This window comes from Pelophylax lessonae (assembly GCF_965119305.1).
Source record: "Pelophylax lessonae genome assembly, chromosome: 2".
Taxonomy (NCBI): domain Eukaryota; kingdom Metazoa; phylum Chordata; class Amphibia; order Anura; family Ranidae; genus Pelophylax; species Pelophylax lessonae.
In genome coordinates this window covers 685,592,485-685,880,842 of record NC_138769.1, presented here as the reverse complement: position 1 = coordinate 685,880,842, position 288,358 = coordinate 685,592,485, and the positions used below count along the sequence as shown (strand labels likewise).

The following is a 288,358-nucleotide window of genomic DNA, read 5'->3' as shown; positions in this document are numbered from 1 at the left end:
TTGCTAATGCTGAAACTTGACCCTTGATGGTGCTCAAGGCTAGCTTCTGCTCAACCCCTTGTTGCAAAAAGGCCAATATTCGAGACACCGAATAGGTACGTGGAGGAAATCCTAAAGATTCGCACCACGCAATATAAGTCTTCCATGTGTGATAATAGACTTTGCTGGAAGTCGCTTTCCTTGCTTTAATAAGGGTAGGAATGACAGAAGTAGACAAACCTCTGTCCTTCAGTACTTGGGTCTCAATGGCCAGGCCATTAAAACCAGCGACTGTAAAGCACGAAGGTAAATAGGTCCTTGAAACTACAGACACTCCCTGAGACGAAGTTCCCACGGAACGTCTGCGACTAACCTGTCCAAGTCGGCCAGGCCGGCTTGAAGAGGCCAGCCTAGAATCTCTAGGACCACTGGCGCTGATTGGATCTGAACCAGGCGTCCCTAGAGGTATCTGGCCCCGACCATCCGAGAAAGTCTGGTCGTTTTCTGTTCCCACACATTTATCAGATACCTGATAGTTATCAGGCAAGGTGATCTTTTCTGGTTGAACCTCAGGGACCGAAGTCACCCGACTAGAGGCTACTTGGCCTATCTGGTCAATCAGATCCGATTCCTGTGAGGTATCGGGACTAATCTTAGGAAAAGGTAAAGGAAAAGATCTATACAGGGAACGGTAACTACCGCTTCCTGTGCTTAAATGTTGGAAGGGAAGAATCGCACCGGTAGTAGTGGTTGATGCTCGATCTAATGTCCTGAATACCGGTGAAAACGTCCCCCCACCCTGAAATTGGGTGGGGGCGCACCTTCAGGCTGTGTACTCCTTTGCTTCGGGTTTGGCTGGGTTGGTCCTCTGCTTGTCCGACCAGCCCTTCTTGAACCCTCCTGGAGGAGTCTTGCCTTTCCCGGAAGTACCAGCCGGGCGTCCTTTATGGGCGGTAAAGAAAGGTCCTCGCTTGTTGCGAGGTTCCTTAGCTTTTGCAGCCTGTGGCAAAAAAGTACTCTTGCCCCCGGTGGCATCCTTAATGATTTCATCTAGGTTGGCTCCAAATAGACGATTCCCCTGGAAAGGGAGATTGGTCAAAGTCTTTTTGGAACCTAGGTCAGCTGACCAGCATTTTAACCACAGCACACGTCTGAGGATCACTGCTAACTTAGATGCATGCCCTAATAGGGGAGTAGTGTCCAAGGCTGCGTCACAGATAAACCGTAGCCCTTGTATGATCTGTTCTATCAAATCAGATGTCTCCTGGGGAATATCTTTTCCCCTAAGATCTTGGCGTACCATCTTCGCCCATTCTGTAAGTGTCTGGGAAACTAGACCAATAACGATTATTGGTCTAAATGCTGACCCTATCAGAGAAAAGATAGTGCGGGACTCCGCTTCTATCTTTCGATCCACCGGATCCTTAAAGGACGAAGTGTCCTCCACTGGAATAACCGTGGCTTTGTTCAGCCTGGAAATAGGCGGATCCACGACTGGTGGTACCGTCCATTTCTTAATGATGGATTCCTCAAACGGATAGCGTCTAGCAATACGCTTGGAAATAGTAAAGGTACGTTTAGAATGTTCCCATTCTCCTTTAATCTGATTTCCAAAACATTTAGGTACAGGAAAAGCCTTCGCCGTCTTGATGGGCTTATTAGTCCCAAAAGGCCTCTCTGTTTCAGTTGCCTCTGCCGGTAAAGCCTCAAGTTTTAAGGTTTCTTGCACTGCCACAACTAGTGCGTCCACCAATGCTTCTTCCTGAATTATAGCAGGAGAAGAAGCGTCCTCCTCACTGTCTGAGGGGGCTTTACCTGGGATAGCAGCCCTTGCAGAGGAACCTGCAACTGCAGTGACCATCTCTGAATCAGAGTCAGAGGTGTCAGATGGTATAGGGGTAGGCGGGGGTCGCTTCCTTGACCCCCGTCCCTGACAGGCCGCCTCCACCCGAGCCACCATAGACTCCAAAATTGCTGTAAATGACTCTATACTCTGTACACCGCGGGTCCCGAGGCCCCCTCGAGGGAAACAGGTGGGGGAATCTGTGTGGCAGGGTCCATAATAACTCCAGTTACTTCTTGGATGATATAATTCAAAGTAAAGAAAAAACTTTTTTTTTTTTTTTTTGACCCTCAGCGCCACAAAAAACCCCTTAGTGTTACCTGCTAGGGATCCCTATCGATCGAGAGAGAGAGAGATAAACCCCCAGGCTCACCACTTGATGTTCAGAGTTGAACTGCAACAGCTTACAGCGCTGTCTTAGACAAACAGGAAGTCTTTTGGCTGGCTGCCCAGGAAGAAAGGAGGCGGCTCCGCCCCTCTGTACGCCTTCCGGCGCCTCCCCCAAGCTCCACGAGGTGTAGAATCACCAAAAACATGGCCGCCCCCATGCTGGAGACACGAGGCTACGCCAAAATGGCGGCTCGTGCGATCCAGCAAAAAAAATGGCGGCGGCCTGTGCTGACTAGCGGTGTGCTGCAGGCACACAACACTCTCTCTGCATGGGGATATGGCGTGTTTGGCGGTACCGGCCCTGGCGGACCGCATGGCCGTTCGGGAGGCCTGCTATTAGCTGGAGATCTGACTTGGAAGGCAGTCTACATGTCCGTGGCTTCTGACTGGTAGGTAGCTTATACTTAACCCATAAGATTCCCAGAATGCCACAGATTACATCTTTAAAACATGTATACAATAGATTGTTAGCTCCCAAACCAAGCCTCCTGGCTTTTGCACACATAAAATCACACTCAAAGTAGGAGGATTTGTGACATGTTATAGGATAGAAAGAAACTCTTTCTTACCATACAGAGAGGGGCCCGCGTTCACCACAAAACCCGTCAGGGAAAACAGGGGGAACATACTACTCACCATACCGGAACCAGGCGGGCACCAACTCCTGACAGTACCCCTCTCCACCGGGGCGGGAGGGCTGTCGACCGATACAGACGCCGTGACTCATGGTCTTTGGCGTTTCAGCGAGACGTTTAACTCGCGGGTTCAGTCCTTTAATGGGACTTTGTCGCGGCCGACTCAGCGCGGAGCTATGGCCTGCACGCGCTCGTAGGCTGAACTGGGGTGACCACCGGATCTCAACATCCAGCCCGTCGCCCAGTTCAGCTTTCTTGCTTGAAGATCTCACAGGAACACTGGAGAAAAAAAAGCTGTCCAAAAATCCTTTTAGAAAAAAATTTCTTGCCAGGACCTAAGATCCCAGCAAGGTATCTAGGTCCTTACTCCTAACTAGACAGAAAATAACTGATTTGCTGAGGCAGAGAGAGAGAGGATATACCCTCTGGGACTGCCCCTAGGGTGTGGCCAGAGCTTTTTAATTTCCTGTCTAGTCCTGCTCCTGCGGAGGTAACATAACCCGAAGGTGGTGTATCACCGAGGACTACGTCTGTCGATGAGCGCTAGAGAAATATTGTTTGTAAACCACTTTCCAATGATCACATGATTCAAAGATATACCCCCCCCCCCCCCTTTGCATTTCACTGTTGCTTGTCTGTGGAAAGGGTTTAGAGACTAGATGGAGCAGCCATCTCCTTCATACCGTTTATTAGATTGACTGCAGCAAGAAAGGAGTAAAGCAGGCCAGACCTTATAACTAGATTTAAAAGGATAACTCCACTTTCGTAGAGAAAAAAAAATAGCAAATAAAGAAAAATATAGTGTATACAATTGCGACAAGTCATATCGTAATTGAATGGTATTAAAAATTACCTTTTCTTTTTAATCTGCAGCCCCCCGGTATTTTATGAAAATGTAATGCAATATGGCTACTTGGAGGTGTTCTGTACACAGAATGTATACTGACCACACCCCAGAAACATCATTCCCTGCTTGTGTGATTGGCTCACTGATTTTCCCAGAAGTCTGCACTAAGATACAGGTCAAATTTCTGGCATCCCCTGCAACAAAAATGTTATTTTTGGGGAGATACTCCCAATAGGAACACGTCTAAAGGGATGCAGGCTCAGTTGATTTACTCAGTGCTCTGCAGATGCACAGCTGATTGATAATTCTAAAACCACTCTCATTAGACTTATTAAGCACAGAGGCACCGAGGAGCAAACAGGGATTTCTTCAGAATAACAATAAGTAGGAATCTGCAACAAAGGTTGGCATAATCCTTGTAATGTACATAGATCACCCAGAGGGGAATGTTTTTTTCTCAACAAAAGTGGTATTACGCTTTAAAGAGGGCGTAAACTCCCATCTCTGACTTTTACCTATAGGTAAGCCTAGAATCTAAATATCTCCTAAAATGTGCACCGTTTAGGAGACATTTACTGTACATGGAACTGGTGACATCACAGACGCATTCGCTCTGAAGAAACAGCCACCCGGGCCGTTCCTACAGAGTCCTGTGCCATAAGCAGCGGCTCTGGCGCGATGCATACTAGCACATTATGGCTGCAAAAAAAACAAACACTAACACAGACAGCGGTTTGCTACCACTTTAAGCTGGCCATAGATTGATCGAAAATTCGACCAGTTCAGCAGAGACTGGCTGAATTTCAATCCATGTGTGGCCGTCCGTGTTCATCTACAGGAATGCTGGAAGATGGGATCAGTCCACTGGCTGAATGAAAAATAAGGACCCATCTATGGGCAGCTTTAGAAAGCAATATGGGACAAAGTACTACATGTATCAGCATGCTACTTGCACTGCAATACAACTCATTGGCTCTTTGTCCTCTGAGCTCTGCTGTGCAGGGACTGCAAGACACTGATGCCAAACTAACATTCAGGTACTTTCGCTGCTAAAAAAAAACAAAAAAAAAAACCAAAAAAAAAAAAAATAATAATAATAATAATAATAATAATAATTCTTTACTACATGTGTAAAATCTTTTAAAAATTAGCATCTAAAGTGGAAGTAAACCCATTGATTCTACAGTTTCAAAAAACGTGGCAGGAATGCAGGCTTCGCATTGTGTTCTCAACCAAACTGTCAAACCATCCAATGGCTAGTGTCATAACTGATCACATGTGCAGCCTCATGGGAGTTAAAGATTAAACAGAGGCCAAGATGATAGGTTGAATTGGACTAATCACGCTCCCCTGATGTCCTGGTTAGGAGAATACCTGTGGTTTTTACCGAGCGAGGAACACAGAATCTTTTGTTCATGGGGAGCGAATGTTGACATGACATGGGAGAAACTGGCCCCTCAAGGAACATTGCTGCCCCTTCCAGCTCTGCAATCTTTCTATGGTACTTTTAATGTCTTGGAGGCATCCCCATCTAACTGATTTTATGTCCAAATTAGATTATAAACCGACCGTGTCCTGCGACGAGTCTTACACCATTTGAATCTCTGTGCAGACACCTGCCTGACTCCAGACGATGGTTCCTTACTCCCTTACTACGGAGAAGGAGCTTGGAATGGAACGTAATTTACCCCCACCCCGATTCAACGGATTATTAAATTGACTTCTACCTCATCTATTAGTCCCAGCACCCAAGAATACTACATTAAAATCCGCACCAGATGGTACAAGACCCCTTCCCGCTTGGCCCAGTTGTTTCCAACTGCTAGTGACCAATGTTGGAGGGGCTGTGACCAAAGAGGCACGCTTCTCCCCATTGGGTGGTCGTGCCCTAAGATTAGCATATTCTAGGAAGCTATTATCCTTTAGATACAAAAATTGTCCCTTAGACCAATCACAAACTCTCCATTTCATCTTTTCTTCCTCGAGGTTCTATTTTCCATGAAGGCTTTTAAAAAGAAGTATTAACCCTCATCTATTAAATGCTGCAAAGATTCTAATCCCCTGATTTTGGAAACAACCACATTGCTTTACACTATCTGTTTGGGAAAAGGAAGCTATATGTCAGGGATTCTCAAACTACGGCCCTCCAGCTGTTGCGGAACTACACATCCCATGAGGCATTGTAAAACTCTGACATACCCAGACATGACTAGGCATGATGTAAATTTTAGTTCCTGAACAACTGGAGGGCCATAGTTTGAAGACCCCTGATATATGTCATTATGGAGGCTGAACGCTGGATACACACTGTTAGAGACCAACAGGAAAAATTTAGAGATGTAGAGATGAGATGGGTATACTATTCGCAAGAGATACCAAATGACCGAATAAGACTAGCCCAACCCCCCACCAACCTGTTTTTTTTTTTAATTTTTGTCTTATGGTAACCAAGTTATATGTCACAATGTAGATCCTCATGCATTATCCCTTTAGGTTAGAATTTATTGTACACTGGTAACAGATAGGTACTCTCTTCTTACCCCCCCCCCTTTTCTATTTCTTCTCTTATTCTTCCCTTAATTTAGTTCTCTGCTTTCCTTCCATAAAGAGAGCTACCTTGACTGTAAATGAGGGGTTTTTACATGTTGTGTTGCTTTATTTTCATATGGGTTTCTGCATACTGCAGAAGAGAAACTCTTGGTTTATTAATATATTGATTAATATGTAGAGCCTATTTTGTACATTTCATGTATATTCTCAGAGAACACTTATACTTGCCTACTTATTTTGTTAAAATAAAACTTGATTATACAAAAACAAAAAAACAAACAAACCAAGGCCAAGTTAGCAGCTTCCTTGGCTGAAAACGATAGGAGGGTTTACTTTTACTTTAATACATAAAGGATTCCCAGAGCACCACGATTTAGCTAAAGAAACCGCACATCACAGCTCCCTTTGATTAAAGCCCAACACTGAGTCTTCCGCTAACATAAAGGTCACTGCGGTTTTGGTTTCATAAAGGTCACTGCGGTTTTGGTTTCATTGAGTTCAATCTATAGTCAACGAGATTTTCTCCTGCAAGGTTAGACAGTGCTAATTTTATAAGGGAGTCTAGGAGTTCTACCTTCTGGCTAAAAGTAGAACACAAAAAAAAAATTGTATTAGCTATAATAAAAGGAAGAATAAAAAAAAAAATTCACTATAACCGGCTTAAGTCCTTGAGTATGGAAGATGCGCCTCCCTTCTATTTCATAAAATGTGTGTCATCCAAGCACCTTGTGTGCCCTGTACTTCCTTGCCTGCTCAATAAGAGGAGGAATGAAGGCTGCATGCATAAATACTTTATAGACATGTTTATTCTTATTTTTCTTTCAAAGGAGTGTGTCATCTGATCTTACCACAGTTAAAGTCAGTTTACACAATCTCAAAAAAAAGATAAAAAAAAGAACGTTTTTTATATTAGAACTGTACCCATTTAACCCTTAGGCAACCTTACAACAGAACCGTATCTGTATGTGGACCCCTTATCTGTTGCCTTTTCCAGCGATTCGAGGTCTGCGCTTACTCAACACTACATTGTTGCCATGGCCATTTTCTTCTGGTGTTCTTCCAGGTCTGCAGTTTTCTGTATTCAGTCATTTGGCATCCAACAAACCTCTATGCCTGTGTACAGGTTACATTGCATTGGTACCTGTCAACTTACAGACTGTGCATTGCACTGAACATGCACAAAACAGACATACAGGGGGTTGATTTACTAAAACTAGATTGTACAGAATCTGGTGCAGCTGTGCATAGTAACCAATCAGATTCTGACTTCAGAACTTTAGCTTGTTCAATAAGGCCCCTTTCACACAGGCGGACCGTTCAGATCCGCCTGTGCATTTTTTTTGGCGGATCTGAACGGTCCCCCCATGCATCTCCATGGGGGATCGGATGTCAGCGGAGACATGTCCACTGACATCCAATCCGATCCGTCAAATCTGGACGGATGGAAACCCTATTTTCCATCCGTCCAGCGGATTGGATGAGAACGGACCGACGGTCCGTTCCCTTCCGATTTCCCCCATAGAGATGCATGGGGACCTGACAGTTGTGTCTCCGCACACAGAGCGGAGACACAGCTGTCATCCTCCTGCTCAGCGGGGGATCGGCGGCTCGATCCCCCGCTGAGAAAAACGTAATCCGTCCAACGGACGGATAGTGTGAAAGGAGCCTTAAGCTTTGACTAAAAAACCTGGAAGCCGATTGGTTTCTATGCAGAGTTGCACCAGATTTTGCACTCTCCAGTTTTAGTAAATCAACCCCACAGAGTCTCTTCTGCTATAAAATTTGACTGATCAATTTTTTTTTATTGTTCTGCTCCACTGTGTTTCTTCATGGAGAGCATTTCTGGCCGGCAGTATACAATGATTCCTGTTAGCAGATCGAACATTGCTATTAGAGTTTTGAGATACTAGACCAGTCATGGATGGGGGTGGGTTGGGGGGAGGTTTGGGCTGCTCCCTCCCACCTGCCTCCTATCCATCCATTAGCAGCCATGTGCTCCCAGTGTGGAGACACTCAAATTAAAAGTGTTAGGACTGCAGGTAAAACAGGGTGCAGTGTAGTGGCCCTGCAGCTTACACATGCGTTTGCAAATGTGTGTCAACTAAACCCCTGATCTTTATTTATATCATTAGACAGGTCTACTTTGTTGGTGGCAGACTGGAGGGTGGGTACATCAGACTGGGGGCTAGCTGGCTTCCATGCACCTCTCTTAATCCTTTTCAATTAGTTTTTTCCGATACAGGGATGGAGACGCTGGGCATACCTGCTGGTGTCTCACCTAAAGTCCCACATAGCCCACATTGTTTAAGTAGTGAGTTTACAGCTTGTAAAACGGTGTAAATTTGCTGTCCCCTCGAAATAACACACAGCCATTAATGTCTAAACCACTGGCAACAAAAGTGAGTACACCCCCTAAGTGAAAATATCCAAATTGGACACAATTAGCCATTTTCCCTTCCCAGTGTCATGTGACTCCTTAGTGTTACAAGGTTTCAGGTGTGAATGGGGAACAGGTGTGTTTTGGCATTATTACTCTCGCTCTCTCATACTGGTCACTGGAAGTTAACATGGCACCTCATGGCAAAGAACTCTCTGAGGATCTGAAAAAAAAAAAAGAATTGTTGCTCTACATAAAGATAGCCTAGGGCAGTGATGGCGAACCTTGGCACTCCAGATGTTTTGGAACTTCATTTCCCATGATGCTCATGCACTCTGCAGTGTATTGGAGCATCATGGAAGATGTAGTTCCAAAACATCTGGGGTGCCAAGGTTCGCCATCACTGGCCTAGGCTATAAGAAGATTGCCAAGGCACTGAAACTGAGCTGCAGCACGGTGGCCAAGACCATACAAGCTGTACACTCACTACTTTACATTGTAGCAAAGTGCCATTTCTTCAGTTTTGTCACATGAAAAGATAGAATAAAAATATTTACAAAAATGTGAGGGGTGTACCTTTGTGAGATACTGTATATGGTTAGGGAGCAAAATCTCGAATCCACTCTGGAGAGTAACAGACAGAAGAGATATACTTTATATACTATTAGAGGTTCAATCTGATCAATATCATCAGGACTCCGAGATCAAATCTAAAAAGCAAAAATAAAAAAAAAAATTAAACACTGTTTTGCCAATTTTCTGACAGAACTGTAATTTATTTTGTATGAGAGACTCCCTTGTCATAGGCTGGTGGCTTGATAAAAGTTACCTGCGCCTGCTGTCACTTATGCTGGCCATACAAAAACAATGTCTTCCTTCAAAAAACATGTTAATTTAAAGAACATTCGTTTGATTTTCTAATCGTTAGTTGGGGTCAAATCAACATTCGTTTTTGACCACAGTGATGGGAAAATTCAAAGGAGCAGAATAGAAAAATAAAAAATTACTATCAATTTAAAACAATGTTAAAAGCAAGTGACATTTTCAAACAACATGCTTTCATTCAGCGAATGTACAAAGATTTTTCATATGAATATTCCCGTCCAAAAATCGATAAGTGTATGGCCAGCATAAGACTCAGTTCACATCTATGCAGTGCTTTTTTTCTGTGCATTTTTGCACATGCGATTTTGCTGCAATTGGCGTTTCGCATTTGTTCTGCTGGTGTTGGTCCAAAGTCAGCGCAGCCCTCTGCCCTGAAATTCTAGAGCACTTCACGTTTCCCTCTGCTGTCCAGCTTTTTGGAGATGCTGATTTCATTTTCCAGCAGGACTTGGCACCTGTCCACACTGCCAAAACTACCAATACCTGGTTTATTGATCATGGTATCACTGTGCTTGATTGGCCAACAAACTCAACCTGACCTAAACCCCATAGAGAATCTGTGGGGTATTGTCAAGAGGAAGATGAGAGACACCAGACCCAAGAATGCAGACAAGCTGATGGCCACTATCAAACTTCCATAACACCTCAACAGTGCCACAGGCTGATCGCCTCCATGCCACGCCGCATTAATGCAGAAATTCACGCAAAAGGAGCCCCAACCAAGTATTGAGTCCACTGTACGTGGACAAACTTTTCAGTAAACCATCCTTTTTTTTTAAATACAGAAAGGATTAATTGGTCTTATGGAATATTCTAATTTTCTGAGATACTGAATTTTGGGTTCACTAGCTGTAAGCCATAATCATCAAAATTAAAAGAAAGAAAATGCTTGAAATATATCACTCTGTGTGTAACACGTCTATATAAAATATATGGGTTTCACCTTTTGAATTGAATTACTGAAATAAATTAACTTTTTGATGATATTCTAAGTTTTTCAGATGCACCTGTAAATATTTTTTTTTTTTTAAATAGTCAATTTCAATTTCCGACAAGTGCTTCCTAAATTTTTGGTTTTGGCACTGTAATTTTTATTTCGGTGCACCATTAACAGTCTGTGTTCTGGACATTGGTCTCTGGGCATATTTGCCCTAAACGTTACCACACAATGCACTTGTCCAGCCACAGCAGCTTTCAGCCTCTCACAGCTTTATAGGCTGCTGGCGGTGAGGCTGGACGACAAGCCGGTGCCTTCTGCTCATACCCAAACTCCGGGACCTCATGCACCGGGCTAAACCCCCAGTGTGCATGGGGTCTAAGGCAAAACTACTAAAAACTTAGATCCCTGCTAATTTTTATTAGGTACAACATAAATGCCATACATCAAATTCCATCAAGCCTGACATTTATTCAATACCAAACACTCCCTAACCCATAAATGTTTTCAGTTGTTTTACAGACTTGGTGGCTCATTTGTACCATGAATTGTCTAGTAACGCACTGGGTATCTGTGCTGGGTTGCAATTTATTGATTGTACTGCATGCACATACAGTATACAGTGTGCCATAGTGCACATGTGCAACTGCTATGTGCCTTGTGGTGCAAAGTTGTTAACAAAAAAAAAAAAGGGGGGGGGGTGCAGGGCCTATTTTTTTCAGGATACCTCATTGAAAATGAACAGGCTACTTGACATCATGTGCCTCATTATTGCACAAAAAAAAGCATGTGTGAATGAGCCCTCATGGCCACTTTATATCAATAATAAGCTCTGTAATTCTTATTCAGGGGAGAGTGTACATAGTGGCTTCAAAGGAGCCATCAGGAAACTAGGCCTTAATCCGCCTTTAAACCCAAATGGAAAGATAACTACACAGTGATATTAAATATTCATCGCTCTAATCCTAGGAAACAAATGTCTACATAATGTACCCGTGTTGTACCTCAGACTGGATTCAGAGCTAGATCCTGTCTAATGAGCAAACAGATCAGAGAAAATTGCACAGAAAGGATATTATGCTTCAGCAATGCATTAAGAAAAAAAAAAATAGTGTAAAGAAGGAAAAAAAATAACAAGTTAAAAAAAAACACACTGCCTGCCGCTACATTTCTCCTCTTTCCATATGTAGACCAACTTAAATTTTGCCATGGTCTTCCCCCCCCATACAAAAAAAAAAAAAAATCTGCTGAACCCTTAAGGGCTGGTTCAGTCCAGGATCACAAAAAATATAATCCGCGTTTGTGTGATTTCTGCATGTTCCCCTGCAGTGAGTTATGCACCCATTTATCGCATCGCATAAAAAAGCACAAAATGTAGCGCATGGACTACCTCTGAAAAAACGCGCAGCACCGGAAAGCATGGTGCTGCAGTACCGTGCGATCTGGTGCCATCAAATGCATTGCATTTTCAATTTGAGAAAAGAGTGTTTGTGATCCCTGCGCTGTCTGAGGTGATTAGAGACTCCCTGCTGCAGCTCCACTGGTACTGATACTGAACAGTTTAAATGTATTAATATGGGGGTAGTGGTGCGCTTCAGGGGTTAGTTCTTATTAAATCTCTAATAAAGTGAATATTGTGCAAAATACTCGACAAAGTGCTTAATGTGATCCGTGTGTGCATGAATATATGTAAAAGAATATATATATATATATATATATATATATATATATATATATATATATATATAATCAAAGTGCTGGTGCGTGGCGTTGATCTTAAAACAACATAAAAGTGAATACCGAATATCTTCCAAATAAACTATATCAATAGGTCATGTAAAACTTGAACCTAGTAATAATTAAATACACAAATAAATAGTATAAGTACTCAAATAAAGTGCTGTATGCTTCTTTCAATCCACAGAATGTTCAAAAAATATTTCTAATAAATGTGACAATAGGTGAACGTCTCTGTTGCAATATATAAAATATACAATATCTGTTGTGAAAGTCCAAAAAAAAAATAAATAAAATTTAAAGTGAAAATAAATCTTGTGTATATTTTCTCCTTTGTGACCGTGCTCCAGTAAAATAAAGTGACATATTCTCCTCCACCTGGTGTGTCACCTCTATGTGCGCTAAACTCTCACCTTAAAGGCAAGATAATAATGCCTCTGGTATATATTCAGACTTTTGAATGGATCCTTTTCCTTTTAGGATACTGAAGAAAAGAAAGACACTGCTCCAGGTGTATATTGTGTGGTGATTGCCAGGAGATAGGATATCCAATAGAGTGCTGGCCCCGGCCCGCCTCCGTGGGAACACTTGTAGGAAAAGAATTAGCCGCACATCCAGGGATTCCAATAGGTTTCAAATACCTTTATTTCCAAAAAGTTGCAAGTGATGACACCAAAGACACCAGCATAAAGTCTCGTAGATGCGTTTCACACATACATCTTGTGCTTAATCTTTTCCTTTTAGGGCTTTGTATACTTCAATCCGGATCCTAGATCCCTTTTTTCTGAGAGAGGTTTCCTGGATTCCTATAGGTGTCTGCTCGGTCCGCTGTCCTTATCCTATCCTCCTTATTGAGCCTTATAGTGCCTCAGAAACAAAGAGCTTTTCATGGTGCAGTATATAATGCCATTTATTTTTACCTCTATAAAGTTGCACTTACAGTGTAGCGAAGATAAACAGACGAAAATCAAAACAACCGCCGCTGTGGAGATCGGGCTCCGTCGTAACGTCACTTCCGGGTATAGAGCTCCTCCTACGCGTTACGTCACGAGGTCACGTGACTTCCTCAGGGAGTGGCTATAGCTGGAGTGACCTGCATTATATAGCGGGGAAACCGGATGTTTACCAGCCGCCATTTTTATGAAGTATTCATTCGTTACTTGCTGGCGGAAGTTCTCCTTCGGCCATTTTGGTTTCTCTGCCCGCCCGCTTGTTAAGCCAATGGGATAAGTTAAATATGGGCCCTCTCCTTTGATCGGGATAGTATGTACCGACCCGGAAGTAGGTTAAAACTTCGCTCAATTCCGTCAGTACATCAAATACATAAATACAATCCTACTTCCGGGTCGGTACATACTATCCCGATCCTAGTAACGAATGAATACTTCATAAAAATGGCGGCTGGTAAACATCCGGTTTCCCCGCTATATAATGCACGTCACTCCAGCTATAGCCACTCCCTGAGGAAGTCACGTGACCTCGTGACGTAACGCGTAGGAGGAGCTCTATACCCGGAAGTGACGTTACGACGGAGCCCGATCTCCACAGCGGCGGTTGTTTTGATTTTCGTCTGTTTATCTTCGCTACACTGTAAGTGCAACTTTATAGAGATAAAAATAAATGGCATTATATACTGCACCATGAAAAGCTCTTTGTTTCTGAGGCACTATAAGGCTCAATAAGGAGGATAGGATAAGGACAGCGGACCGAGCAGACACCTATAGGAATCCAGGAAACCTCTCTCAGAAAAAAGGGATCTAGGATCCGGATTGAAGTATACAAAGCCCTAAAAGGAAAAGGATCCATTCAAAAGTCTGAATATATACCAGTAACCAGAGGCATTATTATCTTGCCTTTAAGGTGAGAGTTTAGCGCACATAGAGGTGACACACCAGGTGGAGGAGAATATGTCACTTTATTTTACTGGAGCACAGTCACAAAGGAGAAAATATACACAAGATTTATTTTCACTTTAAATTTTATTTATTTATTTTTTTTGGATTTTCACAACAGATATTGTATATTTTATATATTGCAACAGAGACGTTCACCTATTGTCACATTTATTAGAAATATTTTTTGAACATTCTGTGGATTGAAAGAAGCATACAGCACTTTATTTGAGCACCTATACTATTTATTTGTGTATTTAATTATTACTAGGTTCAAGTTTTACATGTCATATTGATATAGTTTATTTGGAAGATATTTGGTATTCACTTTTATATGTTGTTTTAAGATCAACGCCACGCACCAGCACTTTGATTATAAATATATATTCTTTTACATATATTCATGCACACACGGATCACATTAAGCACTTTGTCGAGTATTTTGCACAATATTCACTTTATTAGAGATTTAATAAGAACTAACCCCTGAAGCGCACCACTACCCCCATATTAATACATTTTCAATTTGAGTTTGGGGCATTGACATTAAGGTATTGTACTCTCAGCAGATCTAAAAAGGCACTGTGTTTTGAACACATTGCTGGAAACGCACATGGAATGCACCTTTCCTGGTGTGAAGTGACCCAGAAGTCCAATATTGGTCAGTTCACACCAGAAGAGTCCCTCTGCCCAATATTGGGTAACAAGCATGTTGAGTGAAGCAGACCACCCTCCCCCCGCAACCCAAACATCACAAAAAAAATAAATAAAATAAAAAAAAAAGGTAAGGATGCTTTTGATTTCAGCAAAAATTACATTTTTTTGCAGGGGATGCCATAAATCTGACTTGCATCTTAATGTAGACTTCTGGGAAAATCAGTGAGCCAATCAGACAAGCAGGAAATTATGTTTTTGGGGGCTTTCTATACACATTCTGTACAGAACACCTCCAGGTAGCCATATTGCATTTTTGGAAAATTACAGCGGCTGCAGATTGAAAAAGGAAAGGTAATTTTTAACATCATTCAAATACAATATTACTTGTTTCACAATTGTATATGCTAGATTATTCATTTGCTATTTTTTTTATCCCAAGAAAACGGAGATACCCTTCAAAAAGTGCTGCAAATTGCACCGGACAGCACAAAAAGTAGTGCATGCGCTACTTTTGTAAAATGCACCGCACTGTGTTTTCAATCTGCATTTGGGGTGCTGTTAATATATTGGCACCTGCAGCAGATCGCAAAGACAGGGCGTTTTTTCCCCACACCGTGTTCTGGTGGGAATCATTCCTAAAAGGCTATAGTATCATTTGGCACACCATTCACCCACTTGTAGCCACAGCAGCTTTCAGCCTCCCACAGTTTTACAGGCTTTTGGGCGGTGGGGCTGGACGGTGTCCCTGTACCTTCTGCCCACAAGCAAAGTCGGGATCTCATGCACTGGGACTAAACTCCCAGTGTGCATGGGGCCTAAAGAAAAACTAACAAATTTAGATCCCTGTTAAATTTTATTAGATACAACATAATCAAAATACCATATGTATCAAACCTGACCAAATATGTATTTATTCAAATACCAATTACTCAACCCATAAAACTATTTAAAACCCAAAATGTTATAAGTTTTTAGCGCTTTTCACAGTCTCTGGGGCTCATTCACACCATGGACTATCCAGTAATGCACTGCATTATCTGTGATGGGTTGCAAATGCAACCACTCTATGCCTTATGATGCAGTTAAAATCGTGTATCCTTCCTTGAATCTTTTTTTTTTTTTATAATTTTTTATTGAGTTTTGACAAAGTACATAGAAAACAAGACCGTAAAGTAAAAAACAGGCAATAAAAGAAAAAAACATTTCCTCCCCCATTCCCCAGGACACCCAGTCTGCCCACCACAAACAAGCAGCCTCAGCATCAGGAATACACAGAATGTATGGAGCCCCCAACAACTCCAAATCTGCAGTGATTAATGTAACTAGTTACTGATCAAACACTATCGGCTATCTGGACAATTGGAACATATTGAATCAATGGCCAAGAAGGGATTCACCTATTAGGACTCAGTCAATCAATCTGAAGCAGTGTGCAGAGATTCGACCCATCCACCCCATACCTTATCAAATTTCATGGGCACTCCTCTGTTCAAGTAGGTTGCTTTATACAACGGAAGAACCCCGTCACCCAGCGCCTTCCACAAATCTACATTGGGTGCAGCGGTTTTTTTCCAAGACAGTATTATTAACTTTCTGGCATAGAATAACAGGAGGGTCAGGAGTGTAGGTATCGCCTTAGTGGGAGCTACCCCGTCAACCAAGCTCAACAGACAAACCCTTATGGATGGTCTAAGTTCAATGCTTGTGACCGACTGTATGCAATCCATGACCCGTCCCCAATAAATTCGGATGGCGGAACACTCCCAAAAAATGTGTATGAAGTTCGCCCCGGTGGCAGAGCAGCGCCAACATGAGGTTGAGACTGTTCTAAAAATTTTCTCCCAACTTACCAGGAGTCAAATATATGCGATGCAAAAATGTATAGTGAATCAAGTGATCTCTTGCTGATACGAGTCTGAGAAAAGGAGCCTCCCACACATCCTCGTCTGAATCTGGGACTTCAACCAGCCATTTGGTTCTACATAATTCAACAATTTAGATGTCTCCGGGAATAAGAATTTGTATACAACTGATAATGGATTAATCAGATCCTCGTCTCTCAGCAGCTTTTCCAATCCCGAGGGTGCTATTTCAATAGGGGACTCACCAAACTGCTCCCAATAAGCGTGTCTCAGTTAAAAAAATAAAAATAAAATGAAAGAACTGACTATTTGGAAGATGAAAAAGTGACTTCAGATCATCAAAAGCTTTAAGTTCCCCGTGATTGGTAATATCGGCTAAGATTTTAATTCCATATCTCGTCCAAACCACTGGGTTAGGGCAAGAATAGAAATCGGGAGAGATGGGTTCTTCCATAAGGGGGTGCATGGGGAGATAGGAAATGGCCCACCAAAGGAAGCACTATGGGATATTTGCCAGGCACATAGCACCGACCTCATAGATACTGTCTGGGTATGGGGAGATCTGCTCCCCCTATGTACCATATTCACCAAAGCCTTGTAGGAGCCAACCACAGCAGCTCCCAGCGCAATAGCCGCTTCATCTAGAGCACCCGTTAGCCGTGTGTGCAAAGACTAACTGCCCTGCCAAGAAGTATTTATAGAATTCAGGGACTGCTAGACCCCCCCCCTCCTTCCATGGCTGTTGTATCTGCAATTTAAGCCTAGGAGTACCCCCCTTGCATAAGAAGTCTGAGATTGCACTATGAAGGGAGTGAAAAACAGCCTTGAGTATCCTTCCTTGAATCTTGGTGCGCTTTGTGCATTTCTTCCAGATCTGTGTAATAATCCAGTGTGAAAATCTGCCTTTGTGCAGGAGTTTTCTGTAATAGGGACCAATCACTGTTGCTCCCTCTCCTGATTCAGGGTGACCGATTTGGCTCCCTCCTGTAGTTTTGTGCAGACAGCCTCTAATGGGTGGAGCCTAATAGTTCCCTCTCACACCTCTAATGTCTGCGCAGGCTGACACCTCTTGGGCCTCTGCTTATAAAAATTTATAATGTTTGAGGGCTCTTTAAAAATCTGCTTTTTTTTAATGGGAGAGAATTTTTATAATTGGCCTGGGGGTCAAGTGGTTAAATGGATGTCAGTCTGGAGTCCAGCTTTAAATGAAGAAAAAAAAAAAAAAAAGGCACAAAAATAAAAAAATAAAAAGAGAAGTGCACATTATATGTGCATGGGACCAATTAGATGAAAAAAAAAAAAAAGTTTTAAAACCCTCCATATACACATGTCGTCCAGGGACAAAGCCATTTTTGTTATGGAATAGATACTAGTGATTTTGTGCTACTGTCAGAACCTCCAATTTGCCCTATCCAGAGCCCATCCAAAAGATCCCAGTTTGAGATTACACTCTATAATTTTCTCTTTCACGGATGTGCTCTCTACAAATACATTAACCTTTTCCTGGAGGAACTCTACGGATAAAGTACAGAATGATGCCTGACAAATGAACACGGACAGGCCGACACTCTGACCAATAGGAAGTGGCAGCAGAGAAGACAATTAAATATACTGGACATGTTCTTTTTCAGAATGTACTGATGTGTTTATATACATGAAGCAGTTTGCTCAGATCCACTAATCCAACCTGTCCAGAAAACTTTGTTAAATTTCTCTTTCCTCCATTCATAGTAACAGTATTCTGACTTTGTATGGGATTACCTAGATAGCCTTCCCACCTGATCATGTGGTCGGCTTGCTGCTGTTCTTTGAGATCCACACAGACCTTGCAGTCAAATTACAGACATTCCCTACAAAAAGAATTGGCGTCTTTGGAAAAGGGATGCTGGGGGTCCAGCCCTTTCTCATTACAACACTGACTGTGACCTAAAGCGGAAATAAACCCATCAATTTAACATTTTCCCAAAACCAATAAACCCAAGGCTTGCCTTGAATGATCTCCAGAAAATGCCCCTTTTTTAACCAATGACACCACCAAGATTCTAACTTACTTCCTGGTCATCTCTCGCCTTGACTACTGCAATTCCCTCCTCATTGGAATACTTTTACATTGGCTATCCCCCTTCAGTCTATCATGAATACTGCTGCAAGATGCATTCACCTTACCAACCGTTCAGTGTCCTCCACCCCTCTCTGCCAATCCCTCCACAGGCTTCGGCTCACCCAACAAATAAAATTCAATATTCTAACAATACCTTACAAAGCCATCCACAACTCTGCACCCAGCTACATCAACAGCCTGGTCTCAAAATCTCAATCTAACCGCTCTCTTCGGCCCTCCCAAGACCTCCTGCTCTCGAGCTTCCTTGTCACCTCCTCCCATGCTCACCTCCAGGATTTCTCTGGAGCTTCTTTCATCCTTTGGAACACCCAACCCCAATCTGTCCAACTATCTCCTAATCTATCCATCTTTAGACGATCCCTGAAAGCCCTTCTCTTTAAAGAATCCTATCCTGCTCCTCACTAATACACTGTTTTTTACTTTCTCCATCAGCTCATCCCCCCACTGTTATTACATTTTGTATTAATTGAACCTCCCTCTTAGATTGTAAGCTCTAATGAGCAGGGCCGTCTGATTCCTCTTGGGCCAAATTGTGTTGTCATGTCTGCCTTTTTTTTGTAACGCACTGCACAAACTGCTGGCGCTATATAAATCTTGTATATTAATAATAATATTAATAACCAGCAGAGTCACCAGGGTGCTTATGTCAGCTTTTAAAAGGGTTAGTTCCCCTTCAACAAAAAACTGCCAATGCAGACCAGGGGTGTCCGTAGATGAAAACAAACTGTACAGCTCTGACTAAAGTTGAATAATCCCCTTGCTATAAGTGTAGGCCATTTACGTCATTCATGAAGCCTGACTGGAAAACTCCCAGGAAGTTGCCAAGAGGCCCAACGCTTACTCCACAATCACAGACGTGAGCTCTCAAACGCTGAGCTCACAGCTACTGCATCAGGGGAGAGAAAAAAGCATGCGAGGAGGTTTGAATCAGAGAAAGCGCTCACTCCTGTGATGGAGGAGGTGAGTAGAAATCGCTGGGCCGCTCTTCGCAACCACCTGGGAGAATTCCAGCCAGCCTTCAGGTACATAAATAGCCCACACTTATAGCAAGGGTGGTATTTAAATTTAAAGTTAAAGCTGCAGATTTTGATTTTCTTACAGACACCACTTACCTGCATAGACAAGTTTTCTTTTTTTTTGTAAAGGTGAACTAACCCAATAACTGAAGTGTCAAGTCATCAAATGCCTGGCGTCATTGCTGGTCCCATGTGCAGCACCACGACAACTGCAGTCCAAACAGAGGCTTAGATGGAAGGTTCCTTGGCTGTAAAGGATAGGAGGGTTTAGTTTTGCTTTAAAGAGTATCTAAATCCAAAGGAATAACATGTCAAACAATTTGGACACAGTTTACTATGTTTCCGTTATGAATATTGTAGTGAGTAAGGAAATGAAGGAGCCGGAAAAGGAGAAGCCGGCAGTGCTGTTGGGGGGTGAGGGGTAACACTCACTTGGAGCTGCTGCCATTGATAGAATGCTTTGTATTTTTTCAATGAATACAAACTGTTCTCTGATTGGAGGAGATGGAAAGGAGGGGATTTGACATCACACTCTTCATAGTTACATAGTTAGTCTGGTTGAAAAAAGACACACGTCCATCTAGTTCAACCAATAAAAAAGGGGAAAAAAAAATATAAATAAAATAATAAATTATACAATTTTATATACACAATCCTATACCCACAGTTGCCTTCCAGAGGAAGGCAAAAAACCCCAGCAAAGCATGATCCAATTTGCTCCAGCAGGGGGAAAATGTTCCTTCCTGATCCTCTTGAGAGGCTATCGGTTATTACCTATATCAACTTTACTTATAAATGTTTAGTATCTAGTTCTATGCTGTACATTTAGGAAAGAATCCGGGCCTTTTTAAAATAATCTACGGAGCTGGGTAGAACCAGCTCCTGAGGGGGTCTAATCCACATTTTTACAGGTCCTTCTGTGAAGAAACCTCTCTCTATTTGGAGATGAAATCGGTTTTCCTCTAGATATAAAGAATGCCCCCTTGTCCTCTGATGACCTTAAAGTGAATAACTCAACACCAAGTTCACTATCCCTTAATCTCAAGAGAATAAATCAAGTTCCTCTAATCTTTCCTTATAGCTGAGCTCCTCCATGCCTCATCAGTTTGGTTGCCCTTCTATGCACCTTTTTCCAGTTCCCCAATATACTTTTTGTGAACTGGTGCAACTGCATTATTCTAGATGAGGTCTTACTAACCATTTGTATACGGGCAAAATGATGTCTCTCTCTGGAGTCCATGCTTCTGTTAATACAAGAAAGAACTTTGTTTGCTTTGTAAACTGCAGCTTGGCATTGCATGCGATTAAGCTTATTATCAAAACCCCTAGATCCTTCACCATTGATTCCCACAGTTGTACGTTGTACTTCCCTAGTATGTATGATGCATGCATATTCTTAGCCCCTTAGTGTATAAATTTACATTTTGCAACATTAGACCTCATCCGCCACATAGTTACCCAATTAAACAGTGCATTGAGGTTGGCTTGTAAATCGGAGACATCCTGTAAGGGCGTTATTCCACTGCATAGCTTGGTGTCATCTGCAAAGACTGAAATGGTACTTTTAATCCCAGACCCTATATCATTTATAAATATATTAAAAAGTATGGGTCCCCAACAGTGAACCTTCGGGTAGACCACTAATAACCTTAGATTGGGGGCCAGGAACCTGTACATTGCGATCTACCAGTAGATCACAGAATAACAGTAGATCAGGACAAGGGACTGGTAGATCGGGGTCTGAGCTTGCTGACCCACCATTCCAGACCATCAAACAGAGTGCAATGCAGAGGGACTACTTGTAAAGTTGGTGCTGTAGTAGGGAGCAAGAGCCGATGCCTCCTATGTAGTCCTGGCTTCTGTCCCATGCAGAGTAATACCAACTGCACTCTACCTCTTATCCCAGCTAGCAGTCTCCAGAGTAGTGACAGCAGCAGGAAAGAGGAGATCTTCAGGTCATTGTGACATAATACACTGGGCATAATAGTATAGGGCTGCTTTCAGACAGATGCGCTGCAGTCTTCTGCAGGTTGTTCTCCCCCTAGCATATATGATGCACGGATACTCTTAACGTGCCGCCCCCCCCCCCCCCCCCCCAAGTGCATAACTTTAAATTGATCAACATTAAACCTCATCTGCCAGAGTTGCCAGAGTTGCCCAATTAAAGAGTCCAACAAAGTCGGGGTGTAAGTTGGAGACATCCTGTAAGGAAGTTATTCCACTGCATAGCTTGGTGTCATCTGCAAAGACTGAAATGGCACCTTTAATCCCAGATCTTATATCATTTATTAATGAAAAAAGTAAAAGGGTCCCAACACTGAATCTTGGAAAACACCATTCAGAGTAAGAATCCTTAACGACGACTCTACTCTAAATTGTCTTTTAGCCATTTTTCTATCCATTTACAAACTAATTTTTCTAGGCCAGTAGACTTTACCTTACAAGTTAGCTGTGTGTGAGGAACTGTGTCAAACGCTTTTGTAAAATCTAAGTATACTACGTCCACAGCCACCCCTGTGTCCAAGGTTTTACTTACATCTTCATAAAAAGAAATCCGATTTGTTTGCAAACTTCTGTCTTCCATGAATCTATGCTGTCTGTTACATAAAATATTATTTTCCAGCAAGAACTAATCTATGTGGTCTTTTATTAAACTCTCCAATAGGTTCCCTACTAAGGAAGTTAAACTAACAGGTCTATAGTTACTTGGTAAAGACTTTGATCCCTACGCCAACCCATTGGTACTATTCCAGTAATTAAAATGAGTCCCTAAAAATAAGAAAAATGGCTTCGAAATGAAAGAGCTCAATTCTTTTAGCATCTGTGGGTGTATAGCATCTGGTCCAGGTGCTTTAGCCACCTTTATTCTGTCTAAAGTTTTCTGGCCCATATTAATTTTGAGCCATAGTGGTTCATTTGGGTCAGTGTCAATATCATCCCCATTATGGACATGAGCTCCCCATCCACATTTGTATACACAGAGCTGAAGAAAGGATGGAATAAAAATTTGCCTTCCTTTTGCATCCAGTCACCCACTCTAGATTATTTTTTAAAGGGTCTACATGCTCAGACCTGACCTTTTTACTATTCATATATTTGAAGAAATTTTTGGGGTTTGTCCCATCTTTACAATCGGACGTTCATTTTAAATTTTTACCTTAAATTTAAATTTTACATATAAGGTTATATTCTTTGTATCATTTAAATGATGATAGTGTTCCTTTTTTATCTTTTTCTAAAAGGTATTGCTATTTAGAACTTTAACTTTGGCGATGAGCCACATAGGTTTTATTTTTAGCCTTTTAAAACGTATTGCCCATGGGAATATATTTTGCAGTTCACATACAGTCTTTTTTGAAGAATTACCATTTCTGTTCTATGTTCAAATGTTCATCTATGCCAATATTCCCTCCCAGTCTAAGTCTTGGAGAGCAGCCCTCATACCTGGAAAATTTGTACTCCTAAAGTGTTTTTATATTTCCAGTATGTGTTTGTTGCTTACAGCCAACATTAAATGAAATCAGGTTATTGTCATTGCTATCCAGATATTCTTTTATATGAACATTAGAAATAAGCTCTGCATGGTTTGAGATTACCAGATCCAGCAGAACATCATTCCTAGTTGGGGCCTCTATGAACTGCACCATAAAATGGTCTTGTAATAGGTTTATAAACCACACTGTTTATATCGAAGAAGGCCTTGTATTCAATTTACTAAACAATTTATTTCCACTAGAGATAGCATTTTTCCCCCTTTAATCCTCTAGTAAACACCGCTGCAGGTATAATTATACAGCCATTTATCATGGTCAAATCTAAACTGAGAACCTGTAATTGCTGCGGGCAGTTTTGGGTGCTGTACTTCATGGGCATGTGCATTTCAAAAGTCTGGCAACCTTTAATAGGATATATTCTTTTCCCCTTTTATTGGGTGAACTAGATAGACTTGTGTCTTTTTTTCCAACCAGACTAACTATGTAACCTTATCTTTTATATTTTACCACAAAATGGGATATTGTGTATACTAAATATATCATTTGAATTTACTATTTTTACTGAAAATATAGGTTTAAAAAAGCAGTGGCTCTTACACTGTGCAACATAAATACACATTGTGCTGAAATTGTAATTTTGGCAAAAGCAAGGAAGGGTTATAATCCCTGCAATTTTTTATTATTTTTTTTTAACCACCCATGCACAAAGAAAGGGATGTATTGCAGAGATAAGACTATAATCCTTCCACTTTATAAAACTCTGGTCCGACCACATCTGGAGTATTCTGTCCAGTTCTGGTCACCAGTCCTCAGGAGGGATGTGTTGGAGCTGGAGAGAGTCCAGAGAAGGGCATATAACGGAATTTTTGTAAAATCTTACCTGTAAAATTCCTTTCTCTGAGTCCTCCGACAGTCGCCGCCTCTTCATATTCGTCACTATGGGGTTATTGACCTTTGCTCCGTAGGAGTGCTAGGCAACAGAATATATTAATATCAAAGCTTTTAGCATATCCCACCCCCAGGGGGTGGTCCCCTCAGTCAATACCTCCTCACTTCCTGCATACCAACTCAGTTTCAGTAGAATAGCAGTAGAGTATACAAATAAACCCCAAAAGAGGGGCGGGGGCGGCGACTGTCGGAGGACTCAGAGAAAGGAATTTTACAGGTAAGATTTTACAAAAATTCAGTTTTCTCTTACGTCCTCCGACAGTCGCCGCCTCTTCATATTCGTCACTATGGGGACGTCCCAAAGCAGTGTAGACATGAGGGGTGGGAAACGCAGCCGCGCCTAAGGCAACGCAGTACCCACAGCAGGAAAAAAAGGAACCTTACCAAAGGAAGGAAACCAGCTGGGCAACATGAAAAACTTGCTCAACCAGAGCAACAACCCAGGAAAAAGCAAATAACCTAGGGATAAAAAACATCCCAAACAGCCAAGGGCCCAAAACAAGGGACCCTAAGGCACTGCTGCACTAAGAACCTTGCGGCCAAAGGAAGCATCTGCCGATGCCTGAACATCCACTTCGCAGAATTTTAAGAAGGTGTGAACGGACGACCAAGTCGCCGCCTTACACACCTGGGCCACAGAAGCCCGATGATGACAGGCCCAAGACGTACACAGAGATCTGGTAGAGTGCGCCTTCACAGGCATGGGGGGGAACTTCCCCCTCCAAAGCATATGCCTGTTCAATGGCCTGTCTGATCCATATGGCGATGGTAGAAGCAGACGCCGCCATGCCCTTCCGAGGTCCCTCAGGAAGGACAAATAGAGAATCCGTCTTGCGAAAGGATTTAGTCGATGATAGACAAACCCTGACCGCCCGAACAACATCCAAGGTGTGCAAAGCCACCTCCTTTGGATGTTCAGGCTTCGCGCAAAGCGAAGGCAAGATAATGTCCTCATCAAGGTGAAACACCGAAATCCTTTAAGGAAGAAAAGACGGGTTAGGTCGCAAGACCACCCTATCCAAGTGGATCACCAAATACGGAGATGTGCAGGTTAAAGCTGCCAGCTCCGACACTCTGCGAGTCGAAGTGATCGCCACCAAAAAGGTGAACTTCTTGGACAACAGAGACAACGAGATCTCCCTGATCTTTTCAAAAGGAGCATGTCGCAACACGGACAGAACAAGGTTCAAGTCCCATGAAGGCAAAGGCTCCCCCCTCGGAGGGACCAGGTGTCGCACTCCTTGAACAAAAGGTGCTAACCAAGGAATTAGACGCCACAGGGCGTCGAAAAAGAACGGCCAGTGCAGAAATCTGACCCATAATCGTGGCCAACGCCAAGCGCTGGTCCATGCCCGTTTGAAGGAAAGCCAACACTCTAGACACCGGGTATGAGCGAGGGGAATACCCCCTGGACTCACACCAGGCAAAATAGGCCTTCCAAGTACGGTAGTAAACCTACCCCGAAGAGGACTTACTAGCCTTGATCAAAGTGTGAATGACCTCAGGGGAGAGACCCCTATCCTTCAGGATCTGGGTTTCAACAGCCAGGCCGTCAAAGCCAGTGACTGTAAAGCAGGTTGTAATATCGGTCCATGAGACAGAAGATCTACTCGAAAAGGCAGACGCCACGGAGCGTCGACCGCCAGATTCACGAGATCTGCGTACCAAGACCGGCGAGGCCAGTCCGGCGCCACCAGAATCACCGTGGGCGGTTCCGAGACCAACCTGCGAAGGAACCTGGACAGGAGCTGAATCGGTGGAAATGCATACATCAGTCGATACTGATGCCACGGAGCCACTAACGCGTCTGACGCGTCTGCCCGAGAATCGCGCGTCTTTGCCACGAACCTTTCCACCTAGTTGTACAGACGAGACGCGAACAGGTCCACATCCGGTGAACCCCACTGCGCGCACAACATCTGCGAGACATCCGGGTGGAGGGACCATTCCCCCTGGTCCAGGGTCTGGCGACTCAGATAATCCGCCTGCCAGTTCTCCACCCCCGGAATGTGAACCGCCGTTATCGCCGGGACGTGCATCTCGGCCCAAGACAGAATGTCGGCCACCTCCCGAGCCGCTCGGGCACTCCTGGTGCCCCCTCGGTGGTTGATGTAGGCCACCGCTGTGGCATTGTCCGTCTGCCCACGAACCGGACGGCCCTGCAGCCTGTCCGTCCAACGTCTAAGGCAGAGATTTATCGCTCGCAATTCCAGAATGTTGAACGGAAGAGAGGATTACCCCTCCGACCAAGTACCCTGGGCGGACAGAAAGCCCAGAACACCACCCCAGCCCGACAGGCTGGCATCCGTGGTGATCACCAACCACGATAATGGGCGAAAGGACTTGCCCCCCGACACCGCCGGGGACTGTAGCCACCACAGAAGATCCCTTCTGGCGCGATGGCTCAATGAATTCTGGAGATCCAGAGATTGCGGTCGCCCGTCCCACCTGGTCAGAATCTCCGCTTGGAGACTCCGCGTGTGAAACTGGGCGAAGGGAATCGCCCCGAAAGCCGAGACCATCAATCCCAGACACCTCATGCACGTCCGGAGGGACGAGCACTGAACGTCCCTGAGGGACCTGACTTCTTCCTGAAGTGTCCTGAGCTTGTCGTCCGGCAGGAAGACCCTCGCCTGAACAGAGTCCAGGATCATTCCCAGGTAGGGAAGACGAACCGACGGGCACAGCGTCGATTTTGGAAAGTTTATCGTCCAACCAAACTCCAGTAGAGTCTGCATCGCGACGGACAGGTCGGTCACCAGACCCTGACTGGTCGCAGACCGAACCAGAATATCGTCCAGATACCCCAGGCCCGAGATGCCCTGGGCTCTCAACAAAGCCAGAACCGGCGCAAACACCTCGGTGAACACCCGCGGAGCCGAAGCGAGACCAAAGGGTAACGACACAAATTGGTAATGATCCTCCGCAATGGCGAATCGAAGGTACCTCTGGTGACCCCCGAAAACGGGGACGTGAAGGTACGCTCCTTTCTGGGCACAGCGAACAGATTGGAATAGAAACCCCGAAATCTGTCCCGATGAGGCACCGGGACCACCACTCCCTGGGCCCGCAAGTCCCGCACCGCCAGGTGCAGATCCTGCAAGCGCTCCGTAGATAGCTGAAGATTTGAGGGAAAAAATCTGCTCGCTGGCCGAGAGAGAAACTCGATCTTGTATCCTAATCGAACGATTTCCTGAACCCACCAGTCCCGAACGCGGGCCAGCCAGGGTTGAAGAAAACCGAGCAAACGTCCCCCCACCCCAGAACTGGGTGAGGGCGCCCCTTCAGGCCGCAATGTTATGGGCAGCGGACCCGGACTGGCCGGACATCTGCTTAACCGTCCACGGCTTCTTCTGGGAGCCTTGGCCTTTGAAGGGCTTGCCCTCATAGTATGACCAAAAGGCACGAAAAGACCCCTGAGAGGGTCGAAATGAGGTAAGTTTCCTACCACAAACAACCTTAGACTTGTGAGTCTGGGGCAAGAGCGTGCTCTCACCCCCGGTAATACCCTTTGTATCCAAGGAGTCGCCCAAAAAGGCGAGATCCCGCATAGGGTAAATTAGCTAAAGTCTTGCGAGAAGCTCGGTCAACAGACCAACATTTAAGCCAAATCAGACGGCGTGTCAACACCGCCACGCTTTGGACCCGCGCAGCCAAAAGGACTAAATCTAAGTCCGCATCCCACAAATACATGACACCCTGATGAATTCGATCCACCATAGCCAATGTTGTCGGCGGGGCAGAGTCAGCCACCAGGATGCGCCTGAGCACCTGCGCCCAATCCGCGACAGCACGGGCTGCCATAAGGGAAGCAAAAATAGGTTTCAGCATTGAACCAGTAACCGCATAAGTATGGCGGCAAGAGACTCTAATCTCCTGTCCGTGGGGCCCCGGAACACCGGGGTATACTCCGCCGGAATCGCAGTGGACTTATTGAAAAACTGCCACCGCATGATCCACCGGAGGTGGTACACACCAAAGCTCATCCATAGCGGACGTAAAGGGATAACGCAGCTTGAACCTACTCGGCACAGCAAAAGGCTTCTTTAAATTGCGCCATTGTTCATCAACAGCGCGCTGAAATTCCGCAGAGCAAGGAAAAACCTGCGATGTCTTGCGTTTTCCCTGCGACCCATAAGAGGACAGCAAGGCAGGAGGACATGGTTCATCCTGCAAATGTAATGCTTGTTTGATAGAAGCAACCAACTCATCCATGAGTGCAAGCTCTTCAGATGAGCCAGGTGGGGAATTATCAACCACCTCTACCTCAGCCTCCCCCTCAGACCCCACAAGGTCAAGAGAGGAACGGGACCCTGAGAAGGGCACTCCAGCCATAGCAGCCCCATCGCCCTCTGATCAGAGGAAATTGATACTCCGGACCTTTTAGTGGAACGATCAGCCACCAGCATCTGCATAGCTAGGTTTGCCACAACAGTAGCCAAATCAGCCCCCCGCGGGGGAAGCAGCAGCCCCCAGGCCCCCCACTAAAGTGAGAGGAAACTTGCTTTCCTGAGAATCCATGCCCCAGTGAGTCTTTAGAAAAAAAGGGGTTAATGTCCCTTTAAGACCGCGGCGAAGCGTCTCCCACCGCACACAAACACATACACTGACCCCCACAGGGACAATGAAAAGACACTGGGTAAGGAATACAGAACAAAGGAGAGGCAAAAACCTGGAGATCACACAGGCTGCTGCTGCTACCGATCGCGGTCCCCGGGCAAAGGAAGTGATGCAATAACTGCCCGCCCCACAAGCCTCATGCAAGGCTACACAAAAATGGCCGCTGAGGAATCCTCATGTAAATGGGGAGTGAGACTGACATGCGGCCGATCGATCGCCGCCAAAATGGCGGCGCTTGGCGCCAAAACTCCGCGCCTTGCTGCACAGGATCGTTACCAACATGTTGTGAAAAAATGGCGGACCGCCGCAGCGGTCGCCGCACGGTATGGCACACACAAGCACCGCATGTCTCACACAGCCTGTCACACAGAACAGAGCAGGAGAGCCCCCCCCCCTGCACAGCCCACAGAAAGGCAGCAGTTCCCACAGGAATCTGACAGGGAGCCCAAAAGTGTTCACACACAAACCACAGCATGTCTCACACAGCCTGTCACACAGAGCAGAGCAGGAGAGCCCCCCCCTCACAGCCCACAGAAAGGCAGCAGTTCCTACAGGAATCTGACAGGGAGCTCAAAAGCCTTCACAGACATGCAGGGTCACACAGTCCCAGACTGACACCCAATACAGACAGGTCCCCACATAGAAATTTACTCACCATCCGGATGACGTGGGGAGCCTTCCTTAGCGATCAAACCGCTGTACTGAGGACAGGGAGAGTCGCAGCCAGGACGCAGTGAAACCACGGTGCGAAACCGCAAATGGCGTCCGGTGAGGTAGCCACCTCACCGCAGCATCCCTGCAGCGAACAGGGATGGGTCGTTCAATGTGCCAGGAAAACCTGAGCTGAACGCTCGATGGCAGGCTGGGAAGCCACTGGCCCACAACCTGCGACCCAGGGGGGCCAGCCCGAGACCCACCCCCCACGATCATCTTCATCAGAAGAACAAACTAAAGCTGGAAATAAACAACTAAGTAAAAGAAAGAGAAAAAACTTCAAATAAAATCAAAAAAGAGAAAAGTGGCTGAGACTAAGAGCCCCAGCACAAGGACAGCCTGCACTCCTGAGCTAGGCATATGAAACTGAGTTGGTATGCAGGAAGTGAGGAGGTATTGACTGAGGGGACCACCCCCTGGGGGTGGGATATGCTAAAAGCTTTGATATTAATATATTCTGTTGCCTAGCACCCCTACGGAGCAAAGGTCAATAACCCCATAGTGACGAATATGAAGAGGCGGCGACTGTCGGAGGACGTAAGAGAAAAACTAATTAGGGGATTGGAGGACCTTAATTATGAAGAGCGTCTGCAATCACTTGATTTATTCTCCCTGGAGAAGAGACGCCTGAGAGGGGACATGATAGCAATTTATAAATATCTCAATGGTGATCTCAGCATAGAAAAACAGCTATTCAGTCAAAGGGATTGCATGAGGACTCGAGGGCATACAATGTGATTAGAGGAGAAGCATTTAAACCTCAGGCAACGTGGGGGGTTCTTTACTGTTGGGGCAACAAGATTCTCTACCACAAGAGGTGGTTTCTGCGGGAAGTATGGTGCTTTCAAAAGACTCTTAGATGTACATCTCAAGGATCAGAACATTCAGGGGTATGCGAGATGATTACAGCCACACACAGCTACACAGGTTGAACTGGATGGACTATTGTCTTTATTCAACCTCACCGACTATGTAACTATGTCCCATTAGCAGGATTCCCCTTCACTTCCTGTTCAAAAACAACAGAAAGGGGGAGATAATCTTTCTAAGAGAGGGATTTCCCACACTTCACACAGGAACTAGTGTCCTAATTGAAGATTTCCCCTCTATTCTTTTTTGGTGAACTTAAAACACCATCTGTCTAAATATAACAACACTCTCTCACCCTACTGTATCAGGACAACAGACACAAGCTAGGACTATGGAACCCTGTCCCGATGGTTATCCATAACATTTATTTTGGGGATTTATGCAGCACTCTTACATACTGTACATTCACATCAATCAGTGCTTGCCCCCTAGTGGATTGCAGTCTAAGGTCCCTACCTGACAGGCATACATACAGGCACACACATACTGGGTCCAATTTGGACAGAAGCCAATTAATGCACCAGCACAAGGAAATCCATGCAAGTACAAGGAGAACATGCAAACTTCATGTAGACAGTGTCCTGACCAAGATGCAAACCAGGGACCCCAGTGCTGCAATTCATAAGTGCTAACCACTAAGTCTCTGAGCTGGCCAAAACAGAGGGGTGTGGTTCTGTAGTCTTCAAAGACAGCCAAGAACAACGTGTTTGATAACTTGCTGTGCTCTCTGCTATCATCTTACGAGATCTCTGCCAGGATTAGCAAGTCTTTTTTTTTTTTTTTTTTTAATTTGACAGGTATAACACTTTTAGTATATTTACTAAAATTTATAAAAACAGAAATTAAATTTTTCCACCTCCTCATTCCGCTACCACTTTTGGCAACTTTTTTTTTCCTGGAAGCGGGTACCTAGTTTTGACTGTTCCTGCTTCCACTTTTACTTGAATCGCGTAGGCGATTTGAGCAGAAATTAGCCCCCGCCCTCCCCCACAAGCTCCTGGGACGAGGCTGTGTGTGGCTGTCGGCTCGCACAAGCACATGGAAAGCCAGTGGCGCTGGAGATCCGAAGACCACCGGCCTGGATGAAGACAGTGTTGGATCCCTGGGCTGGTAAGTGCGTGTATATTAAAAGTCAGCAGCTACAGTATTTGTAGTTGCCAACTTATTTTTTTCTTCAAAATGACTGGAGCTACTCTTTAACACACCAAAAAAGGTAGAAAATAAGAAGTTCATTGTTAGGGTTAACATACATTGAAATGTAACATTTCTATGCATGAGGAAGTCTATCCTTGTATAACACATACCTCAGATAGTTTGGGTGTCAGCTGTCCTTAAAGTTTCCCCAACTTCTATTCTTGTTGCCTATAATGAAGAGAAAAAAAAAAAAAAAAGGAATTACTCAGACAGCCCCTTGCATGTTAACAAAGTTCACTTTTAAAGAAAGAATAGTTCCAGCTACTCCAGTGATCTCCGCTAGCTTCTGGGTCCTGTGCCGAATGGCCAGCCAGATGCATTGTTAACACGGAAGGTCAGCCACTCAGCATGGGCACCAGTCAGAGAGAAGTTGCATTTTGGGCCAATTCACACCAGTATGTTGATCTGCATTTTAGCGCAGCTGTAAAACGCAGATCAACAGAAGGATATCTGAAAAAACAATTTCCAATGTGTCCTCTTCACACCAGAATGCTGTGCATGCATGTCAACTGACGCCAGCACACGTTAAAATGCATGGAAATGTACATACATTTCCCCAACATTTTAGCGCAAGTAAGTGTATATTGACCATTTCTTAATGAATGCAAAGCGTTCTGATTGAACGAGGTGGAGAGACAGGGTGGCAAAAATCACATTCTCTACCATGTCTATTTAGTGAACATTTTGTATTTCTTTAGACAATGCAAAATATTCTCTGAATGGTGCAGAGTGGCCTACCTCCGATGTTCAGAATGCAGGAGAGCGCCGCTCAGTGCAGGACCTGGAAACAAGTGGAGATCACTGGAGTAGCAACGTCTACGTCAGCTATTTTTAGGTTTCCAGGGACAGTATATACAGTGCTCAGCATAAAGGAGTACATCCCTTTTGAAAAGTAAGATTGTAATCAATATCTCAAAACACAAGAACAATTTCCAAAATTGACAAAATGAGTTTTACAGAACATTTGTTTAGCTCATTACATGAAATTACTTGATGCAAAAAATGAATACACCCACAACAAAAAACTACTACATCCAGTATTTATGACCTCCATGATTTGTAAGGACAGCACAAAGTCTTCTAGGCATGGAATGAAACAAGTTGGCGACATATTGCCACATGTATCTTTTTCCATCTTCAAGAACGACCTCTTTTAGCCTCGGTTCACACTAGGGCGACCTGTGAGGCGACCTGGTCGCCTCACAGGTCGCCTCCCATAGGGAAGCTGTGGACCCGTTCTAATAGGAGCGACACAAGTCGCTCCGACCTAGAAAAAGGGTCCGGAGCTTCTTTGGGGCGACCGGGAGGCGACCGCCATAGACTTCAATGTTATGAAGTCCGTGGCGGCCGCTCCGAGGTCGCGGCGCGCTGCTCGCACCGCGATCTCGGAGGTCGCCCCGGGAAGTAGCGTCGCGGTAGTGTGAACCGGCGCTTAGAGCCTGGATGCTGGATGGAGAGTGATGCTCAACTTCAGAATTCCCTGTAGGCGTTTCCCCGATTGGGTTCACATCAGGAGAAATACTTGGCCGCTGAATTGCTTTCACCCTAGTTTTCTTCAGAAATGCAACAGTGGCCTTAGATGTGTGTTTTGGATCATTGCCATGTAGGAAAAGTGCACCACGACCAAGGGCACGGAGTGATGGGAGCATCTTCTGTTACAACACAGAACAGTACGTCTGCGTCTAAATTCATGATACCATCAATGAAATGCAGCTACCCGACACCAGCAACACTCATGCAGCCACACAGAAGGACACTGCTACCACCATGTTTCACAGTATGCACCATGCATTTGTCTTTGTACTCCTCACCTTTGCAATTCCATACAGTTTTGAAGCCATCAGTTCCAAAACAATGTATCTTCATCTCATCATATCAGTGTACAGAGTCCCAGTAGTATTTTTCAGCATGGGCCCTGGCAAATTATTGGTGGGCTTTTTTGTGCATGGGCTTTAGGAGAGGCTTCCTTCGTGAACGACAACCATACATGTCATTCCTCTGCAGTGGACACCGTATTGTGTCATGGGAAACAAATCACCCCAGTTTGGCTTTCTACTTCTCTAGCTAACTGCAGTGAACTTGCATGGATATTTTCTTCAACCCTTCTCATCAGAAGACGCTCCTGTCGAAGTGTTAACTTCCCTGGATAGCCCGGATGTCTCTGTGAGAGGACTGCAGTTCCATCTTTGGTAAATTTTTGTATCACTTTTTCTGACTGTATTCTGACTGATAAGTAAAGCTTTGCTGATCTTCTTGTAGCGTTCACCTTTCTTGTGTAAAGAAATTATTTTCTTTCCCAGGCCTTGTAACATTTCTCTTCCATTTGATGCCATTGTTGACAGCAAAAAATGGGAAGGTTTTTTTTCTGTTAAGTAACGCCCTTTTATAATTACCTGTTTGCTGGACACCTGTTTAATGAATAATTAGACTCACCTGTAGTTGAATTCTTGTTAATTAGGATTTTGTCTAAAATGTACTTTACTCCTAAGAATTTCATTGGGGTGTATTCATTTTTTCAACATGGTCTTGAATGAATTTGTTAGGAAAAGGACTGCGTGTGTGCAAATTAACAAATCTTGGTTGCAATCAATGGCTTGCATTTGTGGGAGTATTTTGTAGTATGGTGTCCTACAGAAAAATGTTGCATCTGAAAGTAAAAGTAAAGGTTTTCTGACAAATCTGTTGGGGTGTACTCATTTATGCTGAGCACTGTACATAGTTACATTGGTCCCAGCTGGATCAATGTAACTTTATAGAAAATCCCAAAGCCTGGAATTATTCTTTAACAAGGATTTTTAAGCTTCCGATTCAAAGCCTGATTCACAGCAATGGCTCTCTCCCTAAATACACTGGAGGAGTGAGCGTAGCTACCCAAGGACAAGTGCATTAATGGTAGGAATACATTATTTAGGTTTGGATGCACTTTATTAAAATATAGTTTTAGAGAGGCAGTGTTTACTTTGTTTAGTCAAGTACTCCTATCAAAACCTATTGTCTCAGTGGCACCACCTGTCCCAATCCTCCCTAGAACCCATACAATCCTTGTCACTAGGATGCCAGCACTGGTGACCGACACAAGATTTAGCCCTCTGCAGGGATTGAACCCCATGAATGGATGATGCCGCTGTGTGGAAGAAGTCACGTACAGCCACAATGAATATAAGTACTACCACATAGGGAAGGAAGCACTATGCTATTCAGGTTAGTAGGAGGGCAGATTGGGTTAAGGGGATGATGTATGTGACCACGTTTCACCTTACACCCTAACATGAGTGCACCATGAAACCAGGTCCAAAGCATGGATCATCGCTAGGTTTGCATCTGTGCATTGTGGGAACGCGTGCGTGCAAAATCGCATGTGTTCCCACAGTGCGTAAAATCACACATCCCATTTGCAGGTGTGCAGCAGTGCCATTAATAGTGATTAACGCCAACCGGGGTTTCCAAACTCCATAGCACGTGCCGGCGGCCTACATATCACGACCACACGGCATCCTGGATGCGCAGCTGCCTGATTTGACACATGCGCAACAAGGAAGTGCCGCTTTATAAGGCCGGGGAACACACCCAGGGAATCACTTCTTTCCAGCTGATGGAGAGACCACACCCCGGGAGATGCTGCACCTTGAACCGTTTTTTTTTCTGCTATACCTGACAAAAAGTAAGTGTTACTATTCCAAATAGAACCATAGAAGGCTGCTCTCAGGTTTGCTTTTTTGCCACAAATAGCATGCTTTTCACCCTTGCTCAAAGATACAATACCCACCATGAAATTATGGTCTTCATTTCTACTTTATTTTTAATTATTTTTTCTTTGTTCATCTCATCTTTTTCAATCATTCATATTTAAAATCCTTACATACTTTATAGCTACAAACTTTCTCATCTTGAGGAACTCTTTTTTGGATTCTACCAGTACAGCTAATCTATATGATTTAGCCTGTAAGTAAACATAATTTTTATCTACAATTATTTCCTTTTCCTAAAAAATAGCATTTTTCAAGTAATTTATCTCAATTACACGTCATTTATAGAAGCAGCCTTAGTTCCGGATGCGACTTAGAAACCTGGGGAAAACCCTTCACACATGGACCAGACAAGAAAGATGTATGCAACATAAAGCACATTGCATAGTTCCACTTTAAATTCTGCATATGTGCAAAAAACTTACAATCCATTGTTGTTTCTAGACATGGTGACTTATCCTTGAAAAAGGCTAATACTTATACAGCCGAAACGCGTAGGATAATCTCCTGGATATTTTCCTCGGAACAAAGTTCCAAGCCTGAAATACATGCATGGAACAGAGACAATGTTCCTCAAAAGTCACCATTTTTCACCTTGTCACCTACCTTTCTAACTTCTTCACTTCTCTCACCTTAAACCCATCAACGACAAACTTGTCTTATAACCTTGTAAAACTTTTTTGAAAAATAAACTGTTCAATTTTTATTCTATGATACTTTACTTTGTTTACTCTTGCCCTAAGCCCCCGTTCACATTAGGTCGCTCAGACTTCGGGGGGCGACCTGTGAAGTTGCGTGCACCGCGACTTCGGCGCGACTTGCACGGACTTCATATAATGAATGTCTATGCAAGTCGCCTCCAGGTCGCCCCGAAGTAGTACAGGACCCTTTTTCTAATTCGGAGTGACTTGTGTCGCTCCTATTAGAACCGGTCCTGTACTACTCAATGGACCCGACGGTGCGTGACTTGCCAGGCTGACCAAGTCGCCTGGCAAGTCGTAATAGTGTGAACCAGCATTTAAAGTCCCAACAACCTTGGGTGAGGCACCAAGCCCAAAACACAACGATTTCATAGGGACGGTGGCAAAACCTTACTATAGGGCATCATAGAGCTCAAAACCCCTTTTCCAAGCTGGATCAATGTAACTTTATAGAAAATCCCAAAGCCTGGAATTACTCTTTAACAAAGCTTTTTAAGCTTCTGATTCTAAGCCTGATTCCCAGCAATGGCTCTCTCCCTAAATACACTGGAGGAGTGAGCGTAGCTACCCAAGGACAAGTGCATTAATGGCAGGAATACATTATTAAGGTTTGGATGCACTTTATTAAAATATAGTTTTAAAGAGGCAGTGTCTACTTTGTTTAGTCAAGTACTCCTATCAAAACCTATTGTTTCAGTGGCACCACCTGTCCCAATCCTCCCTAGAACCCATACAATCCTTGTCACTAGGATACCAGCACTGGTGACCGACACCAGATTTAGCCCTCTGCAGGGAATGAACCCCATGAATGGATGATGCCACTGTGTGGACGAAGTCACGTAAAGCCACAATGAATAGAACCACCACCACATAGGGAAGGAAGCGCCATGTGATTCAGGTTAGTAGGGGGACAGATTGGGTAAAGGGGATGACGTATGTGACCATACTTTATGTTACCCCTTAAAATGAGTGCACCATGAAACCAGGTCCAAAGCATGGATTATCGCTAGGTTTGCATCTGTGCATTGTGGGAACGCGTGCAAAATCAGATTTGTTCCCGCAGTGCGTAAAATCACACATCCCCTTTGCAGGTGTGCAGCAGGGCCATTAATAGTGATTAATTCTTGCAAAAACTGCACATCAAAATGCATGGTACCAATGTACTATACGTTTAAAAAAAATATGCATTTCTTGTGATTTTCACGCATAGGGCTGTCCACTGAAAGGAAAGACACGTGCACACTATCGCACCTGCAAAAAAGGTGTGAACAGAGCCTATACATTTTTAAAAAAAGCTACGAATACAAAAATCGCAGATGTATTATGCATTCTTCTATCTCATTTTCAAAATAATTTTCCCAACCAAGCACACAAATAATTTTCTAAACAAGACCTGTGTGATCCTCATTATTACAGATTTATTCAAATCATCCGAAGACACTGCGCAAAGCACATTTTTCTAAGATTGGCAATTATTTTCCTCATTAAATCCTTGTCTAAAGCTGTAGTAAAAAAACAAAAAAAACAAAAAAACAAAAACCACATCACCACAATAATGATAATGATGAAAGAAAAAAAAAAAAAAAAAAAGAAAAAACTAAATAGAACTGAAAAAGGTAACATAACCAAAACTTTCTCTGAATGGGAAGTGATGTAAAAGCATAGCAAGCCTTTGTTTTATACATGCGAGGACCAGGGGATAAACCAAACAAAGCAAAAATCTGATTGGCTGAGCAGCGATGACGCAAAGACATGGCATGCATTTGCTTTATACATGACAATGCCAGAGGATAAAGCAAGCAACCAATGGGGCAACTAGAACCATAGCTGCCCGCATGGCTGCTACGGGCCCTGAGGCTGGGAAGGGGACCCCCCAAAGAGGTTGTCTGATATGTAATCCATTAAAAAAAAAATATATATACTTTAGTCTAGGTTCACACAATGAATTACCAATGAGTTAAGCAGGAATGCACAGCGAACTCCTGTGCAACTCACATGCTATTCAGTGCTTTGCAATTTCAGCACATTCATTTGAATAGACTGAAATCACTCTGCATCCCACCAAAAGTAGCGCACTACAACCAGATTGCATGGTAGTTTTGTACCATGTGATCCAGTGCAGGCAAATGCACTGAGTTTGTGACCTGCATTTGGGATGGCGTTAACATTGCACTGACAATCGCTGCAAGGACAGTGCCGTTTGAATGCACTTTGGGAAATGCTCACAGATTGCGGATTTCCCGCACCATGTTCTAGGGTGAACCGGGGCTTAGATCATGATGTTGCAAGTCACAGATCTCCTTTGCATCCCCCTCCCCCCCTATATGTAGATTTATTGCCTTTACAATTTCTGGTCATCTTGTCATCACCAAGCACACAGTATTCTTGAGGCTGAAAAAATATGAAAGTCTTCCCAACTAAAAACTAAAAAGTAAGACAAGTGAGGTTTTTAATGGTTAAAAAATGTAAAGACGCTTGTATTAAGTTTCTAGACTAATTGTGGAGTGGACAATGAACCATTTAAAATCGGATTTTTTTTTTGCAGACTACTAACCCACAATGTTTAGCATTTGCTGGCTTAGGTTGTAAAAGTGGTGGTAACAGTGGCATCGCTACAGGGGGGCAATTACCCCTCCTAGGTTATTTCTTGCCCCCCCCCCCCGTGTGCCCCTCCCGCCAGGCCCGCCAATAGGGGGGTAGCACCGATCCTCATGTAGGGGGCACAGGCACACAGGGTGGACCAAACAGCAGGGGAAAGACTGAGCAAGACGGGGGGAAATCTGTGCGGGAGGACAATCACAGCAATGATGCCCTATGTCTAAGTCTTTCCCTGCAGCAGCTGAAAGCCAGTTTCTCCACCTCCTGCCAGCTTTCAGCTGCCACAGGGAGAGACAGCCACAGGGCATCGTTCCCGTGATTGTTCCCCCTGCCATACCTAGGGATGCCACATTCAGACTGGACTGAGTTGCAAGCCACTCTGATGGAGGACACCCTGTGTCCATGCTGGTCTGCTCAGGACTAGGACACAGGATCGAAGACCATTCCCCTGCCTCCACTTGACAGAACTTGGGTCTGGCTTTGGAAATCTAGTACTAAATCATGATTTGCATGCCTCTGCAACTGCCATAGCAACTGGCCTTTAACCTTCACCATTTACTGGTCATTACCAAGCATTGCAGCTTAGATCTCTACAGTGCACACCAGCCCCAATTAGGAATGCTTAAGCAGACTGCTGGACCTTCAGGCTGTGATTGATAAAGCTTAGTTTGGTTATGCCCTGGGTTACTCTAGATATTGTATGGAGAGAGAGTGTCTGCTCTTTTTTGTGGTTATCCTTACAAACAGTCTCAGCGACTTATAATGTGGGCCCTGTCTACTTGTCTGGAAACTGGACTTAGGATCTATTTGTCTATGCCTCAACTGACCATCAGCCCATCACTGAATCTGCCCCTTTCTGCTTTTTGTCAACTGTCTGACCATGTAAACACTTCAGCATCTGTTATACCTGTTAGTTTGCCATCTCTCCTGGTGACTTAGTGGATTCACTGAACTCTCACACTCTCCATACCCAGGCCAGAAGTACTTGGGATTTCATTTTGCTTTCATGGGTGAGCAAGTATCCACAGAAGAGACTGCATGCTATTATAAGAGGCTGTTGTTTTGCCCCAAAATGGGTATATTCAAGTTTTCTTTATATGGTGAGGTGACCTGGCAAACTTCAACATGCTTGGGGTAAGGGGGGGTTAGAGAGTGTTCCCTGAATGCATTTTCAAAGCAATTCACAGCAATGCAACATATTTGCTTGAAAAAGTGAAACTTTAACTCAATATTAGTCCACCTCTCCCTCTCTTTAGATTGTAAGCTCAAGGAGCAGGGCCTGTCCCTTCTGTATTGAACTGTATTGTAAATGTACGGTCCCCCTCTGCACAAACTGTTGGCACTATATAAATCCTGTATAATAATAATAAATTATTATTATTATTTGTGACAGTATTCAATGTCACTGGAATTTAAAGACAGATAAGTAATGGTTTGGATTGCTTCATATTTGCCAGCAATATCTCCATATAGAAATATTAAGATTTATTCCCATTTGCCATGAAATCTGTAATTCCTAAATGCTGTGTATATTATATATCTTTCAATGTCAGCAAGGTTTTCTTTTTGTTTGTGTATTGGGAGGGAATGTGGATTGCCCTGTCTCATTGTTAAGTGCTAATGACCTCCCATTGTTCTGTGTCTGGCTCCCATTGTTCCGTGTCTGGCTATTGTGTACATTGATTGCTCCCTGGGGGCTTCTGTCTCATTGCACATGGCAGTCCTTCTGGTCAAGCTATCAGACCAATCCCTGCTGACTCATTTTCAAGTCCTCATTTGCATGGCTAAGGAGAACCTGGAGGAGAATGGCATGTACTTTGCAATTGACCAATGGGAAAGCGGTTGTTGGGGGCAGGATGTTCCAAATTCTGTATATAAGTGTGTTGTGTACTTCCAATAAATCGTCTTCCTTACTGTTTGAACTTACATACAGCCTGCCTGGTGTTTGTTCTAATGGATTCCAAACGGCACATAGCTGTAGTTCGGATCTCAGAGCCTTGGTTGACCGAACCATCAGACGTTGCGATCTGCAAGCTGACTCACTAGAAACAGAGGAGTGTTGGGAGAGCGGAAGCGAGCGAGCAAGGGTCTCGTCACATTATTATTATTATTATTATTATTAAAAAAGTGAGCAGGAAGGCTTTTTTTTTTTTTTTAATTGCAGAATAGACATACTACGTTTTTTTTTTTTTTTGCTATAAAACTAACTAACTGCTCACTGCAGTACACTGTATGCACAGCTTAGCGTACTCAACATGCCTCAGGGCCAGGATGAATTACCTTCCATGCATGTGAGATGTAAAACTCAGAATAAGAGATCAGTGTTGGCAGATAGCAGATCACTGGAAGAAATGGAAATAAAAACACTACTTACAGGTATGGAGTGTGAATAGCCTAGGTGACAGCACTGGGCCAAGCACCACTGTCAAAAGAGGGAGCAAAAAGTTAGGGTATCTCCATTTCAAGCTGCATATACCCTTAAATACCTTCAAATGTGTGTGCTATTATGGCTTGGAGTATGTACATGAAATAACAGGTTGATGCACCAGGACTCTAATCATTGCTCCATGCTCACTCTGGATTCCAACCAATAATGGCACTATTTATTGGCATTTGTATTTATTGGAGCTTGGCAGAGATACTACACAGATGCAGCTTGAATCCTATTTACGCTTTGTAAATTGATTTTAAATTTCTCATAAGTGGCTATCTATTAAATGGCTATAAAGCTCTGGATAATAGCATTGCCGCCTGTGCTTACCATTGAGGATGTCTTGTGGTTGTTAAGTATAGAAAAAGCTCTTTACGCGACAGCTTGATAGAGATGTGATTTCTAGAGGTTATTCACTCCGGTTATAAACAAGGTGACATTACAGATAATATATATGAGCAATCTCAATTTACCAAGCTGAGCTTTAAAGGGGACATTTCACTTCCTTCTAACGTAAAGTGGTTGCAAAGCCACTTCCTCGTGAGCACACATTCCCCTCTCTTCGATAACGATATCTTCCCCACTGTATGTGCTGTATAAATAATATGCCGGTTTTTACCTTATTTCAGAGCACCTCCTGGCGCTCACGTGACTGCTTGCCACTCCAGGTTGACAGCTACAGCCGGAGGAGCCGGGAACTCCCACTGATGTCAGCCAGGAGGAGAGAGGCGGGTGGGAACGTGAGCGCTGAACGGCACTCGGAAATAAGGTAGAAATCTGCATATTTTTTATACAGCACATATCGTTATCTAACAGAGGGGAATGTATAAATATTATCATCAGGAAGGGAGGGTGGTAGCAGAGCAGCACTGTCACTAGCTGATGACAGGCGGGGGGGGGGGGGTTTGGAGGAGGAAAGAGGAAAGTTGCGGATGACAGAGGCATGTAAACGGACCACCGTGTCAGGGCTTGGCAGCCATGATAAGCCTCTCTACTCTCTCCTCCACCAACTCCACCCTCTAGCTCGCTCACTGCCCAGGAGATCACCAATCACTTCAAAAATAAGATCGATACAATTCGCAAGGAGATCTCCAATGTGCAGAAACCTCCCCCACTTAACAACCCATATCCACAGGTACAATCATTACTTCTCTTGTTCCACCCTGCTAGTATTAACAAGGTTGCTGTACCCATCTAACTACCTGCCCCCTGGATCCTGCTCTCTTGCACATGCTACACTCACCCTCGGACTCTATTCTACGCTCTCTAACTCACATCTTCAACCTCTCCCTCTCTTCTGGCATTTTCCAGAATTCTCTAAAACACGCGCTAGTCACTCCCATCCTTAAAAAGCCCTCACTGGACCCCACCAACCTTCACAATCTACGCCCCATCTCCTTACTCCCCTTCTCCTCCAAACTCCTTGAATGATTGGTCTACAACCAAGCGACCATCTGACTAAGAACAATCTTCTTGAACCCCTTCAGTCCAGATTTCGCCCTCAACATTCCACTGAAACTGCTCTCCTTAAACTCACAAACGACCTACTAACAGCAAACACCAATGACACCATTCTGTACTACTCCTCCTGGACCTCTCAGCTGCCTTTAATACAGTAGACCACCCCCTCCTCCTCAAAAAACTCCACTACCTTTGGCCTCCGTGACTGTACTCTTCACTGGTTCTCATCACACCTATCCCAACGCACCTTCAGTGCTACTTACAACTCTACTACCTCATCTCCTTTTCCTTTCCATGTCGGGGTCCCCAAAGGTTCTGTCCTTGGACCACTCCTTTTCTCAATCTACACCTCCTCCCTGGGTTAGCTGATTGCCTCACATGGCTTTCAATATCATCTCTACGCTGATGACACCCAAATCTATCTCTCTACCCCTCCGCTCATTCCATCAGTCTCCTCACGCATCACCAGCTTACTGACAGACATATCAGCCTGGATGTCACATCACTTCCTCAAACTCAACCCATCCAAAACCGAGCTCATGATATTTTCTCCCCAACGTTCCTCTTCCCCTGATTTCTCTGTCAACATAACGGCACAACTATCAACCCGTCCCCCCATATCAAGGTCCTAGGTATAATCCTGGACTCTGAACTACCTTTTTGGCCACACATTCAGTCACTGTCCAAAGCTTGCCGCCTCAACCTCTGCAACATTTCCAAGATACGTCCCTTCCTAACCAATGATACCACAAAGCTTCTAATCCACTCCCTGGTCATCTCTTATCTCAATTACTGCAACTCCCTTCTCATTGGCTTACCTTTAAAAAAGACTATCCCCCCCTTCAGTCCATCATGAACGCTGCTGCCAGGCTCATCCACCTTGCAAACCGCTCTGTGTCTGCTACTCCTCTTTGCCAATCCCTCCATTGGCTGCCACTCAACCAACAAATTAAATTCGAGTTACTAACCAAAACTTACAAAGCCATTCATAACTTGGCGCCCAGCTACATCACTAACCTGTTCTCAAAATACCAACCAACTCGTTCTCTTTATTCCTCCCAGGACCTCCTGCTCTCTAGCTCCCTTGTAACCACTTCCCATGCTCGCCTCCAGGACTTATCCTGAGCTTCTCCCATCCTCTCGAATGCTCTACCCCCCATCTGTCCGACTATCCCCTACTTTGTCTACTTTCAGACGATCCCTGAAAACACATCTCTTCCGAGAAACCTATCTGGCATCCACCTAACAACTGTACTTTCATTTTCTCCATCAGCCCATCCCCCACAGTTATTACCTCTTGTATCTCTTGACCCTCCCTCTTAGATTGTAAGCTCTAACAAGCAGGGCCCTCTGATTCCTACTGTATTAAAATGTATTGTATTTGTACTGTCTACCCTCAAGTTGTAAAGCGCTGCGTAAACTATCAGGGCTAAATAAATCCTATATAATAATAATAATAAATAATAATGGTCAGTTTACAGGAGGGAGGGCAGAACCAGGCAGGATCAGCCAGGAGTTTTAGCTGATACAGGGGACCAAATGACAGCACAAGCACTGTGCGGTACAACATGCTTTAAGGGAAAAGGATCAATTTTTTTTTTTTTAGGGTTACAAAACACTTTAAAGCGTTTGTTACCCCAACACTTCATATTCCTGATTCTCCTAGCTTTTATGCAGCTGAGAACAGAGGGAATGTGATCACGTCACATTATAAAATACTTTTTTTTTTACATCTACACAAAAATGTTTTGCCTTTCATTTCTCTTTTAACCACTTGCCTACCGCTCACACTGAGCTGGTACTGCGGCAATGTGGCTCGATATCGTCCAGCGACGTAGACCTACGTCGCTGGACTCCTCCCCTTGTGGGCGGTGCGCGCAGCCGGAGGCTCGCTCCCGCTGTATTCAGTCACAGCGGGAGTCGGGCCAGGGGAGGAGCGGCGGTGATTACCGCCGCTCTTCCCCGATCGTCGGGGATCGAGTGTGGAGATCCGTCCGCTTGTGTAAACAAAGCGGGCAGATCTCCTAAGTGACAAACAGTGACAGATTGCAGGATTCAGCATAGCTGAACCTGCGATCTGTGCCTGTGTCACACAGTCCCCTCCCCCCACACACGTTAGTATGCACCAGGCATACATTAACCCCTTGATCACCAATAAAAGTTAACCCCTTCCCTGCCAGTGTCAATTTTACACTAACAGTGCATATTTATAGCACTGATTACTGTAGTAATGTCACTGGTACCCCCAAAAGTGTCAAAAATGTCAGTCAAGGGTCCGATCTGTCCGCTGCAATGTCGCAGTCCCGCAAAAAAAAAAAAATGACATAAATTTCCCGTAGTTAGTAGCTGCGATAACTTTTGCCAATCAAAATACGCTTATTGCAATTTTTTTACCAAAAATATGTAGCAGAAAACAAATTGCCCTAAAATGGTAAACAATTTTGATTTTTACATTTTTTTGGGGGAATTTCATATAAAAAAAAAAAAGTGAAAAATATTGTTATTTTTTCAAAATTGACGCTCTTTTTTTGTATATAGCGCAAAAAGTAAATCACACAGGTGATCAAATACCACCAAAAAAAGCTCTATTTGTGGGGGGAAAAAAGGACAAATTTAATTTTGGTACAGCATCACACGACCGCGCAATTGTCTGTTAAAATAACGCAGTGCCGAATCGCAAAATATAGCCTGGTCAGGAATGGGGTAAAATCTTTCGGTCCTAAAGCGGTTAAAAATACGCTCATTGAGAATTTTTTTGTCAAAGACATGTAGCTAAATGCATTTTGACCTAAATATATGACAAAAATTGAATATATTGGATATTTTTTAACTGTCAAAAGTAGAAAAATAGTTATTTTTTCAAAATTGTCGCATTTTTTTATTAATAATCGCAAAAAATGAAAGCGCAGAGGTGATCAAATACCACCAAAAGAAAGCTCTGTTTGTGGGAAAAAAAGGACATAAATTTCGTTTGGGTACGGCGTTGCATGACCGCGCAATTGTCAGTTAAAGTCGCCCAGTGCCGAATCGCAAAAAGTGGCCTGGACGTAAGACAGCAAAATCCTCCGGTGGTAAAGTGGTTAAACTGAATGGGTTGTTTTACAAGGTGAAGGTTTACAATCACTTTTATAGAGGGAAAAAAAAAAAAAGGAGGATAAAATGAAATCAATTTTTGCACCAAAAAGCCCAGTCGTTGACCAAAAATGGTGCTTTCGTTGGACTTGTGTTGTCAGAGGCGAGGCACAGTGTAGAGTAGGAATGGACATCAAGGCCTCAGTTGCAGAATACATCTGGTATAGGGGAAGGGAGCTGGGGGAACAAAGGAGGCACTGACAAATAAAAGTAGTCCGCATTTTGATTTTTTTCTTTTAACAGAGAAGCACCTACAGACATTTTGAATTGTCCATCCCATCCAGAATTTCAGCTTTACACCCACCCCATCATTGAGTAAATAAACATAAGAGGTGTCAAAATGCACACCTTACAGTGCATCCGGAAAGTACACAGCACTTCACTTTTTCCATATTTTGTTATCTTACAGCTTTATTCCAAAATGGATTAAATTCATTATTTTCCTCAAAATTCCACAAGCATTTCCCCATAATGACAATGTGAAAGGTGTTTGAAATCTTTGCAAATTTATTAAAGAAAAAAATAAAATAAAAAACAGCCTATTTTTGGAGAGTTTCTCCCATTCTTCTTTGCTGGACCTCTAAAGCTCCATCAGGTTGAATGGGGAACAGCCATTTTCAGATCTCTCCAGAGAGGTTCAAATCGGGTTCATGTTTGGGCTAGGATTTGGCCATTGGAGGACATTCACAGAGTTGTCCAATAGCCACTCCTTCGTTATCTTGGCTGTGTGCTTAGGGTTGTTGTCCTGTTGGAAGATAAACCTTTGCCCCAGTCTGAGGTCCAGAGCGCTCTGGAGAAGGTTTTCATCTAAAGCCCCGTACACACGTACCGAATGTCGGCCGAACGATCTTTTGTCTGGTGCTGTTTTGTAGGTTGAAAAGTGCTAAAGACTGCACATGAATTTTGTCGGCCAACAACAACCGACTGCAGAAGTGATGTCATGTGCTGGTTTACTTTCCGTGTGTTTTTTCTTCTCTGAGCATGCCCAGTCTTGCTCATCTGCTTTTTGTCGGCCGAAATCTGTACTGACTGACGAACAATCGGCCGTTCTTTGTTGGCCTACAAAAATTTTATAGCATGCACAACAGATTCTGTTCGGCCGAAAAGTCGCAGTCGGTTGTCGGAAGCATCATACTAACAAGCCGACAATCGGCCGATCGGACGTTGGACGAATATTTACGGCCGACAATCGGTACGTGTGTACGGGCCTAAAGATGTCTCTGTACATTTCAAGGTCTACCTTGCCTTCCTGTTGGCAGCAATCTTGGACATGTTCAGACTGCTGTCTCTTCTGATGATGTTGCACACCTGACTGTATATCACCTGATGGCTTTCAGACCTTGCCCTTTCGTTTGTGTTCCAAGGTGCATCACTGCTAGGCAGTCCTCTGGTTTCTCTGAATGACTTGGCCAACGACCTTCCTGGCTCTAGATTCCGCATCAGACGACGACCCGGCCTCGGTAGACTACCCGCTTCTGGGCCATCTTGGCTTGGATGACTACCTGTTCCTGGACTCGATCCCGGCTTGGATGACTACCCGCTTCCGAACTTGACCCCGGCTGTTCTTGATTTTGCTCCTCTCTCTCTTGCTGTGCGATTATTATAGCTGCATAAAAAAAAAAAACACTTTATTTTACTTGCATCTTCGTGTGGTCTGGTTTCCTTGCACCCTCACAGTACATTGCTGCACTCCTCTTTCCCTCAATCTTGATTAGCCTTCCAGCTCCTTCCACTAAAAAAAGAAAAAAAAATCTCCACAGCATGATGCTTTCACCACCATGCTTCACTGTAGGGATGGTATTGGGCAGGTGATGAGCGGTGCCTGGTTTCCTCCAGACATGATGCTTGCCATTCTGGCCAAAGAGTTCTTTGTTTCATCAGACCAGAGCATTTTGTTTCCCCATGGTCAGAGTCCTTCAGATGCCTTTTAGAAAGCTGCAGGGCTGTCATGTGCCTCATACTGGAAGAGTGGCTTCTATCTGGCCACTCTACCATACAAGCCTTATTGGTGCTGCAGAGATGGTTGTTTTTCTGGAAGGTTCTCCTCTCGCAACAGAGAAATGCTGGAGCTCTGTCAGAGTGACCATCGGGTTCTTGGTAACCTCATTAAGGCCCTTCTCTCCCGATCACTCGGTTTGGCCGGGCAGCTCTCTATAGGAAGAGCCCTGATGGTTCCAAACGTCTTCCATTTACGGATAATGGAGGCCACTGTGCTCATTGGGACCTTCAATGCTGAAGAAATGCTTCTGTACCCTTCCCCAGATCTGTACCTCAATACAATCCTTTCTCAGAGGTCTACAGACAATTCCTTGGACTTCCTGGCTTGGTTTGTGCTCTGACCTGCACTGTTAACTGTGGGACCTTATATAGACAGGTGTGGTCCTTTCCAAATCATGTCCAATCAACTGAATTGCAGTGGAAACAGAATGCACCTGAGCTCAATTTTAAGTGTCATGGCAAAAGCTGTAAATACTTATGTACATGGGATTTTTTTTTTTTTTTAAATAAGTTTGCAAAGATTTCAAACAAACTTCTTTCAGTTTGTCATTATGGGGGATTGTTTGTAGCATTTTGAGGAAAATAACGAATTTAACCCATTTTGGAATAAGGCTTTAACATTACATAATGTGGAAAAAGTGAAGCGCTGTGAAAATTTTCTGGATTTATTCCACCAATTGAGGCTTTAAGTGGCATGCATATGGCTCTGTTGTCTGTACCAAAGTTATAAGAATTCACTAGCACTGCAGAGGAATCTTCTGCCTCGTGTAAGCTCAAACACAGGCCGAGCTTACACAAGGCTCAGACCCACAGCTATACACAGGGAGGTTTGCGGTCACTTTTGGGGGAATACTTATTTTAGATATTCTGCGGCAGAGCAGCCCTCCCTGCGCAGGAACATTTACATGATCCCCTTCTTCTGGGTAGGGGGTGGGGAGACACGCCGCCACAACTGTGCTGCCATTTGCTGCAGCGCAAGGCGAACAGGGGGTCGCGGCCAATGATTTATGGCCGGCACCCGCTGATTGGCTGAGCAAATGATAGGAAAGTGCTCTGTGTAGGTAAACAACACAGCACTTCTGACAGCACGGATGTGCGTTTTTTTTCTCTCCAGCCAAAGGAGGGAGTAAATCCCGGTGTTCTAAAATTTCGTCGGACCCATGAAAATTCCGGACCCTCGTTACTTCCGGTGACGCTACGTCATAACCCAGCTGATGCGAGCCCAGGTGCGCATGCGCACAAGACATTTTCAAGGTCCAATAAAATTCTAAGACTTACGAACAGCTGACAGAGGAGGGGCTGAGGTGGGACGCACACACCGCCGCGTCATCGAGCAAGGAACATGTTGCAGAGTGGACTTAGAGGAGGCGGGAAGGAAGTGAATACTCATACTAAATAGTAATGATAAAAAAAAATAAATACAGTACTAAACATTTTTTATCATTACTATTTAGTATGAGTATTCACTTCCTTCCCGCCTCCTCTAAGTCCGCTCTGCAACATGTTCCTTGCTCGATGACGCGGCGGTGGTGTAACATTTTCCTGCGGCGGTGTGTGCGTCCCACCTCAGCCCCTCCTCCTCTCAGTCAGCTGTTCGTAAGTCTTAGAATTTCATCGGACGTTCAAAATGCCTTGTGCGCCTGTGCACCGGGGCTTGCAGCAGGGCTCGCAGCAGCTGGTGGTGACGGAGCGTCCCCGGAAGTGACGAGGGTCCGGAATTTTCACGGGTCCGACTAAATTTTAGAACACCGGCACATTGCTTAGTGAAAACACAGCACACACAGTAACATTGTTATTAGGCACACAGTTAACCCTAGGATTGCTCCTAAATGTTAACCCCTTTCCAGCCAGTGTCATTAGTGCAGTGACAGTGTATATTAGCAGCACTGATCACTATTAGGGTCACTGGTGATGTCAGTGGCAGTTAGTCAGTTGTGCACCCCCCCCCTCCCCCAGCATCAGTTAAGTGTCAGATTTTCCACCACACTATCAGTCCCACCATAAGCAGTAAAAAAAAATCCTATATACATACATATACACACACACACGTATGTATGTATGTATGTATGTATGTATGTATGTATGTATGTATGTATGTATGTATATATATATATATATATATATATATATATAAACATACACACTATAGTTTGTAGTTACTATACCTTTCACGCAAACCAATATACACTTATTGGGAATTTTTTTCCTAAAAAAATATGTGGCAGAATACCGTTTGGCCTAACTTATGAAGTTTGATTTTTCTTTTTTTTCTTAGTTGGATATGTAAAAGTAAAAAAAAAATTCCTAAATTTTCAGTCTGTTTTAATTTATAGCAGGGGGGGGGGGGATGCAGCCAAAAGAAAGCTCTATTTGTGTGGAAAAAATGATATCAATTTCATTTGGGTACAATGTTGTATGACCGCGGAATTACCAGTTAGTTACAGTAGCGCATTGCCACATATAGCAAAAAAATGGCCTGGTCATCATGAAGGGGGTAAAATCTTCCGGAGCTTAAGTGTTAACAACTTCCATACAGAGCAGTTAGACCCCCTTCCTGCCCAGACCAATTTTCAGTTTTCAGCACTCTCACACTTTGAATGACAATTGCTCAGTCATGCTACACTGTAACCAAACAAAATTTTTATCATTTTTTTCACACAAGAGAATTTCATTGGCTGTTTACCTTGATTGGGGTTGGGCTCAGTCCGAGGGACGAGCCTCACCCCCGATCGCCGCTCTGCGCGCCCCCGGGGGCGCGCAGTAGCGGCGAGACCGGGCGGACGTCATATGACGGCAAAGCCATCCTGCCGGCGTCATTTGTCTATACGCCGGTAGGGATGTGGTTAAATAAAGATTAAATAAAAAAAGAAAAAAATTATAAATAACTGCTACACATCTATATGCCATTTTAAGAATATAATTGACTGTTTTGATGGAATCTTTGTGAACTGACCCCACCCCATCCTGTCCATTAGCATTATCAAAGTTTGTGATTTAGATAAATTAACATTTTCCTTTTTTAGCCAATACAAGTTTTATGATGTTTCTTAAAAAAAAAAAAAAACGCAAGCATGCAGGATGAGTAGAGGACAGTGCGGTTAATTATGCCGTATGATTAAAACCTTAGCGCCTGGCTTGCGTCCAGACTTAACATATCAGAGCTTTTTTTGGACAGCAGCTGGGAGATTTAAATGCCTGATTTGGCAACGGTCTTCCCATTAACGTAAAAAAGCGTTAGAAAGGACATTTTTAGCATGTTTAGCCATTCACATGATCCACTACAGCATCCTAATTAAAGACATATATTTCTAATAAATGGCAGAAAAGAATCCCATTACGTTTACATTGCCAGAAGTGCAAAAATCAGCAAAGCTTAAAATAATTGGCTATAATTATGCTGCATTAGATATCCATGTAGGTGCCAAAAACCTAAAGGAACCCGACATTAAAGTAGAACTTCACACTCTTAATCCACATAGACTATTCGTAATGCTTATGCTGCAAGCATTAGTAAATAGATAGGAAAAGTACAGAATATATACGGGTTTTAAACTTTTTTCCCCTCAGGGAGTTACTCCCTGGTTTCCAGGCCTAGGCAAATGATGTCCTACATCGCAGGGGGGGGGGGGAGGAGGGGTTAAGGGCAGACGGATTCCAGGAAGTAAATGCTACATGAATCATCTGCCCCTACTCAAGACGGCCACAGCTAGAAATACTAGGGGGTGTTTTTCAAAGATATATCCCTGCAAAAGAAAGCACAGAGACATGGGGTGAATGGGGGAGTTTGCTTTGAATATTAAAAATGGGAATTAAGGTGGTTGCAAGGCCCCTTTCACACTTATGCGACACGATTTTACTGCGCGATTTTGAAAGCGATGGCTATGGCTTAAAACGCAATCAAATCGTGGCAAAGTAGTGCAGGAACTACTTTGAAGTCGGTGAAACTTCAAAATGCACTGATATGAATGGGGCTCATTGAAAATAATGGAAAACGACTTGTCATGCGATTTTGCGGTCCAAGATCGCGGGACAGGTCGCACTAGTGTGAAAGGGGCCTAAAGACACAAGGATTTTTACACTCAAGCATTCTATTGTATTATTATTTTTACACAAACAGAGCCCTCTTTTGGTGGTATTTCAGCACCACTGGGTTTACACACACACACACACACACACACACACACACACACACACACACACACACACACACACACACACACACCTTTTGCCACATTTCAGGCTTCAAACAAAGATATAAAACTGTAATTTTTGGTGAAGAATCAACAAGTGGGACACAATCATGAAGTGGAACGAAATTTATTGGATATTTCAAACTTTGTTAAATAAAAAAAAAAAAAAAAAATGAAAAATTGGGCGTGCAAAATTATTCAGCCCCTTTACTTTCAGTGCAGCAAACTCTCTCCAGAAGTTCAGCGAGGATCTCTGAATGATCCAATGTTGACCTAAATGACTAATGATGATAAATAGAATCCACCTGTGTGTAATCAAGTCTCCGTATAAATGCACCTGCACTGTGATAGTCTCAGAGGTCCATTTAAAGTACAGAGAGCATCATGAAGAACAAGGAACACACCAGGCAGGTCCGAGATACTGTTGTGGAGAAGTTTAAAGCTGGATTTGGATACAAAAAGATTTCCCAAGCTTTAAACATCCCAAGGAGCACTGTGCAAGCGATAATATTGAAATGGAAGGAGTATCAGACCTCTGCAAATCTACGAAGACCTGGCCGTCCCTCTAAACTTTCAGCTCATACAAGGAGAAGACTGATCAGAGATGCAGCCAAGAGGCCCATGATCACTCTGGATGAACTGCAGAGATCTACAGCTGAGGTGGGAGACTCTGTCCATAGGACAACAATCAGTCGTATACTGCACAAATCTGGCCTTTATGGAAGAGTGGCAAGAAGAAATCCATTTCTTAAAGATATCCATAAAAAGTGTCATTTAAAGTTTGCCACAAGCCACCTGGGAGACACACCAAACACGTGGAAGAAGGTGCTCTGGTCAGATGAAACCAAAATCGAACTTTTTGGCAACAATGCAAAACGTTATGTTTGGCGTAAAAGCAACACAGCTCATCACCCTGAACACACCATCCCCACTGTCAAACATGGTGGTGGCAGCATCATGGTTTGGGCCTGCTTTTTTTCAGCAGGGACAGGGAAGATGGTTAAAATTGATGGGAAAATGGAGCCAAATACAGGACCATTCTGGAAGAAAACCCGATGGAGTCTGCAAAAGACCTGAGACTGGGACGGAGATTTGTCTTCCAACAAGACAATGGTCCAAAACATAAAGCAAAATCTACAATGGAATGGTTCACAAATAAACATATCCAGGTGTTAGAATGGCCAAGTCAAAGTCCAGACCTGAATCCAATCGAGAATCTGTGGAAAGAACTGAAAACTGCTGTTCACAAACGCTCTCCATCCAACCTCACTGAGCTCGAGCTGTTTTGCAAGGAGGAATGGGCAAAAATTTCAGTCTCTCGATGTGCAAAACTGATAGAGACATACCCCAAGCGACTTACAGCTGTAATCACAGCAAAAGGTGGCGCTACAAAGTATTAACTTTAGTAATAAATAATAAATTTAGTTCCACTTCATGATTGTGTCCCACTTGTTGATTCTTCACAAAAAAATACAGTTTTAGATCTTTATGTTTGAAGCTTGAAATGTGGCAAAAGGTCGCAAAGTTCAAGGGGGCCGAATACTTTCACAAGGCACTGTATATACATATACACACACACACACACACACACTATACATACACATCTCAAAAAATTGAAAGGAACACTTTTTAATCAGAGCATAGAATCAAGTCAAAAAAACTCCTGGGATATTGATCTGGTCAGTAAAGTAGCAGAGGGGGTTATTAATCAGTTTAAGCTGCTTTGGTGTTAATTAAATAAGTGCACTAGATGGGCAACAATAAGACAACCTCCAAAATAAGAACGGTTTTAGAGGTGGAGGCCACTGAATTTCTTTTCCCTACTCATCTTTTCTGACTGTTTTTCACTAGTTTTGCATTTGGCTAGGGTCAGTGTCACTACTGGTAGCATGAGGCGATACCTGGATCCTATAGAGGTTGCACAGGCAGTGCAACGGCATACGTGCCATTGCCAGTAGGTTTGCTGTGTCTCCCAGCACAGTCTCAAGAGCATGAAGGAGATTCCAGGAGACAAGCAGTTACTCTAGGAGAGCTGGACAGGGCCGTAGAAGGTCCTTAACCCATTAGCGGGACAGGTATCTGCTTCTTTGTGCAAGGAGGAATAGGATGCCAGAGACCTACATAATGACCTCCAGGAGGCCACTGGTATTAAGGTCTCTGACCAATCAGAAAAAGACTTCATGAGGGTGGCCTGAGGGCCCTGTGCTCACTGCCCGGCACTGTGGAGCTGGATTGGTATTTGCCATTGAACATCAGAATTGGCAGGTCTGCCACTGGCGCACTGCTTTTCACAGATGAGAGCAGGTTAACCATGAGCACGTGACAGGCGTTAAAGGCTCTGGAGAAGCCGTGGAGAACGCTATGCTGCCTGTAACATCGTTCAGCATGACCGGTTTGGTGGTGGGTCAGCGATGGTCTGGGGAGGCATATCCATGGAGGGACGCACAGACTTGTATAGGTTAGACAAGAGCACCCTGACTGCCATTAGGTATCGGGATGAAATCCTTGGACCCATTGCCAGACCCTATGCTGGTGCAGTGAGTCCTAGGATCCTCCTGGTGCACGACAATGCCCAGCATCATGTGGCGAGAGTATGCAGCCAGTTATTGGAGGATGAAGGAATGGATACCATTTAATAGCCCCCACGCTTGCCTGACCTAAATCCAATAGAATACCTCTAGGACATTAGGTTTTGGTCTATCCGACATTGCCAGGTTTGCTCCTCAGTCTGTTCAGGAGCTCAGTGATGCCCTGGTCCACATCTGTGAGAAAATACCCCAGGACAACATCTGTCGTCTTATTAGGAGCATGCCCCAATGTTGTCAGGCATGCATACAAGCATGTGGGGCCATACAAAACTACCATTTTGCATTACCGCAATTAAATTTCAGCAAAAACGCCTGCTGCATCATTTTTTCACTTTGATTTTAGGGGTGTCTTTGAATTCAGCCCTCTGTAGGTTGACAATTTTCATTTTCATCAATTGATGTGGCATCTTTTTGTTGCTAACACATTACCCAGTCCATATCAGTATAGCTATCCAGCATGATCAGGTTGTTGATTGTGGCCTGTGGAATGTTGGTCCACTCCTCTTCAATGGCTGTGCGAAGTTGCTGGACATTGGCAGGACCTGGAACACGCTGTCGTATACCCCGATCTAGAGCATCCCAAACATGCTCAATGGGTGACATGTCCGGTGAGTATGCTGGCCATGTAAGAACTGGGATGTTTTCAGCTTCCAGGAATTGTGTACAGATCCTTGCAACATGGGATTGTGCATTCACATGGTGCAACATGAGGTGATGGTCGTGGATGAATGGCACAACAATGGGCCTCAGAATCTCGTCACGGTATCTCTGTGCACTCAAAATGCCATCAATAAAATGCACCAGTGTTCATTGTCCAACATACGTCTGCCCATACCATAACCCCACCGCCACCATGGGCCACTCAATCGACAACGTTGACATCAGCAAACCGCTCACCCACATGACGCCATACATGCTGTCTGCCATCTGCCCTGTACAGTGACAACTGGGATTCATCCATAAAGGGAACACCTCTCCAAAGTGCCAGACACCATTGAATGTGACCATTTGCCCACTCAAATCTGTTACGACGACGACCTGCAGTCAGGTCGAGACCCCGATGAGGACGACGAGCATGCAGATGAGCTTCCCCGAGACAGTTTCTGACAGTTTGTGCAGAAATTCTTTGGTTATGCAAACCGATTGTTGCAGCAGCTGTCCGGGTGGCTGGTCTCAGACGATCTTGGAGGTGAAGATGCTGGATGTGGAGGTCCTGGGCTGGTGTGGTTACACGTGGTCTGCCATTGTGAGGCGGGTTGGATGTACTGCCAAATTCTCCGAAACTCCTTTGGAGACAGCTTATGGTAGAGAAATGAACATTCAATTCAGGGGCAACAGCTCTGGTGGACATTCCTGCAGTCAGCATGCCAATTGCACGCTCCCTCAAAACTTGTGACATCTGTGGCATTTTGCTGTGTGATAAAACCTTTTATTGTGGCCAGCCTAAGGCACACCTGTGCGATAATCATGCTGTCTAATCAGCATCTTAATATGCCACACCTGTGAGGTGGATGGATTAGCTTGGCAAAGGAGAAGTGCTCACTAACACAGATTTATGAATAAAATTTGAGAGAAATAGGCTTTTTGTGTACATAGAAAAAAAGTGTTAAATCTTTGAGTTCAGCTCATGAAAAATGGGGGCAAAAACAAAAGTGTTGCGTTTATTATATACATATATATATATTTTTTTATTATTATTGATTTATTTCTTCTTCACACATTTATTTTTTTTACTTTCTGCTACAAAACATATTTAGTCATTACATGATGACACTATTGTTATCTCTCATGACCGAGTGCATTCGGAAATAATTTACCGCGCTTCTTTTTTTCCCACATTTTGTTCTGTTGCAGCCTTATTACAAAACAGATTTAATTCATTATTTTCCTCAAAATGTTACAATCGATACCCCATAAGGACAACGTGAAAAAAAGTTTATTTGAAATCTTCGTTAAATGCATTAGAAATAAAAAGCAGAAAAAAAAATCCTATGTACATTAGTATTCACAGCCTTTGCACTCAAAATTGAGCATAGGTGCATCCTGTTTCCATTGATCATCCTTGAAAGGTTTCTACAACTGGATTGGAGTCCACCTATAGTAAACTCAGTTGACTGGATAAGATTTGGAAAGGCACCTGTCTATATAAAAGGTCCCACAGTTAACAGTGCATGTCAGAGCACAAACCAACCCATGAAGTCCAAGGAAATTGTCTGTAGACCTCCGAGACAGGCTTGTATCAAGGCACAGATCTGGGGAAGGGTACAGAACCATTTCTGCAGCATTGAAGGCCCCAACGAGCGCAGTGGCCTTCATCATCTATAAATGAAAGGAGTTTAGAACCACCAGGACTCTTCCTAGAGCGTGCTACGTGGCCAAACTGAGCGATAGGGGGAGAAGGCCCTAGTGAGGTGACCAAGAACCCAAATGTCACTCTGACAGTGCTCCAGCGTTTCTCTGGAGGAGAACCTTCCAGAAGAACCACCATCTCTGCAGCACTCCACCAATCAGGCCTGTATGTTAGATTTGCCAGACAGGAGCCACTCAGTAAAAAAAAGGCACAAGATAGCCCATCAGGAGTTTGCCAAAAGGCACCTAAAGGACTCAGACCATGAGAAACAAAATTCTCTAATCTGATGAAACAAAGATTGAACTCTTTGGCCTGAATGGCAAGCGTCATGTCTGGTGGAAACCAGTCACCGCTCATCACCTGGCCAATAGATCCCTACAGTGAAGCATGGTGGTGGAACTGGGAGACTACTTAGGATTGAGGGAAAGATGAATGCAGCAATGTACAGAGACATCCTTGATGAAAACCTGCTCCAGAGTGCTCTGGACCTCAGACTGGGGCAAAGGCTCATCTTCAAACAGGACAACGATCCCAAGCACACAGCCAAGATAAAAACGTGGATACCTACGGGACAACTTTGAATGTCCTTCAGTGGCCCAGCCAGAACCCAGACTTGAACCCGATTTAAAATCTCTGGAGAGATCTGAAAACGGCTGTGCACTGACGCGCCCCATCCAACCTGATGAAGCTTGAGAGGTCCTCAATGGGAGAATGGGAGAAACTGCCAAAAAATAAGTGTGCCAAGCTTGTAGCATCATACTCAAAAAAGACTTGAGGCTGTAATTGGTGCCAAAGGTGCTTCAACAAAGTATTGAGCAAAGGCTGTGAATACTTATGTACATGGAATTTCATTTATTTGTAATAAATGTTTTAAGATTTCAAACAAACTTCTTTCACGCTGTCATCATGGGGTATTGTTTTTAGAATTTTGAAGAAAATAAGTTATTAAATACATTTTGGAATAAGGCTGTAACATAACAAAATGTAGAAAAAGTGAAGAGCTGTGAATACCACAACACAATCTTCTTATAGCTTAGGCCCTCTTTATGTAGAGCAACAATTATTTTTTCAGATCCTCAGAGAGCTCTTTGCCATGAGGTGCCATGTTGAACTTCCAGTGACCAGTATGAGAGAATGAGAGCGATGACACCAAATTTCACACACCTGCACCCCATTCACACCTGAGACCTTGTAATACTAATGAGTCACATTGACTCGGGGGAGGAAAAATGGCTAATTGGTCACAATTTGTACATTTTCACCTAGGGGTATACTCACTTTTATTGCCAGTGGTTTAGACATTAATGGCTGTGTGTTGAGTTATTTTGAGGGGACAGCAAATTTACACTGTTAGGGTCCTTTCACACGGGGCGGACCTTTTTTTGATCCACTCCGGCACTTTTTTTCTTTTTTACGGACACGGGTGACACTTGTGTCATCCGGTCCGTATGTCCGTTTATCATCCCATCCGTTTGCGGATGATAAACGGAGATAATGTATGTCAATGGGATTGCGGATGTCAGCGGATGACACCACTGACATCCGTTTTTGCGTCCGTTCCGTTTTTTTTTTTTAAAACTGAAGAAAAATAGGGTTCTCTTCCATTCTAAAAAACGGAACGGATAGGAAAGGACGCAAATCAGATGTCAGCGGATTGTCATCCGCTGACATCCGCAATCCCATTGACATGCATTAAGTCAGTTTTTCATCCGCAAAAAAAATGGGATGAAAAACGGTCATACGGACCCGCCCATGTGAACGGACCCTTAACCACATCCCGCCGCCCTATAGCAAAAGGACGGCGGGATTGTGGTTGTATTATCCTGACCGGACGTCATATGACGGCGGCAGGATAATACAGCTCTGCGCGCCCCCCGGGCGTGACACCCTGCATCTCCGATCTCGGTAAAGAGCCTACTGACGTAGGCTCTTTGCCATGTGACCAGCCGTGTCTAATCACAGCTGGTCACATAGTAAACAGGAAGAGCCGTTGATCGGCTTTCCTTAGTTCGTGCCTGACAGGCATGAGTAAAGGAGCGCCGATCGCCGGCTCCCCTTACGGGGGGGGGGGGGGGGGGTCGGCACTGGTAATCAGATCATTGATTAGCAGTGCAGACCCTCGGGGGGGGGGGGAGGGGGGGTGCCACTAGAACCACCAGGGATGACCACCATGACCCCAGGGATGCCCACTATGGCCACCAGGGATGGCAATCAGGGCTCAGGGAGCCCCCCATTGCCCTTCCCATCAGTGCTGCCCGCCAGTACCCATCATTGCCATCAGTGTCGCCCACCAGTACCCATCATTGCCATCAGTGTCGCCCACCAGTGCCCATTATTGCCCACCAGTGCCGCCTATCAGTTCCCATTAGTGCCCATCAGTGCCGATAAGTGCCACCTATCAGTGCCCATCAGTGCCGCCTATCAGTGCCCACCAATGCTACCTATCAGTGCCACCCCATCAGTGCAGGAAAAAACTTATTTACAAAATTGTATAACAAACAAAAAAAAAATTTTTTTTTTTTTTTTAAAACTTTTCGGTCTTTTTTTATTGGTTTAGCAAAAAGGAAAAAACCCAGAGGTGATCAAATACCACCAAAAGAAAGCTCTATTTGTGGGGGGAAAATGACATAAATTTGGTGTAGGTACAGTGTTGCATGACCGCGCAATTGTCATTCAAAATGCAACAGCGCTAAAAGGGGAAAATTGGGCTGGGCAGGAAGGGGGTGAAAGTGCCCGGTATTGAAGTGGTTAAACAAGCTGTAAACTCACTACTTTACATTGTAGCAAAGTGCAATTTCTTCAGTGTTGTCACATGAAAAGATATAATAAAATATATACAAAAATGTGAGGGGTGTACTCAATTTTGTGAGATACTGTAGATAAGACACCCCCTGAAAATAAGCCCTAGTGTAATTTTTGTAGCCAAAATGGATATAAGGCCCGGACTCTTTTCTGGGAAACGGTATCAGGGAGAGTGTCCTCTGCGTTACAAAAGCAGAAGATCAAATTAAGAGATTTTAATTACAATTTAGCTATAACCTATCTGTCCTATTTGCTGTCCTTTTGCTTTGCACCTCACATCTGTGTGCCAAAATCAATTCTGCTTTTAAGAAAAAAGCCTGTAGCAAAAAGGAGGTAGTTAAAAAAAAAATAAAATAATAATAAAAAAAACCTGCAAGCGATTTTTCAAGTTCGATAAAAATAAAAACAAACAGTATTTATATTTGGTGAAAGGCTTCAGAAAATGACGCACACCACGCCTGCACAGGATGCGCACAATCAAAGCAATGATTCACAGAATGCCTTAAAATTACAAATATTAATCATCCTGTCTCTTTGCAGGCATCACACTGCCGATTCCAAAATACAAAGCCGCACTCGTCTAAATTACTGCCAGCAGACCTTAAGTACCATGCTCAGGCCTCTTATTTGACATAAATGGAAGGTTTCAAGTTGAGGTTACGTAACTATAATGGTTTTCCTTATGTCAAGCAAATCATGGAAAGGGACAGAGGGGAAAGTTAGTAATCAGTAGTATCAGAAAACATCGACTGTTGCATTCAAGCAGTTTTAAAAACAAGCAGAAAAAGAGAACCATAAAAGATGGCCAGAAGCATTAAAGGGGGTCTATTTATGAATAAGTCGATGACCAAATTCCCCAACATGTCTCCAAATGTCTTCCACTTTAACAGCCTGGGACACCAGACATGTCAGCAGATACCCTAATGGCAAGGGAGCAGCAAGTGTGCGTACCACCCTGCTATGCTGATATCAGGTTATAGGTCCTTCATAAGAGATGGGTACTCCCAAAGCACCAATGCTGCAAGGTGTCAGAAGGACCAAGACCTTTGGACCCTCAAACTCCTAGTTTAGTGGTCTCCAAACTGCAGCCCGTTTCTTGCCTTTATTCGGCCCTTGGGACACTACTTCATGGCAATGACAACAACAGTGAGGAACTATTCCTCCCGCTGACACCAACGATCGGAAAATATTCCTCCCACTGACATAAAACGATGGGACAATATTCCTACTGCCACCAATAACAGGGTGCTATTCTTCTCATGGACACCAATGAAGAGGCATCGTTATCAACGTCAGGATGTTTTCTACTCCGCTGGCCACAGTGCAGCATTGTTAGATCCTAATAGTGGCACGATATATTCTGCAGGAAACTCGGTGAAGGCATCTACTAGAATTTCTTATGACATCACTGGCCATATTTGGGTACAGTCCAAATATAGGCAAACACATAAGCATAAATGGCCAAGTGATGTCACAAGAGGCACACCACAGAATGCTTGAGGAGCACTGGAACATGGTAATTATTAATGAAAGAGGAGCTCTGCGGTTCTTCCCGCCATACCCAATTTTTACAAGAGGAGATCCACAATTGGACACTTTTAAAAAAGCACTGGAACATGGAAGGTAAAAAACAGAAGAACAAAAGCGATACGATTCTTCCACCTAGACCGGAGGTCATAAGATTGGACACACATAGGGTCACTTTTGGGAAGCACTGAAAGTTAAACCCTTTACGGCCACCCAACACATGTGCCATGGCAAAATGGTGGGCATTATGCTGCACTTGGCGGACGATGTTTATGTGCTGAGAGCTTGTTTACTGAGCACACACTCTCAGCACAAAGACCAAGCTGTCAAAAGACAGCTCTTGGTATGGAATAAAAATAAAGTAGCGAGTACAAGTACTCACATGATCACCAATCCATCCCGCCCCTGGCCGTTCTGTACAGTTTAAAGAGACACCGGGACAGGCAGGGTTAATAGTAGAAGAGGACCTCTGTATTTCTTCTCATTGGACCGGATATCACAAGAGGAGACCCACTAGGGTACACCTGTACTGGAACCTGGAAGGCGATTATTAGTAAAAACAGGAGATCTGGGGTTCTTTCTACCGAACACAATGTCACAGTAGAAGACCCACCAATGGACATGTTTGGAGAGCACTGGAACATGGAGGGTGATTATTAGTAACACAGGAGATCGTGGGTTCTTCCTACCAGGCACAATGTCACATTAGAAGACCAACCAGTGGACACTTTTGGAGAGTACTGGAACCTGGAGGGTGATTATTAGTAACACAGGAGATCGTGGGTTCTTCGTACCAGACACAATGTCACAGTAGAAGACCAACTGGTGGACACTTTTGGAGAGCACTGGAACCTGAACAGGTTAAAATATCAGCAGAGTTCTGTGGTTCTTCCAACAGTATTGTATATGATGTCACAATAGGAGACCCACCATGGGAAACTTTGGCAGAACAGTCAAATCAGGGAAGTAAAATATATGCAAGAAGTGGAGTTCTGTAGTTATTCCCACCAGACCCTGTGCCACTACTGTGTCTTGTAATGACAAAACATATTCCCTGCCCACACCATACTAAAACCAACCATACTTAGAGGGTGTTGCGATAACTCCACACTATTCAGGGTGTAGAACATTGATAAGATAGGTTTTCAACAGACCAAGAAGCTTGTTCCAAGTGCAAAGCTCTTCTTTTTTGCATGATGACATAGGACAGTGGTATCCAAACTTTTTTCAAAGAGGGCCAGATTTGATGAAGTGAACATGCGTGAGGGCCGACCATTTTGCCTGTCATTTGAACCATTAAAATACACACACACACACACACACACACACACACACACACACACACACATATATATATATATATAATAATAAGCATCAGTGCTTTATGAATAAAATCACACTTGCAGAAACAGGCAGTAGGATTGTAGAAGTGACACCTCCTCGGTCAGCTCCACAAGATCCTCGGTCGGCTCCTACAGGTGGCCGTGTGCTGTGAAGGAGAGAAGGCAAGAAGGCATGCAATTTTCAAATTCATTCCGCACTCCCGCGCAGTCGTGGGCGGCGCCGGGCAGATATAGCTGAGCGAGGGGCGGAGCAGGACTCGGGAGCAGCCGAGGGAGGCCAGAGGCCCCGCCCCCGAGCCATCACATCGGGGCGGAGATGTGAGGAGTCTCAGAGAGCAAGGCATTGACAATAGTCAGCTGTGTCTCAGGGGGCCATATAAAACTAAAGGAGGGGCCGCAACTGGCCCGCGGGCCGGACTTTGGACATGACTGACATAGGAGGTTTTGAAACCCTGCATGAACCCTTCATCAAGCATGTGATTAGGGTCCAGCAGGACAAAGCCACGAAGCAGGACACAGGCTTCCAACATAGAGAGAACTAAGCAAAGGGTAACTTTTCTAATGAGGCATCTGGACAGGTTAAATTTAAAAAGGGATTTTCTATAACAAGTGCTCTCGTTTTTATTTCAACAAGTTGGTTTAGGAGAAATACACATCCACCAAATAAACTTCTGTTAACCACTTTACCACCAGAGGATTTTGCTGTCTTCCGTCAAGGCCACTTTTTGCGATTCTGCGCTGTGCGACTTCAACTGACAATTGCGCGGTCGTGCGACGCTGTACCCAAACGAAATTTACGTCCTTTTTTTCCCACAAACAGAGCTTTCTTTTGGTGGTATTTGATCACCTGTGCGATTTTTACTTTTTGCGCTATAAACAAAAAAAGAGCGTTAATTTTGAAAAAATAACAATATTTTTAACATTTTTTTATATGAAATTCCCCCCAAAAAAGATGTAAAAACCAATTTTTTTAAAAATTTTTGGCCAATTTGTTTTCTGCTACCTATGTTTGGTAAAAAAAAAAAAAAAAAAAAAAAAAAAAAAATCGCAATAAGCGTATTTTGATTGGTTTGCGCAAAAGTTATTGCGTTTACTAACAAAGGGAAAGATGTCTGTCATTTTTGGTGTTTTTTTTTTAACGCGTAATGGCGGCGATCTGCGATTTTTTTTGCGGGACTGCGACATTGCGGCGGACAGATCGGACCCTTGACTGACATTTTTGACACTTTTGGGGGTACCAGTGACATTACTGCAGTAATCAGTGCTATATATATGCACTGTTACTGTAAAAATGACACTGGCAGGGAAGGGGTTAATTTTATTGGAGAGGGAGGGGTTAATGTATGCCTGGTGCTTACTGACGTGTAGGGGGGGAGGTGACTGAGTGAGTCATGGACAGATCGGATGTCCAGCTATGCTGAACAGTCCGATCTGTCACTCCCTGTCACTATGGAGAGCCGCCCGCTTGTGTTTACACACAGCGGGCGGATCTCCAGACTCGATCCCCGACGATCGGGTAAGAGCAGCGGCGATCGCCGCTGCTCCTCCTCTGGCCCGACTCCCGCTGTGAATGAAAACAGCGGGAGCGAGCCTCCGGCGGCGCGCAAGCGCCGCCCAGAAGGGGGAGTGTCTGACCACTGAGTACTACGTCGTCAGACGATAACGAGCCACTCTGCCGCAGTAATATTACTGTGAGCAGTGGTAAAGTGGTTAAACTGTAAGTATCCTGAAGCTGTGAAATTTTAGGAAAAAATAAAATAAAAAATGTATGTTCTTTCGTCAGGCCCTGTGGCAACATGTTGTAGGTTCATTAAGTGAACATTGCAGATGGACATGCTAACAAACATCAACCCGTCTGCACAAGCTGTTTTTCTCTGTGGGGCTACAAAACCACATGCCGGCATGCTCTCTTGGAATTCATCAGCCTGTTCGTTCAGTATGGCAACACAGAGGATAAAGTGAAGTCTGTAGCAACCATTCATTCCTGAATATCACTGCTCTTTGAACTGCTTTGATGTGTAAATCTGTAAGTGTTCAGACATCTAAAAGGGCAACCACGTGCTGAATCATAGATGTGGCCACACGTGCTTATAACGGAATGGCACAAACTAAAGTTGGACTCCAGGCAAACAGATATATACAAATAACTCTCTACCACAAGAGGTGGTTTCTGCAGGAGGTATGGTGGCTTTCAAAAGACTCTTAAGCCTCGTACACACGCAACAAATTTCCGCCAACCGGTCGTCCGTCTTTTGTCCAGAGTAGACATATGCCGGTTTTCGGTAATTCGATATATCGCGGTATTGCATAGCCACGGTATTGTTATTGTGGCATTTTTAAAATACCGAGTTTCTCTGTCAAGTCTGCCTGACTTGTGAATTGATACATTTCAGTGAGCTGGATGACTCATTCACTCACACAGCTAACACCTATCAGCATTAAGTCTCCTAACTATAAACAAAAATGATTACATTTGTATCTTTTCCTTCCCTCTGCCAGGGAGAAAGGAAGTTTAACCTCTTAAAGACTGGATCTTTTTCTGACACTTGCTTGCAAGTTAAAATCAGTTTTTTTTTTTTTGCTAGAAAAGTACTTAGAACCCCCAAACATTTTATATATTTTTTTAGCAGAGACCCTACAGAATAAAATGGCGATTGTTGTAATATTTGATGTCACACTGTATTTGCGCAGCAGTCTTTCAAACGCAATGATTAGACTTTAATGAATAAAAAAAAAAAAAAAACGTAACAGTAAAGTTATCCCAATTTTTTTTTTTTTGTTACACAGAGAATCGTGAGAGAATCGTGATCTTTATTCCAAGCTAAAAAAATCGTGATTCTCATTTTGGCCAGAATCGTGCAGGTCTAATATACACACACACACACGCATAGCAGCCCACATTACATTATTATATAGCCATCAAGCAGTGTCTGGCCTACCTGGTGATGACTGACTGGTCCTGGCGCTCTGATCCGATTAAGGCCGTTCTCTGCCCTGCCTCCGCCCCCTCTCATTGAGTTGTATTGTATGAATGTATTAAGGCCGTTCTCTGCCCCGCCTCCGCCCCGCCTCGAGGGAGGCGGGGCGGAGGAGGCCTTAATACATTGCATACAATACAACTCAATGAGAGGAGGCGGGGCGGAGGCAGGGCAGAGAACGGCCTTAATACAATCATACAATACAACTCAATGAGAGGGGGCGGGGCGGAGGCGGGGCAGGCACGACTCACTACAGCTCAGCTACTGCGAGATTTCTGGAATAGAATACATCCCAGCAGACACTGGTCATCGCCGATCGGACTCGGAAGTGAGGAGAGGAGGAATAAAGCAGAAATTAAGGTATTTACTAGCAAAAAAAAAAAAAAAGTTTCCATTGGTAAAAGCCATTTTAAAGGGGATTACATAGATCTAAAGTTCCAAATATGGGTGGAACTCCACTTTAAAAATGGCGCCGCTTGGCGCCGACGTGTCACTGCGCATGTGCTGCATGCTCGGGAATAGCCGAACGTGTTCGGGCTTTCCCGAGCATCGGCGGCGCATTTGTGATGACGTATCGGCGCAATTTTTAAATCTAAATCGCCTCACCGACAGATAAGTGAGACTCCTTCGCAGCCCCTGCATTTCCTCATGCAGTGGTGCGGGCATGGTACAGGACATTCTCCTGTACCATGCCCACAGCACTGCATCTCCTGTGCCATGCCTGTACATACTGTGCCATGCCTATACCATCACCTGTGCCATGCCTATACCATCACCTGTGCCATGCCTATACCATCACCTGTGCCATGCCTATACCATCACCTGTGCCATGCCTATACCATCACCTGTGCCCTGACCTGTGCCATGCCCTTACCATGACCTGCGCCATCTCCTGTACCATGCCCGCAGCCCCCGTTTTGTGTCTCGTGGTGGTCCAGTTGGGTCCAGTAGCTGCTGCATTTCCCACCCTAGGCTTATACTCGAGTCAATACGTTTTCCCACTTTTTTGTGGTAAAATTAGGGGTCTCGGCTTATATTCGGGTCGACTTATACTCGAGTATAAATGGTATATAAAATATAAAAGAGTTTCACTTTTTGAATTGAATTACTGAAATAAATCCACTTTTTGATGTTATGAGATGCACATGTATATACATACACAGTGTGTATATACACACACAGGTCCATAATATAGATTATATACAGTATCTCACAAAAGTGAGTACACCCCTCAAATTTTTGTAAATCTTTTATTATATCTTTTCATGTGACAACACTGAAGAAATTACACTTTGCTACAATGTAAAGTAGTGAGTGTACAGCTTGTAGAACAGTGTACATTTGCTGTCCCCTCAAAATAACTAACTCACACATAGCCATTAATGTCTAAACAGCTTGCAACAAAAGTGAGTACACCCCTAAGTGACAATGTCCAAATTAGACCAAATTAGTTATTTCCTTCCCCGATGTCATGTGATTTGTTAGTGTTACAAGGTCTCAGGTGTAAATGGGGAGCAGGTGTGTTTAATATTATTGTTATCGCTCTCACTTTCTCATACTGGTCACTGGAAGTTCAACATGGCACCTCATGGCAAAGAACTCTTGAGGATCTGAAAAAAAAAAAAGAATTGTTGCTCTACATAAAGATGGCCTAGGCTATAAGAAGATTGCCAAGACCCTGAATCTGAGCTCAATCACAGTACCCAAGACCATACAGCGGTTTAACAGGACAGATTCCACTAAGAACAGGCCTCACCATGGTCGACCAAAGGAGTTGAGTGTACATGCTCAGCGTCATGTACAGAGGTTGTCTTTGGGAAACAGACGTACGAGTGCTGTCAGCATTGCTGCAGAAGTTGAAGGGGTGGGGGGGTCATCCTGTCAGTGCTGAGACCATACGCTGCACACTGCATCAAATTGGTCTGCATGGCTGTCACCCCAGAAGGAAATCTCTTCTAAAGATGATGCACAAGAAAGTTCATAAACAGTTTGCTGAAGACAAGCAGACTAAGGACATGGACTACTGAAACCAGGTCCTGTGGTCTGATTAGACCAAGATAAACGTATTTGGTTCAGATGGTATCAAGCGTGTGTGGCGGCAACCAGGTGAGGAGTACAAACACAAGTGTGTCTTGCCTACAGTCAAGCATGGTGGTGGGAGTGTCATGGTCTGGGGCTGCATGAGTGCTGCTGTCACTGGGGAGCTACAGTTCATTGAGGGAACCATGAATGTCAACATGTACTGTGACATACTGAAGCAGAGCAGGATTCCCTCCCTTCAGAGACTGGGCTGCAGGGCAGTATTCCAACACGATAATAACCCCAAAACACACCTCCAAGACTGCCTTGCTAAAGAAGCTGAGGGTAAAGGTGATGGACTGGCCAATCATGTCTCCAGACCTAAACCCTATTGAGCATCTGTGGGGCATCCTCAAATGGAAGGTGGAGGAGCGCAAGGTCTCCAACATCCACCAGTGATGTCGTCATGGAGGAGTGGAAGAGGACTCCAGTGGCAACCTGTGAAGCTCTGGTGAACTCCTTGGCCAAAAGGGTTAAGGCAGTGCTGGAAAATAATGGTGGCCACACAATATATATTGACACTTTGGGCCCAATTTGGACATATTTACTTAGGGGTGTACTCACTTTTGTTGCCAGCGGTTTATACATTATTGGCTTTGTGTTGAGTTATTTTGGGGGGGGACAGCTAATTTACACTGTTATACAAGCTGTACACTCACTACTTTAAATTGTAGTAAAGTGTCATGACGTATTGGTGGCGCGATTTTTAAATCGTAGACGCCTCACCGACAGGTAATTGAGACTCCTCCGCAGCCCCTGCATTTCCTCATGCAGTGCTGCGGGCATGGTACAGGACATTCTCCTGTACCATGCCCGCAGCACTGCATCTCCTGTGCCATGCCTGTACATACTGTGCCATGCCTATACCTACTGTGCCATGCCTATACCATCTACTGAGCTATGCCTATACCATCACCTGTGCCATGCCTATACCATGACCTGTACCATGCCCGCAGCCCCTGTTTTGAGTCTCGTGGTGGTCCAGTTGGGTCCAGTAGCTGCTGCATTTCCCACCCTAGGCTTATACTCGAGTCAATAAGTTTTCCCACTTTTTTGTGGTAAAATTAGGGGTCTCGGCTTATATTCGGGTCGGCTTATACTCGAGTATATACGGTATTCCAGAGATAAAACTATAATCCTACCACTTTATAAAACTCTGGTCCGACCGCATCTGGAGTATTCTGTTCAGTTCTGGTCGCCAGTCCTCAGGAGGGATGTGTTGGAGCAGGAGAGAGTCCAGAGAAGGGCAACTAAACTAATTAGGGGATTGGAGGACCTTAAATTATGAAGAGCGTCTACAATCGCTTAATTTATTCTCCCTGGAGAAGAGACGCCTGAGAGGGGACATGATAGCAATTTATAAAATACCTAAATAGTGATCTCAGCATAGAAAAAAAGCTATTCAGTCACAAGGATTGCATGAGGACTCAAGGACATACAATGCGATTAGAGGAGAAGCGTTTTAACCACAGGCAACGCAGGGGATTCTTTACTGTTAGGGCTTTTAGATTGTAAGCTCTAACGAGCAGGGCCCTCTGATTCCTTTTGTTCCAAATTGTATTGTAACTGTAATGTCTGCCTTCATTTTGTTAAGCGCTGCGCAAACTGTTGCGCTATATAAATCCTGTATAATAATAATAATAATAATAATAATAATAATAATGCTACAAGATTGTGGAATTCTCTACCACAAGAGGTAGTTTCTGCGGGTAGTATGGTGGCTTTCAAAAGACTCTTGGACGTACATCTCAAGGATCAGAACATTAAGGGGTATGAGAGATGATACCACCATACACACCTACACAGGTTGAACTGGATGGACGATTGTCTTTATTCAACCTCAACTATGTAAATAAAATATTTACAAAAATGTGAGGAGTGTACTCCCTTTTTTGGGATACTGTACATACAAATACTCTAGATTACCATAAGTATTGGGATGCCTGCCTTTAGTTTGTAGGGATCGCCCCTTCCTGTTCCAACATGACTGCAAGTACGAATAGAAGTCAGTACACACCTGCCATCATTTAAAGTGCTTCTGATTAACCCCAAATAAAAAGTTCAGCTGTTCTAGTAGGTCTTTCCTGACATTTTCTCAGTCGCTTACTACAGCAAAAGCCATGATCCGCAGAGAGCTTTCAAAGCATCAAAGGGATCTCATTTTTAAAAATCAGGAGAAGTGTACAAAAGAATTTCCAAGGCATTAGATATACCATGGAACACAGTGAAGACGGCCATTTTCAAGTAGAGAAAATATAGCACAACAGTGACATTACCAAGAACTGGACTTCCCTCCAAAATCGATGAAAAGACGAGAAGAAAACTGATCAGGGAGGCTGCCAAGAGGCCTACAGCAACATTAAAGGAGCTGTAGGAATATCTGGCAAGTACTGGCTATGTGGTACATATGACAATCTACTGTATTCTTCATAGGTCTGGGCTATGGGGTAGAGTGGCAAGACAGAAGCCTTTTCTTATAAAGAAAAACATCCAAGCCCAGCTAAATTTTGCAAAAAAACACATCTGATGTCTCCCAAAAGCATGTGGGAAAACGGGTCATTGTCTGATGAAACCAAGGTTGAACTTTTTGGCCATAATTCCAAAAGATATGTTTGGCGCAAAAACAACACTGCACATCACCAAAAGAACACCATACCCACAGTGAAGCATGGTGGTGGCAGCATCATGCTATGGGGGCCATTTTTCTGCAGCTGGAACAGGGGCCTTAGTCAAGGTAGAGGTCACGATTGCAGACTGATGGCAGTGAGGAGGACAGTCTATGTGGACAGGCTTACCCCAGATGCCTCCATACTTAGATGTGCCTCTTTTAATCATCAACCATGCTAGTTGTTAAATGCTGAACCTTCATTAAATGTAACCATATTGCTACACTTGGAGGCGCCTCTCTTCTCTTAGGCCCTGTTCACACCTGAGTTTTTCAGCTCGTAAAACACTCGTCTCTGAAGTTCCAAAACGCCCAACAAGCAAAATCCTATTCTTTATAATGGCCCCTGTTCACAGCGAGCATTTTGTCGCCTGAAGCTCAAAAAAAGTACTTGAGCTTCTCTTTTGGCAGATTACAAGCATTTTTGGTTTTCAATGCCTGCCTCCAAACACCTGCTAAAAACGCCTGAAAACAATACGCTCAGGTGTGAATGGAGCCTTATACTCTGTAGCTCCTGCTGAATTTTGCTTCTAATCCCTTTGTGGAGGCGCCATTTGTGGATGGACATTTTATGGTATGGTTACACAACCTCACATTGCTATAATCTTTTTACATGGACTATAAACTAAACTGAAGGACTTATGAATAAATGGTTGTGGAATGAATCATCTGAATTTCCATGGGTAAATTTGTTGCTTTGGATTACAAGCGTGTTTCCGGATCTAATTATGCTCTCAATTAATAATAAATATGTAATACACGCACACACACTATATATATATATATATATATATATATATATATATATATATATATATATATATATATATATATATATATATATATATATATATATATATATATATATATATATATATATACACACACATATACACACACATATACACACACATATATATATATATATATATATATATATATATATATATATATATATATATATATATATATATATATATATATATATATATATATATATATATATACACACACACACATATATATTTATATATATATATATATATATATATATATATATATATATATATATATATATATATATATACATACACATACATATACACATACATACACACACACACACACATACATACATACATACCAGGCACCAAGTCGTCAGCAGCAGATCCTTTAAAAAGGAGTTCCACCCATTTTAGTGACTTTAGATGTATGTAATCCCCTTTAAAACGACTTTTACCAATGGAATTTTTTTTTTTTTGCTAGTAAATACCTTATTTTTTGCTTTATTTATGGGTGGAACTCAAACACTTTAAGTTCTGTAAGTTGTAAGGCAGGGCCTCTATTGAGCAGCACATCCCACAGATGCTCATTTGGATTGAGATCTGGAGAATTTGGAGGCAAAGTCAACACCTCAAACTCATTGTGTTTCTCAAACTATTGTTGGACCATTTTTTGAAATGTTGCCGGGGGCATTACCCTGCTGAGAGAGGCCACTGTCATCAGGAAATACCATTTCCATGAAGGGGTGTACTTGATCAGCAACAATGTTTGGGTGGTGGTATGTGTCAAAATAACATTCATTTGAATGGCCAAGGTTTCCCAACAGAACATTGCCTAAAGCATCAACCTGCCTCCACCGGATTGCCTTCTAACCATAGTGCATCCTGGTGCCATCTCTTCCAAATGTAAGCGATGCACACACACCCGGCCATCCACATGATGTAAGGGAAAACGTAATTCATGAGACCAGGCCACCGCCTTCCATTGCTTTGGGGTCCAGTTCCGATGCTCACGTGCCCACTGTAGGCACTTTTTGCTGTGGACACGGGTCAGCATGGACACCCTGATGGGTCTATGGCAAGACAGCCCCATACACAACAAACTGCGATGTCCATTTTTTTCTGCCTTCAACACATCAACTTCACACACGTCTACTTGCTGCCTGATATATCCCACTCCCTTCCAGACTGCATTGTAACAAAATAATCAATGCTATTCACTTAACCGGTCAGTGGTCATAAAGGTAAGGCTGATCAGTATATAAAAGCTCTTTACCCTGCCAAAGATGTGTATTTTATTTAACCAGTCATTTCATTACACAGCATTACCAAGCAGATCCAGTTTAAAAACTGCAACACAACCAGCTCACCTCCCGGTCCTGTAAACCTGACTGGCTCCTAGTTTAAGTTCTGCTGTACAGACATTACAGTAGGCCAAATTTAGGTAGTTGCATTTAGGAATACTTTTAACTTTTTTTTTTTTTTTTTTATGAACACAAATTTGCATTGGTTGGTGCTTTATTATACATGCCTGGAATTCAGATTTAAAGCTCAGAGTTACGTTTTTAAGACAAACTACACCTTACCCCTGCGTGGGTGCTTTTTGGTGACCTTTAACTAAAGGAAACGTATAATGAATTTTACCATTTTTGTTGATTTATCCAGTCAGCTGATGGAGCCATTTCCTCCTTTTCACAGGTTTACATTTATAATTTTTTTTTTCTGCTGGAGTGCTGTATACGGATCTCAAAAGCTCAAGCTGAAAATTATAGCAGAGGCTCCATCATCATATGCCCCTTCAATCAGTGTGTGTAAATAACTTTCGCTGTGCTCTCTATAATATATATTGTGAGGGGACTAGCTCGGTGGCGGGTGTGGATGATCCCTTGGGGGGGTTAGTTACACAGGGAGATAGCCGAGAAGTGGTTGCAAAACAACAGTTTGGTTTATTCATGCAATTTTCTTCACCAGACTGCAAGCGTCAAAAACATCCAAAATAAAATAAAACACAAAATAAATCCTTGCCACTGTGGGCGGCTACCTTCTCACATACAGGAATCTACCTACGGAAGTCTGTCTCCAACCTACTGTTGGGCAGACTTTGCTGATCCTACAGCAGACACTCAATAGTCCATTTATTTTCTCTTCACATAACAAATGTCCATTAAACATGTCCCTTTTCCTCTTCACATTGAACATGTCCCTTTGCTTGTCTCTTCACATAGCAAACAGTTCATTTATTTCTTCCACCAACAATCCCAGACCTCACCTTGAGTAGTCTTCACACTTTTTACCCTCCTCAGCGCACATCGCTCCAGGAGGTGTTCTCCCATGCTCACACAGCGTCGGGAGGCACACATCTGAATGTCCTCCTCTCCCCAGCTTCACACAGCGTCAGGAGGCAGCAATCCTTCTCCCAGGCTTCACACAGCGTCGGGAGGCACACATCTGACTGTCCTCCTCTCCCCAGCTCACACAGCGTCAGGAGGCAGCAATCAATAGACTTCCTTTGGACAAATTATAGAGGCCTTAACTTCCTCATTCCGATCAGCTGAAGGCCTTTCAACTTCCTTAAGCCAGTTCTGGCTACCTTTGCAGCCGACACCCTATAGTAATTGGTGAATTTTCTAAACCAGGTGGAAATGTATCTCCTGTCTGTGACTACATCCACAGATTTACCTGACTTCCTGTATGTATATATATATATATATATATATATATATATATATATATATATATATATATATATATACACACATATATACATACATACATACACACACACATATACACATATATATATATATATATACATATACACACACACACACACATATATATATTTACATACTTATTGGCAGGGACTCACTCAGGTGTAGCGCCTTTCACGAACGTCGGTTCAGCCAGTGATGTAGGTTTCACTCTCCCAGTGTCTGTTCACACACTGCGTGTGCAGCAGTTTGTCTCCAGAGATGGGGCCCTGAACCATAAGTTAGCTCCTATACTAAAAAGGTCTGTGCACACCTACACAATCAGGATGCTGGTTTCCAGTACAAGTTGGCCCCAGGGTTACAGGCTTCATCTTTCCCAAGTCTCTACAACGTCTCTGGGCTCCAGAACCAAATCCTGGAGATACAGATCCTGGAAAAAAAAAACTGCAAAATCCACTCAGAACAGACATCCCGAAGCCCCACAACCTGGAACTCTGGGTGACATCTTAACCCTTCTGGCACAACCACAATATATTTGTGGAAATTAGTAGAGACACTCATGGGTCTTGAGCAGAAGTATCTGTCCAAACAAAAATAATTTATTCTGTCCAACGTTTCAAAGGCCTTAAAGACTGCGATCCATCGAAATGTTGGATAAAATCAACTCCTCTTACTTGGACCACACTCCTTCACAAGACCAAGAGTGCCTCTAGTGCTTTCTATTTATCGATTGTTACTTTGTGCATTAGGCAGATACCAAGGGTGATGCTGTCCAGAGAGTAAGGAAGAACATCTCACCTTCTCCATAATATGGATGGGGGTGCTTTGTAGCCTACAAAAGTGAACTGGGCAGGGTTATAAAGTCTTCTTGGGATTAGATTGCAGAGCACTGGATTTCTGGTGGGATTACCAAGTAAGCTTTGCAATTATCAAACAGATACAACATTATATCTTCAATAGTAACATTGACCGAGGAAATAGGAGCAAATCAGAGAAGTTTGTTGGTAGCGATACGTACACTTTAAGCTTATAAAAGACTTGACTTTTGAGTACGTGATGTCAATTGATCGAAACGGAATGTTCAAGCAGCTTGGCGTGGATTTGCATCAATTAATGTTTACTCAATGAGCAACCTGCAGTCCTCTTAACAGTCAAGTGGGTTTGTAGGGCACTTTGGGATTTTTGGATCTGTAACAACTGCAGGATAGCACAGTAATGACAATTATTAATGCAGACATATCAAAGACTAAAATAAAGGTTCCATACACACATAATGATATCTTACATAATGAAAGTTCAATTTAACATCTATCTATCTATACACACACACACACACACACACACAGCGCTTTGCAAATACATTATACATTCACATCAGTCCATGCCCTCCAGGAGCTTACAATCTAATGGCACTTTTCCACTGCAAGTACCGGCTCGGCTCTACTCGGCCCTGCTTGGCCCGGTTTGCTTTTCCACTGCTGGTACCGCATGGTACGGTGTTGGAACGGTTCGGTACGGTATGGTTTGCTTTTCCACAAAAGTAGTACTAAAGTTAAGTGGGTGGGATAACAACGGGGTGGGTGGGATTCTCTGACCAATCAGTGGCTAGTAGTGACTGCATGCAAAGGATTGTGGGATATGGTACCGGGTATGGTACCTCTTGGAACAACAAACGAGGTGGTACTGTTTTTGAGAGCCGTACCGTTCGGTTCCATGCAGTGGAAAAGCACCGCCGTACCGCACCTACACCATACCATGCGGTACCAGCAGTGGAAAAGCACAAAAGCGAGCCGAACCGTTCGGTTCCATGCAGTGGAAAAGCACCATAAGGTCCCCAACTCACATTCATACATACAAATACCAGAACCAATTTAGACCGGAGCTAATTAACCTACCAGCATGTCTCTGGAATTAGGAAGAAACCAGAGTAACCGGAGGAACACAGGCAGACACAGGGAGAACATGCAAACTCCTGGCAGGTAGTGTCATGGTTGGGAATCTAACCAACAACCCTAGTGCTGCTAGCCACTGTGAATCTATTCATATAAGAGATTCTCCAGTGAACCTGAACAAAAAAGTTAAAAAAATTGTCAATTTGTAGGGAGCTTTTAGAAATGGATTATTGCTCCCTCATATGCCAAAAGATTTACTGGTTCTCTGGATTTGCTCCTGAAAAAAAATTGTGCATTACTTGGTAAGGGAGTATGTCCAGTCACTTCTTTGTCTTCAGACTCATAATTGTATATCTGCGGTGTGAGATCTAAGGCACTGCTGCCCCTGACTGTTAGTCTCAGGATATTTGGAGTGAGATTTTGTGATGTAAACTACTGTGCTGCTTACTGTTCATCTTTCTAGAATCAAAGCTCCCGTGTATGGATCTCCCCACTTCCACTTCATTCATTCTGTAGATGCCCTTTCCTGCTGATTAATTAGTCCACCACTAGTCAGATCACCAGTCAGGCAACTCCGACATTGGGAAGGAATGTCCTGCCTCTACCATGATGGCCAACACCACCACATTGACACTATACCATGAAAAAGATCATATGCAGAGACCATAGGCAATACGGCTGACTAACCCTATTGGCTTGGTTTCCATCTACCATAACGTTTAAAGTTGTCTTGTTCACTTTGGATCAACATCGCCTCTCTAATTGCCCTTAAAGCAGAGTTATACCCTGTGACAGAACCGACCCACAGTGTGATTCTGTCAGTATACCACTTCCTCCAGTCTTAAACATAGATATCAAATATGATCACCACCCTACATACACGACTAGCCGACAAAAGCTTATATAAGATGTGGGACTTTTTATTGAACAAACTTACACAGAATATATACCACACAGGACATTCCCCCTCCTGATCAGATTACCATAACAATACAAACTGTAACCAGAAACATAATTAACCTGAGCTAATTAACTAGCCATCTGGGCAGAAACAATAGGTGAATGGGAATCCACACCTAGACAACATTTTTAACATGCTAATTAACTCCGCACTTAAACCAGCCTGGCTGACCAGACTGGCCAGCAACAAGGCTAAAACAAAGTATTATCATTATCCTAAGTATAAACACAGAACACTTATTAAACAGACAATATCAGCAGACCCCAGTAGCAGACTGTCAGGCTCTGGCCTACAATAGTCTATGGGGCAAAGCTCATACAATGTTCCATCATTCTGATACAGTGGAAATAATGTATCAGATTTCTTGAGGGATATTATGGATAAATATTATTGTCACATTTCAAGTAATCCAAACCACATTCTCAGTGTCCTTTAAATAGTGGTCCATCATTTTCTCGGTCACCCTGTGCTTCTAATAGACACAGGGTGACTTACACATAAGAGGGCCCTGGGGAGCTGAGACAGGGGTTTCCCAACTTCTCCAAGGTAAGCTGGGTTTCATGGGACCCCCACCCAAAGGGACTCCCGTCACACACCCAAAAGTGGAAGATCCGCTTTAAGGCCTCTTGACCCCCTGATATGCCACATATGCCTTTTCAGCGTGTTACGATCTGGTCACAGGATTGGCTCCCAGTGGCGGCTTCAGGGGGGGGGGGGCAGCCACAAATGGATGCCCCATAGTAAAACAAAGTATCATCACAGCCCAGGCATTTCATCCGTTGTTGGCTATAGCAAGCTGCTGGGGAGATCACGTGATCGAACCAAGGCACCCTGAGAATAGGCCAGTATGATAATCTTCCTTTTACAGGGTAATTAATTATGACTTAGAATGGGGTGGGAGAGGTTCTAGGCTTAGAGCCTGGAATTCCACCTAATAGTCTGGAGTGCCCAGTACTTTTTTCCCCTGGGGGGGGGTGTGAGATTTACTGGGTTTCTCCCCTTCAGTGGTGCAATTTTACAATCCAGGATGACCGTTTCTGTGCGTATGCCCTCTACAGTGATTTCCATCTGCAATGGGGATCCCATATGCATGGCTTATACATACTTACACTAGTCCAAGCTGGGCCAATGGAACTATGTAAAAAATTACCATACCTTAACTTCAGCTTTAATCACTTGCCGACGAGTCTAACTATAAATATATGCTACTTTAAAGTTCAATACTGGGGTTATAACAGCACCTAGCTGCCATGACCCCAGTATCTTTATTTACAGCTTTTCATTAAAAAAAAAAAAAAAAAAATGGTCCCAGTGGCAAATTTGCAGCGAGATCACTTTTATAGGCGGCAGGAGAAGGGCCTACCGCCCCCCCTCTCCCGCTGCTTCCCGAGCTGTCGGTAACCCGGGAACTGATCCAGTGCGGCCAATGGCTAGACAGGAAGCTGAGTGAGGGCAAGATAGCCCCCCCTCAGCGCTATGTCCCTTGGAGGACCAGAGCGAAGTCTGACATCACTTCCACCTCTCGGGCTTAAAGGGACGATGTCTTTTAAAAAAAGTAAAATGAGAGATTTGGGGTCTTTTTGACCCCAAATCTCTCTCTCTCAAAAGAAAAAAAAAAAAAAAAAAAAAAGACCTGTCATGCTTTTTTCTTTTACAAGGCATGTTTACATTCCAAGTGTAAAAAAAAAAAAATTAAAGTGTCCCCCATCCCTCCGAGCTTGCACACAGAAGTGAAAGCATACGCGAGTTGCGCCCGCATTTGTAAACGGTGTTTAAACCATACGCGGGGTATCCCTGCAATCATTAGGGTAAGGGCAATAATTCTAGCACTTGATCCCCTGTGTACCTCTAAACAGACAACCTGCTAAAATTTTGAAAGTGTCACCTATACAGATTTTTAATTACTGTAGTTTGTCACCATTCCACGAGCGTGCGCAATTTTAAAGCGTGACATGTTAGACATCTATTTACTTGGCGTAACCTCATCTTCTCATTATACAAAAAAAAAAAAAAAAAAAAAAAAAGCCCAACTTTAAAGCGGAGTTCCGGCCTCAAATACAGTTTTTAACTAAAAATCCCTCTATGATACTAATCCATCGCTCTTTACAGAACCGCTATTCTCATACTTACAAGATGTACGGTATTGGATTTTAGTCACAATCTTACTTTTAAAAACGCTGTCTGGGCGCAGCCATCTTGGATGTGGGCATCTGAAGCCGCAGTGTAATCTGCTGTGTCCTTCTTCCTGATTCCAGGGAGTGTTCTGGGAGTTCTTCCTGATTCCAGCCTCCTGGGAGTGATGACAAACAGCTCCCAGGATGCAATGCAAAGGCAGAAGTGATGTCGGTGGCCGTGGCCGCAGAGGGGGGAGAAGGAGGAAGTACAAAAAAAATGCCCTGAAAATAAGGTAAGGGACCCCCGAAAAAAATTGAAAATGCCCAATTGTTGATCAGCATAGCGAGCATTCCAGTATTCACTAAAGTTGCAAAATAGACCGGAACTCCACTTTAAGGTTTTGTCTTTTAATTTAATAAAGTTTTTTTCCAAAACAAATTGCGTTTGGAAGACTGCTGCACAAATACAGTGTGCGATGCCTGCCATTTTATTCTCTAGGGTCTCTGCTATATAAAGTTTGAGGGTTCGAAGTGATTTTCTAGCAAATACCGACTTTTACTTGTAAACAACAAATGTTAGAAAAAGCCAGGGTCAGCAAGTGGTTTTAAAATGATCCTTTTTCCCTGTTTAAAAACTACATTTGGACCAAAGCTTTCCCTTAAATCCTCCAGGTAAGACGACCGAGTGTTAAATCAATTTGCCAGTGCCGTGCTATTCACCAAATGAGTGCACATAAAGGAGATGCGTGTTCTCTTTAGATTCCTGTGCCATCTGACACAGATTTCTGTAATCCCTGGTTTAACACTCAGTAAATTAATCCCAACAGACACATGAATAAAATTGTTAATGGCTTCAGGGAGCAAGGACATTTATACAAGCTGCATTTACAATGTCACCCGAGCATTCAAATCCCAGCAACAATGTACTGATGAGAGAAGATCAATGTACACATTATCACGTAGAGGCTTGGATGTGCAGGCATGATTTAAAAAGCGTGCTTAACACTATGAACTGCAATAATAGGAACCCAACAGTAAAGTGGTTGTAAGGCTGAAGGTTTTTTGTTTTACTAAAATAAAAAAATAAAAAAGTAGAACTATGTGAAGGCGCCAAATCCCAACTCAATACAATTGCAAATATAAACTGCTGCCCCTTTAAATGTAAATAAACATGAATAGGTAAAAGAATATAGTAAAGGAGGCGATGTTTAAAAAACGCTAAATGCGTGCTATATACTGTGCCACCAACAACCTAAAATCATACAGATAAGTGCATACTCGAGGAAAACTTTTCTACAGGTGGCAACCAATAAAGTCCATTCAACTTTTTTCATTTGTTCCGTATAGAACATTGCTGGGTGTCAGATTCCATAAGAAAACAGGGTGCGATTGTGGACCTAGCCCCTATCCATTTCCAAAGCGATATAGGTCCTTGAGACCTAAAGCCTTCTGGTAATGCATGGGCAACACACAAAATAAGCATATTAATACTTTTAATACTCAGGCTCCTTTCACACCTGGCCATTTGAGCGTTTTTCAGCTCCAAAAACGCTCAAAAAAAAACTTTCCAAAACGCCCAACAAGTAAAACCCCATTCATTTAAATGGCCCCTGTTCACATCTGAGCGTTTTGCAAAACGCCTGTAGCTGAAAAAAGTACATGAGCTTCTTTTTGGGCTGATTACCAGGGTTTTTGATAGATGTCAATGCCTGCCTCCAAAAAACGCCTGAAAATCGCGGTAAAAATCGCGGTAAAACGTTACGCGCAAGTGTGAATGCAGCCTCAGGGTTACTCCGCCACAGTCCCCGGGATAGGCGTTTCTCCTTGATCCACTGCTCCATGGCTGCTGATTTTATTATTTTTATTTTTTCCTTCCAATATTTTTTTTTTCTCCTTTTTTGAGTTGATTTATATAATTTCTTGCATCAACTCCTGATGAGTGGACCAGCTCCACGAAACGCGTAGAGGATGACAAGCGATTACTTTATTATGCGACAATATTTATGCTGTGATGAATATGAAATTATATTTTTATACCCATTTATTGATTGTGGATTAGCTCAGTATATATAACAATTTTGAGTGTTAGGATGACAAGCGATTATTTTATTATCCGATAATGTTTATGCCTATGCTGCACTTATCTAATTATATTTTCATACCTATTTATGGATTGTGGATTAGTTCATTATATATATATATATATATATATATATATATATATATTTGAGGTCTGTCATTTGATTGTACCATTATATCTATTTTTTCTACCATGTAATAAAAGTATTAGGGCCCTTTCACACGGGCGCTCCGTATGTCCCCAAATCATCCTATTTTTTTGCGGACATAATGTAAGTCTATGGCATTGCGGATGTCAGTGGAATACCAATCCGCTGACATACGATTTTCTTCCTGTCAGTTCTGTTCCATTTTTTGGAACTGAACAAAACCCTATTTTTGTTCCGTTCAAAAAACGGAAAGGAAGGAAAATTGGATGTCAGCTGTGTCCTCCGCTGACATCTGCAAACCCCCATAGACATACATTATGTCCGCATATCATCCGCAAACGGATGGGATGATATGCGGGCATACGGAGCGGATGACAGAAATGTCATCCGCTCCATGGAAAAAAAAAAAAAAGGACCGCAGCGGAGCTTTCACACGGAGCGGCCGTGTGAAAGAGTCCTTATTATGCTCATTTTGTGTGTTGCCTCATCTAACCCATATATTTTCCATTGTATTGTATTTAGGGATGGAAGCATCTCGCTTCGGATGCATCGGATCATTTTCTCTTTTTTGTCCATTTATTGTTTAACTCTACCCACAGGGTGAAAAGGGTTCCAAAAAAACTTCTCTACACAGTGTGTGGATGTTTTTGCAGTTATCCATTCTCATCTTGTGGCCATTGGACTATATGCACCATAATTTGCATGTTCTTTCAGTTGGACTGTTTTTACTCACCAAGCATGCACGAAGCACTTTATTATTTTTATCAAATTTGGGAACAATCGGTATGGCTGAATTCGCATCGCACAGACATGTCATCACTATAGTGTGAACCAGGACTAAAGGCTGGGTTTACTGACGCGATGCAAGAACCACAGGTTTCCGCACTGCATCAGATTTGCAGGCAGTTCACACTGCGCTCAGCAAACCACATCGGGTGCCAATATAAGGTTAAGGATACCCCCCAATTCGGAATGCAGTGTGAACAATGGAAATCTGATGGATTTGGATCTAATGGGTCTGAACACTCATACGTTTTTTTTTTTTTTTCCCGCACTACAATCAAATCGCATGAGTGTTAGACCCATTCAATCCAAATCCCTCAGATTTACATTGTTCGCACTGCATTCCGAATTGGGGGGGGTATCATTAACTTTATATTAGCACCCGATGTGATTTGCTGAGCGCAGCCTGCAAATCTGATGCAGTGCGGGAACCTGTGGTTCTTGCATCGCATCAGTAAACCCAGCCTTTAGTCCTGGTTCACACTATAGTGATGACAGACATCGCATGTTATATGATTCGGAGCGCACTGCTCTGAAAATCGCATGCGATGTCTGTGCGGTGCAAATTCAGCCAAACAGATTGTATGTCTGAATTCGCATTTGCACCCAAATGGTGCAGGACCCCTTTTTTTTCCCCTGCACTGGAATCAAGAGGGGTCCTGCACCATTTGGGTGCGAATGCGATGCAATTTCAGCCATACAAACTTTATGGCTGAATTTGCACCGCACAGACCTTGCATGTGATGTGCACAGGAATGCAGTGCGAATCACATGTGATGTCTGCAATTGCATCAGTGTGAACCCAGCCTTAGGGCTCATTCACAACAGCCCTGATGGGCAGCACTGCCCGATGCAGCCTAACACATACAAGGCAAAATGTCTTCCAGTGCACAGCAATGAACTGCTTTGTGTATTTGCTAAAAGCAAAAAGCGCATTTCAACAGGCTGGAATGCATAACGTGCTGCCATGCAAAAAATTTAATAGAAGGCTAAAAAAAAAAAAAACACAAGAATGCAATTAACCACTTGCCGACCAGTCACATTGTACTGCGGCAAAGTGGTTCGTTATCGTCCAGCGACATAGACCTACGTCGCCGGACTCCTCCCCCTGTAGGCGGCGCCCGCGCCCCACCGGAGGCGCGCTCCCGCTGTTTTCAGTCACAGCGGGAGTCGGGCCAGGGGAGGAGCGGCGGCAATGGCCGCTGCTCTTCCCCGATCGTCTGGGAATCTAGTTTGGAGATCCGCCCGCCTGTGTAAACAAAGTGGGCGGATCTCCTAAGTGACAGGCAGGGTCAGATTGCAGGGTTCAGCATAGCTGAACCTGAGATCTGTCCCCGTGTCACTCAGTCACCTCCCCCCACACACGTTAGTAAGCACCAGGCATACATTAACCCCTCCCGCTCCAATAAAATTAACCCCTTCCCTGCCAGTGTCATTTTTACAGTAACAGTGCATATGTATAGCACTGATTACTGTAGTAATGTCACTGGTACCCCCAAAAGTGTCAAAAATGTCAGTCAAGGGTCTGATCTGTCCGCCGCAATGTCGCAGTCACGAAAAAAAAAAAAAAACCACGCAGATCGCCGCCATTACGCATAAAAAAAAAAAAAAAAAAAAAAAAAACACACCAAAAATGACAGAAATCTTTCCCTTAGTTAGTAAACGCAATAACTTTTGCGCAAACCAATCAAAATACGCTTATTGTGATTTTTTTTTACCAAACATAGGTAGCAGAAAACAAATTGGCAAAAAATTTAAAAAACATTTGATTTTTACATTTTTTGGGGGGAATTTCATATAAAAAAAAAAATGTTAAAAATAGTTATTTTTTCTAAATAAATGCTCTTTTTTTGTTTATCGCACAAATAGTAAAAATCGCACAGTTGATCAAATACCACCAAAAGAAAGCTCTGTTTGTGGGAAAAAAAGGACATAAATTTTGTTTGAATACGGCGTTGCACGACCGCGCAATTGTCAGTTAAAGTCGCACAGCGCCGAATCACAAAAAGTGGCCTGGACGTAAGACAGCAAAATCCTCCGGTGGTAAAGTGGTTAATCACTGTGCGTGTGCCCGCTGGTGTGAATGAGCACTTCATTCTTACAATATTTCAACCAATATTGAGTGGCTGATAAGGGAGCGAAAACTTTGTAGCTATCAGAGGCAGAGATCATTTTATAAGCCCAGGGACAGAAGCCCAGAGACAATAAACAAAAGGGGAAAAGAGAAAATCAAGGTTAAATTGAAACAGAGTTCAAAAGTAATTTACTGCTTCAGCAAGCCACAGACAGCTGTTCGAGGCAGATACTGCAGATTTCAAGCAAAATACAAATTCTATTTAGCTGTAAGTGCTGAAGGGACCAGCAAAGCCAGCGCTTGCACAGGAGTTTATTAAGGAGGTTAAACTCCATTAAAACAGAGAATGCAAAAATAATTTAGCTGTTCCGCTGTTCCTGGCTTCTGACTGCGCACAATAAAATGCTTATGTCTGAGTAAATGACATTATTACACGTCACTTCTTGCCGTAGCCAGAAAGCATGCACAACACGATTATGGGACACTAATCTGGCTTTGCTTGAAGGATAAGTCTACCTTTGTGCGTTATCCTTTATAGAAGAAATCCAAAATCAGCAAAGGCTCTTATTTATCCGAGTCATGGCATACCGGATAGTGGTCAGTCACATCGAGTTCAGGCTCTTGGCGAGTCGCTGAGAGCCTGAGCTGGCCACTCCTGCCCCCTCCATAGCCCTACGTTCTAGTGAGTGGGGGATGAAGGCACGGAGCAGATAGACAGCTCTCTGCTCAGGGAGCTCTGAGAATCGATAAATCACCGGTGTTTGATCGCTCAGTTCACATTCTTGGAGACAGTGGGGAACATACTTCCCATACGTCTCTTTTTAGATCACGAATTTAAAAGGAATATGAATTTTCAGCCATTATCGGCACCTTTTCGACTGATAGGTTGTTTTCACACTGAGCAGTTTTTGAAACACTTTTGCAAGAAAAAAGCATCCCTTTAAATTCTATCCATGTCTTCACACACGTACGTTGGGCTTCTGTTAAAATGGTGTTAAAAATCTGGCTTGCTGGATTTTTGGTGCATATTTGGTCAGTTAGTAAAAGCACCAAAAACACACCTCCCCATTGAAATGCAATGAAAATGCTTTAAAAACGCACCCGTGTTACACTCTTGATCACATGATCTATGAAAAACACACCATAAGCTCAGTAAAATCACGGCAAATTCATTACTCTGAACCTTTTTAGCTATCGGCAAAACGCTGCACTGGCCCCGCACTAGCCCTGCTTGTCACTTCCGGGGCAGGCGCGTCATCCCTGCACAGCTTCTGGGCATGCCCAGAAGCCGTTTAGCAGGGAATGATGCGCCTGCACCAGAACTGGTGAGCGGGGCTGGTGCATTGACTCCTGGGAGCGATGACGTTCAGCTCCCAGGAGTCAACGCAAGCAGGAAGTGACGGCTCGGGCCGCGGCCACAGAGGGAGGAAGTAGAAGGAAGGCAAGTATACTTTCTTCAAAAACAAGGTAAGAAAAAAAAATAAATAAAATCAGGAGTATCCCTTGATAGTAGTCAAGGCCAGTTTCTGCTCAACCCCCCCCCCCCCCCTTGAAGGAAGGTCAAGATCCGAGCCACCGAGAAAGAGCGAGGATGAGCCCCAAGAGACTCACACCACGCAATGTATGACTTCCACGTATGAAGATCTTCCTAGAAGTAGATTTTCTAGCTTTTAACAGCGTTGGAATCACAGACGTAGACATACCTCTATCCATCAGCACCTGGCATTCAGCAGCCAAGCCGTCAAAGCCAGCAACGGTAAAGCAGGATGGAAGATTCATCAGTGAGACAGCAGATCCTCCCCGAGAGGAAGTCCCCAAGGAGCATCAGCAACCAGCAAGGCCAGTCTAGAGTCACTAAGGTGACCAGAATCTTTTCTGCCTCGATCCTTCATAGCAATCTTGGAAAAACTTGAGATGAGGGAAGGCGTAAATCAGATGATACTGACCCCACAGGGCCACAAGCGCATCTGTGGCATCCGCCAGAGGATCCTGTGACCAAGCCCCAAACCTCAGCACCTTTCCGTGGGGCCGAGACGCTAAAAGATCCACCTCGGGGATGCCTCACCTGAGACAATTGATGAAACCCCTTTCAGATGAAGGGACCACTCCCCTTGGTCCCAACGCTAGCCTTGAGGTCTAGGATTGGTCGCACCTTTTCTTCTTGGGAACTGTAAACAGGTTAGAGTAAAAACCCTGAAAACATTCTGAATTTGGAAACCGGGACAATCACCCCTTGAACAGATTCTGTACTGCCCCAAATAGACCCTTATAAGCGGTCCGGGGACAGGCACAAGTTGGAAGGAAAAAACCTTGCCGGGGGACAAGAGCGAAACTCGATTTTGTAGCTGGACCGAATTACTTTGTGGACCCACTTGGTCGTTTACCAGGGAAGTCCACGGGTCCGGAAACCAGTGAAGACGTCTCCCCACCCCCGATATGGGTGAGGGAGCACCCTCATGCTGAAGGGGCCTTGTCCGTGGGTCTGGAGAAGCCCGTTCTCAGCTTGCCAGACCAGGTTCATTTGGATCCTCCAGAGAATAACCTGAAAGGTTTCGAGCCCTTGTCAGTCGACCCTGAGGGACGAAAAAAAAACACACAAGGCGAGAAGAAGGGCCCACGTCCCCCAAAACCGAGGGGGGACAATGAACAGACGCAAAAATCTGCCATTTGAGTGGGAGGCGGGGGTGGGTAACTGAGGCAGATGTGGAAGAGCCAAACAGTCTTTCCTCCATAGTGCAATGAGATCTGTGCGTAATTGAGCCATCGTTGGAGGGGAGATGTCCATCCAGTGCCTAAGAATGGTCCTACGTACCAGCATGTAGCAAATGGAAAGCCAGCCCTGCTTTAATGTATTTCTTTGGTTCCATGTAGTGGTGGGCGTTTCACCAGACCACAGAGATAACAACCGCTACCAGCTGCCCTAAGCCGATAGACGAATGTCGGTATCACTTAAGTGCTTCCAACAGGCAAGTATAACATGTTTGTTATTTGAAAATATATAATTGGACTTTAGTATCACTTTAAGATGGTAAAAAGAGGGTCAATCATCTATTTGTACCTCCCCCTGGCCGCACGTCTCAACGACCCCTGAAGAAATAGAAATACTACATGTTTTGAGACTGAACCTAAAGAAGTTACATACATCAAAAGCAAGCTTTAAAAAAGGACAGCTATACCCTATTTGTACCTTTAATGCAGGGCTAGACAAACCCCAGGCGCCAGGTCGCATTTGCGACTAGAATTAGCGACCTGGCGCCTAGGGTGCCCTGCAAGAGGTGTGCTGTCCCTTTTGCGCCCCCACCTCCTCCCCGAGTGCACGGACTTCCGCGCCATCCAAAAATTGAGGCCCTGGCTTTTCGGCCTTCTTCTGTGAGATGAGAGGCTAGGGGAACTGGCACCCTCTTGTGGTGGCCGGGAGTAATGCCTGCTCTCAATGCCTTCCCATCTCCTTCCAAAGAGGAGAGGAGAGGGAAGTTTTTGCAGGCTTCATCTCGCTGTCCAGTTACCTTTGCTTAAAAAGGTAAGTGGACAGGGAGTGTGGTGTTATTATTATTAATTTATTTTTTAAATAAAATTAAAAAATAATAATAATAATAATAATAATAATAATAATAATAAATAATTTTTTATTTAATTATTAAAAAAAAAAAAATTTTTTTTATTATATATATATATATATATATATTATAATCTTTTTTTTTTCCCCTCATCGCCGTGCCACAGCCGAAAGCCCCTTTCACACGGGCTGTCTGATCAGGTCCGCCTGTCAGTTTTTCAGGCAGACCTGATCGGACCCTTCAGTCTCCTCTATGGAGCAGTAATCTGCCGCCATCTGATCATGTCCGCCAAAAGCAGACGGATGGTGGTTCTATTTTCTATCCATCCCGTTGATTGGATCAGATGGCATCGGATGGAAAGAGACAGACAGTCTGTTTCCATCCAATTGCGCTATAAAGGAGAGTGGGGTTCTAGTCGTATTTATCTGTTTTATTAAATAAAGTTTGGTTGTTAGTTTAAAAAAAAAAAAAAAACTGGCTCCTAACTTTTAGCTGGCTCCTAGATTTCAGGCACATTTGTCAAGCCCTGCTTTTTTTTGTTTTCTTTTTAGCAGTACTTTTATTGAATCTTGTCATAAAATACAATTGACAGTGCAAGAAAACCAAAACACTTGAAAAGAACACCAGAGCTATAAAGCACTTGAATCATGACATCAGCGTAGTAACAAGTTTCAAAAAATTGTATTTCTTTCACCCTGAGATATTACTTAGTGCAGAAAACTTGTCCCACAGGGGGACATTCGTAGAGAGGACAGGTGAGGGGTAGGTGAGAGTAGGGGATGGAGGAAGGGGTGGTACAAGCTTAACATACTGAGGTATACTGCAATGAGTACTGGTAAGGCAGCGGGAGTCAATGTAACAGAGATACAGATTTCAAAAACAAAGTAGGTACAGCTATCCAGCCATGTGTCCTAAAACCAGGAATGAAACGCCAAGGGGCTAAGCATTAACAGAAGTAGGGCATGGTGCCAGACTGAGGTCCCCCAAAACCGAGGGGGGGACAATGAACAGACGCAAAAATCTGCCATTTTGAGTGGGAGGTGGGGGTGGGTAACTGAGGCAGATGTGGAAGAGCCAAACAGTCTTTCCTCCATAGTGCAATGAGATCTGTGCGTAATTCAGCCATCGTTGGAGGGGAGATGTCCATCCAGTGCCTAAGAATAGTCCTACGTGCCAGCATGTAGCAAATGGAAAGCCAGCCCTGCTTTAATGTATTTCTTTGGTTCCATGTAGTGGTGGGCGTTTCACCAGACCACAGAGATAACAACCGCTACCAGCTGCCCTAAGCCGATAGACGAATGTCGGTATCGCTTAAGTGTTACACCACATCCTGAGCCGACCATAGTGATGGTGTACACTGAACGGGTGATCAGACCACAAAAAAGGGGGGGGGGGGTTTGTAATAAAGGTTTGTGCGATGAAAAGTAGAATATAGAAGTATGAAGGTTACAGAAGTCAAATTCAACTGACTTCAAAGAGAGAGACCAATGCAACTGCCATCATTTCTGACCCTGACATGACCAATTTTCATTCTGCTCACCATTATGAGGAAAGACATATAGGTGAGAAAAAGGCTTGATTTAAAACAATTCGATTTCAATCAAAATTTTTAAAAGAGCAACTGTTACCTCTGTACCGCTGCTGCTCCTCCTCTGACCCGCTGTTGACTCACCGACAGTCCCATTCACTTTAATTGGACAGCTAGTGATGCGGCAGTGACACAACAAGGTGAGGGACGTGGTGGCAGCAGGTGAGTGGATGCCCGCTAACAGGCGCTGCCTTAAAAACGTAAGGACTTATTCTTGCTGGTTAGAATATTTAATATTTGCAAACAAAATGAAGGCTTCCCAATTAGGCTCCGTTGACATTAGGTTGCTCCGACTTCGGGGGCGACCAGTGAAGTTGCGTGCAGCACGACTTCGGCGCGACTTGCACGGACTTCACATAATAGAAGTCAATGCAAGTCACCTCCTGGTCGCCCCGAAGTAGTACAGGACCCGTTTTCTAAGTCGGAGTGACTTGTGTCGCTCCTATTAGAACCGGTCCTGTACTACACTATGGGAGCGACGGTGCACGACTTGTCAGGCTGACCAAGTCGCCTGACAAGTCGTACCAGTGTGAATGGACACTTAGAATAATAAACTGTCAGGTTAGCAAAACAATGATATCAGAACCGACTCATACAGTTTGTAGTGTACAAGGATTTGAAAAACAATGGCATAAAGTAATATTCCTGAACTCATTATTCCCCCCCCCCCCCAAAAAAAAAAAAAAAATTTGAGGCCCACCCCCACCTATATGAACCTACAAACCTAAAACACGCACATGGTGGGTCATCTACGCCTGAAACTTGATTGCGATACACATTACATACCGCCACGCAGGCCGGAATGAGAGCAGTAATTCTAGTACCAGACCTCTTCCTCAAACTTTTCTCCAGCCCATGAAAAACCAACGGACAGTGACGAGTATGGCAGCCCAATAGTACGTTCGAAAATTGGGAAGAGCCAAACCACCGCAACTATCCGGGAGTTGAAGGGTAGACCTCGCCAAACGCGGAGCAGCACCGGCCCACAAAAAGGAGCCAATACAGGCTCTCCACCTCTCTAAAGGAGGATTTGACCTAAATAGGACAGTTGCGGAATACCTGGAGAAATTTGGGGAGGAATATCATCTTGATCATGTTAATGCGACCAAGGAGGTTTAGGGGAGGGTTAGCCCAAGAAGTGCATGTCTCCCACAGCTGTAGCAACACAGGGTGAATGTTCATATCATAAAATGCAGCCAGAACCCTGGACACCCGAATGGCAAGATATTTAAAGTCCTCAACCCAATTTGGGGGGAGTAAAGGCTGCCAAAGTCTTTGAATCTGGGTCCAGTGGGAAAAGCACTGATTTTCCCCAATTTATCCAAATGCCAGAAAAATGGCCAAATTCATCAAAGATTGCCAGAGCGGCCCGCAAGGAGGAGTTTGCATCAGCTAGATATAGCAGGGCATCGTCTGCATAGAGCGAAATCTTTTCCTCCAAGGGGGCGATCCGCAAACCCTCAACCAGCCGTGAGTCCCGGACCAATATGGCAAACGGTTTTAGTTCCAAGGCAAACAAGCTCAGCGAGAGGAGACACCCTTGTTGGGGTGCCTCTGGCCAAGGGGAATAGTGTTGAAGATATCGTTGGTGCGAACTCGAGCCTTAGGGTTTTTGTAGAGCATTCCCAACCATCTGAGAAATCTGGGGCCAAACCTACGTAGAACACTCCATAGAAAAGGCCACTCGTCAGAGTCGAAGGCCTTCTCTGCGTCCAGCGAGACCACCACCCTAGTACCAGTATTGTGATGGGCAGCTGGCAATTTGAGAAAGACACGACAAATATTAAGGTCGTGCCCTTCCCCCGGCATAAAGCCAGTTTGGGCACACGTGTATAAGGTCCTCTATAAAACTGTCGAAAGGTAGAGTGCCAATATTTTTGCGAGCAGTTTGGCATCTGCATTGATCGAGGAGATCGGCCTGTATGAGGAGCAATCCTCTGGATCCTTACTCCACTTTCGTTGAGAAAAAAAAAAAACCTCTAGGTCAGTGGTGTCAAACTCAATTTCATTGTGGGCCGCATCAGCATTATCGTTGCCCTCAAAGAGACGGTTATATCTATAAGATTAGATGTCCAGAGAAACCCACGCACCCTTACATGAGAAGTCAAGAGCCCCCCCCCCCCAACATCAGAAGTCAAGAAGTCACCCACACTTCCTTACATCACAATGCACCTCCTTACCTTGTGCAGCTGCCAGGAAGAAGATGCAGGTAGATTTGGGAACAAGTGCAGGGTCTGGAGGAGAACCAGAGGAAGGCTGGAGTCAGCTTCCAGAATCTGCTGAATGCGGAGACCAGGGGAGGCAGAGACAAGGTGATGTTGCAGTTGCATAGAGAGGTGCAGGATCTGTTCAAGGGGTTCTGCCCTCTTCTCTGCGCGGGCTGTTGAGAGGGGAAGGGGGGGTGGTCAGACGAGCCTTTCTGCAGCTGCACAGAGGAGTGCAGGATCTGGCAAAGGAGTTCTGTCCTCCCTGCTGCCAGCTACAGAGACAAGGCGGGGTGCCACAGCTGCAGAAGAGGTGCGAGAGCCACATAAAATGACCTGGGGAGCCGCATTCGGCCCACAGGCCTTGTGTTTGACACCTGTGCTCAAGGTGATCTCTGTACGTTACAAGGATAACAACCATTGTTGCAGATTCCTACCTTTTTTTATTCTGAAGAAATCATTGTTTGCTCCCCTGTGCTGAGTGTGTCTAATGGGAGTGGTTTCATAATTATCAATCAGCTGCAGCACCTGCAGAACACTAATGAGGAAATCTGCTGGGCCTGCATCCCTTTAGACGTGTTCCTATTGGGAATATCTCACCAAAAATTGCATTTTTGTTGCAGGGGATGCCAGAAATCTGACTTCTATCTTAGTTTGGACTTCTGGGAAAATCAGTGAGCCAATCACACAAGCAGGAAATTATGTTTCTGGGGTGTGGTCAGTATACATTCTGTGTACAGAACAGCTCCAGGTAGCCATATTGCATTGTACAAAAAATTACAGCAGCTTCAGATTGAAACGGTAGGGTCATTTTTAATATAATTAAATTTAAAAATATGACTTGTGTCCCAATTGTATATGCTATAATATTTTTTCTAGATTTTTTTTTCCCCCACACAGAAGTAGGAGTAAACTTTTTGAGTTTGACATGATGGGTATCTATTTACTCAGTGCAACCTTGGCTTTTATATTTTACCAAAAATTTGGTCATTTATTGAGTTTTTGTACCCCTAAAATTTATGGTGTTATTTTTGCTTTGCGGTAATATATGTGACATAAATAATTGAAACTACCACTATTTTATTCTCTAGGGCAGTGTTGGCGAACCTTGGCACCTCAGATGTATGGGAACTACATTTCCCATGATGCTCATGCACTCTGCAGTGTAGTTGAGCTTCATGGGAAATGTAGTGCCAAAACATCTGGGGTGCCAAGGTTTGCCCCTAGTGCTCTAGGGTGTCTGCTTTTGGAAAATATTTAATGTTTGGGGGGTTTGTGTAATCTTCAGGCCTAAAATGTTTTTAAAATGTTTTTTAAAACACAAAAACTGCTCTAGCTGTGAAAGTGGTCAAAAAAAAAAAAAAAAAAAAAAAAAAAAAAAACTTTTTTTGGCTGGCTCATAGATTTAAAGCAAATTTGTCACACCCTACACCACATAGTTGATGGTACATCTGAAGGCGATTGTTTAGTGTGTGGCCAGCCTTAGGATTTGCTCAGCCAAATCTGCCCATACACTGTATTGTGGCCGGTTTTTGAGAATTTCACGCAGTGGGTGGTCCTGCAAGCCCCCCCACTCCTGTCCGATTGGATACAAATAGTATTGATTAGGTGTGCCCTCCCTATTACAAAGTTTTGGTAAAGCCGTTCGACTGAATTTTATCAAAAGGAGGCTACTGGAAAAAATTGTTGGCCAATCAGTTGCACCCTTGGTTCGAGTATCTTGCAGGGTGATCTGCAGTAGGAGATTTGTTCATCTGTATGTGGATGGAGGAATTGATTTGTCTTTTTCTATTCGGTGCATAGACTGAATAGGATTTAAAAACAGTGATCAGTGTGCAGCCAAATTCTCCTACCACCATTGCCGGATCAGAGGCAATTATCGAAACCACAAATCAGAAAAGCTGCGACCAGGCTTCGCTCACGCCACCCCGTACAGAAGACACATGAGCGCCATCATGTGGCGCATTAAGGGCCCATTCACACTGAGTTGCGCTAGAACACAGCTGCTGGTGTGCTGCAGGATGACAGCGATGCTGAAGCGCTAATTGAGACGCACTGCATGGTTAATTTATTTTAATAAACTTGAAATTTCACAAATTGACGTGTTAGTTCATCTTCAGGGCCAGTTCACACCACATGCAGTCCAATGCGTTTTTCCTACGGCATGAAAAATAAAACGGATAGTAGATTATATGGTTTTCAGTTGCATAGTTCACACCAGTGCGGTCAGTTCCAGAAAAAAAAAAGTAGAACATGCTTCATTTTTTTCTGCACTAAACTGTACTGAAACGTGGCAAAACACACTAAAAACGCACTGAAACACGCATGTCCTTATTTAGGGCCAGTTAACACCACAGAAATGCAGTCAGACTGCGTTCCGGATGCTTTTCTAAATGCATGTTTTTGATGCATTTTTTCTCACCCCAAAAAAAAAAAAAGCACATGAATGGTCGTGCCTTTTTTGATGCAGTTAGGTGCGTCCTGGTGTGTTTTTGATGCAGTTTACAGCATTCTAGTATAGTCCAGAGCAGACAAATGCAGTATGTTCTACTTTTTTTTCCAGGAACAGACCGCACTGATGTGAACTATGCCATTGAAAACCGTATAACCTACTCTTCATTGCTTTTGATGCATAAAAAAACAAACAAACAAACACACTGAACTGCACATGGTATGGAAGAAAGAAAGAGGAGAAGAAAGAGGAGAAGAAAGAAAGAAAGAGGAGAAGAAAGAGGAGAAGAAAGAAAGAAAGAAAGAAAGAGGAGAAGAAAGAAAGAAAGAGGAGAAGAAAGAAAGAAAGAAAGAAAAAGAGGAGAAGAAAGAAAGAAAGAAAGAAAGAGGAGAAGAAAGAAAGAAAGAGGAGAAGAAAGAAAGAAAGAGGAGAAGAAAGAAAGAAAGAGGAGAAGAAAGAAAGAAAGAGGAGAAGAAAGAAAGAAAGAGGAGAAGAAAGAAAGAAAGAGGAGAAGAAAGAAAGAAAGAGGAGAAGAAAGAAAGAAAGAGGAGAAGAAAGAAAGAAAGAGGAGAAGAAAGAAAGAAAGAGGAGAAGAAAGAAAGAAAGAGGAGAAGAAAGAAAGAAAGAGGAGAAGAAAGAAAGAAAGAGGAGAAGAAAGAAAGAAAGAGGAGAAGAAAGAAAGAAAGAGGAGAAGAAAGAAAGAAAGAGGAGAAGAAAGAAAGAAAGAGGAGAAGAAAGAAAGAAAGAGGAGAAGAAAGAAAGAAAGAGGAGAAGAAAGAAAGAAAGAGGAGAAGAAAGAAAGAAAGAGGAGAAGAAAGAAAGAAAGAGGAGAAGAAAGAAAGAAAGAGGAGAAGAAAGAAAGAAAGAGGAGAAGAAAGAAAGAAAGAGGAGAAGAAAGAAAGAAAGAGGAGAAGAAAGAAAGAAAGAGGAGAAGAAAGAAAGAAAGAGGAGAAGAAAGAAAGAAAGAGGAGAAGAAAGAAAGAAAGAGGAGAAGAAAGAAAGAAAGAGGAGAAGAAAGAAAGAAAGAGGAGAAGAAAGAAAGAAAGAGGAGAAGAAAGAAAGAAAGAGGAGAAGAAAGAAAGAAAGAGGAGAAGAAAGAAAGAAAGAGGAGAAGAAAGAAAGAAAGAGGAGAAGAAAGAAAGAAAGAGGAGAAGAAAGAAAGAAAGAGGAGAAGAAAGAAAGAAAGAGGAGAAGAAAGAAAGAAAGAGGAGAAGAAAGAAAGAAAGAGGAGAAGAAAGAAAGAAAGAAAGAAAGAAAGAAAGAGGAGAAGAAAGAAAGAAAGAAAGAAAGAAAGAAAGAAAGAAAGAAAGAAAGAAAGAAAGAAGGAGAAAGAAGGAGAAGTAGAAAGAATAAGAAAGAAGGAGAAGTAGAAAGAATAAGAAAGAAGGAGAAAGAAGGAGAAGTAGAATAAGAAAGAATGAGAAGGAGAAGAATAAGAAAGAAGGAGAAGAAAGAAGGAGAAGGAGAAGGAGAAAGAAGGAGAAGGAGAAGAAGAAAGAAGGAGAAGGAGAAGAAGAAAGAAGGAGAAGGAGAAGAAGAAAGAAGGAGAAGGAGAAGAAGAAAGAAGGAGAAGGAGAAGAAGAAAGAAGGAGAAGAAGGAGAAGAAGAAAGAAGGAGAAGGAGAAGAAGAAAGAAGGTACTGGATCGCATCAAAAAAACACGCATGCAGAAAAGCATCCAGATTGCATTTCTATGGTGTGAACTGACCCTCACTGAAAAGAAAATGAAAAGGTGAACTACCACCAGGCACCCTCCCCACACCCCGTCCCTGTTATACTTCCCTCCAGGATTGCTGAGCGGTCAGCGCTCCTGGCAGTGGTCCAGCAATTTGAAATCCCTGCTCCTCTCCCTCTTCTCCTTCAGCACTTCTGAGATGTAGAAGATAGATTCTGATTGGCCAGCAGCCATTAGAGTGAAAAAGCGATGTACAGAGAGAGATGAGAACTCAGCAACCCCGGAGGTAAGTACAGCAGGGACTGAGGGGCTAGGGAAGGCGTCCGGTGTAAGTTCATCTTTTCAATGTTTCTGTAAAGGTGAACTAACCCTTTAAATGAAGCATCACAATCACAAGTGTCACACACGGTTGGGGGGCACCCCCATAGGCTTGCACCAGTCACATTCAGTAGTGGTAAACGCCCACTGAATGCAAAATACTTGTCAACTGACAATAGGCTGGGCGGGACATATGACGCCCTCTCAAAATGGACAATACTGCGGCACAGTCACTGGCTGATGAATGATCAGTGTACAGGCTCGCGGCCGGTACCACGCGATTGCTGTGACCAATCACAGCAGATCATGACAACTGTAAACAATGGATGGCTTCTTTTCATGCCATTCATTGTGTACAATTGTGTTGCTACCAGTGATTTGCCACAGAGATCAAATGGTACAGACAGGGTCAATCACAGACCATCAGTGCCATGTGATTAGCAGTGACCAATACCACCATCAGTGCCATGTGATTAGCAGTGACCAATACCACCATCAGTGCCATGTGATTAGCAGTGACCAATCACAGCTAACTACAACAACACACAGTGGATAAAGCAGTTTCATTTAGTAAAAATGTTTGCTTATATCAATGAAGTTGTTCTCTGGTATAAGCAATCAATATTGTGTAAAAAAAAAAAAAAAAAATCCTGATCACTTTTCTAGAGTAGTACAGTGTTAAAATGGTAACATTATATTGCTCTGGTCAGTGTTAAAAAAACAAAAAAAAAAAAAAAGGAAAATTTTTTTTTTTTTTCCTTTTTCACATGTGGTCACCAGTCAGTGTCTCTAATCACCGCCACACCAGTTATAGGTTAACACTGTACTGCACTGGTGACAGTATTTAAAAAAATAAAATTGTGATTTTTTTTTTTATTATTATTTATTTAATTTTTTTTTTTTATTTATTATTTTCCCAAAAATTGTGACAAAAAAATTACAACTAAAAAAAAAAAAAACTTGCTATGCCTCTTACTAAATCCTTTGGACTGTCTTATTTCCTACAAAATAAATAATATACACTGATTTGGGTTATTTTCACCAAAGAAACGTAGCAGAATACATTTTCACCTACATTTATGAAGAAAGATTATTTTAGTTGCAAAATGTTAGAACAGAAACAAGGAAAACTGCATTTTATTTTTCTTCAACATTTTCGGTCTTTTTTTTTTTTTTTTTATTTAGCAAAAAATAAAATCCCTGGTGCCGATTAAATACCACCAAAAGAAAGCTCTATTTGTGTGAACAAAATGGGTACAGTGTTGCATGATCGCACATTTGTCATTCAACAGCGCTGAAAGATGAAAATTGTCCTGGGCAGGAAGGGGATAAGAGTGCCTGGGATTGAAGTGGCCAATTTAAATCAGCATGGACGTGAGCGGTAAAAATGGCAGCTCAACCCCCTGGTTTTACCACCCTCCTGGCTGATCATGTGAATGAGCCCTAACAGCATGGGCTTCTACTACCACTGTTTGATCCCAGGCAATTGGTTAAACCAAAAAATCAGCGTGCAGCAAACCAGACAACTTGTAATCAGGGCTCACTTACACCATGCTGCATGGAAGACGCATGAGCACTGACATAGTCGTCCTCGTCCTCCCCCCCCCCCTTTTTAAACCTGTCTCCTCCCCTTCTTCCACTGTCCCCAATCCATCTCCTGATAGAACAGAGCCTTAGTGGCACTCTGCACATGCTCAGTTTGGTGTATAAAGCTAGAGTTTCTTTTTTCTTGGGAGAGTGCATGTGATCAGCACAGGGCCAATCAGCACTGTCCAGACAGAGGGCCAGGGGTCCTGCAGCTCCTCCCTCCCTCTTAGATAGTAAGCTCTTTTCAATCTTATTTTATTTAAGGAAATACAAGAATACAAAAGGAAAAAGAAGGTCAAGGACTCCCTCGAAAAGTCTTACTTAACCACTTGCCGACCGCCGCAAGTACATATACTGCGGCGGTCAGCCCCTCACAGGCAAAGTGATGTATGGGTACGTCACTAGCCTGTGAGGCTCTGGGGAGCGGGCGCGCTCCGACGCGGTCACGGACCCCCCCGCGCATGTGACCGCCGGACCCGATGTCCGCCGCTCACTCGGTGATCGTCGGGGGAGAGGGAGAAAGGTAGGCGGCTGATGTAAACAAGCCACCTGTCATTCTCCCCTGTGTAGGAACAGTGATCATACGGTTCTACTATGTAGGACCATTGATCAGTGTTCCTACAGCTCAAGCCACAGCCAATCACAGTTAGAAACACGCCCCTAGGGACACTCACAGCCCCTCCCTCTCAAATAAAGTTAACCCCTTCACTACCAGCGTAATTTTACAGTAACAGTGCATATTTATAGCACTGATTACTGTCACTGGTAACCCCAAAAATGTCAAAAATGTCAGTCAAGGGTCCGATCTGTCCACTGCAATGTCGCAGTCTCGCGTTAAAAAAAAGAAAAAAAAAAAAACATCTTTCCCTTTGTTAGTAAACGCGATAACTTTTGCGCAAACCAATCAAAATACGCTTTTTGCGATTTTTTTTTTTTACCAAACATATGTAGCATAAAACAAATTGGCCGAAAATGTTAAAAAATTTTGATTTTTACATTTTTTTGGGGGGGAATTTCATATAAAAAAATGTGAAAAATATTGTTATTTTTGCAAAATTGTCGCTGTTTTTTTGTTTATAGCGCATGATCCAAAAATCGCACAGGTGATCAAATACCACCAAAAGAAAGCTCTGTTTGTGGGGAAAAAAAAAAGGACGTCAAATTTGTTTGGGATACGGCGTCGCACGACTGCGCAATTGTCTGTTAAAGTCACACAGTGCCGAATCGCAAAAAAAACCCTGGTCGGAATGGGGGTAAAATCTTCCGGGGCTTAAAGAGGTTGTAAACCAAAACAAAATTTTTTTTTTTTTCTTTCCATCCTGAAAGAGAAAGTCATAATGAGCTAGTATGCATCGCATACTAGCTCATTATGAAATACTTACCTTAGAACGAGCCACCGCCGTGCCGCTCGCTTACCTCTATGACGGGCGACATGTCCAGTCGCCCGTCTTCCGGGATCGCGGCATCCGGCCATCTGATTGTCCGGAGCCGCGGTGATGTCACTCCCGCGCGGGAGCCGACGGTCACGGCACGGGGCTCTGGAAGAACGGCACGAGCGGCCGTTCCTTCAGAGCGCATGCGCCAGTGATGTCACTGGCTGCATGTAAGGTAAATATCTCCTAAACGGTACATGTTTAGGAGATATTTACAGTACCTATAGGTAAAAGTGTCAGAGGAGGGTTTACTTCCTCTTTAAGTGGTAAATACCGATTAACTTGATACAGAACATTTTATGGTAGGAGTATAAATACCAAACGTTCAATATCAGACAAGAACTTAACTGCGTAGAAGAATTCAGCTTACATAGCCTTAATATATGGTTAGTAAGGCCAACTCATATCATGCATATGATACAGGAACTCTGAATATATTGCTGAAACCATTATTCAATCTAGTTTTAGATTGTAAGCTCTAATGACCAGGCCCCTCTGATTCCTCCTATATTAAGGTGTATTGTATTTGTACTGTCTACCCTCAAGTTGTAAAGCGCTGCGTAAACTGTCAGCGCTATATAAATCCTAAATAATAATAATAGGACAGTCAGAGGAAAATTAAAACTCCGCCTACAAGCTTTAACCAGACACTGATAGAAGTCACAAGACTGCTATATACTGCTGATGAGAAAAGGTATTTAGCAGTTTTTATTTACTAAAATAATTGCATTTCCATGTCCTGTGTACTGTGGGAGACCAGATATAGTGAATGCAGGATCTGGGTTGAGTAACACTTTAATGTCAGTGGGCTGCCCTATGCGTAACAAATGTGCAAAAAAAAAAAAAAACATTTGTTAGATATACAGGGGTGAAATTAGTAGCGCCTGCATTGACGCACACCAAAGACTTTACCCCCCCCCCAAGCGTCTATAAGATGAGCGCATTTTTTTTGCGCACTATTTTGCGTGCATTCCTCCAAAACAGCCAGAAGCGTGCCACTATGATGCACACCAACGCTATTCCTGAATTCACACCAAAGCACTGAGATTTTATTCCCCACCCCCCCCCCATGCGTCTATATCATTGACGCACACCAAAGACTTTACCCCCCCCCCCCAAGCACCATGCGTCTGTAAGATGAGCGCTTTTTTTTGCGCATAATTTTGCGTGCATTCCTCCAAAACAGTGCGCCGCAATGACGCACACCAACGCTATTCCTGAACGCACACCAAAGCACAGAGATATTATTCCCCCCCATGCATCTGTAAGATGCACATTTTTTTTGCACATTATTTTGCGTGCATTCCTCCAAAACAGCCGGAAGCGTGCCACAATGACGCACACCTACGCTATTCCTGAACGCACAGGCAATGACGCACACCAAAGCGCAGAGATTTTATTCCCCCCCCCCCCATCCGTCTAAGATAAGCATATTCTTTTGCGCATGATTTTGCGTGCATTCCTCCAAAAGAGCTGAAGTGTGCCACAATGACGCACACCAACGCTATTCCCGAACGTACACCAAAGCACAGACATTTTATTCCCCCACAGCACCATGTGTCTGTAAGATGAGTGTATTGTTTTGCGCATGATTTTGCGTGCATTCCTCTAAAACAGCCAGAAGCGTGCCGCTATGACGCACACCAACGCTATTCCTGAACGCACACCAAAGCACAGAGATTTTATCCCCCCCCCCCCCATGCGTCTGTAAGATGAGCATATTCTTTTGCGCATGATTTTGCGTGCATTCCTCCAAAAATGCCAGAAGTGTGCCGCTATGACGCACACCAACGCTATTCCTGGACGCACACCAAAGCACAGAGATTTAATCTCTCCCCCCCCCATGCGCCTAGAAGATGAGCTCATTTTTTTTGCGCATGATTTTGCGTGCATTCCTCCAAAACAGCTGAAGTGTGCCACAATGACGCACACCAACGCTATTCCCGAACGTACCCCAAAGCACAGACATTTTATTCCTCCCCAGCACCATGAGTCTGTAAGATGAGCATATTCTTTTGCGCAGGATTTTGCGTGCATTCCTCCAAAACAGCCAGAAGTGTGCCGCTATGACGCACACCAACGCTATTCCTGGACGCACAGCAAAGCACAGAGATTTAATCTCTCCCCCTCCCATGCGTCTGTAAGATGAGCATATTCTTTTGCGCAGGATTTTGCGTGCATTCCTCCAAAACAGCCAGAAGCGTGCCGCTATGACGCACACCAACGCTATTCCTGGACGCACAGCAAAGCACAGAGATTTAATCTCTCCCCCTCCCATGCACTTAGAAGATGTGTTCATTTTTTTTGCGCATGATTTTGCGTGCATTCCTCCAAAACAGCCGGAAGCGTGCCGCAATGACGCACACCAACGCTATTCCAATGCGCAAGGTTCTGTTATTTTTTGCGCCCGTGTGTCAAACTTGTGCCAATCAATGCAAATGCGCAAGCGCGCCCTTTCTATGGGACACATACAAAGGATGGGATAGGAAGATTCTACATTATAATGAAGAATAAAAAACAAAAAGTTAAGGAAGAGCCCTGCAGGCTACCAAATCCTATCAACCAATCAGAGCCCAGCAAAGTTCTCCCTAAACTTCTCCTATATAGGATATGGCGAGGGGGAGGGGAGTGGGGTGCTGGGTGTCACTCCGAATAACTTTCCCCGAACTACACCGGACCCCCAACACATCGTTCCTGTCCGATCCCTTCCCGACCCAACACCGACCACATCACCCGATCCCCGCCCGCCGTCTGTGTGCACAGCACGTTCCTATGTACCGGGCATTACCTCCCACAGCTCCGTCCGTCCCCGGCTGGATGGCTCCCCTCCTCCTCCTCCTGAGCTCAGCTCGGTGCCAGCCTGCAGCCCGTCAGCGGATCCGCCGCAGACTACAACTCCCAGCAGGCGCAGCGCCCCGTTCAAAGTGTTTAAACTTTATTCCTGTCACAACAAGCCAAGGCTGACGTGGCTGCGTTAGGGGAGGCCCCGCCCACTTCTACTCATTCCTGCAGGTTAACCTGTTGTGTGCTCATTGGACAGGCAAGCACGGAGCTTTGTACAGCAATGGACACCAGTCACCACTATGACTGATACACAATGCCTCTCCTCACATAGGAAAACATCACATTATTAATCAGCAGCTGCTTTATTCACTGAGGCCCCATTCACATAGCACTGAGCGCTCCTCGTACGCGGGGTTCAAAGCGCAATTCTACGCGTCACATATAACGTAACTCCCAACTGTCCCTCATTTCCAGGGACTGTCCCTAGATTGGAGCAAAGTCCTTCTGTCCCTCATTCCTCATCATTTGTCCCTCATTTTGGTCTGATCTATATATTTGTATATAAAATGCATTATTTATCTTTCAAAAAGTGTTTCCCAGTGCTAAACCTTTCATCCAATTTCTAGATTGCTGCTTTTGTAAATTTTAAAAGCCAACATAAAGGAATAATAGTGGTAAAAAAAAAAGCATTTGTGGGTTTAACAAATCATTTTTTATGTATAATTCTCCTTTAAGGGGGCGTGGCAGTGGGTGTGTCCTATGCCTACATACTTTTGCAAATAGGTGTCCCTCATTCCCATCTCAAAAAGTTTGGAGGTTTGCATATGGGGGGGGGAGGGGGAATTACCACCACACCAGGACACACATGACTTACACAGCTTCTGTGGCTGATTAACCACTTCTGGACCGCAGAAGATTTTCCCCCCTTAACCGGTTCAGGACTGGAAGATTTTCCCCCCTTAACCACTTGCCGACCGCCGCAAGTAGATATAAACTAGATTCCCCAACGATCGGGGAAGAGCAGCGGCGATCGCCGCCCCTCCTCCCCTGGCCCGACTCCCGCTGTGACTGAAAACAGCGGGAGCGAGCCTCCGGCGGTGCGCGAGCCCCGCATACAGGGGGAGGAGTCTAGCGACGTAGGTCTACGTCGCTAGACGATAACAAGCCATATTGCTGCAGTAGCAGCAACGTGAGCAGACGTTATGTGGTTAAAGTCACGTAGTGCCGAATCGCAAAATACCCCCTGGTCAGGAAGGGGGTAAAATCTTCCGGGGCTTAAGTGGTTAACCAGTGCTGAACTGGAAGATTTTCCCCCTTAACCAGTGCTGGACTGGAAGATTCTCCCCCTTAACCAATTATGGACCGGAAGATTTTCCCCCTTAACCACTTCTGGACCGGAAGATTTTCCCCCTTAACCAATTCTGGACCGGAAGATTTTCCCCCTTAACCAGTTCTGGACTGGAACATTTTCTCCCTTAACCAGTTCTGGACAGGAAGATTTTCCCCCTTAACCAGTTCTGGACCGGAAGATTTTCCCCCTTAACCAGTTTTGGACAGGAAGATTTTCCCCCTTAACCAGTTCTGGACTGGAAGATTTCCCCCCTTAACAAGTTTTGGACTGGAAGATATTCCCCCTTAACCAATTCTGGACTGGAAGATTTTCCCCCTTAACCATTTCTGGACTGGAAGATATTCCCCCTTAACCGGTTCTGGACAGGAAGATTTTCCCCCTTAACCAGTTCTGGACTGGAAGATTTTCCCCCTTAACCAGTTCTGGACTGGAAGATTTCCCCCCTTAACAAGTTTTGGACTGGAAGATATTCCCCCTTAACCAATTCTGGACTGGAAGATATTCCCCCTTAACCAGTTCTGGACTGGAAGATTTTCCCCCTTAACCGGTTCTGGACCGAAAGATTTTCCCCCTTAACCAGTCCTGAACTGGAAGATTTTCCCCCTTAACCAGTTCTGGACCGGAAGATTTTCCCCCTTAACCAGTCCTGAACTGGAAGATTTTCCCCCTTAACCACTTCTGGACTGGAAGATTTTCCCCCTTAACCAATTATGGACCGGAAGATTTTCCCCCTTAACCAGTTCAGGACTGGAAGATTTTCCCCCTTAACCGCTTCTGGACTGGAAGATTTTCCCCCTTAACCAATTATGGACCGGAAGATTTTCCCCCTTAACCACTTCTAGACCGGAAGATTTTCCCCCTTAACCAGTTCTGGACCGGAAGATTTTTCCCCTTAACCAGTTTTGAACTGGAAGATTTTCCCCCTTAACCAGTTCTGAACTGGAAGATTTTCCCCCTTAACCAATTATGGACCGGAGGATTTTCCCCCTTAACCACTTCTGAACTGGAAGATTTTCCCCCTTAACCACTTCTGGACTGGAAGATTTTCCCCCTTAACCACTTCTGGACCGGAAAGGATTTTCCCCCTTAACCACTTCTGGACTGGAAGGATTTTCCCCCTTAATGACCAGGCCATTTGCGATTCGGCGCTGCGTTACTTTAACTGACAATAGCGTGGTCATGCGACGCTGTACCCAAATAAAATTGATTTCCTTTTTTTCTCACAAACAGAGCTTTCTTTTGGTGCGATTTTTATTTTTTTTGCGCTATAAACAAAAAAATAGTGACAATTCTGAAGAAAAAAACAATATTTTTCACATTCTGCTATATAACATTCCCAATTAAAAAAAATTTTCAACATTTTAGACCAATTTGTATTCTGCTACATATTTAAAAAAAAAAATCTCAATAAGCGTATTTTTATTGGTTATCGCGTCTACAAGCTAGAGGAAAGATTTACGTCATGTCACTGGTCCCCCCCAAAAGTGTCAAAAATGTCAGTTAGGGGTCCGGGCTGTCCGCCGCAATGTCGCAGTCCCACTAAAAATTCGCAGATCTCCGCCATTACTGGTAAAAAAAAAAACAATAAAAATGACATAAATCTTTCCCCTAGTCTGTAAATGCGACAACTTTTGCACAAACCAATCAAAATACGCTTTTTGCGATTTTTGTTTACCAAAAATATGTAGCAGAAAACAAATTGGCCTAAAATGTTCAAAAAATTTGATTTTTACATTTTTTGTGGGGGAATTTTATGTTTAAGCAGAAAATTAAAAATGTAGTTTTTTTTTGTCGCTCTTTTTTTGTTTATAGCGCAAAAAATAAAAATCGCACAGGTGATCAAATACCACCAAAAGAAAGCTCTGTTTGTAGGGGAAAAAAAGACATCAATTGTATTTGGGTACAGCATCGCACGACTGCGCAATTGGCCCTTACAATAACGCAGTCCCGAATCGCAAAATTTGGCGATTACATTGGAGGCTTTACACGTGGGGGTTACATTGGACGGATTACATGTGGGGATTACATTGGACGGATTACATGGGGGGATTGCATTGGACGGATTACATGGGGGGATTACATTGGAGGCTTTACACGTGGGGATTACATTGGACGGATTACATGGGGGGATTACATTGGACGGATTACACGTGGGGGTTACATTGGGAGGATTACATGGGGGGATTACATTGGACGGATTACATGTGGGGGTTACATTGGACGGATTACATGGGGGGATTACATTGGACGGATTACATGTGGGGGTTACATTGGGAGGATTACATGGGGGGATTACATTGGACGGATTACATGTGGGGGTTACATTGGACGGATTACATGTGGGGGTTACATTGGACGGATTACATGGGGGGATTACATTGGACGGATTACACGTGGGGGTTACATTGGGAGGATTACATGGGGGGGTTACATTGGGAGGATTACATGGGGGATTACATTGGACGGATTACATGTGGGGATTACATTGGGAGGATTACATGGGGGGATTACATTGGACGGATTACATGTGGGGGTTACATTGGACAGATTACATGTGGGGGTTACATTGGGAGGATTACATGGGGGGATTACATTGGACGGATTACATGTGGGGGTTACATTGGGAGGATTACATGGGGGGATTACATTGGACGGATTACATGGGGGGATTACATTGGACGGATTACATGTGGGGGTTACATTGGGAGGATTACATGGGGGGGTTACATTGGACGGATTACATGGGGGGATTACAATGGGAGGATTACATGGGGGGATTACATTGGGAGGATTACATGGGGGGATTACATTGGACGGATTACATGTGGGGGTTACATTGGGAGGATTACATGGGGGGATTACATTGGACGGATTACATGTGGGGGTTACATTGGGAGGATTACATGTGGGGGTTACATTGGACGGATTACATGGGGGGGATTACATTGGACGGATTACATGTGGGGATTACATTGGACGGATTACATGTGGCGGTTACATTGGGAGGATTACATGGGGGGATTACATTGGACGGATTACATGGGGGGATTACATTGGACGGATTACATGTGGGGGTTACATTGGGAGGATTACATGTGGGGGTTACATTGGACGGATTACATGGGGGGATTACATTGGACGGATTACATGTGGGGGTTACATTGGGAGGATTACATGGGGGGATTACATTGGACGGATTACATGTGGGGGTTACATTGGGAGGATTACATGGGGGGATTACATTGGACGGATTACATGGGGGGATTACATTGGACGGATTACATGTGGGGGTTACATTGGACGGATTACATGTGGGGGTTACATTGGGAGGATTACATGGGGGGATTACATTGGACGGATTACATGGGGGGATTACATTGGACGGATTACATGTGGGGGTTACATTGGGAGGATTACATGGGGGGATTACATTGGACGGATTACATGGGGGGATTACATTGGACGGATTACATGTGGGGGTTACATTGGGAGGATTACATGGGGGGATTACATTGGACGGATTACATGGGGGGATTACATTGGGAGGATTACATGGGGGGATTACATTGGGAGGATTACATGTGGGGGTTACATTGGACGGATTACATGTGGGGGTTACATTGGACGGATTACATGGGGGGATTACATTGGACGGATTACATGTGGGGGTTACATTGGGAGGATTACATGGGGGGATTACATTGGACGGATTACATGGGGGGATTACATTGGACGGATTACATGTGGGGGTTACATTGGGAGGATTACATGGGGGGATTACATTGGACGGATTACATGTGGGGGTTACATTGGACGGATTACATGGGGGGGTTACATTGGGAGGATTACATGGGGGGATTACATTGGACGGATTACATGGGGGGATTACATTGGACGGATTACATGTGGGGGTTACATTGGGGGATTGCATTGTAAGGATTACACTGGGGGATTACATGAGGGAGTTGGAATTTACACTGGAGGGATTACACTGTGTGGATTACACTGCGGAGATTCACACGGGGGGGGGGGGGTTGGGGTGACACTAGGGGGATTACATGATTGGGGGAATTTATACAGGGGAGTTCAATTGGGATATTGTGCTGGGGGAGTTTACACTGGAGGGGGAATACACTGGGGGGGTTTTACACTGGGGGACTACACTTTTACACCGGGGGAATTTACACTGGGGGCATTACACTTGAGGGTATTTACACTGGGGGGGGAACACACTGCAGGGGGTTTGCACTGGGGTGATTTACACAGGGAGTACAATAGTGGGATCACGCTGGGGAGATTAAAATACAGGGGTACGGCCAATGCCCTGGGGGGGGGGGGAATTATGCTAGGAGGGGGGATTTGGGGGATAGGATTTATGCTAGGAGGGGGAATTCGGCAGAGAGAATTTGGCAGTGCAAGAATGGGAGGACCTCTATGAACGCCCTCCTGGCATTTTAAGCCCGGTGCAAAGTGGTTACATTGTCAGAGCTGCCATAATTTGAATGCGAATTACTCATGCAACATTGTAGCCAAATTAAATTTTAAGCGTTTTTTTTTTTTTTTTTTTTGAGACAGATAGAGCTTTCTTTTGGCGCTAATTATTCACCACTGGGGTTTTTTTTTTTTTTTTTTTATAAGTAAATGAAAAAATACAAACATTTTTGAAAAACAAACACATTTTTTTTTTCATTCCTGTTAAATTATTTATTTTCTTAATTTTATTTCTTCATAAATTTAGGTCAACATGTATTCTGCTTCATTTCTTTGGTAAGGCCCCATGCACATCTGGGCGTCACATTTTTTGAGTGCTTTTTTTAGAGGCACCATTCATTTGAATAGGCCACCCTCAGCTTCAAAAACGTGCTAAAGAAGCTCATGTAGCGGATTGCGGACCCCAAGCTGAGCGCGTTTTGTCTCGCTGAAAACTTGCAGCTACAGCTACTTGCATTTGGGGGCACTGCAAGTGCTGCGTGCACTTTAGCACATTTTTGGCACATTTGCAATGGTGGGATCACGCTGGGGGATTACACTACGCTGTACGGCCAATGCGCCAGCCACTTAGTGCCCCGGATTGTTCAGTGACTCGGGGGGGGGGGGGGGCAGGGTGGTGACACCATGTTTTAGCTCACCAGGTGACACCAGCCATAGTGACGCCACTGCTAGCAGGGTGGATTTGGGGGAATCATGCTAGGAGGGGGGATCTGGGGGACAGCATTTATGCTAGGAGGGGGAATTTGGCAGAGAGGATTTGTGCTAGGATGGGGAATTTTTTTATCGTCACCATTCATTTTAATTGGCTGCCCTCAGCTTGTGAACTGTGATAAAGAAGCTCATGTAGCTGATTTTAGACCCCGAGCTGAGCGCATTTTGTGACGTGCATTTTTCGCACAATTTTGTCTCACTGAAAATGCAAAAATGCAACGAAAATTATTAAGAAATAATTGCACCGCAAGTGCGGCGTCTGTTTTAGCACATTTTTCACGCAGTTGCAGGAACACAAACAGAAACTATGCCCAGATAGGGAACAGGATCCAAAATCCCCAAATCAGTGAATATTATATATACTGATCCCTGGAGTCATTTCTTGAGGCCGGGTTCACATATGTGCAGCCGCAGGTCACCGCATGCGTTTCTGTTCCCGGTTTGGGTGTGATTCAGGTCCTAATTTTTGCCTAAATTCGCACCTGAACCGGACCCAAAGACCCACAGGATATTTTTGAAATCCAGACCGCGGCCGCCCCGGACATGTGTGAACCGTCTCTATTGGATGCAGTAAAACCTGCATTCAATTCTCATATATGTGAACCCAGCCGGAGGCCATAAAATGTTAGAGTGGTACAAACACCCCAAATATGAAACCCATTATAGAAAGCAGATACCCCAAGGTATTTGGTAGAAGGTATGGAGAGACTTTTGGAGAATTCTTTTCTGCCACGTTTATTTTCGAAAATGAAGAAAGTAAATAAAAAATTTGATACATACTGCAGCGGTCAGCCCCGGCCAGGCAAAGTGACGTTTTTATACGTCACTAGCCTGTCACCGGCTTGTGAGCCAATAGCGGGCGAGCGCGCGCCCGCTGAGGCGGGCGAGCGCGCGCCCGCTGAGGTGCGCGCCCGCCCTGGCTCGTTCCCTAAGAAGTCAGTGCATGTGACCAGCGGATGTCCACCGGGCACTCGCGATGGTTCGCCGGGAAGGGAGAAAGGCAGACGGCTAATGTAAACAAAGCCGCCTGTCATTCTCCCCTGTGTAAAAATGGAGATCAGACGGTTCTACTATGTAGGACCGTTGATCTCTGTTCTTACACCAGTAGCCATGTCCCATCACAGTTAGAATCACGCCCCTAGGACACACTTAACCCCTCCCTCTCCAATACAGTTAACCCCTTCCCTGCCAGTGTCATTTTCACAGTAACAGTGCATATGTATAGCACTGATTACTGTAGTAATGTCACTGGTAACCTCAAAAGTGTAAAAAATGTCAGTCAAGGGTCCGATCTGTCCGCCGCAATGTCGCAGTACCGCAAAAAAAATCGCAGATCGCCGCCATTACTCGTTAAAAAAAAAACACCAAAAATGACAAAAATCTTTCCCTTTGTTAGTAAACGCGATAACTTTTGCGCAAACCAATCAAAATACGCTTTTTGTGATTTTTTATACCAAACATATGTAGCATAAAACAAATTGGCCGAAAATGTTAAAAAAATTTAATTTTTACATTTTTTTGGGGGGGAATTTCATATAAAAAAATGTGAAAAATATTGTTATTTTTGCAAGATTGTCGCTATTTTTTTGTTTATAGCGCATGATCAAAAAATCGCACAGGTGATCAAATACCACCAAAAGAAAGCTCTGTTTGTGGGAAAAAAAGGACGTAAAATTTGTTTAGGTACAGCGTCGCACGACGGCACAATTGTCCGTTAAATTCACGCAGTAAAAAATCGCAAAAAAAACCCTGGTCAGGAAGGAGGTAAAATCTTCCGGAGCTTAAGTGGTTAATAAGATTTGTCTCATGCATGGCTTAGAATTACACTCTAAAACACATTTTCCTTCTCCTCCTAAATATGGGGTTACCAACAATATGAACACAACAAGACTTCACAAAGGGCCACGCCCGAAACGCGTCGTCAGGACAACAGCATCTATCTCTCTATACCAGTGGTTCTCAACTCCTGTCCTCAGGACCCACTAACAGGCCAGATTATAGGTATTACCTTGGTGAGATGCAGATTAGAATACTGCAATCACTGAGCAGCAAATTATATCACCTGTGATGTTTTTCAGATATCTGGCAAACCTGGCCTGTTAGTGGGTCCTGAGGACCGGAGTTGAGAACCACTGCTCTATACTCTCCTCTGAGTTTGCGTTCCACCTGTGTCCCCCGTGCACCAGACCTCGTTCCGGACCAGTGATCTCCCGAGTGGATGACGTCACGCTCGGGTGACCTTTCCGCTGTTTACGGATCTGCTGGTTGGCTCCATCATCTTCTGCAGCGTGGCTGCCGTTTATACCCTGTATCCTCCAGCCTTCCTTCCGGCTCTCTTCTACTTGACATGGGGGACTCCTTGCCTTATACACATCCGTCTCTATCGGGCCACTGCTACTTGAAGACGAGCAGCACAGTTATAACCACCGCAGCACCATCCAGCATGGCTAAGCCATGGCCAACAGCATGCAAGAGGTATTTTACACAGTGATGTCTTACACTGACCTCACTTTCTACCTGTCTGAGGAGAACCCTGTTAGTAATGACTAAGAGCCCATTCACACTAGCACGACTTGTGAGGCGACTTGTGTAGCCCCAGGTCGCTTGACATAACAAAAGCAATGTTAATCAATCAGTGCCGTCTTAATTGGCACTACTGAAGTCGCTCGGACTTCAGAAAAGGGTCCTGTACTACTTTGAGGCGACCTGTGATCGACTGTCCCATATACTTCAATGGGAGTCGCTTCCTTATCTTAATTGACACGACTTGTTATCAGACTTTCCAGGAAGGAGAAAGAGATTAGCCAGGCATTCCCCACAGACAAAGTCGCCTGTCTCTTCCAAGTAGTGCACAAGTATCTTCTAAGTCTCTTCCAAGTCTCTTCCAAGTCTCTTCCAAGTCTCTTCAAGTCACTGGGCGACTTTCTGGTCGTGGTAGTGTGAACCGGCTCTTATTGTTCTTATATTTTGTTATTAAATAAACTTATTCTTGTTTTTTAATATCCTTGGCCCTATCAGAACTGCTTTCCGTGTTTATAGCGGTTACCCACATTTGCTACAAGAGATTCCATTTAGTGCTATTTTGTGGGTTTTTTTTGGTGTTTGTGCTTTGCAGCTAGACCCGCCTCCCTGTGTCCGCCCCTTTTGCCATTATCACGGCCAAACTGCCTTCTTCCCATTCAGCTTGGTAGTCAGAGCATCGCCCTGTCCCAGCCCACCTTCACCACAAATCCACCCCCCTTTCCACTTCCACCCATATTACAGCCTGCTGTGCAGCCAAACATCACTGAACCCTCAGCACAGCCTATTGTACGTTCAAATCCCTTTCCTGGATCCGCCCACCTTCATCACAGCCTATTGTACAACCAAATGACCTCCCTGTCCCTGCCCTCCTCTCATCACAGCCTATTGTACGTTCAAATCCCTTTCCTGGATCCGCCCACCTTCATCACAGCCTATTGTACAACCAAATGACCTCCCTGTCCCTGCCCTCCTCTCATCACAGCCTATTTTACATCCAAATGACCTCCCTGTCCCCGCCCTCTCTCATCACAGCCTATTGTACATCCAAGTCACCTCCCTGTGCCCGCCCTCCCTCATCACAGCCTATTGTACAATCCAAGTCACCTCCCTGTCCCTGCCCTCTCTCATCACAGCCTATTGTACATCCAAGTCACCTCCCTGTCCCCGCCCTCTCTCATCACAGCCTATTAAACATCCAAGTCACCTCCCTGTCCCTGCCCTCTCTCATCACAGCCTATTAAACATCCAAGTCCCCTCCCTGTCCCCGCCCTCTCTCATCACAGCCTATTAAACATCCAAGTCCCCTCCCTGTCCCCGCCCTCTCTCATCACAGCCTATTAAACATCCAAGTCCCCTCCCTGTCCCAGCCCTCCCTCATCACAGCCTATTGTACAATCCAAGTCACCTCCCTGTCACTGCCCACCCTCATCACAGCCTACTGTAGATCCAAATGACCTTCCTGCCCCCGCCCTCCCTCATCACAGCCTATTGTACATCCAAGTCACCTCCCTGTCCCCGCCCTCCCTCATCACAGCCTATTGTACATCCAAGTCACCTCCCTGTCCCCACCCTCCCTCATCGCAGCCTATTGTATATCCAAGTGTAAGGTTCTGGCACTCTCAGTGCCTCCTATCACATTATTTCCGGGTGCTTTCCATCTACCTAGATAGATGAAGCACATATAGGTGTGTTTCCCTTTAAGACTGATGCTGTCATCACTGAGCGCCGGACTGGATGGCTATTTAGATCGCCGGCTCTCACTCACATGTGTTCGTTCAAACACCTTTGCACCTTGATGCTAACTTGGCTTGAAGCTCTCATGCTTGCAAGCATACCTCGCTGACGGAACCACGCTGCGCTGATCCCTGTATCCCGCTACTGGATCATCCGCTCTTCCTGAACCTCCCCTCGGCTACATTGCTATTAGTGATAAGTACCCCATAGGGGAGACCTCTATAAACTTTATACTAAAGCTTACACTATCTAGCTCTGCATAGTAAGGACTGTTACCACATCTGCATATCTAGATTGCTAGCTCTTGAGCCTACTGCCACCTATTCCTGCACTGGGTTGATCTCTCTTGTATGTCCACCTGCTACTCTGTCATCTGCTACCATACATGATTGCTAAACCTATCTGCATCCATCTGCTACTATCTTACCTTCAAGTGTCTGTCATCTACCATCTCCACCCAACCTGTCTCTTCAGTCTATCATCACTGTGTTACTATATACATAAGTCACTCTAGGAAACATCTTATTGAGTGTGTGTATTTATTTGCTGAATTGAGACCTTCCACACATGATGAGTCATTGAGGGTTGGGAATGGTATCTCAGCGTTTCTCTTACATGACTACTGAAGTGGAATATTTCTGCAGCTGAAAATCCACACCATACATAAAACGCAGGAGCGTTACACCAAGTCACCTCACTGTCCCCGCTCTCCCTCATCACAGCCTATTGTACATCCAAGTCACCTCCCTGTCCCCGCCCTCCCTCATCACAGCCTATTGTACATCCAAGTCACCTCCCTGTCCCCGCCCTCCCTCATCACAGCCTATTGTACATCCAAGTCACCTCCCTGTCCCCGCCCTCCCTCATCACAGCCTATTGTATATCCAAGTCACCTCCCTGTCCCCACCCTCCCTCATCACAGCCTATTGTACATCCAAGTCACCTCCCTGTCCCCGCCCTCCCTCATCACAGCCTATTGTACATCCAAGTCACCTCCCTGTCCCCGCCCTCCCTCATCACAGCCTATTGTACATCCAAGTCACCTCCCTGTCCCCGCCCTCCCTCATCACAGCCTATTGTACATCCAAGTCACCTCCTTGTCCCCGCCCTCCCTCATCCCAGGTTATTAGACAACTGAATTGCTTCTCAGTCCTAGTCACTGACCCCTCCCAATCACAGCCACATCATTGGCCCGGGGCATGCTGGGACTCATATGTATGATACAGTATCTCACAAAAGTGAGTACACCCACATATTTTATTATATCTTTTCATGTGACAACACTGAAGAAATTACACTTTGCTACAATGTAAAGTAGTGAGTGTATAGCTTGTATAACAGTGTAAATTTTCTGTCCCCTCAAAATAACTCAACACACAGCCATTAATGTCTAAACCACTGGCAACAAAAGTGAGTACACCCCTAAGTGAAAATGTTTAAATTGGGCCCAAAGTGTCAATATTTTGTGTGGCCACCATTATTTTCCAGCACTGCCTTAACCCTCTTGGGCAAGGAGTTCACCAGAACTCACTACTTTACATTGTAACAAAGTGTAATTTCTTCAGTGTTGTCACATGAAAAGATATAATAAAATATTTACAAAAATGTGAGGGGCGTACTTACTTTTGTGAGATACAGTATGTCATCCATGATATTATTTTATTCTTATTTGTTTTTAAGATTAAGTGTTATAATAAAACTCTTGTGACTTTAATACAGAATCTTTTGAGACAGATCAAGAAAAATAAAAACATACTGAAAGTGAAACACGTTTCCTTAGCCTTTTTATTTTTTGCAGTACACCCATACATTATATGCAGTAGTTTTGGTACCACATATGCACAGGAAGTGAAAAAAGTCACATATTTTCAGAAAGCCCTAAAATGTGAAAAATGTTTATGCTAAAAATCAGGGTCCCTGTTAGCACTTTCCTGCCCGGCAGAATGCCAGCCTGTGGGGGTTCCAGTATTCTGGATGAAGTAACGTGGTGGATCTGGTGCTGGACCTTAGAGTGGATCCTATCCTGGTGGTCATCTCCATGTTCTATGCTTGGTTGACCTTCCGTAACAGGGGGTCCAAAGTTCCGGTAAGGGAATCACCTTATACAGAGATGTATAGTAACTAAGGCAGGCCATAGACGATTCGAATTTCGTTCGAAAATCGTAAATGGCAGTGTTATCGAACGATTTTCGTATCGTTAGTGTGGTATGTAAAACGTTCGATTTTCGTACGACAGCAAAAATTCACATATCCAACATGTTGGGTTTTTTTGCGAAAATCGGCCGAATTTCGTATCATTAGTGTATTAGTTGTATGATTTCGCCTAACAAAACACAGAACAGTAGGGAGTGTGTCCGGTAGAGATGTGGTTAAAAGGCGCAAAAAATAGTGTTTTGTCGTACGATTTTTGGCTCACATTGATGTTACACTCGATGATGTGCACGAGTGCCGCTTTCGTTTATCGAACGATAAATCGTACGTAATTCGAATCGTCTATGGCCTGCCTAAGTAGAACTACTTCACTACTGTACTTAAGTACCGAAAGGCGATATCTGTACTTTCCTAGAGTAGAATTTTTTTCTCCTACTTCCACTTTTACTTCACTACATTTTTTCAATGATTTCAATACTTCTACTCCGATATTTTTGTTTTGTGCTGCATAGTTACTCGTTACAATTATAAAAATTACCACTGCCAGAACAGTAGATGGCAGGTTTCATGAAGCTCAAAACATGTGTATTATCAGCGCATACGAAAATAAAAGCTACTGTATGTATAAATAAAAGCTGCATTTGAAATAATAAAAAACAATATGATGTTCAACTTTTGACTTCTTTCTTTAATAACTACATAATACAGTACTTGTACTTTTACTTTCAGTACTTGAGTAGCAATTTTTTTTCAAAACTACTGGTACTTTTACTTTCAGTACTTGAGTAGCAAAATTAAAAAAAAAACTACTTGCAAAACTTAAGTACAAAAAATGTTGAATACTTTAGTACTTCTACTCAAGTCACTTTTTGATCGAGCACTTCCACTTCTACTCAAGTCACTTTTTGATCGAGCACTTGTACTTTTACTCAAGTATGGGTTTCGAGTACTTTATACAACTCTGACCTTATATGAGCATGTGGTGATCGTCAGGATTGTGTTCTTACCTATGGTGTTGGAATCTTCTTGCATTCATCTCTGCACTTCAGCATCTGGTCTCACGGACTTTATGGACTTTGCTTAGTCTGTTTTTTTCTCCCATACATTCATTTGATTGGAATTTTGGCGCTGTACTCTATTTTATAATGGAAGAAAAATAAAAACACCTGTAATCTGCCCAAAAAAAAATCTCATGTACTTTTTTGAGCATTAGGCATTTTGCCTAAAATGTCAAAACGCTCAGATGTGAACAGGGGCCATTGAAACGAATAGGATTTGACTTGTTGGGCGTTTTTTGAGCTGATCCTAGAGCAGAAAAACTCCCCAAAAACGCCTGTATGTGAACTTAGCCTAAGGGGGTAAAACCTCCAGAGCTGAAGTGGTTAAAAGTCAGCAGCTACAGTATTTTTAGCAGCTGACTTTTAATTTTTTATTTTTTTTCTCCAGGCGGAACTCCTCTTTTATTGGCCCTAGTAGAATATTCTGCTGGATGCACCCAAGATGTTTGCCCCAACAGCAGATACTTTGTACTTTGAGTCCTGATCTGTCGGCACAGCTGAATAATTGTATACTTTCTGGACTGCCAGGTTGGGAAATCTACTTTTGAATGACATTCGCTGAGACTATGAAACTGGAAGCATTCAGGCCTGACAAGTATTGATTAACAGCTAACACCTGCTTTCTTATGCTCTGCAACTAAGGATCTTCATCTGATAGTTCTCCTGATGGCCTACTTTATCTGTAGTTCCATTAAATCAGCAGCAAATGTGATCAATGCAATAATGCCAAGCAAATTGGAGGCGTTCCACCCAGACAGACGGCATCGTCCAACTATTTATAACGCTATAACTCCAGGAATCTTAAAGAGTAACTAGTAACTGATAACGCTACTGCGTCCTTTCACACACTGACTGCGAAGTGGGAGGATCTGTCCTTATTATAACCCCCTTAGTAATCTTAGAGGTGTAATGAGAAAAGTTGCAGTGGTCTGGATAAGCCTTAAGAGCGGAGTTCCACCTAAAAGTGGAACTTCCACTTATATGCCTCCTCCCCCCCTCTGGTGCCACATTTGGATACCTCCCAACTTTTTGGGATGGGAATGAGGGACACCTATTAGCAAAAGGGTGTAGGTATAGGGGACGTCCCTGCTACGCCCCCTTAACCGGTTGTCGACCGCTTACCGCATATTTACTGCGGCAGTGTGGCTCTCCAAGGCAAACTGATGTAGAGCTATGTCGGTCGCTTGGCGGTAACTAGGGGGCGCGCTCCCGCCCCCGCTCATCAGTGGAGAAGCCGATGCAGCGGCTGATTGCTGCCTTACACCCGCGATCGTTCCCCGCTGAGAGAGAAGAACAGTCAACAGTTGTAAACACAGCCGACCGTTCTTCTCCCTGGAATGATCATAGAGTCCCTGTGATCCTTCTATATAGGATGACATGTCTCTATGGTCATTTCACAAGCCACGCCCCCCACACAGTTGGAAACACGCCCCATTTCACCCCTTGATCACCTATACTGTTAACCCCTTCCCTGCCAGTGTAATTATTACAGTAACAGGGCATATTTTGAGCACTGATTACTGTAGTAATGCCACTGGTACCCCCCCATGAGTGTCAAAGATGTCAGTTAGAGGTCCGATCTGCCCGCCCCAATGTCGCAGTCCCGCAAAAAAAAAAAAAATCGCTGATCGCCGCCATTACTAGTATAAAAAATAAAAAAAAATAAAAATGACAAATCTTTCCCGTAGTTAGTAGACGCAAAAACTTTTGCGCAAACCAATCAAAATATTGAGATTTTTTTTTTTACCAAAAATATGTAGCAGAAAACAAATTGGCCTAAGGCTTCTTTCACACGGAGCGGACCGTATTGCGATCCGCTGCAGCACTTTTTTTTTTTTTTACGGACACGAATGACACTTGTGTCATCCGCTCCATATGTCTGCATATCATCCCATCCGTTTGCGGATGATATACGGACATAATGTATGTCTATGGGATTGCGGATGTCAGCGGATGACACCGCTGACATCCAATTTTGCGTGCTTTCCGTTTTTTAAACGGAAGAAAAATAGGGTTCTTTTCCATTCCAAAAAACGGAACAGAACTAAAAGGACGCAAATCGGATGTCAGCAGATGGTCATCCGCTGACATCCGCAATCCCATTGACATGCATTATGTCCGTATATCACCCGCAAACGGATGGGGTGATATACGGACATACGGAGCGCCCGTGTGAAAGGGGCTTAAAATGTTAAAAAATGTTGATTTTTTAATTTTTTTTTTTGGGAATGTTATATAGCAGAATTTGAAAAAAAAATTTTTTCAGAATTATTGCTCTTTTTTTGTGTATAGCACAAAAAATAAAAATCGCACAGGTGATCAAATACCACCAAAAGAAAGCTCTATTTGTGGGAAAAAAAAGGTTGTAAATTTTGTTTGGGTATAGTGTCGCACGGCCGTGCAATTGTCAGTTAAATTTACGCAGTGCTAAGTTGAGAAAAGTGGCCTGGTCATTAAGGGGGAAAAATCCTTCCGGTCTTAAAGTGGTTAAAGGAGAATTAACCAAAAAAAAAAGTTTAGTTAAACCCACAAGGGCTTTTTTTTTACCACTGCTACTTCTTTAGGGCTCTTTCACACGGAGCGGACCGCATTGCGATACGCTCCGGCACTTTTTTTTTTTTTTTTCACGGAGCGGATGACACTTGTGTCATCCGCTCCGTATGTCCGCATATCATCCCATCCGTTTGCGGATGATATACGGACATAATGTAATTATATGGGCATTTCGGATGTCAGCGGATGACACCGCTGACATCCGATTTTGCTTCCTTTCCGTTTTTTGAACGGAGGAAAAATAGGGTTCTGTTCCGTTCCAAAAAACGGAAAAGAACTGAAAGGAAGAAAATCGGATGTCAGGGGATGGTCATTCGCTGACATCCGCAATGCCATAGACTTACATTATGTCCGTAAATCATCCGCAAAAAAAATAGGATGATTTGGGGACATACGGAGCGCCCGTGTGAAAGAGCCATTATATTGGCTTTTGACATTTACAAATGCAGCAATTTCGAAATTGGATGAAAGGTTTAGCACTGGGAAACACTTCTTAACGTTAAATAGTGAATTTTATATACAACTATATAGATCAGACCGAAAAAAGCGACAAATGAGGAGGAAAGAGGGACAGAGGGACATTGCTCCAAATCAGGGACAGTCTCCCGAAATCAGGGACAGTTGGTAGCTATGACATTTGGCACCTTTCAGGGGGGAGGGGGGAAGGGGTACCGGATTTTGACAGGCGCTGTCCCTTGGAAGTTCAACCCCCTTCCTTCTTCCTCCACCACCAAGCCAATTAGAAAGGCTTCACTGCCGGGTTCTCTCACCCTGAATGGCGGCGGCAGCACCCGAGAGGCGGCAGCACTTACCTGGACAGGTAAGTTCTAATATTTAAAAGTCAGCAGCTACAGTATTTGTATCTGCTAACTTTAATTTTTTTTCCTGGGGGGGCGGAACTCCTCTTTAGAACCAACAATAAAACTCCTGTTGTAGAAGATGCCTTAAATGTGAATTGTATCTGAGTGAAAGCCAGCCAAGTACACAAGCAGAAAATTGGATTTCTGTGGACATTCTGTATGCTATCAGTCCACAGAACACCTCCAGGCTGTTACATTAAAAGAAAGTGATAATTGCAGCATCTGTAAATTGAAATAGAAAGGTCATTTTTAATAACAGTAAATTACAAAATGGCCTGTGGGACTGCCAGCAATCTTCCTATTAGGATTGGTCTGGAGTCTGTACCTGCAAACATATTGGTCTAATGCATTCTGGTTCCAAGCAACACTTTCTGTGATTCACAAAGAGAAGGTTGCATAATACCAAATCCTTTACCAAGAGCCTGCAAAACAATCCATAGGCACTGTGAACAGCCTTTGTGAACAGAATTTATGTATAATGGAATATATAAAATTCAGATAAAAGTTTACAAAGTACACTATTGCCTCGTTTCCACTGAGCGGGTCGGTTCGGTATGGTACGCTAATTTGAGTGTTTCCATTATGAAAGTGGCCCATACAACCGAACCAAACCGCACCATTCCTGGTCCTGCTTCAGATGTAGGGCCATAGGAAATGGTACAGTACGGTTAGGGCGGAGGCACGGACATCCGCAGGTAGGGGCAAGGGGGGGGGGGCAAATGCCCCCCCTTGGAATCTCAACTTCCCCTTTTAAGTGATTGTTAAGCCACTTTATACCATCCCGTCTGTTCTGTTTAATAATCATGTGTGCCTGTGTGTCTGTGTTTTTAAAAAAATAAGCTGTTCTTTACCAGTATTCAGAGGGCCGAACGCCGCTCACGTGACCCGTCGGCTCTCTCCTCTCTCCGGCTGACAGCTGCCTGCAGCGGGCGGGGCCAAGGATTCCTCACTGATGTCAGTTGGGAGGGGAGGAGGAGGGGAAGAGGAGAGGAGGAGAGAGGTGGTGGGTCACGTGAGCGGCGAGTGACACTCTATACTTGTAAAGAACGGCTTATTTTTATAAAAAAACAGACAAAGGGGCACACAGGATTATTAAACAGACTGTAGACAGGACATGAAACTTTAAATGAAACTACAGCGGCAGGAGAGGAGGGGAGGTGGGCACTGACACAGGAGCAGACAGGCAGGGAGGGGGGGGGGGACAGAGGACAGAGGAGGACAGGAGGGCTGCGGATGATGAAGGCATGTAAACTGATCACGGTGTCAGGGCTGAGCAGCCATAGTATACCGTGGTCAGTTTACAGAGGGGAGGACATAGCCAGGCAGGATCAGCCAGGTATTTTAGGTGATAGAAGGGGCCAAATTACACAGCAAAGCACTGTGCTGTATAACATGCTTTAAGGGAATATACTCAAAATAAGTATAATGACTAAGCCCCTCCCCTTCATTACATTGTTGAAAAGGGGTGGAGCATGGGTGACCTTAAAATTATGCCCCCCCCTGAAAAAAGTTCTGCGGATGCCCATGGGCGGAGCTACTGGCGTCACACGATAGATTCCACTGATTGGCGGACAGGAAAACTTCAATGCTCACGTCAAATGAAAGAGCAAAACAAACGCCTCATTTGGTGTAAACCCCGCATGGTCCCTGGTGGCCCGACTTGCAGTGGAAATGCTCACCTGAATAGACCGGACCATTCTAACCCTTCCAAACTGTACCGACCCAAACCGTTCCGCTCAGTGGAAGCGAGGCATTACCTACCCTGCTTAGGCCTCCTCAAATAAACTACCCCCTTCTCCAGCTGCACACCTACCTGAATAGGGCAGCCATGGACTGTGGCAGAAATCTTGTCCACTGCTGGCCCAACCAGTTCAGTAAGTACCTATAGACTAGAATGAGGTCCATACCCAAGTAACAGGAGATGGTCCTATAGCTGGCCATAAATGGAGTGACTTGCTTTTAAACATTAAAATAAAACTTTCTACACTATAAAGTCCTTCTCTGTGTCTCTGGTGGAGTATATCCCTACATCCCGGTTATATCCTGAGGGATCATTGGAGTGGAATGGTGTGAGTTTAGAAACCAATTTGGTTTTCCAAAAGTGCATTTTGTCCTTCAGTAAAAAGGGATCAAACACCTCTGGTGAGTTGCCATCTACCCTTTGAGTACGTGATTTTGTGCACGCGATTGCGATGTGTTTAGACACAGCGGGAGGAGAGGCAGTAAAAGTGATGGACTGGCCAAGCATGTCTCCAGACCTAAACCCTATTAAGCTTCTGTGGGGCATCGTCAAATGGAAGGTGGAGGAGCGCAAGGTCTCTAACATTCACCAGCTCCGTGATGTCACCATGGAGGAGTGGAAGAGAACCCCAGTGGCAACCTGTGAAGCTCTGGTGAACTCCATGCCCAAGAGGGTTAAGACAGTGCTGGAAAATAATGGTGGCCACACAAAATATTGACACTTTGGCCCAATTTGGACATTGTCACGTAGGGGTGTACTCACTTTTTGTTGCCAGCGGTTTAGACATTAATGGCTGTATGTTGAGTTATTTTGAGGGAACAGCAAATTAACACTGTAAGGCTTCATTCACATGTCAGCGTATCGATCGCGGGCAGAATCACAGCGATTCTGCCCGCGATCCGGAAATCATTGCAAATCGCAGGACGCCTGTGCGTTGCCCGTGATTTGCAATAGCACCCCAAATACTGTGCGATGTTGCGCCTGCCGAATCGCGGTAACATCGCGCAAAAAAAAATCGCGGGGCGCATGACGCCCAAAAAAGGTACAAGAGCAACGCACAGGTGTCCCGCGATTTGCAATGATTTCCGGATCGCGGGCAGAATCGCGGTGATTCCGCCCTCGATCGATACGCTGACATGTGAATGAAGCCTTATACAAGCTGTACACTCACTACTTTACATTTTAGCAAAGTGTCATTTCTTCAGTGTTGTCACATGAAAAGATATAATAAAATATTTACAAAATGTGAGGGGTGTACTCACTTTTGTGAGATACTGTATACTGCAGCATACACAAAATACACTATATTACCAAAAGTATTGGGACGCCTGCCTTTACGTAAACTTTAATGGTATCCCAGTCTTAGTCTGTAGGGTTTAATATTGAGTTGGCCCACCCTTTACAGCTATAACAGCTTCAACTCTTCTGGGAAGGCTGTCCACAAGATTTAGGAGTGTGTCTATGGGAATGTTGGACCATTCTTCCAGAAGCGCATTTGTGAAGTCAGGGACTGGTGTTGAAGAGAAGACCTGGATCACAGTCTCTGCTCTAATTCATCTTAAACGTGTTCTATCGGGTTGAGGTCAGGACTCTGTGCAGGCCAGTCAAGTTCCTCCACCCCAAACTCACTCATCCATGTCTTTATGGACCTTGCTTTGTGCACTAGTGAGAAGTCATGTTGGAAAAGGAAGGGGCCATCCCCACACTGTTCCTACAAAGTTGGGAGCACGAAATTGTCCAAAATGCATACCTGCCAACTGTCCCATTTTTCCTGGGACAATCCCGGCAAATAGGAGCAAACAGGAGCCTGTCCCGGGTAATTTACACTGTCCCTGTTAATCAGGGACAATGTAAATCATTAAAAATTTTTTTTTTTTTTTAATTTTGTTTCACACAGTGTCACTCTCACCCCAGCTAGGTGTTGTAGTTCTGGCAGCAGGTTGTCTCTCTCTGGGTGCCTGCTCACTCTTCCCGCCTGTCGCAAATTTAACGTGTCACTGGAGGCAGGGTGTCAGCATGGTGCACTTTCCGAAATCCGCCAGCAGGGGGAGGCAGAGCACCTTCCGACAAGCTGACACTTTAGAATTGCAGGAAATTGTGATGAGAATTTTAAACTTTAGGCAGAAGTAGTGCATCTGAATGGGAGAATTATTCCAACTCTGCTACTTTGGCCTCAAGTTTTCAATTCCCTTTTCAAATTCCTGTAATTCTCTCTTTATGAAGTAGACCCTATAATCTGATAAGTAGGTGGAGATTAATTATGCGGAATGGGCGGATTTTCAGGGAAGTGGGTGTGGTAAGTAATTGATAGCTGTGCTGCAAAGTGTCCCTGGAAATTTTTTTCAAATGTTGGCAACTATGCAAAATGTCTTTGTATGCTAATGCCTTTCGGAGTTCCCTTCACTGGAACTAAGGGGCCAAGCTCAACCTCTGAAAAACACCCCCACATCATAATCCCCCCTCCACCAAATACACTTGGCACAATGCAGTCAGGCAAGTAACGTTCTCCTAGAAACCGCCAAATCCATGTCCATCGGATTTCCAGACGGAGAATGTAGCACAGTAAAATCTACTTAAAACAGAAAGTATTCACAAGTCTCATTCCATCACATATCCCAGAAAAATAAGGGCAATATTCCTCTTTTTAGGACAATGAAAAGCATAGCCTACTCATTAGAAGCCATGGATTCCATATACTGCGCTTATGATGACCAAAAAGCATGAAACAGCTGCTTGCACTTTGGAATAAATGGCTCTATAATATTAGGATATATCTGCACTAAGCACCAGCAGTTCTGGATGAGCCATCGGGGTGTAAAGGAATGAAATAAGGAATACTCCTCTGATTTTGGAGATATTCAATGGAACGAGCCATTTAAATATTTTTGATCTGATCTACGCCTTTCTCCAGAGAAGGCTCTCTGTTGCCCTCTGCTGCCGTAAAGTGTTTCAGTTTTGTGTACCCTTGTAATATTTTCCTTTAAAAGATCTTCTTATTATATAAAAAGAATCCGTAAACAATTTAAATGCTAACACATTAGTTATTTATTACAGCCCTCACTGCGCAAATGATGGTGGCTACTAATTTATTATTTTGCAGTTTGTTGCCACTATCCACTGAATGGCGTTCTGTGATTGGACAAGGGGATATTATGATGTTCAGTGAGGGTCCTTTTACACAGGCAGCTTGCTCGGCGGACTCCGCTTTGCTCAGCGGGGGGATCGATCCGCTGATCCCCGCTGAGCAGGCGGATGACAGGTCCGTCTCTGATCTCTGTGCAGAGCAGAGCAGAGATGAACAGAGTCCTGCTCTCCCTATGGGGAAATTGGGTGTCCGTTTTCACCCGATCTTATCCAATCTGATCCTCCGGACGGATGGAAAATAGGGTAACCATCTGTCTGGATTTGGCAGATATGTCACCGCTGACATCCGCCGCTCCATAGTGGTGAATGGAAGGTCCGATCAGGTCCCCCTGAAAAACTGACAGGCGGACCTGATTGGACCGCCCGTGTTAAAGAACCCTTTTAGTGCACCTTCTATACTTTGAAAAGAATAGAAAACATTTTTTAACCACTTTAGGACTGGAGGATTTTCCTGCTTGACGTCCAGGCCACTTTTTGCGATTCGGCACTGTGTGACTTTAACTGACAATTGTGCGGTCATGCAACGCCGTACCCAAACAAAATTTACGTCCTTTTTTTCCTACAAACAGAGCTTTCTTTTGGTGGTATTTGATCACCTGTGCGATTTTCATTTTTTGCGATATTAATAAAAAAAGCGACAATTTTGAAAAAATAACAATATTTTTCTACTTTGACAGTTAAAAAATATCCAATATATTCAATTTTTGTCATATATTTAGGCCAAAATGTATTTAGCTACATGTCGTTGACAAAAAAATTCTCAATGAGCGTATTTTTAACCGCTTTAAGACCGGAAGATTTTACCCCATTCCTGACCAGGCCATATTTTGCGATTCGGCACTGCGTTATTTTAACGGACAATTGCGCGGCCGTGCAACACTGTACCTAAATTATATTGATGTCCTTTTTTTCCCCCACAAATAGAGCTTTCTTTTGGTGGTATTTTATCACCTGTGCGATTTTTACTTTTTGCGCTATAAAAAAAAGTAGCGACAATTTTGAAAAAAGAACAATATTTTTCACATTTTTTTTATATGAAATTCCCCCAAAAAAATGTAAAAATCGAAATTTTTTAACATTTTAGGCCAATTTGTTTTCTGCTACATATTTTTGGTAAAAAAAAATCGCAATAAGCGTATTTTGATTGGTTTGCGCAAAAGTTATCGCAGCTACTAACTACGGGAAATTTATGTTATTTTTATTGTTTTTTTTTTAACTAGTAATGGCGGCGATCTGCGATTTTTTTTTGCAGGACTGCGACATTGCGGCGGACAGATCGGACCCCTGACTAACAATTTTGACACTTTTGGGGGGACCAGTGACATTACTGCAGTAATCAGTGCTATAAATATGCACTGTTACTGTAAAAATGACACTGGTAGGGAAGGGGTTAACTTTTATTGGAGAGGGAGGGGTTAATGTATGCCTGGTGCTTACTGACGTGTGTGGGGGGAGGTGACTGAGTGACACAGGGACAGATCGCAGGTTCAGCTATGCTGAATCCTGTAATCTGTCACTGCCTGTCACTTAGGCGATCCGCCCGCTCTGTTTACACAAGCGGGCGGATCTCCACACTCGATTCCCGACGATCGGGGAAGAGCGGCGGTGATCACCCCCTGGCCCGACTCCCGCTGTGACTGAATACAGCGAGCCTCCGGCGGCGCCCACAAGGGGAGGAGTCCAGTGACGTAGGTCTATGTCACTGGACGATAACGAACCACTTTGCCGCAGTACCTGCTCAGTGAGCGGTCGGTAAGTGGATACATATTGGCCTAAATTGATTTTGAAATTTGTTTTACCTTTTTTTAATTAGATATGTTCCATAGCAGAAAATAAAAAATATTGTGTTTTTTTTTTTTTTTTTTCAAAATCGTCATTCTTTTTTTGTTTATAGCGCAAAAAAAAAAAAAAAACACACAGGTGATCAAATACCACTAAAAGAAAGCTCTATTTGTGGTAAAAAAAGGACATAAATTTTATTTGGGTCGCACCGCCACACAATTGTCAGTTAACCACTTGCCGACTGCCTAACGCCGATCTACGTCGGCAGTCAGCCCCTCACAGGCAAAGTGACGTAGGGCTACGTCACTAGCTTGTGAGGGTCTAGGGAGCGAGCGCCCGCCCCCGGAGGCGCGCTCCCGCTCCCGCGTGGTCACGGACCCCCCCGCGCGTGTGACCAGCGGACCCGATGTCCGCCGGTCACTCGGCGATCGGCGGGGGAGAGGGAGAATGTCAGGCAGCTTGTGTAAACAAGCTGCCTGTCATTCTCCTCGCTGTAAAGACACTGATCACATGGATCTACTATGTAGATCAGTTGATCAGTGTCCTTACAGCTCAAGCCACAGCCAATCACAGTAGAAAGCACGCCCCTAGGGATACACACAGCCCCTCCCTCCCAAATAAAGTTAACCCCTTCACAACCAGTGTATTTTTACAGTAACAGTGCATATGTATAGCACTGATTACTGTAGAAATGTCACTGGTAACCCCAAAAGTGTCACAAATGTCAGTCAAGGGTCCGATCTGTCCGCCCCAATGTCGCAGTACCGCAAAAAAAATCGCAGATCGCCGCCATTACGCGTTAAAAAAAAACAACAAAATTGACAAAAATCTTTCCCTTTGTTAGTAAACGCGATAACTTTTGCGCAAACCAATCAAAATACGCTTTTTGTGATTTTTTTTACCAAACATAGGTAGCATAAAACAAATTGGCCGAAAATTTTAAAAAATTTTGATTTTTACTTTTTTTTTGGGGGGAATTTCATATAAAAAAATGTGAAAAATATTGTTATTTTTGCAAAATTGACGCTCTTTTTTTGTTTATAGCGCGTGATCAAAAAATCGCACAGGTGATCAAATACCACCAAAAGAAAGCTCTGTTTGTGGGAAAAAAAGGACGTCAAATTCGTTTGGGTACAGCGTCGCACGACCGCGCAATTGTCCGTTAAAGTCACGCAGTGCCGAATCGCAAAATACCCCCTGGTCAGGAAGGTGGTAAAATCTTCCGGGGCTTAAGTGGTTAAAGCAATGCAGTGCCGTAAGGGCCAGAAAGGGGGGTAAAACCTTCCTGGGGCTGAATGGGTTAAACTTGTAAACAAAAAGGGCCAGAAAAGGTGAAGTGGTTAAGGGGGGCGTGGCAAGGGGTGTCACCTATGCCTTACATACGTTTGCTAATGTTCCCCAAACAACATTTCTTCTCTAGTAACTGCAAGCAAAGCATATGCAAAGTTTGCAATGCGCAACCGCAGGCTAAAGTCTACTGCGCATGCGCCATCCACATAGCGCAGCATGGAGCACTGCGGACTCCCTGGAGATAGAAAGGGGCGGGGCTTACTGTTTATGCGGCTTCGCCTTGTAGGCCAGCCCCTCCTAGTTCCTCCTTCAGATCATGTGACGAAGCCCCATGCTTCCCGCTGCTTGGCTTGCCCCTGGCGGGGTGTTTGAAGGCCGGAAGTGACGCCATGTGTGTTTAGGAAGACGGACGGTGTAGTGGCTGCGGAGGAGAGCTGGCTGCAGGTATTGTATGCTTCATTCATGTCTTATAAATCACAGCTTCTCTGTGAGCTGCGGAACCACAAGTCCCAGCATGCTTGTTATAACATGCAGGAGGTCTGTTGTGGTGTAGGTAGGGAATGAGCGAGGCAGTGAGGGGACAGCTCTGCCTGCTATGGCGGTGATCGGCATTTATTGTCAACGATGAGGTTGGTTGATGTCTGCAGAAGTGAGAAATGTTTCCAAGAGATTTCCCCTCACTTCCTGTCCCCCCCCATAGTGCTTCACCAGACAGGAAGTGAGGAGGAATCTCCAGCAGGGGACACAGAAATAAAAACCAACCAGGGGTCCCAGCCTTCCCCTAATCTACTAAAGACTAATGTTCCTGATTTCTCTGTCCCCTGTAGGAGATTTCCCCTCACTTCCTGTCCTCCCACTGACAGTGCTTCACCAGACAGGAAGTGAGGGGAAATCTCCAGCAGGGGACACAGAAATAAAAACCAACCAGGGGTCCCAGCCCTCCCCTTATCTACTAAAGACTAATGTTCCTGATTTCTCTGTCCCCTTCAGGAGATTTCCCCTCACTTCCTGTCCTCCCCCTGACAGGCAAGCTTTTATTTCTGTGTCCCTTGTAGGAGATTTCCCCTCACTTCATGTTTGGTGAAGCACTATAGGGGGGGGGGGCAGGAAGTGAGGGGAAATCTCCAACAGACAGAAATCAGAACACTTGTCTTTAGTAAAGTAGGGGAAAGCTGGGACCCCCTGGCAGGTTTTTATTTCTTTGCCCCCTGTAGGAGATTTCCCCTCACTTCCTATCTGGTGAAGCACTGTCACTGTGAGGACAGGAAGTGAGGGGAAATCTCCTACACAGATATAAAAGCCTGCTAGGGGGTCCCAGCTTTCCCCTACTTTACAATTGACAAGTGTTCTGATTTCTGTCTGTTGGAGATTTCCTCTCACTTCCAGTCCTCCCCCCCCCCCCCCCCCATAGTGCTTCACCAGACTGGCAGTGAAATCTCCTATGGGGGGGGGGGGCACAGAAATAAAAATCTGCCAGGGGTTCCAGCCTTCCCCTAATCTACTAAAGACAAATGTTCCCGATTTCTGTGTCCCCTGTAGGAGATTTCCCCTCATTTCTTGTCTGGTGAAATTGTCACCGGGACAGGAAGTGAGGGGAAATCTCTCTAAAGCTATGCTTATACATTTACCCGTCACTGCTGCGCCTCTAACAAGAACTCAGCTTTTCAGAGGTGTTTGGCAGTCAATGAGGTGACGATACCCTATAGATGCTGCACCACCATGTACATCGTGCCATTATGCTGCGGTCCCATTTGCTTGAAGGGAGAACCTTTGGTGGCATTACTGCTCCCCAAATAAGGGGGGGGGGGGGGGCGGAATAATCTTTACCGCCATGTTTTGCTTTGCTGCATTCACCCTCTTCTGCTGTCTTTGCAGTGTAAAATGTAATTAACTGCTTGCCTACCGGGCACTTTCACCCCCTTCCTGCCCAGGCCAGCTTTTAGGTCTGTTGCACTTTGAATGACAATTGCGCCGTCATAGAACGCTGTGCCCAAACTAAATTTGTATCATTTTTTTTCACACAAACAGAGCTTTCATTTGCTGGTATTTAACCACTTGCCGACCGGTCACATTGACTGTACTGCGGCAAAGTGGCTCGATACCGCCCAGCGACGTAGACCTACGTCACTGGACTCCTCCCCCTGTAGGCGGCGCTTGTGGGAGGGCCGTAGTTTGAGGATCCCTGCTCTAAGCACTTACACACAATAGACACATCCTGTGACTGGCAGAATCCGCTCACACCATGCTATTGCCACAAATAATAAAGATTTGCTTTCAAATACATATCTGACAGTTTATTGATAATATTTATGTTTTGGTGCCGGTTCACATTTCTGCGATGAGGGAACGCTGTGAATATACAGCGTGTTCCCGCGTCGCATCCGCACCCCTGGCAGGTCACACTGCCATATGCGATACACTGGGGGGGGGGGTGTCAATTAAAGGTTAACGACACCCCCAGATCAGATCGCATATCGCAGTGCGATCTGAAAGTTCGCACAGAATCGGATCGCATTAGTGTGAACCACCATGCGATCCGATTCTGCAGCGGACCAAAAAAAGGGTCCTGTGCGAGTTGGGTGCGATTGCGGTGCGAATTCAGCCATGCAAACTGTATGGCTGAATTTGCACCGCACAGAGATCGCATGTAATTTTAGGAGCATGTAATTCGGAACGCACTGCTATCTCTGTGATCGCACTAATGTGAACCGGCACTCTCTGTATTCCAAATGCTGTTTTTTTTTTTTTTTTGAACATGTGACCAGCAGCCGAGGACTAAAAGCTCCTCCTGCCTAATTTTTCCCTGCAGACAGAAAAGGTTGTGACAGCTAGGGCTGGGCGATATGGCTGAAAACTGTATCACGATATCAGTGTTTCATATCGGTCGATATCGATAATTATTGATATTTTTTATTACCCATTTAAAATAAGGACCCTAGGGTGAGAATGCAGGGCGGCGGGCATGTTACAGGAGAATGCAGGGTACTGGCATGGTGCAGGAGATTGCAGGGTACTGGCATGGTGCAGGAGAATGCAGGGCACTAGCATGGTGCAGGAGAATGTAGGGCACTGGCATGGTGCAGGAGAATGCAGGGCACTGGCATGGTGCAGGAGAATGCAGGGCACTGACATGGTGCAGGAGAATGCAGGGCACTGGCATGGTGCAGGAGAATGCAGGGCACTGGCATGGTGCAGGAGAATGCAGGGCACTGGCAGGGTGCAGGAGAATGCAGGGTGCCACCGCTCGAGTAATTTCGGCTATTACCGGCCTCTCCCGAGTGGCGGCGGCGCGTGCGCGGTGACATGTATGCGACGGGCGGTGCCATTTTTAAAGCTTAAACCCGTCGAAGCGGACTTTTCGTTTTATCGTTCGAAGCCTTTTATTGCCCTAGTGACAGCTGTATATTGCTTAAAGCAAGCAGACCATCAGATCCGCCTGTCCATTTTTCAGGCAGATCTGAACAGATGCCCCATGCATCTCTACATCTCCACTGAAATCCTATCCGTCAAATCTGGATGGATGGATTGGATGGGATCGGATGACAATGGACAGACGGTCTGTTCCCATCCGATTCCTCCTTAGAGAAGAATGGGGACCTGACAGCTCTGTCTCCGCACACAGGGCAGAGACAGAGCTGCCATCCGTCTGCTCAGCGGGGGATCGGCAGATCGATCCCCCGCTGAGAAAACCAGAGTCTGCCGATGGACTCCCCTGTGTGAAAGGGGCCGAACTCTTAAATAAAAAAAAAAAAAAAAAAATTTTCTTTAGCAAGGAGCATACCCCACATTAATAATTATGCGACAAAAATTAGTGTGCATTTCTTCCAGCATTGTTCCTGTTTCTTCTTAGTGTAAGCTGCCATTTTGCTGAAACCCAGAGCCCCTGAGCAGCAGTAAATCATAAAGCAGAACCAAACCCATCGATTTAACGATTTCAAATAACAGTTACATTCCTGGAATGCCGGGATTGCTAACTGTCACATTTGCTTGTGTCCTCTACCAAGCTGTCAAACTATCAAATGGCTGGTATCATAACTGATTACATGTGCAGATCAAACAGAAGCAGCTTCCTTGGTTTTAAAGGATAGAAGGGTTTAATTCCGCTGTAAGTAGATTGGCCTCTACAAATTCTGCAGTGCCTGAAAATAAAGAGCAACTGAACCTGTGCAGAGCAGGGAGAGACAATATATTACTGGATTTTAAACAGTATGGGGCCGGCACTTATTCTGAATGTTTTACATTTTTATACCTACAGAAGGGGCCAGCCTGAAGTCATCCAGTAGGACTTCACTCTTTGACCAAAGTTCCACTTCCATTGGCTGTGTTCTCCGCATCCACCTTAACAGGAAAGCCACCGATGACGGCTCAGTGTGGGACCGGACTGGCTTCAAAATAGGTATGTATAGCATACTAGCTCATTATGTGTTTCTTTCAGGGTGAAAAAGAAAAAAAAAAAAAAGGGTTTACAACCTCTTTAACTTCAGTACAACCAACCTGCCCATAGATGGATCGAATCTTGCCTGCTGAACCGGCTGAGATTTGATCCATCTATGGCTGGCTTTAGCAAAAGAGGTACAATAAATACAGTGCAATCATCCATATACAGAAGAGAATTTATCACCTTAAGGCCTCTTGCACATTAGGTGTAAAAAAAACAAAAAAAAAAAAAAAAACCTTTTTTTTTCTAACCACTTTAAGACTGGGCCTATTTTTGACACTTGGTGTTTACAAGCTAAAATCATTTTTTTTTTTTGCTAGAAAACTACTTAGAACCCCCAAACATTATATGTATTTTTTTTTTAGCAGAGACCCATGAGATTAAAATGGAGATCGTTGCAATATTTCTTATCACACCGTATTTGCGCAGCGGTCTTCCAAACGCATTTTTTTTTTTTGGGAAAAAAAAAAAAAGAAACTTTTAAGTTAGTCCAATTTTTTTCTATAATGTGAAAGATAATGTTACACTGAGTAAATAGATACCAAACATGTCATGCTTCAAAATTGCCCACGCTCGCGAAATGGCGACAAACTTTGGTACTTAAAAATCCCCATAGGCGACTAATAATTTCTGCAGGTTACTAGCTTAGAGTTACAGAGGAGGTCTAGAGCTCAAATTATTTCTCTCACTCTAACGATCACGGTGATACCTCACATGTGTGGTTTGAACACCGTTTATATATGTGGGCGGGGCCATCTTGCCCTCACTCGACTTCCTGTTTGGGGATCCTGGACCTGGCCGGCGGGTCCACTAAGAGGGGAAAATGGGCGGGATGCGGCGGGGGGGGGGGGGGAGGGAAGCACCTCTTCCGCCTCACCGTGAGGGTGATCCACTCTTATCTGAAAGCTGATTGCCTGCCATTTTCAAAAATACCTGGGTTATGGCAGCTATCTGCTGCCATAACCCCGGCATTTAGCGTCAAAGGACCGACGTAAAACTGTGGCGGGCGGTCGGTAAGTGGTTAAGGGCATTTTTCCCTTTTTTTTTTTTTTTTTTTTTTTCTTCCCAGTCTATAAAAGCTACTATTTACCCTAGGACCTAGGTGGTCATAAATACATAGACACTTACAGGAGTAGGTATTTAAAGAGGGGTGTTTAGAGGCTGAAAGAAACATCACTTGTGTTTTCAGGGGAGAAATGTTTGAGCAGAAAAAATGCTCGGCGTGGCTCAACACCTATACACACGTCCAAATGCTCCTAAACACTAGGGGAGGTTAGCGCTTGAGCATTCATTCCAGTTGCCTAAATAATTTAATATTCTGGCCAATGGAATGAATGAATGCCAGAAGGCGTGAGGTGCCTACATTTTTTATTTTTTTTTGTAAAGATGCTTTTCTCCTGCCAGGAGTAAGGCTACATTCACACCTGAGCGTAGCGTTTTTCGCGCGTTTTTTACCGCGATTTTACCGCGATTTTTGCGGCGTTTTTTACCGCGATTTTACCACGATTTTTACCGCGATTTTTGTGCAGGCGTTTTTAGATTGAATAGAGATCAATGGAAAACGCCTGTAATCTGCCCAAAAAGAAGCTCATGTACTTTTTTGAGCGTTGGGCGTTTTGTAAACAGCGTCAAAACGCTCAGATGTGAACAGGGGCCATTGAAATGAATAGGATTTGTCTTTTTGGGCGTTTTGAGAGCTGATCCTAGAGCAGAAAAACTCCCCAAAAACGCCCCAAAACGCCTAGATGTGAACGGAGCCTTAAAGCGTTCAAGAGCTGGACAAGTTCTTGGTGTGCATGAGGCCTATGCATGGGGAATATTCTGGATATAGAAGGTAAATATTGTGACATTTAGGGGCCGGTTCACACCATGTGCAGTCTAGTGCATTTTTAATCGACATCAAAAATGAATGGGGTTACATGGATTCTGAAGGCCCTAGTTCAATCCAGTGCAATCAACAAAAGTAGAACATGCTTCATTTTTCTGCATTGAATGCAGCAAAATGCATCATTAACACACGTCCCTAATTAATTAAAGCGGAGTTCCACCCAAAAGTGGAACTTCCGCTTTAGGGAGTCCTGACCCCCCGACATGCCACATTTGGCATGTCATTTTTTGGGGGGGGGAGCGGGTACCTAGTTTTGACAGGTACCCGCTCCCACTTCCGCTCGGAGCGCCGCGGCGCCCTGAGCGGAAGTTCTCCTCTCCCCCTCCCTCCCTGCAATCTTCTGGGACACGTCAGAGGTCCCAGAAGATTGCCGGCCAATCACGGCGCGCAGCGCGACTCACGCATGCGCAGTGGGTACCCGGCTGTGAAGCCGCAAACTGTAACAGCCGGGTGCCCACAGCAGTGATGCCGGCGCCGAGGGAGAGGATCGAGGCTTCCGGCGGCCGCATCGCTGGACCGTTGGACAGGTGAGTAAATGGCTGGAACTCCGCTTTAAGACGAGGAAAGAAACGCAACCGGAATGCAGAAAATGTGGTGTGAACCGTCACTTGCTGATTAAAAGTATGTATTTCTAAACGATAAGGGTTGTGCCGATACAATTACCGCTATCGGTGCAGATACTAAGCATTTTCACGGGTATTGTTACTTGTGCAAATGCACCGATACCCGCAACTAATACCTTCTGGCTCGGTTCTTTCAGCTGTCAGTGGGATTTTCCCGCTAACAGCAATGTGAAGAAAGGAATAATGGGAAATTATTGGTTAAGGAACGGGGCCATACCATTTTTAACCAATGACATTTCAGCTGTCTGGGGGTTCCCCTCCCCGCTGCCTCCTCCCATCCAGCCAGCTGTCACTAAGTCCGGACTGGCCCTGTTGGGCCACATGTACTAATAAAAGCCATTGTTTAACCACTTAAAGCCTTTTTCTGACACTTGTTTTGTTCCAAGATAAAATCAATATTTTTTTCCTATAAGTTTACTTAGAACCCCCAAACATATATATATATATATATATATATATATATATATATATATATATATATATATATATATATAATATAATATAATCTGCTATGATCTAATTAAATCAGTGGGTTTTAGAGACCCTAGAGAATAAAATGGCGGTTGTTGTAATATTTTATGTCGCACTGTATTTGTGCAACAGTCTTTCAAATGCAATGTTTTGGGGAAAAATACACTTCAATGAATAAAAAAAAAAAAACGTAAAGTTAGCCAATATTTTTGTATAGTTTGAAACTTGTTAAGCCGAGAATCGTGATCTTTATTTGAAAAAAAAACGTGATTCTCATTTTATCCAGAATCGTGCAGCTCTAGTTAGTAGAAATCTTTAATGTTATAAAACGCTGTATATAATTTTCAATTTCTTCATAATGTTCCCTCTGTGTTTCCTGCACACAGGATTTATGACTAATGTATACAGAAAATATGAAAAGAAAAGTAGCCAAAGTCGCCCCACTGCGGCTCAGTCCAAATGAAGAAGCTTTAATACTGAAGCAGGAACGAGAGCGGAGGAGGAAACTACGACTGCAACAGGTTATGTAACACTTTACATTAGAAGTCCAAACCAATGATATTAAAGTGGAACTAGACTATCTGAGCACCACAAACTGAAAATGCTATTTAACTCCTTTTTAATGTTAGAGGAAAACTCTCCCATCCATCCATGTCTCCAGGATTTGTTTTATTGAGAAATCACTTTGACAAAAACCCCCCCTAGCATTTCTAGCCGTGGCCATCTTGAGTAAGGGCAGATGATTCATGTAGCATTTACTTCCTGGAATCCTTCTTTCTTTTTTCGTAAGGGAAACTCTTCCATTTTTCTTCTGTGTGTGTTACCTGTTATCCCCACCTTGTTTACTCTCTCTGAGGTCGTTTTTAGCTCTTTATAAGTGAAAACGATCAGTGATGAAAAATAGCCAAATCTGATTACCAGCTGAGCTGGTATATGATTTATCTACCTGAAAAACCTAAGTGTGTGTGTTTGTGTATATGTGTATTTTTCTGTATGTGGAGCCTGTAGTCTACGAGTGTTGTGGGTGTAGTTATTATTCTGTATGTTTGAGTGAGTGTGTGGCCTGAGTGCTGTGATTCCTTTTTGGTTTTACATCTGAGCGATGATGACATCTACACTCTCCAGAAATAACTCCGTGGTGGTTTCTACACTTGATCTGAGCTCAGATTTGTTTTCCTTTTGCTTGTTCTCCAGTATTACTGAGGTTGGATATGTGAGTGGAAATCCTGAGTGGCTTAAAGAGGAACCAAACAATATCTGAGCACCACAAACTGAAAACATAATTTCACCACTTGCCATCCATAGGACGTATCCTTACGTCCCTGGATGGTAAGGGTGATACCTTGGTTATGCCTGCAGCTGCAGCCTTGATCGAGATTTTTATTTTTTTTTCTGCTGGCGATTCTGCACAAAATAAAAGTAATCCACAATAGTGATGGAGCCACTGGATTGTTTTTACAGGCAGTGGAAGGGGTGGTGTTAATCCTTTGTGATAACAATAAAGTTGATCAAAAAATATGAAAGCCCCCCAACTCCGTCCAATTATTATTATTTTTTTTTATTTTCAGCATGCAGTGGGTGGGTGTGCTCCCTTTTTTTTTTTTTTTTTTTTACATTACATGCAGTTAGTGACATCACTAGTGCATGCGCTCTGATTGAACGGCTACCTGTGGCGTTCCTTCTGAGCCCTGTGCTGTGAACGGCAGCTCCCGCATGCTCCCATACTAGCACATTATGACTTTACCTTTCAGGGGAAAAAAAATTCCTGCTGTATACAACCGCTTTAAAAATGTAAAACCCGTTTAGAGTTACAGATGAGGTCTAGCTCTAGAATTTATCATCTTTTTAGCAGAGACCCTAGAGAAAAAAATGGCGATTGTTTCAATGTTTTATGTCACACTGTATGTGTGCGCAGAAGTCTTTCAAATGCAGTTTTTTGGGGAAAAATACACTTAAATTAATTAAAAAAAAACTTAAAGAGGAAGTAAACTCATTAATTTAACAGTTTAATAAAACAGTTACATTTACGGCACATGCCGGAAATGTAACACTCCCATTGGTTGTGCTCTCAACCAAACTGTCAAACCATCCAATGGCTGGTATAATAACTGATCACATTTGCAGCATCATGGCAGTTGAAGATCAAACAAAGGCCAAGATGGCAGCTTCCTTGCTTGAAAACGATAAGAGGGTTTACTTACACTTTAACAGTAAAGTTAGCCCAATAGTGAGAGAATTGTGATCTTTATTCTAAGCAAAAAAAATCGTAATTCTCATTTTAGCCAGAATCGTGCAGCTCTATTCTCACTCGTAACTCCCATGTGTGGTACAAATACCGTTTTTATATATGGATGAACAACTTATGTATGCATTTGCTTCTGCGTGTAAGCATTGGGGGCGCTTACATTTTTTTTTTTTCCCTTATTTATTTTTACATTGTCCATTTTATTTTATTTTTTTATTTATAACTTTTTTTCCTATTACAAGGAATGTAAACATCCTTTTGTAATAGAAATTAGGATAACCGGTCCTCTTTATGGAGAGATCGGGGGTCAATTAAAAGCAAAAGATCTAAAACCATTGATCTTTTGCTTTTAGAAATAAAAAAAATATTTACTTCTGCCCTGGACCAGAAGTGATGTTGCTCTGGTACTCGAAGACCATAGAATCTATCTGGTCTCTGGGAACCTCTGACCAGCCATGCGACCTGTTGGGTTGTTTCTTGGGTGCGCCGGTCAAAACAGTTAGCCCAAGAAACACCGGCAGCGTCGCTCTGTCCCCTCCTGCTGCTTCTGAAAGCAATCCAGTGGCTAATTCGCCGCTTGGACTGCTTTCATGAGAGAGCCAATCACCGACTGAAAAAGAAAATACTGTGGTTATGGCTGATGGCTACAGCCATAACCCTGGTAAACCACTCGCAAAATGCTAATATATATATATATATATATATATATATATATATATAATGTGGGTGTATACTATAAGTGTTAGAGCATGTAGCCCCCACTATACCGACACACTAGCAGTGTGATAAATAAGTGCAGGAGAAACCAAAAATTCATGCATAAAGTCCCAGTGTTATCCAAAGGATGCGGGTCAGAAGACTGTGAATCCTCAAAAAACTCGTCACCAACCGAGTATACAGGAGACCTCCACCTCCCCACCGTGTGCACCCTTAAGATTGGGAACTCACCCGATACAAACTGTAAATGCGCCAAATCAAATGGTACATTGGACCTCCCGACCACCTCCAAAAGCAGGATAATTCACCAGGGTGAGGACAAGGTAGGTAACTGCCAACCGATGGTCTCCTCAGCATAGTATCCGTAATGCATGTAAAGTAATGAGGTCACATAGCGTAATCCTGCATATCTGACTTTATTTCCCCACACATGAAAATCCCTCACACATTGCACTTACAAAAGCATGTACATATCTGCGTAGAACAAAAGAAGGAAAGCCTGTGTCCTGCAGCCGTATCCCGTCGTGATGGCCCGCTGTTCGGCGCCCAGCCTCGAGCCTCCGGGTCTGGCGTCTGACGTCAGCTTCCTACGTGACCGCGTGACCACGCTCTGATGCGTTTCGTCAGCAAATGACTTCAACCGAGGGCCTAGTTTTGAATGCTATATATGAATTGGGGTCGGCAAATGGTTATATTTGGATGAACAGCCAATATTTATATATATATATATATATATATATATATATATATATATATATATATATATATATATATATATATATATATAAAAAATTTTTTTTTTTTTTTCAAACGGATATAATAAAACACTTTCAATGTTCTATTTAACAGACCAAAAAGAAACAAATTAGAGAAATGTATTGTTAGAGTTCACATACAATTACACGGGGGTTGTGTATGTGACTAAGTACAGGTATAACATGGACTTAGTATTTATAATTTATTTTGGTAAATGACATTTGGAGAACTAATACTTGAATTGGTTGCTGTGAGTTGCTTGAGACCGATCATCCCTCGTTTTTATTAAAAATGACAGGTTCAGTTTAATCCAATTACTGGATTGATGGTTTAAGTTGCCTAAGTATGCTAATTGGCTTCTGTCGTCTAGGTCAGGGAACAGGAGAAGTTTATCGCCCAGCAAATCCGCCAGGATGTCAAGGAGAGGAGAGATCAGCAGCTCCAGCAGTTGGCAGAGGAACTGAGAGCCAAATGGGAAGAAGCCCAGACTGAGAAGCTCCGAGCTCTGGAGGAGGTCTATCTGTCTGCACTGAATGCCATAGGAGAGGGACATCGGCAGGCCAAGGAAAATGTAAGGCTGCTCCCACTGTAGAAACAGTAACAAGACAGACTAAGGGGCATATTAGTAAAGCAGTGAATGTGACTTTCACCTAAGATTCACTCGTGGTGAATCGCTGTCCCCTAAAATACTTGCACAAGTCAGCTGGTGTGAATGTTTGCTAAATGTCAGATTTGTTCATTTACAAATATGCCTCTCAGTATGCTGGTATATTGATGTATTTGTGTGGACAGCCTTATGGGACAATCTGCGTTGCATTTGGCAGCCAGTTGAGGAAAGTAATGATTGAATTTAAAATACTGTGAGTAAACCTCTTTTTTTTTTTTTTTTTTTTTTTTTTTTTTTTTTATAGTTTTTAAATTGGTCTCATCCTACCCACACTTTTTACTTATTTGATATGAAAGTTGTGAGTTGCATTATCTGGATGCCTAATAACTGTTAGGATGAGAGAGATCAGTTGTACAAGTGTTTTTTGTATTTCTGTCTGTGTTCTCTGAATGCTTTGGAGTTTTAGCAGGGTCACCACATAGCTGAATCTGTATGGTAAAGTATGTGATAGCAGAATCTTCTAAAAGAAAACTCTACTTTTTGTCTTAAAGTGGTTCTAAAGGTATATTAGGAAATCCTGTAATCCACTCTGTTACAGTATTATATAATGAACAGTGTGTGTTTGTAAAATGTTTGTGCAAAATACCTTATTTACAGCGGTGGTAAATTGACCACGGTAATCATGGATCAGCAACCATGATTATCGTGGTCCGCACAGACACCCCTGTCTGTGCGGACCACGGTAATCATGGTTGTTGATCCATGATTACCGTGGTCAATTTACCACCGCTGTAAATAAGGTATTTTGCACAAACATTTTACAAACACACACTGTTCATTATATAATACTGTAACAGAGTGGATTACAGGATTTCTTAATATACCTTTAGAACCACCGGAACAGGCAGGATCAAACCAGATTTTTTTTTTTTTTTTAACGTAGAGAGGGTTAAATGACACAGCACTGTGCTGTGTATCACGCTTGGAAGGATCAGAATAATTTTTTTTTTAGGGTTACAACCACTTCAAAGGCTAAGTTTACCTTTTTATGAAAAATAAAAAAACGCACATCTTTTTTTGCAATTTAAAAAAAAGGGGAATTATTTTTTTTTTTTTTTACTTTGCAGCCTGTAAGGCATAGTACCTGTGATCAGCAGATCGTGGGTGCAATGTCAGGATCTTGAAGACTCCCAGTTGCTGAATGGCAGGAAGAATCAATGCTAGCCCTTTGTCAGTTCATTGAAAGCTTCAAGGTGTTGGCAGCAGACAGTACTGTACTTTTAATTCATTAGTTCAAATAATTCTGTGCTGTGCTGTTTTTAACCACTTCCCTCTCGCCCTATAGGCAATTGACGGCAGGAAGGTGGTTGCATTATCCTGACCAGACATCATATGACGGCGGCAGGATAATGCGCTCTGCGCGCTCCCTGGGGACGCGCAGAGCGGCGAACGGTGATGCGACGCATCTCCGATCTCGGTAAAGAGCCTACTGATGTAGGCTCTTTACCATGTGACGAGCCGTGTCCAATCACAGCTGGTCACATAGTAAATAGGAAGTGCCGTTGACCGGCTTTCCTTAGTTCGTGCCTGATAGGCACGAGTAGAGGACAGCCGATCTGCGGCTCTCCTGACGGGGGGGTCTGCACTGGTAATCAGAGCATTGATTACCAGTGCAGACCCTTGGTGGGGGGGGGTGCCACAAGAACCACCAGGGATGCCCACCTATGACCTCAGGGATGCCCACCAGGGATGGCAATCGGGGATCAGGGAGCCTGCCAGTGCCCTCCCCAACAGTGCTTCCCGCCAGTGCCCTCCCCATCAGTGCTGCCCACCAGTGCCCATCATTGCCATCTATCAGTGCCCACCAGTGCTGCCTATCAGTGCCGCATATTAGTGCCACTCCATCAGTGCCTGTCAGTGCGGCCTCATCAGTGCAGGAAAAAACATATCTATTTACAAAATTTTATAACCTAAACAAAATAAGGTTTTTTTTTTTTTCAAACTTCTCGGTCATTTTTTTATTTGTTAAGCAAAAAAGAAAAAACCTTGTGGTGATCAAATACCACCAAAAGAAAGCTCTATTTGTGGGAAAAAAATGACATAAATTTGGTTTAGGTACAGTGTTGCATGACCGGTCAATTGTCATTCAAAATGCAACAGTGCTAAAAGCTATAAATTGGCCTGGGCGGGAACGGGGGAAAAGTGCCCGGTATTGAAGTGGTTAAATTCTGACAACAGGTGGGGGGGAGAGAGAGGAGTGGAGTCAGGAGCTGGAACATGTAACACCCTAAATATGGGTGGAACATGTAACATTTTCCAAAGGTGACCTTATTCTTTAAGAAAAATGTCTGTTTTGTTTTAGTTTCTGACCTCTAAAGGCCTGCTCACAATGCCAGTACATTAAGATAAAGCAGTTTAGTGTGTGGGCAGATCTCCATTCAGCTGCAATTAGCCTGGCAGTAGGGGACAGGGCTTCATCACTTCACACAGTTACTTTTTTTTAAAATTCATATATTGGACCTGTTTAATCCACTTCCAGGGTTGTCCGCTTCCTCTGCGACCATTTCAAGATGGATCAGACAGGCGGTGATTCAGGCCTCTTCCTTTAGGGGTCAGGTTCCTCCTTTCCCTGTTAAGGCGCACTCCATTCGGGCGCTCAGTGCCTCCTGGGCCTTCCGTCATCAGGCCTCGGTGACACAGGTTTACAAGGTGGCCTCCTGGTCGTCGGTGCACACTTTTTTACAAAGTTCTATAAAGTCGATGTTTTGGCATCTGCGGATGCTTCTTTTGGCTGCAAGGTTTTGCAGGCTGCTTTTTAGAGGACCTGGTCTTCTTTGAGAGTGTATTGTTTTTTTTTCAGGTGGGCTCCAGTTGTTTTGGTTAAGCTCCTGTTGCCTGGTTGGCTACTGTTTAGCCTTGGGAATTTTTTTGCTGTTCCCACCTCTCATGTTTGACACTGCTTTGGGACTTCCCAATGGTTATTAAGATCAGGAGCTGTGTCCATCAAAGAACGAAAGAGAAAATTGGATTTCCCCAGTCGTCTTCCAGGACAGCCCTTGAGAGATGGAGCTCCTCCTACCAGACCGGAAACACATTGCCATCAGCTCTTAAAAGGCGGTCCCTCAGGCACCTGGTCAGTTTTTTGTGTTTCCTCACTCCGAGGAGACATGTTGCCAGGAGGAACCACCTTAGAGGGCTGGATGAGCTCCATTGCTCAGGACTGTCCGGGAAGACACCGCAGCAGCCTGGGACCCTCACCTTGTCAGCAGGAGCAGCCATGGCCTCGGGTTCCCTCCACAGACGATGGAGTTTCCCGCTCCCCACTCTCTCCAGGGCCCGGCGAGGGAGAGGGCAGTGATGACCGCACACCAAGCGGTATATGCGGCAGGGCCGCTCGGCGGCTTTGCTGGATGTACGGTGAACCGGAAGACGCGGTGCGTCACTTCCGGCGGCGTTGACGTCATCGCTGTGCGCCGGAGGTCACGGTTCCGGCCTCCAGGCGCAGAGAGGAAGGGGAGGGCCGGAGCCGGTGTTAAAGGAAGAGGAAGCCTGCTCAAGATGCCGAATGCAGTGCGGATCCCACGGACAAGGCAATGGAGGTTACACACACCGCAGGGGAGACGAACACCGGCTCAGCACAGGTAGGCTGGCACTTGCCAGTATCCTTCTCCTGTGAACAGTATGCAGCATAGTGGTGGATGTAAGGGGTGAAGCACTGAAGAGTCCATATAGGACTTTTCAGTGTAACAGGGAGGCACAGAGAGGGTTTTTGTTTTTTAAAAAAAAATTTTTTTTTTCTCTTTGTGTGGTCTTAATTAGTAAAAATTGTTTGCATATGTACCCCTTTCTTAGAAGGAACCCTCTAAAGGAACTTCTAAGACTGAAAAGAAAAAATGCCCCTCCTGTGCCACCAGGCTTTCCTCCAACTATTCAAAGACCCTATGCCCAGCATGCATCTCGGCCATATTGAAAGCCGAGGAGGATTCACCTTTCTCAAAATTTCTCTCCTCCTTTAAGGACGAGGTACATTCTACCTTTGCGTCCTTCAGGAAATTAATCGCAGAGGTGCAAGTACCCACCACTACTCCACCAGGCCCCTCCTCCCCGCTTACTCCCGTAGCCTCAGGTTCAGGGGAACCAGTGCTGAGCAGGGAAGACCCCTCTAGGGTCACGGACCCCGACTCCTCCCAGTCAGGTTCTGGACAGGAAGAGGGACAGGGAGAAGCCGTCAAACCCACTGGATACAAACTCTCCATAGAGGAGGTCCAGGACCTTCTGGGGGCCATTTATGAGACCCTGGAAATAAAGGAAGAGGAGGCCCCCTTATCTAGACACGATAAGATGTACCAAGCCCTGAACAAAAAGAAGGCTAGAGTATTCCCGGTACATAAACTTATGACGGATTTGGTACTCAAAGAGTGGTCAGAACCTGAAGAGACCATTCTTTTCAGGTTCCTTTAAAAAGAAGATTCCCTTTTGATGACAATGAGGAATCAGTGTGGAACCAGGCGCCAAAGTTAGACGCCCCCCTGGCTAAGGTGTCCAAACATTCGGACTTGGCCTTTGAAGACATGGGACACCTAGGGGACCCCATGGACAAACGGAACGATATCATCTTAAAACGTTCATGGGATACGGCTATGGCCAATTTAAGGCCAGCGTTGGCTACAACTTGTGTAGCAAGGAACTTTGAGTTCTGGCTTAAGCAACTACAGGAACACCTGACGGCAGGTACCCCAAGAGAAGAGGTGCTAAAGTCCTTCCCTATGCTCTTTAAGGCAGTAGGCTTTATTTCGGATGCCTCAACGGAAGCAGTAAAATTGTCAGCCAGATCAGCGGCGCTTTCCGTCTCAGCCAGAAGAGCATTATGGCTCAAAACCCGGTCCGGAGACACAGCATCAAAACTGCGATTATGCAGTGTCCCATTTTCGGGAAAATTCCTCTTTGGCACAAAATTGGATGAAGCCTTAGAACGGACGGCAGACAGAAAGAAAACCTTCCCGTTCAAAAAGAGGACCTTTCAAAGGAAGACTTTTCGTCCCTATAGGGGACAAGCCAGGGAAGATCGAGGTCAACCGGATACAGGAAGGCCGAAGAAGCACTGGACGGGCCAGAAAGGGAAACCAAGGGCAAATGTGCTCTTTAACCCTCCTGGCCAAAATCCCAAGACCCAGTGACGCTGGAGGCCAGGTGGGAGGAAGGTTGGAGAGCTTCCTCCCCCAATGGCAAAAACTAACCTCCAACAATTTTGTCAGGGGAGTCATCGAGAGGGGTTATGCTTTGGAATTCAGCAGAAAACCCCCCTCAAGATTGACAATTACCAATCTACCAAGGGACCCGGCAAAAGCAAAGGCTCTGCCACTGCTTATAGGCGAGATGGTGGATCAAAGGGTCCTAGTTCCTGTACCAAAACGAGAGGAAGGAAAGGGTTTCTATTCGCATGTGTTTCTAGTACAGAAACCCTCAGGAAAATTCCGATTGATAATGAATCTGAAACCTTTGAACACCGCCATAAGGTACAAAAAATTCCGCATGGAGTCAATTTACTCTGTAAGGAATTTGCTCCAAAAAGATTGTTTTATGGCAACTATGGACCTAAAAGATGCTTATCTCCACATCCCCATAAGGGAGGGATCCCAGAAACATCTGCGCATAGCAATAAAGATCGGGGAAAGGATCCATCATTTCCAGAGCAGAGCGCTTCCGTTCGGACTCTCGTCATCGCCGAGAATTTTCTCGAAGATCCTAGCAGAGGCTCTGGCTCCCCTGAGACTCAGAGCCATAAATATAATCCCGTATTTAGGCGATCTGCTATTCATGGCTCCCACCAAAGAAAAGTTGGTCGCGGATCTAATAGTGGCTCAGGAATGGCTTACCCGTCTAGGATGGATAATCAACACCCAAAAGTCAAACCTCATACCGTCACAGGAGATAGTGTTCCTAGGACAGGGCTTGACAAATTTGCCTGAAATCTAGGAGCCAGCTAAAAAAGTTAGGAGCCAGTTTTTTTTTTTTTAAACTAAGTGCCGGTTCACACTCATGCGGCTGCGGCGATCGCATGTAATATCGGAGCGCACTGCTCCTTCATTACATGCGATCGGCTGTGCGGTGCGAGTTTAGCCATACACTTTGTATGGCTAAATTCGCACCGCACCCGCAGCAAAGACGCTCAGGACCCTTTTTTGCAGCCGCATCAGGATCGGATTGCACAGCGGTTCACATTTGTGCGATCCGATCCTGTGCGAACTGCAAGATCGCACTGCGATATGCGATCAAACTGGGGGTGTCGTTAAGATTACATTGACACCCCCAGCGTATCGCATATGGCAGTGTGAACTGCCAGGGGCGCGCTTGCGATGCGGGAACATGCTGCGAATTCGCAGCCTTCCCGCATCGCATAAGTGTGAACCGGGGCTTACAACCAAGCTTTATTTAATAAAACGGATACTAAATTTACAAATAAATACGACTAGAACTCCACTCTCTTCTATAGCGCAATTGGATGGAAACAGACTGTCTGTCTCTTTCCATCCGATGCCATCTGATCCGATCAACGGGATGGATAGAAAATAGAAGCACCATTCGTCTGTTTTTGGCGGACAGGATCAGATGGCGGCAGATTACTGCTCCATAGAGGAGACTGAAGGGTCCGATCAGGTCTGCCTGAAAAACTGACAGGCGGACTTGATCAGACAGCCCGTGTGAAAGGGGCCTTCGGCTGTGGCACGGCGATGAGGAAAAAAAAAAAAGAATATATATATATATATATATATATATATATATATATATATATATATATATATATATATATATATATATATATATATATATACACATATAAAAATTTTAATAAGAATTGGAAAAAAAACTTTTTTTAATAATTAAAAAAAAAAGAAAAAATTATTAATAATTTTTTTTTACATTTAAAAAATAAATTAATAATGATAACCACACTCCCTGTCCACTTACCTTTAAGCAAAGGTAACTGGACAGAGAGATGAAGCCTTAAAAAACTTTCCTCATTTCCTCTTTGGAAGGAGATGGAAAGGCATTAAGAACATGCATTACTCCCGGCCACCACAAGAGGGCGCCAGTTCCCCTAGCCTCTCATCTCACAGAAGAAGGCCGAAAAGCCGGGGCCTCAAGTTTTGGACAGCGCGGAAGTCCGTGCACTCGAGGAGAAGGTGGGGGGCTCAAAAGGGACAGGACACCCCCTGCAGGGCACCCCAGGCGCCAGGTCGCTAATTCTAGTCGCAAATGCGACCTGGCGCCCGGGTTTGTCGAGCCCTGTCCTAGGATATATCATCCGCTCAAGAGAACAAGCGATGATACTTCCAGAGGAGAAAATAAGGCACATAGGTCAAAGAACAGCAGAACTACAGACCAACCTTCCAAAATCAGTAAGACAAATTATGTCGGTACTTGGGCTCATGACGTCTTCTATTCCAGCAGTCGGGTGGGCCAGATTCCATCAGAGACCACTACAAGCCTTTCTCCTACAGAACCTCGGGAACAGAGATCTAGAAGACGAGGTCCTTATCCCAGCAGGAGTAAAACAGGAACTATGGTGGTGGAGGAACCACAACAACCTACACAAGGGACTGCCATGGACAGTTCAGATTTCATGCATCCTAACAACAGATGCCAGCAGCTGGGGATGGGGAGCCCATCTAGGGAATCAATGGACACTGGGAGCCTGGTCCTTTTCAGAAGGACACAGTTCATCCAATTGCAGGGAACTGAAGGCCATAGAGAAGGGAATTACAGCCTTCCAGGAGCAACTCAGGGGCCAACACGTACAAGTGAGGTCAGACAACATAACTTCCGTGGCATACCTAAACAAGCAGGGAGGAACCAGAAGTCCCACCTTAATGAGGGTAGCACAGGGAATCCTTCGCTGGGCAGAGCAGAATTTGAAGTCCCTCTCAGCGGTGCACCTCAAGGGTACTCAGAACAACCTTGCAGACTTTCTGAGCAGACAACTGATCTCACAAGAGGAGTGGTCCTTAGACCCTGGAGTCTTCTCACAGATAACATCCAGATGGGGTTATCCAGAGATAGACTTATTCGCCAACAAAGCGAACACCAAACTGCCAGATTTTTGCTCGCTCAATCCTCGAGATCAGCCGATGGCAGTAGATGCGTTTCAGACCACATGGACTTTCAGACTATGCTATGCCTTCCCCCCTCTTTTTCTAATCCCAAGGGTCCTAGCAAAATTCAGGACAGAACACACTACGTTAATCCTGATTGCGCCATTCTGGCCGAAGAGGGCTTGGTTTTCACTGCTACTATCCCTGACGGATCAACAACCATGGATGTTACCCGTCAACCGGAACCTGCTGTTGCAGGGACCAGTACTTCATCCCAGGCCAGCCATGCTAAACTTGGCAGCCTGGTATCTGAATCGGACATCTTAAAATCAAAAGGGCTCTCGGACAAGGTGATCAAGACCTTGCTACAGAGCCGAAAGCCAGTCACAAGAGCTATTTACCAGAAGGTCTGGAAGAGGTTTAACTTGTGGCTGGCGCAATCCAAAAAAGGAGAGCCAGACTCGCCTACTATTCTAGAATTTCTACAGGAGGGTATCGACAAGGGCCTGTCCTTAAGCACTATTAAGGTACAGATTGCGGCCCTATCAGTTTATTTACAGTTTTCTTTACAACAGGATCCCCTCATTAACAGATTCTGCAAGGCAATCTCTAGACTTAGACCAGTACCTAGTCGTAAATTTCCGACTTGGGACTTATCTACCGTTTTAAGGGCGCTTATTAAGGAACCCTTTGAGCCATTATCAGAGGCTTCCTTAAGATCAATTACCCTAAAGACAGTTTTTCTTGTCGCCATAACCTCCGCTCGCAGAGTTAGCGAACTACAAGCTCTTTCCGTTAGAAAAAGAGCTACAAATTCTTGAGGACAGGGTTATTCTCAGGACCGACCAGACATTTATGCCCAAGGTCGCCTCTACCTTTCACAGAAGCCAGGACATAATACTACCCTCCTTCTGCAATAGGCCATCCAATGACAAGGAAGAACAACTACACCATTTGGATGTCAGAAGGTGCCTCATTACCTACCTAGAAGCGACAAAGGGCTTCAGAACATCGGAGTCCCTGTTTATCCTGTTCTCAGGAAAACGCAAGGGGAAGCAGGCCTCCAAAGGGACCATAGCCAGATGGATCAAGATGGCTATTTCAGAGGGATACAAAATCTTGCACCTAGACCCACCAGAGGGACTCAAGGCACACTCTACAAGGGCATTAGCCACATCTTAGGCAGAAAGAGCCGGTGCTACCCCTGAGCAGATTTGCAAGGCCGCAACGTGGTCAAGCATGTCAACATTCGTCCGACACTATCGTCTGGATGTTTTGGGTAGTCAGGATCAGGTGTTTGGAAGGAAAGTCCTCCAAGCAGTGGTCCCCCCCTAAAAAAGGAACTGGGTGAGTACTTGTTAATCCTCTCAAGGGCTGTCCTGGAAGACGACTGGGGAAAAACCAGAGTTAGAACTTACCGGTAACTCTGTTTCCAGGAGTCTTCCAGGACAGCAGGTTCCCACCCTCTCTTATACATTGATAAAAGGAATTAATGTACTGTTCCATATTATGTTTTAACTGTTTTTCAGCTCTGTCCTTCGGTTCTTGGATAAAACTGACCAGGTGCCTGAGGGACCGCCTTTTAAGAGCTGATGGCAATGTGTTTCCGGTCTGGTAGGAGGAGCTCCATCTCTCAAGGGCTGTCCTGGAAGACTCCTGGAAACAGAGTTACCGGTAAGTTCTAACTCTGTTTTTTTTGGCTTACTGTAAAATCCATTTCTCTGATGTTCATTGATGGACACAGCACCCACCCCTCTGTGGAGTTGTAATTCTTGTAACTAAACCTATAGCATAGAGAGGGAGTATACCCCCTGGGACTGCCCATAGACCTAGCCAGACTTTTTTTCTGCCTAGTGTCCTACTTCTGTAGGGGGCAGTATAACCCAATGGTTATGAAGATCAGGAGCTGTGTCCGTCAATAAACATCAGAGAAATGGACGGTGGGATGGGAGACCCGGGCGAGCCGCATCGGTTGTCATTACAAGACAGCCGACCGTTGGCTATGGACGCTGGTACCGGGGTGATGCCTCTAGCTGCAGGCATCAGTCCGGTACAAGCACTTTCCCGAAATATCGGCAATATCGGTAACCTCAGGGGCCGATTACGATATATCGGGGAAAGTGCAGATCAGCCCTCGATATATCGGCTTTGCCGATAATTGGTCGATCCTTATAGCGCAGTGGGAGAGATTCCTCCAACACTGAATGCTTTGATTCTTATTTCCTTCAACCTGTTGTTGAAGGAAAGAAAAATTGCTTAATGTGTGGCCTGCCTTAGAACTAGAGGAAAGAAAAGAGCACCAAAAATCCCCAACGGGGTTTACATGAGGCATACACCAAAGAGTAAGAGTAATTAGGATAGAAGGATAAAAACTGTAATAATTTTATTTAAAAAAAATAAAGGGAAGTGTCTAATACAAAATGCCTCCAATTATCATGGATAATAAACATAACATACAAAGAACTGCAGTGCTAGCAATGTATGACAAAGGGTATGCATTTCTCAAAAATAAGGCACCCTCCTGTTGTGGGTAGTTCCTTCTTCAGGGGTTATTTTTGCAGCACAGAGCGTTTTTGTTTCTAGAAGTACAGTATAATAACATCAGGGCTCAAAATTTCAAGTCATGAGCTACTAGCCAGGCCTTAAAGCGGTAGTATCCCGCTTTTTGACACTTTGACCTACAGGTAAGCCTATAATAAGGCTTACCTGTAGGTACAAATAATATCTCCTAAACCGGCATGGTTTAGGAGATATTTACAGTGCATGCAGCCGCTCGCGCGAGCGTCACATGCGCTCTGAAGGTCCGGGGGGGACCTTCAATTAGTTTGCCGGAAAAATCACTCCCGCGCGCATGCGCGGGAGTGACGTCATCGCGGCTCCGGCCAATCATCGCGCCGGAGCCGTCTCTTCCGGCCAATCAGCGCGCCGGAGCCGCCGAACCCGGAAGAGACGACGAGGGACCATGGCAGCGCCCGCAGCGATGTCCGGGGGTCCGTGTCGGGGCTTCGTTTTAAGGTAAGTTACACATAATGGGCTAGTATGCGATGCATACTAGCTCATTATGCCTTTGTCTTGCAGGTTTTTTTTTTTTAATTTTTTTTTAAATTGAGTTTACAACCGCTTTAAGAGTTACTTGCCACTTGTTTCCCCACCCAAACCCTACCCTGCTCCGCCCCTAAACACGCCCTCGTAAACTTTCTCATTAAAATTACACTGTTAAATGTTTTGTTCAGAATTAAGTTACAAAAAAATATTAACAGCAACTTTAGAGTGCCCACAGCGTGCCCCCTTTCAATGCAGAGTGCCCACAGCGTGCCCCCTTTCAATGCAGAGTGCCCACAGCGTGCCCCCTTTCAATGCAGAGTGCCCACAGCGTGCCCCCTTTCAATGCAGAGTGCCCACAGCGTGCCCCCTTTCAATGCAGAGTGCCCACAGCGTGCCCCCTTTCAATGCAGAGTGCAGTGGGGATTTTTCATGCTCTTTTCTTTCCTAATATTTGGTTGGGGGGATGGCGTAACACCTCAGCCCATCTATCCATCTATATAATCTTGATATAGCCTTCGAACTTGGGGTACAGTTTCAGGGGTACCCAGCTCCCACCTTTTTGGTTTACTGCTATGAAGCTTTCATCTTTTGTATTCATTTGGCTATTCACTGACAGTGATGTAGTGCTTCTTATATTACAGTAGTGGGGCTGTTGGTGGGCAGAACCTTCTTCTGGACAGGGCATCGGTGGAAAGTTGATTAAAATGTGTAGTGCGCTAATTCTGTGAAACTTATAAACATAAATATGTAAACAATAGTGACACCAATATCCTAAAAAAATAGGATGAGATCTAAAACATAAGTCCATAAAATTCATAAAAGGTCCATATATGCAACAGTTCACATAAGTCCTTGAATGAAGAGATCCCAATACCAAACAAGTGATTTCAATGAAAACAAATGAGGGAAAGGTGTTTCAAGGTGCTGGTTTAAAGTGCAGGTATTCCCCTTACCAGACGGGTGAAAAATAAGGTGCAATATATCTCCAAACGTAAAGATGCGTGCAGTGATATAGATAGCCCAGCTCTGCCCACCTCGTGGCCGGATTGAGAGTAGATAAGACTCTTACCAGATGACATAAAACTTAAGGTGTATGGGTAACTTCTGGGTATCTTTCAGCCCAATTGTAATGACCGTCCCCCAAGCTTGCGGCTCCCTGTTGTCCCTTGGAAGTGAAACTTCATCCAGGTGTTCGCAGGTGATTTCCCAAAAATAGACAAGGGGGGACTAATAGTGCATTATCCTTATAACTTTTATTGCTGATACTCAAAGATGCACTTACAGTTAAGACGATATAATAAGCTTGCTGGAACCCTGTAGATCCGTGGCCGCCTGCAGTGCGGACCGCGGATGTAGTTAGTGACGGCGCGTTTCCTCCGAGCAGACTTTTACTGAGACAGGAGGGATGTCTGCACCGTCATTTCCGCCTTTTAAATACACATCTATCCAACACAGTCCTTCCGGTGTCCGCAATGAAAAACCGGAAGTGGATTGTCTTTTGTGTAAATAGCTATAAGACCTTCTCTTATTACAAAAATGTATTACCATCTCCATTACGAACATAAAAATACTAAAATATCCGATGTTTATGCTGTTTTTTCACAAATGCAATGTTTGGGCACAAACAGGAAGTGATGTTAGTGCAAACCATGGTCACTTCCTGTTGACACCGGAAGGAATGTTTTTCTACTTCCTCTTCACCGTGTCACTCTGACAGGATGGTGAACATAGCTGCGAGTCTAAAATTCTCACATTTTGTATATATTAACTTAAAATTAAGATTAAAAACATATTAAACTTGGTGATGTTAAAATTACACATATAAATTAAAACAATATATGAAAATGACGCTAAAATCCCTTAAAACTTTTACCTAAACGGGTTATCAGAATTAGGTTACAATCACATTGTAGAAATTTAATTTGATAAAATTTGGTGAAATTTTATAAAATAAAATAAGAGTTGATCAACTATTGGTGGAAAGTTGTTGCAGTGGCCTTTTTCTGTATTTCCAGAACCCAAGAAGGCAAAATTCTACAAAGAGGTTTTCTGAAACCCCTGTAATGTATAGAAGTGGCCTGAAAGGAGCCTCTGAACATGAAATCTGTTGCACAGTTTCGGCTGGGAGACATTATTATGTCTACTGTTTTTAAATATTTTTCTTTTATTTCCCTCATTTTTTTTTTTTTTTTTTTTTTTTTTGGACAAAGCCACTGTAATTGCCTAAGAATCTTACACAGTAATCCGCTTGCCGTCCAGTTCCTGACAAATCCTCTTGGCAGACAAAGGATTTGTTACTCCTTGGTCTGCTCATAACAATGCATTGCTATTCAGTTTGAGGACTATGGCTGTTGACTTGGCATTTTGTTGCCAAATATATAGCCAATTTAAAACACGTTTGTAAGAGTGTGAACCTTGAGGTGAATCTAAATATAAGAACAAATCTGTAGTGTATTGCAGCTAACCAGTCCTTCGATGGGGTGATTACATTCGTGTTTTTTGCCTTGTTTTTTACCTGGTGATCCTGCCAGTAAGGCCTGGTCCACACCTATGCATTTTTTATTTTTTTGTGCTTTTTGCAGTAACGCACTACAGTCCATTTAATATGGTTTCCTATAGGACAAGTTCACATCTATGCTTTTTTCAGCCACTGTGTTTTTTGGAAAGGGTCAGGGACTTTTTTTAAATGCAAAACAGTGTGGTTTTGGTTCAATAGACTTCAATGGAGAAGCTGCAGAAAAGCATGTGGTGCGTTTTTTTTTTTCTTTCTGTGATTTGCACTTTTTAACCACTTAAGCCACGGCGGATTTGGCTGCTAAACGACCAGGGGGTATTTTGCGATTTGGCACTGCGTGACTTTAACGGACAATTGCGCGGTCGTGCGACGCTGTACCTAAACGTATTTGACGTCCTTTTTTTCCCACAAACAGAGCTTTCTTTTGGTGGTATTTGATCACCTGTGCGATTTTTTTTTTTTTTTTTTTTTTTGATCACGCGCTATAAACAAAAAAAGAGCGTCAATTTTGCAAAAATAACAATATTTTTTATATGAAATTCCCCCCAAAAAAATGTAAAAATCAAAATTTTTTAACATTTTCGGCCAATTTGTTTTATGCTACATATGTTTGGTAAAAAAAATAGCAAAAAGCGTATTTTTATTGGTTTGCGCAAAAGTTATCACGTTTACTAACAAAGGGAAAGATTTTTGTCTTTTTTTTTTTTTTTTTTTTAAACGCGTAATGGCGATCTGCGATTTTTTTTTTTTTTTTTTTTGCGGTACTGCGACATTGCGGTGGACAGATCAGACCCTTGACTGACATTTTTGACACTTTTGGGGTTACCAGTGACATTTCTACAGTAATCAGTGCTATACATATGCACTGTTACTGTAAAAATACACTGGCAGTGAAGGGGTTAACTTTATTTGAGAGGGAGGGGCTGTGTGTGTCCCTAGGGGCGTGATTCTAACTGTGATTGGCTGTGGCTTGAGCTGTAGGGACACTGATCAACGGTTCTACATTGTAGAACCGTGTGATCAGTGTTTTTACACCGAGGAGAATGACAGGCGGCTTGTTTACACAAGCTGCCTGACTTTCTCCCTCTCCCCCGCCGATCGCCGAGTCACACGCGCGGGGGTGTCCGTGACCGCGCCTCCGCGGGCGCGCGCTAGCTCCCCAGAGCCTCACAGGCTAGCGACGTAGACCTACGTCGCTCTGCCTGTGAGGGGCTGACTGCCGCAGTAAATATACTGTGAGCAGTCGGCAAGCGGTTAAGACCACCTGCCGAAGATGTACTGTGGCAGGCATCCGCTCCCAGGCGAATCGCGGGGAAGCCCATGCAGCGGGCAGGTGGCTCTGATTGCCATCTGACACCCACAATCGTTCCCCGCTGAGGGTCAGCTGTTGTAAACACAGTTGACCATTCTTCTCCCTGCAATGATCACAGCGCTAAGGATCACATGTCTCTATGGTAATTTCAGAAGCCACGCCCCCCCCAGTTAGAATCACTCCCCTAGGCTCACATTGACAGCCCATTCAGACTGGCGCGACACGACTTTGTGGGGCGACCTGTGAAGTCGCGGTGCACGGCGCGACTTGCACGGACTTCATATAATTGAAGTCAATGCAAGTCGCCTCCAGGTCGCCCCAAAGTAGTACAGGACCCTTTTTCTGAGTCGGAGCGACTTGTGTCGCTCCTATTAGAACCGGTCCTGTACTACTCAATGGCGAGCAACCGACTGCGACTTGTCAGGCGACCAAGTCAGGTCAGGTCGCCTGACAAGTCGCGCTAGTCTAAATGGACTCTGAACCCCTTGATCACCCATAATGTTAACCCCTTTCCTGCCAGTGTCATTATTGCAGTAGCATTGCATATTTTTAGCACTGATTACTGTAGTAATGTCACTGGTACCCCCAAAAGTGTCAGTCAGGTGTCCGATCTGTCCGCCGCAATGTCGCAGTCCTGCCAAAAATTGCAGATTGCTGCAATTACTAGTAAAAAAACAATAAAAATGCCAAATCTTTCCCGTAGTTAGTAGACGCAATAACTTTTGCGCAAACCAATCCAAACATGCTTATTGCGATATTTTTCGTTAAAAAAAAAAATGTAGCCGAAAACTAATTGGCCTAAAATGTTAAAAAAAATTAGATTTTTTTTTTTTTGAGAATGTCATATAGCAGAATGTGAGAAATATTATTATTATTTTCTTTTTTTTTCAAAATTGTCGCTCTTTTTTTTCTTTATAGCGTAAAAAATTTAAATCGCAGCGGTGATACAAATATCACCAAAAAGAGGTTTTTGTGGGGAAAAAAAGGACATCAATTTTATTTGGGTACAGTGTCGCACGACCGCGCAATTGTCAGTTAAAGTAACGCAGTGCCGAATTGCAAAATAAGGCCTGGTCAGGAAGGGGGCAAATCCTTCCGGTCTTAAAGTGGTTAATCTGCCTAACCACAAAATGGCTCCACCCCCCCCCCCCCCCCAATGCAAAACTCATAAAAAAAAAAGTCTGAAACGAGTCAAAAACACATGTGCAAATAGCACTGCAGAAATGGATCAACAGCAAACTGCATAGATTTGAACCAGGCCTAAGGCTGGCCATACACTATACAATTTTCTTATTCAATTTCCTTTAGATTTACCTTAAACTATGTAGTGCAAGGGCCTGCCTGACTGCATACAAATTGAAAGTGTTTAGGTTTGACCCTATATTACATGGTTTTGGTAAATCTAAAGGAAAGTTGAACAAGAAAATTGTATAGTGTATGGCCAGCCTAACACACAGGTCCTGGGTGACAACACTCACCCATCATACTATATCTACAGAGGAGCAGTGTTGTCACACGATGGGTGTTAGGACTACAGAACCTCTCCCTTTCCTCATCTCTATAACATGGGTAATGGGTGTTATGTAGTTGGCAGATATAGTCGGGAACTATGTTAATTATAAGGGATCAGTTGAGGCAATAAGCACAGAATTTCTGCCAGGATCAACAATTTAAAATTTTTTCTTTTTTTTTCTTGTATATACTAAAACTCTTTAACCTTTAACTTGCGGACCACCTACTGCACTTTTTCTGCGGCAGGTCAGCTCAGTTATGCAAAACTATGTCAGTTAGTTCAATAAACCCTAGGGGACATGCGCCACCGGAGGAGCGATCACACGCTGATTGGACACAGTATGCCAATCAGCGGGTTCGGTGGACCCGATGTCCGCTGGCCAACCGCGCTCATTCCCCAGAAAGGCAGATTGCCTATCTGCCTATGTAAACAAGGCAGATGGTCGTTCTGTCAGGGGAGAAGATAGAGATTGTGTTCCTGCTAAGCAGGGACACCGATCTGTCTTCAATCAGTCAGAGCAACATCCACGCACGGTTAACCCTTTGATCACCTCTGGTGTTAACCCCTTCCCTGCCAGTGTCCTTAGTACAGTAACAGTGGATATTTTTAGCACTGATCACTGCATTGGTGTCACTGGTCCCCAAAAGTGTCAGATGTCTGATTTTTCTGCCGCAATGTCGCAGTCCCACTAAAAATCACTGATCACCGCCATTACTAGTAAATTAAGAAAAATGCCATATAAATATTCCATAGTTTGTAGACGCGATAAATTTTGCACAAACCAATCAATATACGCTTATTGGGTTTTTTTTTTTTTTTTTTTTTACCAAAAATATGTAGCAGAATACATATTGGCCTAAATTTGAAGAAATTCGATTTTTTTGACAATTTTTTTTTTTTTTTTATTGGATACGTTTTTCTAGCAGAAAGTAAAAACAAATGTTTTTTTTTTTTTTTTTTCAAAATTGTCGCTTTTTGTTTAAAATAAATAAAAATAAATACCGCAGAGGTGATCGAAGACCATCAAAAGAAAGCTCTGTTTGTGGGACAAAAAGGACATCAATTTTATTTGGGTACAGCACTGCACGACCACGCAATTGTCAGTTAAAGTAACGCAGTGCCGAATTGCAAAATATAGCCTGGTCTATAAGGGGGTAAAACCTTTCGGGCTGAAGTGGGTAATAGTATTTTTTTAGGCTACGTTCACATCTTGGCGTTGCTATTTGTTATTTTGCTATGTTTTTAGGCGTTTTTTATGGGCGTTTTTTCAGGCGTTTTTGTGCAGGCGTTTTTAGGTTGACTAGGGACCAATGGAAAAACATAAAAACGCCTCTAATTTGCCTAAAAAGAAGCTCATGTACTTTTTTGAGCGTTGGGCGTTTTGCTTAAAACGTCAAAACACTCAGATGTGAACAGGGGCCATTGAAATGAATAGGATTTGTCTTGTTGGGCGTTTTTGAACTGATCCTAGAGCAGAAAACCACCCCAAAATGCCTACATGTGAACTTAGCCTAACAGAAGCTCACAGTGTGCAGTGAAAGCAATTTCAGTACAGAAGAGGAGCTTGTACAACTGTAAAACTGAAGGAAAGGCTGGAGTTTAGCTTTAAAGGCTAACTTCACCTGTAGGAACATGTATTTTGGGAGTAACCTGTTTCGAAGCACCCTTTTTCCTGTAATGGCATGCAGGTGTTTTTACCCCCACCCCCAGCAACCACTGTTGCATTTAAATTTGGCATGCTATGCATTCACAGAGATCTGTGAATGAATCTTCTACAAGTCCGGTGTGGCAGATAGACTTGTAATTTTCAGTGGACTATGAGTGCTGTAAAGCCCCGTACACACGCACAGATTGTTGGCCAACTGATCGGCCGTCTTTTGTCCAGTGTTGTTTGTTGGTTGAAATGTGCACTAGACTTGCACTGGACTTTTGTTGGCCAACAAAAACCAACTTCAGAAGTGATGTCATGTGATGGTTTACTTTCCGTGTGTTTTTTCTTCTCTGAGCATGCCCAGTCTTGCTCATCTGATTTTTGTCTGCCGAAATCTGTACTGACTGAGGAACAATCGGCCGTTCTTTGTTGGCCAACAAAAATTTTATAGCATGCACACCAGATTTTTTTCGGCCGAAAATTCGCAGTTGTTTGTCGGAAGTATCATACTAACAAGCCTACAATCGGCAGATTGGACGTTGGCCAACAATTTACGGCCAACAATCGGTGTGTGTGTATGGGGCTTTAGTCAGTACGCTCGTTGTCCACTGACCTTTCCTCCAACTTAATAACGCAAAGCCTGTACAGAGGTATAGTCAGAAAGCTAGAGGAAGTGTGTGCAGGAGGCTGACATTGCACCCATAGTTCACTGATTGTGGGTGCTATGCTTTGCAGGCTCCTGTGGAGCAAAAATAATGCACATCATTTTTTGCCTGCAACAATACATATGTGCATTAACTATTTTTCTCCAATCGTTTTTTAGGACAGCACCTGGAGAAAGCGTAGCTCCATTCACTTTCCCAAGATCTTAAAGCGATGGTGTCACCTCTGTTGGTGCTTCATCTTCACCCGGTCTTCCTTTCATGTTTGTGGGCTCTGGCCATTTGAATGGCTTGACTTCAATGACATCACTCCTGTGCATGCACAATGGGAGTGATGGCTGCGACACAGCACTCTGTATTGATGGTATACTCATTGTGCTGTAAATACATTGCGCATGCGCTGGTGATGTCACCGGTGGCTTCCAGTGTGAATATCTCAAACACTACAAGTTTAGGAGCTATTCATTGTACTCACAGGTAAGCCTTATTTTTAGGCCTACCTGTAGGTACACATTCAAAATCGGGGGTTTCTACCATTGTAAATGGTAGAATTCTTCCACCATGGCCTCAGTTACTGTCTTTCCTTCTCCTTGGGGAGAGAACTGTGTAGGAACTGTGGTGGTGCTGCGTTCTCCCTGGGTGTAGAGGGGTCTTGGTGTCTCTTTTTTTTTTTTTTTTCTTCTTAAAGGTAAGCTTAGCCTTTAAAGTTGAATACCAGGCAGATATAAAAGAGACAGTATTAATGCTGCTCTAATCATTTATACATTATTGGATTTCTCACAGATCAACAGATGTTTTTTCTGATCTTACAGAGTTCTAAAGAGACAAAACAGATTTGTGCATGTATTGCAGAGATTTACTGCCTACTGCATCTAAATCGCATCAAAGAAGTGCATAACTTGTATGGCTAGATGTGTTTCAATGCCATCAAAATGATTGCAAAGCCTAGTTTGTTTTTTTTTTTTTTAGATAGAATAAAGAAAGGGTATTCTTAGCTTCTCTGTGCATGAACATTGGTCCCTTATCTCTTTTTCCGGAGTCCCCACTGGCACTCTGCACTCCTCCTCTTCTGTGTGTGCCCCCATAGCTAGCCCCATGCTATGGGAACACACATGCAGGCGCAGTCCCGAGCAGGGCTGTATTCATCCATAGACATACAGCTTCACTCAGCCATGGCCACTACTCTCTCGTTATAGGATTTGACTGACATCAGCAGGTGCCAATAGCTCCTCCTGGTCTCAGTGTAGCCTGTGAGAATGGGAAGAGGTGAAGCTGGGCACAGTGCTGGATTGAGAGAGGACTAAATATTTTAGTTGGGGAAGGGACAATAAGTGGAAGGTTTTTCACATTAATGCAGGGAATTCATTAAGGTTTACAAAAAAAAAACCTTTTGACATTAGAACTACTGAAATAGCTTTTGGTTCTTTTGTGACACTGCAGTGAAAAAGTTCCTGACAAGGGCCTGCCTCCTCCTCCCTCCTCATCCATTTAAGAAACATTCTTTCTACAGATTTTAGCTGCTTGCACAATATGGGGCATTCTTCATTACAGGTACAGTAGGTGTTTTTTTTTTTTTTTTTTCTTAGGGTAAACTTCAGCTACAATTGCAACCCAGATCAGATCCTTGCTCAAAAGACTCGTGCCAGAAATTAATTTGTACTTCCTGTGTATTCCTTCCGATTCCAGCTGAGCTTTACCTGAGTTTCATGTAAAAGCCCTCACTCTTGGGAATGGGTCCATTAGCGATTTATGTGCAGGAAACCTAGCGGGGATTCCCTAGGATTAGCAGCTGGAAAGCAATGGGATGCTGACAATTCCCGCAGCTATTCGCAGCCGTTCATATGATTTTTCTTATTGAGCGACAATCTGCCAATGATCGTCCCTGGATGCAGACAGACTATGTCCAGGGCCATTCATCCACAAGCAATATCTCCATGAGCAATCCCATGCAAGCAGCCACAACTAGCTGTGGAAGCTGTCAGCCTCCTGTTGCTTTTAATGAGACTGCTGCCTGATTCTAATCGCTGGGAACCCCAGCTAGGTCTCCTGTTTGTTATCTCTAACCGTTCCATTCCCAAGTTTGACTGAGGCCAAAAAGTGGAATACAAAAACATTTTCATGGCATTATTTTCCTTTTATCTTCTTTTGCTTAAAAGCTTTCAGCATTCAATCTAGTTCTAGCGTTTTGGTAGCTTTTATAAAAGGATTTCCATGGACATTATTGTCCTGTGTTTTCCTCATCCCCAGCCTAAGAATTTACTAATGTTGACCACTAGAAAGCAGTTTTCTTTCCTGCTCACCATTGTTTTCTCCTATGGTGTGCAGCCTCTGTGTATGTGCCAGTGCTGTGCCGCTTTCTCACCAGCTTTTTCTTGGATAGCCTGAATGTCTGTACTACTTTTAAATGTTCAGATACAGTCTCCTGCACTTTAGTGCTGTGTTGAAAGGATGGCTGTTTTATTGGCTTCTAGGATCTTGCTGCCCTCTAAGGACGATGGGTATCCATACAGACTGCAAACATAGAAAACAAGAGAAGGGCGCACCAACCTAGCGCAATATCATAAGAGATTGAAAGATTAAAAGACATGCCATACATTATACTCACAAACATATGCTAAAGGTAAGCATGCGAAAGGTTTCTTTTTGAAATCTGGAGACCTCCAGAAAATAAGTGCTTTTCCGTAAAGTAGGAGGACTGGAAGGCGTCCGTGGTGATGGGGCTGACGCGTTTTAAGGGAGATCCCTCTTCATCAGAGCCCCCCGTTTCAAGGCAGAACCCTCTTCATCAGAGCTGAGGGGGCTCTGATGAAGAGGGTTCTCCCTTGAAATGCGTCAGCCCCATCACCACGGACGCCTTCCAGTCCTCCTGCTTTACCGAAAAGCACTTCTTTTCTGGAGGTCTCCGGATTGCAAAAAGAAACCTTTTAAATGCTTACCTTTAGCATATATGTTTGTGAGTATTATGTAAGGCATGTCTTTTTAATCTTTCAATGTCTTATGATATTGCACTAGGTCAGTGTGCCCTTCTCTTGTTTTGGATGTTTGCAGCTGAAGAGGCTCTGATGAAGAGGGTTCTCCCTTGAAACACGTCAGCCCCATCACCACGGACGTCTTCCAGTCATCCTGCTTTACCGAAAAGCACTTCTTTTCTGGAGGTCTCCGGATTGCAAAAAGAAACCTTTCGCATGCTTACCTTTTAGCATATGTTTGTGAGAATTGTGTATGGCATGTCTTTTAATTTCTCAATAAATGTCTTATGATATTGCGCTAGGTTTGTGCGCCCTTCTCTTGTTTTCTATGTTTACTTTTAATGTTGCGAGGAACTGCGTGGTAGAGACTTGTGTGTGCTTGAGTCCTGGGGGACAGGAGCCATGTGGCTTACATAGCTGTGACACTGTATTTGATAACTAGGATGACTGAGACTAAGACTAGTAAGTCATTCTATGCTATACTAGGTATATTGTGGTGATTATTATCGTTTTTTTATTTTACTCTAGGAGCCGGATTTGAAGGCAATTGAGCGGATTCAAGCATTAAACAAGGAGAAGGCTGAGAAGAGGCACAGAGAGGCCTTGCAGGAGCTAAAGCAACACAAACAGAAGCAACACACAGACCAAACCTGGTAAGCTGCGATAAGAGAACCTGTACTTTAAACTGAAGGCAATGCGTTTTGTTTAGCTACTATAATTAGTCTCTGAAGCAGTGTTTGCAATGTTGGTCGGTTCATCGTCTCGAGTCTTGAAGACTAAAATACAGAAGTCGCAGGCAGGAGATGACTTGAGAACATGTTTTGGATAGCATTTAGGTTCACATTTAAGCCTCGTACACACGCACCGATTGTTGGCCGTGATTTTTCGGCCAACGTCCGATCGGCCGATTGTCGGCTTGTTAGTATGATGCTTCTGACAACCGACTGCGACTTTTCGGCCGAACAAAATCTGGTGTGCATGCTATAAAATTTTTGTTGGCCGTCACCAGAACGGCCAATTGTTCTTCAGTCAGTACAGATTTCGACAGACAAAAATGTGATGAGCAAGACTGGGCATGCTCAGAGAAGAAAAAACACACGGAAAGTAAACCAGAACATGACATCACTTCTGAAGTTGGTTGTTGTTGGCCGACAAAATTTGTGTGCAGTCTAGAGCACATTTCAACCAACACAACAACACAGGACAAAAGACGGGCGATCGTTCGGCCAACAATCGGTGCGTGTGTATGAGGCTTTACTCTGCAGTACTGGGTGGAGGACATTGAATTGTCAGCCCAGCCTGGAACAGCCGCACTATAGCTAATTTTATCTATAAAAACAGCAAATATCAAACAACCTAGCTAAAACTTGTAAGTTGTTTGCTGCTGTTTTTTCTTTATTCTGACTATAGAATGACCCCATACACTAGATGAAAAAAGATCTGACATTTGGACAGTTTTTTTTTTCGTTCAGTTAATGGACACAATTAGAAAATTGGTCTTGACTTTTATGAGGGAAAAAATCGAAGAAAAAGGTACGATTATCCACCGAATAAACGATTAATTTGAAAAGTTAATGTGTTTCTCCTCCATTAAATATATTGAAAAATTGAAACCTGCGCCTTTATAGCAGCGAACTCTGAACACCTGGAATGCTGGAACAAATAATATAAAACAAGAGTCGCGCTAAATGTGCAGAACTGTGAACTCATATAGAGAACTAAAGTCCATAAACCATGCGTAACACCAAAGGCTAAGACAGAGGGATAAGACCATCAATACAGTTCCAAAGAGATAACAAGTAGATGAAATGAAGTTCATATGGTCGTCCACCCAGGTGTATGTATATAAACACAGACAATCAGTGAAACCTCCACCACATGAAGCCTCTTACCAGAGGAAGGAAGGGTTAAAGCAGTAAGTAGTTATGGGACTACTACCACCCATATCCTGCAAGGCAGCTCCTAGAAAGTCCACCCGAACTTGTTCAAAAGAAGCAAACCATCTGGGATGAATTCCAAATCCACTGGAATGGGCTGGATCCACTTTTAGCAAAGTATGCATATAATACAAAACGGAAACAAGCCCATAGCGTGATAACGTTTAAAACATTTAATGAAAGATAAGACATGCACTCACCCTGAGGTGAACGTAATACAGCAAAAGTGTAAATAGATGACACCAAGGCACAGGGCGGGCAACTCCGGTATTCGGGCGTGATAAGGAGTGTAGACTCAGCACCTCCCGAAGCTTTTCGTCCACCGACGTTGTCAAGGGGGTATGGAAAACACTCATGTGACGCTGACATCACTTCCTGCCGAGTGGTCACGACAGGAAGTACCAGCTGTTCCATATCATTTCCTCCTAGATTTACTTTATATTGATTGGCGTGATGAGTGTTTTCCATACCCCCTTGACAACGTCGGTGGACGAAAAGCTTCGGGAGGTGCTGAGTCTACACTCCTTATCACGCCCGAATACCGGAGTTGCCCGCCCTGTGCCTTGGTGTCATCTATTTACACTTTTGCTGTATTACGTTCACCTCAGGGTGAGTGCATGTCTTATCTTTCATTAAATGTTTTAAACGTTATCACGCTATGGGCTTGTTTTCGTTTTGTATTATATGCATACTTTGCTAAAAGTGGATCCAGCCCATTCCAGTGGATTTGGAATTCATCCCAGATGGTTCGCTTCTTTTGAACAAGTTCGGGTGGACTTTCTAGGAGCTGCCTTGCAGGATATGGGTGGTAGTAGTCCCATAACTACTTACTGCTTTAACCCTTCCTTCCTCTGGTAAGAGGCTTCATGTGGTGGAGGTTTCACTGATTGTCTGTGTTTATATACATACACCTGGGTGGACGACCATATGAACTTCATTTCATCTACTTGTTATCTCTTTGGAACTGTATTGATGGTCTTATTCCTCCATTAAAAACTGAACTGTTGTTGCTGCGCATATGTGACAAAAATTCAACCTGGAAGTTTAAAATTCCTGTGAACAATGATTACAAGAATGATCATTCAGGAAGGGAAAGAAAATAGTTAACAGCAATAGGACATAAAAGCGATATATGACCATCACAAGGTATTTTGTATTTAACCAATTTTTTTATTTCAATATTCCCTGAAAAAATAAGTGAAATTAAAAAGAATGAAGACCAAAGAATGCAATAATATAATCTTATTGCAAAATATATTTTTTGCCAGAAAAATAAACCTTATTACAAACTCTCATTTTTGGGCATAATTTCAAAACAATTTTGTTTAAATAGACAAAAATTTATATTCATCAATCATTGATTTATTTTTTTTTCCTCCCAATGGTTTTACAAACTGTGATAATTGTGTGGTGTGTTTTAGTTAACCACTTAAGCCCTGGAGGATTTGGCTGCTGAAAGACCAGGGGGTATTTTGCAATTCGGCACTGCGTGACTTTAACAGACAATTGCGCGGTCGTGCGACGCTGTACCTAAACGCATTTGACGTCCTTTTTTTCCCCACAAACAGAGCTTTCTTTTGGTGGTATTTGATTACCTGTGTGATTTTTTTTTTTTTTTTTTAATCATGCGCTATTAACAAAAAAGAGCATAAATTTTGCAAAAATAACAATATTTTTTATATATGAAATTCCCCCCCCCCCCCCAAAAAAAAATGTAAAAATCAAATTTTTTTTAACATTTTTGGCCAATTTGTTTTATGCTACATATGTTTGGTAAAAAAAAAATTGCAAAAAGCGTATTTTGATTGGTTTGCGCAAAAGTTATCGCGTTTACTAACAAAGGGAAAGATTTTTGTCATTTTTGTTGTTGTGTGTTTTTTTTTTTTTTTTTTTTTTTTTTTTGCGGTACTGCGACATTGCGGCGGACAGATTGGACCCTTGACTGACATTTTTGACACTTTTGGGGTTACCAGTGACATTACTACAGTAATCAGTGCTATACATATGCACTGTTGCTGTAAAATTACACTGGCAGTGAAGGGGTTAACTTTATTTGAGAGGGAGGAGCTGTGTGTCCCTAGGGGCGTGATTCTAACTATGATTGGCTGTGGCTTGAGCTGTAGGAACAATGATCAATGGTCCTACATAGCAGAACCGTATGATCATTGTTTCTACACAGGGGAGAATGACAGGCGGTTTGTTTACACTAGCCGCCTGCCTTTCTCCCTCTCCCCGACGATTGCTGATTTACGGCGCGCGCTCGCTCCCCAGAGCCTCACAGGCTAGTGACGTGTATATATACGTCACTCTGCCTGTGAGGGGCTGACCGCCGCAGTATATGTACTTGCAGCGGTCGGCAAGTGGTTAAAAAAAAAATATATATATTTTTATTAGTGGCCTCTAGATCTTGGCGTGCAGAATAAACTTTGTTTGAGAACAACATCTTTAATGTTTGTGAAGACATTCACCCCTGCTATAGTGCAAAAAGTGCATGTCCACATGTGGAAAAAAGGCTATTTAGGTTGGGGTGCAGGAAAAGGCTGTTACCATATTTATTCATGTATATGTGATTTATTGTTCGAAATTCAATTATACATGATGACATTATTCTTTGCTCCCACAGCCAAGTGTTCATTATTCAAAAATGCAGTAGAGCGTTTTTCTACTAATGTATGGTTGGCATTACTCAACGTCATCAGAGACATCAAGCCATTGTCTCCTTTTTTATTTCAGTTTTAACAGTTTAAAGAATCCCTTTTTAATTTTTTTTTTTTTTTAACTTATTCAGAGATCCTGTCCCATACCCGCATCATTTGGTTCCATATCTCCAAGGGTATATGTATATCCCAAGAACCTATGATTTGTAATTGATCTTTCTTTGACAACTGACATGTGTATGGAGCACGCACCACAGACTGTACATTTTACCAGAATTTTAGATGATAAAAACAAATGCGTTGGGCATTCAGAGTTTCTATTTTGAAGAGCTTTTTGCCATGTTGGAAAATCTCTCTGCTAGTTGGCTCCGTCTTTCTCCTTGATCTATTGAAGAGTAAAGGGCCCGTAGCATTGTGTGAGCATCACCGTTGGCATATAACTTTTGCCAGGTCTTTGTATGGTTTTATTGAGCACCAATGACCAATACATATCTCCAAAACCTTTGTTCTTAAATAGATAAATGCTTCAAAATAACCAGCTTTATCATCTGGTCTACTCTGTGTGATGTATGATTCTCTGGCCGATTCCCTTCAATCAACATTCTCAATATCATTGGCACTTGAGGCAGATTGACTTTAATTATAATAAGCTCCTCACTCATCATTTTATACGCTAACCTCTGCTTCACTAGTGTGAGGTTTCCAATAGAAAGTGCCTCTTCACTACATTTCATTTTCTCTCTCAAAACCCAGGCATATTAAAGCCCGTAGAAAAGCACTTGAAATTGAAAAGGAGCGTGCAGCAAAAGTCGCCAGTCTGCCTCCGCCACCGCCAGATCCACTCGAGGTAAATGCTTACCTGGGTTATATTGTTACTAAAAGCAATTACTTTTTATTGTTTGACAGAGCTATTGTATGACTAAACTCTGTAGCATTACCTCTGTTATGATTTCGATTTCCTGAACAGTCACCAAATAGCTCTTGACTGATTTTCTGTCACAACACTTTTGTTAGCTTGTTGGAAGCTGATTATTTTTTTTTTTTTTTCTTAAATTGAATAGGGGTTTTTTTTTTTGTTTTTTTTTGTGGCCAGATTTTACTTGGCTATATATATATATATATATATATATATATATATATATATATATATATATATATATATATATATATATATATATATATATATATATATAATTTTTTTATTTTTTATTTATAGGGTGACACACGGACAAATTGATGTACCTTTTTTTTTTTTTTTTTTTTTTTTGATCTCCTGCACCCTTATAAACTTGCCTGTGTAGAGCAGAAAATATTGATTCAACAAGCATGCATATAAACTTTTTGCAACATACAAGAAACTTTAGTGGTATCCAAAAAAATATATATATGTGTGTGTGTATGTATGTGTGTGTATGTATGTATGTATGTATGTGTGTGTGTGTGTGTGTATATATATATATATATGTATATATATGTATATGTGTGTGTGTATGTATTTTTTTTTTTATTTTTTTTATAATGGCAAGTTGATATAATTAGTAATCATTTAAAAATAAAATGGTTTCCCATAAAGTGCGTGGTTTGCTGACAAAATTAGGGAATTTTTTTTAAATAGTGCATTAGATTTAGGGAATGTTTTGGAATATTAGGTTTTTATTGTCGTCCAAGCTAAATGTAGTGTTTTTTTTTTTTTTTTTCTCTGTAAAATGCATTTGAATGCAAAAGACTGTGTTTAGCAGCAACTTCCATATATTCAAGCCCTGACTGGATGGCATTATTCTTCATTTACTTTGCACATACAATATTTGTGCCTTTTTATTGCGCTGTCATTCATAATTAGGAAGAGAATAATGACAAGGATATTCAGGCATGCCAGAGAGTGCGGATAGCTTACCACTTCTCTAATCTTTGTATTTTGATTGGCTAAATTGTAAATATTGAACAAAAAGCTGATTGTGAATCGGAAAACTTTAGGCATTTTAACTGATCTCTAAAATAAAATTGGCCTCCCCTTTTAAATATATTTCTACTTTGTTTGCTTTGGTCAGAAATACAAGATGATATTTTTGTATTTTAGACTATACTCGTAGTGTATCATCTGATGTTTTTGTAAGGCTCCATTTACATTTGTGCAATTTGTCATGCGACTTTGGACATCAAAGTTGCATGACAAATTACACACCTTACTTTTATTGGCACCCGTTCAAATCACTATGACTTAAAAAAGGTTCCTGCAGTACAGTACTTTGGTGCGACTTTGAACCATAGAATGTCACGTTAAATCAAAATTGCACCTAAAGTCCTACCAAAAGTGGAAATTGTGTGACTTTGGAGACACGCTAATGTGAAAGGAGCTTGATAGTAAATTAATGATTAGTCTGGAGATGATTGGTATAGCTGACTGGATGTTCTCTATGTAATAACAGAATCTTGAAGTCGTGAAAAGGCCGCCATTGGTAAAACTCTGCAATGTAGACAACTTCTCGATGTCTCACTACCACTTGCCTGAAGCCTACGTGGACCGAGAAATGGATACTGAGCAGGTATTATGAAATGCACGTTATGCCAGCTTGGTTTTTATCCCACACTTACACTGCTGGAAAATAAAGTGTAATCTGTAGGCAAAAAAAAAAAAAAGAATTCTGCAGACCATTCAGTGCAATACAGAAAGCATTGTGACTGTGCTGGTCAAAAATATCCATTAAAGTAGAGCTATAGGCAAAACATTTTTCTTCATTTTGAATGAAGAATAAACCGCTGTCAGTTTTTTTTTTTTCTCACCATCTGTGTCCCATTGCAGAGATTTCCCTTCACTTCCTGTCCCATAGCCAAACTGGTAGTGAGAGGAAATCCCTGAAAATTAAGTGAATTCCTTGGGGACCCCCCAGGTCACCAGAACTAGCGTCCCCATTGGATTAGTCCCTTCTATTACTTTTCTGGGGACATCCCAAAATTTGGGATTTTCTTTTAATGTCAATGATAATGGTAAACAGGACAAATAGAGAGGTTGAATCTCCTGAACGGATATAGGGCTGGTTGGGGGAATGGAGTTTAGTAGTGAGACCACATCCCGATTAATTGGAAAAGAACACCCCTCAGTGGGACTTTAAAGGTCTTCAAAGAGTAATACACTACTGTTAAGCAATGAAAAAAGTTTTTATGTAAAAAATATAATTTTATTTCAAAAAAAGTAAAAAAGAAGAAAACATAATAAACAATACATACATATAAACAGAATGGGTGGCTAGCCCTAAAATGACAACCTCATATGATAACCAGGTACAATGTAACGGTATAATAAGTACACAAAGTGGTTATTACATCCGACGCGTTTCTGGAAAATGATCCGTCTTCAGGGGTGTTGTACATATATTTGTGAAAAACAAAGTACCTCTAATGAAAACAAAGAGAGGCACAGTAAGCGCCCATTCACACTGGCGCGGCACGACTTGCACGGACTTCATATCATTGAAGTCAATGCAAGTCGCCTCCAGGTCGCCCCAAAGTAGTACAGGACCCTTTTTCTAAGTCGGAGCGACTTGTGTCGCTCCTATTAGAATGGGTCCTGTGCTAATCAATGGCAGGCGACCGACCAAGTCGCCTGACAAGTCGCGCCAGTGTGAATGGGGTCTAAGTGTCTTACACTCTCTCTCTTGTTTTTCATTAGAGGTACTTTGTTTTTCACAAATGTATGTACAACACCCCCGAAGACGGATAATTTTCCAGAAACGTGTCGAATGGAATAACCACTTCATGTACTTATACCGTTACATTGTACCTGGTTATCATATGATGTTGTCATTTTGGGGCTAGCCACCCATTCTGTTTATATGTATGTATTGTTTATTATGTTTGCTTCTTTTTTACTTTTTTTTTTTTTTTTTTAAATAAAATTATTTTTTTTACATAAAAACGTTTTTCATTGCTTAGCAGTGTATTACTCTTTTGAAGACCTTTTTAAAGTCCCACTGGGGGTGTTCTCTTTTTCCAATCTCCCGAACGGGGGCACAGGCAGCAATAAAAACTGACAGATGTTCTAATCCATCTCCCCTCTATCCTAAAAAAAAAAAAAAAAAAAAAAAAAAAAGTTTTGCCTTTAGCTATACTTTAAATTGACTTCTAGAAGAGCTGCAGATACAGACTAACAAGAAAAATATATTTGCAATACCATGTTGTAAATATGTGAATCTATATTGTATTGATCTGTTTTGTAGCATCTCTGGAAAGATGGAAAGAAATTAAAAGATAGGAGGATTGGCTTTTTTCCCCCATTTATACTTCCTAGGTGGATGAAGCATCGGTCCAATGCTGCATCTGTCCTCCGGCGCCCCTCTACACTGAGAACCGAGTGATGGAACACTGCCGATCGCTCATTTCTGACAGCTCCCCAAGCAGTGAGCTGCTCTCTGTCAGTCACCGCTCTCTGCTCTGCCCCCTCCTCGTTCATTGGAGCGCTGGGCTGTGGAGGGGCGGGGAGCGGCCGGCTCAGGCTCAGTGGCTCGCTGAGAGGCTGAGCCGTGTGTCGGTCCAGGCACCTGGTGGATTCCGACTCTGTGGCCGTGATGACGCGGTGCCTGGAGCGAAATCTGTGACGTCAGCAAAGAGCGGACTTCTGCCCGCTCTCTGCTGAAAATGGGTCGCAGGAGTGCAAAAGGAACTGTACTCCTGTGATCCGAAGATGTACAGCCAAACGAGCTTTGGCTGTACATCTCCTTTTTTTAAATAAAGTTTTGCCCTAGGCCTCATGCACACTGGAGGTTATCAAAACGCCAGTAGGAAGCTGTAGCTGTAGAGTGAGCATTTTTAGCTTTTATTCAGTAGCGTTTTTTTTGCTTTTGTTAGCAAAACTATACTCCCACAAAAGCTTATGGCTGAAAAAAAGCTTATAAATGCAGAATAGCTGCATTTTTCATAGTTTTTTGGTGTTTTGTAGCTTTTGTCAGAGTTGGAGTGTTTTTACAGCTGAAAAACTCCTCTAATAAACCACTAGTCCTGGGTTTTTTTTCCAGCCAGAAAACGCCCCTGCCAGAAACTGCTAACAGCCTATGTGTGCATGGACACATAGGATAACATGCTGGGGAGTTTACTGGCTGCAGAAGAAAACGTCTGACGCCAAAAACAGACGCTGTAAAAACGTTCAGTGTGCATGAGAACTTGCAATGAAGAAGTCATAAAAGACAAGATAAGACTCCTACAAATGCAAGACAAGTAGGTCAGTTGCATACACCAAGTGAACAAGTCTGTATTAAAGCTGAGTTCCACCCATATTTGCAAGATGCTTTTACTTACATGCCCATCTGCAGTGCAGCCCTAAACGGATATTCATTTTTTTTTTTTTTTTCAATTATGTCCAAATACCTTTTTTATTTTAAATGTTTCAGCGGCACTTCCTTTCCCAGCCCGCCTAGGCGTTGTCGTCAGGTGATTTCCTTGGACTCGTGGGATATCTGCGTCATCAATCCCAGAAGTCCAAAGGAATCGCCTGATTCTCTTTTGATTGGTTGCCATAACAATGGGGCGGTGACTTTAGCTGCCCCTGCCATCGCTATGTCAACCTGCAATCAGACACTGCGCAGGCGCAAGATCGGGAGGTGCATGCCGTTTAACCAGCTGCACCTAATCCAGGAAATAGACACGAGCAGGCTTCAGATGCCCAGAACTGCGATGGCCCCTGCCTGCTTCCGAGATCAGGTCATTTTGTACAGATTAAAAAAAAAACACACACAGTTACATTTGCTACAATATCCAGATAGCAATGTACAATCTGTGCCAATGATGGGGGTGCTTTTAGATAAAAACTGATTATGGTGACTGGAGCTCCGCTTTAAAAATATATATCAATCCTTATGTTAAAAACAAAAAACAAAAATACAATTAAAAAGGGAAAAAGAGGGAAACCATAAAATTGGAAAATAAACCTGTTGATATACACCAAGGGACAAAGTACATTAGAATGAGGATAGATAGGAGGGGGGTTGTCCCCAAGTAATGCAACCACATACTAAAGCCCAATTAAGACATGGGAGGGAATTTGCATTTCCATTTTACTGTGCTCCCATGTGAGCAGCTGGGACTTGTGATAATCTTGTGCCCTTTACCAGCCTGATGCCCGTACTGCCGCTGTTGAGGAAGCAAAGCGAATGGAAGCGCTTCAGAAAGAGGAGGAGCGTGAGAGGCGAGAACGGATGGAGAAGGCGACACTTCGTGGATCTTATGCTTTAAAGATGGTGCAGCTAACAGAGGTGAGTAATATGGTTATATTGTTTTTATTTACTCTGTATTACAGTGTGATAATCAGAATATTAGATTTGTCTTGTATGCAAAAGCCTTAATTATATATATTATGTATAATATAATATATAATTTTTTTTTTTTTTTGTTCCTCAGTCTCACTTTTTAGCTACGTTACCCCTGCTTAGCTATGCACAATTGTTTCTCTTACGTCCTCCGACAGTCGCCGCCACTTCATAATCTTCACTAATGGGGTAATTGACCTTTGCTCCGCAGGAGTAGCTAGGCAACAAGATTTGTTAATATCAAAGCTTTTAGCATATCACACCCCTAGGGGGTGGTCCCCTCAGTCAATACCTCCCTGCTTCCTGCATTCTCAACTCCGCTTTTAATGCCTAGCTTAGGAGTAGCTGGCTGATCCTGTGCTGGGGCTTTCAGTCTCAGCCTTCTATCCTCTTTTTGATTTTATTTGAAGTCATTTTCTCTTTCTTTTACTTAGCTGTTCTTTTTATCAGCATTAGTTTAGTTTCTTCGGATGAAGATGATCATGCGGAGCTGGGTCTCAGTCTGGCCACCCTGGATCCCAGGGTTCAGGGCCAGGGGCTTCCCAGCCTGCCATCGAGCGTTCAGCTCAGGATTCCCTGGCATATTGAACGACCCATCCCTGTTCGCTGCAGGGATGCTGTCTGTGAGGTGGCTACCTCACCGGACGCCATTTGCAGTTTCGCACCACAGTTCCACTGCGTCCTGACTGCAACACTCCCTGTCCTCAGTGCAGAGGTTTGGTCGCTGGAGAAGGCTCCCCACGCCATCCGGACTGGTAAGTACATTTCTATGTGGGGACCTGTCTGTTTTGGGTGTCAGTCTGTGACTGTGTGACCCTGCATGTCTGTGTGTCTGCTGAGCTCCCTGTCAGATTCCTGTGTGGAATATCTGCCTTTCTGTGGGCTGCGGGTGGGGGGCTCTCCCGCTCTGCTATGTGAGGGTATGGGGCAGACTAGGCTTGGACATGCTGTGCGGCGGCCGCTTCTGCGTCCCGCCATTTTTTGCGGCAAAAATTGTGGTGACCGGCCCTGTGTGGTACGGCGCAGTGTTTTGGCGCCAAACGCCGCCATTTTGACGGCGATCGATAGTACAGCCACATGTCGGCGCCATTTTCTCATTACCTAAAATGCCTCAGCCGAGCGGCCATGTTTGTGTAGCCTACATAGGCTTTATAGGGCGGTCAGTCATTGCATCACTTCCTTTTACTCTGGAACAGCGATCCGTGGCAGCAGCCTGTGTGGCCTCTCCAGGTTTTTACCTTTACTTTTTCCTGTGTTTCCTTGCTCAGTGTCCTTATCCCTGTGGGGGTCAGTACATACAGTAGTGTGCTCTGGGCTGCGCTCGCCGCGGTCTTAAAGGGGCAGTCCTCCTTTTTTCAATAATTGCTGGGGCATGGATTCTCAGGATTGCAAGTTTCCTCCCACCCTGGTGGGGGGCCAAGGGGCTGCTGCATCCCCTGAGGGGGCTGATCTGGCTGCTATTGTGGCGAACCTGGCTTCTCAGGTGCAGATGCTAATGGCTGATCGATCCGCAAAACGGCCCAGATTGTCTATTTCCTCTGATTCAGAGGGAGATGGGGCTGCTATGGCTGGAGTGCCCTTCTCAGGGTCTCGCTCATCTCTGGACCTTGGGGGGTCTGAGGGGGAGGCTGAGGTGGAAGGGGTTGATAATTCTCCCACTGGCTCGCCTGAAGAGCTTGCACTCATGGATGAGTTGGTTGCTTCTATCAAGGAAACACTGTGTTTGCAGGATGAACCATGTCCTCCTGCTTTGATGTCCTCTTATGGGACGCAAAGGAAACGCAAAACAGCGCAGGTTTTTCCCTGCCCTGCGGAATTTCAGCGCACTGTTGATGAGCAATGGCGCAATTTAAAGAAGCCATTTACTGTGACGAGTAAGTTCAAGCTGCGTTATCCCTTTACACCCACCACTGATGAGCGTTGGTGTGTGCCGCCTCAGGTGGATCACGCGGTGGCGGTTTTGAACAAATCCACTGCGATCCCTGCTGAGGATACCCCGGTGTTCCGGGACCCTACGGACAGGAGATTGGAGTCTCTTGCCCGTCATGCTTATACGGTTGCTGGTTCTATGCTGAAGCCTATTTTTGCTTCCATTTTGGCAGCCCAGGCTATTGCGGATTGGGCACAGGTGCTCAGGCGCACCCTGGTGACTGACTCTGCTCCACCGACAACATTGGCTATGGTGGATCAAATTCATCAGGGTGTCATGTATTTGTGCGATGCGGACTTGGATTTAGTCCCTTTTGGCTGCACGCCTCTCAAGTGTGGCGGTATTGAACCGTCGTCTGATATGGCTGAAATGTTGGTCGGTTGACCAATCATCTCGCAAGACTTTAGCTAATTTGCCCTACGCGGGATCTCGCCTTTTTGGCGAGTCTTTGGATACTCTGATAAAGGGAATTTCAGGGGGTAAGAGCACTCTCTTACCCCAAACTAACAAGAATAAGTTTGTTCGCGGTAAGAAGAATACCTCGTTTAGGCCCTCTCAGGGGTCCTTTCGTGCCTTTCGGTCGCAATATAAGGGCAAGCCCTTCAAGGGCCAAGGCTCCCAGAAAAAGCCGTGGGCGGGTAAGCAGAAGTCCGGCCAGTCCGGGTCCGCTGCCCATACCAATTCGGCCTGAAGGGGCGCCCTCACCCGGTTCTGGGGTGGGGGGACGTTTGCTTGGTTTTCTTCAACCCTGGCTGGCCCGCATTCGGGACAGGTGGGTTCAGGAAATCGTTCGATCTGGATACAAGTTCGAGTTTCTCTCTCGGCCGGTTAGCAGATTTTTTCCCTCAAATCTTCAGCTGTCTCCGGGGGGGTTGCAGGATCTGCACCTGGCGGTGCGGGACCTGCGGGCCCAGGGAGTAGTGATTCCGGTACCTCATCTGGACCTATTTCGGGGGTTCTATTCCAATCTGTTCACTGTGCCCAGAAAGGAGGGCAAGGCACGTCCAATTTTGGACTTAAAAGCTCTGAACCGCTTTGTGCGGGTTTGCAAGTTCCGCATGGAATCCCTGCGCTCGGTGGTGGCTGCCCTGGTTCCGGGGGAATTCATGGCCTCCATCGACTTGAAGGATGCGTACCTTCACATCCCCATTTTCGAGGGTCACCAGAGGTACCTTTTGATTCGCCATTGCGGAGGATCATTACCAATTCATGGCGTTACCCTTTGGTCTCTCTTCGGCTCCGCGGGTTTTCACCAAGGTGCTTTTGCCGGTCCTGGCTTTATTGAGAGCCCAGGGCATCTCTGTCCTGGGGTATCTGGACGATATCTTGATTCGGTCTGCGACCAGTCAGGGCCTGGTGAACGACCTGTCCACCACGATGCAGACTCTGCAGGAATTCGGTTGGACGATAAATTTTCCGACGTCAACGCTGTGTCCGTCGACTCGTCTCCCCTACCTGGGGATGATCCTGGACTCTGTTCAAGCGAAGGTCTTCCTGCCGGAAGACAAGCTTCGGATGCTTCGGAACGAAGTCAGGTCCCTCAGGGACAATCGGTGCTCGTCCCTCCGGACATGTATGAGGTGCCTGGGGTTGATGGTCTCGGCTTTCGAGACGATTCCCTTCGCCCAGTTTCACATGCGGGATCTTCAGGCGGAGATCTTGGCCAAGTGGGACGGGCGTCCGCAAACTCTGGATCGGCGGATCTCGTTGAGCCACCTCACCCGAAGGGGTCTTTTATGGTGGCTCCAGTCCCCGGCGGTGTCGGGGGGCAAGTCCTTTCGTCCCTTGTCGTGGACGGTAATCACCACGGATGCCAGCCTGTCGGGCTGGGGTGGTGTTCTGGGCGTTCTGTCCGCCCAGGGAACTTGGTCGGAGGAGGAATCCTCCCTTCTGATCAACATTCTGGAATTGCGAGCGATAATTCTCTGCCTTCTGCGTTGGACGGACAGGCTTCAGGGCCGTCCGGTTCGGGTGCAGACGGACAATGCCACAGCGGTGGCCTACATCAACCACCAAGGGGGCACCAGGAGTGCCCGAGCGGCTCGGGAAGTAGCCGACATTCTGTCTTGGGCCGAGATGCGCGTCCCGGCGATATCTGCAGTTCACATTCCGGGGGTGGAGAACTGGCAGGCGGATTATCTGAGTCGCCAGACCCTGGACCAGGGAGAATGGTCCCTTCACCCGGATGTCTTCCAGATGTTGTGCGCGAAGTGGAGTTCCCCAAATGTGGACCTGTTCGCGTCTCGTCTAAACAACAAGGTGGAAAGGTTCGTGGCAAGGACGCGCGATCCTCGGGCAGACACGTTAGTGGCGCCCTGGCATCAGTATCGTCTGATGTATGCCTTTCCACCGATTGAGCTGCTGTCCAGGCTCCTTCGCAGGTTGACCTCGGAACTGCACACGGTAATTCTGGTGGCGCCAGACTGGCCTCGCCGGTCGTGGTACACAGACCTCGTGAATCTGGCGGTCGACGCTCCGTGGCGTCTGCCTCTTCGAGAAGATCTCCTGTCTCAAGGACCGATATTCCATCCTGCTTTACAGTCGCTGGCTTTAACGGCCTGGCTGTTGAAAGCCAGGTCCTGAAGGATAGGGGTCTCTCCCCTGAGGTCATTCCCACTTTGATTAAGGCTAGAAAAGCCTCTTCGGGGAAGATTTACTACCGTACTTGGAAGGCGTATTTTGCCTGGTGTGAGTCCAGGGGGTATTCCCCTCGCTCGTACTCGGTATCGAGAGTGTTGGCTTTCCTTCAAACGGGCGTGGACCAGCGTTTGGCGTTGGCCATGATTAAGGGTCAGATTTCAGCGCTGGCCGTTCTCTTTCAATGCCCTGTGGCGTCTAATTCTTTGATTAGCACCTTTGTTCAAGGGGTGCGACACTTGGCCCCTCCTCGGAGGGACCCTTTGCCTCCATGGGACTTGAACCTTGTTCTGTCCGTGTTGCAGCATGCTCCCTTTTGAGAAGATCAGGGAGATCTCGTTGTCTGTTGTCCAAGAAGGTTTCCTTTTTGGTGGCGATCACTTCGGCTCGCAGGGTATCGGAGCTGGCGGCCTTGTCCTGCAGCTCTCCCTACTTGGTGATCCACTTGGATAAGGTGGTCTTACGACCTAACCCTTCTTTTCTTCCGAAGAGGATCTCGGAATTTCACCTCAATGAGGACATTGTCTTACCTTCGCTTTGCGCGAAGCCTAAGCATCCAAAGGAGGTGGCTTTGCATTCCTTGGATTTGGTTCGGGCGATCAGGGTTACCTGTCGTCGACTAAATCCTTTCGCAAGTCGGATTCTCTATTTGTCCTACCAGAGGGACCTCGGAAGGGCATGGCGGCGTCGGCTGCTACCATCGCCAAATGGATCAGACAGACCATTGTGCAAGCCTATGCTTTGAAGGGGAAGGTTCCTCCTTTCCCTGTGAAGGCGCACTCTACCAGGTCTCGGAGTACGTCTTGGGCCTATCGTCATCAGGCTTCTGTGGCCCAGGTGTGTAAGGCGGCGACTTGGTCGTCCGTTCACACCTTCTCAAAATTTTACAAGGTGGATGTTCAGGCATCGGCAGATGCTTCCTTTGGCCGTAAAGTTCTTAGTGCGGCAGTGCCTTAGGGTCCCTTGTTTGGGTCCTTGGCTGTTGGGGTGTTTTTACCCCTAGGTTACTTGTTCTCCTGGGTTGTTGCTCCTGTTGAGCACGCTTTTTCCTGTTGCCCAGTTGGTTCTCTTACTTTGGTAAGGTTCCTTTCTTTGATGTGGGTACTGCGTTGCTTTAGGCGCGGCTGCGTTTTTCCCACCCCTCATGTCTACACTGCTCTGGGACGACCCCATTAGTGAAGATTATGAAGTGGCGGCGACTGTCGGAGGACGTAAGAGAAAACTGAATTTTTGTAAAATCTTACCTGAAAAATTCCTTTCTCTGAGTCCTCCGACAGTCGCCGCCCCCGCCCCTCTTTTGGGGTTTGTTTATGTACTCTACTGCTATGCTACTGAAACGGAGTTGAGAATGCAGGAAGCAGGGAGGTATTGACTGAGGGGACCACCCCCTAGGGGTGTGATATGCTAAAAGCTTTGATATTAACAAATCTTGTTGCCTAGCTACTCCTGCGGAGCAAAGGTCAATTACCCCATTAGTGAAGATTATGAAGTGGCGGCGACTGTCGGACTCAGAGAAAGGAATTTTACGGTAAGATTTTACAAAATTCCGTTTTTTAGATTATGTAATTGTGCTCTGAGTGCGATTTATGTCTGAATGTTTGCTAGTTATCCAAGACATTTTATGTGGTTGCTTTTGAAGGAGTGTGCTGTGAGGATCTTTTCAGTATTGCTTAATGTGTTTTTTTCTTTTTTTTTTTTTTGTTCTTTTTCTTTCTTTATTTCTCTCTTCTAGGAAAAAGTTTAGTGGCTTTGTATGCATTTAATAAAATAATTAATTTTTTGGTTAAATTGGATAGAACTAAATAATGGAATAATGAAAACTTTGTATCTTTACCCATCAAGCAGGTAACATTCTAGGTTCAATTTTACAATTCCTTCCTTACCTCTGGGGATTACAAATAACCTGTACACAGAGATCAGTAGCTCAAACTAAAATATAGCAACAGAACGGATTGAGTCAGAGGGTTTACTCCTCCCTTATTAGATGGATCAGTTTGACATTTCAGTCAGTTGAAAGCAGCCTGAAAGGGAGCTGCTATTGCTGTGCTCTTTAGCTAACTTATAGTGCTCTGGGCAAAGTAGTAAATGCTTGTTTGTAAAACAAAGAATGTAGTGTATATTGTAATGATAGGGTTCTTTAACCCCTTCACGCTGATGTAGCGCATATATGCAGCCCCACTGGACTGGGCTTTTTTTCTATGGGGCCGCATGTGTATCTGTCGTTGTGCTGGGGGCATGCCGCACAGTGCTCTTACACCAGAGACCGGGGTCTCAGCGGGAGCTCCGGGACCTGTACTAACGATCGGGACCCAGACCTGTTTCCGGGTCACCTGATCGCTGTGATAGCTTTTGATTGGCTATCACAGTGATCAATCACTGTGAAGCTGGCCCCTGTGCTTCTCCCTCTGCGAATGGAGGAAAGAGATACATTGTATCTCTTTCCTTGCAGAGAGAAAAAAAATGATAAATGATAAAAAATATTTAGCTAGATCAAGGTTTGAACTAGGTCAGTGCCAGGATTAGTGTTTGGGTCAAGTAAGGGTTGAAAGGTCTGGGTCAATATATTTTAGGCAGGATTTTTTTTTTTTTTTTCATAAAGCATTTTTTTAATTTGTGTCTGGTAAGTTTTAGGTAGGATAAATAAAGCAAAGTGCACACTATTGTTTTTGGGCTGTACTACGGGTACATAAAACACCTAATATACACATTAGTGGTATTGCTTTCATCATCAGGAGCAGAAGAATTTATTTTGGGTTGTTCTTTGATGGTAGGTTATGATAGGAACAAGAAATCTACAGTTACATTTTTTTTAAATAATTTTTTTACCATTTTGGTCCAGTTTTCCTATGATAATAAAAAAACAGGAGATTTTCATTACCTTTTCCCGCAACTAAAAGCCCAAATTGTCCTAAAAAAAGGTATAATCCACTTGTGTGCACAAAGTAGTGGTGAAAATATGTATGGGTGTACGAACATGTCAAAATTGCAATATTGTACTTGGGCATTTAGATTTGTTTCCCCCCCCCCTAGGCTCTATTCACACCTAGGCAATTTGAATCGCGGGGCAGAATCACTGCGATTCTGCCTGCTATTCCAGAATCGATCAAAAACTTGGGGTATGTTTGTGATGCCTTTTCTTAAAGCAGAGTTCCAGTCATTTATTTGCTTGCTAAAATTCAGCAGCTACATAAAGTGTAGCTGACGATTTATTTTATTAAAGAGCTACTCACCTGTCCCACGATCAGCGGTTCACTCACCCCCGGTGTGTTTGCCCAGTGTCCGCCTTTTGCGGCGCCGGCATCTCTACTATGGGCGCTTAGCTGTGACAGCCTGCGGCTTCACAGCTATGTGCCCACTACGCATGCTGCGCTATGTGACTGGTTCCAAATTCTTCTAGGACCTTTAATATATATCCCAGAAGACTTTGGGATGGAGAACTTCCGCTTCCGCTCGCCAAAGGTGTGTGAGCAGGTACCTGTCAAAATCGGGTACCTGCTACCCCCCCCCCCCCCAAAAGTTCTCACAAACAGGAGCTAGGTAGGAGGCCTTAAAGCGAATGTTTCACTTTTGGGTGGACCCCTGCTTTAATGGCACCCCAATCGAGGTGAGATTTTGCCATGGGTGTCGCACAGTAAATCGCGTCAAACCACAGCACGCAACACTTTCACCCAAAAGAATCTCCTGCTCCTTTTTGAGTGACGAGCACCATGTGTTCCAATTTTCAGGGCGATTCTGCACGCAATTTAAATCGCCTAGGTGTGAATGGAGCCTTAGGCGTGAAGGGGTTAATTAGATGCTGCTTGGGTTTTAGAGCAGTGGAGGCACAATGAAGATGTTAGTAGCTCACTGGACTTTAGATGGGATCAACAGGTATTTTGTTTTATTTGCAGTGTCTTATTAATGACAAAACATTTGGATTTATTTAAATAAGATGTACTGATAATGATTACTGAATAGGATCGGGGCAGGCTGATGAAAGAGCTGGAGCAGATGCAGCAGGAAGATCTTGCCCGTAGAAGACAGATTGTTTCCCGGATGCCTCCACAATTGTTTGAGCCTGCCTACCGACGGGCAGAGATCAAGGAGGATTGGCAGAGGGAGCTGGAGTCTGCCTTTGAGGACATGTACACCAGAGGCAACAGTAAGACCAACTTCTCATCCTATAAACTAACGTAAACACTTTTATATAAGTGTATTTGGCAGATGTATACCAGATGAGTTGACAAAGACCCATATTCTTGTCCATTTTATTTAAGTGTTTCAGCATTAAATAAAAAAAGGTTTAGGAGTGAAATGAAAAATGCTGCTGAAACAAAATGAATATTCTATGGGTGACTTCCAGTCCAGAGTGGAGGTATGGGATGTGGATGTCCATGGAAGAAGGAAAAATGCTGTCACTTGCCATGTGTGTCACCCAAGGAAGACATCCAAAAGAGAGAGACCGCACTCAAAGATGTTAAATAAAAATCCTTAGGACTCCTTTATTCTCCATAAATCCAACAGACAGCAGACAGACAGTGCAATACACGGACAGACGTGTCGGGTTGACGCGTTTCACGATAAAAATCGCTTATTCATAACCACACACCTCAGGTGTGTGGTTATGAATAAGCGATTTTTATCGTGAAACGCGTCAACCCGACACGTCTGTCCGTGTATTGCACTGTCTGTCTGCTGTCTGTTGGATTTATGGAGAATAAAGGAGTCCTAAGGATTTTTATTTAACATCTTTGAGTGCGGTCTCTCTCTTTTGGATGTCTACATGCTTGGATGGCGGATCTGACCTGCACCGAGTGCTGAACTTGCACCTGAGCGGCTTTCTTCCTTGTTTTTGCTGTCACCCAAGGAACTTTGGTTGTGCAAAAAGAGTTGTGTGGACACTGAGGCCTGTGACTCATGAATGTGGCATGTGTTGATGCAGCTTGAGTTGACAGGTGCTGTGTGCAGGCAACCAATGTAAGTATATGAGGACACAGTGGCTGCTCAAACACAGCCACTCATCCTAATTTGACTTGCATGCAGGTGTGCGTGATTGTCAAATCAGAACGGTCAATGCAGCCACTTCATTCCCATACGCTCACATGGGCTGCCTGCGTGCAGCACTTGGCATCTCAAGCTGCATTAACAAACGCCCCATTAACAGTTTACAGGCCTCAGTGCATGTGTGAATAGGGCCTTGGTGAGACACATTGGGATTAGTTTTATAAACAAATTAATTATGATTGTGGAGCTTACTTGGACTTTCAATCTAGTATCAAGAATAAGACCAGTGATGCATGCTAGGTGTTAATCAGAGACACCGGTGGGGTATGCGAAGACTTGTAGCTTTGAAAAGAGAAGTGATGCCAATAGGGCTTGCTGTGGTTTTTAGTTGTACAGAGCCAAACATAAAGCCAGTTGGGGTATACTGATGCTGGTAGATTTACAGATCTTAAAGAGAAACCCATGTGGTGTGCCAGAACACACCATTCTATATGCCTCTATAGAATGGCATGTTCCAGCACACCCCATGGGTCTCCATGAGGCACCAATGAAGTGTGCTAGCAATAGAAGTATTGAGAAGGTTATTAAACCTCTACCCTGTTACGTGGGCATTGACAGGAAAAAACAAAAGACAGGGAATTCATTTAAAGCACAGACATGTTGCTCTGTATCCAAAATCTATATGAAGTGAGCACTAGAGATAAATATTGTGAGTAGCAGCTGGCACAAATTAAAGGGGGATTTACAACCTCCAGATAACAGTATATAATAAATATAAGTGCAGCGCTAATAATTATAACTGTGATTGGACATAATTCCAAATGCTAATAAAAAAAAATCTCATATAGTAATCAAAAGTGTATATAAAGTCCAAAAATAGAATCCAAAGGTGTATGTAGCAATCAGAAGTCAGTTGCCTGGCTCCTTATATTCAAGTGATTTCTCCAGGGATAGACACAATGCCAGAACACTCATCAGACAGAAGCCAAAAGACAGCCGTGAAATGTAAAAAGTGAAACGCCTCATGTGTTACCAAAGGTTACTTCACTGTGCTCTCCCTCCACCATTCAACGCACTCACCAGATGCTGGGATGAAACCAGCCCTGTAACTCTGTCAGACAGAATACTGGAAGCATGGCGTGCTATGATGGCCCCAGGGTCAGTTATCATACGAAATGTGCTGTATAAAAAAAAAAGCTCACCTCTCAGCCTCCTTCTTATCCTCCGCCATTTCTGGGAATGTTGGAATTTTATTTGTCTAATCACAGTTATAATTATTAGTGCTGCACTTATATTTATTATTTAATGTTGCTCTGTATAACTGTCCATATGATGTGAAATTATTATATCGGAGGTATGGTAAGGTACAGATCCTGCAACAGGTAGAATGGCCAGTACTGTAAGAGAAATGGGAGTTGCAGTTCTTGAACCCCCAAACATTAGGACTCAATGTGCTGTTACAGCTGAAGAGGTCTGTTCTTTAGGTTCTGTAATTATCTCTGCTTGAAGACGGTGGAGTTTCTCTCTCTGAAGCCTTTAGTACTGAGACTCCCATGTCCTATGTGCAGCTAGTGAGTTCTGGTCATTCTCATTTTGTGATCTGCTTATACCCCCAAAGTACCAAAGTAAAGCCTAGTGCACAATGGCTGAAGTCGACCGGCATCGGCCAGTTCAATAAAAACCGGCTGATATTTGGCCCGTGTTTATGGCAGCCGGTCTGATAGAAGCCGGACATGCATGCTGGAAAACCAACAGCTGACCGGCTCCCAATCAACCCTCTCAATGGCTGAGAGCACTGACCTGAGTTTTCCGGTGGGGGGTGCCATTCCCCCTGTCAGAACACAGTAGCTCAGCAGGGAGATCACTGTACTAACATTGGATTGTTAGTACAGCAGCTCCAATCTTGGCTTTTTCTTTTTCTTTTTTTCCAACTTGCCAGGTTGTACAAAAAAAAACTGATGGTGTGTACTAGGCTTAACCACTTAAGCCCCAGCCCTATTTCGGACACTTTTTGTTTACAAGTTTAAATCAGTATTTTTTCCTAGAAAACTACTTAGAACCCCCAAACATTATATATATTTTTTTAGCAAAGACTCTGGAGAATAAAATGTCGGTCATTGTAATATTTTTTTATCACGCGGTATTTGCGCAGCGGTCTTTAAAGCGCCATTTTTTTGGAAAATTTTTGAAAAATCACATTTCACTAATTTTAAAAAATACTAAACAGTAAAGTTAGCCCATTTTTTTTGTATATTGTGAAAGAACATGTCACGCCGAGTAAATAGATACCCAACATGTTACGGTTTAAAATTGCGCCCCCCCGTGGGATCGCGACAAACTACGGTCAATAGAGATCTCAATCTGCGACGCTTTAAATTTATTTAACGGTTACCAGTTTTGAGTTAGAGTGTAGCTCTTTTTTTTTAATTATTGCTCACGCTCTGGCGATCGCGGCGATACCTCACATGTGTGGTTTGAACAGCGATTTCATTTGCGGCTCGACTTCCGTATACGTTTTTTTTTGTGCGCGAGCTAACGGTGACGGGGGCGGCTACATTTTTTTTTTTTTTTTTTTTTCCCATTTATTTTATTTATTTTTTTAACTTTATTAAAGTTTTAAAAAAAAAAAAAAATCTGATCACTTTTATTGCTGTCACAAGCAATGTAAACATCCCTTGTGACACCAATATGTAGTGACAGGTACACTTTATGGAGGGATCGAGGGTCTAAAAGACCCTAGACCCCTCCACTACACTTCCCTGTATGCAAAACGCCGAAAACGGCATTTTTGCATACAGCCGTTTTTCAAATTTGCCGCCTTTTGCAGCACAGTAACCCGGAAGTGACGTCATGGACGCCGCCTCCGGGTTACGTCATCGGAGACCCGATCGATGCCGTTTCCGGCATTCATCGGGACTCCATCCAGCCGGCGGACGTGCCGGCTGGGTGCTCGGGGCTCCCGGTGGAACGGGAGCCCCGGGCAAAGCCACGGAAGGCGGCGGGAGGGGGGGGACGTCCCCTCCCGCCCCCCCGGGTACCGATCGAGCGGCTCCCGAGCCGCATCGGTCGGTACCGACGGAAAGCCAACCGTCGGCTCTAAACCACGGTACCGGGATGGTGCCTCTAGCTAGAGGCATCATCCCGGTACACTACCACAAAGTTTACCGACGTAGACCTACGTTAGTATGCGGTAAGTGGTTAAGCTTCTTAATTATAGGAAGTCAGCTGAATGTGATTATCTCCATGTTTTTTTTTTTTTTTTTTTTTTATATAAAGGATGAGTTCACCTTTTGCAAGTTAAAAAAAAAAAAAAAGTGCATTTATTCATTTTATGGAGCCCGCAGAGTTTTGCACCCGCCATCAGCAGATCGTGAGTGCCGTCTCTGGCTCCTGCAGACCCTCAGCATAGCTGTCTGCTTGGACCTCCTACAAAGAACAGGACGATCAATGTACTAAGAGTGATCACCAATGCCCTCACAGCTCATTGAGAAATACAAGCCATCAGCTGCAATGGATGATGGTACTTGTAGGCATTCGGAGCCCCACACAGTCATGCTGGTATGAAATCGTGACAGCAGGGGAATAATAGAAAGTCAGCATTTTTGTTTTTTTTTTAAGATGAGGGTAATTGGGGGTGTAGTAACACTGACCTGAGTGATTGCACACCACTAGAACTATAGACAGGCATCTACTTTTTTTTTTTTTTATGCCTTATGGTAGTATGGACTGTGGAGTTCATAGCCTCCCTGCCCCACCATTCCTCGTTCTGCAGCCCTCTCACAGATCTAATCGTGTGAATATTTTTTTGTCTGTTTTATGTTTTACTTCTGCCTGCAGTTCCATTTGTCCAGGGACCAGTTACTTTCCTTAACCACTTGCCTACAGTGCACTTTCACCCCCTTCCTGCCCAGACCGATTTTCAGCTTTCAGCGCTCTCACACTTTGACTGAGAATTACTCAGTCATGCAACACTGTACCCATACAAAAATTGTGCCCTTTTTTTCCACACAAATAGAGCTTTCTTTTGATGGTATTTGATCAATACTGGGTTTTTTATTTTTTGTGCTATAAATAAAAAAAGACTGAAAATATCGTGAAAAAACGCATTTTTCTTTGTTTCTGTCATAAAATTTTGCAAATTAGTAATTTTTCTTCACAAATTTTGGCCAAAATTTATACTGCTACTTATCTTTGGTAAAAATAACCCAAGTAAGTGTATATTATTTGTGAAAGTTATAGAGTCCACAAGCTATGGTGCGAATCATTGAAAATTGATCACACTTGATGTACACCTGAGGCCTATCATTTCTTGAGACACTAAAAAGTCAGGAAAGTACAAATACCCCCCAAATGACCCCTTTTTGGAAAGTAGACATTCCAATGTATTTAATAAGGGGCATGGTGAGTTTTTTGAAGTTGTAATTTTTTCCCACAATGCTTTGCAAAATGAAGATTTTTTTTTTTTTTTTTTTTTTTACAAATTGCCGTATTAACAGGTTATTTCTCTCACACATATATATACTTGTATACTTGCAACTACACCCCAAAACACATTCTACTACTCGTCCTGAGTATGGCGATACCACATGTGTGAGACTTTTTCACAGCCTGGCCACATACAGAGGCCTAACATCCAAGTAGCACCGTCCGGCATTCTAGGAGCATAAATTACACATATAATTTCCTGACAACCTATCGCACTTTTGAAGGCCCTGGAGCACCAGGACAATGGAAACCCCCACAAAATGACCCCATTTTGGAAAGCAAACAGTCCAACGTATAATTTTTGAGGCCTAATGAGTCTTTTGAATATGTCATTTTTTTCCACAAGTTTTTGGAAAATGTGGAAAGAAAATGAAAACACATTTTTTTTTTACACAAAGCTGTCCATTTATGCAATATTTCTAACACATAGCATGTACATAGCAAAAATTGCACCCCAAAATAAATTCTGCTATTCCTCCTGAGTATGGCGATACCACATGTGTAACACTTTTTCACAGCCTGGCCACATACATAGGCCTAAAATCCAAGTAGCACTTTACACAAAGTTGTCCATTTATCCACTTTAAGACTGGGCCTATTTTTGACACTTGGTGTTTACAAGCTAAAATCATTTTTTTTGCTAGAAAACTACTTGGAACCCCCAAACATATATTTTTTTTTTTAGCAGAGACCCTAGAGAATAAAATGGAGATCATTGCAATATTTTTTATCACACCATATTTGCGCAGCAGTCTTCCAAATGCGATTTTTTTTTTGAAAAAAAATTCACTTTTTTGAACTAAAAAATAAGAAAACAGTAAATTTAGCACAATTTTTTCCATAATGTGAAAGATAATGTTACACCGAGTAATTAGATACCCAACATGTCATGCTTCAAAATTGCGCATGCTCACAGAATGGCGCCAAACATTGGTACTTAAAAATCCCCATAGGAAACATTTTAAAAATTTCTGCAATTTACTAGCTTAGAGTTACAGAGGAGGTCTAGGGCTCAAATTATTGCTCTCGCTCCAGAGATCGCGGCGATACCTCACATGTATGGTTTGTACACCGTTTACATATGTGGGCGGGACTTGCGTATGCGTTTGCTTCTGCGCGCGAGCCAACGGGGACAGGGCGCTTTAATTTTTTTTTTTTTTTCCTATTTATTTTATTCATTATTTTTTTTATTTTTACACAGTTTAAAAAAATGTTTTGATCATTTTTATTCCTATTACAAGGAATGTAAACATCCCTTGTAATAGAAATAGGCATGACAGGTCCTCTTTATTGTGAGATCTGGGGTCAAAAAGACCTCATACCTCACAACTACACTAAAAAAGAAAAGAAAAAAAAAAATTGTTGAAAGAGGAAAAAAAAAAAAAGAAAAAAAAAAAAACGGCCCTTTAAACCGGTTGCTAGGCAACGTCTTTTGACGTAGCTCCGGTCCTCCAAGACCATAGAGTTGAGTGAGGGCCATCTTGCCCTCACTCGACTTCCTGTCTCTGAGGATCCGGGACCGGATAGTTTTCCCCGCTGCCGGTGGGTGCGGTAAGCTGGGAAAACGTCTGGGACGCGGCAGGAGGGGGGGGGGCACCTCTTCCCCTGCACCGTAAGGGTAATTCCGCGGCGAATCCGCCACTGGGACCACCCTTATCTGAAAGCCGACCGCTCGCCGTTTCAAAAAATACCAGGGTTATGGGGGCTATCTTCTGCCATAACCCCAGTATTTAGCTTTTAATGGCCGACGCATACAGTCGTTAGGCGGTCAGTAAGTGATTGCATGTATATGGCAAACAGGTGACGATGACTGATGGGGTGACAGGTGACGATGACTGATGGGGTGACAGGTGACGATGACTGATGGGGTGACAGGTGACGATGACTGATGGGGTGACAGGTGACGATGACTGATGGGGTGACAGGTGACGATGACTGATGGGGTGACAGGTGACGATGACTGATGGGGTGACAGGTGACGATGACTGATGGGGTGACAGGTGACGATGACTGATGAGGTGACAGGTGACGCTGATTGATGAGGTGACAGATGACAATCACTGACGGGGTGACAGGTGACGATGATTGATGGGGTGACAGGTGACGATGACTGATGGGGTGACAGGTGACGATGACTGATGGGGTGACAGGTGACGATGACTGATGGGGTGACAGATGACGGTGACTGATGGGGTGACAGGTGACGGTGATTGATGGGGTGACAGGTGACGGGCGATGGTCACTGATGGGTGACAGGTGACGGGCGATGGTGCATGGCGTTACTGATGGCAGTCTCTGGTGACCAGTGAACTTTAGGCTATGTTCACATGTGAGCGTAGCGATCATGGGCAGAATCATGAGGTAACATCACGCAAACAACGCATGACGCCCCAAAGAAACTCTTGTACCTTTTTTGGGCGTCATGCGATGTTTGCGCGATGTTACCGTGATTCGGCAGGCAGAAATGGCGGCAACATCGCACAGCGTTTGGGGTGCTATTGCAAAAAACGGGCAACGCACAGGCGTCCCGCAATTTGCAATGATTTCCGGATCGCGGGCAGAATCGCGGTGATTCTGCCCGCGATCGCTGCGCTCACATGTGAACGTTATGGGTGTCAATTTCTGGGCACTGATGAGGTGACTGTTGGGTGACAGGTGACATTGGGGGGGGGGGGGCTGAGGACTGTGTGGGGACATTTATTGGTGTGATTTTACTTTTTACATGTGTACAGAGCAGTAACTCACTATTTCTAGCTCTGCTCTCCTCATACTGGAAACTGTATGAGGAGAGAAGAGCTAGTAACAGTCAGTTACTGCTCTTTGTTTACAGTTTGTGATCGGCTGTGAATGGATTCACAGCCGATCACATAGTAAACAGTCACTGTCAGTGACTGTTTACTACTGCCGGTGACAGCTGTGTTCCTACGGAACACAGTGCCACCGACATGACCGCGCTGCGCGCTCCCGATCGCGCATGCGCGGTCATCTCCCGGGCGCCTCCATTGTGATCGGATGTGTCATTGGAACACAGCCGATCACGTGGGAAACAGCCATGCCTAATGGCTGTTCCCCCCCCTGCCGGTGACCGGCTGTGTCCCGGGGACACGCCGACACCGGCAGTGCACGGCGGCGCGCCTGCCCTGCATTTCCTGGGTCACGTCATATGACGTCCGCCCAGGATAATAGCCGCACCGTCCCGCCGTCATATGACGGCGGGCGGGCGGTAAGTGGTTAAACTAAAAGGCCCATAGCCATCAACTGTGCAGTAGTTACAGTACTGGTCTGTGCAGATTTCTCCCATGAGATCAGTAACTGGTTTTTAGGCACATCACTTTAAATGCATCAGGTAACAACAAATGTTGAGCTATCCATGTTCATAAATATTTTGTGTTCTCAAACTTTTTTTTTTTTTTTTTTTTTTTTTTTTATATTTTGTAAGAAATGAAGGGTGATATGGTCCTGCATCTCAAACCCCAACCTCTCCCAGACCCCACTGTTGCAAGCATTGATGAAGACCTTGATTTGTCCCTGGAGCCAGAAGCTACACCTGAAATGGAGCCTGTTTTAAGGGGAATGAGGCAGGTGCTGCCACCATCAGAGGAACACCAAGGTCTGTAAGACAAGTTTTCCAAAGCATTTTGTTAGTAGGGTTTATACATTCCATGTGGTCGCTTTAATTTCTTAAAGTAAACCTATTGCTGTTAAAGTTTAACCACTTGCATACAGTGCACTTTCACCCCCTTCCTGCCCAGGCCAGTTTTTAGCTTTCAGCGCTCTCTCACTTTCAATGACAAATGCGCGGTTATGCTACACTGTACCCATATGACATTTTTATAATTTTTTTTCACACAAAGCTTTCTTTTGGTGTTATTTAATCACCTCTGGGTTTTTTATTTCTTACAAAAAAAAGAAAAAATGTTTTTCTTTTCTGTGAGTAAATTTTGAAAATAAATACATTTTTCTCCTTCACTGTGCACTGATGGGCTGCACTGATGGGAAGGTACTAACATGCCGCACTGATGAGCACTGCTGGGGACAGAGAGGGGGCACTGCTGGGGACAGAGAGGGGGCACTGCTGGGGACAGATGGGGGGCACTGATGGGCGGCACTGCTGGGGGGCAGTTATGGCATTTTATTTCCCCCTTTTGTAATTGGGGCACTGGTCATCAGTGCCCTGATTACATTTCTGTGTCCCCTATGAGGAGGAGCCGCTGATCGGCTCTCCTCGCCTCACACACTGACCGTGTGAGCCGATGAGAGCCGAATAACGGCACTTCTTCATTTACATGTGACCGGCTGTGATTGGACACAGCCGATCACTTGGGTAAAGAGTCATGTCATTGACTTTTTACCGAGATCGGGATCGCGCCGTGTCCTAGCAACAAGGCGCAGTCATGATCGCCGCTCCGCTCACCCCCGGGAGCGCGCGAGAGAGGCTGTTCTGGTGCGCCGCCATATGATGGCGTCCCAGGATAATGGCTACACCGCTCCGCCGTCATTTGACGGTGAGCGGGTAGTAAGTGGTTAAGTTCACCTTTTCACCCTACACTCTCCTCACCACCACTGGTCCCTGCTGCACTTGCCTCTGTCGGTGATGAGCTGTCACTGCCCACGCAGCCAGTGTAGTGGTCTTGGGATTTGAAATCCCAGGTCTTCTTTCCTTAGGGCTTCTGGGATAGTTTAGAGCAATTCTGATTGATCAAAGCGGTCACATGCCAGAACCGCTCTGCTCTCACCTGTAAACCCTACAGAAAGAAGGGGAAGAAAAGCTTTTGGATTATATAGGGGGCAAGCTAGGTGAATGATGCCACCCCCCCCCCCCATGTCCATATATTTAATCAGCCATGACACTACAAACTGTAGCCACAACATGAGCCCTTCATTACCAGGTAAGGCAAGCAATTGACACAGGGAATATAACTACACAAATTCCTAGTTAAAACAACAAATCATTTAAAAGTGTTCAATGCCTTTTAAAAACCGCAGCAATCACTCCTGGTAAGGTCTGTATTTGGGGGTAATGGCTGTTGCAAAGGGCCACATTCACAATTCACAGAAGTGATATGGGAAGTAAAAACCATGTTTCTCTTACGTCCTCCGACAGTCGCCGCCTCTTCATATTCGTCACATATGGGTATTAGACTTTGCTCCGAAGGAGTAGCTAGGCAACAGAATATGTTAACAATAAAGCTTTTAACATATCCCACCCTCAAGGGGTGGTCCCCTCAGTCAATACCCTCCTACTTCCTGCAACCATATCTCAGTTTTAATGTCTAGCTTGTCAGGAGTGGCTGGCTCTCTCTGTGCTGGGACTTTCTGTCCCAGACTCTTTCTTCTTTTTAATATTTTGTTTGAGTTTTTCTCTCTACCTTTTATTTAGCTGTTATTTTGTCAGCGTTAGTTAGTTCTTCGGATGAAGAGGATCGTGCGGACTGGGTCTCGGGCTGATCCCCCTGGTCGCAGGTCGTGGGTCAGTGGCTTCCCAGTCTGCCATCGAGCGTTCAGCCAGGTAACGCTCCTGGCACAGTGAACGACCCATCCCTGTTCGGTGCAGGGATGATTGGTGAGGTGGCTACCTCACTGGACGCTGTGCGGTTTCTTAACCCCCATTTTGTGCGTCTTGAATTGCGACTCTCCCTGCCTCATGTGCAGCGGCTTGTTCGCCTGTGCGGGTCCCCCACGCCATGTGAGGTAAGTGTATTTATGTGGGGACCTGTCTGTCTGGGGGGGTGTCAGTCTGGGACTGTGTAACCTGCCTCTATTCACACTGCTTGTCTCCCTATCTCTCGGCTGCATGCTGTGGGCTGCAAGGGGGGGGGGGGGGAGCTGTATGACACTGTGTGTGTCAGACTGGTCAGTGTGAGAAGCTGTGTGCTGTGGGGCATGTTTTTTTGGCATGTTTGGGCATATACAGCGATCGCTGCGGCGATCTGACATGTATTCTGATATTGGAATGTAATGTGTGTTTTAATGCACTGTGGAGCGGCGGTTTCGGCGCCAAACGACGCCATTTTGCCTACACCCGCTCCGGCCGCATGTTTTACATGCATGGCGGCCATTTTCTTGTAGCCTCCATAGGCTTACATAGAGCGCCCTGGCAGCATCACTTCCTCTTTCCAGGAACACCGATCGAGGCAGCAACAGCGGCGAGGGTCTCCTCAGGTTTTATCCTTCTGTTCTTGCTATCCATTGCCTGTGTTCAGTTTGCATATTCCCTGTGGGGGTCTCATTGTGCTTGAGTGTGGTGCGGTGGGCTGCGCTTGCCGCGCTTGCTTAAAAGGGGCAGTTAACCCTTGGTTGTCTGGCATTACAGGGGCAATGGATTCTCAGGAGGGCAAATTTCCTACAGTATTGGTGGAAAGCCAGGGGACCGCAGTTTCCCCCCCAGGGGGGGATTTAGCCACTATTGTGGCTGGCCTTGCTGCTCAGGTGCAAATGCTGGTGGCTGCTCAATCTACTAAAAGGCCCAGAGTTGCTCTTTCCTCTGATTCTGAGGGTGAAGGTGATGGGGCTGTTATGGCAGGGGCCTCCTTATCGGGGTCCCGCTCCTCTCTTGATCTAGTGGGGTCTGAGGTGGAGGCTGAAGTTGAGGGGGTTGATAATTCTCCCCCTGGCTCGCCTGAAGAGCTTGCAATCATGGATGAGTTGATTGCTTCCATTAAGCAAACGCTGCGTTTGCAGGACGAAGTGTGTCCCCCCGCTGCCTTGGCGGCTTATGGGACGCAGAGGAAACGCAGGACGCCGCAGGTTTTTCCCTGCAATGATGATTTTCAGCGCGCTGTTAAGGATCAATGGCGCAATCTGCGCAAACCTTTTGCGGTACCAAGTAGATTCAAGCTGCGTTATCCTTTTTCGCCTTCCACTGATGAAAGGTGGTGTGTGCCTCCACCAGTGGATCATGCAATTGCGGTTTTGAACAAAGCCACTGCGATTCCTGCAGAGGATTCCCCTGTTTTCCGTGATGCCACGGATAGGAGACTGGAGTCTCTTGCCCGTCATACTTATTCTGTTACGGGTTCTATGCTTAAGGCTCTGTTTGCTTCTCTCATGGCGGCCCAGGCGATCGCAAGTTGGACGCAGATGCTTAGGCGCGTCCTAGTGGCAGACTCGGCCTCGCCGGCGACCCTGGATATGGTGGATCAAATCCACCAGGGTGTCATGTATCTGTGTGATGCGGACCTGGACCTGATTCCGTTGGCTGCACGTGTGCACAGCGTGGCGGTGTTGTCTCGCCGCCTGGTTTGGTTAAAATGTTGGTCGGTGGACCAATCTTCATGTAAGACCTTAGCCAATCTGCCTTATGATGGGTCTCGCCTTTTTGGGGAGTCCTTGGATGTGTTGATTAAGGGGATCACCGGGGGTAAGAGCACTCTCTTGCCCCATTTCCCCAAGGCTAAGGGGGCTTCGGGGAAGAAGCATGCTAATTTTCGGCCCCCTCAGGGGTCCTTTCGTGCCTTTCGGCCGCACTACAAGGGCAAACCGTTCAAAGGTCAAGGCTCTCAGAAGAAGCCCTGGTCTGGTAAACAGAAGTCCGGCCAATCCGGACCTGCAGCCCATAACAGTTCGGCCTGAAGGGGCGCCCTCACCCAGTTTTGGGGTGGGGGGACGCTTGCTCGGTTTTCTTCAGCCCTGGTTGGCCCGTGTGCGGGACCGATGGGTTCAGGAAATCGTTCGATCTGGTTACAAGATCGAGTTTCTCTCTCGGCCGGAGAGCAGATTTTTTCCCTCAAATCTTCAACTGTCTCCAGAGCGCTTGCGGGACCTGCACCTGGCGGTGCGGGACCTGAGGGCTCAGGGAGTGGTGGTTCCGGTGCCTCATCGGGACAGGTTTCGGGGGTTTTATTCCAATCTGTTCACCGTGCCCAGAAAGGAGGGCAAGGTTCGTCCGATTCTGGACTTGAAGGCTCTGAACCGCTCTGTGCGGGTTCGCAAGTTCCGCATGGAATCCCTGCGGTCGGTGGTGGCTGCCCTGGTTCCGGGGGAATTCATGGCCTCCATCGATTTGAAGGATGCGTACCTTCACATCCCCATATTCGAGGGTCATCAGAGGTACCTTCGATTTGCCATTGCGGAGGATCACTACCAGTTCGTGGCGTTGCCCTTTGGTCTCGCCTCGGCTCCGCGGGTCTTCACCAAGGTGCTTGCACCGGTTCTGGCATTATTGAGGGCCCAGGGCGTTTCTGTCCTGGGGTATCTGGACGACATTCTGGTTCGGTCTGCGACCAGCCAGGGTCTGGAGGAGGACCTGTCTGTCACGATGCAAACTCTGCAGGAGTTTGGTTGGACGATAAATTTTCCAAAGTCGACACTGAGTCCGTCGGTTCGTCTCCCCTATCTGGGAATGATACTGGACTCGGTGCAGGCGAAGGTCTTCCTGCCGGAAGACAAACTCAGGACTCTCCGGGAGGAAGTCAGGTCCCTCAGGGACGTTCCGAACTCGTCTCTGCGGACGTGTATGAGATGTCTGGGATTGATGGTCTCGGCCTTCGAGGCGATTCCTTTCGCCCAGTTTCACACGCGGGGTCTCCAAGCGGAGATCCTGTCCAGGTGGGACGGGCGACCTCAATCTCTGGATCTTCAAATCTCGTTGAGTCTTCGCACCAGGGAAAACCTTCAGTGGTGGCTCCAGTCCCCGTTGGTGTCCGGGGGCAAGTCGTTTCGTCCGATCTCGTGGACGGTAATCACCACGGATGCCAGCCTGTCGGGCTGGGGTGGAGTTCTGGGCGTTCTGTCCGCTCAGGGGACTTGGTCGGAGGGGGAGTCTTCCCTTCCGATCAACATTCTGGAATTGCGTGCGATAAGTCTCTGTCTTCATCGCTGGACGGACCGGCTGCAGGGTTGCCCGGTTCGGGTGCAGACGGACAATGCCACGGCGGTGGCCTACATCAACCACCAAGGGGGCACCAGGAGTGCCCGAGCGGCTCGAGAAGTGGCCGACATTCTGTCTTGGGCCGAGACTTATGTCCCGGCGATAACGGCGGTTCACATTCCGGGAGTGGAGAACTGGCAGGCGGACTATCTGAGTCGCCAAACCCTGGATCAGGGGGAATGGTCTCTCCACCCGGCTGTCTTCCAGATGTTGTGCGCGAAGTGGGGTCTTCCAGATGTGGACCTGTTCGCGTCTCGTCTCAACAACAAGGTGAAGAGGTTCGTGGCAAGGACGCGCGACCCTCGGGCAGACGCGTCGGACGCGTTAGTGGCCCCGTGGCATCAGTACAGGCTGATGTACGCGTTTCCACCGATTCAGTTGCTGTCCAGGTTCCTTCGCAGGTTACACTCGGAACGCAACACGGTGATTCTTGTGGCACCGGACTGGCCTCGCCGGTCCTGGTACGCAGACCTCGTGAATCTGGCAGTCGACGCCCCGTGGCGTCTGCCTCTTCGAGACGATCTACTGTCTCAAGGACCGATATACCATCCTGCTTTACAGTCGCTGGCTTTGACGGCCTGGCTGTTGAGACCGAGGTCCTGAAGGAGAGGGGTCTCTCGCCGGAGGTCGTTCATACTTTAATCAACGCGAGGAAGTCTTCCTCGGGGAAGGTTTATTACCGTACTAGGAAGGCCTATTTTGCCTGGTGTGAGTCCAGGGGGTTTTCACCCCGCACGTACTCGGTGTCCCGTGTGCTGTCTTTCCTTCAATCGGGTGTTGATCAGCGTTTGGCGCTGGCTACGATAAAGGGTCAGGTGTCTGCTCTGGCCGTTCTGTTTCAACGTCCCGTGGCTTCCAACCCATTGGTTGGCACCTTTGTTCAGGGTGTGCGGCATCTGGTTCCCCCGAGGCGGGATCCTCTGCCCCCTTGGGACTTGAATCTCGTTCTATCTGTGTTACAACGTGCTCCTTTTGAACAGATCAGGGAGATCTCGTTGTCTATGTTGTCCAAAAAGGTCGCCTTTTTGGTGGCGATCTCTTCGGCTCGCAGAGTGTCGGAGCTGGCGGCTTTGTCCTGCAAGTCTCCGTACCTGGTTATTCATTTGGATAAGGTGGTCTTGCGACCTAATCCTTCTTTTCTTCCGAAACGAGTTTCGGAATTCCATCTTAATGAGGATATTGTCTTGCCTTCGTTGTGCACGAAGCCTAAACATCCAAAGAAGGTGAGATTGCACTCTCTGGATGTTGTTCGGGCGATAAGGGTTTACCTTCAATCGACTGAGTCTTTTCGAAAGACGGACTCCTTGTTTGTTCTTCCAGAGGGTCCTCGGAAGGGCATGGCGGCTTCGGCCTCTACCATCGCCAAATGGATCAGGCAGACCATTGAACAGGCCTATGCTTTGCAGGGGAAGGTTCCCCCTGTGCCTGTGAAGGCGCACTCTACTAGATCTCTGAGTACGTCTTGGGCCTGTCGTCATGGGGCTTCTGTAGCCCAGGTGTGTAAGGCGGCGACTTGGTCGACCGTGCACACTTTCACAAAATTCTACAAAGTAGATGTTCAGGCATCGGCGGATGCTTCCTTTGGCCGCAAGGTTCTTAGTGCGGCTGTTCCCTAGGGTCCCTTGTTGGGGACTCCTGGCTGTTGGGATAAGTTTTGTATCCCCTGGTTTTTTGTCTTTTCCTGGGTTGTTGCTCCTGTTGAGCACTTGTTTTTTGCTGTTGCCCAGCTGGTTTCCTTCCTTTGGTAAGGTTCCTTCTTTGATGCGGAGACTGCGTTGCCTTTCGGCGCGGATGCGTTTCCCACCCCTCATGTTTGCACTGCTTTGGGACGTCCCCATATGTGACGAATATGAAGAGGCGGCGACTGTCGGAGGACGTAAGAGAAAACGGAATTTTTGTAAAATCTTACCTGTAAAATTCCTTTCTCTGAGTCCTCCGACAGTCGCCGCCCCCGCCCCTCTTTGGGGTTTGATTGTATACTCTACTGCTATTCCACAAAAACTGAGATATGGTTGCAGGAAGTAGGAGGGTATTGACTGAGGGGACCACCCCTTGAGGGTGGGATATGTTAAAAGCTTTATTGTTAACATATTCTGTTGCCTAGCTACTCCTTCGGAGCAAAGTCTAATACCCATATGTGACGAATATGAAGAGGCGGCGACTGTCGGAGGACTCAGAGAAAGGAATTTTACAGGTAAGATTTTACAAAAATTCCGTTTTATGCTTCCCAATACATTTTTTTCATTTTTTTTTTTTTTTTTTAATTTGAGATATTCCTGTTTTTCTAGCCAGATTAGTCTTGTTTACATGCAGTTAGTCATGTTTTAGCTATGTGTACAGTTTCTGATTGGATACTGCAGAGAATTCTGTTTTCTATATACACATGCTCCATTTTAATGGCACTATTGAAAAATCTTTGTTTTACCTGCAGTTACTGTATAGGCATTTAGAAATTTCCTCTAAATGCATCTAGACCCAGGTTTGACACTGCAAGTGTGACTGAGACCTAAGAGTACAGTAAAAACGAGTTCCAAGAGAATCATGTTCACTGCTATTGCAAACTTCACCTTAAAGCAAAACAACATAAAGCAACTAACGGCTTCAGACCTCTTTTTGACTTCTCTTAAAGCGGAGTTCCACCCTGGGAAAGCTTTTTTTAATAAAAATACCCCCGGGACAGTCGGGGCTAGTGCATTCCACAATGGCTAGCCTCTGATCTGTCCCGGGTTGCACTTACCTGCAAGACGAAATACCTTGAAAATGTATTCTCCAGCGCTGCCATCTCAGGTGTGGGCAGCTTGAAGCCAGCGCGATCCTCTTCTGTGTCCTCTTCCGTCTTCTTCGGTCCCACGATGCACTGCGCCGGCCCCGCCGTCACTTCCGGGGCTGCAGCGTCATCCCTGCACAGCTTCTGGGCATGCCCAGAAGCTGTTTAGCAAGGTATGACGGCGCCTGCACCGGAAATGACATCGGGGCCGGTGCAGGCGCATTGATTCCTGGGAGCGATGACGTTCAGCTCCCAGGAATCATTGCAAGCCAGGAAGTGACGAATCGCTGTGAGCGCCGAGGGGAGGAAGAGGAAGTAAGGTAAGTATATTTTCTTCTAAATATGGTAAGTAAAAAAAAAAATTGCGATTATCCATTTGTTTTTCAGGTGACCCGGAGCAAGAAGATGGAGGTAAGTATAATTTTAGGGTGGAACTCTGCTTTAACTGCATACTTGATCTGGGTGAGTGCGATTTGCATTGAAGCCAGTGGGTTAGTAGAACAGCCAGGCAAATGGCATTTTTTAGAAAGCGATCAGATTTAGCAGCCTCCTATTTCTTACTTGATTACTTTAAAGCAACCCCGTCACTGTGCTAAAGTTATCCAGGTAAGCTATACCTGCAAGAAACTGCTGGAAAACTGGAGGTTTAGCAATGTCGTTCTCCTGCTGACCTCATCGTCACTGCTGTGTCCTATAGGGGTCGTGGAGGTCAGCAGAAAGAATCAGCGAGAGCTGCTGGGTACTAAGGTTGATCCACTGTCCTGAAATTGTTACCAAAGGAGCAGTGTATATAACAGCGCTGGCATTCTTGTGCAACTAGGATATAGTGACACTGTTATAAAGCATAAAACACATTTTCTCTTTCGTTCATTGACACACAGCTCCTGATCTTCTTAACCATTGGGTTATACTGCCCCCTACAGATGTAGGACACTGCGTGATGGGCTGGATAATCTAGATCCAGTGGTCACCCCAGTCTGGCCAGCAAGCGCGCGCCAACCTCAGCTCTGCGCTAGGTCGCCCGTGACAGCCCCACCAGATGGGGGCTGGCCTGGGAGTTAAAAGCCTTGCGAGGTCACATGTGTCTCCCCTAGTTGCCATCTTGACCGATCTTTCTTTTCAAGGAGCTACCCTGGATGACATCAAGGGTCTCACGGGGGGAAGAGTACATTTCTTCCACAGGCTAGTAAGGCCAATGACCTTCTCCGTAGATGTGGGCCATCCTTCTTGGCTCATAAGTTTTTTCGTCCCTCAGTGGCGACTGGCAAGGGATCAAAGCCTTTCAGGGCCGCCTCTGGTGGATCCAAGCGAAGTTGGTCTGGCAAGTCGAGAGCGGGCTTCTCCAGACCCATGTACAAGGCTCCTTTGGCATGAAGGTGCGCCCTCACCCATATTTGGGGTGAGGGAATGTCTTTGCTGGTTTCCGGACCTGTGGACTTCCCTGGTACAAGACAAGTGGGTCCACAAAGTCATACGTTATGGCTACAAGATTGAGTTTTGTTCTTACCGTCTGGAAAGGTTCTTTCTTTCTAACTTATGCCTGTCCCCGGACTGCTTACAGGGTCTTTTTGGGGCAGTGCAGGACCTTTAAGGGGTGATTGTCCCAGTTCTGACATTGGAACGATTTCATGGGTTTTACTCAAACCTGTTTACAATTCCCAGGGAGGAAGGCAAGTTGTGTCCAATTCTGGACCTCCAGGCGCTGGACTGCTTTGTGCGGGTGCAGAAGTTCAGAATGGAGTCCATTTGCACGGTGGTGGCATCCCTGAATCAGGGGGATTTTCTTGACTCTATCGACATCAAGGATGCTTACCGGTCACCAGCGCTTCCTCTGCTTTGCCGTGGGAGAGGAGCATTGTCAGTTTATGGCGTTACCATTTTAGTCTCTCCTCTGCTCCTCGGGTCTTCACAAAAGTGTTGGCCCCGGTGCTAGCATTATGTCAGCGGGGGATTTGCAGTACTGGGCTACTAGTATGACTTCCTCGTGCGATCACAGTCCCCTACTGCTCTATACGAACTCTGAGGGAGTTCGGCTGGATTCTGAATTTTCAGAAGTCTGCTCTGGTTCTGCCCACAAAGCTGGACTATCTGGGTCCGACTCTGGACTCGGCCTTGGCCAGAGTGCTCCTTCCTCTGGACAAACTCTCGAAATTGCGGCTGCAATTCGTCTCCTACTTTCCAACAGATGGTCATCCCTCCGGACTTGCATGCGGGTGCTGGGCCTGATGGTGTCTACGTTCGAGGCAGTTCCGTTTGCACAGTTCCATATGAGGTCCCTGCAAAGGAAGATTCTGGCCAAATTGAACATGAATCCGCAGTCTGTGGACATTCAGATCCGGCTGAGCCGGGAAACGAAAGGGTCCATGATGTGGTGACTTTGTACGAATGCCAGCGGAGAGGTGTCCTCAAAAGAAATTCAGTTCAGGGGGGTCTGGAGAGTCCAGACTACTGATCAAAGTCCTGGAACTCTGAGCGATGATGACTGTGCCTGGAACATTGGACGGATCGTCTTCAAGGATGTCCAATTGGAGTGCATCCAATTGGACAATGCCACAGCCGTGGCTTATGTCGATCACCAGGGGGGCGCAAGAAGTGTCCTGACTCTGGAGGTAGCCAGCATTCTAAGGTGGGCAGAATGTTTTGTTCCAGTCCTCTCCGCCATGCCCTTTCCGGGGGTGGAACTCAAGCAGGCGGATTACCTCAGTCGGCAGGCGTGGACCAAGGGGAGTGGTCCCTTAATCCGGAGGCGTTTCATCAGTTGTGTCTCTGGTGGGGGCATCCCCAAGGTGGATCTGTTGGTGTCTTGTCTCAACAGAAAGGTGCAGAGGTTTGTGGCACAGTCGCAGGATCCTCTGGAGGACACCACATATGCGCTGGTGGCCCCGCGGGGTCGTCTGATTTACGCTTTCCCTCCTCTTAAGCTTCTGCAAAGACTTGTACACAGGATCGAAGCAGAAGGGACTCTGGTCATCTTAGTGGCCCCGGACAGGCTTCGCCGGGCTTGGTATATCAATCTGGTGTGGCTGGTCGCCGACGTTCCTTGAAGGCTTCCTCTCAGGAAGGATATTCTGTCCCAAGGGCCAGTCTTCCATCCTGCTTTACAGTCATTGGCTTTGACGGCTTGGCTGTTGAACACCAGGTGCTGAAGGATAGAGGTATATCCGAGTTGGTGATTCCAACGCTGTTAAAAGCTAGGAAATCTACTTCTAAGAAAATCTACCATCGTACGTGGAAGACGTACATCGCGTGGTGTGAGTCTCTTGGGGTTCATCCTCGCTCTTTTTCGGTGGCCCGGATCTTGACCTTCCTTCAATTGGGGGGGTTGAGCAGAAACTGGCCTTGAGTACTATCAAGGGCCAGGTGTCAGCCTTGGCGGTCTTCTTTCAACGGCCCTTAGCGCCACACTCCCTGGTGCGTACTTTTCTTCAGGGAGTTTGGCACTTGGCTCCTCCAGTGCGGTCACCGTTGCCGCCTTGGGACCTCAGTTTGGTGCTCTTAGGCCTCCAGAAGCCTTCTTTCTTAGTCTCTATTGGAGATTCCCCTGCTTTCGCTGTCTCAGTTGTTTTTTTTTGGTGGCTATCACTTCTACGCGCAGGGTTTTGGAATTGGCTGCGTTATCCTGTCATTCACCTTACTTGGTGGTTCACAAGATAACGTGGTTCTTCGCCCCTGTCCGTCGTTCCTACCAAAGGTTGTCTCTGATTTTTTATTTGAATGAAGACATTGTGTTTCCTTCCCTGTACCCCAGGCCAAAACATCTGAAGGAAATTGCTTACATGCCTTGGATGTGGAGTCTTTTAGGAAGTCAGACTCCCTATTTGTTCTCGCCGATGGGCCTCAGAAAGGGTTGTCTGCCTCCTCTGCGACCATCACAGCGTCTGGATATATTTTCCTCAACAATGTAGGAACCTTGTGCCAGTGAGTAAGGATCTCATATACCAACTCTTGAAACTTGCTCACTATAGACGAATAATGAGCAAAGTAGAGAACGTGTTTCTTCTTTTTGGAAGAGAGCGAGAGTCTCAAATCTCTCTGCAACTTCAATAAAAATGGAGGCACAAAACCCTCTGGCCAAAGGAATATCTGGTACGCTTCCAATATCCCATGAGAGGAGGGACCAGTTTTCAAACAAAGATATTCAAGGGGTGGCAGGGTGTGAAGAGATCCCGTCATGAGTCAAAGTAATAGGTAAATGTAGTAGTTGGTGCAGCGGCCAGGAATCCGTTGGCGGGTCAAACATCCTTTTTATGTCTGATGAGGACTTCAGTCCGGATCCAGATAGAAACTCTCTGAGGCGAAACTTGCCTACCTGAAGGAAGTTTCGAATCTATCTGTCCGTGAGGCCAAGCGGGAACGGCGGGTTACCAAAAGCTGGGAAACGCAGTATTTTTAAAGTGACAAAATATGGTAATGTGTATGTATTGGAGAGATGTATTTTTTTTTTTTTTTTTTTATCAGTATTTTGCCAGTCACAATACAGTACACTTTAAAGCAGCAGCTTGTAATTTGCTTGGTAAAAGCTTGTGATTTTTCATAGCTACACAAGATTTTATGCATTGAAAATGGAAGTGCTGTTTACTAGAGTAGCTGTTTATCCAATGTAGTTTTCAGCATTTGAAATATCTTGTAGAAGCCAGGGAACCTCAGTCTCGACTGGTGCTGAGGAGATTGTTGAACCAGATAAGGACACAGAAGGACCAGTGGAGTGCTAAGAGTGATGCAGAGACAGCAAGTGACACTCTGGAGTCTGGATCATTGCCAATGGAGAATGCAGCACACGAGGCCAGTGAACTGGAAGATGACAAGCCTGATGCTAAAGGTAATCTATACCTGTCCACATCATTGATCATCATTGGTTGTTCGACTGGTCCTCCAGCTTGGCAAAGCACTAAGCAATTACTGTTATGGCTCAGGCGAGAGAAACCTAGCGCCTATATCCCCACACACCCCCTGTGTGGTAATCAATTCTCCATGGTCCCTGAACAAAATGGGAGGTATTAACACAACTTTAGTATTTGGGTTTACATACACTTGAATCTCAGATAAGTTATTTTTCTCTATAGCCTCTTGGCCTCTGGAAGATTTACCCCCCTTCATGACCAGGCCATTTTTTGCTTTACCACACTATGGTACTTTAACTGAAAATTGCTTGGTTATGCAACGCTGTACATAAATTAACTTGATGTTATTTTGTTTCCCACAAATAGAGCTTTCTTTTAGTGGTATTTGATCACCGCTGCCTTTTTAAAAAAAAAAAAAAAAAAAAACATTTTATATAGGTGCACCGAATGGAAATTTTGGTGCCAAAACCGAAAATTCAGGATGCACTTAACCAAAAAATTAGTTTTTTTTTTAAAAAAGGATTTTGAGTCACATGATCTGTGAAAAACACACCATAAGCTCAGTAAAACTGCAGCAAATGCGCGTAAACCTTGCATGTGTTTTCGGCGCCATTATCTGCACCCTTTTCTCTATCCGCAAAATGCCGAAAACACTTGTTTTTTTTTTTTGCGATATTAACAAAAAAAAAAAAAACACAATGTAAAAGAAAATAAAAAAATAATATATAATTTTTTTTCTTCTTTCTGCTATAAAACATATCCAATAAAGAAAAAAAATAAAATTTCCTTGGAACTTTAGGCCAATATGTATTCTACATATTTTTGGTAAAAAAAAAATCCCAATAAGCATATATTGATTGTTTTTCACAAAGGTTACAGCATCTACAAACTGTGTATATGTATGTATGTGTTATATATATATATATATATATATATATATATATATATATATATATATATATATATGTATGTATATGTGTGTGTATATGTATATATATATTTATTAGAGCTGCACGCGATTCACTCCCCCTTGACGATCTTAACATGACACTTGCTCGATTCTTTACATTGCTGTGAGGGAGCAGCTGTCAAAAAAAAAAAAAAGCCTCCCGCAAAAGCCTATCAGTCTCCCACTGAACTGTAAACACAAATGATTACATTGTATCATTTCTTTCCCTCTGCCGGAGGAAGGAAGTTTAACGTCTTAAAGACTAAACCTTTTTCCTACACTTGTTGCTTGCAAGTTAAATCAGTTTATTTTTCCTAGAAAAGTAGTTAGAACCCCCAAACATTTATATATATATTTTTTTTTTAGCAGAGACCCTGCAGAATAAAATGGTGATTGTTGTAAATTTTTATGTCACACTGTATTTGCGCAGCAGTCTTTCAAACGCAATTAATACACTTTAATGAATAAAAAAAATAAAAAAAATAAAACCGTAAAGTTATCCCAATTTTTTTTATAATGTAAAAGATGTTACACAGAGAATCGTGATCTTTATTCCAAGCAAAAAAATTGTGATTCTCATTTTGGCCAGAATCGTGCAGCTCTAAATATATAATATATATATATATTGTGTGTGTATGTATGTTGAAAAAAAATAGGTGCGCTAAACAAGAGTGTTAGGATAAATTAACACATATAGTTCACAATTGAATAACCGTGATATCACATCTAGGTGCATATATTCAGTGAACCAAAAGTGAACGTGGTCCAGTACAAAAATTGAATAAAATCAAACAAGTGCAAAAGCCAATGATAGTCCACAAAGTCCAAATAATAAAGTCTTCACCATGCTGTGTAATATATAATAATGAGAAATCAACTTCCAGTGATGTATCGGTGATATGAATAGTGATTCCCACCACCGACAGGCTTTCCTCCTTACCAGAATTGATAAAGTAAGGTGCAGAATCAAATTCAATATGGCTCAATGGAGAGGAGGAAAACTTCCACTGCAGTGCCACCCTGTGAGATGACACAAATGTGCCTCTTACCAGATGGTATGTGTCCTAACACAGAACAAATCCTCCTGAATGAATGTCCCCTCTCCTGATCGGATATCTGTAGTCACCTCCGCAAAACCGCGTACTTCCGCTAGTCTGATGGTACTCAGATGATGTATGCGGAACAAAGAGCAAAAGCAGACGATAGTGTAATACCCCCGATAAAATTTATTGACAAAAGGTGATACACTTACATTCGGTATGCGGGGAAACGGCGAGAGTATCCAGTTTTGCGCCTATGCCCGGCTGCAGATCGGGCAATAGGTGACATATGTGGCGGCGCGACACGCCTCCTCCCTGACGCGTTTCCTCTGACAAGGCTTCTGCTGAGATGGGAGACCTATCTCAGCAGAAGCCTTGTCAGAGGAAACGCGTCAATTCTGCACAGAGCGGTGGTCCTGTAGCAGTAAAGCTACTAATAGGGCAGTTGGCAACTGGATAGTGATCAAATCTTTTTTTTTTTCCCCCCCAGAGGTGCAGCTATTTGAGTTGTCGCATATACAGATCAATTTTTTCTCTCCCATGTAGCATTGTCTCCAATACATAATCTCTGCTTGTCCTGAACCTCCTCTACTAAATGGTTACTGAGTCTTTCAAGTGTGAAATGGGAAAAACTTTACATAAACTGAATTTTTAAAGTAGAAGTTCAGGCAACATCGAACTAATTCTAAACGTACTGGCAGCCACATTCTAAATCTGATCTATCTAGCCCTGTAAAGCCAAAATCTCCTTACATACCTGTTTCCAGTGGTGGCTTCAGTGTGGGAGTGTGCAGGAGAGGCAGCCTGTAACAGAAGCCCCATAGTAACCCTGTGGGTGACCTCACTTCCCAGCCATTTCCCAGCCGTTGTTGGCTGTCTCCTGCACACAGCATCCGCCACTGGAGACCGGCTCGGATTGGCTGATTTTTTGCTTTACAGGGTTAGGGTCCTTTCACATGAACGATCAGATCTGCCTGTCAGTTTTTTAGGCGGACCTCATCGGATCCTCCATGCATCCCTATAGGGCAACGGATGTCAGCGGAGACACCCGCTGCTATCGGATCCGATCCTGTCCGTGAAATCCGGACAGATGGAAACCCTATTTTCCATCCGTCCAGCGGATCGGATGAGAACGGACAGGCGGTCCGTTTTCATCCGATTCCCCCATAGAGGACAGTGGGGATCTGACAGCTCCATCTCTGCACACAGAACGGAGATGGAGCTGCCATCCGCCTACTCAGCGGGGATCGGCGGATCGATCCCCGCTGAGCAGAACGGAGTCCGCTGGCAGATGTGGACAGTGCGAAAGGACCCTTAGAGTAAATTTACAATGTGGCTGAGTAGGTTTAGAGTTAGTTAGATTTTGGGTGAACTTCTACTTTAACAGTGACTCGGTTAGCTGTCTAGCTTGCTTAGATATACTCATACTTTTCTATCCTGTACTTTATTTCCCCAAGAACCGAGAGACCACGATTAACTTTCCTCTTCCCACGTTGGAAACTTCCTTTCGGTTTGATGTATTATTTCACAGGCAGGTAAAGCCATTCTTTGATCTCCTTTCCTTTTTAAAAGCTGAAGACGTGACGGATAACACGGTTCTGGCTGGAAATTCTATCCTTCTGCATCCTCAGGAGCAAGCGGCACGCATCAGAATGGAGACCGAGAGGAGGAAGGAGGTGAATATTTTTATTCTGTGCCTTTTTGTACTGCTCACAGCTGGACAGTTAGTGTGGATGAATAAAATGCAAAGCTCCTAGCCACCAGTTATGAGTGAATCCGTGTCATTTGTAACAAGTTGCTTGTTTCCTCATCTGTGAATGTGAGATGAGCACAAATGATATTTAACTTTGCTAAACTCTTAGGCTCGGTTTCCACTAGTGCGACTTGCGGTGCGACTTGACACATGTCAAGTCGCACAGCAAGTCAAAACCCATTGTTTTCAATGGGGCCCGTTTCCACTGCCGCGGCTTCAATTGCGGCGACTTCAAAAGTAGATTGTGCACTACTTTTGAGCCGTCTTCAGTGCGACTTCCCTCTATGAGGGACAAGTCTCACTGAAGCCGCAGTTTACTTTCGCTACGAAGTCGTGCTAGAAGTAGCACGACTTCGTAGCCGCACTAGTGGAAACCGAGCCTTATGCTTAAAGTGGAACTTTAGTTAGAAAATTAAAGTGTTCCTAAACCCAGGAGCCTGCATTCACTATATCTGGTCTCCCACAGTACACAACACATGGAAATGCAATTATTTTAGTAAATCTAAACTGCTAAATACCTTTTCTCATCAGCAGTATATAGCAGTCTCGTGACCTTCTTTTTTTTTTTTTTTTAGTTTCAGAATATTTATTTATTTCTTGCTGCACGACAAAAGAATGGATCATGTAGCAATAATCAATAAATAGAATCTCACATATTCACAGTACAGATACAGACAATCCAGGTATGGACATACAAGAGGTAGTAAAGGAAATGTCTTGCTAGGCATATACACATAACAAATAGATATATAATAGCAGATACAAATATCATACAAAGGCATATATATATATATCAAATACATAGCAAGAATACATCCAGTGGCTCATGGGGCTCTTTCATACATATTACGTAATCCATGTCCTGATAAATCTTCATATTTTATGGCTCTATGCGTTTAGTGGAGTTATCATCCACTCTTCAGGAGCATAGTACAAATTTTATATTAAAAACAACACAGAAAATCGCAGAGAAAAATTGCATAATCTCCCGTCGCTGAGTACACCGTGGATATACGCCTGATCTGGGGCTGAGGCGGGTAAACGCCACTTGGTCCAAAGAGTGGGGGGGGGGGAGAAAAAAATCCCACAGAAGGAATAGAAGAACCAGTGATTTCATCACATCAGTGACCAAGTTATCAATATCAAAGTAATTTGGGAGACAACCGTGCTGCAGGGGATGGTCCTAGTGCATTCAAACCATCAGTCTCGTGACTTCTATCAGTGTCTTGGTAAAGCTTGTAGGAGGAGTTTTCATACTGCACTGACTGACCTATCAGGATCCAGAACCCTGATCTTCTGACCAGGGGTGGCCAAACTATGGCCCTTCAGCTGTTCAGGAACTACAATTCCCATGAGGCATTGTAAATCTTTGACATTCAGAGACATATATTTTTTTTTTTAAATCCTGCCCATAATATACTAACCCTTGACCAAACACTAACCCTGCCGCTGACCTTAACCAAACACTAACCCTGCCGCTGACCTTGACCAAACACTAACCCTGCCGCTGACCTTGACCAAACACTAACCCTGCCGCTGACCTAGACCAAACACTAACCCTGCCGCTGACCTAGACCAAACACTAACCCTGCCGCTGACCTAGACCAAACACTAACCCTGCCGCTGACCTAGACCAAACACTAACCCTGCCGCTGACCTAGACCAAACCTTGATCTAGTGTTTTTTTTTTTTTTTTTTTTAATTTGTTCTACACTGTTGTCTGTTTATCTCTCTCTGCATTGAGATGCAGTGCATCTTTCCTCTCCATTCACACAGTGGCAGGCTTCACATTGACTGATCACTTTGATAGCCAAGCAGAGGCTATCACATCCATAAAGTGACCTGGAGGTTCTCGGTCCCTATCGTTAGTATGGGACCCGGGGCTCCCGCTGAGACCATGGTCTTTTTGCTGGGGACACACTGTGCAGCCATCTCCCAGCACAAAGACAGATACGCATATATGCAGCCCCATGGAAAAAAGCGCTTTCCAGTGAGGCCTCATATAATGTGTACTGTCGGTGTTACAGAAACTTCTTATTAATGCTTGTGGTTTATAAGTGAGATATTCAGTAAGCTCTCATGTCTGATGGTCAGGTATTCACAAACTTTTGGCCATATAGTGTATAACAAAATCCAGTGGTGGCACGTCACACCTCTGCTGGTTACATATGCAGGCTGCACGTCCTTCATAAAAGCACAGATAAACAGACTTATCCAGCAGTGTCACTAAGCAAAATCTTTTCTTTCAGCCCGACCCTGTCATTGACTTTATCATGGTATGGAGATAAAGGATATCAACTAAGTTTTCTGACATACTGGTGCAAGCATCTTGGATTGGTTACAGATCTATGTGTTGTGAAAAAAGTACTAAGCAAACATTTAAAAATATGAGAATCTTACTATATCTTGAGATCAGTGTACACATTGGATATGTAAAAATTTTTCAGTCACTTCCTTTGTAAGGGCTCGTTGACGTGCAGCATTGTTTACAGCCCCTCTGAAAAGCGATCCGAAGTGGATCACAAAAGCCATCTATTATTTTTTCAGATAGGCTGAACTCCTTTAATGTTTTTCCAGATGGAAGACCTGGAGCGACAAAAGCTGGAACAGCTGGAGTTAATGAGAAGACTGGAAGAGGAGAGACAAGCTCTAGAGGAAGAATACTGCAGGGTACAGCAACAAATGCAGATCAGCAGAAGAGAAGAGATAGAACAGGATGGCAGTGTGACTGCAGAGGAAGACGGGGCCAGGCCAACAGCACCTGAGACTGAGACTGCTGTAAGAACCTGTAATGATTTTTTTTGTCTTTGACATACAGTATATGGTCTTTAAGGGTTTGTGCATGTTGAGGTCAATAAAGCCTTGATTGGTGCAGTTCACACTAAGAGCATGTATTGATGCACTTGAATTCATGTCTGCTGCTTCTCTCCCCCCTGCTATTCAAGTCTATGGGAATGCAAAAGCAGGTCAGAAGGAGGTCAAATGCAACTTCAATTTTAAATTATCTCCTAAACATTTTGGTGTCCATGCATTTTGGGCTTAAAAAGCTGCTTCAACAGTAGTTCTGTGTTTTGCTCCTGTAGAAGGAGCTCATTATCATCTTATGTGTCTAAGCACATTGGGACGCTTAGAGGCATTTTTTAAGCTCCGCGCTTAAAAGGCAAAAAAAGAAAACCCTTGTGGTTTGCGTTTTTTGATAATTTTCTGGCAGAAAAATGCTAAACACTCCTAAACGTGCCTAAATATGCACAGAGATTTTCTATATGAGCGTTGTTTTTTTTTTTTTTTTCTGCCAAGGGAACCTTGGGGCATTTTTTTAAGCCCAGTGTGCATTGAGCATTAAACTCCTTTTAACAGCAAGCTTCATGTTGGCAAATGCCATAAATACAGCATACTTATTATACTCCATGGAAAATTTGCCTATAAGGTCCTATAATGACTAAACAATGCTATTTGCAGACCTGGGCCACATTTGGACTGCTTTTTTTTTTTTTTTTCAGTGCTTGAGTTTGAATATAGCCAGCAATGTTATCAGTTTCCCTGAAATATAAGATATAGGTATAGGGTGTATTGTTAATAGTGTTAATGTCCTCTTGTGTGTTACTTTAGGAGCCTTTTGTTTCGGAGACCCATGAGTCTGTTGAAAATCTGCATATTCAAATGATTCGAGAGTATCAGCAACGTCTTGTTGAACAAAACAGGTAATTTCTGTGTGTATGGAGATATATATGTATGTATGTGTGTGTGTGTGTGTGTGTTTGTGTATATATATATATATATATATATATATATATATATATATATATATATATATAATATGTATGTGTAAAAAAACAAAATCTGACATGGCTAAATAATCCTTGGCCTAGAAACTGTTGTCAGTTGAGGTCATGTTCTTCTAGCAATTATAGCCAAACGTTCTCCATCCTGACCCAGTGGCTGTGTACATTTTGGCAATCCTTTTGTGATGTCTTTAAGCACTTTTACTATTTCAGCTGATTGGTCACAGAAGCTGGCATTTTCACCTGCCTAGTGCTTTATCTATCAAGAACCTCAGCAGGTGGTGCACAACAGCAATTTTTCTCCAGATGTAATTAACTACACGTCCAAAAACCTGGATCCAAACTTCAACTACTGATCTTTAGGTTTTTTGGTATTTCAACAGTATTGGTGACTAGTAGTAATTGATTGCATACCTTAACAGCAGCACTGTGGGAGACTTTACAAGAGCTTTAAGGAACTGTCTAGATGCAGAAATGTATACATTAAGGTGATAGTAAAAATTCTGATTATTTTTTTTTTAATAGCAAACATGTAAGGCCCCTTTACACTGAGCGGCCTATGTAATGTGTATCTGCCTGCTCAGCAGGGGAGCTCTCAGCTGAGCAGGCGGGTGTCAAGTCCATGTCCGCGCCGCTATGTAGTTCTCTAAAGTTTTTTTATTTTTATTTTTTTAACCTTAACCACTTGCCTACTGGGCACTTAAACCCCCCTCCTGCCCAGGCCAATTTTCAGCTTTCAGCGCTGTCGCACTTTGAATGACAATTGCACGGTCATACAAAACTGTACCCAAATGAATTTTTTTTCAAACAAATAGATCTTACTTTTGGTTGTATTTAATCACTACTGGGGTTTTATTTTTTGCTGAACAAACAAAAAAAGTTTTTTTTCGTTTTTGTTATAATTTTTTGCAAACAGGTAATTTTCCTCCACTGATTGGGTGGCACTGGTAGGCTGCACTGATGGGCACTCATGAGGCAGCACTAATAGGTTGCACTGATAGGCACTGGTAGTTGGCACTGAGGGCACAAAATCCTTTCCTCTACTGGACCGATGTCCCTCTGACAGCAGCCGGCGATCGTTTTTGTTTTTCCTCTACTCACTGACAGTGTGAGGAGAAAAAAAAAACAGCTGATCGCCGGCTGCTGTTTACTTTACATGATCAGCTGTCATTGGCGGTACCGCCCCCATACTCCGATCTGTGATCAGGCGAGTCTCATGGACTCGCCGATCACAGAGCGAGCCGGGCGCTCTCCGCTGGTAACGCGCATGCCGCTCGTGCGTGGGAGGCTGTCAGATTGCTGAAAGTGTATCAGCGGTTTGTATTGAACACCGACCCTCCCATTCAATAATTTATTCCAAGGACTAGGGCTGAAACAACTAATCGACAAAATCGATAATAATCGATAATTACAATCGTTGTCAGTGATTGTCATTATCGATTAGTTGCTCCGTCGATTAGTTGTGCTGCATTCTTGACATTCCCCGACTGTCAGCGAGCTCCGTCTGCTCTGTAAAGCTGCAGTGTGCACTCACTGTCTCTCTCACAGCTTGGCACTTCCGTGACCTCCCCCCCCTCCTCCCTGCCTTCTTGCTGAGTCAGTGAGGGAGTGAGTCATATCGAGGTGAGGAAGAAGCAGCCAAACGTGAGTGCCGTTCTTAGTACTAGTTACAGTGTCCATTCCATGCAATGCAGCCCGCCAAAAAACAGAATAAAAGCTTATCTAGATAAGAGTTAATATTCCTTATAAAGTGCAATATTATAATAGAAAAATAAGTGATTAAAAACGTCCATATAGCACATATAGGTGGTCTTTCTTTGCTCCCTATTTCATATCTATGGCTGACATGGACGTTTTTATTCACTTATTTTTCTATTATTATATTGCACTTTATAAGGAATATTAACTCTTTTATCTAGATAAGCATTTATTATATTATTTACAGTATATAGCAGCTTAATTAAAAAAAAAAAAAAAAAGTTTTGGTATAAGTGCCGGTTTACACTTGTGCGGTTTGCGAGATTGCATGTAATTCGGAGCGCACTGCTCCTAAATTACATACGATCTCATGTGCGGCTGCGAGTTCAGCCATACATGAGGCTTTTTTTGAGCCGCCTCAGAATCGGATCGCACAGTGGTAAGTGGTTCACATTTGTGCGATCCGATTCTGTGCGAACTTGCAGATCGCACTGCAATATGCGATCGCAACTGGGGGTGTCGTTAACTTTTAATTTGCACCCCCTGCGTATCGCATATGGCAGTGTGAACTGCCAGATGTGTGGATGCGATGGCCTTAGTGCCGGTTCACATTTGTGCGATGGGGGAACGCTGCGAATATGCAGCGTGTTCCCGCATCGCATCCGCACATCTGGCAGTTCACACTGCCATATGCGATACGCAGGGGGTGCAAATTAAAAGTTAACGACACCCCCAGTTGCGATTGCATATTGCAGTGCGATCTGCAAGTTCGCACAGAATCAGATCGCACAAGTGTGAACCACTGTGCGATCCGATTCTGAGGCGGCTCAAAGCCTCATGTGCGAGTTTGCTGTGGTTGTGCTGCGAATTCAGCCATACAAAGTGTATGGCTGAACTCGCATCCGCACAGGAGATCGTATGTAATTTAGGAGCAGTGCACTCCGAATTACATGCGATTTCGCAAACCGCACAAGTGTGAACCGGCACTAACACTCTGTTTGTTTGTTCATTATTATTTTAAATAAATGAAAAAAAAAGGCATATTGAGTTTTTTTATGATTTTATTCGATTAATCGAAAAAATAATCGGCAACTAATCGATTATTAAAATAATTGTTAGTTGCAGCCCTACCAAGGACATAGTTACATAATACGGTCCTTACCTCCTGAAAATCTGGCAATAAACTGGAATAAAGATTTGCTTTAGTTATTAAATCACAAGCTGTGTTTTTTTTTTTTTTTTTTAGACTACATAAGGAATCTGTGGATGAGGCACGGAAACGTTTACAGGAATACCAAACGCTGTTGAAGAAGCGATATCCACACTTATCGATATCTCACCAAAGGACACCTGATATGAGTATGGACAGCCCGAAACCACAAGCCATAGATTATCCGCCTTCATCTCCTCTTCCTCCTGCGAATGTGATGAAGTCTCCTCTTAGGAGTGATTCACTTAAATATCCAGTTGCTATCAACTCCGAACAGCACGAAGTTCATAAACCAAATATTCCTCACACTTCCAGGGCCTTAGAGCCTGAACAGATGAGTCCAAGGGACGGGAGTGCTTTGCAGGGTCCAGTGTTGGCAGATCCTAAATTGCCTGGTGACTTCTTACCCCAAGGTGGTGTGGACGTCAACAGGCTTGCTGATAACATCAGGAATCTAGGTGGTGTTAGTTCCTCACAGAGCGATTTTGGAGAGGAAAGAAGTCTTCAGGAGACTTTACCGCAAACACATTTTCCTTATCAGAGTCCCCATCAAGGTGATACTAGATTTCCGCATGCTGAAGCTGTTTGTGAGAAACAGTCAACTTCATCTAGCCCTGGAGAATATGACACATCATCTAGCACAACATACCATCCATTGCCTTCAGAGCTTTCTTTAGGTGTGCCCCAAATAGACCTTCCTGAACCAGCTATCCCTTTGCAAGCTCCCAGATTACGTGTAATGGAGAACCAGCCATTAGGAGATTTTTCCAATGTCCGTGAGTTTAGAGAAAGACTTCTTTCCTCCACTATGGAGATCAGAGCTCAGCAAGACCATCTGAAGGCCATGCAAGATCAGCTAGACAAGCAGCGGGATTCTTTACTGTCCAAGCAAAAGAGTCAAGAAGACCATCTCCTTCAGAAACAGAAGCAACTGGAAGAACAAATGAGAAGACACCAAGAGTCGCTTGAAAATGTTTTGGGCCTCAGAGAGGTAAGAGTGCAAACGAGCCAGATCCAAAAAAATATTGAAGCAGCAACCAAAGCTTAAAGTGGTTTTAAACTCAAAATTAAAAAATGCTGACAGACAGGGTTTTTATAACTGAAGAGAACCTAATGGTCTGCTCTGTTATAAATGCATGTCAGCAATAATGAACTCTAAGCCATGCATGTGCAGCTCGGAGTACATTGGCAGCACACGCACTGTGCCGTGATGAAGTGACTCCTATGCACATGCTTGGGAGTGATGTCCTCATGGCCCAGCCATCTAAACAGCCAAACAGAGCAAACCTAGAAGAAAGGCCAGGAGAAGATGAGCACTGACAGCGCAGCACTGGAGGACATCCTTTGAAAGCTAAATCTGTCATGTGCTAGTATGCACTGCATACTACTAGCACATTATGGCATAAACCTGCAGAGGGGAGGGGGGGGGGGCATTTTTATAAAAATGTTAATTTCCTCTTTTAACCACTTAAGCCCCGGAGGATTTTCCTGCTAAAAGACCAGGGGGTATTTTGCGATTCGGCACTGCGTGACTTTAACGGACAATTGCGCGGTCGTGCGACGCTGTACCTAAACGAATTTGACGTCCTCTTTTTCCCACAAACAGAGCTTTCTTTTGGTGGTATTTGATCACCTGTGCGATTTTTTGATCACGCGCTATAAACAAAAAAAGAGCGACAATTTTGCAAAAATAGCAATATTTTTCACATTTTTTTATATGAAATTCCCCAAAAAAAAATGTAAAAATCAAAATTTTTTAAAATTTTCGGCCAATTTGTTTTATGCTACCTATGTTTGGTAAAAAAATCGCAAAAAGCGTATTTTGATTGGTTTGCGCAAAAGTTATCGCGTTTACTAACAAAGGGAAAGATTTTTGTCATTTTTGTTGTTTTTTTTTTTAACGCGTAATGGCGGCGATCTGCGATTTTTTTTTTTTTTTTTTTTTTTTTGCGGTACTGCGACATTGCGGCGGACAGATCGGACCCTTGACTGACATTTTTGACACTTTTGGGGTTACCAGTGACATTTCTACAGTAATCGGTGCTATACATATGCACTGTTACTGTAAAAATACACTGGCAGTGAAGGGGTTAACTTTATTTGGGAGGGAGGGGCTGTGTGTGTGTCCCTAGGGGCGTGGTTTCTACTGTGATTGGCTGTGGCTCTAGCTGTAAGGACACTGATCAACGGATCTACATACTAGATCCGTGTGATCAGTGTCTTTACAGCGAGGAGAATGACAGGCAGCTTGTTTACACAAGCTGCCTGACATTCTCCCTCTCCCCCGACGATCGCCGAGTGGCCGGCGGACATCGGGTCACGGACCCCCCCGCGCGGGAGCGGGAGCGCGCCTCCGCGGGCGCGCGCTCGCTCCCCAGACCCTCCCAGGCTAGTGACGTTAATTAACGTCACTCTGCCTGGCAGGGGCTGACCGCCGCAGTAAATGTCCTTGCGGCGGTCGGCAAGCGGTTAATAGGCACATTAAGTGTATCATCGTTTTATTATTTTTTTTTGGAAGTGTAAAGTGGGCATACAGTATACTCAAATGTTAGCAGAGGCCTATGTTTTGGTGAAATGGGAAAAGAACGATCAGTAAGAGGCTGAAAAACATGCCCCTTCCTGGTGATAATGCTGTTCCAGTTTTCCTTAAAGAATATGTTCAACTTTCAGATTCCATGTGTCTGTTCAATGGGTGTGTGTTTTCATGCCTAGTGTGGTCTGTTTGAAATGGGAAAGAATTGAGACTGGCAAGGTCACTAGGTATTTCACACAAGGAAAGCAAAATAAAGAGAACAGGATACTATTGCGTATAAAAAAAAAAAAAAAAAAAAAAAAAAATAGTATCCTGTTCTCTTTATTTTGCTTTCTTTGTGTGAAATACCTAGTGACCTTGCCAGTCTCAATTCTTTCCTATTTCAAACTGACCACACTAGGCATGAAAACACACCCATCTCAGTATGGTCCATTTTCTGGCTGTGCTAGGAGCACAGCCTGCCTCTCCTCCAATGATCAGTTTTGTGCTGGCATGCTCCCCTGCACAGCTATTCGGTGGGAAGATTGGTGTGCTCCTGTTCCTCCACCGTTAGATCTCTAAGCCCCTTTATGCACCTGAGAACAGAGATTGTGATCACTTATTAAAAAAAATAGAGAATAAAAAGGTATTTGTATTTTTTATAGATCTATACACAATTGTTTTGACTTTTACTTCTATTTGAAACCGAATGGGTTGTTATACAAAGTGAGGGCTTACATATACTAGCTGGATGCTAATTGAAACAAAAAAAAAAAAATTCTATATATAGATATATATATATAGATATAGATAGATAGATAGATCCATTAGGTAGCGGTCATATGATTAAATGCTTTGTCCTTTTGGAAGTGTGATCAACATTGCAAAGATTTTGAAGCAGTTTTCTCCTCAGGAACGGTCCGTTTAAAAGGGTTGTAAAGTCAGGTTTTTTTATCTTGATGCATTCTATGCATTAAAATAAATAGCCTTCTGTGCAGCAGCCCTCCTTAGCCTCTCCTGAGTAAATAAGGGGCTGGTTGGAGGAATTAGGAGTCTAATGGTGAGACCACATCCCGAAAAATGGAACAAAGAGGCGGAACCCCCCCAATGGGACTTTAGAGGTCTTTAAAAGTAATCCACTGCTATTTAAGTTTAACTGACTCATCATTGTCATAGATACTCTGTATTTCACAAATGTCTGTACAACGCGCCTGAAGACGGATAACTTTCCAGAAACACGTCGGCTGTAATAACCATAAGGTTTACTCATGTTTTCTGTTACATTGTACCTGGTTATCACATGATGTTGTCATTTTAGGGCTAGCCATCCATTTTGATGTCTATGTATGTATTGTACATTTTGTTTTGTCGATACAATTTTTTGTAAATAAAATTATACTTTTTATACAAATATACTTTTCTCATTGCTTAAATAGCAGTGGATTACTCTGGAAGATCTCTGAAGTCCCATTGGGGGGTTCCTCCCCTTTGTAATATTTACCTGAGCCCCCTCTCTATCCAGCAATGTCTACGGGTGCCTCAGCCAACCGGGACTCTCTCTCCTAAATGGCTGAGACACAGCGGTGGTACCATTGGCTCCCGCTGCTGTCAATCAAACTCAGTAAGCCAATCAGGAGGGAGAGGTGGCAGAGCAGACAGCAGCTCCATTTCTGAATTGATACACGGAGCTGCAGCTAGTCTTGGGTGGCCCCATAGCAAGGTGCTTGCTGTGGGCACGCTCAACAGGAGGGAGGGGGCCAGGAGCTCCAGCCAGGGACCCAAGAAGAGGAGAATCCGGGCTGCCCTGTGCAAAATATACTGCACAGAGGAGGGAAGTAAAACATGTTTGTTTTCATATATATATATATAAAAAGAGACCTTACAATCACTATAAGCCTGCTTCATCAGCCTTCTAATCTAATCCAGCATGCAGAGCTGGCCAATATTTGCACTATATGGTCAAATGTTAGTCAACACTTAATATCTTTGGGAGCTTGTAGGACATCCTATTCATATTGCATCAGCATGGGCATTCATTTAGATCTGCCAATCATACCTCCTATGTTACCCTTTGTTAATGTGTATATGACAGCTATGCCTGTGTTGTGATGAAAACAACTGAAATCAAATAAGATTACAGTTCTCTTTTAAAGGGAATACGTGAGGCAGTGGCAAAATCATATTGCATTAAAGATTGCAGCACCCACTGCTACAATAAAAGTGCATGTCTGTGGTTTTCTATACTCTGATTGTGAGACTGAACCGGTAATATATGAACCTGGGGGATGGGAAAGGGGTCTTTTTATGACATTGAGTGGCAGAGCCTTTAAAAGAATTTTGTTGGGAAGTAAAACTCGTGTTCCAGGAGAGTGAAATCACTCACAGGGAATCTGGCTAACCCAGTTTGACTGTCCTGGAAGGCTTGTGAATTCCTGAGTCCAGAATGGCAGAATCTTTTATTTATTTTTTTTTTTTTTTGGCTTTAGAGACTGTAAAGTGGGGTCTTTATATTGGTACGTTTTTCATGATCATTATTTTGTTTTGCTTTGAAGCCAAGACAGAACGAGCTGCCTACTGACTTCAGCCAGATTCCCAAGACGGATCGTTATCATTTTATGTCTACTCTTTTAGAAGCTCTGGATGACAGTAGCCAAGAAGACCTCAGACTGGAACTTGGTAGGTTTTCTCTATCCAATATAAATTTGATAAAACTGGGACAGAAAGAACTAGGGACAAGTGGTGAAATCTATATACCTGCCAAAGATCTTTGTGATTTTTGCAATCCTGTCCAGCCTCTTACCTCTTTACTTCCTCCTGGTTTAGCTCTACAACTTCCTCAATCACTATGTTGGTCTTTGGATAGACACAATCTTGTCAGTTTACTGTCCTATGAACAATGTTGGCAAGGGAGTGGTGACATGGGGAGCTGCTTAGCTCAGCCAGGATATAGGTGTTCTGTTCCTGGATGGGCAGTGGAGCAGAGGTGATTGATTTAAGACTGATTTAATCTGGCCAAACATACAATTTTCTTGTTCAATTTCCTTTTTATTTATAATAATTTAATTATGTAGTGCAAGGGCCTGCCTGCTTGGATACTAATTGAAAGTGTTTAGGTTTGACCTCATATGGTTTTGGTACTAGCACATAATGACATGCCCACGCAGGCTTAAAAAAGAAAGCCAGCGGTTTACTACAGCTTTTAAAGGGAATAATTCACCACCACGTTCACTACATGGACCACTTACAGTCAGGTCCATAAATATTGGGACATCGTCACAATTCTAATCTTTTTGGCTCTATACACCACCACAATGAATTTGAAATGAAACAAACAAAATGTGCTTTAACTGCAGACTTTCAGCTTTAATTTGAGGGTATTTACATCCCAATCAGGTGAACGGTGTAGGAATTACAACAGTTTGTATATGTGCCTCCCATTTTTTAAGGGACCAAAAGTAATGGGACAGATTAACAATCATAAATCAAACTTTCACTTTTTAAAGCGGAGTTCCGGGCAGAGAAACTATTTTTTTCTGAACATACCCCCGGGACAGTCAGGGCTAGCACATTCCACAATGGCTAGCCTCTGATCTGTCCCGGTTCGCACTTACCTGTAAGAAGAAATACTTAGAAATTTTCTTCCACAGCGTTTCCATCTCGGTTGTGGGCAGCTGAAGCCGGCGCGGTCCTCTTCTCTGTCGTCTTCCGCGTCTTCGTGTCCCAGAATGCACTGCACCGGCCCCTCTCGTCACTTCCGGTGCGGCGCCGCATTCCTAAACAGCTTCTGGGCATGCCCAGAAGCTGTTTAGCAGGGGAATGCGGCGTCGCCCGGAAATGACGAGCGGGGCCGGTGCGGCGCATTGATTCCTGGGAGCTGTGACGTTTAGCTCCCAGGAATCATCGCGAGGCAGGAAGTGACGGGGTGAGCCTCGGCGCTGGAGGAGGAAGCTGTCATAGGTGAGTATTTACGATCTTCAATAAAAAGGTGAGTAAACAAAAAAAAAAAAAAATAACTATCCAATTCCTTTTCAGGTGAGGCATACCTAGCGGAGGGGCACAAAAAAAAAAATCTTTTTTGTGCCCGGAACTCCGCTTTAATACTTGGTTGCAAATCCTTTGCACTCAATTACAGCCTGAAGTCTGGAACGCATAGACATCACCAGACGCTGGGTTTCATCCCTGGTGATGCTCTGCCAGGCCTCTACTGCAACTGTCTTCAGTTCCTGCTTGTTCTTGGGGCATTTTCCCTTCAGTTTTGTCTTCAGCAAGTGAAATGCATGCTCAATCGGATTCAGGTCAGATGATTGACTTGGCAATTGCATAACATTCCACTTCTTTCCCTTAAACTCTTTGGTTGCTTTCACAGTATGCTTTGGGTCACTGTCCATCTGCACTGTGAAGCGCCGTCCAATGAGTTCTGAAGCATTTGGCTGAATATGAGCAGATAATATTTCCCGAAACACTTCAGAATTCATCCTGCTGCTTTTTGTCAGCAGTCACATTATCAATAAATACAAGAGACACAGTTCCATTGGCAGCCATACATGCCCACATGAAACTACCACCACCATGCTTCACTGATGAGGTGGTATGCTTTGGATCATGAGCAGTTCCTTTCTTTCTCCATACTCTTCTCTTCCCATCACTCTGGTACAAGTTGATCTTGGTCTCATCTGTCCACAGAATGTTGTTCCAGAACTGTGAAGGCTTTCTTAGATTTTTGGCAAACTCTAATCTGGCCTTCCTGTTTTTGAGGCTCACCAATGTTTTACATCTTGTGGTGAACCCTCTGTATTCACTCTGGTGAAGTCTTCTTCTCTTGATTGTTGACTTTGACACACATACACCTACCTACTGGAGAGTGTTCTTGATCTGGCCAACTGTTGTGAAGGGTGTTTTCTTCACCAGGCAAAGAATTCTTCAGTCATCCACCACAGTTGTTTTCCGTGGTATTCTGGGTCTTTTGGTGTTGCTGAGCTCACCGGTGCGTTCTTTCTTTTTAAGAATGTTCCAAACAGTTGATTTGGCCACACCTAATGTTTTTGCTATCTCTCTGATGGGTTTGATTTGTTTTTTTCAGCCTAATGATGGCTTGCTTCACTGATAGTGACAGCTCTTTGGATCTCATATTGAGAGTTGACAGAAACAGATTCAAAATGCAAAAAGCTCACTTGGAATTAACTCTGGACCTTTTATCTGCTCCTTGTAAATGGAATAATGAGGGAATAACACACACCTGACCATAGAATAGCTGAGCAGCCAATTGTCCCATTACTTTTGGTCCCTTAATAAGTTGGAGGCACGTATACAAACTGTTGTAATTCCTAAACCGTTCACCTGATTTGGATGTAAATACCCTCAAATTAAAGCTGAAAGTCTGTAGTTAAAGCACATCTTGTTTGTTTCAATTCAAATCCATTTTGGTAGTGTATAGAGCCAAAAAGATTAGAATTGTGTCGATGTCCCAATATTTATGGACCTGACTGTATGTATTTATACATGTTGATCATATCTCCCCCATCCTCTTCCCAAGGGAGAATAAATTCAGTTCCTCTAATCTTTCCTCATAGCTGAGCTCCTCCATGCCTCTTATCCATTTGGTTGTTCTTTGCACTTTCTCTAGTTCCTCAATATCCTTTTTGTGAACTGGTGCTCAAAAACAGAACTGCATATTCCAGATGAGGTCTTACCAATTTGCACAGGGGCAAAATTGTATGTCTCTGGAGTCTATACCTCTTTTAATACAGGAACGGATTTTGCTTGCTTAGGAAATCCCGGCTTGGCATTGCATGCTATTATTGAGCTTATGATCTACCAGAACACCCAGATCCTTCTCCACCATTGACTCCCCCAGTTTTACTCCCCCCCCCCCCCCCCCCCATACTTGGTCCCCTGCTGATGTACATTTGCGCACTGACAGAAATGATCAGTCTATATTTTTATTTTAACAGTGAGAGACAAAATAAAAAAATCCAGAAACTCATTTCAAAGAAGTTATAAATTGATTTGCATTTTCATTAATAAAATAAGCATTTGTTCCCCCTATCAGTTAGGAAGATTTCTGGCTTCCAGGTGTCTTTTATACAGTTAACGAGCTGAGATTAGGAGCACTCTCTTAAAGGGAGTGCTCCTAATCTCAGCTTGTTACCTGTATAAAAGACACCTGACTACAGAAGCGATCAATCCGATTCCAATCTCTCCACCATGGCCAAGACCAAAGAGCTGTCCAAGGATGTCAGGGACAAGATTGTTTGTTGACCTACACAAGGCTGGAATGGGCTACAAGACCATCACCAAAACAGCTTGGAGAGAGGGTGACAACAGTTGGTACGATTATTCACAGTGAAGAAACACAAAATAACTGTCATTCTCTCTGTCTGGGGCTCCATGCAAGGTCTCACCTCGTGGAGTTTCAATGATCATGAGAACAGTGTGGAATCAGCCCAGAACTCGCTGTGTTTGGAGGAGGAGGAATGCTGCCTATGACCTCAAGAACACCATCTCCGCCGTAAAACATGGAGGCGGAAACATTATGCTTTGGGGGTGTTTTTTTCTAAGGGGAATGGACAACTTCACTGCATCAAAGGGAGGATGGACGGGGCCATATACCCTCAAAGCTTGGATGAGAACCTCCTTCCCCCTACCAGGGCATTGAAAATGGGTTTGCGGATGGGTATTCCAGCATGACAATGACCCAAAACACATGGCCAGGGCAACAAAGGAGTGGCTCATGAAGCAGCAGATTAAGGTCCTGGAGTGGCCTAGCCAGTCTCAAGACCTTAATTCTATAGAAAATATGTGAAGGGAGCTAAAGGTTCGAGTTGCCAAACGTCAGCCTCAACCCAAATTAATTGGAGAGGATCTGCAAAGAGTGGGACAAAATCCCTCCTGAGGTGTGTTCAAACCTGGTGGCCAACCACAAGAAACATCTGACCTCTGTGATTGCCAACAAGGGTTTGCCCACCAAGTACTAAGTCCTAAACTATTTAGAGGATGGAATAAACAGCTCAACCTCAGTATTTGCGGACAATACAAAGCTAAACAGGGCAATAACTTCTATGCAGGATGTGGAAACCTTACCAAAAAGACCTAAACGAAATAATGGGGTGGGCAACTACATATCAACTTGCTGTTTAACTAGTTACTAACTTGTGTAAAACTGTAAAGTGTTGGGGCACTGAAAACTAAAGATACTAGTCCATTAACTTGCTTCTTTTCAAAAGAATGTCACAAAAGGGATTTTTTTCTACGTATTGAGTATGTTATGGCCTGTAGGGGGAAATTTACTAAAAATGTGCGCACAGAATCTGGTCCAGTTCTGCATAGTAACCAATCAGCTTCTAACTTCAGCTTGTTCAATTAGGATTTGTCAAAACCTAGAAGCTGATTGGCTACTATGCACAGCTGCACCAGATTCTGTGTTCACCAGTTTTAGTAAATTTCCCTTGTGTTTCCGGACTTTGGACTGCGTCGAGTCTGCTTTTCATATCAAAGATGCTTTAGGCTCCATTCACACCAATGCATTTTTTTTCATGCTCTTTGCAGAAATGCAAGACATTTTTTTAACATGGTTTCCTATGGAACACATTCACATCAATGCAATTTTGGGCCTCTGCGTTTTTGGAAAGGGCCGGGGACTTTTTAAACGCAAAAAGGTGCTTTTTTTCGTTCAATAGACTTCAGTGAAGAAGCTGCAGAAAAGCATGTAGTGCGTTTTTTGCCGTGATTTGGGTTTTTTACGTTTTTAAATCTGTCCAACAAATTTTCCAAAAAAAAAAAAAGGGCAGCATGAAAAACGCAAATCATGGCGAAATGTCAGTAACAAATTGGGGAAAGCACAGCAAAAAGCACTACAGAAACGCTCAAAGCAACATGCATAGGTGTGAATCGAGCCTTAAAGAGAATTTTGCATTTATTTATAGGCTAATTTGGCTTGCGTTGATATTCTTCAGACCAAGCTGAGTGACTGCTCCACTGGGGGCTAATTGTTGGTGTTCAGCCAGGGGCTACTGGGAGAAGTCATATAAAAAAAATCAACCATGGTCCAGGTGCAGGAGATGGCATTCAGACTGCTACAGTGCCCTGTCCCTCAGCTGCAAAACACAAATAGAAACATGACTGGTAGGATGTCATTGAGCAAACACTAAATAAAAAAGGTGGTAATAATGAACTTTTAGCATGTATCCAGCAAGAAATGGTCAGGTAGCATCTTTAAGCAGAGGCAATATCTATGTATGTTACGGGGAAAAGAGGAAAAAAAGCTTTTCTATGGCTTTTAATGGTAGAGCTGTGTTGCACTCCAAATCTATTGTAATCAGATAATCTGCTTTACTAGGCAGTTGAAATGATTTGTGCCTCTGCCTTAATTTTATTGGTTGTCCGTAAAATCTGTGCTTGGCCTATGATAAAAACAAGATCTGTGGTACAGTGCTCGCCACTAGCCCTGCATAGTAAAACACACTGATAATGTGTAATACGACACACTAAGAGCACACTACATGTGAGGTCCTTTACATCAGTGGTCCTCAACTCCGGTCCTCGGGGCCCACTTATGCCTCCTAGACACGCATCGATAGTTGGCCGTGAATTTTCGGCCAACGTCCGATCGGACGATTTTCGGCTTGTTAGTATGATGCTTTCGACAACTGACTGCGACTTTTCGGCCGAATAAAATCTGGTGTGCATGCTATAAAAATTTTGTTGGCCGTCAACACAACGGCCGATTTTCCGTCAGTCAGTACAGATTTCGGCAGACAAAAATCTGATGAGCAAGACTGGGCATGCTCAGAGAAGAAAAAACACACGGAAAGTAAACCAGAACATGACATCACTTCTGAAGTTGTTTTTTGTTGGCCGAGAAAATTAGTGTGCAGTCTAGAGCACATTTCAACCAACACAACAACACTGGACAAAAGTTGACCGGTCGGCCGATAATCGTTGCGTGTGTACGAGGCATAACAGGCCAGATTTTAAGTATTACCTTGGGGAGATGCAGAATAGAATGCTGCAATCACTGAGCAGCAAATGAGATCAGCTGTGATGTAATTTAGTTATCTTGCAAACCTGGCCTGTTAGTGGGCCCCGAGGACCGGAGTATAGGACAACTGCTTTACATCATTAGAACCTGCCTATGCCCGCTCCCACCATTAGCAGTTGCCTGCTGGAAATGAGAAGAAGCCATTTTTATTCATTCCCGTGTATATTGTTTTTATTTTATTATGTTTATTTTATCAGCTTGTTCTGTTTCTTATACTGCATTAAGACCTTGTTATTCAGAGACCTCCGCCTCGCCACTGTCGGCACCTTAAACCTGACTTTTCTTTGTAACATTTCTGTCTTTACTGTTGGATGTAGGAGAATATTTCTTAGCATCATATGACCAGTTATTCTCTCCTGCAGGTAATGACCCTAGTAACGTTGTTCTCATGAAACCTCCTGGAAGAGAGCAAAGATGGAGACCTTCAAAGCCACCGGTTACAAAAACCAAACTAGGCCCATTCCTTGAGCAACATGAGCTAAGTGCCATCATGGAAGTGGAGACTCCAACTAGCGGCCGACGCTCTAGTGCAGGACTAGCAGAAAGCCACGGGACTCTAACAGGTATGTCTGGTCTTTGGTGTTTGTAATGTTTATTCGTTTTCTGATTAGATGCCAGAATTCTACTGTCATTCGGTTTTGTTAAAATTAAAAAAAAAAAAGAATAAAAAGTGTACGCAACTCTAAATCTTCGTATGCAAGTTTTCATAAAGGTCAGATGTGTTTGGAGATTTTTTTTTTTTTTATTTTATTTTTTTTTTTTTAACAGCTTACGGGTGGAACGTGTGACATGTTCCGAAGGTGAACTTATCCTTTAACCCTTTCACTGCTTCCCCTTTTTTTTTTTTTTTGCACACATTTAAAAATCATTTTGGGTCTTAGGATTACATAAAATGCCCAAAAAAAAAGATGTCATTTCTGAAAGCAAACACCATAGAGAATAAAATAGTTGTAGTTCCAATTTTTTATGTCACATGATATTACTGCAAAGGTCTAGATAAAGTTCTGTAAAGAGCACATTAAATTAACTTTAGGGCACAAAAACGCAATAAATTACACAATTTTGTGTTAAAATAGAAAAGCTGAGATTGCAATATGTCAAACTTAAATTTGCGTGCGCCTGTAAAATGGCGACGAACTTCAGTACCTTATATTTTTCATAGGCGACACTTTAAAAGCCCCCCTATACTTCATCAGTTCAGCGTTACGGAAGAGGCCTGGTGCTAGAAATATTGCTCTCATTACGGCGTGCACGATATGTAACATATATTACAATCAATGTTTTCAGGCATAGGCACCCCTACGCGTGTGTTTACATTTGCATATGTGTATATGTGGGGGTGCCTCAATTTATTTTTACTTCACTCTTCTTTTTTTTTTTTTTTTTTTTTTTTGGGGGGACCGTTTTTTTTTTAATGAGATATATCTAGGGTCTTAAAAGGTCCCGCATGTCTCCCCTGTGTTCCACTGAATGAAATGCAATGAACATCACACTGCATTACATTCTTTCCCGGGTTGATGTCTGGGGACACGGACAACGGGGACCAGGAAGTGACATCATACACGTCCCTTCCAGAGCAGCAACAAAAAAGGCAAGCGGAGCCCAGGATACATAACGGAGGCCGCGGGCGGGGTGTGTGGAAGCCTTCAGGCGGCAGCCTATGTGCCAGGATGCAATTTCTTGTCGCCATGGTGACCTGGCGTTTGGGATTTGTTGATCCTTGGTATAGAGTGATGCAGCTCTGACATGAAGCTCAACACAGGCTCTTATCGTTACTGTGCATGATTCTCTCAATTATTCCCCCCCCCCCCTTTTTTTTTTTTGGCTAACTTCATTTTAGCTTACTGATAGCAAGGCCAGCCATCTTATTGGGTAAAGTGGATTGGACTTAAGGCTGGTACACACCGAATATCTGACAGAAGCCGGTCTAACGACTGGCTTTTATTGAATGTTTATGCTGGAAAGCCAGCATCTCATCAGCACTTGAAGCCTATGGCTGCGAGCACTAATCACTGTGTTCTGGGGGGGGGGGCAGTACTTTGTCAGAACACAATAGCTCAGCAGGGAGATCGCTGTGCTAACTTTTGAAAGAATATAAATTGTAAGATACCAAACACCTTTTTGTTTTTGATCTAAAGGAGTGTATTTAGCCAATTAAAAGTGAGTTAAATTGCGCTTTAAAGGAAAAATATATTATAATATAATTTCTCTTTTCAATCCCATTATAGTAAACCTAATACCAAAAATTGCAATTACATTTTTACATCTGTCCAACTTTTTTTTTTTTTTTTTTTTTTTTTTTAGGCCAGAGTGATGTTGCTAGAGCAGCAGAAGTCATCTGTCATCCAGACAATAGCCACAGAGATCTAGATCTTTCTGGACTGTCAATTACCAGCATGGACCAGAGTGGTAGTGAGAGCTCAAACCGAAGCAACGCTAAATTATCCTGGAGAGAAATGTTAACTCTAGAAGCATCCTATGATCCCAGCAGCACAGGTAACATCTGTTATTGATTGGTTGCACGGCGCTCTGGCAGTTTTTTTTTTTCTTTTCTGCCAAGTCAGGAGTAAGAACCTAGTTCCCTGCTGGGATCTCTGGTCCTGGCAGTTTTCTTCTTTTTTTTTTTTTTTATATGCCGTTTATTTCTTCCTGGTTTTTGTCCTGCGAGATCTACAATCAAGTGGCCAGCCAGCATGCACAGACCACAGCTCCGTACTAGGTCGACCACGACATAGCCCCACTGGACGGGGCTGGACTATGTGTTAAACGGCACATGAGGTCGCATATGACCGGGTCTCGGCCTGAGTCGCAGCATTCCTCCGGGCCGATAGCCCCCCATTTCGATGACGAGGAGGTTCTGTCTGTAGTGGTGCCTGCCAGTCCTGGTATGGTGAGTAGCTGCCCCCTCTCCCCCGAAGGGCTTTTGGGTGGACGGTCGAACACGTGGGTTCCCCTCCAACCCATCAGACCCCCCTGAATATGGTGGTCCCTGTGGGTCATCTAGCCTGAGTGGGCTAAACTTTTGCGCCGTGACCTAGAGGGTGATCCGCTTCCCCCTGCCTTTGCTGAACTGGCGGACCAGTTGGTCCAGGGGCTGCAGTCTATCTGTTATGCCTCTTTGGATGAGGCTCCCCTGATCTCTCGGCTGTCTGCTTCGGCAGTGGTACTTAGGCGCATAATGTGGCTTAAGTGTTGGTCTGCTGACCAGACCTCTCAAAAAAAAAAAAAAAAAAAAAAAGCTCACTGATTTACCTGTTTGGGCCTACCCTGGATGACATCATTAAGAGTCTCGCGGGGGATTGGAAGAGTACCTTTCTTCCACAGGCTGTAAAGGGGAAGGAACCTTGTCGCTGAGGTGTCCCGTCTTTCTCAGCTCACAGGAATGTTTTTGGTCCCTCAGGATCCACTGACAAGGGTTCGAAACCTTTCAGGTCCTCCTCGTGTGGTCCTTCCAAGCAGCCCTGTTCTGGCAAGCGGAGAGTGAGATTCTCTAGACCCGCGGACAAGGCTTCTTCAGTGTGAAGGTGCAACCTCACCTGTGCCTGGGATGGGGGGACGTCTTCGCTTGTTTTCAGGTCTGTGGACCTCTTTGGTAAACAACAAATGGGTCCACGAAATGATACTGTCTGGCTACAAGAGGGAGTATCGTTCTTACCTTCCGGAAAGGTTCTTCCCTTCCAATGTGCTTTTGCAAGCTCTCTTTGGGGAGTTACAAGACATGCTGCTTCAGGGTGTGATTGTCCCGGTTCTGGCCTCAGAACTGTTTCAGGGTTTTTTTTTTTCAAACCTGTTCACGGTCTCAAAGAATTCTAGACCTCAAGGCCATGAACTGCTTTGTGCGGGTACAGAAGTTCAGAATGGAGTCCATAAGCACGGTGGTGGCATCCCTACATCAGGGGGATTTTCTTGCCTCTATCAACATCAAAAATGCTTTCTTGCACATTTCCAATATGTGCCCGATGCCAGCGCTTTCTCCGTTTTGCTGTCGCAGAGGAGCATTATCAGTTTGTGGCGTTACCCTTTGGTCTTCTTGTAGCAGCAAACCACTTTTGAGAAACCAAAGATGGCATTTTCAGACGCAGACTTCCAGGAAAACAAACCTTTTTTTATTCGCTAGCGAAGAGAACATAGCCTGGCTCACGCTCGCTTGCTAAGTTCCCGAAATAGGCGTGCACATCACATATCGGCAGTTACGTCACAAGTGCAGATACAAAAAAAATACAGATAAAAAATTTTCCTTTATCTAAGTAAAACATACTTCTCTTTATGCAGCTACTTCCTGTAATTTTTCTATTTCAGAACAGTTGACGTTTGTGGTTTTGCACTTGTCTGTGTTCTTGCTAATGCTTTGCTTAAGAGGAAGTCAGGCAGAGGAGGAAGAGAAAGGGGACTAAAGTTTGCATGGTTATTTTGCTTATGTAGTTCTACAAACAAACTCGTCAGAGTCAACCATTTTACTAACCATCTTCCATGTTAGAAGGCTTTTCAGCTGATGCCACAGGTCTCGCCTCTGCTCTTCGAGTCTTCACAAAAGTGTTGGTCCCAGTTCTGGCTTTTTTACGTCAGCGGGGGATTGCAGTACTGGGCTATCTGGATGACCCCTCTTGCGAGCGGAGTCCTCTGGTGTCTTGATGGACAACATTGAGATCACTATACAAACTCTGAGGGAGTTTGGTTGGGTTCTAAATTACCAGAAGTCTGGTCTGATTCCATCCAGAAAGTTGGATTATCTGGGTCTAAATCTGGATTTTGCTCTAGCCAGATTGTTCCTTCCTCTGGACAATCACCAGAAGTTGCATGCTGCGATTAATTTCCTGCTGTCCAGCAGATGGTCATCCCTTCAGACTTGCATGCGGGTGCTGGGCTTGGCGGTATCTACCTTGAGGCGGTTCCGTTCGCAAAGTTCCATATAATGTCCTTTCAAAGGGAGATCCTGGTCAAATGGGACAAGTGTCCGGAGTCTCTGGAGACCTTTCCCTGTAACAGCGCACTCTGCTCAGGTGCTTGGTGCTTCTTGAGCCTTCTGTCAGGCGTCAGTGGCGCAGGTTTCCAAGGCGGCCACCTGGTCATCGATGAACATTTTCACAAAATTCTGAAAGGTGGATGTGTTGACATCTGCGGATGCTTCCTTTGGCCGCAAGGATTTGCAGCCTGCTGTTTAGAGGGTCTGTTCCCTCTTTGGGTGGTGTATTGTTCAGGTTGGTCTCCAGTTTTTTGTTGAGCTCCTGTTTACCTGGTTGGCTATTGTGTTAGCCTTGGGATTCCTTTTTGTTGCACCACCCCTCATGTTTGGGCCTGCTTGGGGACATTCCAATGGTTCAGAATTCTGGAGGGCTGTGTCTGTCAATGAACGAAAGTGAAAATAGGATTTTTGACTTACAATAAAATCCATTTCTCTGAGTTCATTGACTGACACAGCACCCACCCCTCTATAGAGTTGTATTACTTCTGACACTGCTTGGTACAAAACTGAAGACCTACAGCAGAGAGGGGGAGTATAGCACCTAGGACTGCTCATAGGCGTAGCCAAGTTCTTTTTTCTGCCTAGTGTCTACTCCTGTAGAGGGCAATATAACCCAATGGTTCAGAATCCTGGACAACTATGTCCATCAATGAACTCAGAGAAATAGTTTTTATGGTAAGTCAAAAATACATTTTTTTTTTTTTCCTTTTCTGTGTTTGTTACAAATTAGCCCCGTCATGTTTAGTTCTAATTTAAATTCTGCTATCTGAGGTCATTTTTAGCTCTTGATAAGAGAAAACGATCAGTGATGAAAAATAGCCAAATCTGAGAACCAGCAGAGCTGGTATGTGATCTATTAAGCTGAGAAGCTGTGTGTGTGTGTGTGTGTCCGTGTGTGTTTTTTTTTTTTTCTGTATGTGGTGACTGTTGTCTGTGAGTGTTTGTTTGCTTTGAACAGGAAAATTGTTATTTTTCTGTATGTTTGAGGCTCTGCTCACATACTGGCGATTCCCACGACTTACAATGGTACCCTAAACGCAGCAAGATTTTGCACGATTGTCACCCGAGGAATCGCGGTAAAATCTTACAAACAGAATCGCGTGATGCCTATCTCCTAAAATAAGTTCTTGCGATTCGGGCGACAATTGCAAAATCGCGCCACCTTTGGGGTGTTATTGCAAGTCTCAGGAATCGCAATGACTTGGGATCGCGGGCAGAATCTGATAACGCCAGTATGTGAAAGGAGTCTTAGAGTGTGTGGCCTGAGAGTGTTGTAATTCCTGTGTGTGTTACATCTGAGCGATGATGACATCTACGCTGTCCAGAAATATCTCGTGATGGCTTCTACACTTGATCTGAGCTCAGATTTGTTGTCCTGTTACTCGTCTTGCAGTACTTTTGAGGTTGGACTTGTGGGTGGAAATCCTAATTGGCTTAATATGTATATTAAAAATTGTATATTTGAAAACCAATACTCCTCTTATCCCTTTCAATGGTTGCAACAATGTTTTTTTTTTTTGTTTAAAGGATAAGTTCACGTTTGAAAAATATTACATGGTCCACCAGTTTTTAGGGTGGAACATGTAACATGTTCCAGCATCTGGAACTTCTGACAGGGGACGGGGATCTTCTCCCCACATCCACTGCGACAATTTGAAAATATCACATCCATGTGTGGCTCCGCCCACACAGCCACATCATTCATTCACAGTTTCCTGTGAATGAATGCCTACAACTACCATTAGCCATTGTGGCTGATGGCTTTGGGAGGGCGCTGGTAAGCATTCTTCTAGTCCAGGGGTCTCCAAACTTTTTAAACAGGGCCAGTTTATTGTCCTACAGACATTAGGGGGGTTGGACTGAGGTCCTCGTGAGTAGAAAATGCCCCAGTGTCAGTGGGAGTAAAAAAAGAGACCTAGCACCTCTGGTCCGTAGGTGCGGAAATAGTGCCTTTTCATTGGTAGTGGAGGAATAATCATCGTTGGTGTCATTGTGAGTAATGGTGTCCCATGGTTAGTGTCATTGGAAGGGATAGTTCCCTATTGCTGGTTTCAGTGGGACGGCTCAATTAAGGCAAGCAAAGGGCCTTAGTTTGGAGACCACTGTCGCAGTCCTTTGATCTTGCATGCTCCTTGGAATAAAAATAAATGCCCCTTTTTTTTTATTATTTATTTATTAAATTTTTTTTTTCAAAGATTAATTTAGCCTTTAACTCACCCGGGCCCGATATGCTGGAAACCCTCTTAATAAACCCTTTAACCACTTCCACAAACCGACGTACCTGTCCGACTTAGTCCGGCAACCAAGAAGTGGTTGTACTGGGGTACCTGCGCTACTGAATTTTAGTCAGAAAGACTAAGTTTTTTTTGGAAGAATTTCAATTTTACATTTTACATATTACTTATTAAGTAGCAGCATTTGAGATATTGAGTCACATATCCATATTGATTCATTTATCCAACTATTCAATAATTTTTACTTTTAAGCGCAGAGGATCACAAAACAGTCTATAATTATTTTAGTCTATTTAGTGGTATTTCTATATATGTACTGGGGTAATACCTGCAGCTAAAGGCATCACCCCGTTGTTTTTTTTTTTTTTTTAGAGCCCGTCGGTTGGCTTTCTAATGATAAGCATTGTGGCTTAGCAGCCGCTTGATCGTTATTACAGGGAGCGGGAGGGGAACGTACCCCCCCCCCCCCACCGCCCTGTAGCTGGTCAGAGTACTGAACAAAGCCGGATTCAGCTGCAATCACGTCTCCGATTAAATAGCCCGGAAGCAACATCACAACGTCACTTCTGGCTCACTCTGCTGCCAATGGCGCAGATTTTAAAAAAGTGACCAAAAAGCTATTTTTCAGTAATGCTAATTTTGCCGTTTGAGTGCAGTGGGGTTTGGGCTCTAAAAGAGTTCCTTTCACTCCCTTTTAATGTCACAAGGATGTTTACATTCCTTGTGACAGCAATAAAAGTGATCAGGTTTTTTATTTTTTTTAATGCGTCCCCGTGTGCACACGCAGCAAAAAAATGCATACGTAAGTCGCGCCTGCAAATGTAAACGGTGATCAAATCACACATATAAAGGGATCGCCACCATCATTAGAGTTAGAGCAATAATTCTAACAATAGATCACCTCTGTAACTCTAAACTAGTAACCGTAAAAATTTTTTTTTTAAAGATTTCTAAGTACCGTAGTTTGTCGCCATTCCACGAGTGTGGGCAGTTTTAATTCATAACATTTTAGGTATCTATTTATTCAGCGTGACATCATCTTTCACAATATACAAAAAAATTGGCTAATGTTACTGTTTAGTTTTTTTTTTTTTTTTTTTTTATATTCAGTGTATTTTTTCCCAAAGAATTACATTTAAAAGACCTGTGCACAAAAAACATTGTAACGACCGCAGTTTTTTTTACCCCAGAGTCTTTCCTAAAAAAATATATATAATGTTTGGGGGTTCTAAATATTTTTCTAGCAAAAAATACTGATTTGTAACTTGTAAACATGTTAGCAATAGGCCTGGTCCTTAAGTAGTTAAAAGATATGTTCATTTAAAAAAAATAAAAAAAAAAAAAAAAAAAAAAAAAAAAAAAAAAACTGTTCATTTATTATTTTCAGGTAAAAAAAAAAAAATGTGCATTTATATTTTTTGTTGCAGGAGCCTGGAAAGCATTGCATCAGTGATAAGCAGATTGCTGATGCCATGCAGGTCTCCTGCACACTGTCAGTGTATCAGCTTACCCGTACATTCCATACCAGTAAATCGATACTCCCTGACAGAAACACTCAATGAACTACCACAGCGCTCCACAGTGCCGTTGTAGTTCATTGAGAACTACAAGCCGACAGTGGCAAAGGATGTTGGGGCTTGTAGTTCATTCAGACACACGGAGCTGTGTGGGCGGAGCCCCGTCTGGCAGCTAGTACAGGGGGATTTTTTCCCCGTATTTCTACAACAGGGAGGGGGGACAGCAGGCGGCGGCTGCAGCAGCATTGGTAACCTGTTAGGTGTTCCACCCTAAAAACAGGTGGAACATGTAACATGTTCCAATGGTTAACTTATTGCTTATTGCTACATTGTTCTTGTGTAGGCGCTGCAGCCAGAAAATGGGATAGAAGACAGCATCTACCTTTTTAGCTACACCATTTTCCACAAGACTCTATGGGTAGGGCTACACTATCGGGCACAACTCCTGGGGAGTACAGAGGCATGGCATTTGCTGATTTTCGTATTAAGGAAGAGGATTTTCATCAGAACTGTAGAGGAATCTACTTTGTCACCTTACTGCAGGACGCCCCGGGCACTGGGTATCTTTATACAGAAATTAAGGGCAAAACTGATTCCAAATTATGCAGTTTAGTTTCTGCCATTTTGATGTTGTAGTTCAGTGGTTTTATTATTATTTTATTTATTTTTTAATGTAAAGCATACCTCCATTTCTACTTGCAAGTGTGAAGTTTGAAACTTCTGACTTTGGAGATTCATTTAGTCTGTCTGTACCCCTATTGGTGAGATTTAGTTTAACCTGTTCAATTATTTCTATGGTGTGACATCATCAAGCCCTTTAGTTGGTTTAGAGTTTGCTTTTAATGGGACAATCTTGTGACTATATAAATATTTTGATGTCGTCTTTTCTTTCTTTTAGACCTCCCACATAGCCCAGCAGCACCAGGCTTCCCTGCTGGTGATGGAACAGAGCCTTTCCATAACCCCTCAGCTACACAGCGGGCTGCAACACTGGTAAGTTCCATATTAAAAATCATGAAACATCACAGATTAGTCTGCGGTTATCCGAGATCGTTTTCTTCGGAAATAAAAGGATCAGTGATGAAAAATAGCCAAAATTGATTATGGTATGCTATCAAGAACTGAGAAGCCGTGTGTATGTGTGTTTTATGTATGGTGATTGTTTTGTGATTTGTAGCGTGTTTTAAGTTGAGTGTTTTTTTGTCCCCCCCCCCCCCCCCCCCAAAACCTGAGCTGTGATTAAATCTATATTGTCCAGAACTACACCATGGTGGTTTCTACACTTGATATGAGCTCAGGACACTGGTTGAGGCTCGGTTCACATTGGTGCGATGCGGGGACCCTGCAAATCCACTGCGAGTTCCTGCATGTCACCCGACTCGCAGGCAGTTCACACTGCCATATGCAAACTGCTGGGAGTGTCAGTAAAGAGTTAACGACTCCCCCCAGATCAGTTCGCATGTCGCAGTGCGAACTGTCAATTCAGAAAGGAATCTGATCGTATGGGTGTGAACAGCCATGAGATACGATTCTGGTGCGGACCATAAAAAGGGTCCTGCACCAGTTTGGTCCGAATGCGATGCAAATTCAGCCATAAAATTTGTATTGCAGAATTTGCATTGCACAAACATCGCATGTGATTTGCACAGCAGTGCAATGCGTATCAAATGCAATGTCTGATGACATCGCTTCAGTGTGAACCAGCCCTTAATCACTATATATAATTTTATTGCTGGGAAAATGGCTATAATTGTTTTGTCTGTGCAGGGAAATGCAACGCATGGACGTAGCCCAGATGGCATCAGTGACTATTTGTCTACAACCACCATATCAACCGGCAGTTTCCTGACCAGTGAGAAGACAGACAGCAGTCCTGTGAACTCCGGTTTGTATTGTGTTGTATGAAATAAAAACCATAAAAGTTGAATAAAATAAGTCCTATCGAACCGCTTTCTGCTGCTGGGGTTTCCATGAAACGCCCTAAATATTCTACCTAATCTATTTACAAACTTTCTCTCAGCAGCTTTATCTATGACGTTTTGTAACCTTCGTTGTGAAGGAATCGCACCCACTCAATAACATTAGATTGTTATTGTGTACATTTGTAAAGCACCGATCTCCATCTTTCTAAGGCTGGCCAACTTTTGTTGTACAATTTTCTGTCAGATTTACCACAAACCACATAATGTGAGGTCAAAGCTAAACCACACATTCACTTGTATCCAATTAGGCAGGCCTTCGTACTACATACTTGAAGGTAAATTTCAAGAAAATCTGACAGAAAACTGAAAGAAAATTGTATCATGTATGGCCAGCCTAAGGCTCCGTTCACACATGCTGACTGTTTGTCTGTTTTTCATCCATCCATTGACGGATCAAAACGGACATCAATGCATCTCTGTGGAAAAACTGATGATCATCCATTTGCATACACTTCTGTTTTTGTAAAGAAACAAAGCCATATTCTTCTTTCCTTAAACCCTTCCTGTCTGCCTTATAGTAGTTTTACTGCTAAAGGGTGGCCGTGCTGCGCAGGATCACGTATCCACATGATCCTGCGCTTCCGGTAACGGTCGCAAGTGCGCACCGCCAGCTGCTCGCTCTCACTGTGTTTCTACACAGTGGGAGCTGATCAGCAGATTCCGCGGTCTTGATGTCCACCGGCACCCACTGATCATTCTGTACACAGGCAGAACGGCAGTCTGCCAATGTTACCAAGGTAGATTGCCATTAAGTCAGTACGGAAAGCATGGATCCTGTGTTCCTGCAAAGCAGAAACACTGATCTTTGCCTTCCACTAGTAAAAGCACCTCCCCCCCTACACTGAAACACTAGCTAGGCACACAGTTAACCCTTTGATTGCCCCTAATGTTAACCCCTTTCCAGCCAGTGTCATTAATGTTCGTGTCACTGGTTCCCAAAAAAGTGTCAAAAGTTACTTTGTTTCCGATTTGTCTGTCGCAATATCGCAGTCCCGCTAGAAGTCGCTGATCACAGCCATTACTAGTAAAAGTAAATAACAATTCTATAAATATATCCCATAGTTTGTAGACACTATACCTAATGTGCAAACCAATCTTTTTTTTTTTTTTTACTAAAAATATGAAACGGAATACATATTGGCCTAAATTGATGAAGAAATAAGATTTTCTTTCCATTTTTTTTTTTTTTATTGGATGTGTTATAGCAGAAAATAAAACATATATATATATTTTTTTTTTTTTTTTCAAAATTGTCGTTAATTTTTCGTTTATAGCACAAAAAATAAACACAGAGGTGACCAAATACCACCAAAATAAAGCTCTATTTGTGGGGGGAAAAAAAGGACATACATTTTATTTGGGTACAGTGCAATTATCAGTTAAAGTGCTGTATCGCAAAAAAATGGCCTGGTCATGTAGGGGGGTAAATCTTCCTGAGCTGAAGTGGATAAAAGAAATGGATTGAACGGAAAACCGATGTAAACGGGCAGAAGGTCCATTTTTTGCATGAAAAAATGGCTCCAGGACTCAAGTGGTTATAGACTAACTGGCAGATTTAAAAAACAAAAAAACCTGATGTAAACTCCATTCCTTTTTTCTTTGAAAAAATGTGACTGAACTGCAGAAAGGAACGGTCCACATGTGTGAAAGGGGCCCTATGTTACGGGACTGTGGCTTTGCCTCTTTAGGCCCCTTTCACATGGATGGCCTGCCTGCTTCATCAGTTTAGTCACGTTTTTTGAAAGAAAAAAAATATTTCCATCAGTTTTTTTTTTTTTTTACATCCACAAGCTGGAGTCCTTAAAGGGATAGTTCACCTTTACTGCCTATGCAGATAAGGGGCATCTGTAGATGAAAACCTACTGTGCAGCTCTGACTAAAGTTCAATAAATCCCTTCTGTAGGTGTAGGCCATTTACATATTTTTACGAAGCCTGACTGGAATACTCCTAGGATGTTGCCAAGTACTGCCAGGAGGTTGCTAAGTGAGGCCTAGTCGTTACTCCACCATCTCACAGGTGTAGCTCTCAAATGCTGAGGTCAGAGCTACTGCATCAGGGGAGGGAAAGGACATGTGAGGGGGTTTGAATTGGAGAAAGAGCTCTCCTGTGATGGTGGAGGTGAGCAGTAATGACTAGGCCCCACTTAGCAATGTCCTGGGGCTTCATAAGGTATGTAAATGGCCTATCCCTATATCAAAGTTATTATTCATCTTTAGTCAGAGCTGCACAGTTTGTTTTAATCTACAAACATCCCTTACCTGCATAGGCAGGTTTTTTGTAAAGGTGAAACTATCCTTTTAACCACTTGAGTCCTGGAGACATTTTTTATTTTTTGTTTACTTGTTTATAAAATAATGTTAGGCCTGAAGATTACTTAAAGGCCCCCAAACATATATTTTCCGAAAGCAGGGACCCTAGAGCAGGGGTGTCAAACTCTATTTCATTGCGGGCCACATCCGCAATCAGGTTGCCCTCAAAGGGCCAGTAGTTAGTAGCTGAGTGCGCTATGTACAGAGTTGAGGGTTCAGGGGTGCGCTATGTACAGAGTTGAGGGTTCAGGGGTGCGCTATGTACAGAGTTGAGGGTTCAGGGGTGCGCTATGTACAGAGTTGAGGGTTCAGGGGTGCGCTATGTACAGAGTTGAGGGTTCAGGGGTGCGCTATGTACAGGGTTCAGGGGGGTGCGCTATGTGTAGAGTTTAGGGTTGCATTATGTACAAAGTTCAGGGTTTAGGGGTGCATTATGTACAAAGTTTAGGGGTGCATTATGTACAAAGTTCAGGGTTTAGGGGTGCATTACGTATAGAGTGCAGGGTTCAGGAGTATGTTGCATACAGAACACCCAAGTTCAGGAGTACGCTATGTACAGAGTGCAGGGTTTAGGGGTATGCAGTGTGCAACCCCAACTCCCCTGCCATGTTCTGGCTGCCAAACTGGGTGTGAGGGCCACATAAGAAGGCTTGGCGGCCCTGTGGGCCTTGTGCTTGACATATGTGCCCTAGAGCAGTGGTCCTCAACCTTGGCCCTCAGGGCCCACTAACAGGCCAGGTTTGCAAGATAACTGAAATACATCCCAGGTGATATCATTTGCTGCTCAGTGATTGCAGTACTCTAGTCTGCATCTCCCCAAGGTAATACTCAGACATCTCAAGTCTCCCGCAAGTCGCGGGAGACTCCCGCTTTTCGCCCTGAGCTCACGGACACCCGCGAGCTCAGGGCAATATCCCGGCTGTGTGTGTGAGTCTGATGACTCATCGATGCAGACAGAAGACGAGTGTGTCAGCAAGCCTGCACGGAGCCGAAGTAGATCTGGCTCACAGGCGGAGTGATATGAGTCATGCACTCTGCCTGTGGGAGGAGCTGCAGAGAGCAAGCAGAGGCTTTGCTCTCTACTACAGCCACATCTTATACTCCAGGAGGCATTTTGGCGCGCGGGGGACCAGTCATCGTGACACCCCACTCTGTGACAGACACAGTGACCTAACCTGAGAGCAGCACCAGAGAGCCAGCACCTGAGACCAGTACCAGCAAATGAACAGCACCTATGACCAGCACCAGTGACCAGGCCAGTACCAGCACCTATGACCAGCACTAGTGACCAGGCCAGTACCAGCACTAGTGACCAGGTCAGTACCAGCACCAGTGACCAGGCCAGCACCAGTGACCAGGCCAGCACCAGTGACCAGGCCAGTACCAGCACCAGTGACCAGATCAGCACCAGTGACCAGATCAGCACCAGTGACCAGGCCAGTACCAGTGACCAGGCCAGTACCAGTGACCAGGCCAGTACCAGTGACCAGGCCAGTACCAGCACCAGTGACCAGACCAAGTACCAGTGACCAGGCCAGTACCAGCACCAGTGGCCAGTACCAGCACCAGTGACCAGGCCAGTACCTGCACCAGTGACCAGGCCAGTACCTGCACCAGTGACCAGGCCAGTACCAGCACCAGTGACCAGACCAGTACCAGTGACCAGGCCAGTACCAGCACCAGGCCTGTACCAGCACCAGTGACCAGGCCAGTACCAGCATCAGTGACCAGCACCAGTGACCAGGCCAGTACCAGCACCAGTGAGCAGGCCAGCACCAGTACCAACACCAGTGACCAGGCCAGTACCAGCACCAGTGACCAGGCCAGTACCAGTGACCAGGCCAGTACCAGCACCAGTGACCAGGCCAGCACCAGGGACCAGGCCAGAATCAGTACCAGCACCAGTGACCAGGCCAGTACCAGCACCAGTGACCAGTTATACTGATTACATTTAATTTAATTATTCTCTGGTAGTGTTAAATTGGAAAGGGGGGGGGTGCGGCGTGTGCGTGGGGCGGCGTGGGGGGGGGGGCGGGGGGGCTCACCTCCCTGAAATGAGTTTTTGCAGGTTGGGATGTCTGTAATACTTCATATCTGGCCTGTTAATGGGCCCTGAGGACCGGAGTTGAGGACCACTGCCCTAGAGAATAAAATGGTGATAGTTCCAATTTTTTAGGTCACATCATATTAACTCACTAGTTTATGAAACTGAAAATTTTAATAAAAAATACACTAAAGTTAATTTTAGGGCACACAAACGCAATAATTTACCCAATTTGGTAAAAAATGAAGTTGAACTGAGTAAATAGATGCCCAACACATCAAGCATTAAAATTGTGTCCTTCAGTGAAGAAGGGAAAAATTGTCAGTACCCTACATTTATAAGGCTTCTACAGGTCATCAGTTTAGCGCAGTGTTTCTCAACTCTGGTCCTCAGGGCACACTAACAGGCCAGATTATAAGTATTACCTTGGGGAGATGCAGACTAGAATACTGCAATCACTGAGAAGCAAATTATATCACCTGTGATGTATTTCAGTTTTCTTGCAAACCTGGCCTGTTAGTGTGCCCTGAGGACCGGAGTTGAGAAACACTGGTTTAGCGTTACCCACGAGCTCTGGGACTAACATTATTGATCTCACTCTGGTGTGCACGGTGATATGCAATGTGTGTAACACAATTGCTGTTTTTTACCATTTATCTAAAACAGCTGTTCAGCCTTGTTGGCAATCCTCGATATAACCAATGCTTTTTATGCAGTGGGCAGCAATGACTGAATAAGGTTAGTTTTTAGTAAGGTGGACTGAAATCTAAAATGCATTACCACCTTAAGAGAATACAGTTATATCACTGCCAATACAAATGAAAAACAAAAGGGGGTCCAAGTCCACATTTGATTATAGTGGACAGAACTATCAATATCCTTACAATTTCTATGGGCCATTTTTGAAAAGGCATCCAAGCTGAAGTGTGAATATTTTGTGCTTTTACTGTAACATTTATAACCCAATTTGTGTTTCCCACATTCTCTTGAGTACAGGATATATACTCTACCATGGCCACTATGGCTCTTGTCTATGGTACCTCAGTATCTAAGTTATCACACATGTACTTGTTACAGCTAAAGCTATTTTTTTACACCAGTTAACTTTTTTTTTTTTTTTTAAATTTCCTTTTTACATTTAGTTAGGGAAACAACAGACATTTTGTACATAAATGTTTTGATTCTCTCCTTTCGTTTTATGGGCATATCTTTTAATATGATTATATGGTCTTTCAGATGCCCTGTCAGATTTGCAGAGATGTGATTATTCTGTAATTGGGGAACCCAGGGATGTTAGTTCCAGTCCATCAGCAACCAGAACGGCGATTCAGTCTGATATGAGATGGCGTGATTACCTGACCCCAATGGATAACAGCAGGCACATCCAGCAGATCATAGACAAATACACCAAAGACCTCCATGTGTCACTTGAAAAGAACTTGAGCTTTCATTGTAAGTAGACATTTTTTTTTTTTTTTTATATCCAGCTAGGGCAATGGGAAGAATGCAACCACCCAATCAAAACTGCATTCGGCTCTGATCGGGTCTCCATGTAAAAACCTGGAAGTGATGTCATGACATCACTTCTGGGTGCTCGGCGCCAAATTCAAAAAAATGACAGCATTCAAAACAGCCAAACTTGGGCGTTTTGAATGCTTTTAAGTGCAAAGGAGGGGTTTGGGGGTCTTTTAAACCCCCCCCCCCCCCGATCCCTCCACAACAGTACCTGTCAAGAAATAAAAAATGTTTTTTATATGTACAAAAATATCAGCCAATATTGGCAGATACAGATATTCAATGGCCAAAATATCGGTATCGGCTTTAAAAAAACCGATATCAGTCGATCACTGATATGAATCTGCATGCAAACTATGTGCCAAGAAAATGTATCCAGAGCAGTATGGTTTTGCATAGAATAGGGTATGGGTTAACACCCCTAGGGTTTTCTCCTAATCTTTCGGGAGATTCGGATTCATTCCCTGTCCTAGCAACACAACCTAAAGTTAAAAACATTCTCCCCTTATTTTCGCTCACTTTCTCTTCCAGTGACTGTGGACACCAGGAAAATAGCCCCGGGGAACACACAGCAATAAATAGACAGTTGTTTAACCCCCCCCTAACCCTTAACCAATCTATCCAATTAAACATAAAATATAGAGCCGGGCCAGAAATGCACAGTTGTTTCCAGTTAACCTAGTCCTCTGCCTTTCTGTTAAGGTGTTATTTCCATATTTTTGACACGTTAACATATACAATTCACAATCTTTATAATCTTTTATAATCTCACCGACATGCCTTTTAAATTTTAACCATCTTCGTTTTATGCCAGTACAGGTTTTTGAAGTCTCTCTTGTGCATAATGAAATGTTTTAACTGTAGCTCTTTTGTCTATCCATATTTCCCTACAGCTGATGATAAAACGTTATGGGCACAGCAAAGTGTTCATTTTTTTTTTCTTCAGATTTCTTTTTTTAGTGGTGTGTTCCCCTATTTTATAAACTATTCAGTGTATTTGATTTTTTTTTTGCTAAATTTGTTGCAGCTCCTGAAATGGACACTTTTTACCCCTTGGATCCAAAACCAGATTTTGATGTGTCCACTCCTTCATATGTTCACTCAAACCCCTCCAACCAGGTAGGACTTTCCAAAGTGCTCTGAATAGCCAACTAGTAATGTTGTCTTCCTTTTAAGTAGAAAAAATGTAATGGAATGTTATTCCTAGGGCTCCCATGACGCCAGTAGCCAAGAACACATGTTACAGAGGAATCTTATGTCCTCTCTACACAACAGTGCTGATTTGCAGTCCTCCGAGAACATGAGTTTGTCCAGAAGTTCACCTAGGTGTTTGACTGAAGCGGCAGGTGAGTCATTCAAGTGGACCGTCCCTCCTTATATAAAAATGCAACAGTTAGTAATGTTAAAGTGGTGTTCCAGCTGGGGAAAAAAAAAAATTAGTCAGCAGCTACAAATAGTGTAACTGCTGACTTATAATATATAGACACTTACCTGTCCAGGGAGCCCGCAATGTCAGCACCCCAGCCGATTTTCGGATTGGCTGCCGGGTGCTGCCACCGCCATTCTTTCTAAGGGAAATCGGCAGTGAAGCCTTTCGGCTTCACAGCCAGTTCCCTACTGCGCGTATGCAAAGTGTGCTTCGCATTCTAATTGGCTCGGTGGCAGGGGAAGGAAGAGGGGGCCCAAACTTCTGAGGGACAGCGCTGCGGCACGGTCTCCCTGAAGTAGAGAAGGATACCTGTCAAAAGCAGGCACCCATTCACCCCCCTGAAAGGTGCCGAATTTGGCAACGGAGGGGGGGAGGAAGCAGATGTGCAGAAGTTCCACTTTTGGGTGGAACTCCACTTTAATCAAATAAATACATCTAAGCTTAATTCTTGCCTCATTGATCTCTCCGTTCCCATGCCCTAATTCTTTCCTTCTCCTCATTTAAACCTCTCCACCACAGCACATGTCACTGGTGACGGGCTTCTTCTACATTTTCTCTGAACTTGCTATAAAATGTCTCACTCTCCAGAATAGTCAGTTCCCCAGCCTAACTGCCTCTTCCTTGTGCCTCATGGTCCTCTACTCTTCTGGCAGTTTGTTAATTAACCACTTGTCCTCCAGAAGATTTACTCCCCTTCATTACCAGGTTATTTTTTGCGATACGGCACTGCATTACTTTAACTTACACGGTCATGCAACTCTGTACCCCCCAAAAAAATGTTTTCTTTCTTTTGGTGTTATTTGATCACTTTTGCGTTTTTTTTTGCGCTATAATCAAAGACCATTTTTTACTGTCTGCTATAGAACCTATCCAATAAAAAAAAAATGTAAACTAAATTCCTCCAGATTTTTAGGTCAATATGTATTCTGCTACATTTTTTTGGTAAAAAAAAAAAAAATCCCAATAAGCGTATATTGATTGGTTTGTGCAAAAGTTTTAGCGTCTACAAACTATAGGATAGTTTTATTTTATTCATTTTTTACAAGTAATGGCGGCGATCAGCGACTTGTAGCAGGACTGCGATATTGCGATGGATATTTTGACACTTTTGGGGACCAGTGACATACAGTGATCAGTGCTAAAAATTGAGATATATCACTGTACTAATGACACTGGCTGGGAAAGGGGTTATGTAAGGTGGCAGCGCCTATCGCCAGTCTCAGGACCTTTAATTGTCAACACAAGGGAGTCTTTTTCTATGCAAGTAACATGCAGAAAATAGTTTTAATGCACCTATCTTTTGGAAGGTTATTCATTGAAATAATCGTAGTGGGGCTTCTTAGACCCTTCACTGAAGTGTACTTTCTGTTGATGGATATTCTTTTGGTACTCTCTTGCCCTCACGCACAACCGCATGAGTCAGACAGTACCAGGACTTCCCTCTATGCTAGCTGAATTGGCAACATTTTGTAAGCTCAGCTAGACAGCTGGCGAAGAAGCCAGCTCTGTCGGCAGCCTAGTACCCTCTGTATTGGAGCACATTGTTTGAGTTGTAAAGATTTTATACAATAATCCAAAGAATTGCATCTAAAACATCTGTTTATAAAAAATTGAAATAAAATGGAGCATAACTCTTGATAGTTTTTGTTTTCTTGCCACCATTTGCCATTTAGTTTGGTAGTAATAGCTTCTGTGTTTGCACACTTGAATTACTTGAGATGTTTAATGTAGTACTTCATTGCATCACAAAACTTTAGTTAAAGTGGTTCTACACACACAAGGTTTTTTTTAATGATTATTTATTTTTTTACCTTATGCATTCTCTGCATTAAGTTAAAAAACCTTTCAACCCATTTTCAAACTACACATTCTGCATCTCTTGTTTACCTTTTACAGTTTTATGTTTGCATTTATTGTAGAGATTATTTCATTGCATTTTACAGATTCTTCTGGGTCTTTTCTGCCACTGCATCCTGAAAATACATTTAATGAAGTAAATGTGAGCAACCAGAATCAGACACCCTATAGAACTTTGGCTCAGGCCCCAGACAGTGTAAATGCTGATGCGCCAGATGCCTCCCTGTTTTCCCACCTGCGTCCCTTCACCCAGAACTCCATTCCTGTCCATGCCGGCCTACATTACACTTCTACAACCCTGACCGGTCAAAGTGCAGCAGAGCATTCTGGGTCTTTCCACGAGCTAATGGCGACCAAGACAACTATAAATGATTCTGAATTTTCCGAGCATCCAAACTCTTATATTCTGGATAAAAATAATTCCCGATCGGTACGTTTTGAAGAATTGCCCCTTGTACAGAAAGAGCTTGAGAGTGAAAAAGATTCAGGAACTGCTGGGCATTTTTCACCAGACTATACAAAGCAAGAAAATGTTATTCCCAAGCAAGAGACCACCACTGGTAGAGATACAGCTCTGGATTCCTCTGACCAAACTCAAGGATCTGAGAGGCTTTCCCTGGGATCTCATTGTGGATCCTCAATCAACTTCCTGCCAAGTACCATAGGCTCCTCTGCTGGCTCTTTGCCAAGCTTTGGTTACACATGGGTGAGTAGAGTCGATTATATTTCTTGTTCAGCTTTTTGGCAGACTATAATTGCAGACTTGTAGAGTAATTATACTGCCAGCCCCCATCCTGTCCCTCCAAACTAAAACTTGCTTAAATGACACAGCTTATTCATAGTGTTACTAAACCCTAGAACCTGCATTCACTATATCTGGTCTCCCACGGTACATGGAAGATGGAAAAAGTAAATATAAATGGATAAAGACCTTTTCTCATTATCAGTGTATATATCAGCCTTGTGACTTGTATCAGTTCTTAGTAAAGCGTGTAGGATTTTTCATTATCCCCTGTCGTCTGTCTGGACAGTGCTGATTGGCCCTATGCTGATCACATGCACTCTACCAAGAAAAAAAACTCTCTAGCAATCCACACCAAACTGAGCATGTGCAGCCCATGCCCTGGCTCTGTAAATATCAGGTTAGTTTTTGGAGACAGTGAAAGAAGAGGAGGATTAGAGAGACAGGATCAAACAGCCTTTATACACAATGCAGAGGATTAACCCCTTAGGTTCCACAGTGAGTATAACCAGCATGCTTTACTGCATATACACACTGATTTTACTTTTGTGGGTTTAGTAACACTTTAAAACTGCCCTTAAGGATCTGTTCTAGGATCCCACAGGTGTCAGCCATGTGACCACATGCAAAGACAGTAGACATGCAATGATAAGCAAAAGGAGGAATGGTTCATCTGGCTGCTGAGTTGTTGGCTTTGCATAAATTAACTTAATTTGGTCAATGCTCCTGAACATTGCTTTCTTGAGGATGTACTGTTTTTTTTTTTTTTTTCTATATAGAACAGATTAGGACAGCAGAAAACATGATGTGAGTGTATTATATTCACATATTTATTGTAGGAGAGAAATCGACAACTTGTATCTAAACCGTTACAAATCACTTATCAAAGTTTGGGCTGTGGTGGTGAAGGTCTCGATTCAACAAGGCACCTGAGTCTAGTCCAGGGTATAGAACATAGCGCTGTTGGCAGGGCATACCTAGGGAACTCCTTATACATTAATTACTTCAGGCTACAATCTTGCGCCATATTTATGATTTTTTTCCTACATACAAGTATACAAGAACAGTAAGGATAGGATTCAAGGGAATTATTTTAGCCATATTTTTTTTCAGACTGAAATACACTGCGTGTTGAGGTTGCTGAGTGCTGCACTTTGCATGACTGACAGTTGCAGTCCAGAAGTGTGAAAGCACAGTAAAGCACACAAAGCAAACATAAAATCTACAAAAGGTCCCCAACAGATCAATGAATCTGAAAAAGAAGTTATATAAAAAGTCTGTTCTTCTAATTCAAACTTGCCTTTCAGACATATCTGTATGTAAACACATTGTCATATGTTAAACATACTTGGACAAAGCCGCAGCAATCTGCTATGACGGGATTATGCTGGTTTATGTAATATTTTACTATTAACATTCACGTGTCTGGATGTCTGTCTCCAAAGCTGACTTGTTTTTAAGGCCTTAAAAGTTGTAGTAAACTCTGTACTACAACTTGTACCTACAGGCAAGCCTATTATAAGGCTTACGTGTAGGTACTGTGAATATCTCCTAAACTTGCAAGGTTTAGAAGATATTCAGAGTGCATGCAGCCGATGACCTCATTAATGCATGCGCTCTGAAGGTCCGGCTTATAGTGCCGGAAATGGCGGCGCGGGAGTGACGTCATCGCGCCCTTGGCTACTCATGTAGCTGGAGGTGGCGAAACTCAGAAGGAAGACCGGGGGAAGATGTCAGCCATCTCAGCGGTGACATAGCGGCAAGGGAGGGCTTTGTTCTAAGGTAAGTTTCTCATAATGTGCTAGTATGTGATGCTTACTAGCACAAAATGACATTGCCTTGCATTCATTTTTTTTTTTTTTAACCACTATCAGTTTACTACCGCTTTCATCTCACAGACAGTAAAAACGTGTGGTTCATATGTGTTTTTACCACCTACTGTAAGCCCAATAAGTCAGCCGAAAGGGATCATACTTGTCGCGCCTGACAGGAAGTGCCAACTGTCAATGGGGCCACACTGCAACTGTCAGCCAAACTCTTGACTTGCAATTGCAATGTATTAGTTCCATGCAAAATTGCTGTTTGGCACAGAAATGATATATCAATTAAAACATGCACGTATGGCGCTGTCCCTTTAAGTGAAATAAATGTCTAACCTCTATCTGTTTAAATAAAATGTGATAAATTAGGTGTCCAGAGCTTGTCATATTACCATAGTGCTGATCACTTTAAATGTGCAAACCATGAGCTGCACATAAACATTTGATAGTGCTAAATACCAACTGTGAATAAACCACTTCAAAGAGTTTTTTGTAAGATGAGGTGTCGGCACACCAAGTGAGGCAATCCACATATACAGTGCTCAGCATAAATGAGTACACCCCTTTTGAAAAGTAAGCTTTTAATCAATATCTCAATGAACACAAGAACAGTTTCTCAAAGTTTGGCAAAACTTGAGCTTTACAGAACATTTGTTTAGCTTGTTACATGAATGTAAGATTAATAAAATAACTTTTTAGTTGATGCTAAAATGAATACACCCCCACAACAAAAACGACTCCATTTAGGATTATGTATGACCTCCATGATTTGTAAGGACAGCATTAAGTCTTCTAGGCATGGAATCAATAAGTTGGCGACCAATTGCAACATCTTTCTTTTTCCATTCTTCAAGAACGACCTCTTTTAAAGCCTAGATGCTGGATGGAGAACTTGTCTCTTCAGAATTCCTCATAGGTGTTTGATTGGATTCAGATCTGGAGACATACATTGCCATTGAATCACTTTCACCCTGTTCTTCAGAAATGCATCGGTGGCCTTAGATGTGTGTTTTGGATCTTTGTCATGTTGGAAAAGTGCACAACGACCAAGGGCACGGAGTGAGGGTAGCTTCTTCTCTTTGAATATAGAGCTGTTAATTTGTGAATTCATGATACCATCAATGAAATGCAGCTCCCTGACACCAGCAGGACTCATGCAGCCCCACAGAAGGACACTGCCACCACCATGTTTCACAGTAGGAACCATGCATTTTTCTTTGGACTCCTCACCTTTGCGACGTCATAAAGTTTTAAAGCCATCAGTTCCAAAAAAAAAATGATCTTAGTCTCATCACTTCAGAGGACAGAGTCCCAGTAGTCCTCTTTCAGCGTGGGCCCTTCCAAATTCTAGGCGGGCTTTTTTGTGCATGGGCTTTAGGAGAGGCTTCCTTCGTGGACTACACCATGCATGCCATTCCTCTGCAGTGTACACCGTATTGGGGCATGGGAAACAAATCACCCCAGTTTGACTTTTACTTCTTTAACTAACTGCAGTGAGCTTGCATGGCAATTTTCTTCAACCCTTCTCATCAGAAGACGCTCCTATCGAGGTCTTAATGTCCGTGAACGGCCTGGATAGGTCTGTGATGGTTGCAGTTCCATCTGTTAAATTTTTGTATCACTTTTGCTACAGTATTCTAACTGATAAGTAAAGCTTTGCTGATCTTCTTGTAGCCTTCACCTTTCTTGTGTAAAGAATTTTTTTTTCGTTCTCAGTCCTTGTGACATTTCTTTTCCATGTGGTGCCATTGCTGACAGTGTGAAATGGAAGGGCTTTATTTAGAAGTAATGCCCTTTTTTAATCAACTGCTAGACACCTGTTTGAATAATTACACTGACCCGTAGTTGAATTTTTATTAGATAGGGCTTTTTGTCTAAAATTTAGCTTTGCTCCTAAGACTTCCATTGGGGTGTATTCGTTTTTGCAACATAGTCTTGAATGAATTTGATAGAAAAAATACTTTGTGTGCAAATTAAGAAACCTTGGTTGCAATCAATAGCCTGCATTTGTGTGAATATTTCCTAGTATAGTGTCCCAAAAAAATATTGGTTCTGATATTTAAGTAAAGGTTATCTGACAAATATGTTGGGGCGTACTTATTTATGCTAAGCACTATATAATATATATACCAAAAGAATCAAAGATTCCTGTGAGTAACCTTCCTGTCTTAGATTTGTAAAATGCCGCAAACACTTCACTTCTCATAAAGTGCAAATAGTCAATAAATATATAATTAGTGTTGCGCAAAATAAAAATCTATCCAAATGTGTAAAAATTAAAAATGTGTAGCAAAAAAATTATATAAATATAAATATATATATATATATATATATATATATATATATATATATATATATATATATATGTGTTTAACCCTCAAGCAAAAGATTCCAATTTCATAATCTTAAAATGCTGTATCATAAATAAAATCCAATGATGATTCAACCTCACTCACTATCTTAATCCAGCATTTCCACGATTCATGTAACAAGTGCTCACAGCTGTGCTGTCAAAAAAAAAAAAAAAAAGCCAGCAGAGTTTATCACAACATTGCTCAGCACTGAGACTTAAAAAGAAACATTGTATCATTTGGTTCTTTTAGAGATCAAAGGGATACATTTGGGTCTGCAAATGAAGTCAGTTTAACCACTTGAAAACTAAACCTTTCTCTATCACTTGTTGCTTACAAGTTAAAAATCTGTATTTCTTGCTAGAAAATTACCCCCAAACATTGAGGTAAAAAAAAAAATAAACCCAACCCCCCCAACATTATGTATATTTGTGTGTGTGTGTGTGTGTATGTATGTATATGTATATATATATATATATATAATATATATATATATATTATATATATATATATATATATATATATATTATACACATCTTAGCAGAGACCCTAGAGAATAAAATGGCAGTCGTAATATTTTATGTCGCACTGTATTTGCGCAGCGGTCTTTCAAGTACAGTAAAGTTAGCCCAATTTTTTGTGTAATGCGAAAGCTGATGTTACGTCGAGAATCCTGGTCTTTATTGTAAGCAAAAAAATTGACTCCTTTTTATCCAGAATCGTGCAGCTCTAATATTAAAAAAAAAATATATATATATATATATATATATATATATATATATATATATATATATATATATATATATATATATATATATATATATATATATATATATATATATATATATATATATATATACATACATGCATACAGCGGCTATGAAACGTCTACACACCCTGTTAAAATGTCAGGTTTCTGTGATGTAAAGAAATGAGACAAAGATAAATAATTTCAGAACTATTTCCACCTTTAATGTGACCTATAATCTGTACAAGTTGAAAAACAAACTGAAATCTTTTAGGGGTGTGGAGTAAAATTATAAAAACTAAAATGTGGTTGCATAAGTGCGCACACCCTCTTATAAGTGGGGATGTGGCTGTATTAAGAATTAGGCAATCGCATTCAAACTTGTGTTAAATAGGAGTCAGTACACACCTGCCATCATTGTAAATGCCTCTGATTAAACCCCAAAAAAGTTCAGCTGTTCTAGTAGGTCTTTCCTGACATTTGCTTAGTCACATCCTACAGCAAAAGCCATGGATCCGCAGAGAGGTTCCAAAGCATCAGAGGGATCTCATTGTTAAAAGGTATCAGTCAAGACAAGGGTAGAAAAGAATTTCCAAGGCATTAGATATACCATGGAACACAGTGAAGCCAGTCATCGAGTGGAGAAAATATGGCACAACAGTGACATTACCAAGAACTGGACGTCCCTACAAAATTGATGAAAAGACGAGAAGAAACCTGGTCATGGAAGCTGCCAAGAGGCCTACAGCAACATTAAATGAGCTGCAGGAATATCTGGCAAGCACTGGCTGTGTAGTACATGTGACAACAATCTCCTGTATTCGTCATAGGTCTGGGCTATGGGGTAGAGTGGCAAGACGGAAGCCTTTTCTTACGAAGAAAAACATCCAAACCCGGCTAAATTTTGCAAAAACACATCTAAGTCTCGAAAATGTGTTATGTATGGTCTGATGAAACCAAGGTTGAACACTTTGGCCAAAATTCCAAAAGATATGTTTTTCGCGCAAAAACAACACTGCACCTCACCAAAAGAACACCATACCCACAGTGAAGCATGGTGGTGGCAGCATCATGCTTCGGGGCTGTTTTTTCTTCAGCTTGAACAGGGGCCTTAGTCAAAGTAGAGGGAATAATCAACCGTTCCAAATACCAGTCAATATTGGCACAAAAACTTTCGGGCTTCTGGTAGAAAGCTGAACATGAAGAGGAACTTCATCTTTCAGCATGACAATGACCCAAAGAATACATCCAAATCGACAAAGGAATGTCTTCACCAGAAGTATAAAGTTTTGGAATGACCCAGCCAAAGCCCAGACCTGAATCCAAATGAAAATCTGTGGGGTGATCTGAAGAGGGCTGTGCACAGGAGATGCCCTCGCAATCCGACAGATTTGGAGTGTTTGTGCAAAGAAGAGTGGGCAAATATTGCCAAGTCAAGATGTGCCATGCTGATAGACTTTTACCCAATAAGACTGAGTGCTGTAAAAAAATAAAATAGTGCTTCAACAAAGTATTAGTTTAAGGGTGTGCACACTTATGCAACCATATTTTATTTTCTTATTTTTACTTCCCTCAACCCAAAAGATTTCAGTTTGTTGTTCAACTGAATTGTACAGTTTATAGGTCACATTAAAGGTGGAAAAAGTTCTGAAATGATCTATCTTAGTCTCATTTTTTTACATCACAGAAACTTGATATTTTAACAGGGGTGTGTAGACTTTTTATGTACACTGCTCAAAAAAATGAAAGGAACACTTTGAAAAAACATGAGCTCTCAATGGGGAAAAAAAATCTCATGCTGGATAATCTATACTCCTATGGATTGGGTAATGTGTTAGGAATGAAAGGATGTCACATCATTTGATGGAATCTAAAATTATCACCCTACAGAGGGCTGAATTCAAAGACACTCTGAAAATCAGTGGAAAAATAATGCAGTGGTTAGTCCATTTTGCTGAAATTTAATTGCAGCAACTCAAAATGGTACTCGGTAGTGTGTATGGCCCACACTTTCTTGTATGCATGCCTGACAACATCGGGGCATGCTCCTAATGAGACGATGGGAGGTGTGCTGGGGTATTATCTCCCAGATCTGGACCAGGGCATCAGTAAGTGCCTGAGCAGACTGAGGAGCAACCTGGTGGCGTTGGATGGACTGAAAAATAATGTCCCAGAGGTGTTGTATTAGTTTTAGGTCAGGTGAGCGTGGGGACCTTTCATTGGTATCAATTCCTTCATCCTCCAGGAACTGGCTGCATACTCTTGCCACATGAGGCTGGGCATTGTCATGCACCAGGAGGAACCCACTGCACCAGCATAGGGTCTGACAATGGGTCCAAGGACTTCATCTCGATACCTAATGGCAGTCAGGGTGCTCTTGTCTAGCCTGTGGAGGTCTGTGCATTCCTCCATGGATTTGCCTCCCCAGACCATCACTGACCCACCACCAAACTGATCATGCTGAATGATGTTACAGACAGCATAACATTCTTCACAGCTTCTCCAGACCCTTTCACGTCTGTCACATGTGCTCAGGGTGAACCTGCTCTCATCTGTGAAATGCCCAGGGCACCAGGGGCGGACCTGCCAATTCTGGTGTTTAATGGCAAAAGCCAATCGAGCTCCATGGTGCCAGGCAGTGAGCACAGGGCCCACTAGAGGACGTTGGACCCTCGGTTCACCCTCATGAAGTCTGTTTCTAATTGTTTAGTCAGAGACATTCACATCAGTGGCCTGCTGGAGGTCATTTTGTAGGGCTCTGGCAGGGCTCATCCTGTTCCTCCATGCACAAAGGAGCCGATCCCGGTCCTGCTGATGGGTTAAGGACCTTCTATGGCCCTGTCCAGCTCTCCTAGAATAACTGCCTGTCTCCTGGAATCTCCTCCATGCTCTTGAGACAGTGCTGGGAGACACAGCAAACCTACTAGCAATGGCACCTATTGATGGGCCATCCTGGAGGAGATGGGACTGCCTGTGCGACCTCTATAGGTTCCAGATATCGCCTCATGCTACCAGTAGTGACACTGACCCTAGCCAAATGCAAAACTAGTTAAAAACAATCAGAGAAAATGAGCAGGGGAAAAAATGGCAGTTGCCTCCACCTGTAAAACCGGTACAGTTTTGGAAGGGATCTCATTGTTGTCCATCTAGTGCGCCTGTTCATTTAATTAACACCAAAGCAGCTGAAACCGATTAACAACCCCCCTCTGCTACTTGGGTGACCAGCTACATTTGCCAGGAGTTTAATTGACTTGGTGCTATACTTTGATCAAAGTGTTCCTTTGAATTTTTTGAGCAGTGTATACAATATTTTTTTTTTTTTTTTTTTTTTATTTAAGGTCCTTTATATAAATGGAACAGAAATTTATGTAGGATTTTCCTTTTTTATGCACGGAAGTTCACTTTTAAGATATCCATTAGGCTAGGGTCACACTGCTGCAATACAGTTTTGATCCAACTTTCAGTATGAATATGTAGTGCTGTTTGGATGCAACTTTTTTTATAAGGCTTCTATTTTCTATGGAGTTAAATTTGCTCTGGAAACACACCGATGTACAGGAACTTTTCCAAAATTGTTCCGTGCGGAGTCGCATTGATGTGAACGGACACCATTAAAAACAATGATTTCCCTTGTCATGCGATTATGTGCAACTCAAGTCTCATCTGAAATCCCACCAGTGGGATCCAGGCCCTTAACCATTTTTTGTTAGTTTAAAACATGCATTAGTATTGGTGTGCATTATATTCAGCAAAGATCAATTAAAGTGGATGTAAACCCCATTCATGAAACTTGACCTGTGTCTGTAATGTTTACTTATCTCTCTCCAAAGCCACAAGTCGCTTTCTTTCTGCTGTTCCTCTGTTATCAGCATAATGACTTCTGACAAGTTCCCAGACACGGGGGAGAGAGATTAACAGAGAGCTGGTCTATTCACAGCCTAGCTCTGCATGTTTTTTCCTTCCTCTGCTTGTGTGTGTGTGTGTGGGGGGGGGGGGGGGTGACTTTTCCTCCAATCAGCTGTCACACAATGTATGCCAAGACTCCATGCTCCACACCCAACAGGAAGAACAAATTCTAACACAATTTGCACTTTCTAAACGGTGTACAAAGCTGAAGACAACAGATTTACAAGTAAAGCTTATGTAGGGAGATTAGTTTTGTCTCTGTGTATCATCTGAGGCTGTTGACTTCACTGGGTATATGTGGGAGTTTACATCCACTTTAGGTTGAACATGTCCATTTGATACCTTTACTGTTCTTGGCCTTTACTGTTGTTTTTTTTTTTTTTTGCTAAAGATATTGCTGAGATAAGCAAGGCAAGTAGTTAGAGTTGGGTTTGATTTGTTTTTCAGAATTTTGCAATGTAAATACTTCTGTCCTTTCATTAGGATTCAGGTTCAGCTCGTGGGATACTCGAAGAACCGGATTTAACTCTGCTGAGCCTGAATGACAGCAGCATTGTGTGCTCAGAGCCCACCATCACCCAAAGCTCTGTCTCTGCTCCACAGGAAGAGAGGAACTACTCCCAGGTACTGTGTGTTAACTTAGTGATTTTAAACCATTCAATTTTTTTTACTTTTTAATAACAAACATCTCACACTTACCTGGTCAGTGAAATAGTTTTGCACAGATAATCTCCAATTCTCATCTGGGGTTCTCTGCTGGGTCCTCCAGCCTTCTGAGTACCTCCCCAGCAAGCCGCTTGCTAAGGGGGGTATTTGTGCGGGCTGACTCCCAAGTCCCTCTCCCTCGTCACAGGATTTGGTCGATGGAAGCAGGAGCCAATGGCTCCCCCTGCTATCAATCTGCCCTGTGAGAGAACCGCCGCTCTCGTGTACAGCACTGGATCAAGATCGGGCTCAGGTAAGTGTAAGGGTGGGGCATTATCCTAGACACAAAATGTTATTTTACCTTACAAAAAAGAGAAAATGAATGGTACAACAAAACGTTGTCCAAGCATCTATTGGCGGACTTTATGGGCACATACTGAGTGAACACACTTATTGATTTAAAAAAATTACTTTAATAGTTAAGAAGGTTTTAAAAGAAAAACAAAGAACACTATGCAAATGTTGACATATATATAGTTTCTTATACATTCAAAGTTGATATGCAGGCATTCTTGGCAATAGGTGAGGATTGTGGTTGTTATACCAATCTGATATAGTCAACGCGTTTCGCATTTGCGCTTCATCAGGACCTCAGATGATAAAATGACCTCTTAATAAAACAGAAGCATATCATTCATTATTGGTTTATACATATATATATATATGTGAAAAAGAAAAAGTGCGCTGATCCGTGATATGCTGCTCCCAGATAAAAATAAATAAATGCGTGTAATTGATGGTGCGCTATATCTGAAATATGTGCAAAAATGCAAACGAATAATGTGCAACCTCAAATATATACAATTAAGGTGCAAAACTGTAACATATAAATATATATGAGAAGAAGTCCCAAGACACTAGTGTGTCTATATGAAACTATTTCCGGTGATGTGGTTGGTGATGGATGGTGTTCCAAAGTAATACGTGACTTGAATTCCCTCCACCTGTTAGAATTCCTCCTTACCGGACGGAATGAAATAAGTGCTCTCCTTAAAGGAAACAAACAATCCCTGGTGCTCCAAAATCAAAAGGTGCTCCCCACCGTGCGTATAAAATAGCCTGCTGGGCTTCTTACCAGATGGATATAGATAACATGCGTAATTGCATCCCCCTTGGACAGGTCTGTCTCTGTATCCAATTGGTCCTTATCAGCCTCTGGTGGATATGGACACCGAATACTGTTGCGCTGCTCACAGGCAGATTGGTCCTATATTCCGGTGACACTGATAGCCGCTTACAATAAGCGGTGGGAAGGATCGTATCGTTCCAGCATGACATGTAAAAAGGAATGACTGCTATAGTGCATTATCCTTAATGTAAACTTTATTCAAAATAAAATTGCACTTACATGAAATATGCGGTAGAAAAGCGTAAGGAATTCCTGTATGACTAGGGTCCGGCTGCAGCCCAGATCCCCAGCGACGTGGTGACGGCACGCCTCCTGTCTGACGCGTTTCCGCCTAATTGGCTGTCTTCGGAGAAAGGACCCCAGCGACGTGGTGACGGCACGCCTCCTGTCTGACGCGTTTCCGCCTAATTGGCTGTCTTCGGAGAAAGGACCTCCTTTCTCCGAAGACAGCCAATTAGGCGGAAACGCGTCAGACAGGAGGCGTGCCGTCACCACGTCGCTGGGGATCTGGGCTGCAGCCGGACCCTAGTCATACAGGAATTCCTTACGCTTTTCTACCGCATATTTCATGTAAGTGCAATTTTATTTTGAATAAAGTTTACATTAAGGATAATGCACTATAGCAGTCATTCCTTTTTACATGTCATGCTGGAACGATACGATCCTTCCCACCGCTTATTGTAAGCGGCTATCAGTGTCACCGGAATATAGGACCAATCTGCCTGTGAGCAGCGCAACAGTATTCGGTGTCCATATCCACCAGAGGCTGATAAGGACCAATTGGATACAGAGACAGACCTGTCCAAGGGGGATGCAATTACGCATGTTATCTATATCCATCTGGTAAGAAGCCCAGCAGGCTATTTTATACGCACGGTGGGGAGCACCTTTTGATTTTGGAGCACCAGGGATTGTTTGTTTCCTTTAAGGAGAGCACTTATTTCATTCCGTCCGGTAAGGAGGAATTCTAACAGGTGGAGGGAATTCAAGTCACGTATTACTTTGGAACACCATCCATCACCAACCACATCACCGGAAATAGTTTCATATAGACACACTAGTGTCTTGGGACTTCTTCTCATATATATTTATATGTTACAGTTTTGCACCTTAATTGTATATATTTGAGGTTGCACATTATTCGTTTGCATTTTTGCACATATTTCAGATATAGCGCACCATCAATTACACGCATATATATATATATATACAAAAATGCATACATTTACAATCGTATTGACATACATAGATGTTTATTACATATACATATATGTCGCCATGTGGCTACGAGGGCACTAGAAGAACGGGTAAACCCACCTCCTCAAGATGCAGTGCACGATACCGTACGACCGGGGGCTGAGCTCAGTGGCTGAGCACCTCAGACCACGACCACCTAAATTGGTAGATTATCAAGTAATATTTATATTGTTTTCCATGTCGTTTTTTAAAAATTTATATTTAGAGTATTTTTAGAAAAAATAAATAAAATTTTAACATCTGTTGTAGAATATTCTATCACACAATGATAATTACCTTGAACTATATTTGATGGATATGGGAAAAGGTAGGACGGCTGGATGGAGAGTGATATGTGGATCGCCTGAACGTCTTACACCTGAATGTAAAACAATATGTTGATGTTTCTATTGTAATAAACAGTATGTTGGTATTTATATTGTACTAGGATTCCTCAATTGTATTGTAATATGTACCTCCCTTTCTCAGGGCATGTACGTGAGCATATTTATGCACCGTTTTGTGATATAAATATGTCACACCAAAGTAAGAAATAAAGTACGAGAGGGGAGTAAGGGGGAGGTAGAGGGGAAAGGGAGTGAGGTATGGAAAGAAGGGGGGGGGGGGGGGAGGGGAGTGGGGGGAGGTAGAGGGGAAGGGAGTGAGGTATGGAAAAAAGGGGGGAGGGGGGGGGAGAGAACGGAGGGACAAACGGAGCGGGGTGGGGGTTGGATGGAGAGAGAGTCAGGTAAAAGAAAAAGGAGGAATAGGGGGTAGAAATGGAAAAAGGGGGTGGGAAGGAAAGGAGAGTGAGATGGGGAAGGGGGGGAAAGAATAAAGACAGATGGTTGGTGTGCATGTATATAATCACAGATATATGATATAATATGGGTATATGTTTACTGGTATTTTATCTCTATATACCTCAAGGAGGCAGAGGAGAAGGTGTCAGCACAGGTCCAAAAAATTCAATTTTATCGGATAACATAATCTCCCAAGAGGCCCCACCCACTCTATTTCAGGGGGAGGGGGGGGGGGAGAAGGGGGGAAGAGGTTTTCTCTATCTATATATACTTACAAGTGACTTGTATTCTTATACATCAAACAAAGGGATGTCACTGTTATAGATAGTCTCTGATATCTTGTTATTCTAGGGACTTGGATAGACTCTCATCCAACTGGTAGTAGTAAAGCAGATCGATTTGTGCTAAGGATGGAAGGTATACATATATTCTGTTGGTATTAGCTATGCTAGTAAGTAGTACAAATCATATTCAGGAATGCAGTATATTCTAGCTCTATTTCTCACAAAGGGTCTGTGTACTCACATGCTATTACGTCCACATTCATATTCCAGCCGCCTCGTCTTGCTCCCTGGTGGTCTGTGGTCTAAATAGGGTCAGCACACCGGCTGCTAATCAGCACAGGTGTTCAGCATCGGCCGCGGCGCATCGGATGTGCGTCATCGGCCGTCGCCGGATATGACGTTCAATGGAACGTGTCTCATGTCAGAGGTAAGAGGGAGCCAATAGAAGCGCAGGGTGCTCACCAGCGACCCGGAAGGGGTGGGTCATCGCCGCCCTGTCGCCTCCAAGAGGCCCTCCCCACCTCCGACATGGTGCTGAACTGTACCCAAAGGAGGTACCCTACACCGCTGAGCAGATGAATGTTCCCGTGATCAAAGCCATCACAGCCAAATAGCGACACATCTCTCTATGCAATATAGTCTATAAACAGTTCTATTTAAACAATTACACCATTTTCATTTTTGTTTCTGTCATCAAGAAATATTCCTTCGTTTTTTTATATCATAAATTATTTTGTAGAGGAGTTTTTATGACAGTTTGTTTCTTGTACCAGTATTTGTATTTTTTTATATATATTTATAATAGTTAAGATGGTGATCAATAGGACCGCTCATCTTATGAGCGTTTTGGCGGACATCTTATTACATCCTAGTTAGGTTATTATGCCTCTATTGTGTGCAGGGGGGTGAATTAAGATAACCCAAATGAGAGGAGTATTTAATTTAAAGAGATATTAGAAATATTAGAAAGATTGCTGAAGTGTTAGATCTTGTATCCACTATTGCAATTTTACCCCTCCCCCCTTTTTTCCATACCTCACTCCCTTCCCCTCTACCTCCCCCCACTCCCCTCTCCTCTTTCCCCCCCCCCCCCCCTTCTTTCCATACCTCACTCCCTTTCCCCTCTACCTCCCCCTTACTCCCCTCTCGTACTTTATTTCTTACTTTGGTGTGACATATTTATATCACAAAACGGTGCATAAATATGCTCACGTACATGCCCTGAGAAAGGGAGGTACATATTACAATACAATTGAGGAATCCTAGTACAATATAAATACCAACATACTGTTTATTACAATAGAAACATCAACATATTGTTTTACATTCAGGTGTAAGACGTTCAGGCGATCCACATATCACTCTCCATCCAGCCGTCCTACCTTTTCCCATATCCATCAAATATAGTTCAAGGTAATTATCATTGTGTGATAGAATATTCTACAACAGATGTTAAAATTTTATTTATTTTTTCTAAAAATACTCTAAATATAAATTTTTAAAAAACGACATGGAAAACAATATAAATATTACTTGATAATCTACCAATTTAGGTGGTCGTGGTCTGAGGTGCTCAGCCACTGAGCTCAGCCCCCGGTCGTACGGTATCGTGCACTGCATCTTGAGGAGGTGGGTTTACCCGTTCTTCTATTGCCCTCGTAGCCACATGGCGACATATATGTATATGTAATAAACATCTATGTATGTCAATACGATTGTAAATGTATGCATTTTTGTATATATATATATATATATGTATAAACCAATAATGAATGATATGCTTCTGTTTTATTAAGAGGTCATTTTATCATCTGAGGTCCTGATGAAGCGCAAATGCGAAACGCGTTGACTATATCAGATTGGTATAACAACCACAATCCTCACCTATTGCCAAGAATGCCTGCATATCAACTTTGAATGTATAAGAAACTATATATATGTCAACATTTGCATAGTGTTCTTTGTTTTTCTTTTAAAACCTTCTTAACTATTAAAGTAATTTTTTTAAATCAATAAGTGTGTTCACTCAGTATGTGCCCATAAAGTCCGCCAATAGATGCTTGGACAACGTTTTGTTGTACCATTCATTTTCTCTTTTTTGTATATTACTAGGATTATGGCACCTAAGGGGTAGCTCTTAATTTATATCTAGTTATTTTACCTTAATTCAAAGAATGCATTAAGGCAAAGGAGCTCCAGGCTCCCCCCCAAAAAAATTAAATGTCAGCAGCTGCAAATATTGTAGCTGCTGACTTTTAGTATAAGGACACTTACCTGTCCAGGGATCCAGCAATGTCGGCACCTGAACTGGTTCCTTAATCAGCTTCAGGCACTGGCATCTAAAGTAAGGGAAACCAGAAGTGATGCCTTGTGGGCTCAGGTAGGTGTAAGGGGGTACACATGCATCACAGAAGGTTTTTTACCCTAATGTTTAGAATGCATTTAAGGCAAAAAAAAAAGTCTTCACAGCCACTTTAAATCTGCTCAGGGGTGGCCTGGGGAGGGACAGAGGGGATATGGGCAAGCATCTGCCATTCAACCTGTGGAGCCATCCCTCAAGCCAGTAGAAATAATCTCTTGGGGCGGCATCCAGAAAAGGAGAAGTGAATAGTGTTTACAGGGAAGCTGGCTGGGCATGCGCAGTGAGTCTGGCAACATAGAAGCCAGAGGTCCAGCTGCTCTATATCGTTCCCACACAGTAAGGAAGCCCATGGTAAAAGCAAGATCAACCAGGTAATATTAAAGTGCCAATAGTGCTAATAAAGTGGTAAATATAATATAATACTCATAGAAAAGAGAAAATATATAGATATAAAAGTCCAGTGTGCAAAAAGCCAATAAACAAGTCCAAAATGTAATTTGTGCTCCCAGAGAGAAGTGACCAGAGTGTCACAGTGGACAGCCAGCCGTGCACCCCCTTGTGAATGGGTGCTCACCTCAAATCCTTAAAAAGAGCGCATAGATTGTTATCCCAAAAAGATCATCCATCCATATCCATCAGGGCTCCTCTCATTCACAGGAGTTGCAGCGTCAATCAATGCAGTATATATGCAAACAAAAAGACTTGCAATAGTGTATGAAATCCTTAAACAATCAGCTTTTATTAAATAAAGGTGGATAAATCTCACTCACATTTGTAGGTGCAACACATGCACTTGGACAATAACATCAAGTAAATGGTGGTAATCGTGGTGGTATAGTGGGAGAGACTGCACAGCGCCGCCGGTCTCCACCGCCAATAGCTGACAGCCTCACCTAGACAATAGTGTATCGCTCCGTCCGTCCTTTCCCCTCCCCTACGCGTGACGACACAGGGATCACGTGTCTTCCTCAGGGGGATATGATTCTTCGGCGCACGCTGTGGAGACCGGCGGCGCTGTGCAGTCTCTCCCACTATACCACCACGATTTCCACCACACCATTTTAGTTGTTTGAGGAAAGTGCATTAAAAGTGTTAACCTACAAGACAGTGGTCTTAGCAGCTCTGGTCACAGCTAGAAGAGTCAGCAAACTACAAGCGATCCATAGCAGAGCCATACTGCTCCATTCCGCCCGATAATCGATCCATAGCAGACTCATACTGCTCTATTCTGCCCGATATAGTAATTCTATCACTGGATCTGGGTTTTCTTCCCAAAGTGTTGATGGGACTTTCATTGATTACAGGAAATCGTTATTTCCATCATTTTGTGGACAAGCTAGCAACCCTAGGTAAGAAGATTTCCATAAAATTTGACATAAGGCGGTGCTTATGTTACATCAAGCGCACCAAAGAATGGAGGAAAGTCCCCAATCTGTTCTATACTCGGGGCACGAAAAAAGAATTCAGCTGCTTCTAAAACTACCATCGCTAGATGGATGAAAGTGACAACCATTGAGGCTTATGCAACTGCCAGGCTCCAAGCTCCCCAAAATCTTAGAGCCCATTCCCCCAAGACCTACGCTATGTCCTGGGCTGAAAGGGCAGGAGCTACCCCCGAACCTAATCCGCAAAGCAAGCATCTGGTCGAGTTTCCAGACATATGTCAAGCATTACCATCTGGATCTCTTATCTCTTAGGCTTTTGGGAGAAAAGTGCTTCAGGCTGTAGTCCCTCCCTAGCAGGTATGGTTTCTATAATGTTACTCTCATTAAAGCCATCCTGGAAGATGACTGGGGAAAAGAAGTTATTACCTGTTTGATTTCCAGCAATCTTCCAGGACGGCGCTGCTTTCCCACCCTATTATACATATTGTAGTATAGGTGGTAGGTATGAAATTTGATGTGCCTTTGGTTATTACTGAGGGGTCTCTGTATCTAAACGATTATGGATTGTGTTTCCTGTGCTAGGGGGGAGGAGCCTATCTCAAATTGAAGCTGTTCACATAAAATGAGAGATGTAGCTTTTATCATATACAGTACAGTATTTTTTTTTTTTTTTTTTCTAAATCAGATAAAAATAACATAACTTGCATTAAAAAAAAATATATATATATATATATATATATATATACTGATGAGGTACTGAAAAAGTATTCGTTTTTTTTATCTGGACATAGACCTTACAGCCCTCAACTCTCTTCTGCTAGATACCCATGTAGGTGAATGAACAGTTTCTCTTTCCAAGAGAACCAACATTTTGTACCTGAGCTGTAGATACATTGTTGTCTTTTAAATGATGAAGGGGAGGAGTCTATAAGCAATCAAAGCTTTTATGGCATATGCAGTCATCCCACCAGATTGCATTGCATGCATAGCCCCCCCCCCTTATATCCTGTACTATCTAAATGCCTGCAGAGATGATCAGGCAGGTGACCTCATTAGCAAAATCCAAGAATTGCGTTTGCAGGTAATATGTACATTGAACTCTGCTTCAAGTTAAGCTATTATATCCATATTAGACTTTCTGTCTGCAGGACAGGTTCTCACTAATACTATTTTATTTTTATTACAGCATAGCTTTAAGCTGCTGCAAGCTGAGGTGGATGCTTCAGGTGTTACATTACCTGACCAGTCTTCACTGGGAGGATCTCTGTCACAGCACTTTGCAGGTAACTAGCTTACACTGTATCTGTAACCCAATGGGAAAGTAAAAAGGTAAGGCCAGTAATAGACAGAGCGGCTTTCTTGTACTTGCTGGAAAGAAAATCGCTTGATTCCCCCATCAACACAAACTGTTTTGACAAGGGAATCCCTTCTATGGAGCCATTTTGTGAACACAGTGATTATTACTAGCGGCTGTAGCAGCCGCTGGCAATAATCGCATTTAAATCGTACAGGCTGGTTGTACCCAAGATGATCGACTGACCTGCTCATTCATAGTTAAAATCTGAACCGGCCAAAATGCGAACTGTCTATGGTCGACTTAAAGTGGGAGTAAATTCCCATGGTTGACATTTACCTATTTATAATAAGGCTTACCTGTAGGGTACAGTAAATCTCTCCTTAACGTGCAACGTTTAGGAGATTTTTACTTGTGAATAGGCCAATGATGTCACGGGCGCATGTTCTCTGAAGAAACAGCATGCCCGTGACGTTCCTTCCAAATCCTGTGCCGTGAATAGCGGCTCCCACAATTGTGACATAATCGCGGTGCGGCCAATCAGATGGCCAGAGGACGCGAACCCGGAAGGAAGACCGGGTGAAGATGGAAGCACTGTCAGCAAAAAAAGAGCTTATTTAATTGCTACACATATTGTAATCGGATGGTATTAAAAATTGCCTTTCCTTTTCAATCTGCATTGCAGTGTACAGAATGTCCCCAGAAATGCCAATTTTGGTGAGATCATGTCTAAAGGGATGCAGACCTTGCCACTTCCCTCAGAGTCCTACAAAAGTGCCACTTTGCCTTTTAACACAGGCTATTCTTTAATTAAACTATAGCCCCTCCAAGCTCAGATGTTTGCTGTGAGCATTCACCCCACACTGTACTGAACCTCCCTGAAAACATCACTGCCCGGTCCTTTTATGCACACAGAGGCTCCATTCATTCTCTATATGTTGCTCTAAACTGCTGAGGGCCGCACAGTGTAGATTGGTGGAACTGGGAAGAAGGCAAGGTAGGCTGCCCCCTGGTGGGTGGGCGTTACTTCAAAAATGATTAACCTTACCAAGTTCAGTATGAACAGAATAATAAAACTTCCCCTCATGTTATGGGGGAGGGGCGTGTTTTTTAGTCTTAATCCACTTTGTTTTCTGAAAGGCAGCAATGCTGCCCCTACATGTATACAGTACAGTAAGAGAATGTTGTCACCCTAGGACCAAAAGTGTGCTACTTGCCAGATCCTAACTTGAATAGAAAGGAAACCCTAAAAAAAACTAGTGCAGCCACAATATCTAAGGACTAGTAAGCTGCAATGTATAAATACAAAGCCTTCTCTGATTAGATGAGGGGGAGTTGTGGGGCAGTAATCTCACAATCTTTATTTCACTCATTTAGAGAACGCTTTGCATTTATTCAGAAAAGGCTCAGAATGGTGTTAATGCCAATTGTGCGTCGTCCTGTGTTTTACTATATAGCATGGGAATCGAAAGTTAGCAGCCTACTACAGTGATGTGCTGATCGACCAACTATGGCATATTTTGGCATACTTTTGTACCAGTGTAACTATGCATAAAATAGTCATACTTACACTTCAGCTTTAAGCATAGGTCTGCGTTAAACTTCTTCAGTTTGATTACAAAAAACATTAAATGTGTCTGATGCACCTTTATCTTTCAGAAATAGGTTTGGAATTTACATCTACTCCAGGAAGTCTACAGGAAGCTTTTTTGAAAAAGAAGAAACATTTCATAAAAAAATCATCAAAAAGGATTCATGAAATCAAGACTAAAGATAGAGTACCGACAATATCGCCGCTGAAATCGCAACCAAAGGACAATCCTGTTAGCCAAGTGGAAGAACAGCCCAGTTTTGGTCAGTCTATAATCTAAAATCTGACCCGTGTTTTTTTTTTTTTTTTTTTTTTAACGTAAAGTTTATCTAATACCGTTGTTTTTTAGTTTTGGCTAAAGTTGGAGAGGTGTTAGATCTGTCTTTTTCTTTCTTTTTTTTTTTTGTTTTTTTATTGTTCTTGGGTTTCATGCAAATGAAACAATACAGGTATCGGTAGCAAAAACTGGAAATACTGTACAAGTATATGCTTGCAAATAAAGAGTAAAACATTGTGAGTACAGAGATGATCTTTTTAAATCTTTCAATGAAACCGAAGCATCAAAATTAACCTCAACTAATACTGGCAGTTAATACTTGAAATGCCATTAGGATCCCAGGCGTAACCCCCCCTCAGATCTGTCTTTTTCTGCCTGTGTCCTGCTGAGATTTTCTTTTGCTTCCTGCTTCTGAGACCAAACAGAAAAATTGGTAGAAATCCCTCCAAATTGAGAGGAAATTTCCTATAAGAAAAACAAGGGTCCCCACTGGAAGATGTATCCACTATTTCTGCTTTGGCATCCTGAGTTCTCATTTCTACGTTTGTACGAATAATTTTTGTAAAATATTGCATTTCCTATCACTTTGACTGTGGTCATCAGGACAAAGAGAGGTTGAATCTTCCCAGCAGGACACAGCAATAAAAACCTGACAGAAGTTTTAACACTATCCAAAAATGTAAAGAAAATGTATTGCCTTTAGATGAACTTTGAATGGAACCAAGTGAGATAACAGTATGAGAGCTGCCATTGCTGACTTGTTTTTGAGAGTCCTGAGTCTAGCAACCATCTCCTTTCACTTGCTCTCCGAGGGTGACTACGCTCACTCACTGTACTGTATCTATGGAGGAGCAGCATTGTCACCCTATGCTGCTCTCCTGAGGAGCAGCATTGTCACCCCATGCTGCTCTCCTGATTTGGAGCACAAGAGACTAGTGATAGGTTACTCAGGTACTGCACTATGTGTGGAGGAAGAAGAGTGTACATAGGGTTCCCCGACATCTAGAGCTTTAAGTTGTGCAGGAGGCTTCACTGGAAAATGAGTGAGATGTGAAAAAAAAAAAAAAGCAGGGTTCTTTTTGTGTTGTCATTTTAGTAATCACAATGTATTCTTGTAGCAGTTTGACTTTAATATTGTTTTATATAAAAATTACAGACACATCACAGGGTGAAGGGGGCCAATTGAAGAAAGTAGTTGAAGTCAGAGTGAGCACTCCAGAGGGCAGGAAATTGTCTGAGATAGAGATGCACCAGCGTACTATACGGTAAGAGAGCAGCCTGCACTAATAATATACTGGGATGTGTACATTTTTATTTTATTTTTAATGAAAATCAAATGGTCACACAGGTCGGCCGCGACCTAGCCCCACTGGATGGGGGCTGGCGTGCGAGGTCTCATACGACCTTGTCTCGGCCCAAGTCACAGCGTTCCTCCTGGCCAACAGCCCCCCATTTTGATGGAGAGAGGTTCTTTCTGGAGCAGTGTCAACCCGGGTCCGGGTATGGTGAGTAACTGTCCCCCCTCACCCCCTGGAGAGTTTTGGGGTGGAAGTGGGCCCCTCCTTGGGACACTCGGACCCCCGTGTTCCCCTCCTTCCCATCAGGCACCCACCTTTCATCTGTCCCCCATCCATACCCCCCCTCCACTTATGCTGGGGTTGTGTCGGTGGTCTGGTCCACCTCCTGGGGGGGGGGCAGGGCGCTATGCCGGCGATAGGGCCCTGGGGGGGGGGGGGTGCCGCCATCGGCAATTGTATGATCAGCTGTATGGGGGAGGGGCTGGGGGTTGTACTTGGTGGAGGCTCCTGCCAGGGCAACCCTATCTGGCTTGGGCCTGTCCTTGAGGCCTAGGAATCCCTCCTGGATCCCTGGGAGCCTCGTGGTGTCGCCATTTTGCTGTAGCCTGTGTGTTTCTATGCACAGCGGCCATGTTTGTGTAGTCCGGTGGCCATTTTGTGGTGGTTTGCCATTGAAAATAGCAGCGGGCATGACAATGGAGCCTATTGGGCAATGATTTTGGCGGTCCCCTGGTGCTGACTCTTTCACTTCCTGATCGCCGCTCGTGGAGTGCAGATTATCCTGGTGGCTGCAGATGCCTGTTTCTGCTGTGTGGTGAGTCTGGTGGGGTTCTCTCCCTCTCCGCTGAGGATCGCTTTGTGCCTTGTGACTGGGTGGTGGTGCCACTGTGGTGTGTGTTGTCCCTTTGCAGTGTTTTACAATTTTTGTTAGGTCCCCCTCGTGACTCATAGTGTCTTTGGAGCACATCTCCCAACCTGACCCCCCGCTCTGAGGCTGCATGCCCCTCCGGGTCCCATCCATCCATCAATCAATGCACTGACGGCGGTTCTGAAGTAATTTGTGTCCCAGGTGGAGGTGGCTTTCAGGCGACGGGCTCGCAAAAAGCACCCCTAGCCTTTCCCTGCCTTATCTGTCTCAGTTCCTGAATCAAATTCGGCCACCGCGGACGTAGGGCACCCTGCTTGGTCTGCGACCATGTGCCTGGAATCCTCAGGTAATGAAGATGATTCCTCCACATCTGCAACCACACACGAAAGGGCGCTGTTGGAAGCACTGATTGTATCTGTGTGAGACTTTGAAGGTGGAGGACGCAGCTGCAGGTTCCCTTTGGCACCCACAAGCCATCCAGAGTGCCTATTTTGACAGAATTGTCGCTAAAGAGTGGGGACGACCAATGCGTCCCCTTGGGGTCCCTAAGCAATTTACTAGGCGTTACCCCTATGAGAAGTCCCTTATTAGGAAGTGGACTGGTGGTGGACCCTCTGATATCCAGCAAGACAACCATGATTCCTAATGAAGGATCCGGCTGACAGGAAGGCAGAGGCTGTGGCCCGCAATTTGTACACTCTGGCTGGTTTGACACTGAGGCCGGTATTCACCATTGCCCTAGTATCACAAACACTGACAGAGTGGGCTAAGCTTTTACGCCATGACCTGGAGGGAGAACAGGTCCCCCCTGTCTTTGCTGAGCTGGTGGACCAACTGGTCCATGGGCTGCAATTTATTTGTGATGCCTCTTTGGATGTGGCTCCCCTAGTGGCTCGGCTCTCTGCTTCAGCAGTGGTCCTTAGGCGTGTCTTTTGGCTCTAATGCTGATCTGCAGACCAGACTTCTAAGAAGGTCTTGACTGATCTCCCCTTTCAAGGGGATTGCCTGTTTGGGGCTATCCTGGATGACATCATGAAAGATCTCACAGGGGGAAAGAGTACTTTTCCTCCACAGGCTACTAAAGGCAAGGAACCTCATCGTAGACATGGGCCCTCCTCGGCTCATAGGAAGTTTTCCCTCAGGGTCGACTGACCAGGGCTCTGAGCCTTTCAGGGTCTCCTCTGGAGGACCCAAACGAACCTGGTCTGGACGGCCAAGAGCCAGCTTCTCCAGACCTGCGGACAAGGCTCCTTCAACATAAAGGTGCGCCCTTACCCGTATCGGGGGTGGGGGGACGGCTTTGTAGGTTTCCAGACCCTTGGACTTCCCTGGTACAAAACAAGTGGGTCCATGAAGTAATTCGGTCCAGCTACAGGATCGATTTTTCACTCTTGTCCCCCCCTCAAGGTTCTTTCCTTCCAACTTGCGCCTGTCCCCAGACCGTTTACAGCAGGAGTCTTCAAACTATGGCCCTCCAGTTGTTCAGGAACTACAATTCCCATCAAGCCTTGTCATGTCTGTGAATGTCAGTTTTTTCAAGCAACACAGGGAAAGCCGCTCAGGTGAGGCACAGATATCCAGGTGCTGGTCGGATCTGCCGTCCAGTGATCAAACTTCCAAAGAGAAAAAGTGACCGCACTCAGAGATGAATGAACTTGAAGTGTTTATTCCCATTCATAAAAGACAACGGTGCATCGAACAGACATGGACACGGTTGACATGTTTCACGACTCTGTAGGTCGCTTACTCCTAACATTATGAGTAAGCGACCTACAGAGTCGTGAAACATGTCAACCGTGTCCATGTCTGTTCGATGCACCGTTGTCTTTTATGAATGGGAATAAACACTTCACGTTCATTCATCTCTGAGTGCGGTCACTTTTTCTCTTTGGAAATGTCAGAGTTTTACAATGCCTCATGGGATGTGTAGTTCCGCAACAGCTGGAGGGCCGTAGTTTGAGGATCCCTGGTTTACAGGGTCTGTTTGAGGCAGTTCAAAAGACCTGTTGCTTCAAGGGATGATTGTCCTGGTTCTGACTTTGGAACGTCTTCAGGGTTTTTACTCAAACCTGTTTACAGTTCCCAGGAAGGGAGGCTAGGTGCGTCCAATCCTGGACCTCAAGGCGCTGAACTGTTTTGTGAGGGTGCAGAAGTTCAGAATGGAGTCCATTCGCACGGTGGTGGCATCCCTGTGTCAGGGGGATTTTCTTGCCTCTATCGACATTAAGAATGCTTACCTTCACATTCCAATATGTGCCGTTTACCAGCGCTTCCTCCGCTTTGCCGTGGTAGAGGAGCATTATCTGTTTGTGGCGTTACTCTTTGGTCTTGCCTCTGCTTCTCAGGTCTTCACAAAAGTGTTAGCCCTGGTGCTAGCATTGTTACGCAAATGGGGGATTGCGGTACTGGGCTACTTGGACGACCACCTTCTGCAAGCCGAATCCCCTACTGCTCTGGAAATCACCATACGAACTCTGAGGGAGTTCGGCTGGATTCTGAATTTTCAGAAGTTTGCTCTGGTTCCGTCCACAAAGCTGGACTATCTAGGTCCGGCTCTGGACCCGGCCATAGCCAGAAAGCTCCTTCCTCTGGACAAACTCCGGAAATTGCAGGCTGCAATTCGTCTCCTGCTGTTCAGCAGATGGTTATCAATCCGGAGTTGCATGCGGGTGCTGGGCCTGATGGTGTCTACCTTCGAGGATGGTTCTGTTTGCACAGCGCCATACGAGGTCCCTGCAAGGAAGGTTCTGGCTAAACGGGACAAGATTCCGCACGCTCTCTTTTCCAGTGTCCAGACTCCTGATCAATGTCTTGGAACTCCAAGCGATCAGACTGTGCCTGGACCATTGGACGGGTCCTCTTCAGGGATGTCCAGTGCGCAATCAGACAATGCCACGGCCGTGGTTTTTGTCAATCACCAAGGGGACACAGTGTCCTGGTGGCTCTGGAGGTAGCCAGCATTCTAAGGTGGGCAGAACGGTTCGTTCCAGCCCTCTCCGCTGTACACATTCCCGGGTTGGAAAACTGACAGGCGGATTACCTCAGTCGGCAGGCGTTGTTCCCTTCATCTGGAGGGGTTTCATCAGTTTTGTCTTTGGTGGGGCATCCCCGAGGTGGATCTGTTGGCGTCTCAGCTCAACAGATAGGTGCAGAGGTTTGTGGTTCGGTCACGGGATCCTCTGGCGGATGCCACAGATGCACTGGGTGGCCTGTGAGGTCAGTATCGTCTGATTAACGCCTTCCCTACTCTCAAGCTTCTGGCAAGACTTCTACACAGGATCGAGGCAGAAGGGATTCTGGTCATCTTAGTGGCTCCATACTGGCATCGCGGGTTTGGTATGCCGATCTGGTGCGGCTTGTCGCTGACGTTCTTTGGAAGTTTCCTCTCAGGGTGATCTGCTGTCCCAAGGACCAATCATTTCCTGCTTTACGGTCGCTTGCTTTGACGGCTTGGCTGTTGGACGACAGGTGCTGATAGAGGTTTATCTGAGTCGGTGAGTCGAACGCTGTTAAAAGCTAGGAAATCTACTTCTAGGAAGATCTATCCTTGTATGTGAAAGACGTACATTGCGTGGTGTGAGTCTCTTGAGGTTCATCCTCGCTTCTTGTTGGCTCGGATCTTGACCTTCCTTCACAGGGGGCTTAACATAGTAACATTGTAGTTAAGGTTTGAATAGTTAAGATTTGAATAAAGACAATAGTCAATCCAGTTCAACCTGTGTAGGTGTGTGTGGACGTATTCATTTGCTATATCCCTGAATGTTTTTATCCTTGATGTACGTCCAAGAGTCTTTTAAAAGTAGCCATGCTCCCCACAGTAACTACCATTCGTGATAGAGAATTCCACAGTCTTGTAGCCCTTACTGTAAAGAACCAACTGCGTAGTCTGAGGTTAAATCGCTTCTCCTCTAATCGCATTGTATGGCCTCATGTCTTCATACGTTCTTTGCGACTGAATAGTTTTTTTTTTTTCTATGTTGATATCACCATTGAGGTATTTATAAATTGCTATTATGTCCCCTCTCAGGTGTCTCTTCTCCAGGGAGAATAAATTGTAAGCGCTCTTCATAAAGGTCCTCCAATCCCCTAATCAGTTTAGTTGCACTTCTCTGGACTCTTTCCAGCTCCAACACATCCCTTCTAAGGATTGGCGACCAGAACTAGACAGATTACTCCAGATGTGGTCGGACTTTTATAAAGTGGCAGGATTATAGATTTATCTCTGGAAAACATCCCCTTCCTTACGCATGCCAATATTCTGCTGGCTTTGGTTGAAAAGAAATTGGTCTTGAGTACCATCAAGGGCCAGGTGTCGGCTTTGGCAGTCTTCTTCCAACTACCCTTGGCCACACACTCCCTGGTGTGCAACTTTCTTCAGGGTGTCTGACATTTTGGTTCCTCCAGTGCATCCTCCGTTGCCGCCTTGGGACCTGAAATTGGTGGTTTAGGTCCTCCAGAAGCCTCCCTTTGAGATTCTTTGGGAGATTCCCTTGCTTACGCTGTCTCAGAAGGTGGCTTTTTTTGGTGGCCATCACCTCTGCGCACAGGGTTTCGGAACTGGCAGCGTTATCCTGTCGTTCACCTTACTTTTGATTCACAGAGATAAGGTGGTTCTTCGCCCCATCCGTAGTTCTTTCCAAAGGTTGTCTCTGATTTTTATTTGAATGAAGACCTGTGTCCCCGGCCAAAACATCAGAAGGAAATTGCCTTGCATGCCTTGGATGTGGTTCGGGCAATTACGGTGTACCTGGCAGCTGTTGAGTCTTTCAGGAAGTCAGACTCGCTATATGTGCTCACGGATGGACCTCGGAAAGGGTTGTCCGCTTCCTCTGCGACCATTTCTAGATGAATCGGACAGACAGTTATTCAGGCCTATTCTATCAGGTGTCAGGTTCCTCCTTTCCCTGTCAAGGCGGACTCGTGCCCTTGGTGCCTCCTGAGCCTTCCGTCATCAGGCGTCGGTGATGCAGTTTTGCAAGGAAAAACCTGTTCATCAGTTTAACTTCAACTATGTAGTACAAGGGCCTTCCTGATTGCATACAAATTTTAAGTGTTTAAGTTTGACCTCATATTATATGATTTTGGTAAATCTAAAGAAAAGTTGTGAAAGAAAATTTTATAATGTATTATATATATATATAAATAATATTATAGCTTTATTCATTTTTGTGTTTGGTATTTTCCTTCAGGTTATACAATCAGCTTGATGAAGTTAAAATCAGGAAAGAAGAGAAAATGAGGCAGGAGGCCTATGCCAGGAACAGGGAGAAGGCAAACGAGTTTAAAAAGGTAAGGAGATAATTTTTGTTCTTTAAAAAACAAAGCTACTGAAACAGGGCAGAAGTCATCCCTCTATTAAGTGGGGGAAAATTCAAGCAAAGAATGTTGCTGCTGCATAGGAGAAGCCACTTCAAAAGTACAAATCATAATCTGTTACAACCAGTTCCTGAAACCAGTAGGTTCTTAACTGGAATATAAGCAGGAAAAAGGGTCCATCAACAACTATGTAGTGGAAGCCTGATTGGGTCCAAAATGAACGGTTAGTTTTAAAGTGGAATTTTAGACAGAAAATGAAAGTAGAACTAAGGTCAAAAACTACAAATCAATATGTGATTAAGTAGGATATATAGTATCTCACAAAAGTGAGTACACCCCTCACATTTTTGTAAATATTTCTTTTCATGTGACAACACTGAAGAAATGACACTTTGCTACAATGTAAAGTAGTGAGTGTACAGCTTGTATAACAGTGTAAATTTGCTGTACTCTCAAAATAACTCAACACACAGCCATTAATGTCTAAACTGCTGGCAATAAAAGTGAGTACACCCCTAAGTGAATATGTCCAAATTTTAGCCCAATTAACTTTTTTCCCTCCCTAGTGTCATGTGACTTGTTAGTGTTACAAGGTCCCAGGTGTGAATGGGGAGCAGGTGTGTTTAAATTTGGTGTTAATCGCTCTCTCTCTCATACTGGTCACTGAAAGTTCAACATAGCACCTCATGGCAAAGAACTCTGAGAAAATGAAAAAAGAATTGTTGCGCTACATAAAGATGGCCTAGGCTATAAGAAGATTGGCAAGACCCTGAAACTGAGCTGCAGAATGGTGACCAAGACCACACAGATGTTTACCAGGACAGGCTCCACTCAGAACAGGCCTCACCATGATCGACCAAAGAAGTTGAGTGCATGTGCTCAGCGTCGTATCCAGAGGTTGTCTTTGGGAAATGGGCATATGAGTGCTGCCATCATTGCTGCAGAGGTTGAAGGGGTGGGGGGACAGCCTTTTAGTGCTCAGACCATAGGCCGCACACTACATGAAATTGGTCTGCATGGTTGTCGTCCCAGAAGGAAACCTCTTCTAAAGATGATGCACAAGAAAGCTCGCAAACAGTTTGCTGAAGACAAGCATATTAAGGACATGGATTTCTGGAACTATGTCCTGTGGTCTGATGAGACCAAGATAAACTTATTTGGTTCAGATGGTGTCAAGCGTGTGTGGTGGCAACCAGGTGAGGAGTACAAAGACAAGTGTGTCTTGCCTACAGTCAAGCATGGTGGTGGGAGTGTCGTAGTCTGGGACTGCATGAGTGCTGCCAGAACTGGGGAGCTACAGCTCATTGAGGGAACCTTGAATGCCAACATGTACTGTGACATACTGAAGCAGAGTATGATCCCCCGGCCCTTTGGAGACTGGGCCTCAGGGCAGTATTCCAACATAACGACCCCAAACACCTCCAAGATGACCACTGCCTTGCTAAAGAAGCTAAGGGTAAAGGTGATGGACTGGCCAAGCATGTCTACAGACCTAAACCCTATTGAGCGTCTGTGGGGCATCCTCAAATGGAAGATGGAGGAGCGCAAGGTCTCTTAACATCCAACAGCTCTGTGATGTCTTCATGGAGGAGTGCAATAGGACTCCAGTGGCAACCTGTGAACCTCTGGTGAGCTCAATGCTCAAGAGGTTGAGGGGACAGCAAATTTACACTGTTATACAAGCTGTACACTCCCTGCTTCACATTGTAGCAAAGTGTCATTTCTTCAGTGTTGTCACATGAAAAGTTATAATATTTACAAAAATGTGAGGGGTGTACTCACTTTTGTAAGGGATTTTGTAAAATATGTCTGCCTTTGTCATCTAAATGCAAGTAGATAGAGAAATTTACCTGCTCCCTCTTCAGCTTGTCAGCTTCCTTTATTGTGGAGACAACACAGTGTCCTCATTTTCCATATGTTTCCATTGTCCCCTTTTGCGTTATGCCGTTGTTTAAGAGACTACAGCGTGGAGGCATGACATCATTAGGGGGTGTTGCTTCCTTACCTTGGAAAACCCTAATGTGTCAATCAACTTAGAAGACACGCCAAGGCTCCGCCCACTCTTCTCACATTCAGTGCACCTTTGCCCTTCCCATGTCTCGCCTATGCTGCGGTCAACTGCCGACTGAATCATGGGAACTGTAGTTCCCTGTGGGAGACGCAGAGTGGAAGGCAATGACGTGCTAGCTCTGGAAGACTCCTCCCAGCATCTCCATCTGAATCCAGCGGCACAGGCTCGGAGGGCGGGTTACAGCAAGCAATTACAGGTGTTTGCTGAAGTCATCATATTTTATTTATATTTTATTTATTGATTTGTGTAATTTTCATGAGCTTTGTTAAGGGTTCACTAAAATTTGATGGGCTGCTTTTAGCCCTTGTGATTGCAACATAGGGATGTTGTCTAGCATAACAGAATAACCTTCAAATTCTTTTATACTACTTACAGTATTGGATCATTTTCTTATCTAATGCTTTAAATTTACAGAGGACATTGGAAAAGCTGAGAGTGAACAAGATGAAGTAGCAAGAAAAACCATTGAAGACTCCAGAACCTTCTGTCAAGTTAGAACTGGAGGTTCTAAAACAGAGTGCTGATTTGCCCTGCATATTTATTGGCGTGTGTTAGAAGAATATTCCTTGGCATCCAAGCCCTTTTTATGTGCTAGCATGCAGCTCAGGCTGATAATTCATCACTCTTATACTATGTGATGGTCTAGACTCTAGTGCAAGTGTCATCATGAACTGGTTACATCTAAAAGCATGCTTGTAGCTGGTATTTCACAGAAGATTGTAATCTGCTCTGTTATCTTCACTGGTGGAGGCAGTTGTGGAAGCTGATCCAGTGCTTGGCAATCGTATATCTAAGGCCTGTAGCCTCAGTGAGGCTCTATTCTCTAACCTCCTTACTATGTATGTAGTTATGGGTAGAATGTTGTATAATAAGAAATTTGGAGTGGATTTTTTATTTTTTTGTTAAAGTTTAAAATATTTATTTAAAGTTCCATATTTACCATTAACAGTAGTGTGCTTTGCTTTAAAGAAGCTACTTGTGAACCTCCAGCTTATCGCTTTAAGCAGTTGATAGCGGCATGCATGTAGCTCTGTATTTCTTTGATATAAACCTCAGCCAGGCCAATTGCAAAACACGCTAGTGTAAAGCTTGTGTTTTTCATATTTTAACAGAAAAAATGTGTTCCGAAAAGCTATTCATATTTTACAGTTTTCTTTTAAAGTCATTCTTCTCCAACCACCTGTGTTCAGCTAACCTGCTTTTATACTTCTCTTTAACCCCTGATCCAGCGATCCTCACTGTGTAGTTGTGTTGCTGGATCAGGGCAGAAGTTAAAGTAGTCTTAAGGGCAGAAAGTGTTGTTTTTTTTTACCATTCTATGCATTAAGGTAAAAAAATTAAATAAAAAAAGCGCCTGCGTGCTGGAAGCCCCCCCCCCCCCTTTACATACCTGAGCCTGATCTTGATCCAACAACGTGCACAAGTGCAGTGGCTCTCTCCCTCCTCATTGGCTCAGAGACAGCAGCGGGAGCCACTGGCTCCTGTTACTGTCAATCACAGCCAGTGAGGAGGGAGTGGGGGACAGGATCGAGCCACGCTGTGTGTGTCTATTGACACACCGGTGGCTCAGGAGCGAGCCCAATCGAATGCCCCATAGCAAGTGGCTTACTATGGGGGCACTCAGGGGACCCCATAAGAGGAGGAGCGAGGCTGCTCTGGGCAAAACCAGTGCACAAAGCAGGTAAGTATAACATGTTTGGTATTTAAAAATATTCCTTTTTATTAAGTATAAAACCAGGTGGGCAGTTCTCAAATTTCTTATGAAAAGCACAGTTGTACTTTAATATACTTTATATCAAAAGATCATTATAGATAACCTTTAACAGCATGACTGCCTTACAGGACACGAATGACAAAGGCAAGAGCATTTTTAGCACTTTCAAAAAGAATCCAATGATCCATCTTCTTGCAATGTACCTGTAGGCTACTTGTAGCTTGTAAATGTGTCGTGAGATTACACAGCAAGCACCCCACAGGTCATTAGAGACCAGACCTAGCAGGTTTGCACTGTGACCCACTCTTTATATTGACCACTAAGGGTGATAGGTGGGTTTACTAGTCAGTGTAGGGGTTGGTGAGGGATAGACTCAAGCTGCACCGTACAATGTATGGTTACTGCTTGCATAACAGAGCTCCATGGATTTTGTGGGGTCCTGGGATGCTCTCCAATTAGATAGTGGTTCTAAATGCTACAGTTTTTTTTTTTTTTTTAACCTTAAGGAATTCTTTGAATTAAGGTAAAAAAACTTCTGTGTTTAGCTTCCTCCCAGCCCCTACTTATATTTAAGCCAGATCCCGATCCAGCACTATGCCCGAGAGCAGTGGTTCTCTCTGCTCTCTTCCTCCTCACAGGGCAGATTGAAAGCCAACAGGAACCATTGGCTCCCGCTGCTGTCAATCAAATCCTATGATGTGGGAGCAGGGGGCGGGGCCAAGCCCTGCTGTCTGTCTATAAATGCAGGCATCGCGGCTCGGGATCAAGCCTGCATGCTTGCTCCTTTAGGCAGCAGCTCCCTGTAAGGGCAATCAACGGGGGGTGGAGGAGCCAGGAACACTAGCTGGGGACCCCAGAAAAGAAGGATCGGGCTGCTCTTATCAACTATTACACAGAACAGGCAAGTGTAACATTTGTATTTATATATGCAAAAAAAAAAATCACTAAAACATGTGGAACCTAGATGTGCCTGCTGTGTAATCCTAAGGCTAGGTTGCACTATTTAATCAGAGCACAGCGTTGTTTTAAAGGAGAATTGTAACTAAAACAACTTTTTTAGCAGTGAGTGAATGAGGCCCGGTTAAGTGTAAAATTTAGCTTGGTCTGAGGGCCAGTTCACATTTGGCCATTTTGGTATTGTGAATGAGGTGCAGTGTGTTGAGGTGTTATAAAAATGGCACGGAAAGCACTGTATCGCACCTGCACTGCCTTTAACCCAATGTGCCCTAGCTAGTGCATGGTAAAGCATTGTGATAACCCAGCTTATAATGTGAATAGAGCCTGAAAGTACTAGGTTTGTTTTAGGTTTGGGAGTCTGAAGTTCCCCTAGTGGTGATCTTAATTTTCTGATTCTGCCACAATAGGGTGTTGGCCACATTGGTCTCCACAGGCAAATCTTCCAAGACCCAGTTTAGAACAGAAGGAGCGGTGAGGTGAAAAGATCATTAGAGGAACTTAGGAGCTTTGTGGTTCTGGGTCTAAACAGTACTTCCATGAAACCAGTTATCCATCATATGAAACATTAGTTTTTCGAGTCCAACATAAGAGTGTCCTCTTTATTTGGGATGTTATGGCATGTTTTTGGCCTGTTTAATACTTTGCACAACACTACTTTAACAAATCTAATACTGTGCTTATGGATTTCTAAAAGTTGAACTTTTAAAAACCAATTACTATGTATATATGTTTTCTATTTATACAATGAAGTAACTTAATATATTGATTTTGAAAAGGCTGTTAATATAATGTTAAATAGCAATAAAATGTTTAAATTGTTTTAATAAATTGGGATTTCCTAGATTTTGTTTTTTGTGTTTTTTGTTGTGGCTGATGTATGTTTAGGCTGGGGTCACACTGTTGTCCTGTGGCAACCTGCAAAAATGCAAAATTATTTTTTGCGGTGCCATTCGTTCTTTTTTTTAAAAGGTGTTTATTTAAATTTTGCATAACAACAACAAAGAAAAAACACACAGGGGCAGACATTGCCTATAAGGCTCCGTTCACATGTCAACATATGATCGCGGGCAGAACCGCCGCGGTTCCGCCCGCGATCCGGAGATTTATTGCAAATCGCGGGACGCCTAGCGTTGCCCGTTGATTTGCAATAGCCCCCCAAACGCCGAGCGATGTTGCCGCGATTTACGCCCGCCGAATCGCGGCAACATCGCGCAAACAAAATCGCGGGACGCAATACGCTCCAAAGAAGCTCTTGTACTTTTTTGGAGCGTATTGAGTCCCGCGATTCTGTTTGCGCGATGTTGCCGCGATTCGGCGGGCGTGAATCGCGGCAACATCGCTCGGCGTTTGGGGGGCTATTGCAAATCAACGGGCAACGCTAGGCATCCCGTGATTTGCAATAAATCTCCGGATCGCAGGCGGAACCGTGGCGGTTCTGCCAGCGATCATACGCTGACATGTGAACGGAGCCTAAGGCTACATTCACACCTGAGCGTAGCGTTTTCGCGCGTTTTTTACTGCGATTTTACCGCGATTTTTAACCGCGATTTTACCGCGATTTACAGGCGTTTTTTGTGCAGGCGTTTTTTGATTGAATAGATACCAATGGAAAACGCCTGTAATCTGCCCAAAAAGAAGCTCATGTCCTTTTTTAAGCGTTGGGCGTTTTGTATACAGCGTCAAAACGCTCAGATGTGAACAGGGGCCATTGAAATGAATAGGATTTGTCTTGTTGGGCGTTTTGAGAGCTGATCCTAGAGCAGAAAAACTCCCCAAAAACGCCCCAAAACGCCTAGATGTGAACGGAGCCTAAATCAAGTGCAAGGCAAGCATGTAAATTACACCAGGGTATGAAAAGACAACTTAACCTAACAATACAGGGGGGGGGGGGGGATAGAGAGGGACCATGACGGCCCAACGCAAGAGGGGGAAGGGGGAAAAAAGGGGATGCGTATCACAGAATACCAGGAGAAACAAGCAGCTGCGAGGCTACGCACCCAACCGGTCGTCACAGTAGAAACACCCTCTGGGTTGGACAGAGGTGGGGGGGGGGGGGGGAGAAAGACACACAAACAAGACTAACAACACCACCAAAGGACTGAAACACACAACAACAGACAACACCATACACACCAACACATCCACAGTCACACATCTTCCCCTACCTCCAGGTACCCACCCCCCAAAGGGGGGGGTATATAACATACAATTTATTCAGTGAAAAATAAACCGCCTACCATCCGGGGCCACTCAGAATCAGTCAACAGGTAAGCTGGAGGGCAGAGGGGCATCTGCCCAATACGAGTCTTCCACATCAAGCCAAGGTTGCCAGACATTAGTGAACTTTTTAGGACACCCTCTACTCTTATAAATCAGCTTATAAAGCGGTACATCACTGCGCACCAAAGCATAGAACTCCTGCATGGTAGGCGGTTCAGCCCTCTTCCAGGGCGTACACGATGTATAATGTCATTCAACACACCCAGCAGGCCTACCTCAGGAGTAAGAGGGACCGCTAGGTGCAGTTTATCAGTAAAGAAGGCAAAAATAGATGACCAGTATCCACAAACATGGGGACAGGACCAGAACAATGTGGAGCAAGTCCGCTGCGAGACAGCCGCACCTAGGGCAAGCGGCTCCCGGGGCAACCCCCATATGGACCAACTTCTGAGGTGTATAATGCAGATGATGAATGAATTTAAACTGTATTAACCTATGGTTTGAGCTAATAAGGTCCTGGAAGCAAACCTCCGTGGCCTCCTCCCATGTCTCCTCAGTCAGGAGTGCGACCCACCGGCCCATGGCCGTTTTAACGGGTCAGCACCTGCCGCCTGCAGCCTCATATAAAACGTAGTGACCATTTTATTTATCCCTTGAATAGACAGTAAAAACTCCATAGGGGATTCCCCGAGCTCCAGGGTCAGCCCAGCAAACTGCGCACGGGCGGCGTGGCGTAATAACAAGTATTTAAAGAAAAAATGGTTGCTCACACCATGGTGGGCCTTCAGGTCATCAAAGGAAACAAAATGATTCGACCGAAAGATGTGAGAGACATGAGTCACCCCAAGTCCAGACCACCAGCCCGAATCCGGATGACCAAAGAGCTCAGGGAAGTTGTGATTATCCCAATATTGGGAGACATGGCAGGCGTCTCCACTAGCATCTTGTTACCAGCATGCCAGGCCAACCATCCTACCTCCACAGGAGAGGCCCGAGAGCAGCGTCTAGGGACAGATCTGTGGAGAGCATCTGTAGCCTGTGCTTGCGAGCCATGCATGGCCAATACGAGAATGGTGGAGGAGTTACCGGGAGATTCGTCAAGGCCATCATACAAGTACGACACGCCAGGTCCCCCTGAAATTTGGAGGCCTGGAGAGGGGACCTGGCTATGTGAGGGCAGGAGCCCTGCCCAAAAAAAGGAAGTAAGGGCAGAATCAATTTTATTAAATAACCGCCTAGGTAGAAAAACCGGGGAAGCCCGAAAAACATAAAGGAATTTTGGTAAGTAAATCGTCTTAAAAATGTTAATCCTGCCAATGAGATTCAGTGGTAGCAAAGACCAGGTACGCAGCCGAACCTCCATATGCGCAATAATAGGCTGTACATTCAAAGAACTATAAGCCTGGAGATCCGTGTTTACCTGTATCCCCAAGTACTTGCTGGAGAGTGGGAAACACCAAAACGTTGCAAAAAAACTATAGTCCGCGGGCGGGCCAAGCGGAAAAGCCACCGATTTGACCCATCCCACTCTAAGGCCAGACACCCCACCAAACTCCTCCACCACTCCCATCAAGGCCTCAAAAGAGAACTCGGAGCCATCCAGATATATGAGGGCATCATTCGCATACAGCGAAATTTTCTCCTCCAGACCACCACAAATGATACCACCCACCGTCGCCGTCTGTCGCACCGCCAGAGCCAGGGGCTCAATGGAAAGGGCAAACCGTAACAGCGACAGAGGGCAGCCCTGCCTACTACCACGGTGGAGAGAAAAGGTCGCAGATGCATCCTTGTTTGTACAAATTCTGGCTAGCGGCCGCGAGTAGAGCAGACGCACCCATTTGATAAACGGGAGGCCAAACCCCATCTTTGACATGACCTGCCAAAGGAAGTCCCATCTCACAGTATCAAAGGCCTTCCTAATATCAAGGGACAACACCAGGCCACTCCTCACCTCCTTAGTGGCAGTATATTGATGCAGATGGAGCCGGCGGATATTATCATACGTGCTCTTCCCAGGCATGAACCCATTCTGATCTGGATGGATAAGGGTAGTTATAGCCTTGGCGAGATGGGTAGCTAAAAGTTTCGCAAGAATCTTCACATCACTGTTAAGCAGCGAAATAGGTCGATATGAGTCACACAGTAAGCTATCCTTGTCCGTTTTAGGCAGTACCACTATGAGGGCCTCCCGCATAGATGCCGGGAGTTCACCCTCATCCAGGGCTGCCGCATAGAGGTCCAGCAGTCTACTGGCCAGGTCCCCGGGGTACTCTTAGTACCACTCCGCGGGCAAGCCCAGGGGTCTTATTAGATGGCAGGGAGCCTATAGCAGTCTCAATCTCCTTAGCTGTCAGAGGGGCATCCAGCATCAGCCTGTGGGCATCGGACAGCACCGGAAAGACCTACGAGTCCAAAAACCCAACAAGCTCGGTCTCATCAACCGTCCCCTGCTCCGAATACTGGTCAGAGTAAAAGGAGCGTAACGTCTCATTAATTCGCAGTGGGTCCGCCACCACCGAACCATCAGACGTCCTAATCCGGGCAATCGATCCGTCCACGGAGAGAAATGCCAGAAGTTTACCATTCTTCCCACTATGTTCATGCAGTCTAGCAGCAAGATACAGTTGCTGTTTACGGGTCATATCAATCAAGTGTAGCTTAAGGGCTGTATGGGCCCCGACCAGGGCATCCCGGAGCACCGGAGTAGGGTCAGCAGCGTAACTAGCACGAGCAGCGGCCAGGGAGTCCTCTAGCTCACGCAAAACAGCCCGGCTGGAACAGCGATGGGCCGCGATGCGGGAGATGTAGGCCCCCCGAGTAGAGGCCTTAAAGGCATCCCAGCGAGACCCCGCGGTAGAGGAGTGAGCGTTAAATTCCCAGTAGGTAGTCATATCCTGGAGGACCAAGTCCCTCAGTTCAGGCGCAGAGACCCATAAAGGGCTGAGCCTCCATGTCCAAAAAGCGACCCTGTGGCCCAACATCAAGTCAACCGTAAGTATAGAATGGTCCGATAGCGTCTGAGCAATATAGTCCACAGAGTGAACCAATGGCGTCATGTCAGATGAAGTCAGGGCATAGTCCAGCCTGGAAAGAGCATTGTACGTTCTAGATTGGCAAGAGTAAACCCTCGCCACAGGGTGGTGCAGGCGCCATACATCAACATAATTATACGAGGCACACCACTGACTAAACAGCCTAGACTCGTGCTGGAGGGGCCTCAAGCGGTCCAGGACAGGGTCCAGAACCGAGTTAAAGTCCCCCAACAGGAGAGCAGGAACACAGGGAAACTCAGCCAATCCCACACTCAGGTCTGAGAAAAAGGCAGCCGTAACAGGAGGAGACACATATACCACCACCAGGAGGAGCTGTACCGCATGAATGTGGCAGTGTAAAAAAAATGTAGCAGCCATCGGGTCCGTGAGCACCCTGGAACACACAAAGGGCAACCCCTTACGGATCAATATGGAGACCCCCCTAGCGTAATTAGAGTAAGTGGAGTGATAGGAACTAGAGACCCAATGTTTGTGTAGCGCACGGATGCGAGAGCCAGTCAGGTGCGTCTCCTGCAAACACAGGACATGCGGTTTGTGGCTCTTCAGGAAATCAAACAACATGGCCCTCTTAAATTTCGAATTTAGACCCCTCACGTTCCAGGAGACACACGTGACCCGTGACATAGATAAAACATCAAATAATCAAGTAAGGGCTGTGAAACCCAACACGCCATATCCCCAGATACAGCAGCATAACCCCGGAGGCAGAGGAAGGCAACAGAAAGCCAGTCACACACATACACAGCACACACACAGACACACACCCGACCAAACAGGAAAGACATGAGACAATGGGGGGACAGGGTCCACAAAAAGAAAAATAGCCCCAGCACACAAACAACCAGGGAGAAAAAAGGGAGGGGAAAAAAAAAAAAATAACCCCTCAAAGTCCCCTGCCCGGACGCCCAAAAGAAAAGGAACAAAAAAGACCAAACTAGGCACGGGCTTTATCCCAAAACTTGTACTGGAGTCGAGAGAACGTGGCTAGCCAGGGTCAGTCGGCTAAGACCAACCTGGGCAGTGTCCCCAGCATGCAACAAAAACACACAGGGAGAGGCCTACCTGGAACCCTGTGAGCCCGCTCGATAAAAAAGCAGGAGGACAGAGAGTTTTGGCCAAACTCCTCCTGGAACCAGCTTTCCAGGAAGGACACAGGGTCAGACCCCTCAACCCGCTCTGGCAGCCCCACCAGCCGAACATTATTACGGCGTAGACGGTTTTCCAAATCGTCCATCTTGTATTCCACACTTTAAAGCCTCTTCCCGCACTGTCTCAAATCAGGGACCAGGGGGTGTACAGCATCCTCCAAGTCACTAATGCGACGTTCAGTCTCAGTAACCCTGTCCCGGACTTTACTCATGTCTTGGCGCATGATGGTAATGTCCAATTTAAGCTCTGCCACCTTCCCCATGAGGTCGGAGTGGTTTACCTTAAGGGCCTGCAGAACGTCCTTCAGGGTGGGTTCCTGCACCGGATCGTCATCCATCCCATCCGCGCTGGGGGACGTCTGGGAGAGGAGCTCCGGAGGAGCGGAGGCACGCGGTGGAGAGGCTCCGGATGCCTCCCCGAACAGATCTGGAGTGGAGGCCAGGGAAGGCAGAGGCACGGTGGAGCGGCGGCCATCTTGGCAGGACCGGGTGGTAACGCTCATCCTGGCCGGAGGCTGCTTTTTCCTCTTGCCCATCCACCGAAATAGCAACCGGAGGCTCCCAGAGGACTGTGCCGAACTCCCTCAGCCGAAAAAAGTGAAAAAGGAGCGTAGAATCCCAAGGAGGGAGCAGGATTATAGCAAGGGGAGCTCAGAGCTGCCGAAAGCACGTCCGCTTACATGTCCCGCTAGCCCCCCCCGCCATTCGTTCTTAATGCCACCCTAACACACCTTGCCAACGCGCCTGTGTTGCAGCCGGCCACCACACGCTGTAGCATGTTGTTGTGTAAAACGATAAAAAGAGGGCGCGCCTCCTTAATAAACTCTTTATTAGTAAATAAAAGCAAATATCTACATGCTGACCAGACCTTTTTCTGACACTTTGTTTATAAGTTGAAATCCTGATTTTTTTTTTTTTTTGCTAGAAAATTACTTACACACACACACACACACACACACACACACACACACACACACACACACACACACACACACACACACACACACACACACCACACCACACCACACCACACCACACCACACCACACACCACACACACACCTCTTCACTTTTTCCATATTTTATGTTACAGCCTTATTCCAAAATGGATTAAAATCATTATTTCTCTTTCATTCATTGACGGACACAGCCCCTGATATTCATAACCATTGGGTTATACTGCCCCCTACAGGAGTAGGACACTAGGCAGAAAAGAATTCTGGCTATGCCTATGGGCATTTCCAGGGGGTATACTCCCTCTCTCTGCTATAGCCACTGAGTTTTTTTTCTGCCCAGTCAGGAGTAAGGATCTAGTTCCTTGCTAGGATCTTTGGCCCTGACAATTTTTTTTAGATATTTTTTCTCCTGTATATTTCCTGTGAGATCTACAATTAACTGCCAGACTGGGCGACAGGCTGTGGTCATGCCAGTCTGGCCAGCGAGCGCGTGCAGACCTCAGCTCTGCGCTAGATAGGCCGCGGCATAGCCCCACTGGATGAGGGCTGGCCCGCGAGTTAAAACGCCTGACGAGGTCCCATACGACCGGGTCTCGGCCTGAGTCGTGGTGTTTCTCCTGGCCGACAGCCCCCCCATTTCGATGGAGAGGGGTTCTGTCTGGAGCGGTGCCTGCCTGGTTCCTTGCATGGTGAGTAGCTGTTCCCCTCTCTCCCCCTGGAGGGTTTTGGGGGTGGACGTGGAGCCCGTCCTTGGGACGATCGGATCCCTGGGTTCCCCTCCTTCCTGCAGGCATCACTCCTTGCCAAATCCCTCATCCTGCCCCCCCCTCCACGCTGGGGCGGTTTGGGTAGTCTGTCCACTTTCCTGAGATGGGGACAGGGCGCTAACTGACGATGGGGGCCGGGGGGGCTTATACTTGGTGGTGGCTCCTGCCAGGGACCCCCGTCCTGCCTGGGTCTGTTTTTGAGGCCTGGTCTCCCTCCAGGTTCCCCGTGAGCCTTATAATGCTGCACGGGCTGCCATTTTGTTGTAGCCTGTGTCTCTATACACGGTGGCCATTTTGTTGTGGTTTGCCATTGGAATTTGCAGCGGCAATGAGAGTGGAGCCCTGTGGGCAGCCGTTTCGGCGATGGGAGCCCCTCATCTCCTGGCACTGACTCCTGGATCATTTTACTTCCTAGACTGTAGTGCAGATTCTCCTGGTGGCTGCAGGTGCCTGTTTCTGTGGGTGGTGGGGTCCTCTCCCTCTCTGCTGAGGATCGCTTGGTGCTTTGTGCCTTGCGACTGGGTTGTGCTTCCAGCGCAGTGGGGGTTGTCCCTTAGCAGTGTTTTACACTTTTTATGGGGTCCCCCTGGTGACTCATGGAGCCTTTGGAGCACAATTTCCCACCTGATCCCCTCTCTAAAGGCTGCGGGGCCCTCCGGGTCCCAACCATCCATCCATGCACTGATGGGGGTCCTGGAGTCACTTGTGTCCCGGGTGGGAGTGGCCTGCATGAGACGGGCTAGCAAACAGCACCCCCACCTTCCCCTGCCTCATCGGATTCTGATTTGGCCGTGGGTCACTCTACTGGGTCTGCAACCATGTGCCTGGAATCCTCTGATAGTAAGGATGATTCCTCCACGTCTGCGACCACTTACGAAAAGGCGCTGGTGGATGCACTGATTGTATCTGTGTGTGAGACCCTGAAGATGGAGGATGGAGCAGAAGCTGTGATGGAATCGCAGGTGCCCTTTGGCACTCCCAAGCCATCCAGAGTGGCAAAGGGGTTTCCTTTCCCTGCTTATTTTGACAGAATTGTCGCTTAAGAGTGGGGACGACCGAAGCGTCCCCGTGTGGTCCCTAAGTGCTTTACTAGGCATTACCCCTATGAGAAATCCCTTCTTAAGAAGTGGACTGTGCCACCGGTGGTGGACCCTCCGGTTTCCAGATTAAACATGGCAACCATGATTCCAGTTGAAGATTTCCTGGCCTTTAACGATCCGGCTGACGCGAAGGCTGTGGCTCGCTCTATGTACACTCTGACTGGTTCGGTAATGAGGCCGGTATTCACCATTGCCCTAATGTCCCAAACTCTGACCTAGTAGACTAAGCTCCTACGCCGTGACTCAGAGGGGGAACAGCTCCCCCCTGCCTTTGCTGAGCTGGCGGACCAGCTGGTCCAGGGGCTGCAGTTTATCTGTGTTTCCTCTTTGGATGCGGCTCCCCTGATGGCTCACCTCTTTGTTTTGGCAGTGGTCCTTTCGGGTGTCTTTCGGCTCAAGTGCTGGTCTGGGGATCGGACTTCAAAAAAGGCCTTGACTGAACTTCCTTTTCAAGGAGATCGCCTGTTTGGAGCTACCCTGGATGACATCATTATAGGTCTCACATGGGGGAAGAGTACTTTTCTTCCGCAGGATACTAAGGGCGAGGAACCTTGTCGTAGACATGGGCCTTCCTTCTCAGCTCATAAGACGTTTTTTCGTCCCTCAGGGTGGACTGACAAGGGCTCAAAGCCTTTCAGGGCCTCTTGTGGAGGATCCAAATAAACCTGGGCTGGCAAGCCAAGTTCGGGCTTCTACAGAACCGTGGACAAGGCTCCTTCTGCATGAAGGTGCGCCCTCATCCGTAACCGGAGTGGGGTGACGTCTTCGCTGGTTTCCGGATCCATGGGCTTCCCGGGTGCAAGACAAGTGGGTCTACAAAGACATTTGGTCCGGTTACACTTGTTCTCCGCAAGGTTTTTGCCTTCCAACTTGTGCCTGTCCCCAGACCGCTTACAGGGCCTGTTTGGGGTGGTACAAGACCTGTTCCTTCAAGGGGTGATTGTCCCGGTTCCAAACTCAGAACGTTTTCAGGGTTTTTACTCAAACCTGTTCACAGTTCCCAGGAAGGAAGGCCAAGTGCGTCCAATCCTGGACCTCAAGGCGCTAAACTGCTTTGTGCGGGTACAGGAGTTTAGAAAAGAGTGCATTCAAACTGTGGTGGCATCTCTGCACCAGGGGGATTTCCTTGCCTCTATCGATATCAAGGATGCCTACCTTAACATTCCAAGATGTGCCAATCACCAGCGTTTTATCTCCACTTTGTTGTGGGAGAGGAGCATTATCAGTTTGTGGTGTTACCCTTTCGTCTCGCATCTGCTCCTTGGGTTTTCACAAAAGTGTTAGCACTGGTGCTAGCTTTGCTACGCCAACGGGGGATCGCGGTACTGGGCTACTTGGGACAATAACCTTCTGTGAGCGGAGTCTCCCTCTGCTCTGGTGGAGAACCTGAAGATCACAATACGAACTCTGCGGGAGTTTAGCTGGATTTTCAGAAATCTGCCCTGGTTCCATCCACAAAGCTGGACTATTTAGGCCTTACTCTGGACTCTGCCTTAGCCAGAGTGCTCCTTCCCCTGGACAAACCCCTGAAATTGCAGGCTTCAATTCACCTCCTGCTGTCCAACAAATGGTCCTCCCTCTGGACTTGAATGCGGTTGCTGGGCTTAATGGTGTCTACCTTTTGAGGCGGTTCCATCTGCACAGTTCTATACGAGGTCCCAGCAAAGGGAGATTCTGACCAAATGGGACAAGACTCGGCAGTCTCTGGACAATTACGGTCATCTTAGTGGCTTCGGACTGGCATCGCCGGGTTTGGTACGCCAATCTGGTGCTGCTGGTTTCTGACGTTCCTTGGCAACTTCCTCTCAGGGAGGATTTACTGTCCCAAGGACCGATCCTCCATCCTACTTTACAGTCACTGGCTTTGATGGCTTGGCTGTTGAATGCCAGGTGTTGAAGGATCGGGATCTGAGTCAGTGATTCCTACACTGTGGAAAGCTAGGAAATCTACTTCTAGGAAGGTCTAACATCATACGTGGAAGACGTACGTCGAGTGGTGGTTGTCTTTGGGTTCATCCTTGCTCCTTCTCGGTGGCTCGGATCTTAACCTTCTTTCAACGGGGGGTTGAAAAGAAATTGGCCTTGAATACCATCATGGGCTAGGTATCGGCTTTGGTGGTCTTCTTCCAACTACCTTTGGTCACACACTCCCTGGTGCGTACCTTTCTTTACGGTGTTAGATATTTGGTTCTTCCAGTGCAGGCTCCGTTGCTGCCTTGGGATCTTAATTTGGTGCTTTCAGCTCTACAGAAGCCTCCCTTTGAAAATATTCGGGAGATTCCCCTGCTTATGCTGTCCCAGAAGATGGCCTTTTTAATGGCGATCACCTATACGCGCAGGGTGTCAGAACTGGAACCATGATCCTGTCGTTCACCTTACCTGGTGATTCACAGGGATAAGGTGGTTCTTCGCCCCTGTCCATCATTCCTTGTGTCTGATTTTTATTTGAAAGAAGACATTGTGTTGTCTTCCATGTGTCCAAGGCCTAAACATCCCAAAGAAATTGCCTTGCATGCCTTGGATGTGGTCTGGGCAATTAGGGTGTACCTGGCAGCTACGGAGTCTTTCAGGAAGTCAGACTTTCTTTTGTGCTCACGGATGGACCTCTCAAAGGTTGTCCGCTTCCTCTGCGACCATTTCCAGATAGATCAGACAGACAGTGGTTTAGGCCTATTCCATCAGGGGTCAGGTTCCTCCTTTCCCTGACAATGTGCACTCTACTAGGGGGCTTAGTGCCTCCTGGGCCTTCCGTCATCCGGCGTCAGGGACGCAGGTTTGCAAGCCAGCCACCTGGTCGTCAATGCACACTTTTACAAAGTTTTAGAAGG

At 44.2% G+C, this 288,358-nt stretch overlaps 2 protein-coding genes across 4 annotated transcripts in view; one reads left to right on the top strand and one right to left on the bottom strand.

Moving 5' to 3' along the window:
* Nucleotides 1–101,468, bottom strand: part of SMCO4 (single-pass membrane protein with coiled-coil domains 4) — a 103,648-nt gene extending 2,180 nt beyond the window's left edge. Inside the window, exons 1-2 of one of the 3 annotated variants that reach the window (XM_082245875.1) lie at nt 101,305–101,467; nt 31,680–31,737 (exon numbers count right to left, since the gene is read on the bottom strand). The gene's annotated coding sequence lies outside the window, so the exon portion shown is untranslated. Of the gene's footprint in view, nt 1–20,161; nt 20,305–31,679; nt 31,738–101,304 lie in introns of those variants that run through there. The other 2 variants (XM_082245877.1, XM_082245876.1) reach the window with 2 other exon arrangements.
* A 25,462-nt stretch (nt 101,469–126,930) lies between these two features.
* On the top strand, nt 126,931–274,233 carry CEP295 (centrosomal protein 295). Its single transcript, XM_082245878.1, has 29 exons — nt 126,931–127,133; nt 134,496–134,630; nt 138,198–138,398; nt 160,723–160,847; nt 165,542–165,635; nt 167,215–167,331; nt 170,890–171,030; nt 179,609–179,792; nt 188,559–188,729; nt 201,386–201,574; nt 205,157–205,260; nt 207,915–208,115; nt 208,947–209,038; nt 212,064–213,018; nt 217,092–217,215; nt 223,939–224,139; nt 225,881–226,072; nt 233,189–233,283; nt 234,058–234,175; nt 239,863–240,078; nt 241,169–241,260; nt 241,349–241,487; nt 243,514–244,133; nt 253,478–253,618; nt 262,085–262,181; nt 263,852–264,046; nt 265,217–265,325; nt 271,416–271,515; nt 274,028–274,233. Exons 2-29 carry the CDS (start codon nt 134,508–134,510, stop codon nt 274,064–274,066), a joined length of 5,175 nt encoding a protein of 1,724 aa, XP_082102004.1. The 5' UTR covers nt 126,931–127,133; nt 134,496–134,507; the 3' UTR covers nt 274,067–274,233.
* Nucleotides 274,234–288,358: the final 14,125 nt, after the last annotated feature.

What these genes read in the sequence shown, in the direction of transcription:
- CEP295 (XM_082245878.1), top strand. Translation starts at nt 134,508, where the DNA reads ATGTATACAGAAAATATGAAAAGAAAAGTAGCCAAAGTCGCCCCACTG. An exon ending in CATGTACACCAGAGGCAACA is followed by an intron (nt 179,793 to 188,558) that starts GTAAGACCAACT and finishes ATATTTTGTAAG; the next exon opens with AAATGAAGGGTGATATGGTC. An exon ending in ACTCAAACCCCTCCAACCAG is followed by an intron (nt 241,261 to 241,348) that starts GTAGGACTTTCC and finishes TGTTATTCCTAG; the next exon opens with GGCTCCCATGACGCCAGTAG.